This window comes from Globicephala melas, chromosome 20 (genome assembly GCF_963455315.2).
Source record: "Globicephala melas chromosome 20, mGloMel1.2, whole genome shotgun sequence".
In the NCBI taxonomy this organism is placed as follows: domain Eukaryota; kingdom Metazoa; phylum Chordata; class Mammalia; order Artiodactyla; family Delphinidae; genus Globicephala; species Globicephala melas.
In genome coordinates this window covers 46,184,058-46,415,240 of record NC_083333.1, presented here as the reverse complement: position 1 = coordinate 46,415,240, position 231,183 = coordinate 46,184,058, and the positions used below count along the sequence as shown (strand labels likewise).

Here is a 231,183-nt window from a genome sequence, read left to right as displayed (position 1 = left end):
AGAAAAGATGCTTGATATGATTTCAATTTTCTTAAGTTTACTGAGGCTTCATTTGTGACCCAAGATGTGATCTATCCTGGAGGATGTTCCGTGAGCACTTGAGAAGAAAGTGTAATCTGCTGTTTTTGGATGGAATATCCTATAAATATCAATTAAATCTATGTGGTCTATTGTGTCATTTAAAGCTTCTGTTTCCTTATTTATTTTCATTTTGGATGATCTGTCCATTGGTGTAAGTGAGGTGTTAAAGTCCCCCACTATTATTTTGTTTCTGTTGACTTCCTCTTTTATAGCTGTTAGCAGTTGCCTGATGTATTGAGGTGCTCCTGTGTTGGGTGCATATATATTTATAGTTGTTATGTCTTCTTCTTGGATTGATCCCTTGATCATTATGTAGTGTCCTTCCTTGTTTCTTGTAACATTCTTTATTTTAAAGTCTATTTTATCTGATATGAGTATTGCTACTCCAGCTTTCTTTTGATTTCCGTTTGCATGGAATATCTTTTTCCATCCCCTCACTTTCAGTCTGTATGTGTCCCTAGGTCTGAAGTGGGTCTCTTGTAGACAACATATATATGGGTCTTGTTTTTGTATCCATTCAGCAAGCCTGTGTCTTTTGGTTGGAGCATTTAATCCATTCACGTTTAAGGTAATTATAGATATGTATGTTCCTGTGACCATTCTCTTAATTGTTTTGGGTTTGTTTTTGTAGGTCCTTTTCTTCTCTTGTGTTTCCCACTTAGAGAAGTTCCTTTAGCATTTGTTGTAGAGCTGGTTTGGTGGTGCTGAATTCTCTTAGCTTTTGCTTGTCTGTAAAACTTTTGATTTCTCCATCGAATCTGAATGAGATCCTTGCCGGGTAGAGTAATCTTGGTTGTAGGTTCTTCCCTTTCATCACTTTCAGTATATCGTGCCACTCCCTTCTGGCTTGTAGAGTTTCTGCTGAGAAATCAGCTGTTAACCTTATGGGAGTTCCCTTGTATGTTTTTTGTCATTTTTCCCTTGCTGCTTTCAATAATTTTTCTTTGTCTTTAATTTTTGCCATTTGATTATTACGTTTCTCAGCATGTTTCTCCTTGGGTTTATCCTGTATGGGACTCTCTGCACTTCCTGGACTTGGGTGGCTATTTCCTTTCCCATGTTAGGGAAGTTTTCAACTATAATCTCTTCAAATATTTTCTCGGTGCTTTCTCTCTCTCTTCTCCTTCTGGGACGCGTGTAATTCGAGTGTTGTTGCGTTTAATGTTGTCCCAGAGGTCTCTTAGGCTGTCTTCATTTCTTTTCCTTCTTTTTTCTTTATTCTGTTCAGCAGCAGTGAACTCCACCATTCTGTCTTCCAGGTCACTTATCCGTTCTTCTGCCTCAGTTATTCTGCTATTGATTCATTCTAGTGTATTTTTCATTTCAGTTATTGTATTGTTCATCTCTGTTTGTTTGTTCTTTAATTTTTCTAGGTCTTTGTTAAACATTTCTTGCATCTTCTCGACCTTTGCCTCCATTCTTTTTCGAGGTCCTGGATCATCTTCACTATCATTATTCTGAATTATTTTTCTGGAAGGTTGCCTATCTCCACTTCATTTAGTTGTTTTTCTGGGGTTTTATCTTGTTCCTTCATCTGGTTCACAGCCCTCTGCCTTTTCATCTTGTCTATCTTTCTGTGAATGCAGTTTTTGTTCCACTGGCTGGAGGACTGTAGTTCTTCTTGCTTCTGCTGTCTGCCCTCTGGTGGATGAGGCTATCTAAGAGGCTTGTCCAAGTTTCCTGATGGGAGGGACTGGTGGTGGGTAGAGCTGGCTGTTGCTCTGGTGGGCAGAGCTCAGTAGAACTTTAATTCGCTTGACTGCTAATGGGTGGGGCTGGGTTCCCTCCCTGTTGGTTGTTTGGCCTGAGACCACCCAACACTTGAGCCTGCAGGCTCTTTGGTGGGGCTAATGGCAGCCTCCGGGAGGGCTCATGCTAAGGAGTACTTCTCAGAACTTCTGCTGCCAGTGTCCTTGTCCTCATGGTGAGCCACAGCCACCCACCGCCTCTGCAGGAGACCCTCCAACACTAGCAGGTAGGTCTAGTTCAGTCTCCCCTGGGGTCACTGCTCCTTCCCCTGGGTCCCGACGTGCACACTACTTTGTGTGTTCCTTCCAAGAGTGGAGTCTCTGTTTCCCCCAGTCCTGTCAGAGTCCTGCAATCAAATCCCACTAGCCTTCAAAGTCTGATTCTCTAGGAATTCCTCCTCCCGTTGCCGGACCCTCAGGTTCGGAAGCCTGAAGTGGGGCTCAGAACCTTCACTCCAGTGGGTGGACTTCTGTGGTATAAGTGTTCTCCAGTCTGTGAGTCACCCACCCAGCAGTTATGGGATTTGATTTTATTGTGATTGTGCCCCTCGTACCGTCTCATTGTGGCTTCTCCTTTGTCTTTGGATGTGGGGTAACGTTTTTGGTGAGTTCCAGTGTCTTCCTGTCAACGATTGTTCAGCAGTTAGTTGTGATTCTGGTGTTCTCACAAGAGGGAGTGAGAGCACATCCTTCTACTCCGCCATCTTGGTTCAGGCTCCTACTTATTTTTTTAAATTAATTAATTAATTATTTTGGCTGCGTTGGGTCTTCGTTGCTGAGCACGGGCTTTCTGTAGTTGCAGCGAGCGGGGGTTACTCTTCATTGTGGTGCGTGGGCTTCTCATTGCGGTGGCTTCTCTTGTTGTGGAGCACGGGCTCTAGGCGTGCGGGTGTCAGTAGTTGTGGCATGTGGGCTCAGTAGTTGTGGCTCGTGGGCTCTAGGGTGCAGGCTCAGCAACTGTGGCACACGGGCTTAGTTGCTCTGCGGCATGTGGGATCGTCCTGGACCAGGGCTCAAACCCGTGTCCCCTGCATTGGCAGGCAGATTCTTAAACACTGCACCACCAGGGAAGTCCCAACCACCTTGGTTCCTGATTGCAAAATTCAAAAGTTTACTCTGGCTAATTTAAAGAAAAAAAATAGAGCTCACAGAATGGCTGGAAGACTTGACAATTGGAAGTCAGGTTCTCTCTCTGAGGCTGGGCTCATCTTCCCTAATTTCAAGAAAGCCCTACCTAATACCTGAAAATAGGATTTTATTAGCAAGAATGGAAAAGAAATAGCTCCTCTGTATTGGGGTAACCAGTCTCTAGAATGGCTCCCAATGACCCTTGTCTCCTGGTAGTCACACTCTAATGTAGACCCTTCCCAAATGAAATAAGGCCAACCTGGGTAATTGATAGGATATTGTGGAAATGACAGAGTGTGACTTTCAAGGCTAGGTAACAAAAGACCCTGTGGCTTCCGTCTTGCTCTCTCACTCTAGAGAAAGCCAGCTGCCATGTCTTCAACACACTCAAGCAACCCTATGGAGAGGTTCATTACACTGAGGAACTCAGGCCTCCTGCCAGCTTCAGTTTTCTTGTTTCCTCATCCATAAATGGGTACAACAATCACCATCTTGATGCCTTTAAAAGGTAATTGAGGGCCTTCCCTGGTGGTCCAGTGGTTAAGACTCTGCGCTCCCAATGCAGAGGTCCCGGATTCTATCTCTGGTCAGGGAACTAGATCCCACATGAATGCTGCAACTAAGACCCGATGCAGTGGAAGGGAGGGAGGAAGGGAGGGAGGGAGGGAGGAAGGAAGGAAGGAAGGAAGGGCAGGAGAGAGAGAGAGAAAGAAAGAGAGAGAGAGAGGGGGAGAGAGATAGACAGAAAGAAAGAACGAAAGAAAGAAAGAAATTGAAAGAAAATTACCTTCCAAAAGGTAAAGAAAAGCCCTGCATAATCTGAGGCCCCATTTCCTCTCTTCCTCAGAGCCTACCTGTCACTGCTATTCCTGGGATACGCTAACCATCCCCCTGCCTAGAGTGTTTTTATTTTTTCGGCTGAGCCACATGGCTTGCGAGATTTTATTTCCCCAACCAGGGACTGAACCCAGGCCACGGCAGTGAAAGCGCTGAGTCCTAACCACTGGACCTCTGGGAAATTCCCCTGCCTGGAGCTTTGGCACTGGCTGTTCCCTCTGCCCGAGTACCCTTCCCGAAGATATGCTTCCTCACTTCTCTTAGGTCCCTGCTCAATCATCACCATATCAGTGAGGCCTTTCCTGACCCCCTTATAGAAAATACCTCCCCCTTCTCCTTTAGTCCTTTAGTTTTCTCCCTGGTGTTTATCACCGTCTGACTTACTATAGACTTGTAAGTTTGTTATCTGTCATCCAACACCCACCAACATATAAGCAGCCTCCATGAGGTCAGGGACTTCATTTATAGCTACACCCTCAGGGCTATAATAGTGCGTGGCACACAGTAGGTACTCAGGAAATATTTGTTGAATGAATGCATTGCTGTGGCCATGGGGTGAGGTACTATGATTGACAGCCCACTCTGGAGGAAGCACGTGGGTAGAGTGGGAGGGGTTCTCCAGAGAACTTAGGGAGCATGGTGCACAAACAAGGCTGCTGGGAGAATCAGTGAGAGCTGGGACCCCCCCAGTCTTAATAGTCTGATACTTCCCACATTCGCGATTCCTCTATTCTTCACAACACGCTGGAGAGGTAGATATTATGATTCCCATTTTATAATTGATGCAACTAAGGCACAGAGAGGCTAGGCAGTATATGAAGGCCACAGAGGGCTTCAGGAAAGGGTCCAAGGCCAAACTCATGTGTATGGACTCTGTCGCTGCCTCTATTTCATCCCTATCCTACGGTGCTCACTAAACACCAAGGGGCATGGCATCCCTGGCCCTGCTTCTCGCCCTCATGTCCCAAAAGCCCCCACCAGTGTCAACCAAGTGAGAGAAGCCAGCCCCAGCCTTCCTCTGCTCCCCAGGCTCCAGGGCGGGCAATGCCAGGAAGGGTTAACAAGGAGTGTTTGTAGCAGTCACTGTCTCCAAGGAGAGGAAAGCAGAGTGGAGAGGCCGCCAGCCAGACTCCAGGCTGGCCGGTGGTGGGTGGGATGCAGCTAGCACAGCCTGTCCAGCCCTGGGGGGAGAAAGGGGTATCCTCACCTCCATCTGTCCTGGGAGGTGGCGACCTCTGAGCGGACTGGGCAGCTGGGGTGTGAGGTCGCTGCAGGGCTACCAAGTAGGAAAGTTCTGGCAGGGACTGAGGAATGGGGAGGGGGAGGGGGCAGGCCTGGCCCAGCCCAGTGGCGGCAGTGACCGTGGCTGAAGCCAGCGGCAAGTAGCAGAGCCGTCCTGGGCTCTCGGAGGACAAGGGGAACCCCTGAGTCAGGGAGAACCCAGCAGGTGGTAGGAGTGAAGACACAGCTGTGGGAGAGAGGAGGCAGCTGCCCCTTCCCCGGCTGGTGGTCCAGCCATGGCCCAGCCTGGGGTTGGCAGGAGGAGGCCTGGGACCCCGAGGCCTCCGGTGAGCAGCATCCGGCCCTTTAAGTCCAGCGAGCAGTACCTGGAAGCCATGAAGGAGGACCTGGCCGAGTGGCTTCGGGATCTCTACGGGCTGGACATCGACGCGGCTAACTTCCTGCAGGCGCTGGAGACGGGCCTGGCGCTGTGCCAGCATGCCAACGCTGTCACTGAGGCCGCCCTGGCCTTCCTGGCTGAGGCACCTGCCCGAGCCCAAAGCATGCCCCTGCCCCGGGCCGGGGTTTCCTGCAATGGGGCCGCCCAGCCAGGCACCTTCCAGGCCCGGGACAACATCTCCAACTTCATCCAATGGTGCCGCAAGGAGATGGGTATCCAAGGTAAGCACCCTGGCCCCCCCCTCCCCAGACCCTTATCTTGTCAGGCGTCAATCTCCTCTCTAAGGCTCAGGCTGCATCAGGGGTCAGGAGCCACGGTCCTCCTTCCAGATTTGCCTTGGGCCAGCTCATTCCTTTTCATGCCTCAGTTTCCCAATCTCATAGGAAATCCCCAATAAATAAATGTGTTGATTGGATGATTCGAGCACCTGTCTCCTTTGGGTAGAGCGTCGTGCTGGGCACCGAGCGCTAAGAGGGCTGAGAACCAGTGCCAAGAATTTTGTGGCCCAGGAAGAGAGACAGCTGAGAAGATGCATAAATTATAGCCCAACGTGGTAGAAGCTCAAGGAGAGGCATCTGTGCTGGGGAGACAGAGGCGGAAACAGCCACCTGATGGGCCTGGAAAGACCATATAGTGGATGGAGATTTGAGCTGAGTCTTGGAGAATAAAAAGAAGTTTGGCGGACAGGGAGTTCTAGGCAGGGGGGCACAAAGAAGGCGTGTGTTTGGGCTACAGTGGGGTGGGGAGGGGACAGGGGAGGAGGCAAGTGGATGTTAGGGAGGGGCCAGCCGTGTTTGGGGCTTCCAAGACTCTAGGACTGATATCAGGCTCCCTCATCTCCTTGGCCTTGGACCCAGCAGCGGGGATGAAGCTGGGTGCCGCACCATCCTTCAGACCAAAAGCAGTGGGGGTGTGGCAGAGGGAGGGGTCAGGCCTGGCCTACCGGCCAGTCGGTGGCAACACAATACGGAACAGGACTGGAGGGTTGGTAAAGGCCAGCGTTTTATCGGGCACTTACCACGTGCCAGCCATTGCCTGCAAACACGTAACTAGCCCCACAGCAACCCCATGAAACAGACTACTTTCCCGTTTTACAGAAGAGGAGACTGAAGCTGGGACTAGCCCAAGGTCATACGTCCGGTGCGTGGGAGCGTCAGGGTTCCAAAGCTGGCAGTCAGGCTCCAGAGCCTGTACTCACCCCAGCCTGGTTATGTGTGGGCTGGGAGTTGAGTCTGGGGTGCCTGGGGGTTACTGGAGGTGAGAGGCGTGGATGGGAAGCAGCACAGACTGCTTCTTGCTCCTGGACCCATCCTGGCAAACAGAGCGGGGAGAAGGGCTGGTGGAGTTAGGCTCCTTCGCTTGGCTGTGTCCCCTCTTCTCCCCCACACCCTGCCCCGCCATAAGGCAGCCACCTCGTCTTGCACTCAGTACCTGAGCAATTCTGTCCAGACCCTCCTAGGGGCTGGCTTGCCGCCAAGAACCTGAGACGCAACCCCCCATCCCCCATGCCTGCGTCCGCGCCCTGGTCCAGGATGGCCCCAGGGCTATCCCACCTGTTCCGCTTGCTTGCTCCGGGCAGGTCAGCAGGGATCTCAGGCTGCCTACCCTCCTCTCCCCTCTCCCGCCCCGGCCAGAGGTGCTGATGTTCGAGACGGATGACCTGGTGCTGCGCAAGAACGTGAAGAACGTGGTGTTGTGCCTGCTGGAGCTGGGCCGCCGGGCCCGGCGCTTCGGCGTCGCGGCGCCCAGCCTGGTGCGGCTGGAGGAGGACATCGACCAGGAACTGCGGCTGGAGCTGGCCCTGCCCCCGCCCGACCCCCCGCCGCCGCCCGAGCCCCCCACGCGCCCGCCCTGCCACTTCCGCAACCTGGACCAGTTGGTGAGGGCTCCGGACACGCCCTCGGCCCCGCCTTCCTTCGCCCCGCCTCCCTCTCCCCCTCCGAATCCGGCCCCTCTGAGCCACCCCCTTCTTCAGCCCCAGTCCCCTCCTCGACACTCTCTCACCGCGTGGTTGTTAAGTAAGTCGTGTCCACTTGGAGCCTCGATGCTCATCGTTTTCTTTATGAATCCAGCACCCTACGCCTCTCTCGTTTAAACCCCGTGGGACGGTTGTTAAGAACGCAGAACCTTTTCTGACTGCTTGGTTTAAGTCTTAGTTCCACTGCTTTGCAGCCGTGTGACTGGGCAAATTATTTGCCCTCTCTGTGCCTCAGCTCCCTTATCTGTACTGTGGGGATGTAACCGTGCCTACCTTCCACGACGGCGGTGGCTGTTAGATGAGCCAGCGCACGTGAAGCGCTCAGCCAGTGTCTGGCACAGAGGGTCCTGTCCTGGGAGTTAGCTCTGACTGTGACTAGGAATCACTTCTACCACCAAGGAATCGAGCTCAGGGAGGTTTCTTACCTTGCCCAAGGCCTATAGTGCGGTGGAGGCAGGATTCCCACCCAAACCGGTCAGGTTCCAAGGTCCACCTTAACCATCACACTCCACGGCCTCTGTTAGCTGACTCACGAGGGTGCTGGGCCATAGGTGCCACTCAAGGTCTTGTTCTCGTTGAGCCATTAGAAGCCTTCTGCACTTGCTTCTCAGCCCCCAGCCCTGACTTGGCAGAAGCCTTGGGTCTGGGGGGCAGGCAGGCCGCCCGTTGGGCTTGACCCAGCGTGCAGGGGGAGCTTGGCTACCTGGGCAGAGGGGAGGGCTGAACCCATTGCCCACTGCCCGCAGGTTCAGAGCCTGGTGAGCCGCTGCACGTGCCCGGTTCAGTTCTCCATGGTCAAGGTGTCCGAGGGGAAGTACCGCGTGGGAGACTCCAACATCCTCATCTTCATCCGGGTAAGTCCCTGGTCGGGGGTGGAGGGCCCTCTCTGGGGTCGGCAGAATCAGGTTTCCTTCCGTGGGACTTTGCCCAGGCCTGAAGGCAAGGACAGGAAATCACCATTCATCGCCAGTTATCAGGCCTTGGGGCTTTCCTTCTCTCCGTTGGAGAATTCCAGAAGATTCCTGATAAAGTTGGCAAGCATGTCCCCTCCTTCCATGAGGGCAGCCAGAACCAGAACCTCCCCCCCATCTGCCTCCACCTTAGTTCAGAAGGAGGTCTCCCCAGTCAGAAGTGAGGATGAAGCGTACTCCCACTTTTCCACCCACAGGCTTGGTCACAGCAAGGGGCCTGAGACCCCGTTCCCCGTCCCGCCCCCCCCCCGTCCAGTCTGTGTTCCCCGCAGGGCCCAGCCACATCAACCCCGCGGTCCGCGGCTTACATGCCCAGCTTGGTGCCTTCTGAGCGGCGGTACAAGTCTGAACTGTGCCTCCCACCACTCCCCACTCCCCACCCCCTCCACCCCGCCCCATGCCTGGCCACCTGGCCAGAAACAGTCTGCACCTGGGGGTGTGGCCAGCGGCTCAGGGGCACAGCTAAGCCTTCTTCTCCTTGGGTCGGGCCACACCTGGGGGCAGAGCCAGCTCCCTGGGCCCTCACCCAGAGCCTGAGCCAAGAGCTCGGCGAAGCAGGTGGGGATGGATTGTGGCGCCCCGTTTCCACTAAGGAAGTGGACGCCTGGAGAGGCTACGTGACCTGGAGTGGAGTCGGGCCAGGACTCCTGCGGGTCCTTTAACACACAAACCACGAGAGCAAAGCCAGCGCCCCCCACCCCGTTTCTGATACAAACGTGCGCAGGCGTCAACCGCTTCCCAGCGAAGGGAGAGGAGGGAGTCGGGAGGTAGACTACACAGTGCTTGGGAGATCCCTTGTCTCGCCGTGGGGCAGCTTGCTGTTCGTCAGCTTGGCCTCCACCCTTGACAACATGTGCTATCTGATGCCAGTCCTGCAGGGGACTCAGGCTGCAACATAGGCACGCTCCCAACTACACGTGTGCATGTGTACGTGGACGGGAGCAAGGGCTGAAGGCCTGCAGGCTGGTCCATGGAGAGGGGACTCCCTCACCTTGCCCTCCACCTCACCCTTGCCCCCTGCAGATCCTCCGGAACCACGTGATGGTGCGTGTGGGGGGCGGCTGGGACACACTCGGTCACTATCTGGACAAACATGACCCCTGCCGGTGCACATCCCTCTGTAAGTCCCCTGAGAGTCCCTTCCCTATGACTCCAGGTCGGGAGGCCGGAAGCGGACGCGGGAGGTAGGCCTGATCTCTAGGGGCAAGAGGTGTGCAGGGGGTGGAGGAAGGAAGATACTGTAGAAGGTACAGTTGTGGGTGGCCTCTCAGCTCTAGGCGGAAAGCGGGCCAGCCACGGTGCAGTACCAACTTGAGCCACAAGGTGGCGCCAAATACACAGAGAATCAGCATTTGGTCATGAGGGCATGTGGGCAGGGCTTAGGTCTGGCTCTGATGGAGGCGCCAAGCATGATTTGGAAGGTCTTTAGTCTTCCCGTAATGTCCATCAGCACCTCAAGCCACCCCAAATAAGCATGCAATCTAAGCTAAAGACGTGGACTTGCAGCTTTAAACAAGTCCCCCAGCCAGGCCCTCTGACCAGATTTCATCCCCTAAACCCCTCCCTTGAGGAAATTCTGGTGCTGTCACTGTCACAGTAGGTCCCACTGTCTCTAATGCGGGATTCAGGGTGTGGGACAGCTGGGGGAGGGAACGGTGGACCCCATCAGCAGGAGTTTAACCCTTTCCTCCTCTCCTGTCTCTGGGGGGCTGTGTTGGTAGCACACAAGACGGGCAGCTTCCTGAAGCCCCCTGTCCCACTGGTGCAGCATGAAGTGAGGGTGGACGATGGGCCCTCACAGCCCCAGCCTACGATGACCATCAGCCGCTCCCAGAGCCCCCTGCCCTCCGTGGACTGGAAGACATACACCTCTTCAGGTCGAAAGCAGAGGCCCCCTGCCGCCTCCTCCCCTACACCCCACCGTGAACGGAGAGCAGGGGCAGGGATCCTCAGAGAGACAGCACCATTCCCGAGGTACTGGGGAGGGACAGGGCAGGGCCTCTTCCTGCTTTGGAGTCTACATTCTCAGAGGTCACCCCACCCCAAGATAAGGGGAGCAGGTCTCCCAGCAGTGCCCCTATCCCAGCAAGACCTCAGGTGTTCAGAACCAAAAAAACACCCAGTACCTTTAGGATCATCTAGTTAACTTCATACACCCTCCCGTTTCACAGATGAGGAGGCTGAGGCCCATAAAGGGAACAGACTTACCCACGGTCCCTCTGCCATTTCATGGTAGAGCAGAAACTAAGACCCTCCCCACCCAAGACTGGTGACCTGTAGTTGTGGGATCTGAAGCAACCTGGGGTCCAGACCAGGCTGCTTTCTATCTGCTACACAAGGAATGGAGGAGGACAGACTTAAACAGTATCTGCTGTAAGGAGGAGTCTCTGGCAGGTACGGGGGAGAGAGAGCATCTGCTTCCTTCAACATGAAGTCTGACCCCCTGGGAGTTCTGGCTGGGGAAAGGCCATCCCTTCGCAGAGCCAGGGGACTGGGAGCCAGCGGACTGGATCAGATAACCCTGCCGATAACCTATGATTCTCCCTTTCAGGTGCCAGGAGAAGTCACTCGCCCCGTGTTGGAGGCAGCTGCCAGATGGGGACAGCCCCCCGAGCCCCCAGTCCTCACCTACTCCCAGGGGCCGAGGCACACAGTGCACCTCCTCAGGGAAGAGGGAGGACAGATACCCCCCTGAACTCCCCAGGAGAAGGACTCCCACATCTTGGGTTCATGAGCAGACAGACAGCTGGGGAACTCGTGCCAGGACCCCCATCCCCCAGGGACTCCAAGCCCCTGAGGCCACTACCACAGGGACACCAGCAGGAGGAGCATCTCCCCTGCCTTGTTCCTCCAGCCCAGCCAAGCCTGTGGGCCCCAGCCCACCACCCGGGGATGAGGCCGAGGGTGCCTCCTCCCAGCTTAGGGAGACAGCATCTGTCCATTCTCCATCCCCTGTTAAAGGACCCACCAAGATCCTGGTCCGGTTGCCCCCAGCTTGCCCCCCGACTCTGGGAAGAAGCTTTCCAGGGACTGCAAGTGGAGGTCCCAGGACAGAACTGGGGAGAGGGCCCATTCCATTAAGGGCCGTCACTGGGGACCTGTCTGGGTCCAGACATGGGGACTGTTCTGTGGAAGAGAGGCAAGAGGACCAGAAGCTGGATGTCCAGGTGACAGCAGAGGCCGGAGAGCCCTGGGGCGTGGGCCCACAGCACCAGGAGGGGAGGTGCACTCCCCTGCCCTCGGGTGGGATCAAGGAGCAAGCCATCCACCACAGCCTTGGGGAGCAGCTTTTGGCCAGCATGAAGCTGCTAGAGGTGGCTGCTGTCTGCCCCCAGGGCGCAGCGTCTGGAGTTGTTCCTCGCAGTGGAGTCTACGTGCCCAGTCTGGGTGGGCGGTGGCCTGAGCCTGGGGGTCCTTATGACAAAGTCATCCAAGAACTGGCTCAGGGCCCCCCACCCCTCCTTAAGGTGGACCTGGGAGCCTGGAAGGCAGCCCCTACAGGCTGCCCTAAGCCGGCTGTAAGTGCAGGCCCAGGAAGCCCAAAACGGAAACTGGGAGCCGAAGAGAGTGGGCTGAGGACAAAAGCAAGCCCAAGTGCCAAGGGTGCCGGGACAACGAAGGTCCCAGCTCAAAGGGGGCAGGACTGCTCAGCCCCTGCTGTGTCTGCCACCCCAGAGTCCTCCACACCTTCGCCTTCCGCCCCCAGTTCTGATAAAGCCAAGGCATGTCCAGGCAAGGGCAAGAGAACACTCCGGAAGCCCTGGAGAGTCCCATCCATCTACAAGCTGAAGCTCAGGCACAGGATTCGGCCCCGGAGAGACCACAGGCCCGAGAAGCAGCCTTCACGAATCCCCAAGCCGTTGACCTGCCTCCACCTGGGTCCAGCCAAGGCACCCCCCAGGGGCAGGCTGGTGAGAGCAGTGCTGGGCAGCAATGGAGGGAAGGCAGCCCTGGGGGCTGGAGCCTCGTTGGGGGAAAAGGAGGAGGGAGAGGAGAGGAAGGGGCCAGCTGCACCCCTGGAGAGCAGCTCCCCACCTTTGGAGGGGCCTCAGCAGCTTGATCAAGCCCCCGCCTCACCTGAGGAGGAGTCTTGGGTGTGAGAAGGCGCTTCTCCTCCCCGAGCCTGTGGGTATAGAGGAGGAGGGAAGTGAAAAGATGCCCGTGTATTCGTTGCATTCCCAACTGCAGGAACAGAAAGGAAGGTCCCTCACCTCAATACAGGGCCTTGGCCAGGAGAGTTCAGAAGACAAACAGAGACGCCATCTGGTCGGTTGAGCAGGAGGGCAACCCGTGAGTCCCAGTCCAATTCCAGGGTGGTAGGGCTACTGTGTCCCAGAACAGCTCCCCAAATTCCTGTGCTCTGTCCTCCGGCCATGCCCATTTCCACAGCTCTTATCAGTTATTAAACATGAGTGGGTCTGTCCCTGAGCCCCCAGCTCTTGAGTCCTTCACTCTACCACGGTGCAGGAAGGTGTGGCAGCATTTTCCCGCTGGAGGGGAGGAGGGGGAGGGAGCTGGGGTGAGAGAGGTTTCCCCTCTGTAGCCCCAGCCGACCTTGCCAGACAGCCCTTCTCTCCTGGAAGAGGCTGCTGCCTCAGCATCACGGACAGGGACAAGGTCGCCCCACACGGGCTCCTGCAGGACTTCAAAACTTTGCTCTGGGGGCTGGGAACTGAGATCACTGAGTCAAGAGGGATGGCTGAGAGCATTCCTTAACACACCGACACGCCTGGAGTTATGATGGGTGTGGGCTGGGGGGGGCTGCAGAGCCTCGGCCATGAGTGCGAGGAAGACACAAGGCAGAAGCTGGGATTGAGTCCACTTCTGAAAGTCTTCCCAAGAAAGTGGCAGAGGGAGATGTTATGCTTCTCTTCTGAATGGTTTTGATCACCTGGCGGGGTAGGTGGAGAGGAGATGAGTCCCCAGCTCTCTCCCTTTCCCTTCATTCTCCTGGTGGGCCTGGGCTTTAGGACTCAGGCCACCTCATCGCCCAGACTGTCTGTCCCTCCAGAGCTCAGCAGGCAGAAACCCTGCGGGGAGTCCCTTCCTTCCCACGGCAGGAACTGAGCCAACACCTTGGTACAGAAACGAGGGAAAACACTCCCTGATTTTTAATCTGACTTCTGATCACAGCGCAGTGGGCGTCACACACACTTCCAGACCCTGTGGTGGGAAACCCTGGGGAAGGGAGGGCAGGGTGAAGGCCAGACACTCAGAACGGGGGCGGAAGGAATCAAAATCAAAGATCTGGGGTGAAGCGGGGGTGAGAGGGTGGGTGAAGGGGGCCAGCCAGGCAATACATTCCAACGGCTCCCACAGGGGGCAGCCAGAGGCCTGGGTCCCTCACTCTCACCTCAGGTGCCTCAGAGCTGGGGGGTGACAGTGATGGGGCAGGTGAGATGCTGTCACCACTCACCCCATCCCCCTGGTGAGTCAGGGGGCAGGGATGCAGGGGATAAAGGGGGGCAGCCCCTCTTCCTTACCCTCCCAGCCACTCCAAGGTGTGGGGGGAGGGGAGCCACCTCCTCTGCTTCAGGGGGAGGCTCAGAGAGGGCAGGTCACTTGCCCAAAGTCATGCAGCACAGCAGGGACCAGAACCCCAAAATACTGGACTGCCCAAGGTCAGGGCAGTCACTGTCGGGCTGCGTCACCCCCAGTGAGCGGAGTGGGAATCACCTGGGGAAGCAGAAGAGAACATCGAAGCTTCCCTCTCACGCTGGATCTGGATGAGAAGTTTGCCACCCATGACGCCTCCCCCAGACTCCTCTCCATCACCACCCCGAGCTACCTGGTTTCCTGGTCTATAGGCCACAGCTTGGCTACATCGAGGCTAGGCTCTTCTCTCCGTCTCTCTTCTAACAAGGGACCTCGCTATCCTCCCACCAGAGAAGGGCTGAGGGCTCAGCCTCAGGGAGAACTTGGCTAGGCGGCCGGGGACTCGCACCATTTCTCCCGCCCTCCAAATCCCCCAGTAATCCCGCAGGTCACTCCTAGTATCTTCATTACTTTTGTTATTTCTAAATCGGTACAAAACTGACAGTGATCAGCTCCGGTGACAAGAGGTAGAAACTGGCCAGGCAGCCGGAGAAAATGGGGCGGAGTGAGTCAAGGTATGGGGCCAACTGGTGTCGGGACGAGGGGGCGTCAGATCCTGAGGGCCTCCATCCAGGGGTGGGGATGCCGGTATATCTCCCCCAAGCATAGGGGTTCCCATAATTCTTTTCCCGGCTCTGCCCCTCCCCAGATTAATCGGGGTAATCGGAGATTCAAGGCGGGCAAGGTCTGGGGCAGTCAGCTTGGGGTCATATGGGGAGCAAGAGTCTTCCCTGGCACGACCTGACTGCTTCCCTCCACACCCCGCCCACCACCAGACACCCCCCCTCCCCCCCAAACATCTTCCAGTCTGGCAGACCACTGGACGCTGGCATCATGGAAATAAATCTATCATTTGTGGGCGATCCCTCTCCACACTCGGTCAAGAAAAAAATGTTGAACCCAGGGGGTGATCTGACTTTAGGGTCAGGAAGTGGGAGAGGGGCACCCGGCAGGGACGGACCATCGTCGAGTTAAGGCTGGAAGGTAGCTTGTTGCGTCTATTGGGGCTGTTGGGCAGGGAGGTCTCCCTGGAAGCGGGGGGAGCTCTGCCTCCTCCCCCTGACTGATCCAGGACTTCAACCCTCGGACCCCGGTTGTGGTCCCTGGGCCACCCGCATCGCCCCGCCCCGTGCCGGTGGTGCTGACGGTCAGAAGGCTGGCCTCACGAAGAGGTGCTGCCGGGACCTGCGACAGGGGGTGGATAAAATGAGAGCCCTGTGAACGAAGCTGGAGATGGCGAGGGTGGGTAAGACAGCTGAGGACCAACTGACGCTTGGGCAGACAGACAGACACGGGAGAAGAAGACGCGGAACAATGACAGACACACTCTCTGGAGGTGACGGGTGCGGGCCCGGTCAAGAATGCACCTCTCCACCCCCGCCCTCCGTGTCACGCGCTCACCCCCAACCCCCAGGGGCGACGGCGCTCCTAGGGGCCCGGCCGGGCTCTGCACGAACTACAGCACTAAAGGCGGCCGTCCCAGGAAGACAGACTGGGGAGAGGCGGGAGGACGGGGCAGCTAAGGGGAAGCTCCCTCTCGCCCTCCGCCTCTCCCGGGGAGGGCGTGGCTGCGGGGGCGGTCCAGGAGTTCTCTTCCTGCCCCTCCCCGCCCAGGCCTGCCGGGGCTGCGGCCCGTGGGGCGCGGCGTCACATGATGGCGCAGCGGTTGCGGCGCAGCGCGCCCTGGAAGCGCAGGGCGGCGTGCACGTGCTTGCAGCGTGCGCAGCCGACGCTCTTGAGCAGCTCGCTGAAGAGCAGCAGGATGTGCCAGTTGTACTTGGCCGAGCACTCCACGTAGCCGCACTTCCAGGTCTTGCGCACCAGGTGTGACACGTTCCAGCGCGGGATCACGCGTCCGCGCTGCAGGTCCCTCTTGTTGCCCACGATGATGATGGGCGTCTCCGAGGTGCCGATCACCCTGCTGGGCGAGGTGGGAATCTCAGAACCCCACAGTCTAGTCTCACAACCTCCCCCCCGCCCCGGACTTCAAGAAGGGCGGGCTGTGCCTGGTCAATACTACTACTACCATCCATCTGTTCCAGGCGCAGCGCTGTAACTGACGCAACTGATGCAAAAGGTGGGTGTTAATGTTCTCCCCATTGTACAGATGAGGAACCTGAGCCTGGCTTAAAGCCGTGCGGCTGAGGCGCCCTGGAAGTCTCCTTCCCCTAGCCTCTGCTCTTTACTGCACTAGACTAGCCACCCCATGGTCAGGGTCCCCAAATGAGTTAACAGAAACGGGGACGGCAAAATGTCGTGAGTGTGTGTGGGAACCAGAGGCACGTGATCTGTTTCCCTCCCACTGCACCCTTTTCACAGGAAGTGGCCAGCATAGGGGCGTCCACTGAGGTGGCAGTGGAGTGTATCCTGGCCCCTCACCTCGTCTCTAGGATCTGCTGGCGGATGGTCTTGACGTACTCAAAGCTGTCAAAGCAGCAGATGTCGTAGACCAGGATGTAGGCGTGGACGCTCCGGAGTCCCCTGCAGCAGGCGTCTGCCCACTCCTGCAACACCCCCAGCCAGCACCAAGGTCAGAGCAGCCATAAGGGCTCCCCTTGCCCCCAGCCACCTCCCGCCATACACAGCACTCTCACCTGCCACTGCACCCTAAGCCTTGCACACTCACCGATCCCCAGGAGGCCAGGCCCAGGGCACAACGGCAGAGCTCAGGTGTGGCTTCCCCACCTCCAAGCCAGGATGGGGCAGGGCCGCTGTCTGTCCTGTGCACTCCTGGAGCTGAGATCTGCCTTGTCCCATTTTGTCCCCCAATCCATCCATCCAGTCCTTTGTTCGATTACATTTATTAAGCGCCTCTACGAGCCCAGCCCTGAGCTAGTTGTTGGACCTGTTGAAATCCTCTCTATCTTCCCAGGCCTCAGCTCAGATGCCTCTTCCTCCTCTAAGAAGCCTTCCCGCAAGCAGGGGACTATTCCCTTCATCTTCTGTGTTCTAAGAACAGTTCAATTATACCTTGGTCAGAGCTGTTTCCATTCCCACGTCCCCACTTCTGCTGTGAGCTCCTGAGAGGACCAGAGTCCAGCCTTCCTCATTTTTACATACCTCCTCCTCCTAGGCTCTTTAATTGCACTACCTAGGCTGGTGAACTCTCCACGGTCCTGAATCCCACCTGGTCCGTGCTGGAATCAACCCAATTCCTGCCTGTAACGCAGCCCTTAGATTGCTACCTGATGTACCCCTTCTGTTGGCTCCACTCTGCCCTCAAAGTTGAGAAGAAGGAGGCCTGAGGAGAAAAAGGTGGAGACTGGATGCCTGATGGGGGCTGATGTAGAGCAGGGCCCCAGGGCAGCTCCAGGGAGATGGAACTTCCTGAATGCCGGTGGCAAATTCTCTGGGAAGGGCCCGCGGCTCAAGCGGAACAGGCCCCAGGCAAGCCTGAGTGCACGAAAGAGAAGATTGCTTAAGAGATGAGTTAGCTAATTACCCTGCCAGCAGATGAGAATTGCAAGGGCAGCGGCAGAAAGCAGCCAGAGTGTGGAAAGACAGGGCCTCCCAGGACAAGGGGAACTAGGGTTTTCTCTAGGAACTAGAGCCCCGGCAAAAGACTAGAGGGAGAGGCAGGCATATCTCCTGTGCCAGCTTAGGAGCTGAACTGGGGTAGGGATCAGGCATGGAGGACTACAGCTGGTTCTACACTGCAGAGAAGGATTAAAAGGGGAAAGACTTGGGCGACCGTGGTGGAGCGTTAAGTCCGACTCCAGAAAAGCACTTCCCGATCCAAAGGCTTAGGAGCTGCTGCAGTGGATTTCTCCAGGGAGATGATGTGGCATCTTTTCTTTGTGCTGAGTTTTAACTTCGGTGCAGGGGCAAGATGCTGAGGACAAATCTAAAATCATAGGAAACCATGAACTGGTTTCTCAGGCCAGGAAAGACTGTATTGCACTGGGCACAGGACCTCTGGGAGCTTGGGGCCCCAGAGCGTACGCTGTTCCTCCATCCCATGCACGGAGCGGAGATCAGCAGGAGTGGGAGGGATGGGGAAATAGGCAGAGAGGCTCCCATATTCCTCCAGCTCTCTGCTGGGGAGAGGGAACAGCTGCCAGCCTTCGAGGGGGACAGCTCCACCTCTCTCCCAACATGCTACCTCCTCAAGGGGGCCTCCAGGCTGCCTCCCACCCACTCCCCTCTGGGGGCTCCTAAAAGGGAGAGAAAGAAGGCTCCCGATTGGCTCGGTTGCCCCTTCACCCCTGATTGAAGGGAGGGAGTAAGAAAGCTCAGCTTGCCTTCCAGCTAGCTCCATGCAGCATTCCAGATGGTAAAAGACCATCTTGGAGCTGTATCAAGACAGAGAAGGAGCAATGGAAACTGAGTCCAGTTCCGAGGACACAGGAGCTGAGGGAGCCTCAGCCACCTGGGTGCCAACCATGCATTTGCTGCTTGTTCCTTGGGTGGGTTGCACACGCCCTCTAACCTTAGCTTCCTTCTCTGATAGGAGGAGAGAGGCTGCAGAAGCAAGAGCTGAGACGACCCTAGAAACGCCGCTCTCCTGGGCTGGATCTCATCTGGCTTTGGGGAAGAATGTATTCTTATTTTCAGACAGTAACCAGTGGGATTCTACTATTTGATCTTTGGGGCATGCAGGATCCTGTCTCAGCATTTCTTTGCTCAAAGTCCCTTTCTTGTGCTTCAGGGGTGACGTCTTGGACATCCTTGTAGAGTCCAAAACTCAGGGTCAATCAGGAAGAAAAAGGCCAGTGATCCAACAGGAAGATGGGCAAAGGCATTAATAGTTTTCAGCAAAAGAAAGGCAAAGGCCCTCAAACATATGAAAAGATGCTCAACTTCACTCATAAGCAGAGATGTAAATAAAAAGTACACTGAGATTATCCTATCTCATCTATCAGACTGTCAAAAATCCAAAAGTTTGACAATACACTCTGATGGCTTTAGGGAAACAAGCACTCATGTAACATCCCTCACAGGAGCACAAACTATGCACCTTAATGGAGGGGTGTGTGGAATCTGGCACCTTCCAAACTCCAGTTGCATTTATCCTTTGACCTAGCAATGTCATTTCCAGAAATCGATCCCACAGATATGCCTTCCTGTGTACAAAATGACTATTACAAGGCTATTCACTGTGGCATTGTTTTGAAGCAAAAGTTTGGAAACAACCCACTTGTCCAACAAGAGGGGACTTCATAGTACATCTTTCCAATGGAATACAGTGTAGCCATGAAAAAAAGAATGAAGAAGACCTCTAGATACTGACATGGAAAGACCTACAGGTTAAAATGTCAAGCCAAATAAACAAAGAAAAAACCCAAACAAACAAACAAAAGGTGCAGACAGTTTTGGTTTTGTTTTTGTTTTTAATGCAAGAAGGGAAGTGGAATAAGAATACATTTTCTTATTTGTGTAAAGAAAAACTGGAAGTGTGAATAAAAAAACCAATGAGAATGGCTATAGAACGGGGCAAGAACTGGGGTAAAGGGAGCAGGGGTGGGACTGAGATTTCTTTGGGTGTACTTTTTGTTTGTTTGTTTTAACAAAGTTTGGGCTTTTAAATTGTATCTTCCCGAGTCCAAAATCGAAATTACAATTTAAACACACAACAAAATGTGAAAAATAAACCCAGCTCAATGCACAGGACCAGAGCGGGATCTGAGCCTCCACTCAGGCTACTGTTAGTCTCCTCTGGAGGAGAAACAGAACACCTGACCTTGGACCCACTGCCCTGACCTCACTGTTTCCAAGGCGTGATGTGTGGATCAGGCTTTTGTCTTTGGTGCTGATGCTCCCACACCTAGGATGGGAGAGACAGGTGTCCCCGAGGTTGGGCGAAGGTCCTCCTGCCCGGAGTTGCTGACACAGTGCTGAGCCTGAGCCCTTCCCCAGCCCCCAGCTCCACCCGAGAGATTGCTGTATTTGCACAGTTACAACTGGCCAAGCGGTGGCCCGTGCCCTCCGGGCCTCCACCGTGCCTAGCCTTCCTGGAGAAACTCTGCGCTCTGGTCAGGGGCTTCTTTGGTGAGCCAACATGTCTAGGGCTCAGCTTCCCCCTGCACCCAATCCCCGCTCAAGCCAGAGGTAGAGAGCAGGAAGAAGGACCCGGTCCTGCAGGCTGGACCCTGTAAGCCAGGGCACTGGGGGCATCTGAATCCAACCCCTGCAGGAAAGGCCGCCCCGAGGGCCAGTCCTGAGGTCAGGGGACAAAGCATCACTTAAGAGAAAAGGCCCTTGGGCAAGAGATCTGATTGGGGTCTCCAGTCTCTGAGAACACACCTTTCCCAGGTCCCAGCCTTTTCTTCTGTTGTCCCTTCTACAGATGACGTGGGTCTGAGGCCACGGGAGGCAGCGCCCAGAATATTAACAGGCATTCGGCGCTCTATGCCTTTCTCTTCACTGACCCTTACCTGCCCAGATCCTACCTAGCTGAGACATCACCTCCCGTGACCCCCACCCTCACACACCTTCGTGGGGCAGATGCCCCGTCAGGGCTGTCTTAGTTCCCGCATCCCCTGCAATCATGACACTCATGGAACTATGTAATAGCTGACTGTTTGTCTTCTCACCAGACTATGAGTTCCTTGAGAGCAAACTGCTCTGTCTTGAGCACCATTCTATCCCAGTGCCCACCACAGGGCCTGGTGCACATTAGACGTTCGTCAAATATTTGTTGAATAAACCAGTGCACAAATGAATGGATTCCTGGCACGGCTCTAAGTAGGGCGGCCCGTGGTGCAGCGCGGAGTTCTCAAAGCCAGCAATAGGGCCGGAGCCAGGAGAGGGTTGGGGTCCAGGCTGTCCTCCACCCTGTCCCCCACCCCCACCCCCCTACCTGCAGCGTATTGACAGGGAAGGCGCTGATGGGCGGGAAGTCGAGGATCTGGAGGTCGTGCACGTGGCCGTTCATGACGACAGCAGGCAGGTAGAGGCGGCGGGCGGTGGTGGGCACGCAGACCTCGCTGAACTCGTTGTACAGGAACTGGCGCACGATGGCACTCTTGCCCACGCCTCGCGCCCCCAGCACGGCCACCCTGTAGGTGGAGACCATGCCTCCCGCCCCGCTCCGCCACCTCGTCCTCGCCGCTGCCTGGGGCTCCCCCGGGCTGCATATTCCAGGGGCTGGGGGCTCAGCCACCGTCAGGACCAATCATCGCTGCCCCTGCTTGCCCTGGGCCCTCTGCGGCCTCCACCTGGACTGTGGAAACAAGAGGTGGGCTCGGTGGGGCTGGCTTCTCCTTGGACAGATCCTGTACTTTTCTACCTTGGGGAATGTCACTGGAGCTGTTACTACTGCCACTTGGGATGCCTTCCCTTCCCCAGAGCCCCTATCCCATCTATCCAGAACCTCCCCATCCTTCCTTCTCCATTCTCCCTGCCGTCCATCCCATCAGTGGGAATCAATCTTTCTTGACTTGTATTATGACCTGACTTTTGGCCGGTCTGACTCCCAGACCCAGGCAGGCCACAGAGCGGAGTGGAAAGAGCACTAGACTTGGCTTCAAGTCCCAGCCTTCCCACTGAGCCCGTGGCAAGACAGCAACGCCTCGCAGCCTTGGTCTCCTGGTCCTCAGGAGTGAGACCAGGCCAGTGCGTCTCCGTGGAGGCAGTCCTGGCATTTTGTGGAGAGAGAATTCTTTATCGAGCAGGGCATTTCACATCCCCAGCTGCCTGGAGGTACTTGCCAGCAGCAGCCTCTAGTGACCATGATGACCCAAAATGCGCTCCCCCCACCTTCCCAAGCACCCCCTGCTGAGAATCCCTGGATTGGCCGATGACTTTGGCTCTGTGGAGCGTGACACCTGTGGAGCAGTTACTCTAAGTCAGCATGCCCACGTGGTTATCCTTAGTCGATACAGTATCCCCAGGTAATAGGTATTCCCACTTTGGAGAGAAGACCCAGAGGGAGGGAGACACGAGCCCAGGCACACAGCTGGGAAAGGCGGGCTACTCCTTTCTACAATGTTGCATTACTTCAGCTTCCAAGTTTAGGGATTCTAGCTGGCGTAGGCCACAGGCCAAGGGCTGGGTCTGATTATCTGGCAACCCCCTGAGCTCAGAGGACCTGGCATGCAGCAGGTGCCCGGGAAAGGGCTGCTACAGGATTGAACCTTGACATGGATTCGTTAGCTCATTCTTGCTCAGTTTCAATGACTTTAGAGCATGGGTATAAATCCAGCTCTGATGTTTCCTGGCTGTGGATCTGAGCCACATTCTGCACACTTACAAAGAAGGATCATTAGCCTCTACTCCTGAGATAATCCAAGTAAGCCTCTTAGCCAGGTGCCTTCTCTTTCTGTTGAGGATGGTGACCAGGGAGGCTGGTACATGCCTGAGACCTCCTGTTTGGGGACTATTCCCAGGAGGGTGACACCAGTGCCTGCTAAATGGGTCCAAGGCAGATGGGTTCGCTGGGTTTGGATGGGGCCATGCTTTCCAGCACATATGCATGTTTTCTCTGTGGATGCATGCCCTTTCCACATATGCACAGCTCACAGCACAATGTCCCTCAGTCCAGTCCGTCCTGGTTCACAGGACCCAATCCACAGGGCATGTGCACATACAGCATAGTAAACCAATGGCAGGATCTGGAGTGAGGTCCACCAGCATTGGATTCTCCGCTCTGCCACTCACCTAAAGTGTGATCTTCGGCAAGGAACGTCATAGGGTGTTGTGAGGCCATAGGGTGTTGTGAGGCCGGAGTAGGTGTTCAATAAACAGTGGCCATTGTTATGCACAGGGGTCCTTCACTCATCGATCACAATGGGACCTCCTAGCCATCCCAGATGGGTCACTCTGCACTACTGCACTGTTGCTCACGTACATGTAGTGTGTGTGTGTGTGTGCAATTCTCCCCATTTTATTGAAGGTGAAAACAAAACCAAAAAAACCCCCACAGATTTAGGGATGTGAAGACCACATAGCCAGTTGAGCTGTCAACTAAGACTAGGACTCTCATCTCCTTCTTGTCCCATGCAGTGTCCCTTCCCAACAAGTGCTTCTCTATTTCTGTGAGCTCCCAACTGGGGGAAGTACCAGCCCCTCCTCCCCATAAATCCCTCCAGGGCCCTGGGCTTCTCAGGCATCCCTGGACACTGTCAGCATGGCAGAGAGCCTCAGCTGGGTTAATTACATAACCAGCACAAGCAGGTGGGGAGGGGGCACCTTAGGGGAGGAAGAGAAGGCAAAGAATGCCAGAAGTGTCCCGGCCTCCCCCTGGGTGTGGCAACTTAGAGGGATCTAGGATGTAGCCTACCTGCAGATTCTCCTGGATAACCCATTCCCTGCCCTGAAATCAACCCTTTCTGGGGGAATAGCTGGGAAATAAAAGCGGGGCACAGCGCTAGAGCCAGGGAGGGGGTGCCAGAGAGGCCCCTAGGCTGGGGACAGCCTCCTGGAAGTCACCAGGCCCTGACTCAGAGGTGACTGGTGTCCCCTCCCGCTTCCCAGGCAGGGGTCCTGGGTCTAAGTGTTTGTTAATGCAACATCCCCAGCTGGGTGGGGGTGGAAGAGGGCTGTCCGGAGAGGCAGGGCCCAGGCCCCTGAGCCTCCCTCCCCAAGGCCTGTGCTCTGCAGTGAGTCTGCAGACAGCGCCCGGGGACATACACTGGGGCCAAAGCCTGCTTCTGGTTCCTCTTCCCTGGACCTGGACGCCTGAGTCCCAGCCCCAGACTGAGGGCGGGGGCTTTGCAGGTCCCGTGGGCCGAGTCACACGTCTGCCCGCTGTCTGTCCCCATCACATTCATGTGGGAGTGGGTGGGTGCGGGCGTCGGAGGATGCTGAGCTTCCTATGACCTGATTGGTGGGAGTTCTGGGTGAGGGGGATGCCGGAGCCCAGCCTGCTCTCCGCCTCCAGCACCTCGCAGGCAACCCCCCTCACCACCCCGCCAGCACCAGCTCTCACGTGGCCGCCCCGCGCCGCTTCCCCGCCAGTCCGCCGGCCCCCACCTCCCTCCTCGCCCCCGTCGCGCCCCCCCATTCCCCCACCGACCCACCCCGGCCCCGGCCCGCCCGCTCGCCCAGCCTCCCGCCGCTTACCCGGGGCCGTCCTAGCTACCCCCAGCCCGGGCCGGCCGGCCGGTGGGGCCGCGCTCCCCCCGGGCTCCGGTGCTGCCCCCCGGCTCCCCGGCCCGGGGGGAGAGAGGTGGGAGCGCCCCCGGCTGCGCAGTCTGGGCGGGCTCAGGGCGGGCGCGGGGGGAGCAGGTGCTGGCCGCCGAGTGGGTAGGACACCTCCAGCCCGGTTCTCCCTCCGGAGCGCGCCGCCCGCTCGCGCTGGGAGGAGGAGGAGGCGGGAGCGGGGCGGGGGGCGGGGGGCGGGGGGGGCGTGCCCTGCTGGCGTTCTGCTGGGTCCCTGAGCCTGCCATATTCACTTGGGAAGCCCTGGACAAATTCTTTAATCCCGAGCCTCGACCTTCACCCCTCCCGACTCTCCCTGCGGTATTTTTAGCTCTAACCTGGAGGGCTGGGAGAAAGGGACCGGAGAGGCCCTAAAGCCTTTGGCTTCACTCCATATCCCACCCCCGCCACACACCCCAGGTTCCCTCTCTAGGTCTCTTCTGACCCTTCCCAGTTCAGTCATTGGACGGTCGCCCACTGTGTGCCTCGCACCGTGTGCTAGAGAGGCATCCAGACTCCTCTCCGCCACCGCACCGGAGGACTGCGAAGGGCGGTCATTTTCACCCCTCACTGCAGCAGGGAAAGAAGAGCAGAGCAGGCTGGCAAAGCAAAGCTCATCCCAGGCCAACGAATGACCTCCATCCCCTGAAACGACTGCTCCCCTCCCCTCTCCTCTCCAGAGGGGGTGATGCCAGCATTTGCCAGGGGAGAGGGCAGAATCGCCCGTGTATTTACTCTAAAACAGTCGTGGTCAGTGTCATTCCTCACGGGTAGCTAACATTTAATGAGTATGTGCCAGGCCATGTGCTCTCAGCTTTGCCTGCATCTTCAGAGTTAACGCTCACAATACTATGAGGTAGATTCTGTTTCCCCCGTTTTACAGATGAGATAGTTGAGGCTGAGAGAGGTTGAGTGACTGGTCTTACTGAAGTGTAAAATGCGGAAGACAAAAATCGGGAGTCTCTAGAGGGGCAGCCACTGACGAAATTGGCCAGGGGCCCACAGTTCATCAGGGAGGCCAGAAGCACACACGTGGCGCGAATATGTGATGTGTGCAGAGTCAAGGTTCTGGGGAAGGGTAGAGGGAGCAGGCCAACTAGGGAGAGGAGTCAGTGGAGGCTTCGGAGGAGGCAACTTTCAAGGAAGAAACCTTGAAAGAAGTGGATTTCGGGTGCCAGGGTCGGGGAGGGTGTGGAAGAGGAGGGTTCAGATGAGAGAAGTTGGGAGCAATTACAGGGGTTTGAGAAGGGGGTCCAGGACACAGACAGGCATGGCAGTGGGGGCGGGGGGCTGGAAGCACAGGGAGAGGAGGCTGAGAGGTTAGTGGAGGTGAAGTCACGAAGGCCTTGACTGCCGAGGAAGGAGTTGGGATCTAGCCCTGTTTGGCTGGGATAGCCTGTAAGCGTTTTGAAGCAGGGCAGCAACCTGGTCAGTGGTGCAGGGAGGAGGAGGGGGAAGCTGGGAGAGATCTCCCAAGTGCTTTTACCCCTGGACCCAGCATCCCGCACTGCACTGTGACTTCCTTCCTATTCTTTCTAGTACTAGCAGGCTGAGCACCCTCCCGGTCACTCCCCTTCCCTCTCCCGTCCAGACAGAGAGTACAGTGGTTACGAGCCTGGGCTTCAGAATCAAGCAGATCTGGATTTAGGTCCTGGCCCTACCACTTACTACGCGACTGAAGGCAAATTACTTGAACGCTCTGAACTCTATGCCTTATTTGTAAAATGAAGAGGTGATCAGTTGTCCCCACAGCATAAATGAGCCTGTGGTGTGTAGAGTCTGTAACGCAGTGCCTGGTGTGGAGTCTCACTGTGTGGCCTTTCGTTTTTCTTTTCTGTTTTAGAGACACAGCCATTCAGAGGGAAGGCTGAACATGACCTTGGGAAAGCGTTTCCATTTCCATTTATGCTAAGACGGCTCCCGGGTGCTGGGTAGGGCTTTGCAGAGAAGGGCCAGGGCAGCTAGAAGCAAATGGAGGGCTGAGAAGGAGACAGGGGGCCCCCTCCTGGAGTGCCACTTTTGTTCTGGAGACATCAGATTTACTGGCCCTGTGGAATTGCAACGGTCAACCAAGTCAACCAAGAGACTCCTAAACTTGATTAAATCATCCAGGGCACTACCAATCCCCCCACTGTATTTGAAAATCTTTCATCCTTACCCCGCCCAAGGATCCCAGAATTTATGTCTACTCCCCCAGGCTATGGCCCGCCATTCTGGTTCTATTTCAGCCCAAGGGAGACTAGAAAGGAGAAATCATGCAATGCTCACACACACCTTGCGGCCAGGCTTCTCAGAATTCTCAACTTAGCTATACTAGGAGAACACAAAGCCACAGGTTCATTAAGGGGCCTCACACTGGCTTGCAGTGATGGGTCATTTAAAGCATTATATGTTACATAAAAAAACAAACCCATAATATTAACATAAAATGCAAAATGTGCCTGAATTTAAGACTCGGTTAAATCATCTTGGTTCGCTGAGAGTCACTTTGGTCTAAGGATGTACGCCCCTAGGAGCCTATTCACTGTCTTCTATGATTAGGATTACCTTGGTGAAAAAACCTGAGAGGCTCTGTCCTTAGTCTGTGGCTCTGGTTCAGCTGAGGACGCCTGAGGTTTAAGGGGATGGAATGCATGGGTCCACCTGCAGCATCTGAAGCCCAGACACGGAGCGGGACAGAGAGGACGAGGACCCGAACCTGCCACTCCGCCGCCCTTGCTCCATCGTAGCCGAGGATCCCACTGGCTTTCAGAAGCTGGCTAGCCAGATCCTGGGGCCTTTGACCATAAGTGGAGAGTGAATGAAACAAGGGAGGGAAAGCCAGAGGCTAGGCTAGACTAGAATATCCTCCTCTAATACCTACCCAGTGGGAGAAGGTGGGTAGTGGAGTTCTCTCAGTCCCAGAGTATTGGGGCAGTCCTGTCTCAAAAGGATAATTCCGGAAATGAAGTCCATCTGGGTCTAACCAATCCCTAAATTAGTCTTCCTCTTGTTGGCAGCATCAAGAACAGCAGGGCAAAAGCTAAATGGGAAACTGAGATGGCAAGTTTGGAGCCAACTCGGAAACTTTTCAAGAAACATCCTTGTTGCTAATAACATGTCTGGGGGCTGGTGGGGATTCTAGGATTAGTGTTCAGGAGACAGAAATGGGTAACGACGGGGGAGGTGTGATCTTTCCCAAGTGCCACACCAGGTATTAAAATAAACAGGCTCTTGCCTCCTGGAGCTGGGGGTGGCAGGAAAAGAAATCTGGGTCCAGGCAAAACCAGAAAAAGCATCAGTGCATGAGGTGGGAGTAGGAAGGCTCCAACCCGGGAGTCCTCAGCTGTTTTCTGGCCTCAGAAACAATGTACCTGAGATCTCTGGTGGCGGGGGGTGGGGGCAGAGAAGGATGGTGCAATCGCAGGTGGAGGTCTGGGGGCCAGTATACCCTGCTTTTGGAGACTGAACACACTGGGACCTCAGGGGCTTAGCAAGGCTGGCTTTTGGCCTGGTGGCACAGATGAAGGGAAGCTGTAGTAGTTAAGGACAGAGGGAATCAGAAGACGTGGCTTTGCCTTCTCTCACCTGAAAAACGGGGATAACGCTCTCCATTCACGAATGGGCAGGCATCTCGCGCGTCTTGTGCATGAAAGTGCTTTACCGTTTTTCAACTGCCACAAGAGCACCATTACTGCAGGAGAGGCAGGAGGCAGACAAGTGTGAGTCTTTCTCTGGCAGTCTCAATCCAGCACTTCTAGAAACATCTGAGGAGTCTTCTGAAATGCAGATTGCCCCAGGCCCCACCCGACTGGCCAAGAATCATCAGCCTTTTGTGAAAGCTCTTGGGTGATATCGATGTGCACCCAAGAGTTGGAAGCTTCTGTCCTAAGGATTTTCTGGGCCAAAATTGACACTCTCAGCTGGTGAACCCAATGAGACCTCAGTAAGGCCCCTCCCTCTTCATATCTCTGACTCTGACCCCACACCACCCTAAGTGTTACTCCAATTAGAGCGCAGCCTAACTGCAGCCAGCCCGTGGAGACAACCAAGAGCTCCGAGAGTTCCTAGCTGCCAAAGGCAGTTTGTTCACGGTGTCTGGACATCCACGTAATAAAAGCAGTTACTCTGCCAAGCATGGTGCAAAGCACCTTACCTACACTCACTCTACTGGTGAGAGAGGCTCAGGGCATCTGGGCATTGGATCCCTCAGCCTCCTTCCCCCACTCCAGGCTGTGGGAGACTTCAGACGCTGTCCACTCATCACAACCAGGGGCAGGGCCTCTAGCTTGACCACACCTGGCTCACGTGTCCCCCCGCAACACAAATGCAGGTGATTAGATATGAACTCCTTGGGAAGTTTGCTTGAAAGCAGCATTAATTCTATCCACTTGGGAACATGCAGGCCCTGAGTGCAGATCTGAGATGCTTTTATAAATTCATTGGTGGAACGTCCTGGGTAAGAGGACACTGACGAGAAGCTCTGCTGTGCTCCTTCTGCCCCTGTGCCTGGCTGGCTGCCTGCCCCTGGACCATCTGCTTTGGGTCCTAGCAGGGGACCTGCCAGGGAAGATGGATGGGCTCCTGCGAGCACTCCCTGCCTGCGGCGAAATGCCTGTGTGGTGATGGTGATGGGGGCTTGGTTAAGAGGAGCCTCTGAGACATATGATCCTTCCTCAGGCCAATCTTAATTTCATCTGGCTAAATCCCTGGGAGGGTTAGGACAGCCAAAAGGCAAGTTCTAATAGAATGCTTATTAATGCCCATCCCTCCCTTGGCCAGCTGTGTCTTGTCCTAGATTGTCACTCTGGGAACAAAGTACATAGGCACAAACTTCATTTTATGTAAATGAGAGTTTATTGACGAAGACAAAGTCAAGCTTCCCCTGACCCCCACCCTCCCCAAGAACAGATCCCAACAACAAAAGAATGATAAGCCTTCACTGGGCAACGTTTACCACTCCCCCCCCACCCCCTTCTCTCCAGAGTCCCAAGGTTCACAACACAGACACACAAAATGGGCTCGGGCGAGGACAGACACTCAGGGAATCTCTGACCAGCAAGAGTTCTGGGTGTGTGTGTGTGTTTCCCTTGCCCTTTGTAAGACACCAGCTGACGTTACAAAGACATACTGAGGCAGAGGAGAGGGGAATGCAGGGCAATCTCCACTCCGATCCCCAGTTTGGCCAGGCTTGAGATGGGCCCAAAGGGAAGCTGTGGTGGAGGCAACAGGCTTTGTCTCCTCAGGAGAGAGGTCCTTTCCGTGGAACAGAATCCCTCCCTAACTGCTCAGGGGCAAACCGGGAGGCAGCCTCTCCAAGGAGTGAAGAGTTCGCACGCGGATTGGCTCAGTCAGGTCAGCTGAGAACAGCAGCTGTTTCCCCTCACTGCCGGGGAGGCTGAGAGAAGCCTGGTTTCAGGGGTGGAGGAACGTATCTTGGTGCAAAATTGTCTTGTCTGCTTACCCTGACACACGCTCTTCCTTCTGGAACTGCAGTTTGCTTTGAGATGAGAACACTGCATTTGTAGTGTGGACCTTCTTCACTGCTTGTATCCAACTGACTCCACGAGTGATTTCCCAAAAAGGGGACTTTACCCACCTGCTTTTCTACCCCACCCGTCACCAACTGACCCACCTCCCACACGCAATCCTGTGCTACTTCCTGATCTCCACGTGCCCGAGGGGTGGTGAGCGCAGGACATGGCTCCTGACCCTCACCCCAGAAATTCTTCTCTCGGAGATTCTCAAGGTTTAAGAAGCTGCTTTGGGGGACCTGCACCCCCAAACTTTGCAACTGGTATGAATCACAGTCATTTCACTTGCGACAGGGTTGGGGGGTAGTTTCTGCTCTTGTTTTCTATGATTCCTCCTTCTCTTGGACTCACTCTTAGGTCTGGGTCCTACATGAGGCCTTTGGACCCAAGTGCCTCTGATTTGAGCAGGGGCATCTGAGAAGCAGTCTTGGTCACGGACCCTGAATCCTGGGCACTGGTCGGCACAGGTGCCCACAGATGAAACAGTGTGAACTCTGCTAAACAGACTGGTGTTCCAGGCATGAAGCATTCTTTGACAGATCACACCCAATGTGTCCAGGGGGCAGGGGGTCCTCACATCTCCCAATCTTTTGAGAGATGAAAAGAACCGCTTGGCCCTCTAGGTGATCTCAATTGCCTTGGAGCCTAAGCAATACAAGTAAAGAGCAGATAGAGAACTGAAGGATCAAGTGAATCTGTGGCATCCCGAAGCTCACTTCATCCCTGCACCCATCCTGCTGGCCTCAAGAACTGCGGCTCCAGGAGACTATTAGCTACTCCTTCATTCTGGCATCAGGATTTACCTTCAAGTCCCTGGAAAGATACTCTGCTGCTACCGGATGCCAATGAATGGAGTGCCAAAATCTGTATGAAGTATGAGAAGAGCCATAAAGAAGCAGGCACAGAAAAGGTAAAAGAAAGGCATTGAAGGAAGAAAGTCATGGAGCCAGTCCTGCAGTGAAGACAACACTGATGAGGACTTCGGAGACCCACTCCCCCACCTCTGCTACTGATCATTAACAGGCCTTAGGCAATAACACCCTGTTTGTCTTTTATCTTTTTCCTTTTTAGAAAAAAAAGGTTGGGTAAGTTATTACTTAAAGTCTGTTTCAACTCTAAAACTAAGATTTTAGATCTGAATTGGACCTGAGAGTTAAAATAAATCCAGAGCGGGAGATGGGGGAAGGGCATTTTGGTTCCTGTTTCCCATCTCTATTCAAATTCCTTAATCAGTGTTATTAATAGATTAGATCAGTGGAAAGGAATGTAGTAAGTTCTCATTTTTCTCAGCCTCAATGCTGACAGGTCCTATTTCCTGCACCCTGCAGCACCATTCAAGAAAGACCACCATTCCTAACTGCAGAGCATCAGAGGAGATGATAATACGGGGCAGGGGGAATCACAAGGAAAAGGAGTTTGGAGAGAAAAAAAAGTGATCAGGGACAAGGCTGCCACAGACAAAAATCCCCTGATGGGGTGGGCAAGAAACTGCGTCTCTTCCTCCAGGACTGTGCGGTTGTTTTAACACTTTTTATCAGTTACACACTATTCCCTCAATTTCTCATATGTACAAAAATATAAAACAATAAAGTGCAGTTTACGTTTCAGTGACACTTTTCCTTGCTTTAATTTTTTTTTGTCTTTTTCTGCTTTTGAAACGGGCTCTCGATCACAAAATATCAAACTACACTCAAAAATGCCAGCCACTGGTACAGGATGGAGAGGCCCACAAGTAAGGACAGATAGCAGCAGGTGGCACGAGGTGGGAAGTGATTGAAGCAGTGGTTACAAATGGTCACAGGAAGCTAAAACTATCCAACAGGTTGTGCCCTAATGTTAGCACAGGTTAGACTAGTCACTACCTTGGTGGGTGGCCTCAGTGTGTTTGGGTTCAGATTCTACACGGCAATACAATTTTCTTCCAGTTAAGAGTTCTTGGCTTGCACCGATCACAGGGTGGCCAGAGGGCACCGGACCAGTCTATTAGTTTTTCAAAATGCTGTCGTAGACCTGATAGATGTACTGGGAGACTTCAGGAGCTCTACACTTCAGCGACAGCTGTTCGGAGGAAAAGGAGAAGGAAGGTTAGCACAGAGGCTGGCATTAACTCGAAAGGTATCCAAGTTCTCAGTGCAAGGACACCTCTTCCTGATAAAAGGGGAGAAGAGCTTCTACCACTGAGTAGCCAAACAAAGAGATCCTGTTAATAGGTTACATGGGTTTTAGAATTTCGGTTTAATCAATGTCAAGCTGTGCTGTGTTTCTAACGACATTCATTCTATGTGGGTCTACGAGGTTAGGAAATAATCCATATGAAAAAATGTACAGGAAAAGATGCTCTACTGCTTTCCTAAGAGTCACAGGGACTACTGCCAAATGAAAAGGGAAGGGTTAAAACCCTTAACGTGGTCGTCATTTCAGCTGCCTCCTCCAGTTTCTGTCTGACAAGGATGGTTATCTCGGTCCCAATTCAGGAGGATGTATATTCAAGTAAAATAAAAGTGTAAGCTAGATACTAGCTCCAATGGTACTAGCCTTTCCTGTATTACACTGAGGAGAGCATACACTGTTAAGGAGGGAAAACAAGAACCAACACAGAAAGACATTTACTGAGTGTAACTGTACAGCCATTTATGCCAACAGCATAATCTTCCATTTTCTGCCTGTTATTCAGGCCTATCAGGTACTGCTGCTACTACTCTACTTCTCTACCACCACCTCTTCTTCTAGTCTAACAATTACCAAATTAAAATTAAAATGTTAAAAAGATTTCAACGTTGAACACTGAGATTTTCACTTTGTGGGTCAACAAGTGCAAAATTTAAACCCATATTTGGACTCCTGAATTGTACGAGATTAGGCAAAACACTATTAACAATAACATAACAGCAAAACCATGCAAACTGCATTTAGAACCAGAAAATTTAATACTTGCTTTTTGTATTACTGACATCATTGCTCTTGACTATTAAGGTAGACTAACAAAAGTTGTCTTTAACGATATATCACCATGAGATTTTAGATTACCTCCTTATTCTCTTATTAGAGACTCTGGATGATTTAACAAAGTACAAAAGGTGAGAATATTTTTGGCAAAAATGTCAAGAAGATGATTGGTCAACCCTGAACTTGAGAAAACTCACATCCTCAAAACTTAGTGATATTTTAAAAATGCAAAACGAAACAAAACCAAGCCAAACAAAAGAACATCAAAAGAGGCTCTATTTATTTGCAGCTTTAATATTCAGTCTCTAAGGCATTTCCAAAATTGCTGCTTGACATGAATCAGGAAGATAATTCTGATAAATGTAGAACAAAACAAATGAACAACTAATTTAAGAATATAAATACGAATAGAGGACTTCCCTGGTGGTGCAGTGGTTAAGAATCCGCCTGCCAATGCAGGGGACATGGGTTCAATCCCTGGTCCAGGAAGATCCCACATGCGGCGGAGCAACTAAGCCCGTGAGCCACAACTACTGAGCCTGTGCTCTAGAGTCCGCGAGCCACAACTACTGAGCCTTCATGCCACAACTACTGAAGCCCACGTGCCTAGAGCCCATGCTCCACAAGAGAAGCCATCGCAATGAGAAGCCCACGGACCGCAACAAAGAGTAGCCCCCGCTCACCATAACTAGAGAAAGCCCACGTGCAGCAACGAAGACCCAACACAGCCATAAATAAATAAAGTAAAAAAACAAAACAAAACAAAACAATAACGAGTAGAAAACAGCTCCCTTCTTTGGTCAAAGTTGCAGCTATAGGCATTTCCCTGACTTTCAAGCTCCCTGTAGAGGCAATCTGTACCTCCTCCTCCACAGCCTCTTCACTGTCAGTGTTGTAGAAAATTCTCGTGGGAGAGTATGTGGGTTCAGAAAAGGAGGAGGAGAGGAAGCTAAAAAGAGTTAAGAACTGCCTAAGGGAGTTAACTCCCAGCCTAAAGAGAGGGTAGTTCCTCCCCTTCAAAATAACTGTCCTGTATTTTTTCACATCTTTGTAGCAATACTGGAACTTCCAACCAGCTGGAAATCCACTTTTTCGTTCACGAGTGATAAGGAAATGTTGCCTTCCTCAATAAAAGCCCTATCTGCCAAGGTTGGCACTGGCAGGGGTCATGGACTGACCACGCCTGGACCCTGAGAGTTTCAGCTGCTCTTTGGAGGGGGAAGGAGGGAGGCGAAGGAAGAGAAGGAAGAACCTCTCTTTCTGGACTGTTCTATCACCTCCCTCCCCCAGACATCCCAGCCTTTAACAAATGGTTAAGTTTAGACTTAAACCCATTCCTTGCTTTCCAACTAGTACAGCTAAAACAAGCCAAATTTTAAAAAAAAAAAAGATTTTTTTTTTGTTGTTGTTGCTAATTCCTAAAGAAAGCAAAAGGGAAACATACATAAAGAACAAAGAGGCTAAAAAATCTCACTTAGGACTCTGGGTCTCATTTTACATGGCTCCTCAGGGAAAAGAGGCCTTACCAGGATTTTAACTTTTGAACCGCTAGCCTGCTTATGTGACACATCTTTAACACCAACCACTCAGGAATGCCACCCACCTAGACTCACCCCCCCACCCACCCCCGCCTAGGTAAGCCAAGGACTTACACATCCACTTCTGGTTTATAGCCTGGAACACAGACTTCTTCACCTGGGACAAGTTATCTTCCCAGGTGAGACAGAGCTACTTAGAGATATGAGGCCTCTTCCTCATGGGATAAACATACTTTCTTAATGAAATACAGTAAGGGGTTGGGGGAAGTGATTTATCATGTAGTGCACCACTACTTGGTCATAAAAAAACACATGCAACGACTTAGATAGATGTCAAGGGTATTATGTTAAGTGAAAAAAAAAGTCTCAAAAGGATACAGGCTGTAGGAATTGAATTTATATAACACTCTTGAAATGAGAAAATTACAGTAATGGAGAACAAACATACCAGTGGTTGCCATGGGTTAGGGCTAGGGTGAATGTCTAACTATAAAGAGATAGCGAGAAGGAGTTTTTTTGTGGTCATGGAACAGTTCTGTATCCTGACCGTGGTGGTGATTATACAAATCTATATGTGTGATAAGATTTCATAGTACTGTACACTCCTTAACTAAATAAAATAAAGTAAGAGTAATGATGTAGAAACTGGTGAAATCTGAATAAGGTCTGTAGCTTAGTTAATAGTATTGTGCCAATATCAATTTCCTGCTTGAAAATGTACTATGGTTGTAACATGTTCTCAATGAGGAAAACTGGGTGAAAGATACATGGGAACTCTATGTACCATTTTTAAAACTTTCTGTGAGTCTTAAACTTTCTGTGAGTCTTAAATAAAAAGTTTTTAAAAATTTTAAACAAACTATGCTGTTACTAAGAGGTCCTTCTCAAAATTCTCACTATCTTTATAATGAATAGAAAGAATATGCTAGGAAGTGTTGAGATACCTGAGTTCTACACACAACTCAGCTACCAACAACTTATATGATCTCGAACAAGTCACTAATCATTCTTAACCTTGGTTTCCTTACCTGCAAACTGGGGGTAATCATGCTTCTTTAACCTAGCTGAGATGGAATACTATATACAATAAAATAATGGATGATAAAAAATAAAACACACACAAATATATATACTTTGAAGAAATTTCTGGGGAAGCAAATGGAGTTATTTTACAAGACCTTGATTTTACAGTGAAAACCTGTCCCTCCAGGAAGAGTACAGAGGAGTTTTCCTTTCTTAGGGAGCTCAAGGAAAATGACAGAGTAGTTTCTTACAAAAAAGACAAGGCACTGGTCATGGAGGAGGTGGGTGGGAGGAGCATACACTTTATGAGGGAAGCCTGAAGTCTCTCAGCTCACAAATGCTTGGACAAACATCTAGCTTGGTGGAACTCAGTAGCTCACACACACACATGCTAGTCCAGTTTACTTCAAGGGAGGGAACTAGTGGGGAGACACCAAGAATTTTTAGTTCTGGTGGTATTATTTCCTTAATGTATGCTAATGAAAACAGACTTGCCTTAAAATTAAGGAAAGGAGTCACAGACTTTTCTCAGCTACATGGCTAAAAAGCTCCCTTAATCTACTGAATATGAAGCTTCCTCAGAGTTATTCAATTCAAAAGCCTTAAACATAACAGAAGAATAAGATATTTCCCCCATCGCAAGGGTTTTTCTTGTACTTGACAAAATGCAGATGACAAGCAGCATCCTATTGGGAGACTGCATTTCACAACAGCAAACAAACACTGAGTGCCTAGGTATTGAAGCTTTGTTGTTTAACAAAGCAACTGGCTCCTCCCCTAAAAATACTGCCAGGATTCCAATTTTAGTCCAGTGTGGTAATGAATGAAGTTTTCTAAACTAAAGTCCCCTTACAGGCTGTGAAAGGTATGTCCCATTTTGCTTTAACTTTTCAACAACCATTTAGGCCACACAACACAGCTAAAAAGGCTCATATGTCTGGGATTCTGATATCCTAAGAAAAGCAGGAATGAGCTTGAAATGAGCTACGAAAACAATCCTCTTAGCAGCTTGTTACAGTACCACATGCATAGATATGCTAGGTTAAGTATTAACCAATACTGATGAAGTTTTGTGAGCAGCTCTGTATATACCAGGAGGAGTCTGAGACTCGTGCTGGGAGGCACTGTGACTGCTGGATGGGGCAGACACTACAGACAGAAGGTCTTCTAAGGAGGCAACTGGGGACTTCTTTACTGACTGCTTGTTTTGGATACCTGGTGTCTGAAGCACCTCTACCAGGTCTTTCCTGGATGCTGAGAAAAAATGAAAGGACTCTTACCCACCTCCTTGAACCCAACTCACCCATTCTGAGAAAGGCCTTACCGTGTAATTGGGGTTTCCTGGCTGGATACGTAGCTCAGCCAAAATCCAAATGCCATTAGTGAGCTTCAGGGATTGGTACAGCATGTCCTGCCCTTCCACATTCCTCTTGGCAATAGTATAAACATTGTTGTTTTGCAACTTGCTGGAAACAGTGTCTAGAAACACAGATTCAAAATCCAACACCTTCAGTTAAAATATCAAACAAATGTGCTATGAGCTATGTGTGCTCAAGTCTCCTGAGAAGCACTGTTACATGCATACATGCACATTTCAGAAAGCTCTTCTCCCACAAGAGCGAAGGATAAGGAAGAAGCTCCTGAAGTGCCTGTCCATCACATTCCAGGACAGAAAACAGAATAAGGTGCAAATAAGCATTAGTGTAAGAATTACCTGTGGAGATTATGGTGGGTCTAAGGAGTTGGTAATCTTAAACTAGGTGTTAGACACGTAAAAATGCACTGACGAGGACAAAGACAGAAACAGGTACATGGGTGTGCCACAGTGACTGCCACGTCAGATTCATTTCTCCAACGCTAGTCCCAGATTCACGGGGATACAAAACTGACACTCAAATGCACAACACTGCCTCGCAAGTTGCTACTACTTCACCGTAAGCCATTCTGGTCTCAAGTGCCAGGATCAGAAAAGCACCCAGTTGCAGAAATCCTGCAAGTCAAATTTATTAATCTGGATGTTTAAGATTTTTTTTTAAAAGCAGGCAAATGATTTCTTAGGTCTTAAATTAAATTATTAATTTGGGGGAATACCATGCCCCAAATTAATAATGAAACAAACTGTCTCAACAAAAGACTCTGAGGAAGACTGAAGTTGTGCAAAGATGATTGCTCCAAGGCCATGTAAGCCCGGCTGCCGTTGCTGGTCAGAGTGGAGGACTTCATAGTCACCAACACAGGGTAAGAACAGGTTGGTGTTTGGGGTTTTCCTTGTGACTACAGCATCAGAGAGACATGACATTCTAGAATTAAAGGTAATTTCCCTCTCCTTGTTCTCTGACTGCTAGCATGAGATGCTGCAGCATCACAGAAAGAGAAACTTTAAAAACACAGATGATAAACACTACTTCTTTGTTGATAGTTTATTATGTTCATTTCTGATGAGAATTCAAATTACTCAGGGACTAAATTCTCTCCACATAAAATCCTGTCATGTTCTATTGTGCTCTCTAGGAAAAGGCTGTTGTGATGGACAGTCTTTCTGTTCTCCAAGACAGTAAGTAAGCTGAGCATAGGGATCCTAGAGTTTTTCATCACTGTATTTCCCACAGTATCTGGGACACAATGGATACCTGCCATCAATACCTGTGAATAAGCCTCTGACTCAGGTGTTGGAGACGCTGATATGTACATAATGCCATAGGCATTAAAAAACATCTATTTAAGACACTTCTCCAAAGAAGAAATACAGATTTACCAATAGGCAAATGAAAAGATGCTCAACATTTCTAATCGTTAGAGAAATGCAAATCAAAACTACAATGAGGTACCACCTCACACCAGTCAGAATGGCCATCATTAAAAAGTTTACAAACAATAAATGCTGGGACTTCCCTGGTGGCGCGGTGGTTAAGAATCCGCCTGCCAATGCAGGGGACACGGGTTCGAGCCCTGGTCCGGGAAGATCCCACATGCCGTGGAGCAACTAAGCCCGTGTGCCACAACTACTGAGCCCACGTGCTGCAACTACTAAAGCCCACGTGCCTGGATCCCGTGCTCCAGAACGAGAAGCCACTGCAATGAGAAGCCCGCGCACCTCAACGAAGAGTAGCCCCCACTCGCTGCAACTAGAAAAAGCCCACGCAGCAATGAAAATCAAATGCAGCCAAAAAATAAATAAGTAAACAAATTTATTAAAAAAAAAACAAACAAGTAATAAATGCTGGAGAGGGTGTGGAGAAAAGGGAACCCTCCTACACTGTTGGTGGGAAATGTAAGTTGGTGCAGCCACTATGAAAAACAGCACGTAGATTCCTCAAAAAACTAAAAACAGAACTACCATATGATCCAGCAATCCCACTCCCGGGCGTATATCCAGAAAAAACTATAATCCAACAAGACACACGCACCCCCACATTCACAGCAGCAGAGACATGGAAACAACCTAAACGTCCATCGACAGATGAAGGGACAAAGAAGATGTGGCACATATATACACAATGGAATACTACTCAGCCATAAAAAACAATGAAATAATGCCATTTGTAGCAATATGAATGGAACTAGAGATTATCATACTAAGTGAAGTCAGAAAGACAAATACCATATGATATCACTTATATGTGCAATCTAAAATATGACACAAATGAACAAACCTATGAAACAGAAACAGACTCACAGACACAGAGAACAGACCTGTGGTTGCCAAGAGGGTGGGGTGGGAGAGGAATGGAGTGGGAAGTTTGGGTTAGCAGATGCAAACTATTATATACAGAATGGATAAACAACAAGGTCCTACTGTACAGTACAGGGAGCTATATTTAATATCCTGTGATAAACCATAATGGAAAAGAATATAAAAAGAATATATATATGTGTATAACTGAATCACTTTGCAGTATAGTAGAAATTAACACAACACTGTAAATCAACGATACTTCAGTAAAAAAAATCTCTGCTAAGAAAAAAACCCTTTATTTATTTATTTATTGGAAGTATAGTTGATTTACAATATTGTGTTAGTTTCAGGTGTACAGCAAAGTGATCTGGATATATATACATATATATGTATACACATACACACACACTTTTTCAGGTTCTTTTCCATTATAGGTTATTACAAGATACTGAATATGGTTTCCTGTGCTATACGATACATCCTTTTTGTTTATCTGTTTTACATACAGTAGTATGTATCTGTTAATCCAATACTCCTAATTTACCCCTCCCCCACTTTTCCCCTTTGGTAACAGTAATCTTGTTTTCTGTTTGTGAGTCTAAAAACCACCTATTTAGAAGTGGTCTAATTTTAGAGGTAGTTTTTTTTTTTAATTTTTATTGGAGTATAGTTGATTTACAATGTTGTGTTAGTTTCTGCTGTACAGCAAAGTGAATCAGTTATACATATACATCTATCCACTCTTTTTTTAGATTCTTTTCCCATATAGGTCACTACAGAAAACTGAGCAGAGTTCCCTTTGCTATATCGTATTGCTAGGTCCCTATTGGTTATCTATTTTATATATAGTAGTGTGTATATGTCAATCCCAATCCCCCTTGGAGGCAGCTCTTGCCCTGATGTCTTTCTTCCACATTCAAACCAGTGAGAGCTCAAGCGAGGAGGCACTAAAGCCCATTCATTAAACAACTGCACCACACTTAGTTATGACTTAATTTCCCTCCTTTTATTTCCAAGGTTTTCACTAACACCAAGCAGAGTAGTTAAAACTCAAGAATTGCTTCTCTTTGGGGAGCTAAAAAGTATATCTCAAGGTTGTTATATGCAAGACTGCTGAAGGAGAGGGCCTCAGTATGCTTTTTAATCACCTTTTGGAGGTTCAGGCAGTTCTGGCTGTCACCCTGGTTCCCACAATGAAGGGCTCTTGCAGCTCAGACTGGGTTGCCAGGCAACATCACCAGCTGGAGTTTGGCTAATGCCTTTTGACAGGACTGTCTTAAATAGAAAGGGGGGGGGTGGCTTCCCTGGTGGCGCAGTGGTTAAGAATCTGCCTGCCAATGCAGGGGACACAGGTTCGAGCCCTGGTCCGGGAAGATCCCACGTGCCGCAGAGCAACTAAGTCCGTGCACCACAACTACTGAGCCTGCGCTCTAGAGCCCGCGAGCCACAGCTACTGAGCCTGCGTGTCACAACTACTGAGCCCACACGCCACAACTACTGAAGCCCATGTGCCTAGCAGGAGCTTTTGTTGAAGATCTACCTTGTTGCATAGGCACATGTTCTAGACAATATACACAGCAAGGCCCAGATGCCTACAGATGTCTCGTGATTTTACCACCTAAGTAAGAGATAATAGGCTAAGAAAAGGAAGCACACAGACACACATACACACTCACCCCTTCCAGAATTAGAAAATGTGGCAAACAGCCAGGTAGAATAAGCAAGTTGAATGGATGTAACTTTACTGTGTTTGGAAGCATTCCAGTTAGGAACCTGGCTCTGCTCCTACTAAATGGCTGTTATCGTGATTTCTATCAGAAGACTGAATGGAGGGAGGAGGGTTCTATAACATAAGTATGTGTGAGTCAATTTTCATAAACCTTCGCTATCAGGTTTGAGTTAGAGGGTATGTAGATGGCAGGATCATCAGACTCTGCTAAATGAACCTATTAAGAATGGCAATGCGAGCCAATGTTAAGGAGGCTTCCTTGTCAGACTGGGATAGACTTCTTTACAAGATGTCAGTTTTTTGTAGTTGTCGTTGTTGTTGTTTTAAATATACCTGAACTCCTGGGAAACATGATGGAATCTTACAGTTGTGAGACTTTGAGAATGACAATGCAATGTTAAGACACTGAGATTTGCCCTAAAGGACAGAGTTTTAAAAGATGGTCAAATATGGTTACAAGTGCATCAAGGTGTGATTTCTTTTGGTTCATTTGTCTCCTACCTCAAACCTGGCTTTGGGCCTGAGGCCTGAAGTCTGAGAAGGTGTGAATGTGGTCTTCCCTCCTTCATTTTCCTACTTCAGCTAAGGTCACATCTCTTCCAGCAGCCATAAGAGTGAAGATACTCAGTGAGGGGGAAGGGGGAATCTGTACAGGGGTCCCAGCTGTGGTACATACTCATCAGCAAGTTCAAAACCATTATGCTTGCTGAAAAGGATACTTTCTACCATTTGAACAACCAAACTATATTTAAGTGCTGGCTGGCAAAGCATTTGCATTTATGAAATGTTCCGAAGGATGGGGAGAACCACGACAAAACAAAGAAACAGAATTCATCCTCACCTAGTCCCTGTGGCAGAAGAAATATTTGTCCCTTACTAGAGAGCCCAACTAGTGAATATAGATACAACATGTCTCTGAGCTCTTCACAGTATAATAAACACTTAATTTAAAAAACAGGTTTGTAGATTGCTTGCCAGAAAGATTCCTTTCTGGATATGGGTGGAGATGCAACTACTTCTTGTATACTTAAGATAGTGGTCCCAGACATGTACTAAGCCCAAATACAGCTATAATATAAGCTGTAAAACAGATTCATACAGACCGCTTGACGCCAGTAGAGATGACCAGTGCTAGGAAGCAGGGAGACCCAAACATTGGTGCCTTTCTGATCTAATATTTTCTAGTATTTACACAACTAGTGGCACCATAAGCACCCCATCATATACACCTTTCTATTAAGAACTGATAAATGATTAAGGCTTAGGAAGACGGTTTCTTTTCTTCTTTCATCTCTAGAAGACATGGAAGAGCAAAAGTAAAAGCTCAACGCTAGGTGGTCAGCCCTTTAAGCCTGCGACTTCCTGTTGCCCTCAGTGTTAGCTCCATCTGTCAAATGTCTACTCTGGCACAAAAAAGCTATTTAAAGGGTTGGTGCTATTGTGATTAGGACAGATCAGCTGGGGAGGATGGTATTTTTAGCTCTCAGCTAGACCCAGGGTGTTGAATCAGAAGGCACTAAACCCAAAAATGTTCATGTTAATAGAGCCCTCAGACTGGAAGGAAATGTAAAGGCCAGGGTACTCCAGACCTTGGGGTGGCGGCAGAGGAAAAGCTAGAAAGGATTAGTTGCAGGAAGTGGTCTCGTAAGCGATTAGCAATGATTCAGTGTGGGAAATGATGGCCTCGGGCTCCTGGAGAAAACGAAGTGGCTGTTTTTCCCTCTGCTCCATGTGCTGCACTGCCACGTGCTGCACTGTGTGTCACTGGAAAACTGATTCGCTGGTATTTGGAGCACCCGAGGCAGGGAGGAACTGGCATGAGGCCATGGCAGAACTGATCAAAACTGAATTTGCTTTGGGAAACTGTTCCAGTTTACATCAGAAGCCAAAGACCCTTTGGGAGCAAGACCAGACACCCCTTCTTTGGGCAAGATCACAAATGTACACCAAGGTTCAATAAGGGTTCAGAACCCCAATCTGGAAGCAGGGGGATCTTTTCTATAACTCTGACAGGCCACAGTAAAGCCCTCAATCATCCAAACTTCCATTTTCTTTTTTGAAAAAGCATGTCCCTTTCACACCAGACCTCTGAAACCAAATCTGCTTTCCAATTACTCTGGCCTTTCTCTGCTCTCTATAGGCCAGAGTTTCCCAGATCGTGCATGTTCAAGGAACACCGGTGTTCCATAAGACGTTAATAATAAGCATTTTGTGACTTTAAATTCCACAGTGAAAAAATTCAGTTAATGTTGAGTTAAACTGGTTTCCCCGATGCAGGAAGCCTCAGCTTCTAGTGTGCTCATGTGCAATGGCAACACCCAAGAGAGGCACTTCATACACTGTATTTTCCAACTTTTTTGACCACAGAACCCTTTTCTGAGGGACAAGTGTTCTCAGGAGCATAATAAATGAAATGCCCTGGGACTGACTACACAAGGGTGACTATAACTCTCGCCATGAACCACTGCAGTTCTGCACCTGGAGCTTCCTGAAAAACAGCTTACACAAGGGAAGACTGCCCGACCTCCCAACTCATCAAATGAGGCTTGTGGTAACTAACCAGTGAGCCTAGCAGAGAGATAACACCGTCACCTACCTAGAATATGGCATAAAAAGCAGCTCAATTTAAGTATGACTTTTTTGTGAAAACTCAGCAAAAATCTGGTTTTGTTTAATAACTACATAACCAGTCAGGCTGAAAAACCCAGACCAAGAATATGTTCAAAAGAAGGCAGATATGTGGTATTCCTGAAGAGAATCGACAAACTAGTAGCGACAGTGGACATTACAGAAAACTATCTCCTCCAACACCTCTCCAAGGGCTCAGGAGAAGTCTATAAGAAAAGACTTGTCTGAACACAGAGGATGAATGCATCATAGAGCACTCCCACTCCCCGCAAAAAAACTTTTTAAAGAACAAGTTGAACTGAGAAGACAGTGAGTTGTTTTTTTTTTTTTCTTTTTCTTTCTGTACTGCTATACTGCCTCTTTCCCCCACTCAATGCTCCAGCTACAGTGGGAGGGCGGCAGCCAGAAGGAGGAAAGGACGGGTGAATGAAGAAAAGAGGAAAAGAGGCGGCACCCAACAGCACCAAGGCTCACTTTCATTAAAACGCCTTTCATTTCATAAGGCCTTATACTAACCTCAAAGAGAGACTGGAACAAAGGCAAGACCCTGAACAGCTGAAGGCTCCTTCCACTCCTGAGGATGCTTCAGTGAAACAAAGCCCTAGGCACTGTCAGCTGCTATTGTTTCTCCTCCTGGGCTCCCCAGTTTGATGTTCTAGTACAGTAATAAAACTAACTACTAAGGGGGCTGGAGCTTTTTCATGGTGATTAAAGAGGTCAGTATAACCATATGAAAGCTGACACAAGGCAAGAAAGAAAAAGGCTACCAACTAGGCTTTAATCAACTATGATGTAGTCTTATTTAATAGTAAACACAGGATTCCAAATAAGGATCTCGGAAAGAGTCACTACTGAAGGCTGATGTAAAATGACAAACAGTCCTTTTAATTTTTAGGAGAGTGCATATCTTCAAGTGCCACTTCAATTACCTAATGCTTAGAATGTTCAAGTAACATGACTCATACGTGTTCAACTACTAGAGAATTGGGTGGGTGGATCCATTCTAGTTCTCTTCTTAAATCTGTTAGTTTGTAAGTAATCTAGTACCTACATCAAAACATCCCAAGTTTTTAAAGAGAAGTTTGCAAAGTAATACCATATACTCACTAGAAATAAGGTAGGTGTGAAAAGGTAGGTAAAGAAAAGACAACATTTTCAAATATCTAATATAATACACTAGGATGAAAATGAAATTTAGACTCATCACTCACCAGCATTTAAATGACATTCCTTAATCTGAAACTGAAGTTCATTTTCATTGGGAATATCCTTCCACGTTGCAAGGAAGACCTGGCGCTCTGTATGGGGAAGCAGAGGGAAAGGAAGGATGTGCACAATCTGTCAATATTCTGACATCTAAGCCCTTGTACCATTTCTCCTTTGGAGTGCTGGTTCTAGCAATACAGCCAGCAGTAGCCTGGGACTGGAGTCAACTCCTAGCTATGCAGAGGTGCTACACTCCAGGTCAATTAATCCCTCATGAGTAGCACTAAGATACACTGGAAAAAAGTCAACATCTAGGGTTTAGTTTTGCCTCCACTGTTTTCCTATTTGGGTGACTTTGGTAAGTCTTGTGATCTTTCTGATCCTTAATTTCATCATATATTATTACATCTGCCTACCCTACCCAAAGAGCTACTGTAAGAATGAAACCAATGTTAAGTGCCAATACAACTTCATATGTATCAATACAAGCTAGTTTTATTAGATGGTGGTTTCCTAAGTAAGGGAAGAGAGAAATATCAACAACCACATGGGGAATACCAATAAATTTATCACAAATTATTGAATTCTTATCTTGAGACAGTAAGAACTCAGGACAGGGCTAAATGCTGAATTTCCATGTATTATCTCAAGTCATTATAAAAACGATTTCTGCTTTGGAAACTGAAACTCAAAAAAATTAAGCACCTTGCTACAGTCACATAGCTGGTAAATAGCCAAGCTGAGATTCAAATCCACATCTACTTGTCACCAAGCCACTTACTCTGTATGCTGTGGTGACTGGCTTATTTGGACAATAGGCATTGTGACTTGGAGACCAACAGCAAAGCAAGAACAACTGTGACTCAGGAGAATATATAATTAGCAATTATTAGAGCTTTAGAATAGCCTTCCTCCATTTTTTTAAACCTCAAAATAGCTTGTCCTTCCGGGGCTATGCTCTGCCTGACACATTCAGAGAAAGAGCAAAGGTATATTTGCAGGACAGGAGGACATACTTACCCATTTTGCCATCTTCTACAAAAAGCACGTTGAGTGGGATGAGGCAGCTGAAGTAGAAGACATCAATATTGTTTTTCACAGCCACCTGCCAGTAAAGTAGCAAGGGAAAATTAGGACATCATAAGAAGCCAGGTAGGAGGGAAAGAACAGTTATATGTGTCTAGAAATAAATCACCCAATTTCCTTCCTATTTATTTATTTTAAAATATTTATTTATTTATTTGGTTGCACTGGGTCTTAGTTAGTTGCGGCACATGGGATCTAGTTCCCTGACCAGGGGTCAAAGCTGGGCCCCCTGCATTGGGAGCACGGAGCCTTAGCCACTGGACCACCAGGGAAGTCCCCAAAATCTGTTATTTATTTATTTAGCCTCACTGCACGGCATGTGGGATTTTAGTTCTCCGACCAGGGAATAAACCTGCGCCCCTTGCATTGGAAGCGCAGAGCCTTAACCACTGTACGGCCAGGGAAGTCCCTCCTTCCTCTTTTAGACAGGTTAGGAAACCCCAAATCAAGACATACCAGCCCATACACTGCAAAGCATGTCCTTATTCACTCCACTGTCAAGAGCACCGTGGACAGCCTGCAACTCTGCCTTGCTCCAGGAGGGGCCCCAGGAGGAATGAATTCAAGGCACAATTCTATACCTGCGATATCCAGTCAGTTGTTTTAATAGTAGTTTCTGCTACCACTTACTAAGTACCTATTAATGAGAATATTTCTAATCCTCATTATAACTATCCCAAACAAAGTACTGTTACTACCCTCTCATTTTACAGATGAGGAACTGAGGTTCAGAAAGATTAAGTAACATCCAGTATCACACTGTCAGTACACAGAAGAACCAGGATTCAAATGCAAAATTGACTCTAAACCTTGTTTTTTTTCTCTCCACAATAACTGGTGGCATACTGCCCCTTATCTTTTTTCAGGTATCAGTTTTAAAGCTCTTTCTTTTATAAAATCTTACTTTCCTAAGTCACATGGCTGGAAAAGCTTGCTGGGTCAAACACTCGTAAATCTGATGACTCTTGGAAGGAAAAGCCTTTGAACAAATGAAGAAATGAGTTTTCTTCTCACAATACAAACTTCTGGATTTGGGCAGGCTGTGATTCTACCATGGCCCATTCAATCCAGGGCACGCTGTTCATATTTTTTAAAAAGCTATAATAAGTACCTGTGCTCAGGGGCAACACTGATTGGTGTCTCTATTCAGAAACAGGCAGACTCCACCGTGGCAGATTGTAAGAGCCATATACTGTAAGAGGGGAGAGTAGGAGAAGAACTGCTCGAAACTACCACTTCCCACTGGTTCCTGTCACTGGTGACTTTCCTATCTATGCTCTTGGCACTGCAGAAAACCATTTCTCTGGGTGAGTTTTATAATCAGTAACCAAGTCTATTTCTCTCTAAGAAAATAAAGGTAAAAAGTGCTTATCTAGCACCACTATTCTCTCCCCGCCCCTTCTTGGGGCAAATGCCTATAACTTCAACAGCATATTGAGATTGAAATATCCTCTTTCCGAAGTACTTCCAGTTCTTTTACATTTGTTATCAACTCATCTTCCCCACCTTTTTTTCTTTTGTCTGCATTGGGTCTTCGTTGCTGCGCACGGGCTTTCTTCGTTGTGGTGGGTGGGCTTCTCATTGCGTTGGCTTTTCGTTGTGGTGGGTGGGCTTCTCATTGCGTTGGCTTCTCTTTGTTGCGGAGCATGGGCTCTAGGCACGTGGGCTCTAGAGCGCAGGCTCAGTAGTTGTGGTGCATGGGCTTAGATGCTCCGTGGCATGTGGGATCTTCCCAGACCAGGGCTCGAACCCGTGTCCCCGGCATTGGCAGGCGGATTCTTAACCACTAAGCCACCAGGGAAGTCCCTTCCCCACCTTAAATAGTACCTTTATTTCACCCTCCATAATCTGGTTTGGGTATGTCTACTTGATATCTTTCTGCCCTCTTTCCTATAAGAATTCATCAAATTACTTTCCTTGTAACTTGTACATTTAACCTTTCAATGACCCACACCCAGGAGTTTCTGACCTATATCACACAATCAGATGCCCAAAATGCTGAGACAGCAGGAGTCTCAAAAAGCTTGAGTCTGGTGAATACAAGCAGAGTAACTAACCTCAGGAAAGAGGGACCTTAGACATTCTTTAAGATGTACTAGAGCACCACTTCAAAAGATCTATACCAGCTGTGGGCTTCTGGGAAGGAGGTATTTTCTAATTCATCTGGTACTCAGCAATGAGAGAACGGGAACACTTATTTCAAATAAGGGCACCAAGAAGACCTTGAGGGAGTGCCAGGCTCTGTAAAGGTCATTTAGAAGTGAAAACTGGAAGTGGTTCAAGTGGGCTAGCATGGGTCATATGTCCTCCAAGAGGTAATATTAGCGGTTCTCAACCAAAGACTTATATTAGAATCATCTGGAGAGATTTCTCAAAACAGAATCCGGGACTCCATCCTGTATTAAAAAAACAGCAATCCCTAAATCTGGGACCTGGAACATGTATTTTGGAAAAAGTTCCTAGGAAGATCAACCAGACAAGTAATTAATTTACAACAATGTTACCTAAGAAGTCTGTGTGGGCTTATAAATAGATTGTTCATCTGAGGGAATCCTTATTCCAACTGAAGCCCTTTAACAATGGAAAAGACATGAAAATCTCTTCTAGGTCAACCATTCTGCCCCAAGGACCCTTTTGACAAACAGATGAAAGTCAGGGACCTTCTTTCTGAAAACCGTACATGCAATGTTTCCACAAAAACTTCAGGGGTTTCAGGACACCCTGAAGACTACCCCTGGACTTCTGCTCTAGAATAATTCTCTGAGAAGCTGGGACACCCAAATCAGAGGCAGCAGACACAGTGGCTCTGAACACGGACTTGGGAACCAGACCAGACCACCTGATTTCAAATGCTGACTCTGTTACTTACTAGCTGTGTGACTTTAGGCAGTGGTACTCAGCTCAGTCTCCGGTCTGAAGGATGGAGATAACAAACAGGACCAAATGCATGGGGTTGTTATGAGGCTAACGAGTAAATGTTTGCAAAGCACTTACAATGGTGCCTGACTTACAATTAAGTACTATTAACAAATGTTTCTCAAAGAAAAGTTCCCTCTTCTTTCACCATTTTCTGCTTTACCTTTTTACTCAGAATTTTTCATAATTAAGGATAACGACATTAGGCTTATGTGACATCTTACACATGCTCAAATGTAGTATTACAACTATGCTAACAAGAGCTCAGTGAGGAAGCGTTTCATCTCTTTTACATTAGATTTTCAAAATCTGCATCTTGCAGCTCTCAAACTTTTACTCTTGGTTATTTTTTTAGGACCACATTTATTTCAAATGTATATGGTTCCCTTGGATCTGGGCCCTGCCTACCTCTCCAGCCTATTTCCTTAACTTCAAGCACATCAGAATTACTTCTTGCTCCCCAAACACTGAAATTGACACGCTGTTTCTTGTCAGATGTTGTTCTTTCTGCTTAATATGTTCTTCTCCTAAAACTTTATCTGTCTGGAAAATATCTATTTAATCTGAAGATTCAGTTCAAGCTTGACAAGGATTTCTCAGGAAGGCTCTAGTTCCTCTCCATAGCACCCAATCCATGCACCTCTATATAGAATAAATAATTGTTTATCTCTGCCTCACCCACAACACAATGATCTCTCTCTCAGTGCAGGGGCTCTCATCTTCATTCGCATTCTAGTGACTCAATAAGTATTTGCTGCATGAAATTTAAGGGGAAGAAGTTGAGCAAATGAAATGAAAAACTGGTTTCTCAACCTTTTTTTTTTTTTCCTTTTTAACCTGTACATCGTTCATATGCAGAACATAATTTCAGGGACTTCCTTGGTGGCACAGTGGTTAAGAATCCGCCTGCCAACGCAGGGGACACGGGTTCAAGCCCTGGTCCGGGAAGATCCCACATGCCATGGAGCAACTAAGCCCATGCGCCACAACTACTGAGCCTGCGCTCTAGAGCCCGCGAGCCACAACTACTGAAGCCCGTGTGCCACAACTACTGAGCCCATGTGCCACAACTACTGAAGCCCATGTGCCTAGAGCCCGTGCCCTGCAACAAGAAAAGCCACCGGAATAAGCCTGCGCACCGCAACAAAGAGTAGCCCCCACTTGATGCAATTAGAGAAAGCCTGTGCCGCAGCAACAAAGACCCAACGCAGCCATAAATAAATAAATAAATTTATTTTAAAACCCCCATAATTTCACCAGTAACATGGCTCATTAGGCACACAGATACTTCATGAGGCAAGGATGGGGGGATAGAATGATACGTGGGCTCTTCTGGTTTCAAATACACTGGGCTAAAATAATATTTAGATGTTGAGGAAGAATAACATAGGCAGTAGATCACAACCCAAAGAATATTAGATTCTCCAAGGATATGCCAATAGCTCTTCAGGAGTCTCAGCAAAAAAGATTCAAGGAAAACACAGTATGAAGCCAGTCCAATTCCAATCCAGACGGCAGCTCTCTCTCTTTTTAAATTTTTATTTATTTATTTTGGGCTGCGTTGGGTCTTCCTTGCTGCGCGCAGGCTTTCTCCAGTTGTGGCAAGCCGGGGCTACTCTTCGTTGCGGTGCGCAGGCTTCTCACTACGGTGGCTTCTCTTATTGCAGGGCACGGACTCTAGGTGCGCAGGCTTCAGTAGTTGTGGCACGTGGGCTCAGTAGCTGTGGCTCGCAGGCTCTAGAGCACAGGCTCGGTAGTTGTGGTGCACGGGCTTAGCTGCTCCACAGCATGTGGGACCTTCCCAGACCAGGGCTCGAACCCATGTCCCCTGCATTGGCAGGAGGATTCTTAACCACTGCGCCACCAGCGAAGTTCCCAGAAGGCAGCTCTCTTAAAGAGAATTGAGTAAACCTTAGAGTATGATATTGACTGCTTCAGCGGGAGAGAGGGGAGTTCTTTGTTTTCTTATTTTGAAATTCACCATCCCAACAGGTACAGAACAGAAAGACACAATCCAGACAAGGTGGAGAAGTATTTTCCAAGAGCTTTAACATCAACGTCTAGCTTGCCTATGGCAAATCAATTATCACATATATATCCAACTGCCTACTTGGTATGAGATACTTGGATAACTAACAGATATCTGAAAATGAACATGTCTAAAACCAAATTCTTGATCTCCCCATCTCATCCCTAAATGGACCCTCCTGCTGACTTTCCAAACTCAGTATATGAAACCCCGCCAAGCTTTTTATGGTGTCCCTGGTTCTGCACTTGTCTCTCCCCACCCTCCCCACCTAGCTTCCCAGTCTACTGTCAACAAGGCAGAGTGATCTTAAAATGTAGATCAATTCATAAATACTTCCCTGCTCAAACTTCCAATGACTTCCCAAACTTACAACTGCCTATAGTTGGATGTCTCTTACCTCTCTGTCGTCATATGCTATGACTCTCCCGTCAGCCACAGGAGCTGCTGTTGTGCCCTGCACATACCAGGCATACTCCTGTCTCATAGTTTTTTGCCTTTGTTGTTTCTTCTGCTTGAAATTCTCTTCCACCAGAAATGTGCAAGGCTCATTCTGGCCTCCTTTAGGTCTTTGCTTTAAATCAAATATTATCTTCTCACGTAGGTCTTCCATGACCAACATATTTATAAAATTATACCACCCAACCTCCAACTCTAGGACTCCCTATCCCAACCTCTGCTTTGTTTTTCTCCATCGCTCTTACCTGACATATTATTTTACTTATTTGTTGGTGCACTGCCTGTCCCTGTGCCACATAATCCACCTCGAGTAAAATGTAAGTTTCACAAGGGAAGGGATTTTTGTCTCTTGTTCACTACTGTATTCTCAGTTTCTAAAACAGTGACTGGCACAGAGTAAGGGCTCAATAAGAATAATGACTGTAAAATACACTACTCAAAGTTCCTGACAGCCATTTGGGTTTAGACAAGATATGAACTTGGTCTAAAGTTTCCAAAAGGACAGGACTTCTCAAGTTTTTTCCAGTGTACTTCCCTTAACAGAGGAGGAAAGAATGGACATATATAGTGGTGTGGAGGTAGGGGTAAGGATCAGGATTAGGGGCATAATATGAAGTAGCCCATCATAAGAACAAAATTTCTTTGAAGTTCCATGCTATTCCATAATGAATCCATGTGTTCTAATATGAAAATGTGTTTCTCCATTTTCCTTTAAATAAAACTGATGCTCCAGGCGAACACACCGTGTGTATTCTTCAGCCTCACGTACCTCCTAACATGGTGGTTTTAAAACCGGTGTTTTGGGGTTTTTTTTGGCAGTATGCGGGCCTGTCACTGTTGTGGCCTCACCCGTTGTGGAGCACAGGCTCTGGACGCGCAGGCTCAGCGGCCATGGCTCACGGGCCCAGCTGCTCGGCGGCATGTGGGATCTTCCCAGACCGGGGCACGAACCCGTGTCCCCTGCATCAGCAGGCGGACTCTCAACCACTGTGCCACCAGGGAAGCCCCTAAAACTGGTGTTTCTTAAAATTAATTTAGTGGGATGAAACTGGCATAAAAAATAGAATAGAAAATGTCATAGTGTGTCTCACGAAGAGTCAGTAATGTTTCCTGAAACTTTCAGTTTTATGTATTGTGTGTATACACTATGTAAAATGTATCTCTTACTGTAAATTGCAGTCAAAAAAGTATAACAACCATAATACTCATACACCAAATTAAAAAGGAAGCAGTGAGGAAATGGGCTCAGTGAGCTTAGGAACAGAGTGCACACCTCAGTTTCTGCTTTGAGGATGCCTAAAGCAGATCACAGATGGTACCAAGGAGCTGATTACCTAATCCTCTGTTCCTCTGGTCTGTCACGTGTGACATGCGGACATAACAATATTAACTTGCCTCTCAGGGACATCAATAAGAAGAGCAAATAGAAATGATTATAAGGCACTTGGAAAACACAAAAGCGGGCTATAAATGCTTAATAATAATAATGATTCTTAAGAGTTACTTTCAGTGGCTGCTGGGGAAAGAGCAGCCTGTCAGCTTCAGCCTGTAACCAGCAATTAGTTTCTTTCCACAGTATAGGAAGCCTGCTGCAGGAGCTGCAGCCTCTTTATGGTGGCACAGCTGGAGAGGAGCAGACTGAATTAATATTCTAACCTTGTTTCAGTGTGCTCAAAAGTACTATAAAAAGGTACGAGATGAACTCAGTGTGAACTCCGGCAAATGCGGCCTCTCCCCACAGATCACCACAGGAGGCACTGCCACAAGAAAATTCAAGCCAAGTGGTATACAGCTCACCTTTGACAGTATATCATCTACTCTTCCGTGACGTCACTTGTGACCTTTCCAAGTGTCTGAGAATTTTTTTTTTTCCTCCTCTCCATTTAGCTTTTAGAAAGATTATTTGCAGGCTGGTCCAAGCCAGGACCAGGCAGTGACGCCAACCATCGCCAGTTGTCTGAGGAATGATGATTCAGATGTGTGCTAAGCACCACACCACCTAGTCAACAGAGCCTAGGGGAATGGCTCTGAGTGACAGGTTTATAATGACACTGACTCCAACTGTGTGATATGTCATCTGAGACTCAAGCAGAAGAGGCTCTCTGCTAGCTGCTGGAGTTAAATCTACCTGTAGTTCTGCATTCCTAGTCAATGCCAAAAAATATCTACCATCTTTAGTTTAAATATGGTCTTCCATTTCAAACCCTATTGACTGATACATTATCTGAGACTTCTCAGAGACGTCCTGACAAATCAGGGCTATCTATAATATTTGACAATGTCTGAATACACTTAAAAATATAGCAGAAATAGTCATGCAACCCACCATAGAAAATGTCAATTTACTTTCCTTCCGATGCTAATTACATTTTAACTTGAACAGCCATCTTTAGTTTACTTCCAGGGCTAAGACTCAAACAAGAAGCCTCTATTTTCTTTTTTAGTTCACCCAATAGATCAGATGGACTGCACGGCAGCTGAGCAGCCCTCAAACACTGCCAATCTGCTGTCATTATAGATAAAAGCCACACTCGTTGATTTTCATTGTTAAGAGCATGTGGACGGTGGAGCCTCTTACAGGGAAAACTTGACAGGTTCCTCTCTTCCTGATAAAAGCAGTAGCTCCATGTCCCTAAGCTAATTTCTCCTTGGGCAACAACATGCACTTCAGCATCTGAAATTTCCATGTTAAAGTGGCTCTCAGAATGGAAAGGAAAGCTCTGAACAGACCCTCAGATAGATGATCTCTTAAACTTAAATCTTCTAGTGGTACACATGATTACTGGGTTTTAGAATGGCAATGAGGGGGCTTTCCCTGCTGGTCCAGTGGGTAAGACTCTGCGCTCCCAATACAGGGGGGCCGGATTTGATCCCTGGTCAGGGAACTAGATCCCACATGCATGCCACAACTAAGAAGTCCACATGCCACAACTAAGAAGCCCGAGCCTGCATGCCGCAATGAAGATCCTGCATGCCTCAATTAAGACACGGCGCGGCCAAAAGTATATATATAATAATAAATATTAAAAAAAAAAAAAGAATGGCAATGAGAACCTAAGAGACAAGCTCTCTTGGTGGGCACTGTTTTGAAAGGCAAAGAGAAACCAAAAGATACTGAAACTGATATAACTATGACTCCTCCTGGAGTCCCCATTCGGTCATGCAGTTTTGCTTAATCTCAATCTCAGAAGCCTCCCACAGAGTTAACACCATGAATGAGAATGTAGGCAGATTAAATCTCCAGAACAGCAATGAGAGGACTAACATTGTAAAGTGGTATATATACACAGACATTAGTTTAGAAGAGGAAGGAGTCTATCAGAATGATAGTCTCCAAGGCTGTACACTGGAAGAAGCCTAAAGCACAGGAGGGTTAGAACTACTGGAATCAAATTCTGTAATTCTTCTGCAACTTAAGCTAGACTCTCAAGTATTGCTTTAAAAAGGAATTCCCCCTCTCCGTCAAAGCCATTTGGAAAAGAAGTGGAAAGGTCACAATTTTCATGAAAGACTGCCTCTGTGGACAGAGGCAGTCTTTCATGAAGCTTCCTTTTGAAGCCCACCCATAGCCACCACTAAAGCCATCTGAACTGCAGAGTCAGCCTGAACTCACACCCTTAAAGTCCCAGCACAACCTCCAGTGCCGGCATTGTGACACCTCAGCCCAGAGTGAATTTCAGTTTAGGAGTCCCACCCTTTTTACTGCTTACCTCTGAACTTATAAACAATCACACCCATTCCCACCAAAGCAAACTCTTATGATAGGAAGGGTGGAAAAACCTGGAACTGGGACGTGCTAGACCATTACCTTTTTAAATAAAAAAAAATTTTTTTCCCTTTTAAAGGCAAAAGTTAGACTGTTTTGAGTATTATTTGAAAAAACTGTTTTCTGAAAGCAAAGAACTGAGCGACAAGATACAATGATCATCTACTGGCAGAAGGCAAACCCTTTTGCCCTTCCTTTTAAAGCTTGCCTTCTCATCACTTCATATCCATCAGAATTAGAAAAAAGTCAGGCTTCTTTCTGGTCTCATAGAAAAAGGGGCTTGCTCGGCTCCATTTCCTGTCAGACAGCTAAATGATTCTGGTTTTCCCTGGGGCTCCAAGACACACACAGAGCATCCTTAAGCTTCCAAATTTACTCTGAGAATATGATACAAAATAGTCGGAGGGAATTAGGATAATGGCTTAATAGTTGTGTGGTGACAAGTTGTTTTTATTTTGAAGTGGCACACAGACATAGGTTAGTAACAGAAAAAGTTCCCCAAATGTTAGAATAGTCACATGTTCTATTTTCCTAGTTATCGCCAGCCTTGGAAATAGGGTCCATTAACATGTTGTGATCTTGCCTTTTCAAATATCAATGAACAGAGTAATGGAAGCAGCAGCTTCTGTTTGTTCCGCCCATTTGAGAGAAAATGAATCTGTGACTGTAGGTCCTCAGATTAAACTTGGGATCAGGACCAGACCCACCCAGGTAAAAGGGTATTGAAACAGGGGCAGGGGGTAGACTGCAAAGCCACTAAGAAACAACTGGCAGACAGAGTGTTTAGGGATACCCTGTTTGCTAAGATGAGGAGATGCCCTTGCTGAGTTTGGTCAAGAACCAGATGCACCTGATATTTGTAAACACTGTCTTAAACGAAAGCAAAAAGGGTCATTCAACAACAGATATTTATTAAGCACCTATTGTGTGCCAGGTATTGTTCCAGGCACTAGGAGATAAATCAGTGCAGAAAAAAAACGAAGACAAAAACTGTTGCCCTTTTGGAGTTTGCAGTCCAGTGACGGGGGGTGGGGGTGGGGGGTGGTGGGGGGGGGTGGGCAGGAGAGTAAGAACAATAAACAGTATTTAAAATGGGTAAGTGCTCTGGGGGAGAGTAAGGGTAAAGGGGATCAAGAATACTGGGAGTAGAGTGAGGTGGCCTTATCAAAAAGGTCCTACTTTAGCAAAACCCTGAAGGAGGCAATGAGTCATGCAGATATGGCAATTGGGAGAAAGAACATTCCAGACATGGGAAACAGCCAATTGAAAGGCCCTGAGGGTGCAGCATACCTGTCTGAGGATCCATGAGGAAGCCAGTGTGGCTACAGTGGAGTGAGGGGAGGAGAAGGAGATAAAGTCAATGAGGTAAGGGGGAGGCGGAAGGCATGGCTAGATCACACAGGGACTTGTAGACCATTGTTAGGACTTGGGCTTTTCCGCTTAGAAAAAATATCAATGCAAGTTGTTCCACACTGGCGATGTAAACCCATGTATAACAGGGCAGTGGTACAGCAAGAATTAAGCAACTGCCACAACTCTGATAGGACCATACCTAGGTAGAGAGGGTCACTGGCAGCTGTGTGCCTCAAAAGGAACACAGGGTCAAGGGAAAATAATGCTAAGATATACTGCATCCATTCCTGCTCCAGGCAGCTTCCTCCAAGTTTTACATGTTAGGCAAAATAAATCAGAAACTTACAGCAAAAAGCGTACTTGATCTCTTTCTGTCAATACAGAACCCACCTGCCGTGCTATACTGACCAATCTGGTTACTACCCGTAAGTAACCAAATGCTAACCAAATTAATCACAAGCCCCTAATGCTCTCCTCCAGCAGCCTACAACAGAATTACTCTACGCAGTTTCAGCTGCCAGAAAGAGCCAGCAATATTTTCACAGGCCTTTCAGCCTGACAGACAGATAAGTTCCCCAAACCCAAGGTCTTACCTTAAACAGGTTCCGCCCGACCTACATAGGCTCTCACCCTAAAGGCACGATCTTTCTTTTTCCCTTTAATGACAGATTTGTGCACCTTGCTAGGACTGGGTGACGTGCCCCTGGTTGCAGCTGTTGCACCATAGAATACTATGAATACACAGAATACGAGTACACAGAATACATCAACAGCACGAACTATTTGCTATGCAGGGCTTACTGTTAAACTTTAAAATACATTTCGTACATACAGTACTGAATCACAAAATGGTGAAGGCAGGACTAATAAACTATCAGTTAAAGTTATCAGCTATTCCACACCCCAGTCTGGTATATCATGGGACTGAAGACCCAGTAAAAACTCAACAGAAGAACAGACTTCAGTAATGAGAATGAATGAATATTATTCATTTTTAAAATCCTGAGGTGAAATTGATCTAGAATCTAATCTAGGTTCTAGGTGGTAAACACACAGATTAGTTCATAGGAAGTTAGAAATCAAGAGGGTTCACAGGTGTGCCTATGTACTGCCCACTATATTATTTAACCTCAACATGGACAAAAAGGCAGGCAAAGGTGGCTGTCAAGATGACTGGGTACATGGGTAGCCCACTGTGCACAGATGCTATCTCTGGGCAGTTTTACTGGGGAATCAGGTCACATACAGAAGGGGCAGAAACTATTGTCAGAAGCACAGCATGAGCTATGGAATTGAGAAGTTTGGTGCTTTCATAGTTGGAGTATCTGCCTTCCATCTCCTTCAGTGGCTCCTGGAAAGGATTGTTGCCACTAAGCTAAGGACCACCATTCATTCACACACTTTTCAAAAATAATTAAATAATGTTTTCCTTTGTCTCCAAACTGTAACTGAGTCTAAGTACATTTACCAGTGTCTCCACTTCTTTCTTTCTTTTTTTAAAAAATATCACTTATTTATTTATTTATTTAGGCTGCATTGGGTCTTCGTTGCTGCACACGGGCTTTCTCTAGTTGCGGTGAGCGGGGGCTACTCTTCGTTGCAGCGTGCAGGCCTATTGCGGTGGCTTCTCTTGTTGTGGAGCACGTGCTCTAGGCACGCAGGCTTCAGCAGTTGTGGCTCGTGGGCTCAGTAGTTGTGGTTCACGGACTCTAGAGCACAGGCTCAGTTGCTGTGGCTCACAGGCTTAGTTGCTCCGCGGCATGTGGGATCTTCCCGGACCAGGGCTTGAACCACGTCCCCTGCACTGGCAGGCGGATTCTTAACCACTGCACCACCAGGGAAGCCCAGTGTCTCCACCTCTAACCGTTTTTTTTTTTTTTTTTAATTAGAACAATAAAACTGATATCTATTTGCAGAACACACAAACATATGTCCTTCCATAAATTTAGGCCTTCCTGAAGTGGAATAAAAGGGAAAATGAATTCAGACTGAGTATATTTTCATTATAGGCCCACCTGACTGATTTTCAGGCCCTATGAACCTTGATTCAGAGAGAAACTTGTTCTATAAAACCTCAAACTGTAGAATTAGGATCTACAGATAGAATTTAAAGACACATAAATTTTAGTTCAATATAAATAACTTCCTAAGAGAGTTTTAGGAAGATGGAATGGGCCATTTTAGGGTAGTAAATCACTAGTAGTATTCATGTAGATGCTGAGGCTCCAATCACAGCTAATACAAGGCAAATTCCATCAGAAATAGGGTTTGAAACAGACAATATTAAATGTCATCCTTACAACCAGGAGATTTTACATTCTTTCTGTCTGCACACTCATACAGCTCAAAGCTTTTCTCAAGTTTTATTTTCAACATGTATGAACCTCAATACCATGAAACCTATGTATAACCTCTATATTAAAAAATTGTGAATAAAAGAAATTCTTTTCCTATCTCACTGAACATGACACCATAGCAAAATAGCAATATAAAGAGAACAACACGAATGAGGGCAAGATATGGCTCTCAAGTGGGCTTCAATCCAGCTTAGGAAAATCCCAGGGTGTTTCCTTTAATTCCAACCTATAATACACCCTAAGGCTTTGCGTAAAAATTATTAGCCATAATGAGAACATAAGTACTAGAAACAAGTACCGACTTTTTATTCAGAATTTAAAGTCCCCTACTGCAAAAAAGATCACATGATTCAATCTATTTTCTAATCATTTATCAAACCAGAAATACAAAACTAATTCCATTTTTCATCATCAACTCCTGACTTACTATCATGATATAAAGATGGCTGAGATTTTAATAGACGAAAATGCACAAATCACTTCTATTACCCTGTAGAACTACTTTGTGAAATTTATTACCATTTGCTCAAGATTCTCAGCATGGACTTCTGTTACTTGAGTAACCTTAGCTCACAGGCTCTTTTCAATGAGAGATTAGCTCCCAAGCTTGGGTGTCCTACGAACTGAATTCTGGGTTTCAGGAACAACTGTCTCCTACCACTGAGGGCAGATTATTTTTGGCCACGCCACACGTGGGATCTTAGTTCCCTGACCAGGGGGTGCGGGATCAAACCCGCACCCCCTGCAGTGATAGCACAGAGTCTTAACCACTGGACTGCCAGGGAAGTCCCTTAGAATACAGAATTCTTATCTACTGCTTATGTGTGGTTATTCAAGCAGGGCCGTCGCTATTAACAAACACATTCCTGGGACTTCCCTGCTGGCGCAGTGAAAAACAATCCGCCTGCCAATGCAGGGGACACAGGTTCAATCCCTGGTCCAGGAAGATGCCACATGCTGAGGAGCAACTAAGCCCGTGTGCCACAACTACTGAGCCTGTGCTCTAGAGCCTGCAGGCCACAACTATTGAGTCTGCTGCTACAACTACTGAAGCCTGTGCGCCTAGAGCCCATGCTCCACAACAAAGAGAAGCCACCGCAAGGAGAAATCTGTGCATTACAACGAAGAGTAGCCCCCGCTCGCCACAACTAGAGAAAGCCCACGTGCAGCAACGAAGACCCAACGCAGCCTAAATAAATAAATAAATAAAAATTAAAAAACAAACATATCCTAAAAGAGAGTCCCAGAAGCCAGTAGTTGAGTTCCGGTTATAGAAAGACAAAAGATACTGTCTAGCAGAATCCTGATTATCCAGACAAAAAGGATAAAGAGGGTTCTTACTAAGGCCAACCTAGTGAAAAAGGAACATCTAGTATATAAGATACCCTATTTCTCAGATGAGACTAAAAGAAACATTTATAGTCCTGATGTGACATGAAAAATATATCAAATTTGAAGCAGCAATCAGAAAAAAACAATTTTTCCTTTGGTGGTAAAATATTTTCATCTTTCATAACCAAGATCTTTCATAACCATTACCTACATACTGCTAATGGAATATTTCAGATTCTGTCCTGTCTACAGGGGTTATTTTCAGCATTGGATCTATCTGTGACCTGGGAATCTCTTATAGTTCTCCTAAGATCCACCACTTCAAGGACTCAACGTCTATTCAAGCAGCATGTGGTTCCATAAAAGCAATCAGAGTGCACTGTCCTCAACTGTGGATCCCGGAAGAGCAAAGGAGGCTTTAATACTGAGGTTGTTTGGCTTGCACAACAGTCAAGAAAAGTCAGTAAATGCCAAGCTGGTTTGCTTCCTTTCATGGAAGCTGCTGAAAAGGTCTTCCGTTTGGAAGCATTTACCAGTTTTTCTGGTACAATAGCTACAGCTGTGGGCTTTCTGAGTGTGAACAGACATATGGAAGACATGAAATATTAGGGACAGGCACCATCTGCAACTGATTGTCTCACAGGCTGGGACTGCAATATAGGAGTAGCAAGGGACACACTTTTCTCAGGGCCATACACTGGCAAAAAAAAAAAAAAAAAATTGGGGGGACTTCCCTGATGGTCCAGTGGTTAAGAATCCGCCTTCCAAAGCAGGGGATGCGGGTTTGATCCCTGGTCAGGGAACTAAGATCCCACATGCTGTGGGGCAACTAATCCCGCACTCTAGCGCCCGGGTGCCGCAACTAAGACCTGATGCAACCAAACAAACAAAAACACCCTTCTGGCTGACAAAGATCTTAAAGATATGAATAAATGGGATTGTAAGACTGTGTCCTTTGCCGCTAGCATCCTCAGCACTTCCTGCCCTAATCATTCAAAGGTTAAATGAACACAGTTGATGAATACTGCCTTGTTTTAGAAGAGACATTTAAAGAAAAAAACAAGACATTATGCCTTTTCCCTAATTAATATCCATCCTCTTATTAAACAACACTTATGTGGGGTATCAAGGGCATACGAAGATAGATAATAAAAATCATATACACTAAAGGACCAATTCTTCATCCATAGGTTAACCTCTAACCATAAAGTAGTATAGAAGGAAAGAAGAATTTTTATGAAGGGGCCATCAGGCTTTCAGGTAAAGACAGTAGACTGAAAATCACATTTAAATTTTCTTTCTCTTGGAAGAAATTCTGCCATAATTAAAGGGAAAAAATTTAAAGGTATAAATTCATAAAGACGGGGAAGAGAATATACAACTGCAACAAAATCTCAGTAACTGTGAAACAAATGGTGTTAGCAAAAATACCACAGAATTCTCAAAGGCTTAGGACTGGTAGCGCCTCTGGAACTGTATGGAGGGGAAATGGGGGGAGGGGATGTTAAAAAAAAGAGGATCAAGAAACTGTTACAGCCCTAGATCCCCCCACCATTCTAAGCTACCTCAGCCCCTCAGCCCCTGAATAAAACTGAAAGATTGATTCTTTCAGAGAAAATAAGATAGATGGCACTTTGGGACTTCCCTGGTGGCGCAGTGGTTAAGAATCCGCCTGCCAATGCAGGGGACGTGGGTTTGAGCCCTGGTCCAGGAAGATCCCACATGCCGCGGAGCAACTAAGCCCACGTGCCCCAACTACTGAGCCCACGTGCCACAACTACTGAAGCCTGTGCGCCTAGAGCCTGTGCTCCACAACAAGAGAAGCCACCACAATGAGAAGCCCGTGCACTCCAATAAAGAGTAGCCCCCGCTCGCCACAACTAAAGAAAGCCTGTGCGCAGCAACGAAGACCCAATGCAGCCAAAAATAAATAAATATATAAAAAATAAAATAAATAAAATAGTAAGATAGATGGCACTTTGAAGGGGATGCCAGGCATGGCTGAGGGGTGGTGAAGGAAGTGAATTTATGCATATACTGAATGCTGAGACTCTCCAGCCCTCTTTCCCAATTTAGCTCCCAGGAGGCTGGTAGACACTCTTTATATTCTAAACAGGAGAGGCAAGGATAATTTTTTGAAAAATTAAGCCAGCCCCTAAAGAAAGACATGAAAGTTCTGACATAGAGGATTCTAGCTACCCTCGGTGATGGGTAACTGGAGCTCCTAACCTGGCCCTCATGGTTTAGAGGGCCATACTCTGATCTTCCTCTGGCCTCCTCAGAACCGCTGTATAGAAGAATCCACACGGCCAAAGAGACATGCCCAGGTAGAACACATAGAATTTCCTGGCTAAAAAGCCCTAACACTGTTTCCAGGGCCTTCTTGAAATGCTTCTACTGGTCACTTTTCCTGAGGGTCAGTAAGCATATCCGTAGGCCCAAGGGATGGCCAAAGGGTGGAAGTTGAATAAAGGAAGAGTAGGCTGTGAAACAGGGTTCTTCAGTTGCACTCCTGAGTGAACAGATGGGGAATTTTAGTAAAGAATCAAATGGAAGTCCTAGAACTGGAAAGTACAGTATCTGTTGTTGTTTGTATTTTTTTTTTTTGGCTGTGCCGTGCGGCCTGTGGGATCTTAGTTCCCAGACCAGGGCCTGAACCTGTGCCCCCTGCAGTGGAAGTGCAGAGTCTTAACCACTGGACTGCCAGGGAAGTTCCGAAAAGTACAATATCTGAAATGAAAGTTATACTGAATGGATGTAACAGAACACTGTAGCCTATAAAAGGAGAGTCTGTATACTTGAAGACAGATCAACAGGAATCACCCCATCTGAAGAACAGAAAGGAAGAAAACAATAACAACTAAAAACCACCCTTAGTGATCTGAGGGACAGTATCGAGTGGTTACACATATGTGTAAGTGGAGGTCTGAAAGGAGGGAATAGAGATGCTGAGGCAGAAAAAAATTTAAAGAAATAATGGAAAAAAAAATTCCCCAAATTTGGCAGAAACTATCAATTTACAGATCCAAGCTCAGTGAACCCGAAGCCAGATAAATACAATGAAAACACCTAGGTACATAACGGTCAAGTTGCTGAAAGCCAGATAAATACAATGAAAACACCTAGGTACATAACAGTCAAGCTGCTGAAAGCCAAACATAAAAGAAAAAGAGAGGGTGCCCATAGATCAGCACTGTCCAACAGAACTTTCTGTAATGATGGAAATGTTCTACTTCTGCACTGCCCAATCTAGTAACCACCAGCCATGTGAACATCTGAAATGTGGCTGACGCAACTGAGGAAGTGAATTTTTAATTTTATTTTATTTTAATTAATTTCAATTTATACAGCTATAAGGGGCTAGTGGCTATCATACTGAACAGTGTAGCTAAGAAGCCTTATGAGATATCAACCCATCATAATATGTGCACTTTACTGATTCAAACCAACAGTAATAATAAAAACAAAAAAAGTTTAAGATATGGAGATAATTAAAAACTTGAGAACTGACTGGATATTTGATGTTAACGAATTCTTGTTAATTTTTTAATGTGCACATAATTATTGTGGTTATGTTTTTAATAAGACACCATCTGTTTTAAACATATATATTGAAATATTTACAGATGAAATGATATAAATGTCTAAGATTCACGTCAAAACAATATGCTGCGGACAGGGGTATAGATGAAACAATATTAACTATGGGCTGATAATTATTGAAGCTAGATGATGGGCACACAGGGACTCATTACACTATTTTGTTTACTTTTGTAGAGTTAAAAATTTTTCATAAAATGTTTCTAATTAGAAAGTAGAGCAAAAGGAGAAAGAGATGGAGAACAGGACAAAAAAAAGGGAGATCGGTCCAGGAGGGTCAACATTCAAATAGCAAGACTTCCAATAAGAGAGACAGAGAAAATGGAGGGACATCTATAAAAAAGAAAAACTCCCAGAACTGAAGGATACAAGTTTCTACATTGAAAGAGCCCAAAAAGTACCTAGTAAAATGTGTGAAAAGAGACACACACATCAAGGCACATCACTGTGAAATTTCACAACATGGAGGATAAAGAAAGGATCGTACAAGCTTTCACTGAGAAAGAACATGGCATAGAAAAGGATCAACAATCAGAATGGCTTCAGACTAGGAAGCAAATTATTTTCCTAACCTAGAATGATATACAGAAACCATCAGACAAGTGTGAAGATAAAAAAGACATTTTAAAACATGTGAAGTCTCAAAAACTTTATTCTCTACATACTTATTCTTAGGAAGCTACTAGAGGATGTTTTTCATCAAAATGAAGGAGTAAACCAAGGAGAGAAAAATACAATAGGAGACCCAACATACCAGACAGGCAAAGGGAATGAATCCCCAAGGCTATTATGAAGGGAGATCCCAGGATGACAGTTCCAGGTGTTGAAGGAAGTCAGTTCAGACTGACACAGTCAAAAGACTCCAAAAGGAGACTATAAGAAAGTGAAACCGATTAAGACTATCTTGAAGGGTCTGATCTCACTGCAATTTGGGAATGAATTACAGTTAACACAAAAAATTAAACAAACAAGAGCGGCCAAGCAGTGCCAGGCCAGGTGGGTACGTCTGTCGGTCCTGCCATGCCTGCACCGGAGACCAGCCCTGGAGGCGGCCCGGGCCCGTCCTGTGGCCGGCACCGTGAAGCAGGAGTTGGCAGCCCAGAACACCCCACCCCCCAGGACGACGGCGGCCCCCAAGCGCTGTGGATTTCCGGGTATGGCTCCCTGGTGTGGAGGCCCGACTTCACCTACAGCGACAGCTGTGTGGGCTTCATGCACTGCTACAGCGGCCGCCTCTGACGGGGAGACACCTTCCATTGGGGCAGCGACAAGATGCCTGGTCGTGTGGTGACCCTCCCTGAAGATCGTGAGGGCTGCACTTGGGGTGTGGCGTACCAGGTGCAAGGTGAGCAGGTCAATGAGGCCCTGAAGTACTTGAACGTGTGGGAGGCAGTGCTTGGTAGCTATGATACCAAGGAGGTCACCTTCTGCCCTCAAGATGCCCCTGACCAACCACTCAAGGCACTGGCCTACGTGGCCACCCCGCAGAACCCTGGTTACCTGGGCCCTGCGCCTGAGGGGGCCATCGCTACGCAGATCCTGGCCTGCCGAGGCTTCTCTGGCCACAGCCTTGAGTACTTGCTGCGCCTGGCAGACTTCAGGCAGCTCTGTGGGCCCCAGGCACAGGACGAGCACCTGGCAGCCATCGTGGATGCTGTAGGCACCATGCTGCCCTGCTTCTGCCCCACTGAGCAGGCTTTGGCACTGGTCTGAAGGGCTGAGCCCCTACGTGGACACAGGGGCCAGGTCCCTACTCCAGTGCACACAGACAGACTTGATATAGCTGGAGCCCACTGAGAACACTTGGTGGGCCGACTGGGGCCTCTCTCAAGCCCCTGCCTGTCTGCCAGCCCCCAGATCTCCTACCTGACACTGACTTACTACTTGAAACTTTATTTCTTGCACCATGTTGGTGTGGTGGGCAGGGTGGGGGGCCTGCCCTAGATACAGGGGCCCTGCTGAGCGGTGCCCCACCCCAGGCGCCTGTTGCCTGATCAGATTCCCCCCAGTGCTGCTGCTATCCCCATACTACCCAGGCCTCTACCTCCCCAGGGAGCCTCCAAGAGCCTTGACCCTCTGCCCCTGACTCCAGACCAACCATTCCCTAGCCCCAGAAACAACACCCGTCAAAGGTCCCAGCCTGCTGGTGAGGGTAGGAGAGAGTGAGGAGAGGGGGCCCTACAAGAACTGAGGCCCCTGCCAGCCGTGCTCATCCCCCAGGTCCCCAGGGCAGATGGATCTGGAGGCCAGACACAGCTGCTGAGGCTGGGCCTAGGCCTCTTACCCATTTGGCTTTGTTTCCCTGTCCTTCTGTCTGGGCTACTCCTGTCTGTTTGTTGGTCTATTCCTGGGAAGCTCATCACTATAGGTCCTGGCACCTTACCAATCTGTCCCATACTATAATCCATAAACTGATCTCATTAAAAAGAAAAAATTAAACAAAAAGACAGGTATTAATGTGTAAATATCTAATTACTTATAAAAATTTTATGGAGAAAAAAATAATCACACTATATAGCTCAGCTATGAGGAGTATATATAATCATAACAACATAAACAATGAACACTGATGAAAGCAAATTCTAAGACAGCTCTATCAGGAAAACAGGAGGATTGGAAATATGTATGTAGATGACGGCCATACGTGGTGAGAGAAGGCTGGGGACTGCGTTTTTCTTTAACTACAGAACTAGTTGACTCTAAATTGTATTTTTATAATCCCGATAAAATTAAAATTTGAAAGAACGGTGCTATCCATTTTCTCACAAGAGTTTATAGCCTGGTGAAAAAGGAGGCCAAGCAGCTGTGAGAACACTACAGCATCTATACAAAGATTGGGATGAACACGTGTTATATCATTGTTCTACTGTCTTTTTGCAGACACTGACTTGAAGAAGCAGTCAGCTGCCAGGTAGCAAGTTTGAAGGAGTATATTGGGAAAATGTTTCTAAGCAACTGACACAGATGATATGAAAAACGAGGATATCAAAGTTGGAGAAAACTCAGAGAAAATTCATTTAGACATTTGTTAAGGTTTTTGTTTTATTTAAATAGAGGGGATCAATTCTCTTTTCTTTTTAAGGAATATAATTATATGATATAAATAAACTCAAGAGAAGCTCCCAACGGAGGCAAGCTAAGCTTTACTTTGTGTAATATTGTTACGTTGAATTCACAAAGGCTTTTACAACCAACATTATTAGTACAGCTGAAAAAATTTTCTAGGTCAAATTTCTAGTAAGTATCTAAGGTATAACCTATTTTACATTTTAAGAGGGAACAGTGTCTTTCAATAATGTTTCAAAAAGACTATAAGCCAATAAGTAGTTTGACTATGTTTTTAATGAAAGGTTTTTGTACTAAATGTTACATTACAGTTTTGGCGACTAGGTTTGATTTATCTGTCCTACGTTGATATCAATTTAGCCAAAATAGCTAAAACTCACACTGCTTTCAAAATTTCATTTCCTAAACCCCCATTTTTTCTTTCCTGATTTTATGGTCTGGAGTACTAGAAAAGTACTAATTTTTCCTGCATGAGCTCTTGAATTTAAACATTATGTTCGCATAACATTTAAATGCCAATCAACCTTTACCTGGCTTTATCTGGATCTTTATGGTCTAAGCTTGTTGAAGTTAAGATCTGATTCTTTTTGTTCATACTAGGACAAGAGCAGAATGGAAGCTGAAATCTGAAGTAGCCCAGCACTTTAAGCTAGTCATTAGCTTCACCTTGCACTAGCAGACATTAAATAGAGCTGCTCACAGCGGGGAAAGAAACTTCACCTCTTTGCAAGTTTTTGCTTATCTTCTCCATTGGGCAATACCAATTAATGAGAAAATAGCCATTATTATGACATCCCTGCAAGAAAAGAATCCATGGGGAAAACATGGAGAATCAATAGTTGACTACAGATGGAAACTGCTTCATTACATTCTGCTTAGATAGAAAATTTTTAAGATTGCTTTTTATAATGTCACGTTTGTGAAAATGAAAACTTGCTAGTCCTAATATCATAACAATACTTTTGAGGGAGGGGTTTGGACTAAGATTCAATTTCTTTTATGAGGGTTCCTATTTGGGATGTTCATTTCACTGAATGTGAAATGGAAATGCAAATAGGGAAGTAAACTGACATTTATTTATTTACTGTTTCCTTTTGGTTTTAAGAGTAGGAAATTTGCCCTCATTTCTGTGACCCAAATTCCCTTTCCTAATTCTAAAGTAAAGCATTCTCACACCCATGCTGACTGTCCTCAAATATTTGGCTTGAGGCTCTGTGGGCCAACAGGAGGTTAGATTTCAATGAAAAGAGAGGAGATGTAAATTTGAGTTAGTTAGTTTCTTTTAGGATTCTGTGCTGGAAAAGCCCCTTAACACATTAGTCTCATTATAGCAACAGAGCCAATTCCTTCTGCACAGAAATCCTTGTTTTGTTCTTCTAGACTGAGCCAAGTTATATTGTGACTCACTCATTGTCACTCTAAATCATTACACCCTTTGCTGAGAAAGAAGCAGTCAACTGCTGAGGCAGCAAGGTAGTTAGTCAACTGGCAAGCAGGCTTGGTGCACTGGCACTTAAACTCTTGGAGAATGTTACTTTCAACTCTAAGTAATTTTATTGCTGATGTCTCACCATAAGTACTAGTATCCCACACTGGTATTTCCAGGAGATTGAGCAATGGGATCCCACCTGTCTTGATTGGAAAGTGGAAGGCTGAAATATTTTGCTCATCATTTGAAACATATTTTATAGTCTCATTCACACTATTCTATCATTTCAAGTTCTCGATAGAAGGGGATAGCAATCCTCTTTGTTGCATCTTCTGACTGACTGTCAGTCACAGTGCACCTTTCCCTCTTGTTTTTTTTTTTTTTTTTTTGGTTAAATTGTGAGCTGACTTTCAGTAGAGATTTTCTTCTCAGATGGGAGTCCTGATGGCCTTAAAGTTCAAAACCATTGCATAAAGGCCGTTTTGCATTTGCTTCTGCCAGGTACCCTGGGTTTCACCAGTTCTGGTCCAATTTTACATTAATTTACTGGTTTGGAGAATTCTTCACGTACACAGTATAAATTCGGGCCCTGGATTTCTCACAAGAGGTCGCCCAGAACCCAGGTCAAAGAGAACTCTCTCATCACTTGCCCCTGTGGAAATCTTTTTCTAGTTCCCCTTTCATTGAGGGACTTGCCCTTCCAGGGTCTCAGCTTTGTACAGGGATCAGTTACAGTTCCCCATCTCAGGTCAGCCCAAGGTGGTCTCTTCTGTCCTTGTGAGCATTAAAACCCTCAACTTCTTGGGCTTATATCTGTATTTTATCCCTTGAGGGTTGCTACAGCTTCAGCTTACATGCTTACTACTCTGCCTTCACGTTGCTTGAACCCCAGAAGGCTTAAATTTCAAGAGAAATTCAAAGTGGTGAAAACGAAACGATACTCTAAGCTAGGACCTTAAGCATTCTAAAAATTCAATATTTTCAAGATGGAGAGGCTCTTATAAACTTCATAAAGTTCTGAGCTTCTCTAAGATGCTGCTACACTTACCACACACTTATATTTAAATACAGATAACCCAACTATTTATAGCTGTGTGTTCAAAATGACCTCCACACAGCTCTACTGAAATCTATTCTTGTGACATTCAAATTCCCTATGAAAGTCTTAAGAAAGAAAAAAGTTTGTACATAACACCTTGAAACGTTTGTTTGTTGAGTAAAAAGAAAATAACTTTGTGTCAATGAGTGACTTCTGTGTGTATTTTTAATGAAAAATAAAAGTCTTCTCCACAGATTTATTTCAAACCCTATTCCATGACCAAATCTAATATAAGAAAGAGAGGGGTTGCTTTACAGATAACATTGGCAAGACATAAACCTGCACCCCCTGAGTGAAGTAAAAGTCTAACCTGCAGGTTGTTCAGAGGCTCCATCTTCATGACTGGGCCCAAGGTGTTGAGAGGCAGGGAGACATCAATGCTCTGGTTTGGCATCAGTGGTGTATGGATGGCCAGAGGAGTGCTGGGGATGACACCAAAGCTAGGAGAGAGGATGAAGAAACCCCAGAGGTTAATCAGGAGGCAGGATTTAGTCACGTCTTTAGGTTTCGATGGCTTTTTACTCCATTTGAAGGAAACAAATTCTAATTTGCTGTAACACTAGTTACAACATAACCTCTTTTTTCCATTAAGAAGATTTGAGGAAGGAGAAAACATTCATAAGCACAGAACTGGTTTGCTAATGCTCTGATTCTGAAAGTTTCTTATGTTTATCATGCCACTAGAGGGACAGGTTTGATAAGCATCTTTTTCTTATACATCTTCCTTTAGATAATCTTTGGGAGAAAGAACACTTAAGAATACCCACCCTGTAAAGTATAATGATATTATTTCACTTGCTTGATAACCTGCCTGATCAGACCAGATGATGATTTACTGGTAACTCTCATTTTCTTTCTTCTTTATTTACTTACACAGGATACGATCATTGGGAAAGAGCCAGTCTAAGTAAAGCAGAGTTGATTGGCTTAAACATTCCAAACAACACCCCAAAGGATAAACTGCAGACTCAAATCTGGCCACTTTCTTCACCTAAGGCAGGCAGTGAGTACCCACCAGTTTGACTTCTCAGAGAAGCCTGCCTAATAATAATACAAGAATAGTAAAGAGATGGGAAAAGCCTGAGTCTGAAGTTACAAAAAAACCCAAAAATATATGAGGGAAGACGGACATGTCTTATGTCTCAGAAACATAAGAATACAATTTTAAAAAGATGGAGCAGAAAGGGAAAAGTAGGCCCATAGGTATAACAAATAAACAACTTAATGATATAAATTTATAATGAATTTATGTTCTAATAAGCCTCAGGAAGGAAGATGGGATTTTAATATTTATAAAATAATTATTGAGTTTATATAGGTAGTATCAATTTCAAGAGTCACAGACTAGCAGAAGAAACATTTTCCTTTTTGTAGATAAACTACACTTTAGAGTCCCAAATGCAATAAAGAAATGATTTTGAGTAGACACATCACTCATTTTGGTATCAACGTTTATGGATCAGAAAACCCTTTTGCCCTTTTGATCTTGCTCTCATTATTTATCTATGTGGAAAAACATAAGGAATCTAAAAAAAAGGCTACTAGAACTAATAAGTAAGTTTAATGAAGTTTCAAGATACAAGTTCAATGTACAAAAATCAGTTGTATTTCTATATACTAGCAACAATCAAAAACTAAAATATGCTTCTTACTATAACATCAAAACTATAAGGCACTTAAATGTGACAAAAGATGTGCAAGATCTGTACACGAAAATTTATAAAACACTGCAGAGAGAAGTTAAGGATGAACTAGATAAATGGGGAGACATGCTATGCTAATGGATTAGAAGACTCAATATTGTTTGATGCCAATTCTTCCTCAAACTGATCTGCACATTCACTGCACTCTCAAGCAAAATTCCAGCAGGCAAAAGACCTAGGATTTCCAAAACAATTTTTGAAAAAGAACACACATAGTAGGAGGGTTTATACTATCTGACTTCAAGACTTACTACGGAAAAAAAGTTTACTTTGACTCTTACTTTACACATATTATCTCACCAAAAGTACCTCAAAGTGAATTCTAAAAGGTAAAGGTAGGAGCTAAATCTATTAACACTTCTATTAAAAACATTTTAAAAAAATTGTAACTGTGGGTCAGGCAAAGATTTGTTAAACAGAACACAAAAAGCAAAAGACATTAAAAGGAAAAAATTGTAAAGTAAACTTTATTTAAATAAAAAACTTGGGCTTCCCTGGTGGCGCAGTGGTTAAGAATCCTCCTGCCAATGCAGGGGACACAGGTTCAATCAATCCCTGGTCCAGGAAGATCCCACATGCTGCGGAGCAACTAAGCCCGTGAGCCACAACTACTGAGCCTGCGCTCTAGAGCCTGAGAGCCACAACTACTGAGCCCACATGCCACAACTATTGAAGCCCGCGTGCCTAGAGCCCATGCTCCGCAACAAGAGAAGCCACTGCAATGAGAAGCCCGCACACCTCAACGAAGAGTAGTAGCCTCTGCTCACGGCAACTAGAGAAAGATGGCACGCAGCAACGAAGACCCCATGCAGCCAAAAAAAAAAAAAAAACAACAGTGTATATGTGTCAATTGCAATCTCCCTAAAAAAAATAAATAAATAAAACAAAAAATAAAAAACTTGTTCTTTGAAAAATACTGTTAAGAAAATAAGGCAAGCCACAGATTGGGAGAAAATATTTGCAAGACATATCTGACAAAGGACTTGTATCCAGAATATATAAAAAACTTTATTACTTGATAATAAGACAATTAAAAAGAAAAAGGAACAATTTGAGCAGATACTTCACCAAAGAAGATATAAGAATGGTCAATAAGATTATGAAAAGAATGCTCAATATCACTAGTCATTAGGGAAATTCAAGTTAAAATGAGATACTACTATACATGTATAAGCATGGCTGGCATTGGTAAGAGTATGGAACAGCTGGAACATTCACACTTATTACCATATGACCCAGCAATACCACTGCTAGGTATTTATCCAGGAAAAATGAAAACATATATCCACACAAAGACCTGTACATGAATATTCACAGGAGCTTTAGTCAAAAAAGATAAAACTGGAAACAATCCCCAGTTCCACCAACTGGTGAAAGTGTAAACAAATCACGGTATAAGCATCGACGGAGTACTACTCAGTAAAACAGAACAGACTGCTGAAACGTCTCAAAGCGTTATGCTAAGTGAAAGAAACCAAATGCAAAAGACTCCATACTACGTGATTTCATTTACGAAACATTATAGAAAAGGTATGATTATAATGGCAAAGACAGTTTTCTTATTCCATATGGATGAGTTTTCCCAGCAAAATTCCCTAGGGCCTCCAGTGTTGAAGCTGACCACTGAACAGATGTGCAACAGCCTCCACTCACTCTACATCAAACATCTGCCAACACGAGAGTTTTTACCCACTGCTAAATAGAACACTCTCTTGTTGGACACAAAGTACACTGCTGTCTCAGGATCGAGCTGGGGAACTCAGATTTCTTACCTATTCTTGTTAAACTGAATTGCAAAGTCTGTCATGTGCTGCAAAGCTTTGTTGGTGAAGTTCATTTCCATATAGATGTGCCCTTGGCGGTGAGTAAATGTTCCCGAAATCTCCAGGCCCTTAGCCTTTACTGCAGGCAGCCAGACCTGAAACACAGTATAAAGCCCAATGAAACCAGACAGGACGCTTCTGAATAAAGATGAAATTAAGATTTCACTTCCTTAGGCAACTAAGGTGATTTTTATACCATAAATACCAAGCCAAATGCAAAAGGCTCTGGATAAAGTCATATTTGCTGAATTTTGAGATCATTCTCAACTATTTAAGAACCAAAAAGAACCCACCAAAAATCAAAAAAACAAACAAAAAAACCCCAAGCAAACAAAACAAAAACCCAACCCAAAACCAAAGCCAAAAACAAACAAACAAAGAAAAACAAACCCCAAAATAGTCTATGGGTAACCATGGCGAAAGGAGAAATTCCAATGAGCATAACATGGGGTTTCTTTGGTTAGTAGCTTTGGTAAAAGGCTTAAAAGGGCAAAAAACTGATCTAATGAAAATCGCATGTTTACAATATTTGAAGACTTTTAAAAATCATTACCAAATTCCTTATCAGTAATCTGTTAAGGGCAAGGACCATGTCTTATGTATATTTTTAACTCTCATTATAGTCTCTGGGAAATAGTAAGTATTCAGATGTCGTTTAAGTAATCTGAATGCCTATTTTCTCTATATAATTCATTCGTGACCCACCTCTGGCCCCAGAATCTGTGATACTCCTGGAGTGTACCAGTTTACATATATATATATATAAAAACCAACAGGAATTCATGAACTGTCCTGACTAAAGACAGAATACCCATTAGTCAGTGGGTGGCTAGTAAACATGAGAATATACTCAACCACATTACAGGAAAAAAAGGAAAAAGAAAAGAAGAAAATGACACTATTTAATAGTACAAGATACTATTTTTCATCAGAGGGTCAAAAATTCAAAAAGTCAGTAATACTCAGTGAAGGAGAATATAAGGAATCTGGCAATATTACATTCTGCTTTGGAGAACACAATTTGATGTCACCTTTTTGGAGGGTAAGCTGATAATGTCTTATTTTAAAAAAATAATTTATTGTTTTATTTTTGTCTGCGTTGGGTCTTAGTTGCAGCACACAGGAACTTCGTTGCGACAAGCAGGATCTTTTTGTTGCTGCACAGGCTCTTCGCTGTGGCACGTGGGCTTCTGTCTAGTTGTGGTGTGTTGATCTCTCTCTCGTTGTGGAGCACAGGCTCCAGAGCGCATGGGCTCTGTAGTTTGTGGCACATGGGCTCTCTAGTTGAGGTGCGCGGGCTCAGTAGTTGTTGCATGCAGGCTCAGTAGCTGTGGTGCGTGGGATTAGCTGCCCGGTGGCATATGGGATCTTAGTTCCCCAACCAAGGATCGAACCTACGACCCATGCATTGGAAGGCGAATTCTTTACCACTGGACCACCGGGGAAGTCCCTGTAATGTCTTTTTCTTTTTTGCGGTACGAGGGCCTCTCACTGCTGTGGCCTCTCCCACTGCGGAGCACAGGCTCCGGACGTGCAGGCTCAGAGGCCATGGCTCACAGGCCTAGCGGCTCCACGGCATGTGGGATCCCCCCGGACCGGGGCACGAACCCGTGTCCCCTGCATCGGCAGGCGGACTCTCAACCACTGCTCCACCAGGGAAGCCCCTGTAATGTCTATTTTTAATGCTTAAATGATCAAGCACATTCCAAGTTTATCCTATAGATATGCTTACAAAAATATACCATGATACACATAAACAAGAATGTTCATGGTAACATCATAATAACAAAAAAGGGGGCGGGGATAGGACTAGATGAATAACCTAAATGTCCATCACCAGGAGGAAGATTAAATACGTTGTGGCACACCATCAATAAAGTGGATACAGCCATTCAAAAGACTGTGGTAGAGAAAAAACAAGGTGCAAAACAGTATATCCCACTGACAGTATTTAAAGGATACAAACATACAGGTATATGCATGATCTTTCTTTCTTCTGAGAGGACACAGAAAAAGTTAATAGTGACTATTTATGGGGAAGTGGGGACAGAGGGAAACTTAATTTTCCACCTGATCTTTCTACATTATTTAAATTTGTCATTTCTAGGTATTACTGTAATGTTAGTAAACAAGTACGTTGCATAATCTCTTAATCAATTAAAAGTGTGTGGGGATAATATCCAATGCAGTAACCTTACAACAAAGCTACTAAGCTGTGCCAAAACACTATAGCTCAGTTTTGAATCATATTTCTGGTTACTCTACGTAATGGGTGTGTACACAAAGACAAGACTCCTGGGATGGACAACTGGTTTACTATCTGCAGCAGAGATCCCCCACACTGAGCTGGTTGAGCAGGCAGAGAATTCAGAAAGCAACCAGGCGTGCTGCCCCTCAGAAAGGCAAAATTAAAAGAAACCTAGCTTAGCCTGGAAGGCACTATTCCCAAGGGCCGAAATATGCTTCATTGACAGGGAGTTTCCCCTTCCCCTTTTGAATTTCAGTCTGAGCATGACATCAAGTGAGGCTGAGACTAGAGGGACACCAATGACACTAACCTAAATCAAAACTCTAAAAAGGTGTAGTAAAATGCATGGAAACCAAATCTGGGCAATGGCACTCTAGAATCCATATGCAGTACCAATGGAAAAAGGAGTGGAAAGAATGCAAAGTAAAATGTTACTTCTCTATTACATCTCTTTCCTCCTGCTGTTGCTCTGTATATCACATCTACACTAGACTGATTCCAGTGTTGACAAGCTAGGCAATATTTCTAAACTAGAGAACAAATACTAAATGCTTAGTATTTCCAATTTTAAGTCTAATTATACAAATGGTTAATAAGGATGCTATGGTGCTTTATTGCTAGGTTTAAGGCCGCCTTTCATCCTCCTCGTAAATCCTCTAGAGAAAGAGCCCCAACCTTGGATTTATTATCAGTGAGAGTAACACAAATGTCAGATGCTAAATAATTCAGGTCCTGTCCACTAAGAAAGTGTTGTTTTACTTACAGCCTTAGGAGCCACATATCCACCAGGTGCCATGCCTATCCCCGTGGAGAGTTCAAATAGGTCATTCAGACCACTGCTGACCACAGCAGGAGTAGGTGAAGGAGCAAAGGTTGCAGGCACTGATGATGGGATGAAGGACTGTCCCACCTGCAGGGAATAAAAGGGAAGGGGAGCAGGGAGATCAGGAAGAATTCATTAATAGTCCTTAAAATGTTGCTATATATTTTAATAGTATTGATAAATCAATAAGAACACACCATAATTCCAATATTCTTAGGCGTTTAATTCGTATATTCTTTGTCCTTCAAATCATCATGGTTATTTTTCATCATTGAAAAGATACACACACTCTTTAGAAGTTCTATCAAGAGAGTCATCAGTAGGATCAGGAACACAGTGATCCAAAGTTTTTTATGTTTGTTTCCAATTTTAGCTTCCATGATTCTGTGCAAAAGGCCTACAGGTACCCTAATGAAGGGGGAATCTGTTTCTATAGGAAGAAGGAGAAGCATCCAACTTAGACAGCAGTTCCATTTCCACTTGGGCCCAGGCAAGTCTTATTTCCGCATTTAGGCATAAATATCTAGTAGGAAACTCTCCTGGGGGAGATGGATACTCACACCCCCCTAACTCACGTACGAGGAGAGTCTCACTCTGAGTCCAGCTGACGCTCAAGCTCTTTCTAGACGACAGAAAAGAGTATTCTCTCGTCAAGATGGGAGGTTCCATTTCCTTTAGCCCTTTAATGTCAGGAAGACAAAGAACTCTGTAGACACCAGAGCGCCAATCCCTAAAGAGACCCCTACACCACATGTGGTGTATGGTCCCAAAGAATCCAAGTAACCCTACGCTACTTTCTACTCTTCATACACTGCTACAGAGCTTCTGGTGTACAGGGCTAGATAGCAGCAGTGGCTGGTCTGAGAACGTGTGCATAGGAAAGGCATCAAACAGGGGGCAGTGCATCCCACGGTGAAAAAAACCGATGGCACTTACTGCCGGACTTCCTCCAATGCCCCCGCCAAGGTCACTGCCAAGCTGAAAGAGAGAAAGGAGAGAGAGGAGAGAAAGGTAGAGTTCATTTAGCTAAGTACTAGATGCCCATACAGAATCTGTAAATTGCTCTACCAAGTTGCGGGGAATACATGCTATTCAACTTGACTCCCAAAGCCTAAAGAAATTCTAGATTGCAAAGAAATATAACCTAGGGGAACTGAGTAGGGGAAGTGATGGTGTGTGGGAGTTTTGAGAAAACGTGGAAAGAAGACGGAGCTGGGACATCTCAGGGATGTTTCAGATCCAATCTTTCCACTGGGGTACATAGGCACAAACCCAAACAGGATTTAAAGAGTTTACATATTCCAAGAAGCTATATCTCTAAGTCGTAATGTCCTGAATATGTTTTATTTTTTCTTTAAAAGGAAATTTAAGGGGGGGGGAAAAAAAGAAAAACTAAAATATGTTTTGAACTACAAAACTTGCCGCCCCACTGAGTAAGTGGGAACCAAACCAGTAATGAGCTGCAATTTCAAGCTTCAAAAATTATAGCTTGAACAAGAGTGATTTTTAGAGTTTAGAACTCTCCTAAGAAAGCAAACGGCTGGGTTAGGAAGATATCCTATCTGGGTAGGAAATGCGAAGGCATGCAATTCCTCAAATCTCTCCCACAGTCAATACAGCTACGCAGAAATGCTGTGATTTATCTGGACTAGATCATTTAAAAGGATGCTAACTATTGGAGAATTAGACTAATGCAATTAGCTAGGTGACAGGAAAATAATTCCACATGGTCTTACTTCTGCCTCTTTTTCCCGTCAGGGCTCTGATATAATTCACCCTGAATTCCAGGACAAAAGCATTAAAGAAGAACTGAAGCTGAAAATAGCTAGCATGAAGAAACATAAAACACACATATCCACAACTAATGGTGCTGTTCAGAAAGCAAACAATACGCTTTTGTGCTACGATTCTATACTGCTACTTCCCTAGTTCTCACTGTGCATCTAACATTCCCCTCTGAATCACCAAATGCCTTGTATGCTTTACAAAACACTGTTTCCTTTATTGTCTGTCATTTAGTGGTAGAAACTTGGAGAGCTCTAGGCTGTGGTTGTGTTAAAAAAAACAACAACAACAACTGTATTTGTCTTCAGGATTTGAGAGAGGGGATTTATTACCTTCTCAATGGACAGATAAATAAAACTGGGTTGCCAAAATCTCAAAAATAATATATATACTGAAAAATAATGGGACTTATTTCCACCACGACAGAACAAAAACCCCAGGCGTTTCATAACTGGCATAAATAAGCATGTTCTGCACTAAGCTACAGAACACTCCAAACCTCAAAGAACCAACATTTGCAAAGTCTGGTTCCTGAAGACTATTTACTGGTTGGACGTGGGGCGAGAAATCACAGGCATACAGATAAAAAGGTCATCACAACCAAGAATTCGAGTAACTGGAAAAGAATGACAGCAAACAGAAAAGATATTACACACCTACCTTCTCCCTGTTTCTAGAATAACACACATCCATAGCATGACATCTGAAAAGCATGAGATTCCTTTTATTCAAACACACACTCACATTTGCTGGACATAAGGTACTATGGGGACTATAAAGATGCCGGGCAATGAGGGGAAAACAATAGATGAACAAGATCCAGGCTTTGCAAACTGGCAAAAAAACAAAACACGAATGCAAAAACCATACAGAATATACTAAAGCAAAAAAAGAAAGTTCTGAATAGAAGAGCCTCCTTTTGGCTGAAGGATAACGAAAAGAAGCTTCAAAGACATGGTAGTGTGAAATTATAGAATGCAAAAATGGGGGAGGTTATTTCTCAAATAGCCTGAACAAAGGTTAAGAAGTAGGAATAAAAGCATGATCAAGAAGGATGAGTAGGGACTTCCCTGGTGGTCCAGTGGCTAAGACTCCATGCTCCCAATGCAGGGGATCCAGGTTCGATCCCTGGTCAGGGACTAGATCCCGCATGCTGCAACTAAGAGTTTGCATGCCGCAACTAAAGATCTCGCACACCACAACTAAAAGATTCCCTCATGCCGCAACGAAGATCCCACATGCCACAACGAAGATCCCGCATGCGGCAATGAAGATCCTGTGTAGCCAAATAAATAAATAAATAAATAAATACTTTTTTTAAAAAAAAAAAGGAAGAAGGAGTAGTAGCCTAATTAGACTGGAGCACAGGGTAGATATGTGTTAAAAAAAAAGTCAAAGAAAATAAGTTTGCAAAGGCAAACTGATTATGGTTAAGTCTTTAGTTTTCAATTCCTCCATCACAAAAACCTGGAGGTTTCTTAGAGTAAGATTCAATCTTTCTAAGATTACTAATAACTACTTCAATTGTGTTCTATTAACTATGGTTTTCAACCTTAGACACACAATGGAATAAACCACCTGCGTGTGTATAACTGTGGGGAGGAGGGGGATTTTTAGAAGTACTGATGCCCGAGTCTCAATCCCAGCCATGGTGATTTAATTGTTCTGAGTTGTAGCCTGGACATCAGAATTTTAAAAAGCTGCCCTAGTGATTCTAATGTACAGACAAGGTTGAAAATCACTGCCTTAGAGAATTAACTATGATCTGGAATCAGACAAGAATATATGCTCAGGAATTACTTTGGCACTAACTCCTGAATTGAAAAGGAAGCTAGAACTTAAGAAGAAAGAAAACCCCATTTATTTATTTTTAATAAATAAATAAATAAATTTTTGGCTGCGTTGGGTCTTCGTTGTGGTGCGCAGGCTTCTCATTGTGGTGGCTCCTCTTGTTATGGAGCACGGGCTCTAGGCACACGGGCTCTAGACACACGGGCTTCAGTAGTTGTGGCTCACGGGCTCTAGAGCCCAGGCTCAGTAGTTGTGGTACATGGGCTTAGTTGCTCTGCGGTATGTGGGATCTTCCCGGGCCAGGGCGCGAACCTGTGTCCCCTGCATTGGCAGGAGGATTCTTAACCACTGTGCCACCAGGGAAGTCCAAGAAAAACCCTTTCTAAGGAAGGGTATGATGCAGAATGTCTCACTTGTCCTGATGCTGGTTTTGATTTAGTTTTATGACTTTCTGATGGGCTTACACATCCTCCCCCCAGCCACTCTCCTCCCTTCTGGCCTATGTCACAACTGAAGCTTGAAAGAGATGGAATTCTTTATGGGCCTTGTTGGCACTCGACGGCAAGAAAGAAAAAACACACTGGAAGAGAAATGACAGTATTATCAAATATGCTACATTCAATAAAAGGCATTGAGAAAAGGCACTCACTAGTGGTGTTATTTCCAAAGGAAATAAAGCCCATTTGTAGCCCTTATTTTCTTAGATTTCATTCTTATTATACATGAGTATTATATGAATATTATCTTAGCTGGACAGGATCTAAATGTACTCCCACCCCCTCCCCCCCACCATGCTGCTTGTCAATTTTATTCAAAAACATGTAAGAGAAACTAAAAAGTAATTCTGATACTCCTTTGTTTATGTTCAGCTTATCAAATACAACTCAGCTGCAACCCACAATCAAGAACTCTTGATCTTACAAAGACAGAATCCAAAGGGTGTTAGAGACATGCAGCCAGAAATATAAAGGTTCACATAACTGTGCTATGTCCAGAGAGCAAAAGGAAAGGACAATTTCAATATGTTTTCTAACTAGCAGAACTATAGCTTACTCAGACTTTATTCAGCATCTTTCCTTTTGACTGAAAAGTTTCTAAGGGAGGTTATCATCTTTCTCTCTGAAAATATGACACAGGTGACAGCACAGTGTTGGGCAAGAGTAACTAACAGGGAGATGTCAGCAAGGATGGGAGCCAATTCCCCAGTAAGGGCCTCTCCTATCTACAGGGACAAGCAGGATGATGCAGATATTAATCGAGGAGGGGGCGGGGAAGGCAAGAAAGCTTAACAGAACACAGCAATGTCGTTGTCATGTTGGCCTGAACTAGCCACTAACCATTTCAGTTCAGTTGCTGATATCATCTGGAGTCAGACAAGATTCATCTGTTTGGTAATACTTACTAATCAGGTAGGGTACAAAATCAGTCAAACTGGACTAGTAAAATTTCAGTGATATCTATTATCCAGTAAGCTGGGAGAGGTGAGTGAAAAGTGCCAGAGGCATAAGGCATGGCTTTAATCTCAATCTTAGGTGTCAAAATACTGTGTACGTTTTAAGTGTCTTTTGGAGCTGTCCATTTCCCGTTAATCCCAGGACTGCCTTAATGAGGCCGCTATTTTCTCCACGAAGGAAATAATGTCAACTACAGACCAACTAAATCAGGATATAGGAAGATGAAGGAGAGGTGCCAATTTCAGGAAAAGAACACTTCAAATGCTGAAAACTGAGCAGAATTTTCCTACAGGTCCATAGCTGATACCCAAGTCTAAAATTTCTGCTAGTGGTAAAGATTCCCCAGCCCCCAATCTAAATCACATTAAACGGCACTAAGAATAACATTAACATTTCGCTACTGCCACAGAGTGGGTGCTTTATCATGCCTGAAGAAGTGCTGAAATAGGTTCAGTTCATGTGGAACTAGGGAGATGTGTCGCTGCACTGTTCATTCAGTAATTGGATGGAAAGTAGTGATTTCATGGTGACTTATTTTATGGGCTAAGGGAATTTCAGCACGGTTGCATGAGCTCTGCTGCAGAACCAGGTTGAGTCAAAAGTTTGAGAGCTGAGTCTGCATACCAAAAGGAAATACCTTCATCCAATGGCAACATGCTACAAAAGCAGAAGTACAGAGAAAGAACTCAAGACTGAGGTTCTGTAAGGGACCAAGTCTGCCTGACTCCAAGAAAAGGAAAAGCCTTGACATGGCCACCAAGCAGACCGAAAACAAAACAAGAACAACAACAACAAAAAACCCTACATGGGATTTCCCTGGTGGTGCAGTGGTTAAGAACCCGCCTGCCAATGCAGGGGACATGGGTTCAATCCCTGGTCCGGGAAGATCCCACATGCCACGGAGCAACTAAGCGCGTGTGCCACAACTACTGAGCCTGCGCTCTACAGCCCGCGAGCTACAACTACTGAGCCCAAGTGCCACAACTACTGAAGCCCGCACGCCTGGAGCCCGTGCTCCACAACAAGAGAAGCCACCGCAGTGAGAAGCCCGCGTAGCACAACGAAGAGTAGCTCCCACTCACCACAACTAGAGAAAGTCCCTGCGCAGCAACAAAGACCCAATGCAGCCAAAAATAAATAAACAAGTAAAAATAAAATTAAATGCAAAACCCCAAACCCCCCACAAATGTTCACAATCACTGCTCTGGGTTAGCCCCTTTGAAGTCCATCTGACCAGTCTAAAATATACCTGTCTGCTTCTGAAACTGGAGCTGAGTATCTGAAGACATTCTCTTAATTAGAGGTGTAGATCTTAAGCTCACACATTTCTTTGCTCCTGTCTAGAATTATCACCTCCTTTATTTGACACTTTCCAGAACTGATTTAATTGAAAGGAGTCTAAGGAATGCTTCAGGTCATATAGCTCTGCTGGTTAGGAGTCAAAACAGAATGATGTAAAAATAGTACACAATGATTCTGATCACAAACAAAACTTATACCAAAATCCTACTGGTGTCAGAAACATCAGTCTGTGTTTTTCCTATTAGCTTTTAGATTTTAGAAGGCACACACTATCTTCTAGGTAAAAGTATGGTTTTCCAACTGCTGGGCTACAAATTTTAATTTAATCTTCAAAAAGCTATTTAGAAAAGCACCATAAAATATAACTAATCAAATTGGTGAAAAGAATAGGTAACCATGCAAAAGCTATTAGACAAACTCATGGTGAGAATAGACTTCATGTGGAATAGCATAAATGAGTTGAGATCATACAAAATCATCAGAAGGCTCCTTAACTTGAAGGGAAAAAAGTCTTACATCAACGGAAAAATAGGGAGATATAATAGATTACTTCCTGAGATGGGACAGGGAATAGAATGTGACAGAAAGTCCTTAGAATGGCCACTGTTGGTCTCTTAGGTCAGATATAACTCAATGTTCAAGGCAGTAAAAATCCACAGGAGAAGCTCTGCATCCTGTCTCATTTTCCTTTGCAGTAATTACTACCTATGTACTTGTTTGTCATTCGTCTCCCCTCACTAGAATGTATGTTTGTAAGGACTCACCACAACTATATTCCCAGTACATAGAATAGAGCCTGACAAGGAATAAGCACTCAAATATTTACTGAGTGAATGCATTTCCATATAAGCACCACTATGGCAGTATTATTTCTTGGGGAGACAATTTGGAAATGAATCATTTTATTGGTGAAAATTATCACAAAATGGACAGAAGGCTGACAAAATTGTTTTCCCAACTGACTTAGAGCACCATATCTGCATCAACACTGCCAACACATATGAATACAACCAATTAGGGGAAAAAGTGACCCCACCCCAAGGCCAAAGATCTTTCTAGAAAGGAAATGTATTGTCTGAGTGGTTTTGATTGCCAGTTTTCAGCACAAGAATGTCCTGTGCATCATTTATTTGCCTTGAAAGTACTTGCTTTATATCACAATTCACCACCAAATAGATGGGAACACAGGATTTTGTGGCTCTACCTGAAAGCAATCTTATTCCTTTTGCTGCGAGACAGATGTGTAAACTTATCCAATCCCTCTCCTCATTAATGAATAAACTTCTAAAGTCTTTCTCAAACTTTCAAGTGCCTCCTAATGATAAGCTAGCCCAAACTCACACACAGGGCATCTGGGAGGTATAGCATGGAGAGGCCTAGGGCAAACAAGCCTTGTGTTTTATCTTAAACATTCATGCAATTTTACATTCTAAGCTGTAATACAGTGTGTTTACATTCCTTACCATCAAGTAAGACTGACACTGCAAGATGATGAACCAGGTTTATCCTGCAGCTTCAAATGCACCCTGTACTCTGCTGTGTAGTCCAGAGACTGTGTACCCTAGTCTGAGAAGGACCAAAGTTAAGTGAGACTGAATTCTATTCTGGAAAATGACAATAACAAAAAAACTGGAGGAATCACAGGACAGTGGAAAAGTGCGTATAAACTTTAAAGTTTTGAAGAAGTCTGGGTTCAAAATCCTGACTCTGAGTCTTACTTGCTATGCAACCTTCAGTTTTTTTGTAAAATGGGACCCAATGCCAATTACCTTGCAGACTTATTTTGAGGATTAGGAATTATAAAAGTTCTAGCACAGAGACTGGCACAGAAATAGGCACTCAGTATTTGGTAATTATGCCCAACACTGCCTGAGGCCAGCCTTCACTAAATCTATGCATTGATAAAAAAGACAGTGGTTACAAGAGCCACTGAAGAATTTACCAGGCAAAATTAGGCTACAACTTACAAAACTGTCTTCACAAGACTACCAACTCTAAAAGTTAAGCTCTTAAATCACAGCAACTCTTTTCCAGAGGAAGAGATATGAAGATGCAAAACTAGTATGTACAATGGATTTCCCACGGGCTAAAAAAACCCTCAAAATCATTACTACAATAGTTCATGAGCTGAAATATCTGGAAGGTAAAAACCTGTAAGAAACAGGGTAGGAGGTTCTGAAAAACATACACTGGAGTCAGGTGAAGGCAGTTTCTCCTCTCTTCTACTCCATCCTAGCTGGGCACACTGAAGCACATATCTCTGGCAGGAAACCCTTCGTCAGCACACAGAAAGGGCACTCTGGATAATGCTTCCTTTCTATTCTTGATGCACAATAGCACCATTTTTCTAAATAGAATAATGCACAGCACCTTGGATAAACAGAAGGCCGTAATTTAGCCAAGGCCTGACAGTATGCTGAGAGTCTGAAAGTAATGGCAACAAATAACTGAGATTCAATTATTACTCTAGCGATCCTCAGCGATGTCAGACTCATTAGCAGATGGTATATCTTTATAACATGTATGCAAGATTTACATACTGGCTGCCGGGTCACCTCTCACACTACACCAAACCAGAAGGATCTGCACCACCGTCAGAAATGTCACACTACCCAAGATGAGCAGTTTCTTAGATTTGGTAGCAGGGGCGTAAAAAGACACCTGTACTGCTTCTAAAACAAAGAAACAAAAACCCCAATAACATTTAAATAGTATACTATATTGCTCTATACACAGATCAGAGTTTCATTACCTGAATTCATTCCACATCAAGGTGACAGTTAAGTTTACACTAACGGGAGAAGGAAACTATCTACATTTAGGCAAAAGAGAATACACTAAAGGGCAAGCAAAAACTAAGGAGGAAAGTGAAGAGTATGTAGGAAATCCATTTTGATTTGAGTTTTGTGATGAAGAAGCAACATTTTTACAAATCTGAAGCTCTGCCTACATCAGTGATTTTCAAAGGTACCTGTCTCCAAAAACAAACAAAAAACCAAACAACGAAAAACACCATCTAAGAGTCACCTGGGAATAGTGTGCACGTGTGTGTGTGTTTTTTACATCATAGCAATATACCTACTTCACTCTCTTTGGTTCAAGAATCACAGTTGTTATATATGAGTCACGATTATTGATGGAAGAAGGCTGGAGCCTTCAGGTAGCTTGTGACAAATAATAATAATGAATAAATAAATTGATAAGTATTTCCTGAATGACAGTTCTAGAAAAGTCACAGTTCACTAAATCTCAAAACTTCACAAGTGCAATGATGAAAGAGGGCAAACAAGATCTAATGGGAGGGTCACCAGGATGTGAAAATGGAAGAGTAATATTATCCTCTAGTGAATATCAAGTTTTAAAACAGAGGAACAGAAAATGGGTAGATAATCCAAAATACAAGACAATTTTCAGTCTCCAATTATGGAACATGAACAAGGGTGAGAAGAACCCTGGGAATGAGCAACTAAATCTAAATCGGTCAAATTCAACTCTTGGTCAATTTCTGGTAGGCTGGATCACCTAACAGCAAATCACAACAGGAAAATGTCCTGGGGTCAGGGGGTGAGGGTGTGGAGGGGTAGGAGGCAGAACAAAGGTAAAGTCAGAGAGGTCTGTTTTGTAGGAGGTGCCAGGGGCTCACCAAAATATAATTCTTCTGTGGAAATCACTGCCTTGGTTTAAAGATCAATTTTGTAACATCTCTACCTAACTTCACCTGGAGCTTCATTTGGCTCAATATTCTCAGTCTTGGCTGCAAAATTAAAATAACTTCGATTTTTTAAAAAAAATACCAATGTCTAAGGTCCTGTCTCCCAGAAATTCCATTTAATTGCTCTAGGGTTGGGTCCAAACGCTGACAATATATATTTTTAAACACCAGTTATGCAGCTAGAGTTGAGAACCACAAAGCTTGAAATAAAAGGTTAGTAGCTGCCACGCTTCATTAGCAGCACACCACTGACCTCTACGGGTAAGGTTCTGTTAGAAACCAGTGATAAAAGCAGCAAAAACGCTGCTGAGAGCTGTTCTGAGATGAACACCACGTAACCTAAGTGCTGCTTGCCAGACAATCACATAACTCTAATCCAGGCCATATTTTTAATGGGGACCTGGGTCAAATTCTACCACACCCAGCAACATTCTTCTTCCTAGAGAGTGAAAGACAGACCTTTAACAAAATAATTTCAAGAGTTTCTTGCCCTCTCTCAATCTGAGGCAGAGTAGGAGCCCCCTTTCCAGGAGTGTGTTTACTACTGAAGCCAAGAGAACAAGGCATCTGGGTTTACCAACAGCTATTCAAACACTAAAGTGAACTGGTTCACAGTGATCACAGATACTCTATGTCTTTACTATGCAAAATGCGGTCTACAGACCTGGGTGTTTGTTAGAAATGCAAACTCCTAGGTCTCACCCCAGAGCAACAAGAATCTGTCTTGTTCAAGATCTCCAGTTGATTTATGTACACATTAGCTTGAGAAGCACTGCTGTAAGGCAACAATTCATTCAAGAAACGGCACTATCTGTATAGACTAAGTAAAAACTTTGAGAACGATTTTCCTCTTTAAATTAGATAATTTACGTAAGAACAATAAAAGCATTTTAAAACTGGCATAGACTACTGCTGCCACAGAAACTCGTCATTCACACAGCCAGATTTAGGCCTCTTCCTTGTGATATTCTCTTAAAAGGAATCTTGGTTCTTTGAGTGATATATATTTAACTACATACAGATCCAAAGCAAAAAGAAGGGCTTTTACTCCTCATTTTGATTTCTGGGACATATTTATATCACAGAATAAGCTGAAGAAACCTGCATGTAAACACTTTCTGGGGCTATAACGCCAATTATACCATTTTAAATCCCAAAGTCAGAATAAGCTAAAATTTAGAGTTACACAGAAACATTACTGGGCCTACCTAGCAAAGGCTGTATAATATTTTGAAATCCAATTACAAAAACAATTTATTCTCCACCCCAAAGAGAATATCCTCTGCAAATAAAGAAAATGAAAAAAGGCCCATGTGTGACTTGGGCTACTACAATCTGAGAAAGTTCTAATTGTTTTTCTATCTGATGTAAACTTGCCAGTATTCTGACACATGACTGGATTAGCTGTGTAAAATATAAGGAGAAAACTCACTAGTTTTAAGGGCCAGCAAGAGCTGATACAAAGCCAAATGGAAATAACATGTTTCTTTCCCTTCCATGCTAAAGTGGGTTAAGAAACAAGACGACAGAATCCTGGGCCAGTCAACATCAAAATATAGAGCCTCTTTCTCCCCTCCATCCTTCAAACTTAATTTCTTTGTCTTCTTAGGTTCAGCAAGTCCACTATGTCGTAAACCACTAGGGAAATAAGCAGGGTTGGTAAGGCATAACCGTGGGGAGGATGTAACATTTAACTTGTAGCTCATGTGTCAACAGAATAGGATGAGTTATTTCAGTGTTTATAAGGGATTTCTGAGAGTCTCCATGAATATTTCAATATTCATTTGTCAGTCTCCTGAGTCTATAAAGGAGGTTATACAGCAACGCAGGATATCACACGAGGAAGCTATTCAGTCAACTCTATTCATTAGAGATATGAAAATGAAAAGCAAATGCTTTTATTCCCAAGGAAGACAAAAGCAGTGCTCATTTGTGTCACCATTAGCTAGAGTCCAGAGCTTGCTCAGTGTATAGACTCTGGAAGCAGTGACTTCCATTAGTAAAATGCATCCTCCACAAAGATATGACGGTAACTCTATCTCCTTAGGCTCTCTGTCAGCCAAAAGTAAATGTACCTGTACCAGCTGGCATAAATCCCAGACATAATACTGCTCGTAAAGTAGAAGAGAAAATGCCAGTGTATGAAGCAGAAAGTAAGGTCGTTTTGTTTATGTAATCTCTGAGAACATATATTTTTGTATCTATGGCATTGCCTTCCAATTTCTGATGCTGGGAAATAAATCAGTTTGTTGGGCATATTTATAGTCATCAGGTTGATGAACAACTTATTTTCAAGTGTTCAGCTAAAAAAGCCCCTCTAATTCCACCACAGTTAAGTATCTAATTTGCAGGGAGCCGTGTGATGAGACCTGCTATTTTTCTGGCCTTCTCTACACAGATGGAAGGTCATCCTTAATATTTCTCATTTATCTTTTACAGCAACAGTAACTAATTGGCTTCCACTGGTGGCACATATTCACAGATACTCTGGACATTGGAGCCTTTTAGTATTAGAATCCTGGAAGCTAATTAAATTGGAAGTATGACAGGGTGGAGTGGGGGGGTGTGGATGGAAAAGGGGAAAAAAGAACCAATCAAGAAGTACTTCTCAACTATAAGTAAGATACATTTAAAATAAAAACACAAATGGCTCCAATGAACCTTTTGGAATTAGACAAGGCATAAGCCAACAAAATACAAAAAAGGCAAAAGTCTGAAAGCCTCAAAATAGGATGATCACTATGAGGTCATCTGAACGATGTTCAGGTCAGAAGGGGAATTACAGGGGCTATCCAGAGTTAAGCAGCAGGAGCAATAATAAGCTCTGGAAAGGTGACTAGGTTGGTTAAACATCAAAAGTTCCATTCAGAGGCAGGACAACAAAATAATCATGTACACTTGTAGACATATCCCATACCAATGATGAACAGTATCAATTACATCTCTAGAAAAAATAATCCTGTCCTTTATCAAAGGACATTGCTCTGCTCGTCAAGGAAAGGTCTAGTTCTAAAAAGCAGAATAATTTAAAGTTCTTCAGCATATCAAGAATTAAAAATAACCCCAGAAATTTAAAAATAAAAAGAATTTAAATATCCAAAAGAAAGAAGAAAGATGCTTACCAGACTATCTAGTCCTCCTCCCAAGAGATCCACTGCTCCCATCTGCATGGAGGATACCTGTGGCACATTGACTGGGGGACCAAGGTCAAGGTTTAAAAGATCCCCCAGAAGGTCACCTTGAGAGGGGATAACCTGAGGCTGTTCCAGGTTGGTGGCAGTGGTGGTGCCAACAGGGCTGTCACCCGCATCAGTGCTGCAAGTCACACACAGAAAGAGGGGAAAAGAGAAAAGTCAGTTTCACCCGGGACATAGTAACAAGGCAATGAGGTGAAGGTCAGATATACAAAAACAGGAGGGGGAAAAAACTCTTATACTATATAACTTCATCAGTCAATCAATTTTAATTGAGCACCTACTCTATAAGGGAGCACTGTAATGAGAACTCTGGGGAAATACATCTTTTTTTTTTTTTAAAAAAAAGGAAATATATTTCCTGTCCTCAAATAACTTATACTCAAACAAACAAAAAACCAGCATTCACAAAACAAGTGAAAAGCACACTCACTGTGTAAAAGCAGAAATGAGTATTGTGTGTCTGCACACTGACAGGATACAGATGAGAAGCAAAACAGAACCAGGTGGGGCTGATCCCAAAAGACTCTGAGAATGGTTTTATGGCTAGATTTTCAAAAACAGCATAGTTATGAGGAACTACCAGGGAGAGACCTTCAGAAAAAGAAAGGATAGCTTGTGCAAAGGCACAGAAATGAACAATTTGACTTTAGGGGTGGTGAAAAAATTATACTGGCAGGAGCAGACACTGTAATTGGTAAGATTTGGGGGAAGTGAAGATGAGGGAAATACAACTCTGAAAACAGGTCTGGAGAGTTAATTTTTTATGATAGGCAATGTACAATCACTTTTATTTGATGAACAAAGAACTAAAATGAACATTTAGAGGAACATTACCCAAGCAGCTGTGTGTATAATGGACTGAAGTTGGGAGAATGGACATGAAGATGAGCTAAGAGTGACCTAAACCGTTACTGCCACAACACTGTAAAAATAAAAACAAAGTGGTTCCAAGAGATGGAGTTCCAAGAGATGTTAAATGGACTAGGCAGGGGGAAATGATCTTAATAGATGGTGCTGGGTCAACTGAATAGCTGCATGGGACAAAAATGAGCCTTGACTCCTACACCTCACAACATAAACAAAAATTAGAGATAAATCAGACATAAACGTGAAGGGGAAAACCAAGAGGATTTCTATGACCTTGGAGAAGACAAAAGTTTCTACAAAAAGCTCTAACCAGGGCTTCCCTGGTGGCGCAGTGGTTGAGAGTCCGCCTGCCGATGCACAGGACATGGGTTCGTGCCCTGGTCCGGGAAGATCCCACATGCCGCGGAGCGGCTGGGCCCGTGAGCCATGGCCGCTAAGCCCGCGCATCCGGAGCCTGTGCTCCGCAACTGGAGAGGCCACAACAGTGAGAGGCCCACGTACCGCAAAAAAAAAAAAAAAAAAAAAAAGTTCTAACCATAAAAGAAAAAAAGTGATGAGCTGGATTTCACTAAAATTAAGAACATTTCTTCTTCAAATGACACCATTAAGAGAAAGTGAGAAAAGGTATTCTCCACAGACTGGGAGAAGTTTCCAAAATATCCATCTGACAAAATACCTGTATCCAAATTATATATAATTCCTACAAATCATTCAATCGTTACATAAAGAATTCCTACAAAGATGATAACTCATTAAAAAATAAGGAAAAGATCAGGCATGACACAAAAGAGGATATACTAGCAGTCTATAAACATGAAAAGGTACTTCCATCTTTACTCATCAAGAAAATGCAAATTAAAACTATAAGACACCACTACAAATCAACCAGAATGGCTAAAATTAAAATGATTGACAATACCAAGTGCTGCTAAGGATGTGGATCACCTAGAACTCTTATACATTTCTGGAAGGAGTGTGCACTGGTACAATCACTTGGGAAAACTGGCAGTATCTCCCATAGCTAAATATACATCTATTCTATAACCCAGCAATTCCACGAAGTGTATACACAAGAGAAATGAGTATATAGGTCTACCAACAGAAATATATACGAATATTCGCAGCAGCTTTCTCCATAAGAGCCCCAAACTGGAAACAACCCAAAGATACATCAACAGCAGATATAAATAAATTGTGGCATATGCAGCAATGGGATACTATGCACTAATAAATAGGAACACGCAACTGATAACACGGCATTAGAGTAATCTCAGATATTATACTGTGCAAAAAAGCTAGAAACAGAAGAGCAAATGCTGTATGGTTCCATTTACATGATGTTCAGAAGAGGCAAAACTAATCTACAGTGATAGAAATCAAAACAGTGGTTATCTCTGGAGGGTGGATATAACAGCAAAATGGCATGAGGAGTCTTCTGGGGTGCTGGAAATATCCTATATCTGATCAGAGTGGCAGTTATTATGAGCGCATGCACACGTAAAAATCTATTGAGCTATACACTAAAGATTAGTGCACTAATACTAAGATTATTATAAATGACATATTCATTTAAAAAGTGAAAAAAAACAATGAAAATTTCAGGCTCAGATGGCTTCACTGTGAATTATTCCAAACATTTAAGCAAAAAGTAAAACCAGGGCTTCCCTGGTGGCGCAGTGGTTGAGAGTCTGCCTGCCGATGCAGGGGACACGGGTTCGTGCCCCGGTCTGGGAAGATCCCACATGCTGTGGAGAGGCTGGGCCCGTGAGTCATGGCCGCTGAGCCTGCGCGTCCAGAGCCTGTGCTCCGCAACGGGAGAGGCCACAACAGTGAGAGGCCCAGGTACCGCCAAAAAAAAAAAAAAAGTAAAACCAATCTTAGATAAACTTTAAAGTAGAATAGAGAATGACAATTGAAAAAATCTGAAAGTATTTCAGTTTTATTGAATGTTGAGGAATTACCCCTAATTTTGGCTTGATAATATATTGTGATTTTTTTTTAAGTCCTTATCTTTGAGAGACACCAAGTTAAGTACTCATTGGTGAAGTGATATGAGGTCTGGAATTTAATTTAAAATACTCCAGCTCCCTCAAAAAAAAAATGTGTGGGGGTGATAAATGAAACAAGATTGGCAAAATACTGATGACTGTTGAAACTGAGTGATGAGTAAACGTGTTTGTTATACCATTCTATCTTGTATGTTTCCTAAGATTTATATAATTTTTTAAAAACTAAACAACGACTATAAAAATTCCATTAATAAACAAATGCTTTCTTAAAAAACGAAAACCCTACGTAGGTTCTGACAACACTTGAACAAAGAAGAATGAAGAATCAAACTCAGAAAAAACAAAAATGAAGAAGTGAAAGACTAGTGTTGCTCCTTATAAGAGGAATCTGGAGGGATGATGGGGAAAATAATATGCTGCTTTCAGTTCTGTTAAGTTTCAAGTGAGAAAAACAAGTAGGGAAGACCAACAGACAGCTAAGGAAAAGGGACTGGCAGTCAGAGTTACAGAAGTAAACTTGGGAAGAAATTCACACACATGCCTCAGGTGAAATGAGCAGAGTAACTCGGGGGTGCTGTGCTAAGAGCAGGGCATCTTTAACAGAATATATCAGTGGTAACTGCCTAAGGGAATACATAGAGAAGGTTCAGAATGAGCCTTGTGATACAACCAGAGAAGAGAAGGAACACAAAACTGCAAAGATTAAAAAACAATCTAAAAAAAAGAGGGCTTAGGAGGAAAAAGTGTCAAGGAAGAGACCTATCTAGATTGGGGAGAGGGTGGGTACAAATAAAGCCAAAAATTAATAAGGAAGTCAAAAGGGGAAACAATTTCATATACACCTAGCAAGAAATGTATGAAATCTCCATAAGGGGTATCCTCTGCCCGTGAAATTCTATCATCTCTCAACATGTACCATTTGGGAAATGTGACAAAACACATGGATTTATCAGCACCTTTAAATAGAAGGCAGAAAAGGCACATATTTTCCTCCACTCTAATAGACAGGTAAGAGTATTATGAGAAGACAAAAGTGAGTTAGATGAAAAGAAATAAATGATCTTACAGTTTCTACAAATTAAGAACATGATAAATCGTTATTATGTATTTTTTCTATACTGAAGACACAAGAAAATAACATGAAAATCTTTCCCCATTGTGAAGGCATGGGAAATAACTGCATAAAACTGTCATCCAAGCAGTATTTTTAAAAGGTGAGATATTTCCAAGTTAGACGACTATTTACCATCTCATGCCCACAGAGCAGCTGACAAGTATAGTAAGCAATACTCAACTAAAAGGCACTTTTCCCTTTCCCAAGTGATTTTAAAAGACCTCATGAAGTAAAGCATTTTTAAGCCTCTAAGGTTTTATGGTGCAAACGTATTTCATGTCAGAGGCATATCACTTATTACCCTTAGGACGCAGAAGCTAGGTGATGTCAGTACTCTTACAGACATGCCATTTGCAGCAACATACCCATATTTATTTCAAAGGGGATTTTTCTGCACTTGTTTCTTTTTTAAAAACAGGGCTTCCCTGGTGGCGCAGTGGTTGAGAGTCTGCCTGCCGATGCAGGGGACATGGGTTCGTGCCCTGGTCCGGGAGGATCCCACGTGCTGCGGAGCGGCTGGGCCCGTGAGCCATGGCCGCTGAGCCTGCGCGTCCGGAGCCTGTGCTCCGCAACGGGAGAGGCCACAGCAGTGAGAGGCCCGCGTAGCGCAAAAAACAAAACAAAAACACAAAACAAGCACAAATGGACAAAAAAGTCATCCAAAAAGAAACCACATAAGGAATTGTGAAGGTAACAAATTGAAGGCTATTAATCTGATAAAGACCTTATGTAAAAGACTGTGCTTCTTTTTACATATTGGTTCTCTTTTTGTGTTCTAGGAAGAGGTGTTTTTGTTTGTTGATTTGTTTCACTTTCCCCATCCCATTTGAGGGTCAAAGTTATCAGGAGAAAGGTAATTTAAATGGCAAACAACAGAAAGTCCATATCTATTTATCAAAACTTGAAGCACAGACTGGGAGATGTACTTAGAAGTTAAATGGTCATATCTAGTGAATGTTAAATATGCTTGCCCACGAGGTCAAACACCCTGTAACGAGGCCTGATCCTCATGAAACCACAAGTTTCCTTTGGGTGAAAATCACAGCACTGCCCTAAAACCAAAGATTCAACGCAAGGGCTAATGAAAGATTAATAATCATTTTCTTGGGTACTGCCCTTTTCTTTTTGTTTATCTGTGCCCATAGTCTGTCAAAACAGAGCTACAGTATTGTAAACGTTGACTACACTAATTTGTAAAGCAATAAATCCTACACTCTGGCTATTCATGAACCACTGAAACAGCAATATGTATTACACAATACGAGACACTCAGATACGGTGCAAGTGCAGATACTCTAACCACTCAGAGATCAAATTCTACTTAGATTTGAGGTTTATTATAATTAATGAAGGGAGATTCTGAAAAGATTCCAAGATACCCATTATAAGAGTTTATTAGAGTACTGCCACTCCCAAATTAAAATTTTAGGGTTATCTACAAAGCAAGAGTTCCATGTTACCTGACAGTCTGTTCATAATAGCATTTCCTTACTGATATGGAGCAATTTATTTTGGTAAAAAAGGTACAGGCAACTGAACAACTATGTCTACACAGAACCTAGGCTGCTCTTATAAAACAATCCTGCAAACATTATTTCATTAACAGCTAGCTTTACAGCATAAGAGAAGCAGTGTCTGCTAACTTCATCCATAAGCTTGAACCAAAGTTACAGTAAAGGATAAAAATAGCTAAATGTATACATGGGTGAACCTCATTTTATTGCACTTTGCAGATATTGCAGTCTTTACAAATTCAAAGTTTGTGGCAACCCTGCATTGTCAGATGATGATAAGCATTTTTTAGCAATACAGTATTTTTTTTTTTTTTTTTTTTTTTGCGGTACGCGGGCCTCTCACTGTTGTGGCTTCTCCCATTGCGGAGCATAGGCTCCGGACGCGCAGGCTCAGCGGCCATGGCTCACGGGCCCAGCCGCTCCGCGGCATGTGGGATCCTCCCAGACCAGGGCACGAACCCGTGTCCCCTGCATCGGCAGGCGGACTCTCAACCACTGCACCACCAGGGAAGCCCCAGCAATACAGTATTTTTAAATTAAGGTATGTAGAGTACTTTTTTAGACATAATACTATTGCACATTTAATAGACTACAGTATAGTATAGACATAACTTTTATATGCACTGAAAACACAACAACAAAAGAATTCATGACACTGCATCGCAGTGGTCTGGAACTGAAGTGCACTATCTCTGTGGTACGCCTGTACAGGCTTTTTACCAAGTTTTCAACTCTGGGAAAATTTCTAGCCTCATCTTTCTGGAAACTTTAGCAACTTTCAAACTTTATCCATTTAGAAAATCTTCACCACAATTTTCTAAAGGCACAACCTTACCTACCCTGAGATTAGAACACAGAGGGGCCTTTTAACCCATTGTTTGTGTGTGGTCACTAATATTCAGATGAAGCCTCCAGGGCAGTAGAGTAGGTTTGCCAAATGCATAGCAAATTTTTCTAGGCTATAAAAGCTTGAGGAAGACCAACTTCGTCTAAACAGAGAATCACTTCTCACTCAAACCTAGTTTACCTGCTTACCTCCCATGATGTACTGGCAAGTGTTTGCGATGGATTCCATGACTTCCTTCCACAAAAGCATTGGGCGGCTTATGGTACACTGAGGCCAAAGAACCAATGTGGCAGATGAGCTCATCCAACAGAGTTGGCTCAATAAGATCTGTCTCCTCAGAGATCAGTGGCTTCTCGGACAAGACTACTTCTTTGGCTGTGACAGGATCAGTTGAGAGAAGGCGCCAATAAATATAGCCCCGGTCTCGAAGGTCAGGATTATCAGAATCCTAATGAAAAGACAATGGCAAGAAGGTTTAAATGTAACCTTTCTCCATACAGAAAGCCAAACTGCTGGATTTATTATCAAGGCAATGCTGAAGTGATTTACACAGAGCTGGCCGTTAAGAAGATATTTAGACTCAATATATTGTTAATAGTCATAATTCTGTAATCTCTAATGTTTCCAAGAATTTAAATATAAATTGAAGTGGGTTAGTTCTAAGACTCAAATTCAAAATGAAGTTGGGAAAAGGAAAATAAATTTTAAGCCAGTAAAAATCAACTGCTTACGATGGCCTCAGGACATAAAAATAATGTTTTTAACTGCTTTAATATTAGCAGGATTATTCATGAAACACATCTTACATATATTTCACTCATACCTTCTTTCTTCATTCAAATATTTATTAAGTATCTCCTATGGAGACACTAGCTAGGCCCTGGATATAAAGAGACAACAACACAGTGCCTGACTTCAATGAGCTCAAAGAATATTAATTATTACAATATAGTATGAGAGGTACTATTACCTAAATAATAAAAAAAAACTGTTCAAGAGAGAACATAACTAAGTGCTTCTAAAAGGGGTGACACTTGAATTTAGTGGTCTCATTTTTTTTTTTGTGGCTGTTTAAAAATAATTTTATACATGGTCATGGCTAAGAAAAATTTATTATCAATGACACATCACAATTTAGAAATGTATAATATAAAAATAAGTCTCCCCCATCATCCAACCCTACCCCACCTTAACTCCCCATCCCCAAAATAGCCATATTAACAGTGCACTATATATCTTACCAGAGCGCTCCCACACATACATATATTTATTTTATACAAAACCAGTTTCATAGTATATATACTGCTCCTCAAGCTGCTTTCCATATTGGCACATACAGCTGTCATTTTCCACTGTATATGCAGCACTGCATCATTATTTACTAGTGTCCTATTGATGAACATTTAGGCTGTTGCCTCTTTCTCCCTCCTTCCTACTATTTATTTTTGCAATCATTACAAAGTGGCAATAAATATCCTGGTATCCACCTCTCAGAATGTCTGTATAGTGGCATTCATTTACGCATGAATTGTTTCAGTGGTATCATGTTATTAAAGGCAACAATCAGTCCCATTTCAATTTCTGTATTTAAAACACATACAAAAATATTTTCTTTAAACTAGGCCAGGGTTTTTCCCATGAGTTTCTACATAAGCAGATGAACTGGTTTATAATTTAGCAATTTAAGGCACGTATCATTCAACTCAATACCGGAAGTGACCCTGATGGTTTTATATATATTTTCTTAATCATGTATATTTAATTTGCACTCAAAATGGAGTGCTGGTTAAAAACAAAAAAGTATAAAGAACACTGAGATACAAGTTAATACAGTATAAAAATGGTAAATTTCACCTCAAGATAATCTTTATCACATTCATAGGTTGCATTATTCTAATAGAAATGCACATATACATGTATTATTCATATCAAAATGTTTGTAGTATTTGAAATGCCAGGGTTAAAAAAAGGAAACAGTGATACTATCCAATCTAAATGAGTTTGTTTTGTTGCTTGCTGGGAGGGGGGCTAATTTGCTCCTGAGGAAGTGTTTATAAATAGCAGCCTGAAACCTCCTCACTTGGATTTTCATTTGGAAACAAAGCGTGAATATTATGAAACATAAACAAGTTGAGTTTTTAAAAGAGCAGAATACAAGTTTCTCCAAGTATCACATTAGGAAAGCAATCCCCTGCCCAGCTTTTATTGCTATTTAAATTAAAAGTTAAATTTTAATCTGTATATTCAGTCCCCAAAGCATGTCATTTAAAATTTGCAGACTATGCTTTTTATTACACAATGAACACTACACATCACTTAACTGGGAAAACTTAATTTGCCTTTATATAGTAGTAAAGTTGTTAAACATATTAAAATAAACTACATAATACAGCTTAATAATATACTTATCAAAATATTTTTTTTTTTTACTTTAAACTATTTCTCTCATATAGCTGGTACATATTTAACCAAATGGCCAAAAAATAAAAGATTCCTGTGGGGATTCACAAAATATATACTTCCGTGAAAATAGCTTGAGTCCCCCCACAAATTCAAAACACTGCAACAGGACAAACTTCTGAAGATAGAATCACTGGATCAAAGGGTATATGTACTGTAAATCTTAACACTGACTTAAAAATTTAGTCCTATGAGAAATGAGAAAATGCGTGCAAATTTTCCAGGACTAGAAGTGAAGAGTGGGCAAGGATCTCCACTGTCCAAACTCAGTTATCCTGAGGGGTGATCTGTTAGGACTACTATCAGCTGGCCTTCACTGCCTCACTAATTCACATGGAGACCACGATAAATCAGGCCCAGTCAAGGCTAATGACAAGAAAATAGAAACTTTTTATGATTTTAAGGTGCCATTATGTGTTTGGTGACTCAGAAAATTTGGTTTCGGATCTACTGTACTGCTAGTCTGATAGGCCCCCATAAGGATCTCGAGAAAATAGTGTATTTTCCAAAATTTGAGAGCTTCCAAAACAATTCTTACCAAGCAAGCTCTGAAACAGTAATTCTTAAACTATAATGTGCATCAACATTTTAACACACCAGGAAAGCCACTGAAAGTGCAGATTCCAGAGTTTCTGATTCATTATGTCAGAAGTGGGGCCCAGGAACTTTTATTTTTAACAAGCAGCACAGGTGATTTTGATGATGACAGTCTCTAGTTCACAGACGGAAAAACTAAGGTGAAGACTTCTTTTCCATGTACTAAAAATAGTAATTACTAAAGTTTGGACACTTCTATGAGTATTCTTTACTAATTCCTCTAAAACTATCAAAGCGAAAAGACAAATCTTTGAAATAAAGCCATGGATTCAAGGGTTGGTTTTCTTTTCCCCTAATTATATACATATATATATATACACACACACACACACACACACACATATATATATATATACATACATATATATATAGTTTTTTTTTTCCTAACCTGTTGACTTCTGTCATTTAACTGGGGTGTTTAGACAACGTTTAATGTACTTATTGATATGGTTAGGTTTGGAACTGTTGTCATTTCTTTTTTGTCTTATTTGTTCTCTGCACCCCTTTTATTCTTTTTTCTTTATTGTTGTTGTTTTTATAAATTTATTTATTTTTTGGTGCATTGGGTGTTCGTTGTTGGGTCTTCACTGCTGCGCGTGGGCTGTCTCTAGTTGCCGCGAGCAGGGGCTACTCTTCGTTGCGGTGCGCAGGCTTCTCATTGCGGTGGTTTCTCCCGTTGCAGAGCTTGGGCTCTAGGCGCATGGGCTTCAGTAGTTGTGGCACGTGGGCTCAGCAGTTGTGGCCCACGGGCTCCAGAGCACAGGTTCAGCAGTTGTGGCGCATGGGCTTCGTTGCTCCGCGGCATGTGGGATCCTCGCTCGAACCCGTGTGCCCTGCATTGGCAGGCGGACTCTCAACCACTGCACCACCAGGAAGTCCCATAACATTTCTAATCATACCACCATTTTATTTAAAATTAGAAGCACAAAGATTTCACATATACTTCACTGAATTCTCAGCATAGATAAACAATAGGATTAAGTCTACTATAAAGACAGAACAGTAGTATGACAGAGAAATTTGCCCAGTCACGTCCTGAACCAGGGGATGTAGCAGAAACAGAACCCCACCACCCAATTCAAATTAATGTAACTCAGCAGATCATGCTGCCCTCAACTTAAAAATTCATGGCTGGTAACATAAATATTAAATTAGGTTCTTATTTCACGAACTTGAGAAAAAAATTCCAGAGGAAAATTCCAGTGGAAAAGACTTATATAAATGTGCTTATTCTATTATGCTAATGCCTCAGATTTCATTAACTGGACAGAAAAGGCAAGCCTAGAGAAACTGTTTATTATTTATAGCCAAATATGAAATAATCATCCACAATAATCTTAAAACCTCTAAGTTCACTTATTTATACTGGCTTATCCACAACAATGCTTCAGGCAGGGAAGACAGGAAATGAGTATTCTCAAAAGTCATTCTTAACTTTCAGACTTGAGAAGCAGCATTAACAGAGTAGAAAAGGGCAAAGACTCTGGAGCCAGGCTACTTGGGTTTGAGTACTAGTTCCATCCCATATTAACTGGGCCGGTCTCTCTGTCTCAGTTTCCTCACCTATAAAATGGGAAGAGTAACAGTGTTAACCCTTACTGAAAGCCTGGCACATAGTAAGCACTATACAGATGACTGTTGTTACTAAGATTCTCTACTAGTCCTTGTACAGAAAATCTAGAATTAGGAACGTCTGATGGTTTATTTATACCCTGCCCTGTTCTAGAAATGGATTTAGCAAATCTTATAAAATACATCTAAGGCTAGAGAACATAAATTAGAAGCAAAGGCAGAAAAATGCAAGCCACGATGACCCACACATTTTCTACGGGAGATCCTTAAATCTGATTCTAAGGTTTCAAACATCTGATATGAAAAACAAGTCTAGTCAGATAAGCCATTCAGAGGGGCAGTTAATTACACACTAATGCATAAGAGAATCCAAAACTGGTTAGGAATTTTTTTATGGGGTTTCATAGAGAAAAAAATATATAATGGAATAAATACTTTGATAACAGACCTAAAGAGGATAGTTTCTCATGACAACCCTTACTACAGGATGATGATATTAGTGTAATTCAGTAAAAACTATTCTAATAAGGGTCAAATACAATGCAGTCTAGATCCCCAGCTCTCTACTAATCTGGCTTGATTCAGTGGTAAATTTCAACATCTATAAGAACATAGGGAATCCTCCCTAAACACTTTATCTCAGGCAAATACTGTAATAAGAGTGAGTTTGAACTCTGACAAGAACCTAAAACACAGCTCTCCTATGCTGCCTGTTAAATACAGATACAGAGGCCTTAAGAGACAATGGAGATGAAGGCAGGGTTCAGAACTTGTGAATACAATAGATATCTACCAAAGACACTCACTTGATTATGAGGCTAGCCTTATCTATTCAGAAGTGAGTAGACAGGATTTCCCTGGTCACACAGTGGTTAAGAATCTGCCTGCCAATGCAGGGGACACAGGTTCGAGCCCTGGTCTGGGAAAATCCCACATGCCACGGAGCAACTAAGCCTGTGTGCCACAACTACTGAAGCCCACATGCCACAACTACTGGAGCCCGTGCTCCGCAACAAGAGAAGCCACTGCAATGAGAAGCCTGCGCACCACAACGAAGAGTAGCCCCTACTCGCTGCAACTAGAAAAAGACCGTATGCAGCCAAAAGTAAATAAATAAATAATTAAATTTAAAAAGGGAGTAGAGAAGGAGCAAAGCCAAAATTCTTTTTAGAAAATTGTTCTAACTCCATCTTAACAGAGATACAAATGGGTAATAAAGGGTCTAGACTAGGAAATCTAGAATGCTCAATATAGATAATATTAATTGCTTTGCTTCAGGCAAAAGGAAGTTTTAGAAAAAACACTTCAAAGAGCTCTAACAGATAAATTTTAAAAGATGTAAAATTAATAATAGGAAAGGTGTATCTATTTTCCAAGGTGGATGAATGTCAAGTGGCCTCTCAGCAGTTAAGATGATTTTGACTATTCCACACATACATAAACACAGAATCTTCAATTTGGCTGAGGCATGAATCTGTCACACAATGTAAGCCGAGACAGTCTCTTACCTGCCGAGTGATTCTAGGTCACCACCCAGCACTCCCATCTCTACATTTTCTCTTTCCTTATTTTCTACTTCTTGTGGTAACTTTCATGGAGAGCCAGATATTGCTGATGCTTTGAAATGTGGCCATCAGGGGAGAGTTAAAACTTGAGATACTTTAATAAACAGAAATCCCATGATTCTTGAAGAAAATGAGATTTCTGAGAAAGCTAAGAGACTGTATAAATAGGTATTTATCTGTGTTCAGGGAGTTTTCTGAAGTGTTAGTACATAGGCCTCATTAAAGTCAAGTTTACTATATTACCATCTAGAATAAACACAAGACTTCTTTGAATCTGGTTAACTTATACAGAGCTCTTTCTTTCATAAAGGAGAGAGGCTCCAGGGCCTGTAGCAAAAGACAGAAATGAACTTCAAGGCCCTAAGATGAAGTCAAATACATGGCTAATTTAATGGCAATCACCCTACAGAGTCTGTAATAAGCACTACATGATTAAGAAGGGGCAATTTCTATTCAAAATGGCCCCCTGTAGATGACCTATTAAACATTAACGTGAAAATTAACGTCTAACCTAAACTATTTTGATTCAGAAGATGACCAATTTCTGCTCTTAGTGCCAAGACATGCCTCATCAGTGATGGACAACCTCCCAGTCCACTTTTCATGGACAGATGGTGAGCCATGGCCTGCCCTTGACTCCACATACTCATATGGATGCTTCTTCACACTAACCATAATGGGGTCAAGTGAAGGTTTAGAGACTTGGGGAAATAGCACATTAAAAAGTTCATTCATAATTTGTTGGAGAAATGGAGAAAACTGAGAGGTACAAGGGGTGGAGTGGGACACCTCTATTTTCTGTGAAGTGAATTTTCTGACATCCTTTAACTCAACTACTGTTGGTCAACTGCTCCTTAAAAGATAATCAAGTGATAATTCTCAGTAATGCTTACTTGCGTCAGTAATCAGACAAGACAATTATCTTAATTTTTAGTTTCAGGTCTTCTTCACATTTGAGTTCATTGATTGTAAAACATCTGTACTGCAATCAAGTGTCAGAAAGTAGCCTTTGACTCTAGCAGTTTTCTTGGCTGTATTTTTTTCAGAGTTGTATAGCATATCCTATAAACAACTTATTTAATAATGTTGTCTGCTTTATAGTATTCCATTAAGTATTCAAATGCCTTATCTGCCCACCAAACTTCTTTTCCTTAAAATGGATTCCTGGCATTTCTAAAATTAAATACTGTCAGAGGAAAGAAGAACTTTGCATTTATCAGGTACCAAATGATGCGCTTTGACCACTTAACAGATGATGTATTGGCAACTATTCAAGGTTCCCATTTGTGGTCTCAGTTTGGAACTGGGTTTCAAGAAGTGTACTAAGTGCACATCCCAACCGTACTAATTAATTTCAGGATTTACCATATTTAGTCCTCCAATTGTGCTCATTATTGATATGAAATAAAGCTCCCCAGAGCAAAAAAAAAAGGAAAGATGACAGCTCAGAACTAGGTTAAATAACTATAGAAGAGTTCAAATGCTGTTAATATACAACTATAAAGAGATGAAAGGGGAAAATGGTAAATTGAATATCTGAATCAGATTCCATGTGTAAACACACATCATAACTCTTGACAGCCTGCTAAAGCCAGCCTGTTCTCAAATCTAATTAAGAACATTACTGGATCATGATGGACTGATCATTATACTAGTTACGTCAGAAAAAGTAATTACTTTGATTTCTGTGTATCCAGCTGGTTGCCACATTCCTGAAATCAGAACCCTCCCTAAAAGGACCAAAAATACTAAATAAATAAGGAAGCAGCATTAGCACTTTAAAATTACTTAAAGAGAAAGGCAACTTATCTAGAAGGCAGAACAGCACACGAGATATTTGTCAAAGCATTTACCATCTCTACAGGGTACTTTCATTTGAAAGCTGAAATTAAGTCCCCCAGAAGGAGATACTGTGAGACTCAATGTCATTTTCACTAAGTCATGTCCTTCGTTAACGCTAAAGAGTCTAAGTTCAATTTTCATGAATTATTATTAAAACTGGAGTCAGTCAATTCATTTAGAAGCCATACAACCAGTTCTAATTCAGCAGAATATGTAAAAGAGGCACTGTTTTTATTTTTTTAACAGAATCTAAACTCCTTCCGTTTAAAATCTCTGCAAATGAACCTTCTTGGAAGAAGTTTCACAATTTCCTAGAATTTAAAACAAGACAAATCAACTCCATGCTTTTTTCAGACTTCTTACCTGTGTTGCCAAACTCAAGACCTGCTGTACCAGCTCCTGCGTTTCTGATGGTTTCTTGAGAAACAGCTTCACTATGGCAGTAAGCAGAGTGAGCTGTACCTAAGCAAATGTAATTTAATAGGTAAAGTGAAAGACATTTGCATTATTCCACACCATGAATTCCAAAGTGATATTTTCCCAAATATGACTTACTATGAGGTCTTTCTGATTTTGATTAAGAAACAAAGGTTAAAACTCAGCCAATATCCACAATAGCAGTCAAAGGTTTTCATCAACTGAAAACTCACTAGCCTCCTATCTCCAAATTGCATTTTTTGGCATCAAAAACTGCTGGTTTGTTTCTGGCCCAGATAATCACCTGTATTTCTTAAAGTACATGCTAACATACTGATGGCAATAAAACTGGTTCCTGACCAAATTCTTTATTATTTACTTCCACCAAAAGCTACAACTTCCAGGGAATTAGGGAATCATTTATCATACTGAGGCAAGAGCCAAGACAGTAGAATTATGCCAGATCACAACCAGTTAAGAGTGGCATGCTAGGGCTTCCCTGGTGGCGCAGTGGTTAAGAATCCGCCTGCCCATGCAGGGGACACGGGTTTGAGCCCTGGTCCAGGAAGAACCCACGTGCCGCAGAGCAACTAAGCCCATGCGCCACAACTACTGAAGCCTGCGTGCCTAGAGTCTGTGCTCCGCAACAAGAGAAGCCACCACTATGAGAAGCCCTCGCACCGCAATGAAGAGTGGCCCCCGCTCGCGGCAACTAGAGAAAGCCCGCGCACAGCAACGGAAGACCCAATGCAGCCAAAAATAAATAAATGAAACAAATCAATTAAACACACAAAAAAATAATAAAATTTTAAAAATAATAATTAAAAAAAAAAAAGAGTCGCCTGCTGAACCATGAAACTACTGGCTGGTATATGTTCCTTGTAGGGCCTATTAAAATTACTATGATAGATTACACACATGAACTTCAATTTGCAGTGAGTACAAATGCCGGGGAAAAAGCTTTAATAATTTATCTGCTTCTCTGGGCCTTTGACTCGAAGGTCTCTCAGTTTTGGTAGAAGACAGACAGAAGATGGGAAGGAGTCTAACCACCCACAAAGAATCTTTTCAAACTGCACATGCCAGCCTTCACCCTAGACTGAAACCCCAGCTGCAACTGAGCCACAACCATTACTAACAGCAATGGGTAATCATCTTTAGGTGACAGAAAATTAAAAAGTAATAACTACTGCTCTAAGTCAGTAGTTGTCAAAGTGTGGTTCTGGACCAGCAGCAGCAATAGCATCACCACCCTCAACCTTGTAAGAAATGAACATGCTTAGGCCCATCTCAGACCTACTGACTCAGAAACTCTAGGGGTGGGGCCCAGCAACCTGTCCTTTAACACAGGTTAAACACCAGTGCTTAGGTGCTTCTTAGGCTCATTAAAGTCTGAGAACCACTGTCTAAATTAGGCAGGCTTGTTCCAACAGAAGTTAGCACAACTGAAAAAGGTCACCCCTTTTTGGGAGAAAAATGAACATACTATATGTGTATATAAATTCGCACACATGAAACTGCCTAACCTTTACCTTTCCTGAAGTCGTCCCCAAAACATCTAATACATAAGATATAGATGGGAACTTACCTGGGTGCTTTCATCATGAAAACCTTCCAGGAAGCTCTCTAGTAACTCATCTGCATTGTCAATTCTTTCAGCATATTCTCCCACAATCCAAATCATAGCTGCTCGAGCGTCTGGTTCATCCAGTGAGTCTAAGTTCTCACACAAAGTGGCAATGATACTTTCATATCTGATATAACAAAATGGACTATGGTTACTGAAGGCAAAACTGAGAAGTGTATTTAACAATGAAGCCTAAAAAGCAAAAAACCATGGACAAGGTACCCTAAACCACCACCAAACTACAAAGACTTTTAGCCAAGAGAATGTACAGGCTTTAAAGCCAGAAAATTATAAATGTCTTCAATTTTCCTTCAATTATGTTTTAATAACTAGACCATAAATCTTTGTAAAAGCTTATCAGATATTCTTTTCACAAGGAAAAACTAACCTATGGTTTAAGATAATACCACTACCTTACATTTCTCACAGTCCTTCTCATAACTAGATCAGAGAATTTTCCTATTACTTCATTTTACCTTCATCGTAGAGGAACAGAAATTCCACTTTACTATTAGGAAAATGGAGTCAGACAACAATAGCATCCAGAAACAGTAATTTTGCCTCTTATCCACCTATCTCTGCTTTCTATAGAGATCTTTATGTTCCTTCCTCCCAAGGCACCCACACTAATGACCTGTTTTTCTAAAGAAATAAGCAATTCGAGTATTTATTTTTACAGGTCTATAGCTCTCATTCTTTACCATGTTAAATCCATCTCCTTGGCTAATGTGTTTTTTTTTTTTTTTGCGGTACGTGGGCCTCTCTCGTTGCGGAGCACAGGCTCTGGACACGCAGGCTCAGCAGCCATGGCTCACGGGCCCAGCCGCTCCGCGGCATGTGGGATCTTCCCGGACTGGGGCACAAACCCGTGTCCCCTGCATCGGCAGGCGGACTCTCAACCACTGCGCCACCAGGGAAGCCCAGCTAATGTAGTTTTAAACATCAGAATGAAATTGTATAATAAATGAGATATGGACAACTGAATAATACACTTAATTGTTTGCCCTATTTCCACTGATTAAACCAGGTTCTCGATAATGCTTTCTTAAAATTAAACTATCATAATCCCTCAGTAATACAGACCAGAAATGGACACATTTCTTTACCAAGCATATTAAGATATACACCTCCCCACTTAATCAAGAAGTTTAGAAACCCAACCCTCCTCTTTCCTGGGAGAACGGTAAAAGTATATGATCCTTTTTCCAAAAATACCATTTCTAGAATTCAAAAAAAAAAAAATATATATATATATATACAGTATATATAATGCTTAATAAACCACTGCCTTATTAAAATATTTCTTCTAATTCTGAGTCCACCACTAAGCTAACTAACTGTAAGTCACTTCATTTCACATTATCTTTAACGATAATCAAAAGCCTTAGCACAGTTCATCTCTATGATTATAAGGTAAAATGAGATTTAGGATGCTTATAAGATCTGCTCTTATTTCACTCTTTCAGATTCCTTAATTGTTTGCCTTCAAAAGCAAATCTGAAAAAGTATTTTTGTTTCATGACTAAGAGGCCTCAATGTGAAAATTTTTATGGAGTGAAAATGTAGATTTTGTATATCTTAAAGGAAGCAGCTACAATACTTCAGAAAAGGCCTGAAACTCTGACAGTTTATTGTTGCATGTTCTATAATTTTCTACAAGTACTACATAACATACTAAGTGAGTAGTGAAGCTGTCACCTCCCTGGCTTTTACAATAAGGTGACCATATAATTTATTATTCAAACTGAGACGTTTCTGAGAGTGAAAAGGGGCACAATTATTAATTATGCCTGGTAAGAGGCATAAAATGGATTATGCCCAGACAACGTAGAATATATGGGTATCCTTATTTAATAGTAACTTCATCACCAAAGAATCTGGCTAACTTTAATATATGCCAATTGACAATGCATATTCAGACAGAACTTCAATTCTTCTAAAAGTGATAAAGCAGAGTGAAAAATCAGATTTTAATCCTTGTGCTAACCAACTTATACGTTTCTGATTTTTAATAAAGTATTCAATTATGACCAGTTACTTTACAAAGACTAATTCTTACCTAGCCAACCTCAAAGTGCCTTACTTAAACATTTCCTAAATGATCTGAGGAAGAGGGGCAGAAGTAGCTGAACGTACTTGTTGGGGTATTTGCGGAAGATATCCCTGATGACAACAATCGCCTCTTGGACCACATAATTTACTTTGGTTTGGATGAGATCAAGCAATGTGCTTACACAGCGCTCTGCAGATTGCTGCAAAGAGGAACATAATGAGAAGTCAGATGATCTATCCAATAACACAACCTCAACATAAAAAATATTTTTTTGGAACATTCAGGTGTATCAACTAAACTAGACTAAAAGATGAGGCACTTAATTTGACCACACTATACTAGAGGCTGGGTTATCTGATGGAGATATACAGAAGTTCTAGATATACTCCAAATTTGACTCATTACAAGAAACAGTTCAAGTGAAAAAAATCATCTTGGATAGCCAGGATGACAGAAAGGAGAAGAAAGCATAAGTCAAGGTAGAAGGAAAGAATAAGAATGAAAGAATAAGCCAAGCGAAGAGGTCTTTATCTGAAGTTCATGAATGAGCACAGACAGAAGGCATCTTTAAACCTCTTGAAATGAAACTGCCAAATTTCATTTGTGCACACAAGCATATTTTCCTGGGAGAAGGTTTACAGTTTTCATTATATTTTCAAAGTTCTCTGTGACTCAAAAAACTCTAAGAAAAAGTTGCCATCTTCTGGGCTATATAACTGCAAGTCTATGGCCTTAGATAAACTGCAATTTTCCACAGCCTATGTTTCATCTATAAAATAGAATTTAATCTATTAGTCTTTTATTAATGAAGGGAATATGGAAGAATACAAGTGACAAAACTAATGTATTGAAACAATAAGTCATAGTTTTTAAAAGGGTTCCAGAAGAGAGATCCTAAAAACCAAGGACTGATTTATCATATATTACAATGTATTATGATGGGTCATTCCATTATATGCCTCCTGATAAGATGCAACAGGAAATTCACAGCAGCATCTAAGAGGTATTCTTGCCAAAAACACTGAATATGAGTATTACCAAGCCTCTAGATTTAATTTTCTAAAGGGGATGAAGGAATGAGATAAACAACATCACTAAAATACTATCAGCCAAATCTAGATTCTGCAAAATTCTACAAGCCTAATGAGCTAGTCCTTTCAATAAATGGCACCCAAATAAATAAGTAAAGACTTAAGAGACATATTAACCAAATGCAATGTATAGCTAGCTCTTGTTTAGATTTTGATTTGAACAAGGCAACTGTAAGAAGACATTTAGACACAATTAGGGAAAACTGAACATGGACTAGGTATTTAATGAGATTAAGAGTTACTGTTTGTTGAGTGCGGTAACGATATCATGACAATTTTTTTTTAGAGGACCTTATCTATTAGATATACACATTGGACTACTCTAATAAGATCATATCTGAGATCTGCATTAAAATATAACAGTAACCCACTCCCTTGAAGGGGGAGGGAGAGGGAGAAGATCAAATGGGAACAGCAATGTGTTGATATTTGTTCAAGATGGATGGTGGGTATATGAGAGCTCATTAATCAATTTTACCTTAGTGTATACCTAAAAATTTCTGTAATAAAATCTTTTAAAGGTACTATAATTTAAACCATTCCAAGCAATATAACGAAAACAAAATTGCATCTTGAGGTTATTTATATGAGGTCATATATATGACGATTCTGTTCTCTTTTATTATTGTAGTTTTCCCATTTTTGAATTCTATTTTATTCATTTTCAACTAGTTATTTCCTGTGCTGTTATTACAACAGCAAAACAGTTGGGAAATTTTAAATATAAAAGTTATGATAAATTATAAAGCATGTAAGGGTTAAATTATCAAATTAGATAGTACAAATAAAGTACTCAGCATTAAGGCTTGATAGAAAGCTAACATTTACTGAACCCTTAGTTTCATTATTATAATAAAGATAAACAGAAGGCCATCTCCCATGATTCATCAATATTCAAAAACAATTAAGTCTAGGATAGTAATTTTCAAGCAAATTGTCATCTCACCTATATTGCTTTTGATTAAATTTTAAAAACACCATTAAAGCAGTATGGCAGAGGAACAAAAGTAAATATCCAATCACTGTATATACAAAGTAAGTCCAGAAACAGAGAAAGGCATACAGACATACAAAATTTAGTATATGATAAAGGCAACATTTCATAACAGTAAGGAAAGGATGAATTGTTCTGGTGTTTGATCTCCACACTCTTATCTTTAACCAAACCATTGCCATTAAAGTAGAAAATAAAAGTGAATTTTATATAACTTTGAAGTGAAGCACAATTTTCTAGGTGGTCCACTAAAGATATCATTGGGAGAGGGACTTCCCTGATGGCTCAGTGGTTAAGAATCCACCTGCCAATGCAGGGGACACGGGTTCGAGCCCTGGTCCAGGAAGATCCCACATGCCACAGAGCAACTAAGCCCGTGACCACAACTACTGAGCCTGCGCTCTAGAGCCCGCGAGCCAAAACTACTGAGTCTGCACGCCCCAATTACTGAAGCCCAAGCACCTAGAGCCTATGCTCTGCAACAAGAGAAGCCACCGCAAGGAGAAGCCCACGCACTGCGACGAAGAGTAGCCCCCACTCTCCGCAACTAGAGAAGGCCCACACATAGCAACGAAGACCCAATGCAGCCCCAAATAAATAAATAAATAAATTTATTATTTTTTAAAAAAAAGATACCATTGAGAGAAAATGGATAGAACTCACTACATAAGGAAATGCAAACTCCTATGCATCAAGAAGTCAAATGAAATCAAAAGGAAAATAATTGGGAAAATAACTATTAATGAAATGAAGGGGTATTAAATGAATTAATACCTTTAATTAATTATAAAAAACTTTAAAAAATCAATGTGGAAAAGATAACACATTGAAAAAAGATACACATGCCATGAAAAAGCAATTCCAAATGGCTAAGCGTAATGAAAAAAATGTCACCTCAACTAGAGATTAAAGATTTAGCTACAAGGATCCTCCTTATAACCATTATTTGGAAAAAGAGCAGAAACAACTTTAAGGTCCATACAGGAAGGGAAAGGCTAAATAATTATGAAGCAATCACACAGTATGTCTACAAACCACTAAAAATGATGTAAACTATTATCAGTAACATGGGAAAATGTCCATGTATAATAAGCAAAAAAAGCAGACTACAAAACATAATAGCATTTGTAGAATGATCTCGTTTTTGTAAAAAACACACCTGTTTATGGAGGACTATGTAAACAAAGACTTAAAATCATGTCCACATCACCTCTGGAAGGGTAGAACAGGGGTAGGAGAAAGCAGAGTTTTCTACTTTTAACTTGTCTTTTTTAATAATTTTATGTAGTAAATACATATGCTTTTTGTTTGCATAAGACGTAAGTCAGTACCTTATCTTGAGCTACAAAAATGAGAAATGGTAAACACCAAAGAACAGAAGAGTGGGAAGTGAGGAATACCTTAACTTAGTGACTTAATCTCTCTCAAACAAAACCAAACATATAAATAAGTCTCGCAAACAAAATCATTTTATTTGTAAGAAAAGGAGGGCAGGGGTTTATTTCCTCCTTAAAGAAACAGGTATACACTGTAATATATACAGCTTTAAATCTGTCAATCATACCTCAATAAAGCTGGAGGTGGGGTGGAGAGTAAAATCTATTAAAAGAAACAACCAAACAAAAAAGAATAGGCAAAAGTTACTGAAAAAACAGTACTATGAAATTGCTTTTTCAGTGTTATTTATTGACTCAATGGCTTATGCTTAATCTTTAACCTAACCAACTTAATATGATAAAATTATACATTTTTTTCACCTCAGGATACTTAAAGCAACAAGGAAACACCTGTACTTAGAGTCATGATAAAAAACAACTCCAACTCTTAACACCCAAATTTTACAATAGGCCCTGTTACCTTAGCTAAGCACTACACTAAAATTCTTTTTTTCTCATCTGTAATATCTTTGAAACCAACTACACATTAAAAAAGGGTCAGATGCCCTGAGAGAAAAGCAGCAGCTCAGTCTGGAAGCTACAGAGAAAGGCTATTACAATTCCCTCGCTGGTTCTTGCCCTTGTCCCATGGATACGTTAGTTAAAAACAGGCAATCACTGCCTCTCCTGCCCCAACAGCTGTGTCTGGACTAGGCAACTCTTTCCAACTAATAATTTTCATGATTTAACCAGTTCTAAGAAAAGTTCTTAGGCAAATCCAGGTAACTGGAGATAAGAGAACACTATCTAAAAGGCAGGATTCTTGAAGGCTGATCTTAAGCTTCCAAAGGAAGTTCATTCCTCACACACTCATAGTCCCACCAGGGCACCCTGAATCAAAGGAAGAAGTGAGAGCCACCAGTTCATCTCTTCCAGAAGATGATGGATAACTTTTCCAGTTAGTCACAACAGACGGTACTAACAGCCGCTAGGAATCTAGATGCTTTGAGAACACTTTCTAGTAATTCCAGGGATAGAAAAATCTCTTTAACTTTGGAATGAGACTCTTTGCAAGAGCACTGTCAGAGAGGTTAGTAAGACAATGACATTCTGACAGTGAAAAGCACAAAATGACTCTTCTGCTACCAAAATAGCTCTGAAAATTGTCTGCATTAATACCATAAGCAGGTGGCTATTCCACAATGAGAAAAGAAAAAGAAAAAAGTTAAGTAGTGGTGGTAAGTTAAGAAGTGTGGTAGTTAAAAAAAAGATGTAACACATCAAGATCCAATAAACAGATTTTCCCATTTCTCAAATGGAGAAGCAGAAGTATATATTAAGTATGTGAAGCAACTGAGCTGGCAGAACCAGAAGTAGAAACCAGGATTAATTGACTTCTTGCTATAACAACTAGTCTACTAAATGATTTATCAGTGGTAACTATATGAAGCAGCATTCAGTAAACAAAAACAAGGAAGGCCAATTAGGAATTTGGCTTTCAGAGACACTTCTCTGAAACAGCATCTGTTTCCTTCTGTTCCTGTGAAGCACTGGTCATACTGTACAAATTATTTTAGTAACTATCCTTGTGAAATCATATGGTCCAATCTGACTCAAAGTAGAACTGTAGGAACTTCCCTGGTGGTGCAGGGGTTAAGAATCCGCCTGCCAATGCAGGGGACACGGGTTGGAGCCCTGGTCCAGGAAGATCCCACATACGGTGAAGCAAATAAGCCTGTGCACCACAACTACTGAGCCTGTGCTCTAGAGCCCACAAGCCACAACTACTGAGGCTGCGTGCTGCAACTACTGAGGCTCGTGCGCCTAGAGCCCGTGCTCTGCCACAAGAGAAGCCACCGAAATGAGAAGCCCCCATGCACCTCAACGAAGAGTAGCCCCCACTCACCGCGACTAGAGAAAGCTCATGCGCAGCAATGAAGACCCAACGCAGCCAATAAATAAATAATTAAATAAAATGTCAAAAGAAAAAAAAAGCAGAATTGCACATAGTCAAGTAGTAAGAACAAATATGGAGCTCTGAATCCACAATATCTTTGTGAACAGAAGCCGTCATTAATTGCAACAAACTTCTGAATGAGGAAAAACAATAGAGGCTTGGTAACTGATGAAGCAGTGCATTGTAAGTTGTAGCCCTTAATACCTACTGGAAGGCTGCAACCAAGCTAGAACCAATCTGCCCTCTAAGACCACAGAGAAGCTCTTCAAGAGGACTTCCAAGTAAAGATCAACTCACTGCCCTAAAGCAGAAACCTGCTAGTCAACAGTCCTGCCTAAGTGCACAGAAGTCCTGACAACTTTTCTGTCATCTCATTTTTAATATAAATAGGCAGCAATTTACTGTAAGTATGGTATACACTTCAATTAAAAAATCATATATAAACATGCAACCATCACCATAAAATGCTCCAGATAGTCAAATTCAAACTGCAGAAACAAAACCAAAAACTGTAACTCACATCACAAGAGATTTAAGAAACTATTGCAACCACAAAAAAAGGAATGCTATGAAAAAGTACCCATAACAAGAAACAGCAATGAAGGGAGGCTGTATGGAAAGACGGCTGTGCAGAAGACAAGAAAGCAACCACTCAGACTGGAGTAAGGACTGGAAGGACAGAGGACTGGAAGAGAGAAGGGTCTAGAACAAAAGAAAAGTTTTATTAATTTGATATTATGCTTGAAAAGCTGGAAGAAGATAGGAGTGCAATGAAGGCACAATGAAATTTTAAAAAAAAAGGCCATTATAAACTACAGAAAAAACAAAAGCCTTTATAAGAAAGAAAACGCAATCATTTGATTGTGTAGGCTCTACATATTTACAGGCATAATACGCACAGCAAGCTTTACAAGACTCTAGTTGATAGAACAAGAAACAAAGGTATATTATCTCAATTTACAAAGATAATACAGGAACAAAAACCTCATGATATAACTATACAGGGGATCTATACAGAACGGTAGAAGTAGAAGTGATGGAGTATATGAACCAAGTTGCTTCTCTCATAGCGGAAAGTTAATAAGCGATGTCTACAATTGGTAAATCAATAAATAGTAGCATAAGGATATTAGAGATATGGAAGTAATCAAAATAACTAAAACTAGGAACAGAGTTAAACATGATTCCCTAGGGAAAGAGACGGACCAGGGACAGCTGTTTTTCATTAAAAATTCTTTAATATTTTAACAATGTGCTTTATTATTTTGATAAACTTAAAAATGTAAGGAAAGAGGTGAAGAGAATACCCAGAGTGCCACAACATGATCACAACTACCACGGGACACTTGCCTCCACCTTGATGGCACACCGTCCAATGGCCCGCACAGCTTTGCGCACAAAGTCGACATCCACCTCTGTGGCATATTCCTTCAGTTCTGCCAGAACCTGTTAAAAATCCATGAAGTGAACAATCATTAAGGATTCTCCAACAGCAATTTCATGGCCTAGATTTTTCTGAAGGCCAGATCTTAAGATCTAAGTTATTAGATCTTAACTTGAATCTACTTTAAGTCTGACCTGAGCAATGTTGGCTTGGGATGCCAAACGAATCATGATGTCCAATTTCTCTAGTTTCACATAGATGGGATCGTTGTACTTCACAAAGAAAACTTTGATCTCCTGCTTCAAGATTTCAGGCCTGTGGTACACAGAAACACAAGATAAGTAAGGTGAGGCATATATTGTTATACCCTTCTGAGTCTGCATTAATACCTAACCTGTGCTTCTCTGCTCTCCATTCACACACTCCACTCCAGCAGAAAAAAACTCACAAACTTCCTCTACACCCCTCTAACCAGATCCATCTGGCAGACTATTTTTATCCTTTTTAAGGAGTAAAATATATATTGCCAAGAAGAACCACTGGAAGAACAACAACCTGATCTAAATTACAGCCTGAACCATATTAAGCAGACACTAGCTATCATACAACTAAGAGTTCCTTCAGAAAAGGAACTAAACTGTAGAGCAACACCAGGCATTCATTGTAGGAACACTCTAAAATCAACTGTTAGCCTCCTGACCCTGGGCAAGTTGCTCTACCATACAGTATTTTCATTTCCATACATTAAACAGAGTTTTAACACAGTCCTCTTTAATAATGATGTTATTAAGTTTAATTCAAAATTACAAACACTTTAATCACCAATTCATTTTTTCCCAACCTTTTCTGGACGATTAAGTTGATGTTCCTCAGGGCGACGTACTGCACCTCTGGCTCCCCAGACAGCAAAGTGACAAGTGGAGGGGCCAACTTCTTCAGCAGCATATTGTAGTAGTCAGAGTCCTTGGGTAACAACTCTAGAAATTTCATTAGGACTTTTACTGCTGAAAGCACCACTGCTGAGTTGGCATGAGATAGCCGAGGAGTTACCCGCTCACAGATACTGAGGACAGAAAATGAAAATTAGTACCTTAAATTATAATTTCTTTGCTCAATCCAATCTATAAGGTAATGTTGTCAGAGGTTCCCATGGCCCAGGTATAAAGAAATTAGAAAATCAGTTAGAAAAGTCAAAACTCCATACATAGGTAAATTTGGGATCTAACACTGCAGACGCCTCAATCCCAGCAAACTACAAACAGAGCAGGGATATCAGAAGACTTTAGGAAACCAGCAATAAGGGATGTTCAAACTGGAAGGGAACTAGCCAATACCCAAAACACCTGAAGCTCACACCATTTACCTTCCTATTTTATAGTCCTCTCTGTCTCCCCATATTATGTAAGGGCTCCCTGCCTCACAGCCCATTTCTCCTCAGCCTATAGGAAGTCAAATTAAGCATTCTGAGAGTTATTTCATAGTGAGAGATATCAACCAACTGTGGCTGAAGTTTCACTGTAAGATGCAGAAGGAGATGGGCTGACAGGGAAAACCACCCAACCTCTTGTATTCAGCATAATAGGGAATCTCGGGAAGGGTGTTTGTTTGTTTGTTTTTAGTAACACAATACCACTGCAATACTCTCTCAACCTCATCCCCTTCTCCTAGTCCCTGCCACCTACACTTAAATGTCTCATAAAATATAGAATATTTAGTTATCCATTGAGGGTTCTTCAGAAATTAACCTAATTTTGATAGCTCTTAGGCAACGTGAGTGGCTAGCTGACTCAGTTAAGGACACAAGGTAAGTAAGCTGTGTTTCTCTCCCTTCCTCCTGTATCTACTTGGCTGACTCCCTGACCTCCTTTAGGTATTTATACAAATGCTACTTTCTCAGGGAGACCTTTCCTGATCACCCAGCATATTTGTTAGATCTCTTCCTTACTTTATCTTTCTTGTTAGCACTTATCATCATCTGACCTATTATATGCTGTATTACGTATACATATTATATATACTTCTGCCCTATCCCTCAGAATAAGTGTTCCATAAGAGCTATGATTTTTGTCTGTCCACTGCTATATCCTCAGAGCCTAGAACAATGCCTGGCATACAGCATGGGCTCAATAAATACTTGCTGAGTGAATGAGTAAGTGTGAGATGTCAATGACCAAGAGAAAATAAAATTGTATGTAAAGTTCTTTCCAGAAGATATTTGTACTTTCAGCGATGGAAAGAACCTATCAGGGTGAGCTTTGGTTAAATCCAGAGGGAACAATTTCCCAGACGAGTGAAGAGCACTTACATTATAGTAGCTCGAGCTTTAGCCGGGCAAGGAAGGTTTCTATCTACCATAATTAAAATGAAGAGGCAGGGCTTCCCTGGTGGCGCAGTGGTTGCGAGTCTGCCTACCGATGCAGGGGACACGGGTTTGTGCCCCGGTCCGGGAAGATCCCACATGCCGCAGAGCGGCTGGGTCCGTGAGCCATGGCCGCTGAGCCTGCGCGTCCGGAGCCTGTGCTCCGCAACGGGAGAGGCCACAGCGATGAGAGGCCCACGTACCACAAAAAATAAATAAATAAATAAATAAAATAAAATGAAGAGCCAACAATTCTTCAGAATTATTTTGCCTAGTACAGTGCCTATATACACAAAATGCTCAATAAAAACTGATGATACCTCCGATTCTGTAAACTAAAATGTATGTATGTGTATGTGAAATTTAGTAGTCAGTATCTGATAGTCAAAGAAAATTTGCAACACTAAAGTGGTAGAGAGCTGAGCAGAACAATCCAGGTGTGCCTTCCAAAATCTTCTCCAAATTCAGACTGATGAGATTCCTATATCTAACGGAAGACATCATACATTTTGCTGGCTCCAACACAGTTTCTCTAGTACTAATTATAGGTATAAGGCAGCTCAATAACTAGTATCAAGCCACTTACTATGTATCTAAAAGAACGAAAATTTTGTTACTACAGTGAGAGACGCTCAAAAAACCTTTGCCAAATGGCTAGGAATTGCTGTATGGGAGATGTGAGACCATGATGAGGGAGAGTTTTTCAGAGGGTTGTAACTATACTGTTCAAAGAAGAAATCAAAAATACACATCTCCTCTTAGGAAGAGCTATTTTTTGCATGGTTTACTCTACCACCTAAAATGTTCCTAAATACATTGAGAAAATACCACAGGATAGCAATATATATCCCATAAGCCACTGATTTTCTCAATGTAACAGACCCTTATTCTAATACAGACTTACTAGAAATTACTGAACCAGGCAAGACTCCTAGATACTATCCAGAAAAACAGACTGACCTCTGAGCCTCCCGGTCATCTTTAGGGTTGTAATTAGACAGGCAGTCCAGGATGAAAATCTGGCCCCATTCGGTGCACTCATTCAGGGCTGTCAGTAGCTTATTAATGTTCTGTGGATTCAGATCGAGTAAGTTGCTGTTTGGGTGAGATTCACTGATTTCAGATAATGCTGCTACAGCATTAGCCACCACCTGGGAAAGAAGCAGATATGACCTTGATTTGTCAAGAACAGTACAACTATTTCTCTGGATCACTTCACAGATCTCAACCCATAACCGTTCCTGAACATTTTACGCAGTCAGCTAGAAAGAGATATACTGCTTTCAAAACGTATAATAAACCACCAATGATGGCATATATAGCTTCCTCATGGTCAGGCAACACAGAATTAAAACAATTCACATATTAGCAGATAGTCCCTCATGACTTACTATTAAAACAATAATAATTTTAATAGTAGTCAACACTATCAGTAGAATTAAGACACATGAACAGCTGTAAAAGAAGTGAAGGTCAGGGACTTCCCTGGTGGTCCAGTGGTTAAGACTCGTGCTTCCACTGCAGGGGGGCGTTGGCTCGATCCCTGGTTGGAGAACTAAGATCCCACATGCCTTGCAGGCAAAACAAAACAAAAAACACAAAACAGTGAAGTTTAAATATGAAACATGTACATTAGGCAATGGAAAGAAAAATCTAGGCCAAACAATTTTATAGGTGTATGGGTGTGCATGTACTGGGGGGTGGGGAGATGATACTTCAGGTGTCAATCACACCTTAAGTCTCAGAGTAAGAAAATGTGACCTTGAAACCATAGTTCACTGTAACATGATGTTGGGAAAGCACATAATCTCCGTGAAATTCAATTTCCTCATCTGAAAATGGGATAATTTAATCCACCTCACAGATTAGCTTTAGTTTGAGGATAAAATCAGATGACTTATGTATAAGTGCTTTCTACAAAGCCTTATACAAAGTTAAGGTGGCAATATTACCATAATTCATCAAGACTAAGTTGCACAGTTTTTCATATTAACATCTCTGAAGTTGGGATATATTTACTAATCAACAGCATGTCAGTTTAATAGGAGGTATTTTTCTTTCTACGTAATACAGGAAATAATAATGCATCTTAGAATCAATGAAATATAGTATCTCAAATGTATCCTTAACTCAGGCAGTATGATAAATGAAAAATTGCTACCAAATATAAGAAAGTACACTTGTATCCTGACTTACAGACCCAGAAATCCATACTAGCTGCAAGAAAAAAAAGTGGACACTTTATCAAAATTACAGATTATGTCTAATTTAACTAAGAAATCTACAACCAATGAATGTTTAAAGTAATTTTAAGATTATAAAGACACCCAAAAATAAACAAAATAGACAAAAAACTATAGCTCTGTACAAATGAATTTAAAACCACATTTTGCAGTGAGGCTCTCAGCTGTCGCTAAATATTAGCACAGTAAGGCTATATATAAATATTCTGTAAGCATAAAGAGATGCAATAGGTAGCAGCTTCATTAATTATGTATATTGAAAAGATTCTCAGAAATGTCAACTCATTTTTAGTTCTGACTGAAGTCCCTGTTAAAAGCTTGAGAAACTAAGAGCTGTATGATTATCCTTTTGCTAGCAAGAGAAGAAACATAACGGTTACAGTTTAGCTATTGATTTTAATATCCATATCACTTGGGTACTCCGCAGATTATCCCAGTATATGATTTTACCTAGAAGATAAATTCTAGAGAATATGGTTTTTTAAATCAAATAATACATTCATGACAGTATCCATTAACTAAGATAATGATGCCACAAATGGAATCGCCTTCAGTTATAACTTAGTGATCAGGACAAAAAATTCCAAGATGAAAAAAAATCAAAGGTTCACTTGGTAAGTATGATTATGGATATAATATTCTATTGTTATTAAGACAAATTGAGAAGGATTATCTAGTTCACCTATCACATGATAGCATGCATGAGGTTCTTTCCTGACTTAATTTTTCTTTGCCAACCACACCATCAAGCATGGCCTTTAGTAAAAATTAAAAAGCATGAAAAGTGAAACAATAATCTCCATCATCTCAGTGCTTTACATGCAGGGAAAAGGTACTGTGTTTCCCCTGTATGATACAATTAATACACTGGATTACAGGATAAAGGATCAAAATGTCACACTGGAAGAACAAATGCCTGTTTTCCTCTCTTGCTGCCAACACATGCCCAGTCTTGGTTACCAGTTTGTCCAAAACAAATGTCCTGTCACAACTTACCATTTCTGCCAGTCAAATTTTTTTAATGTTAAAAAAAATTAAATATGAGGTCTGTTAACAGGAAATGTTGAACAGAATGAACAATTAGAATTCCTCTGCTAACATCACAGGTAACTGGAAATTAAACCAAGTATATAATGCAGCTAATGAAGTATATGTTCTGGTGGTAAAACAGGCAATTTTCACTTACTATCACATTAAAACAAGAAAAGAAACAGGGAAAAGTAAATCTAATTAAAAGATCCAGAGAGATCAGATTATATGATTATGTTTAGAAAAGTCTGCATGGGGAAAAAAGATCACTGCCAAATGGTCACTGAGCCAATGACTGACCAGAGGAGATACACCCCCAATAACAAAACTCTACTGCTATTCCTCTAAAATTCTTTCTATTCTACCTTTCCACCTTCATCTCCTAATCTTCACATTCATACTGCTAAGTTTTCAGAAATATACTGAGTGAGCCCATAAAGAGCTGCTTAGAGTTCTCCTGGTCAGTAAGCCATGCTTCTCTCACTCTAATGGAAACTCAAAATGAGCATCGAATCTCAAGCAGGCAAAGACTGACTTCAAGACAGCAGCTGGGTAGCTGGGGTATACAGGACAACTCACCTGTCTCTGTGTTTCTTTGGAATTTTGTATAGAATGTAGTACATATATTATCTGTTTGTAAAAATAAACTTTAAAAAATAATGGATTGAAACATGATTTACTTCCTCTTCCCTGAGAGTTTTCTCCAAACAATAATTCATTATCAAAAGAAAAAATCTGACTCTTGCAGTAACTGCCCTGGTCTACTAGTGTATTAAAACAAAGGTTATGTCTCTTTTTCTTGTACCATCACTTTGAATCTGAACTAAGACTAACATGCATAACATTTTCCCCCCTAGAAAACTGGCAATTCTTTTAGGAAACACTGCCATGAAGAGAACAATGGCCTTTTAATTATAATCTCGGAAAAACTGGAGTTCCCAAGAAAGAAAGGGGTTTCTAAAGGAAGTTTTGCTTTAAAAATGGATTTATAAATAGGGTTTAAGTGAGTTTTCTCAGCACACTGGTTGAGTTACAAAAAGCTGGCATCTAGGCTACAAAGGAACATATCCCATAGCATCAAAAAAAATTTTTTTAAAATTCATCTTGCCTCCCAATTATGGTAAATTCTGTTCTTTGGAAGACTGCAATGAAACATTCCTCCTCCCCATCCCACCCCTACCCCCTGTAGACCTAATATAATATGTATACTTTACAGATACAGATATTAAACACAAACATACACATACATACAGAAGTATGCGTGCACGTGTGTGTGTAAAATCACACTCAATATTAGACAAATTTTTCTCTGCCCTAACTACAGACTCCCCTTCAATTTGACAGTTCACTGTGGACCCTTGGAGTCTGCTGATTTTTTTTTTAACGTAAGCAGTTTGTGTTCTGACTTACTTTATACTATGCCTAATAGAATTGGACAAAGAGATAAAAGACAATAATAGCTAAAACTTACTGAACACTTACTATGCCATTTACCTTCCCAGCAACTCTAAGGTAGTTGCTATCAAAATCCACCTATTACAGATAAGGAAATAGGCTTTAAAAATGAATTTATAAATAGGATTAGAGAAATTCAGTGACTTGCTTAGCCAACAAAGCTGGAAAGGGAAAATGCTTGAATACAAACTCAAGGCCTGGGGCTTCCCGGGTGGCGCAGTGGTTGGGAGTCTGCCTGCCGATGCAGGGACACGGGTTCGTGCCCCTGTCTGGGAGGATCCCTGAGCCATGGCCGCTGGGCCTGCGCGTCTGGAGCCTGTGCTCCGCAGCGGGAGAGGCCACAACAGTGAAAGGCCCGTGTACCGCAAAAAAAAAAAAAAAAAAAAGAAACAAACTCAAGGCCTGTATCTGATTCTAGTGTCTGAGTGCTAATCACTCTGCCGCCTGCATTTATAGAAGTTCCAAGAGCTGTGAACTTCAAATGGGGGAAAGGGAAAGAATAATCGGAGCTGGGGAGAATAATATAATCAAAACATTATTTCCAGGCAGATTTATACAAGGAGAAAAATGTATTCTCCTACTTTATATATTTCAGAGATAATCACATCCTAGCAGCACTTCAAAGAGGCAAGATTTACTATCCAGCTATAAAATCTGATTTATAAGCTACCCCTGTCTCATATGCAGCAATTCTGAGGACATAAATTTGACATTACTTTTTTTATTTTTATTTTTTTGGCTGCGCCCTGCGGCTTGCGGGATCTTCTTCCCTGCAAGTGGAGTCTTAACCACTGGACCACCAGGGAAGTCCCAGACCTCATTTTTTTTTTTTTTTTAAGGAGCAAGCTGGAGTGGTGGGTATGATTAAAATAAAAATGATCCTGTAAAAAAAGAACTCTAGAAGGAAATCTAGATATACGTTGGGAGTAGAGTATCACAGACAGAAGCTCCTTTAGGAGAAATCTCTCACACATTTCCCTGTCCCTTTGAATGATCTCTCTAATTTCACTCATTTTCATAGCCTCAGAACCCAAGAAAGATAGCACTTCCCAATATAGTGACTTCCTCCTATTAACTATATTTAGAAGACTTTCATTTCTAGCAATTGACCTTCAAGGTCACACACTCTGAACAAACACTTCAATTTTCCCACTCAATTTACAATCGTTTTGGCTGCTGCCCCTGAAGACCTGAATAAATTGAACGCAGTAGAATAACTGACCAAAACTATTATAATGGAAAATAAAGGTGATTTGCATACTTTTATCCTCTTGAAAATCAGCAACGGTTCAGAATCTCACTTTCTTCTTTATGGAGTTGCCTCAAATAACAAATTAAAGCACAGGGCATTTATTCTAAGCATGTTTCAGTCATTATCATCTCCTTAAGAATAAAATGACTGGACTTCCCTGGTGGCGCAGTGGTTAAGAATCCGCCTGCCAATGCAAGAGACACGGGTTCGATCCCTGGTCCGGGAAGATCCCACATGCTGCAGAGCAACTAAGCCCATGCGCCACAGCTACTGAGCCTGTGCTCTAGAGCTCTCGAGCCACAACTACTGAGCCCGTGTGCTGCAACTACTGAAGCCCATGCACCGCAACTACTGAGCCCACATGCCACAACTGCTGAAGTCCCCGTGCCTAGAGCCCATGCTCCGCAACAAGAGAAGCCACTGCAATGAGAAGCCCACGCACCGCAACGAAGAGTAGCCCCCGCTCGCCGCAACTAGAGAAAGCCTGCGTGCAGCAACGAAGACCTAACGCAGCCAATATAAATAAATAAATAAAAATTTTAAAATGCATTATTTAAAAAAAAAGAATACAATGACTATACGGTACCAGTTAATTTTACAGTCATGCTTTAATCCAAGACACTGTCCAGACTGCCAACTAATAATATGCTGACTACATGTGACATTCTGTAATGTTCCGTTTTTTTCCCCATCTTCTTTCCCAGAATGAGGAAGCTAAGTGAACACATCTACCTAGTGGAGTCAACACATCCCATTACAGCAAGAAAGTCTGAATATCTGGTAACAAGTAAGATTTAAAAATTAGACTCAATAAAACTCATTACTTACTTAAGGGGCTTACATAAGTAGCTTAAGATGTGTTTTGATGAAATGCGAATATTCACAAAGCTAAAACACTACAAATAAATATCTACAAATGGACAAAAGGCACTCCTAAGAAGCCAAGAGTTACTTGGCACACCAGCCCTAAATCACACAAAAGCATGCTGCAACATGAACAAAACAAAACATTTATTATCACACCATTATCTCCCTTTTGAGAGTAAGTAATCCCCTGCCAAATTAGAGCCTTGAGATCATTTTAAAAGGGACACTAAGAAATGAATAAGCCGTGATCTTTCGGTACACTACTGAATTACTATGTACAACAGATCCAGTTTTCAGGAAGTTGCCTACGAAAACTGCTTTAGGCATATCCTTGAACAATTATCTTTTAAAAGTAATCCTGCAATGATGTGTTAAGTAATACTGTAAATAGATTTACTTCATTTGTGGATAAGCTGCCCTCAGAATCACCCTAAAAAATAATGCCTGGCTTTAAATAATGTATACAAAAGAATTAAATATTTTGGGGACTTCCCTGGTGACACAGCGGTTAAGAATCCACCTGCCAATGCAGGGGACATGGGTTTGACCCCTGGTCCGGGAAGGTCCCACATGCCGTGGAGCAACTAAGCCCGTGTGCCACAACTACTGAGCCTACGCTCTAGAGCCTGCATGCCATAACTACTGAAACCCGTGAGCCTAGAGCCCCGTGCTCTGCAACAAGAGAAGCCAATGCAATGAGAAACCCGCACACCGCAAGGAAGAGTGGCCCCCACTCACCGCAACTAGAGAAAGCCCACACACAGCAACGAAGACACAACACAGTGAAAAATAAATAAAATAAAACTATAAAAAATAATAAAAACAGCTTAATTTAAAAAAAGAATTAAATACCTTTAAAAAATAAATTTTCCGTTGAAATATTAACCCTTCTAAAATCACTAATAACCAGCACCACGATCACTATACAATAAAGAAACCTTTGTTGTTATTAAGGGCTTACTCTATACCAGGTTCACTATTAAGTGCTTTGCAAGCCCTCTTTTATTTTTCACAACGTTCCAATGATAGAGGCACTGTTTATAATCTCCATTTTGTAGACGAGGATACTGAGATGTTCAGGGAGACCACCAAGCTAAGAATGGCAGACCAGGATACAAATCCAAGTCTGGTTGGTTTCAGAGCCTGAGTTTTAACCCTCATGTGTTAGTACTGGAGCGGGAAAAAAAAAAAGTTCACAGTTACAAAGCACTTTTCTGTTTTTGAGATACTTTCATGAAGAGTGAGTCAACTCTTTATAAAAGGAAGTGATTAAATGCAATTTGGTATGCTGGATTGAATCCTGGAATAGCAAAAGGATATTTGTGTTGAAACAGGTGAAATAAAGTCTGTACTTCAGTTTATAGTAATGTACCAATGCCAATTTCTTAGTTTTGACAAAGGTACCATGGTTATGTAAGATGTTAACATTAAGTAAAACTGTGTGAAGATAGGTATATGAGAACTTTCTGTATGGTCTTTGCAACTTTTCTCTAAATCTAAAAACCCGCCCCCAAAATGAGATTTAAAAAAAACCCAAAAACGTAAGTTAGTGATAACTGATAAAATGAAAACTGATGATTAAAATTCCTAAGGTGAGAATACACATAAAAAGATCTCCACAGAGTTTATCATAAAGGAAAACAAAAATTGTTTCCTTCCTCTGCAAGAATTTAAAAACCGAAAAGCACTGAGATGGGCACTTGCCCTTATAACAGAGCAGCCTCCAATGATTCCACTTACTCAACACTCTGATCCTGCAGAAATTACCAGCAACTCATCTTTTAGTACCAAATACAACATTACTTACTTGGGGCATCCAGACACAGACTGAGTGAACATGTTACCTCCTACATCATTCTTACCCAGTGCCTACCACATACTGACACTCTCACACATGCCTAAAATTCTACCAGCTCTGGTACTCCTTTATGGACGCTGGGCATGAAGAGCATCACGCATTTCTAATTTCGCTTCTATATAATATTTTAATTTTATAACTATTCTCCTATTTATTGATATATATTTAGGGATAACAGAATTCATATAATTGAAGTACTAAATTAAATGAGGTCATTAATAAATGATTTAACGTTGCCCACGAGGACAACAAACATATTCTGACAAAAATCCTTCTCAAATTTACAAAGTGATCTAGAGAGACTTCAGTTTTTCAACATTTATCATCTCAGACAGACAGCAAACCACCACAAATCTTCTAAAGTCTAACTAGAAATTACAATAATCAGAAAGTACGTCACGTTAGATCTGTTTCTCAAGAATAGCTGTCAGTTATTAAGCATTTACTATATGTCAGGCATTATTTAAGTTTTTAAAACAAATTAGTCCTTCATGTTGTTGTAGGGGGTTCCCTGTGCACTGCAGGATGTTTAAAGTATCCTTGAACTCTACCTACTAGATGCCAGTAGCAACCTTCCCATCAGTTGTGACAACCAAAAGTGTTTCCTGACAATGCCAACTGTCTCCCAGGAAGCAAAATCGTCCCCAGTTGAGAACCACTGTCATAATCTCACATGGCTTCTACATGCTGGCTAGCACATGGATAAAATACATACTTTTTCTGAGAAAAAAAAATGTTACTTTTCATAAAACAGCTTTCCAAAATAAGTTCATATTAAAAGAACCTGGCAGTTTAACTAGAACCGTTGCTAAAGGCCATACCGGGCCAAGTTCTGAGAGCATGCTGCTTGTGCAGAAAAACCCTCAACAAACGAAAATATGTTTCTGGGGTTGTTTTTGTTTTGTTTTGTTTAACTAATTCAGTAGTCTGTGCTTTGGCAGACAGGATAGAGCAATGGAAGAAGGGCATTCCCAGGGGCAGTTCTCAGAGTGATGGTAGAACTCAGAAGGCTTAGAAGACAAGATCAAAGGGGCTAAGGCGCTGAGCCAAAGGATTTAGGAGACCTGAGCTCACAAACAAAAAGCAAAGTACATGTGGTGGGGCTGTCAAGAGAGTCTCTGGAGTGGCAGATTCTGGTGTAAACATTAACTGAAGTTGGAATACCTCAAAATGCCTCTAAGAGAGAAAAGGAAAACTGCAGTAAGGAGGGAAAATCCTAATGCATGGGCAAAAGCTAGAGAATTATCACTATCACCCAAAAGTGTATCTTTCTTGCAAACGTCAATTTAGTGAGACAGAATTCTCAAAACTCTGATTATTTGTGAAGAAATCATAGGAGCTATTTTCCTCTCGTGCCAAAGTGCTTCCTCATTCTGAATACGTTTACTTTCAAAATAATGGACTAATAAATCTGTGTCTGGAAATAAGTTTAGCTTTAATTCTCTCAGAAAGATTTTACCATATGAACCTGTATAGCTATCAAAGGGGTCAGAACCCTTTAAATTAATATTGTAGCAATAATGTTAACCTTTGCCTAATGTCTACTTCATAATCATGGCAGCAGCAGCCATCATTTCATGAACTCTCATAAGCCAGGCACTTTCACAGATGCTTTTTATGCAACAGTTCAATTAATACTCCTAACGACTCTCTAAGTTGGTACCTCTCACTCTACAGAAGAGGAAACAGACTCAGGGAGGTTAACCTAGGACTTAACAGTGAGAATTTTTTTACTTCAAACTATCTTTTCTCTTTCAAATAGTATTTCATGGAAAGTCAGTTTTAACTAAAGTATAAAATGGTAGAAACAACTGCAGGAAAATGAGGTGTGTGAGATTCCCCCATAAAAGACACGAAATGAAAATATAATAAAGTCCTATTACTTGTAGCAACGCATACTACCAGGAATCAATCTGAAGGTCAACATAACCCCAAGAGTAGTCAGATTTTTGTCAACATGCTACCCTCCAATTTCAAAGTAATTTCTCCAGATGTTCTGGTGCTTTCACATCTAGGATGCCCTTCTAAAGTGAGCTACGAGAAAACTACTAAGGCAGAACACCCTAGAAGCATTAATTCCTTTTGCAAGAGGTTCTGATATTTGCTGGTACAGTGCTGCCACCATGTGGAGCAACTTCTGAAAAAGTGGAACAAAATTCCCCCTCAAGAACAGTAAAATAGGACCCATACCCATCAACAGATTAAGAGGATTTGGAGGATTTCCATAGTAAAACAGTTCTCAGATAATTAATGCCTTTATCCGTTCAAAATTTTAACCATTTTGAGAAAACGAAACAGTTCTAAACATGTTGTATATATATACTCATGAAGGCAGTGACCAGTAATGGCTATTGGGACTCAGACCTAGGTTAGAATTCTGGCTACATTACCACTAGCTGTATGACTTTGTGATTATTCTTTTTCTTTTTTTTTTTTGCGGTACGCGGGCCTCTCACTGTTGCGGCCTCTCCCGTTACGGAGCACAGGCTCCAGACGCGCAGGCTCAGCGGCCATGGCTCACGGGCCCAGCCGCTCCGCGGCATGTGGGATCCTCCTGCACCGGGGAACGAACCCGTGTCCCCTGCATCGGCAGGCGGACTCTCAACCACTGCGCCACCAGGGAAGTCCTGGGATTATTCTTTAGCCTCTTCGAGTATACACTGCTTGATCTCTAACGCGGAATAACTTTTTTTTTTTTTTTTTAGGTAAGGAGTGTATTTATTTAAGGAGAAACACACTCCACAGAGTGTGGGCCATCTCAGAAGGTGAGAAAGGCCTAGAATAACTTCTAATTCAGAATAACCTCTAGTTGAGAAGATATGAGGACTATAAAAAACACTGTAAGTAAAAGCATCTGTCCCTGTGCCTGACACAGAATGCACTTAAATTTAAACTTCCCTTCTCTTAATGACATTAGGAAGGTCATCATTAGCCTCAGGACCTTCTCAGATGTTTGAGTCACTACACCTTATATCTACCACTAGATGTTGGAATTTACTTGACATTCTTGCACTCATCCATTTCTTATCAGCAGCATTTGACCCAACTGATAAAAGGAAAATCAATGATCTAAAGACAGTTGTAATACTTCTGGCAAAAAAACAGGACATACAGTTGAGATGAAAAGTATGGGTTCATGGGCTTCCCTGGTGGCGCAGTGGTTGAGAGTCCGCCTGCCGATGCAGGGGACGCGGGTTCGTGCCCCGGTCCGGGAAGATCCCACATGCAGCGGAGCGGCTGGGCCCGTGAGCCGCGGCCGCTGAGCCTGCACGTTTGGAGCCTGTGCTCCGCAATGGGAGAGGCCACAACAATGAGAGGCCCACATACCGCAAAAAATAAACAAAAAAGTATGGGTTCAAGAATGAAAGTAGGCACGTGGGTATATGTGTTGGTTATCTCTTAGTCCAAGATTTTCAGTTCTTCACTTAAGTAACAAGAATGAAGAGCTCAAAAAATGATTTGAATGTATGTAAAATAAGGCCAGGACAGAGTGAGGCAATCGAGGTATCCCACTCTCAGGCTTGTGCAGGTAGAGTGGGCACCTGAGAATGAATGCCTCCTTAAATTCTGTATCCTGGGCACCTTACTAGCAAGACGTCAAACAATATCAGGGAAAAGTTTTGCTACTAATAAGTCTGACAAGAATAAGAAAAATTTCCTATTTAGTTAGAGGGGAGTAGGTCCAACAATTTAATCTCTAATGCTGACACCTGTCCTAGGAAAATCTGTAATAAAGACACAATAAAACATAAGGCATTCCTGAAACAGTTTCTCACAAACCTACCAAGTAACCGTAAATTTTCTCTAAAAGTTTTCTAAAAAATACTTAAGAAAATCTCCCCAAGTCACCTCCTGATTTGTTGTATAAAAACAGGTTAAGAGGGCTTCCCTGGTGGCGCAGTGGTTGGGAGTCTGCCTGCCGACGCAGGGTCCGGGAAGATCCCACATGCCGCAGACTGGCTGGGCCCGTGAGCCATGGCCGCTGAGCCTGCGCATCCGGAGCCTGTGCTCCGCAACGGGAGAGACCACAAAAGTGCTAGGCCCGCGTACCGCGCAAAAAAACCCAAAAGAACAAAAACAGGTTAAGAATTATTAAAAGCATTATGGTTTACTATAATATCATGATACTTTAAATTCAAATAGAGACCCATTCATGTGTGGCCTCTTTAAATTACCTATATATAGATAGGGGATGGAAGAAGAAAACAGGTAAAAAACAGGCATATATTAATAATTATTGAATCTGGTGATGGTAACTGAGTTCATTTTATTTATTCATTTAGTCACTCTAATTTTGAATTGTTTGAAAATTCCCATATTGATAAGTATAAATAAAGTAATGGCATACATATACTACTTGAGTACTATGGACTGGACAAATGCCAACCCTTCTATTACAGTGAAAACCTGGAATAAATCAGACAAATTAGGCTTGTTCCAGAATTGTTCCATCCTCTCAACTGATTTGGATAAAGATCTCTAAGTGCTACGGGGGTACCAAAAAAAAAAAAAAGCCTTAAAAAAAAAAAAAAAAGCCTTTACTAAACCCTCAGTTAGTCCCTTACCCCTGAGGATCTAATTTTACAGGTTCTGCTTTGAAAAATTTACATTAGTGTAAAGATGCCTTTTTCTCCCTGAACTGGAATTGCTTATATGAGCTAGAACTCATTTTTACCTCACTCCACTCCACATTCATAGGCCCACTGAATATTTTAAAAGTTTCCACAGGGTACATGATACTCTGCTCATCTGGATGTCCAAAACTTGGAGAGCAAAGCCCAAACACTTTCAATCTTCTCATCTGTCCTCAGGTAGAAAATTTCAAGAATATTTGCTCAAAATAACAAAGTGAATCAAAAGCAATGTCAAAGATACAACTTAGTACCAGCTAAACATTCTAAAAACAGATACTACTGCTTTATAAATTTATTTCTTTATGGAATTTTTAAAAAGGTAACACGGGCTTCCCTGGTGGCGCAGTGGTTGAGAGTCCGCCTGCCGATGCAGGGGACACGGGTTCGTGCCCCGGTCCGCCTGCGCGTCTGGAGCCTGTGCTCCGCAACGGGAGAGGCCACAACAGTGAGAGGCCCGCGTACAGCACAAAAAAAAAAAAAAAAGGTGACACACAGGGCTGCTTGAGTGAAAAACGTAGGGTTGAATCTTCTAATGACGGTGGTGATTATACCCTGTAAAGTCACAGTTTAAGCATATACACCCACATCACTTCTATGCCTAGAAGGTGGCTAAAGGATTGCTGATAGTAATTAGAACAACAGTATCTTTTCAAAAATGTGGCTTACTTCATTTTTTGACCTTGATACTAAGTTTCAAAGATAATAAATAGAAGCCAAGGTTACCCAAAGAGTAAGATGAACCAAATGAAGTATCAAAGCAGAGATCTGAGCAGGTAATTTGCAAGTGAGACACGTCTATTTCACAGCAAATCCAACTCTCTCTTTCAAAAAGTTCAACAGTGAAATATTCAGAGGTTATCCACTGATTAGCTCAGTGTTATTCAACTCCACATAAAGAATGCCTTAGGCAAAAAAAGGAGAGAAAGTGGCTAAGTTCCTCCATCTTCTCAGTAATGATACTTAATGACCAATCACTCAATTCAAATGAACTTCAGTTACTAGCAGAGCCAATGTACCACTTTGAGACCTACTCTCCTTCATTATATAGGCAAAATTAAAAATGTCAATAGGAGAAATAAAAGGTCTCAAAACTTTAAGGTAAAGTTTCTTTAAGAAAATGATGAAAGAACCGGTTTGTTTCTGAGCAAACACAGGGGTAAGTATTATACAAAGGTTTGCTTTAAGACCCCTGTATTTTAGATACATGCACCCCAATGTTCACAGCAGCACTATTTACTAAAGCCAAGACATGGAAACAGGGGCTTCCCTGGCGGCGCAGTGGTTAAGACTCCATGCTCCCAACGCAGGGGGCCCGGGTTCGATCACTGGTCAGGGAACTAGATCCCACGTGCATGCCGCAACTAAGAGTTCGCATGCCACACCTAAGGAGCCCGCGAGCCGCAACTAAGACCCAGCACAACCAAATAAATACATAAACTAAATTAAAAAAAAAGTCTAATCTTTAAAAAACAAAGACATGGAAACAACCCAAATGCCCATCAACAGAAGAATGGCTTAAGAAGATGTAGGGTGTGTGTGTATATATACACACACACAATGGAATATTAGCCATAAAAAAGAAGAAAATATTGCCATTTGCAGTAACATGGATGGACCCGGAGAACATGATACTAAGTGAAGTAAGTCAGACAGAGAAAGACAAATATTATATCACTTACATGTGGAATCTAAAAAATAATACAAATGAATCTATATACGAAACAGAAACAGACTCACAGACATAGAAAACAAACCTATGGTTACCAAAGGGGAAAGGGGGGGGATAAATTAGGAGGTTGGGATTAACATATACACACTACTACATATAAGAGAGATAACCAACAAGGACCTACTGTATAGCACAGAGAACTATACTCAATATTTTATAATAACCTATAAGGAAAAAGAATCTGAAAAAGTGTGTGTGTGTATATATGTATGTGTGTGTGTGTGTGTGTATATATATATATATGAATCGCTGTGCTAACACAATACTGTAAATCAACTATACTTCAATTTTAAAAAATTTTTAATAAAAAATAAAAATATTGGGCTTCCCAGATGGCGCAGTGGTTGAGAGTTTGCCTGCCGATGCAGGGGACACAGGTTCATGCCCCGGTCCGGGAAGGTCCCACATGCCGCGGAACGGCTGGGCCCATGAGCCATGGCCGCTGAGCCTGCGCGTCTGGAGCCTGTGCTCCGCAACGGGAGAAGCCACAACAGTGAGAGGCCCGCGTACCACACAAAAAAAAAAAAAAAAAAAAATTAACCTAGAAAAATTAAAAAATAAAACAGAAAAGCAACAGGATTTACTGTATAACACGGGGACAACAGTTAATATCTTATAATAATCTATAATGGAAAATAGTCTGAAAATACATATATATAAAAAACAGAATCACTTTGCTGTACATGTGAAACTAACAATATTGTAAATCAACTACACTTCAATTAAAAAAAAAAAACCACCCTTGTATTTTAGTACTTGGTTTTCAGCTCAGAAACATGTAGGGTGTGAGACAGACAATCTGTGGGACACAAAGAAGTCATGCTTCACATAGCTAACCTATGGCTCAATGTCCCAAAGATAAAATTTATTTTAAACATGCTTTTTAAAGGGACCCATTTTAAATACTGCTCTCTTATAAACGCAGAAACATATTACCATTGGATTTGAATCTGCTATGAGATCCCGCAGAGAGTCCAGAAATCCCTGATCTTCCACCATTTGGGCATTGATGTCATGGAGTTTTGCCACACAGACTGCTGCTGTCTTCCGAACATAGGGATCTTCATCCTTTAAGCACTTGCGGAGGGGCTCACAGAGATATTCTGTAATCTTGTCCACCCGGATGCACCCCATGGTTCTGACTGCCAAGGCCCGAATCAGAGGATTGGGATCTTCACAGTCCTATAAAAAACAATCATTGACAACTACAGGTGTACATAAACCAGAAAACTAAACAGTCTGGTTTATATAAGCAACAAAAGAATATTTAATTAATGTAGGCTTCCAGTTTCACTCTACACCAGAACCCACATCTCCCATACGATTCCTTTCCTAAGTACAACAGTTGCCTATTTAAGAGTTTAGGCTAGGAATTCATTTAACTACTTTACATACACAATGAAGAAATGCCCTATAGGATTCATTCCAGAGCTGGGCAGAAGCTTAGATACCTGGTGTTACCATCCCCATGGCCATTGTTGGACCTGCACTAAAAGCAGAAAAGGGCTTTGGGCTTGTATTCTGGTACAGGATAAAATCAGAAATTGGGGCTTCCCTGGTGGCGCAGTGGTTGAGAGTCTGCCTGCCAATGCAGGGGACACAGGTTCGTGCCCCGGTCCGGAAAGATCCCACATGCCGCGGAGCGGCTGGGCCCGTGAGCCATGGGCGCTGAGCCTGCGCGTCCGGAGCCTGTGCTCCGCAACAGGAGAGGCCACAACAGTGAGAGGCCCGCGTACCACAAAAAAACCCAACAACAACAACAAAAAATCAGAAATTGGAAAGATATGTCCCATTCCACAAATATTAAGCAGGGAGAAAAGAGGGCTGGATATCTGGGGCCTACAGCCAAGAAAGCAAAGGAGAATCTAGAAGCTGGTTTGGGCCCAACATAAGTTCCTTGCGTGAAGCAGCAGAGAGGGCCCTCTGAAATCCTGATTAACATACATTCTCCTTTCCTAGCAAGTGCCTCCAAACACAGTACAAGTAGAACACTTACCAAGAAGGAACACCCCTTAAATTGTTCTATATTAAAAAATTTCTTTAAACATTATAAACCTATGCACATGCTAACTTCCAAAAAATGTAAACTAAATTCTTTCCAATGATATCATCCATCTATGAATCACCACACAGAAAGAATGTAATGTTACAATGATCCTGTACATTGTAGCTGAACACAGAAAACGAACAAAAATTCCATGAGAAGGAAGAAAGCATGTTTATTTTCCAAAACAATTTAATAGAAGCTAATTTTAGAAATGCTGTCTGATTTTTGCTTTTAATGTAGACTAAATTCCAGGCAGAGGAAAAAGAAGTAAACAAAACAAAACAAAAACCCTAATAAGAACAACCTTATTACTGTGTTCATCAAATCTAATGATAGAATTCTGACTGGATATCCAATAATATTAAGGACTTTCTATAATGATCAGCTGATTAAATGATTTTTTCATTCTTAAGATGTTTGGGATTTGCTTTAAAATCATCCAGTAGGAGAGGAGGTGGGGGTCAGGAAAGCATGTATGGAGAGTTTACGTTAAACAAAACTGGCCATAGGTTGGTAACTACTGAAACTACAAGGTAGATATTTAGGAATTTATCATACTATTCCCTCAACCTGAATATGTTTGAAAATTTCCACAATAACAAAAAAGTTAATCAACTATTGTAAGACGTATTCAATAAAACAAAATTAAAAGGTAGCTCCTGTAGTTTCCACTACGTCTGAACCATAAACATAATTTCTACAAAGATAAAATAGGTAAAGCCCCAGGTTACTGACACTACAATGATATGCCCAACTTTTGTCAGCCTTGGAAGATAAAACAGTGAGGTTTCACCTGGCTTTCTTCTCCCACCTGGCAAGGATGCACCAAGCCCAGCTGACAGAAGGCTCACCATATGGTCTGAACTGGAAGACAAACTCTGGCATACAGAATGCTTAAATCATGAATATTCCTACTCAATGGCCAATACTTCTCTAGAGGCCCTCTTTTGGAACAGAGGTTGCTTATTTGCAATGCAGACACTAACCATATCAAGAGACACTTCTGAAAAGGTTTTCTGAGGTAGAAGAGACTGTTCTTAAGCCCCTGGGAAAAAGTTACCTTCACAAAGCTGTTGACAGCCATGATGGCCATGTCTGGCTGACTCTTGGCATAGTTCATCAAGTAGAGATACACGAGCTTCTTTAGTTCCAGGTTGTCAGTCTGCATACAATTCACTACATCTGGAAAGAGAGAGCTGAGAAAAGAGGAAGGGAAAGCGAACAGATGTTGGTGCCAGGCTGTTGGACAGAACACAAAGAAACAGCCTTAATTTAAAAAGTGATTTGATGTGAGGACAAATGTCCACTAGTGATAATACTTACCACAGAAATGAATTACTAAAGAATTTATAATAATGGTCCCAAGAAGATGTCTAAAAATAGATTTTTAAAAAACTTTTTACTATGAAAATTTTCAGATTAGAGACAGCAGTTTAATGAACCCATGTATCCATCACCCAGCTGCAAACAAATATTGATACATACCCGATCTTGTTTCATACACAACCTCAACCCACTCGCCTTCCCCCAGTCCCTACCCCATCTAGTTGCTCTAAACAATTTCGAAACAAATCCTGCACATACATTTCATATATAATATTTTAGTGTATATCTTTACAAACTTAAAAAAAATCACTATGTCACAAAAAATTAACCATAATTTTTCATATCAATTCTTTGCAGTTCAAAGCACTACAGTTGTTATGCTTTTTAAGGCACATATTCTTCCATCCGTGACCAGTGGGAACTTATTTGATTAGTTTCCTTATTAAAACAGTTCTCAGATAATTAGGGTCTTTATTCAAAATTTTAACCATTTTCAGAAAATGAAACAGTTCTATACGTGTGTGCCACGTACACATTTAAGTTCTATTGTATATATACACCCATGAAGGAAGTGACCAGTAACAGATATTGGGACCCAGACCCTAGGTTAGAATCCTGGCTACATTACCACTAGCTGTATGACTTTGGGATTATTCGTTAGCCTCTCCAAGTATACACTGCTTGATCTCTAACATGGAATAACTTCTAATTCAGAATAACCTCTAGTTCAGAAGGTATGAGGACTATAAAAAACACTGTAAGTAAAAGCATCTGTCCCTGTGCCTGACACAGAATGCACTTAAATTTAAACTTCCCTTCTCTTAATGACATTAGGAAGGTCATCATCAGCCTCAGGACCTTCTCAGATGTTTGAGTCACTACACCTTACATCCACCACTAGATGCTGGAATTTACTTGGCCTTCTTGCACTCATCCATTTCTTATCAGCAGCATTTGACCCAACTGATAAAAGGAAAATCAATGCATTTCATATTAACATAAATATTTTAAAGTAAAAGTCTACCTATTTTACTTATTTTTTTAAATTAGGATGACATTGTTTTAATTTTTGCCAATCTCTTTAATGTCTACTTTAAACAAAAACAGCTGGATTCTCACACATGCTCCTGCATTCAACCTGTTGCAGAATGTTGTTTAGCTGAAGTGTAAGAAGAAAATCCATTTGCATACACGTATATAAATTGGAAAATGGAGGAGTATTTTAATAGCTTTTTCATATAACTGGATGTTCTCCTTTGATACATTAAAGCTAAACAAATGGTTGTTTTTCTTTTTGTTTTTAGTCCACAAATGGTAGTTTCTTAAAAGTTAGGTACAATATGGAATCTGAAACCATATCAATAAACTTTCTGTACTTGGTTGCATTAAATTCCATTCATTTATCACTTATTTTGAATGGATATTTTACCCATGCATAATTTTGTGATGTATGCACTGGTCATTTGGAAAATATTGGTTCAATGAGTTATGCAGATCTTCTCTATGGTGGCATATTTCATTATACAGCAGCAAATAATCACAGTCATTAATTTCACCACCAATCTCATCAGAAAAATCTCTAAGTATTGGGAAGCTATCAAGCTCACGATGGGAGATACAAGTTTTCCAACACTCTAATTTTTACTTTAAAGTCGAAATTTATCTACTGTCAAATTTTTTCCGTTGAAGTGACAGGTTCACTTTGTTCATTTTTTATAAAATGTCTCCCAAATACTGAAGTCTGATTAACTATAGTTCTGTCTGTTAATCTTTCTTTCACAAAGAAATGGTGTTCCCAAGTCAAACAATTGTGCAAGGGCTTTTTTTCAAGTCAACTGTCACACTTTGCTATGCAGTAGAAGTACTTTATGCCTAATTCCTATTTCATCACACAGAGTATTAAAAAGACCTGAACTCAAGGTTCAAGGTTTACTGAAATAAATTTTTAGTGCTTCATGCAGGACAGTCCTAAGGGAAACTGCCCTTTTTTCCTGCAAGCACATGATGGTGAAGAATACAATGACTACATTTACAGTTTGGCACCACTGCCTTAATTCACACTAAGGCACCAGCCATGCAAATGTCAACACAGTGAAAAGGGTAAATAACACCTAAGTATTATTACAAGAATAGCTTTGACTTCATGGATTTCATGGAAAGGATCTCGGGAATCCTCAGGGGCCTGCAGACAATCCTTATTTATTTCCAAATGGCCTTCCTAAATTACAGGAAAAAAGAGAGGAAAAAAAAAAGACCCTTTGGATTTTGTTACCACTGATTTTCATCTTGAATTCGGCAATTAAAGGCAGAGTTGTAAAGTTGAGGGCACTGGCTTGAGCCAATTGAAGTACACATGGGCTTCTGCTTCTCAGTATATTTTTATCATCTTCTAAAACTACCTCAGCAACAGATTTGTAACTGTGTCAGCTCTCAAGAGGTTTTATGCTAGATCTGTATGCAAGTGAAATCAAACTCGTTTCACTCTTAAAAAAAACAAAAAAAACTTAGTCACAGAGTTAATATAAAAGCAACTACACTTCCTGATGTTTCCAGTGGGACAAACTCATTCTTATATGTTCTGACTGTAATAGCTTTAAATAAAAAGCAGTAGGGCTTCCCTGGTGGCGCAGTGGTTGAGAATCTGCCTGCCAATGCAGGGGACACGCGTTCGAGCCCTAGTCTGGGAAGATCCCACATGTCGCGAAGCAACTGGGCCCATGTGTCACAACTACTGAGCCTGCGCGTCTGAAGCCTGTGCTCCGCAACAAGAGAGGCCACGATAGTGAGAGGCCCGCGCACCGCGATGAAGAGTGGCCCCCGCTTGCCACAACTAGAGAAAGCCCTCACACAGAAACGAAGACCCAACACAGCCATAAATAAATAAATAAATAAATAAATTTAAATCATATGGGCTTCTAAGAAGACCTCTGCTTAAAAAAAGCAGTAAAAGCCATAGAGTAAGAGTCTAAAATGAGCAAAGCAGAAGAGATTACCCTTACCTCACATCTTTCCCCACAGTCATAGCAGCAATCACTTTCTTCACAGCCTCTTTCCTCTTTTCTTTCTTTTCATTGTTGAGTTCAGCCTTTAATTCAAAGATTTCTCCTAAAAGACAACAAACGGGTGAGGTCCCAGGATCAGAGAACTAGAGCAGAATACTGTACTATATAGCAAGTAACACAACAGCTGACCAGTGGCAGAGCTGCAACTGAAATAAGATTACTTAAAAATTATAGGATAGGTACAGTTCAAATCCCTAGAATATTAACCAACGCATTGATAAGGATGCTATTTTGGGGTTATCGCCAGAGAGGAAGGTGTAAGCCAGATCTCAGGAAGCATAGAAGTAGGAAAAAGGAAAGATATCTCATGATATCTTACTACGATGGGGAGAGAACGGCATCGGAGGGATGATCTCCCGTCAGAATTTCAAAGTCCTGGGAAAAAAATAAATGCAGGCAGCAAACAGGTTCACAAATCAATGTTTTCAAACCAGAAGAGACTCCTCATTCACTTACTCTCAACTCAACAACTGAGGCTCAAAGGTCACTAAGTGAGCGAGTGACAGAGCTGGCCTTAGAACTGTTTCTCCCGACTCTTTAATCCAGTGTTTCTCAACGTTGGCTACACACTATTACCCGGGAAGTATCTAGAAATGCCAATGCTCAGGCTCCACTCTGGACCAAATAAATCAGAATGTCAAGGAGTAGAACTCCTACGTTCATATTTTTTAAAGTTTCCTCAAGTGATTCTAATGTATAATCAGGGTTGAGAATCACTGCTCTAATTAGTACTTTAAGATGATAATGGGCTTTAAGGCCCTATCCTGTTCAATCAATCTAAGAACAGAAATAATAATCTTGAAGCTTCAAGAATGGTACAAACCAGAGTCATTTCTAAAGGTATAATCTTAAATGACTGACTGCTCAGGCACTGCGCCGTGAAATGCCAGGACTCTCACCACTATTTTAAGGCCCAGGCTCACCTATCTTCAGAAAGCTGGAGCTGAAATAAGAAAAAAGGTTAACCACCCTCAACTGGTTTTAAAAGAAAGAAGAAAATATACTATAAGACCACGAAAAAGAAGTTGACTATTGTCACGTCAACTTTCAATCCACAGAATTGCCTCATTTTCTTCCACCTTTATGACTGTTCTTGATGTTCACTTTAACCTCGTTCACCAGTACAGAAATAGTGGGGGCAGCAAACTAGGTGATCTGCTGAAGCCTCTAAATGGGAAGGATGAACTGGCAAGAAGCACAGAAGCTGAGCACTAAAAAAGCCTGTTACATCAAAATCCATCGCTAACAAAGCAAACGACCTGTTACAAAAATCACCCTTTCATTTGACAGCTGCAAAAATAGCACAGACAGAAAAGCTGGGCCCTTTAAAGAGTCACTCTCCTCTTCTCCAAGTCCTCTGCTGCCAAATCCAGCTCTTAAGGTTCCCATCATTTACTTCTGAAAACAGTAAAGGACAAGCAGCACGGTTTCAGAAAATCTGAATTGTGAATAGCAGCAGGAGCTGAAGAATCAAAACAGGATATAACTGAAATTATTCCAACTCCAACAGCATAAATTTAAAGAATATGCTCCAGTGGCAGTTCTGGTGGGTGTTACAGGAAGTAAAAGGAACACAGTCTATCCATTTTTTAAAATGTGGTATTTACCCAGCCATGATTCATCCGTAAGTCTCAAACCTTTACAAAAATCCCTGAATTAAAAAAAGGTTACCAGGACCCATTATAAGTGAAGGTTTGAAAACTTAGGTAAGTTTTAAAATCACATCTTTTTGTGTTATTATAGAAACATCTTGGCCATCAAAGCACACAAAATGTTAACAGAAGAAATAAATACATTTCAGAATGATAAGAGAATAAGAAAAAATGCTGAAAATGAATGCCAAGGGGCTAAATGCTTTTGTACGCTATAAGCAGTAAAAACAGCAAGAAGTTGGGTGGAGCCAAGGAGGAGCACGGAGGCAAGGTATCTCACACATACTGCAGCTTTATTAAATTCTTATCTTCCCCCCTCCTTTTCCCCTGAATCAAATCTACCAAGCATTGCTAGCAGCTAGCAACAGTTCTCAATCTCGGCTACACATCAGAAAATTCTGGGGAGATTTTAAAAAAACCCCACGTCTAGGCCATATCCCAGACCAAAGAAATCAGGATATCTGCAGGGGTAGGACTGGACATCACCTATTGTCTTTTACTTCACTGGGCAATTCCAATGTGCAGGCAAGGCTGAAAGCCATGGACTAGTAGTAGCTAATGTAATTAAGCAACTCTCTATGGTGTTTTCTGTATTATAATAGAAGTTTACCCTTAAATAACTCCAAACGACAGAAATATGCTTGTGCTTTCTAGAAAATTTTCTGGTGCTCCAGGCCACTATGTGTGCCCTCCCATTTTCTTTTTCTTTTGAAATCATTTTAATCTTAAAGAAAAGTTGCAAAATTCCCCATCTGCTAACATTATGCCACATTTGCTTTATCATATTTTTATATATTTATACATTTTTTTCTGATTCATTGAATAAGTAAACTGTAGACATCATGTCTCTTCAACTCTAAATATGTCAGTGTATAACTTCTAAGAACAAGGAATTATGTTACATAACTATAATACAATGATGAAAATCAGGAAATTTAACAATGATATACTGTCATTATCTAATCTATAAACCTTATTCAAAGATCTTGATAAAGTCTTTTATAGTAATTTTACCCCCATCCTCCTTGGGCCAGGATCCAATGCAGGATCATGCATTACATTTACTGTCAGGTCTCTTTAGTCTCCTTTAATCTGAAACAGCTGGTCAGCCTTTGTCTTTCATGATAATGACAATTTTAAAAAGTACAGGCCAGTCATTTTATAGAACACCCTCAGCTGTCACGGGTGTACCTTCATGATTACACTGAGATTATGCATTTTGATAGCCATAATTCAGAAATGATGGTATGAAATCATCATGTGTGGAAGGATAAGAAAATATCAAATTTCCATGCATTGTTTTGCATAATCATTTTTTGTTAAAAATTTTAAAAATCATATGTATTAATACATGCATAGAAAAGATTGAGGATACATAACGAGTTCCCATCAGGAACAGGAGTAGGGAGGGAGAGAACTTTCATTTTTACTTTTTATTGCTGTATTGCTTTAGTAGTACTCCTTGTAATAAAATGTTTATTTCCAAGTAAAAAATAAAAGAATTTGGTGCAACCACTATGGAAAACAGTATGGAGGTTCCTTAAAAAACTAGAGTTACGGGCTTCCCTGGTGGTACAGTGGTTGAGAGTCCGCCTGCCGATGCAGGGGACACAGGTTCGTGCCCCAGTCCGGGAAGATCCCACATGCCGCGGAGCGGCTGGGCCCGTGAGCCATGGCCGCTGAGCCTGCGTGTCCGGAGCCTGTGCTCCGCAACAGGAGAGGCCACGACAGTGAGAGGCCCACGCACCGCAAAAAAAAACAAAAAACTAGAGTTACCATATGATCCAACAAACCCACTCTTGGGTATATATCCAGAGAAAATTCTAATTCGAAAAGATACATGCACCCCAATGTTCACGGCAGCTCTATTTACAATAGTCAGGACATGGAAGCAACCTAAGTGTCCATCCACAGATGAATGGATAAAGAAGATATGGTTTATTTATACTATGGAGTATTATTCAGCCATAAAAAAGAATGAAATACTGCCATTTTCAGGAACATGGATGGACCCAGAGATTACCATACTAAGTGAAGTAAGTCAGGCAAAGAAAGACAGATATATGGTATCACTTATACATGGAATCTAAAAAATGATACAAATGGACTTATTTACAAAACAGAAACACCCAGACACAGAAAATAAACTTATGGTTACCAAACAGGAGGGGAAGAAGGGATAAATCAGGACCTTGGGATTAGCAGATACAAGCTAGTATATATTAAATAAACGACAAGGTCCTACTGTATAGCACAGGGAACTATATTCAATATCTTGTAATAACCTATAATGGGAAAGAATCTGAAAAAGAATATATATATGTATACATATACACACACACATACATACACACACACACACACACACACACACACCCCTGAATCACTTTGCTGTGTACCAGAAACGAACACAACATTGTAAACCAATTGCACTCAATTTTTTTAAAAAAGAGAAAATAAATGTGCTTCTTCCTTTTACCCTCCTCAGATCTATCAATCTTCAACGGATCAATCTTGGATCTCTTCCTTTCACTAAAACCTTCAAGTCAAAATGATGTGCATCACAGCCGTATCTTTAAAAACCCATACTTTAATAATTTACTCAATACACTTTTCTGTAGAATATCCCCAATGAGATGGTCCAAGACATACATGTCTGAAGAGGTCAGGAGCATTCTACTTGGAACAATCTTACACCATGACTTTTGAAGAATCTTCAAAAAAGGTTGTGATCAGGTTCTCATACTGACCTTTTTTATTGGTTGTGAAGTACTTGGAGTCAGTCATGGTTGTGGATCTTTAATGTGCACCTATAGCAAGAGAAAAGAATTCCTTTAACCAAGTTATTTATGTCCAGCAAGGCATTCAACTAATTTTAAGATCATATATACAAGAATTTCTGCATTCAGAAAGTATCTTCATCCTTACCACCATCACTGGTGATCCAAAGGGATGCAAGGATAATTAAGAATGTAATCCTTGCCTCAAAAGCTAACTGGAACAAAATCCAAAGGCCTAATGGAACAGAGTGATAATCTGAACCTATCATAGTTTTATGATTTTATCCACAATTATCTCCTCAGAGCCTCCAAGACCTAAAGCTACATTTTTTTACAAATACATCTTCAGTTAGTCACTCCAATATTTAAAATAAGGAAAAGTTTGTTTCAAAAGATCTCCCCATTACTTTCCGTTAAAGCAAATCTGATTTACTTCCCTGCCTCAAGATGGAGTCACTCTAAGACATATATTCTGAAACAGAGTAAAACTGAAAGAGAAAAAAATTTTATCAACCTATTCACCATTACATGCAACTATCAATAAAAGGAATTTCTTTCAGAAAAAAAAGAAAAGCCTAGATTAGTAGGACAATACTCTTTCATGACAAACACCTAGAGAGGCAAACATCTTAGAGAGGTGTTATGAATGGATTTTTAAAAAAATTACGGTTTTCATATTTCCAACAACCTATAATTCCCCAAAATAAAAAATATCAGTTTACAGTTAAAAACAATGCAAAAAACTGAGATATTTGTTTAGTCACACTGAGTACTAAAGAGAATCAGAACTGGTGTTAAAACTTAAAAGAACATGGATCCCAGCTTCAACTTTAACTTTTCTGTTCCAATTTCCAGAATTAATCCAGTTGACATAAGGCTCCACTGGTAAAACCAAAACAGCATGGACTGATCACATTTCTCCCCAACTAATGAGACAGTGTTTTCTGATTTGAGAAACCCTAAGATTTTGTCCAATGTACCTGACTTCTTTACATACATTAAAATTTTCTTTTAATAAAGAAAAATGAGCACTCAAAAATGAGTATCTCAAAAATGAGTATCTTCTGGGATATCCCTGGTGGCACAGTGGTTAAGACTCTGCGCTCCCAAAGCAGGTGGCCCAGGTTCGATCCCTGGTCCAGGAACTAGATCCCACATGCGTGCCGCAACTAAGAGTTCGCATGACACAACTAAGGAGCCAGCGAGCCTCAACTAAGGAGCCCGCCTGCCACAACTAAGACCCGACACAACCAAATAAATAAATTTTTAAAAAAATGATTATCTTCTTACTGACCACCATCATTAATAATACTTATCACCAAATTTTGGACAGATGCCCTGGCACCTACTCATTATTTTCTGGTCAAAACAACATGAGTGATAATACATTTGGCAAACTTGAGTGATAATACCTCCACACACAATGGTAATTATGGATCTGAGAAAAAAGACCTAAGCACTCAACAAATCAATGCAATTAAGGAAAAAAGCCAGAAAATCATAAAATAATGAAAAAAGGTTGGCTCAAATTTGTTCTCTAAAATGTACTACTTGGACTATTTAAGGGAAATTAGACTCATTTGTTATCTTTCCAAGGAGCTACTTAATGTTTATAGTACTGATCCTTATACAATAGTGCTTTTAGGTTGTACAAGAATTTCAGTGAATTTACCTCGTTAAAAGAAGTGAGCTAGAACTCACACAAATCATTACAGAATATAGAAATTTCTGATTTGACACTAATTGTTATAACTTAAAGTGAGCCTGTAACAAAGGCTTGTCTTTTTTGTTTTTAACATCTTTATTGGGGTATAATTGCTTTACAATGGTGTGTTAGTTTCTGCTTTATAACAAAGTGCATCAGTTATACATATACATATGTTCGCATATCTCTTCCCTCTTGCGTCTCCCTCCCTCCCACCCTCCCTATCCCACCCCTCTAGGTGGTCACAAAGCACCAAGCTGATATCCCTGTGCCATGCGGCTGCTTCCCACTAGCTATCTACCTTCAGAGGCTTGTCTTATGTAGTATTTTCATAATGTCTTTTCTAGCTGAAATTCAAAGAATTATAATCTTTTAATCCATTTAATCATTTAATCCATTCACAATGTAAACTAAATGTGAAGTAGGCAAACTGAAGAAAGGAGTCCTTCACATAAAAGACCTGGAATAGGGACTTCCCTGGTGGTGCAGTGGTTAAGAATCCACCTGCCAATGCAGGGGATGTGGGTTTGAGCCCTGGTCCAGGAAGATTCCACATGCCACGGAGCAATTAAGCCCATGTGCCACAACTACTGAGCCTGTGAGCCACAACTACTGAGCCCACATGCCATAACTACTGAAGCCCACAAGCCTAGAGCCCGTGCTCCGCAACAAGAGAAGCCACCGCAATGAGAAGCCCATACACACCGCAACTAGAGAAAGCCCACGCACAACAATGAGGACCCAACACAGCCATAAATTAATTAATTAATTTTAAAAAAAAGACCTGGAATAAATTTGAAGTTATCATCTAAGAACTTATATATACAAAGAGGAAAACCAGTATACAGAAATGATTACAGTACTAGAGCCTGACAGGAGGCCCATAGCTCAAGGCCATTATGGTCTATCCAGGATGTTGTTAAGCCACTCTAGTCCTTTGGGATCATCAAAAGTTAAAACTTGCTTAACATTTAAAGACAAAAGCTGCTTGGAATTTCTCACTGTTTCTTTGAAAAAGGGCCCCAAAATCGTTCTGTTTTCTAAAGCTCTCATACACATTCACATATATTAAATTTTTAACAGAAAATTTCAGCACAATCTGTTAAACATTAAATTAACCTAGTCTTAAATCGTACCTTTATTAGTGACCCACACATTTCATTACTTCCCCTAACAAATTTCATCATCGAGGAATAGATTTCTGTCCTTTTACATTGTGAGCACTAAGTTCTTAACTAGAGAATAATGTACCAGCCCACAAAATTTCAGGGAAGAGGAGAGAATCAAGTACATGATCTTAGACCCTAAATTAAGAACCCCTGCTTTTAAAGAGAAAGGAGAAACACACCACTCTCTTATCTCGCACTGTCCTACACAACAGTAATGAAATATCCCTTACACACATTGGCAGAGCAACATTTTATCATGTCAGTTCCTGACTTAAGCCAAAAGAAACTCCCCCAAAATAAAAATAAACTAGCCTAAACAAAAACAAATGAGAAGAGGCGGGGCTGCACAACACTGTGAATGTACCAAATGCCACCAAACTCTAAAATGGTTAATTTTATGTTATGTGAATTTCACCTCAAAAAACTGCATATGTATGTATTTTTTGGCTGCGTTGAGTCTTCGTTGCTGCACATGGGCTTTCTCCAGTTGTGGCGAGCAGGGGCTACTCTTCGTTGCTGTGCGCGGGCTTCATTAGTTGCAGGACTCAGGCTCAGCAGTTGCAGCACATGGGCCCCAGAGCGCGTGGGTTTCAGCAGCTGCAACGCGTGGGGTCAGTAGTTGTGGAGCACGGGCTTAGTTGCTCCGTGGCATGTGGAATCTTCCCAGACCAGGGATCAAACCCCATGTCCCCTGCACTGGCAGGCGGATTCTTAACCACTGCACCACCAGGGAAGTCCCTGTATATATTTTTAAATGAGACACTGTTTTTTTTTTTTTTAATGAGACACTCTTAATCACACACCAGAGATGAATATGGTCAGATTCTCTAAAACATAGGATGGTGAAAACTGTTGTCTGGGGCTTCCCTGGTGGCGCAGTGGTTGAGAATCCGCCTGCCGATGCAGGGGACACGGGTTCGTGCCCCGGTCCGGGAGGATCCCACATGCCGCGGAGCGGCTGGGCCCATGAGCTACGGCTGCTGATCCTGCGCGTCAGGAGCCTGTGCTCTGCAACAGGAGAGGCCACAACAGTGAGAGGTCCGTGTACCACAAAAAAACAAAAAACAAAAAAAAAAACTGTTGTCTGCTTTAGAAGCCAAAGAAAAAGCAGCCAAGATAGAGTTCAAAGAGTAAGTCAAGTATTTGCTGAAGAGCCTCAAAAATCAAGTTCCTTCTGGGAGCGGGGGGAATTTATTCCTCAGAAGAGTCCCACGGCAAAGCCAAGCCATCATGGAGCTGGAAGCCGCACTACCTTTTTACCAGATCAAACTAGAGAAGTCACCGGCTGTTCTGAGGACCTGAGGTATGACCTCAGGACATTGTTAAAAAAAAAAAAAATAATGCTGCCACAGTCAAAAGCACAATCACTCTAACTTTCCTAGCCCAGAGTATGACGTCACTGCATTTCAAAAAAGGTCTCCCTGTACAGGATTATACATCTAGATTTAACATAACCTAGTTTCTACTAAATATAGGTTCTAAAAGTCCCTTCTCAACTACTCCTCCCTCCTTCCGGTGCCCATAAAGAGAATACGGCCAGAAAAAAATTAATAGGGTCTTAATTTCAAATGGCTCTCTGGGAAATGGCAGCTAAATTAGAGCTGGTGAGGCCACTAAATCCCCTCTTCGCATAAAGTAGGACTTTACACAGTTGGTGCTAGTAGGGAAAAAGTGAACAGTTGACCAAATTATAAAGCAGAAAGGTCATCTCAGCAATCTTTCATTACAAGGGTGAGAGGTGCTAATCAGATATTTCAATAATGCAAAGACAATGGCATCTTCAGGTATCATTTATTGCCTAAGAAATGACAGCAGACAACTCATTACAACAGACACACCTGCAATTTCCATTTAAAAATGGCCACAAAATAATTTGTTAATATTATCCGGTAAGAAAAAAGCTCAAAGTTTTACATTCAATTCTTAACTGAAATAAACTCTGGAAAACTTACGCCTGGAAGGAGAGAAAAGAAGGAAGAAAGGAAAATGCGTCCTACCTGATTCGTTCCCTGTTCAGCTTGGTTCGTAATATTTTAAAATACGGGTGTGTCAAAGAAGAAAAAGAAAAGATGGAAGAACAGGACTTTCTTGAGTCTCTGAAGTCACAGAACGTTAGCTTTGTATTAAGTTTACCACCCAATTTTCAGTGAGGCTATTTGCAGAACACACTATACTTTCTGCTTCTTTGGGAGTTTAAAACTATTAAGATACCTGCAAACAGTTCTCATCTTACCACCACGCTTAGTCATCATTGGAATGTGTTACACGTTTTCTTGTACAGCTTCATCTCCTTCATCTGCTGCTTTCTATTATGACTTTGTAAGTGTACCCTGAGGCTAAGCAACAGAATTATACCAGGGAGGTAATTAATAATTTAAATTGTTCCTCACTGAGACCACTTCCTTTGTCATTCTTCCTTTTCTAAACTTATTGAGTTTTCTTTACTTTCTCTTTTAAACCACATGATTATAAGTGTTTGGCATTTAAAAAACACTTCTTAAAAGTCAAAGTTTAATGAAGCATTCACACTTTATTCACACTGCTTCATAATGAAGCAGCCAGGTGAGTTTAAAAAAAGTCTGCCCCGCAAATGGGCACTGTTTTCAGTGCTCTGAAAACAAAGAGCATGAATCAATTCTTTGGATTCAAAGAATATGGAATAACAGGAAGTTCCAGTTTCTTTACCTCTGTCTTAATCTACAGTCTTTCTCAAACCAGACCGCTCCTTCTAAGACCAGAAAGAAAAAACTCCGGGCTAAGATTTACTCCCACCTGCTTCCCCCTCTCTCACATCGGGTCAATTCTGGAGGTTTCTCTTCCCTTTCTCCAATGTCAGGAATTCCTCTTCTCTCCCCAGGTGGTCAAGATTCTAGGGATATGTTCCCCCATTACGAGGTGAGGGAGGAGAGGTGTCTCAACCTCAAATTAAAGAAGACGGGCGAGGTCTGCCCATCTATGAGCAAAACTTTGGGGGAACCCCTTTCCCCTTCTGGTACCTGGACACGTCCCAGCCTCTCAGTGAACGACGCCAAACCGGGAAGAAGGTTCTCCCCTCGGCCTCCAGTCTCTACCGGCCACACCCCTGGCCTCTGGCCCTCCTAACCCCCCACTTCGAACATATCTTTTCCCCAGTGCCCCCCAACTCCCAGTTGCCACCCCGCGGATTCCCTCACCCCGCTCCAGCGGTGGAGTTCCTTTCTCCAACCCTCTTCCTCACAACGGTCACACCCGACGGCTCACTCCATCTTCAACGGTCACGCTCCTAAGATTCCTCTCCTCCGCCCGTCTCCAACCAAGCCTGGCCCCCTTCCCCATGAAAGGGGGACACACCCCAAAGTTAGCCGCCCTGAACTCACCGGAGGCAAGGGCAGGGGTGGCAGCAGCAGCCACAGAGCACGGCCCGAGCGTTGTTGTAATGGTTTCCTGCACGTCACGACTCCTTCTCCAGGTCTAAGCCACTGCGCAAAACCCACTTTGCCAGGGACAAAGATGGTGGACAGGAAACTCTGACTTCAGAAAGCCTCGCCGTGTGACGTCATCCAGGCGCGCGGGAGAGCCAGAAAGGCGGTCATCTCTGTCGCCTTGGAGATGGAAAAATTTTGCGCAGTCGGGAAGCGACCTTAGGTCCGGGCCTCCGAGGAAGTTCACTGACTATCGGAATGGATCTTTTAAACAAGCTGACATTCCCTGGATTTGTTTCCTCGCACAGGAGTTGTCTTAAAAACTTACACATAGGGATAGTGAAACACCCTGTTTTCTTAAAAAAAAAAAAAAAAACCCCAGCTAATTTCCCTGGCCAGTTCAGGAATGTGGACAATGGTGATCCAGCCCAAGACCATACAAGGGCAGTGGGACTGGTGGAGAGTTGTGCAAGGAAAAGAGGTTGACATGGCCTCAGATCTGAGTTTGAATCCATCTGAGACCGAATCCCTGTCCTGAATGTGATTAGGAAAGTTACTTAACGTCTCCTCAACCTTAGTCTTACTTGTGAAATAAATCCAGTGATACAACTCTCTCCAGCCTGTGAAGCTTAAAGTAGGTAAGGCTCCCAGCATGTAATAGGCGTGCTTACACAAAAGTAGGTTCCTTTCAGAAACCGAGACCTAGATATCTCTGTACCTTCCCCTCTAAACGAAAACTTCCCACCTAAAACTGCTCTAAGTAATAATAAAGTCTTTATCCAAACAAAAAAGGAATGTGAAGAATGAGAGCCTGAGGCAGAAGCTGGGAAAAATCCAAAGTGCAAAGCAGACTGAGAAGTAGAGAGGTAGAAGGAAAAGCAGGTGGTCATAATCATTTAGGACGTTTTTAGAGTTCTATGAAAGTATAGGAACTATATACTATATCTCTGAGGCCTAGCCGCCCCCTCCCCAAAATCTGTTGAATGGATAAATGTATGAGTGGATAAATGTATGAGTGAGTGGTCAACAACAACAGTTGCTATAGAGAAAAGGAGGAAGGGCCGAAAAGTGTCCAAGGATTTAGCAGCACAAAGGTCTTTGATGTCATTGCTGAGACCATCAGCAGAGATAATGAAGGCAAAAGCCATGCTGTGGAAGTCTGAAGATAAATGGGAGGTAAAGAAATGAAAACAGATAACTCCATAAGAAAGTATGGCTGAAAGAGAAGAGATATAGGATGGTATCTGAGGGAGAAAGTAGCAAGCATTTTAAGTTCTATATTCATACATTTTCTTTACACTAACCCTTTAGCAATACCATGGGTTCAATCATTTTTCCTACCCATATGACTCCAAAATATCTATCTCTAGCCTTGACCTAGTCCCCAAACTTCACCACCAAATTGCTAACCGCACTGATTGTAAGTCTGCACATATGGCCCACCCAAATTAAGCAAATCATAAGAGTATGGGGGGGTGTTTAAAAAATGTGATTCCAGGTACAACTCATAGAAGACAGAGGTGGATTTTGTAAAGAGATGCCACCAGAAAAATCTTTGATTCATACCTCTCCCCGGTTCAGAAACTTTCAACAGCTCCTCATTTCCTAATTTGTACAGAACCTATCCTTCTCCCAGTTTTCCCCACTTCTTTGCTCTTTAGTTTTCTCATCTATAAAATGGGAGAAATACTAATATCCAATCATAATATTATTACAAGGATGAAATGAATTAGTGTATGTAAAGCACTTAGAACTATGCCTGCACATAGTATGGACTGTGTAAATATTTGCTATGATTGCAATTATTTGAACAAATTACACTGCCAGAAATTACTAGCCAGAAATCTGGGGGTCATTCTTGATTTCTCTCTCTCTTAACTGCCACATTCATTCCATCTCCAAGTTGTCAATCCTACCTTCAAAATATATTTCAAATTCATCCAATCCCTTCTATTCACCTCATTATTCCAAGCCACCATCGCCTCTTGCCTGAACTACTAGAAACCTCAACTCTCCTCCCATTATTCATACAGCAGCCAGATTTTTGTTTCACTTTTTTTGAAGTATAAACGAACATTCCAAAAAGTGCACACCAAAAATATAAAGTTTGATGAATTTCCACAAAGCAAATGTAACCACATAACCATTAAGGGGTCATCTTAAAAATATAAACCTGGTCATGACTCCGGTGTATAAATCCTTCAGTGACCTCCCATTATACTTTGACTAAAATCCAGTTTCCTTCCCATGGCCTATGAGTGGTTAGGCTCCTGTCTACCTCTCTTAATATCATTTCATCCTTTCAGTCACTCCTCATTTCCTCTTCATTTCACCTCTTGCTAGCTTTTGCAGCTCTCAAATAGGCCAAGCTCTTTCCCATCCTAGGGCCTTTACAACTACCGCTCCTCCTACCTAATATTCGTTTTCCCCAACTCCACACAGGGCTGGCTGGCTTATAATTTAGGTCTCACTTTAATTGTAATCTCATAAAGGCACTCCCTGATTACCCAGTCTAAAAGGTTCTTCTCTCCCAGGCCCCACTGCCACCCCCATCATAGCCCTCCTATTCCATTTGTAAATTAGGTATTAGTCTCTTTATTTGTTTATTATCTCTCTCCCCAACTAGACTGTAAATTCCATGAGGGCAGATACCAAGTCTGTTTTTATTACTACTGTCTACCCAGCACCTAGCATAATGCTTGGCACACAGGATGTATTCAGTAATAAATGAGTAAGTAAATTATTCAGGAATAAATGAATGAATGTCCACAAGCAAAGCACTAAAACTAGCATTTAAGAGCCTCTATATTATGGTCAACAGTATAGACTATGTATTATTGGTCTATTTTCCTCTCTATATTTAAAGCAAACAATTTCCTCCTCAAATACAATCCACGCTGCTCCCTTAGCCTGGAAAACCCTGTCACCATGACTGCGACTTTCCCCAAATGTACTCATCTTTTGAGGTCCACCTAATCCACAAAACTTTCTCGGTGGACATCTGGTCCTGATGTAAGATGCAGGAGATACCAGGTTACATCGCTGTATTAGAAAGCAACTGGCAGAAAGAAGCTGAGATAAAACGTGAGGTTAGAAACGATCTTCCCTTTGGTTACAAAGGCCAATATAGCTTCTGTTTAAGCTGGTTTGAACGGCCTCATTTCTCCCAGCTGTTATTGTCTCTTCCTCTAAACTCACCATATTAACCTATCTGATGGCTCTTCACACCTTTTAACATAAGTGCAATCAATTTTTGTGTCTTACTTATTACACCATAAACCTGGGAGTGGGATTTGTGATGAGGTGTTTATTATTTATTGGCTGTAATAATTGACATTGTTAGTTTTGACTGCCTTTTTTCTCACATAACATCAGTTTACTTTTGGAATATTCTCAAAGGACTATTAAGGTGTCTTGCACTCTTCTGGCTAAGAGTGAAACAGGGAGTGGAGATGAAATCTGAACCAAGGTCAGTCAGTAGGGATCTGAATCATAAGTACAGTGACAGAAATTTGTTGAAGTTCATTCATTGCAACAACGATGCCTGTATGACACTTTGCTAATTCTTGCTAGAAACATCCAGTAGGACTGTGTAATTCCTGTTCCCTCAGAGCTGGTTTTCCTTATTTTGTTAGCTACTCCATATTCTTCTAATTTTTTAGTTTAAATTAGCCTGTTTTCTGTTGCTTGTAACCAAAGAACCCTAACTGACACCAATGTTTAACTAACTTCCCACTCGTCTTAGGTGATGCTATTTTTCAACTTTGTCTTTTTGCTGTTCACTTAAGAAAAGCCTCTCTGTAAGAGCTACCACTGACCAAGAACCTAAAGCTAGGTGTTTTATATAGATACATTATCTCTACTCCTTAAAATTCTGCAAGGTAAAATCTTCCATCAATGTGACTTTCTCCAGCAGGTATCCAATCAGACTATAAAACACTTTTTTTTTTTTTTTGGCCACGCTGCATGCAGGATCTTAGCTCCCCTGGCCAGGGATCCAACCCATTCATCCTGCAGTGGAAGCACAGAGTCCTAACCACTGGACCGCCAGGGAATTCCCTGAAACACTTTTTGGAACCACAATTACGGTTAATTTGCAAGATTTTATTTCTCCTATTGAAACAACTAAACCCAAACCTTGTTCCAGCGTTCTCATTATGTGAAACAATTAACTATCTTTATACCATAACGTCCTCTATGGTATAAAGTAAGCAAATAATATCTTCCGTTTCTAGCTATTTAGCCCAGGGGTTGAGGGGAGAGGTTGGAGAGAAAGGAGATTAACTTTAACTATTATCCAAATTCAGTAAACCTACAGCTACTCAAGGCAATTGCATACGATGTAAAAGCAGTTTGCAAAAGGTCAGGTTAATTACATTAACTTTGGTATACAATGAAAAGTACCTTCTCTGCCAAGCCTTCCCAATTCATGCTAGTTAGAATTCAACAGCATCACTCCGTTTTAGCACTGTATTCATATCGCTAATGTGACGCAGCCTACCGTGTTCGAGGGTAGGAACCATTTTCATTTAGTGTAGCAAGTGCCTAGAGTTCTGCTTGAACGTAACCTAACCTAGAAGACAATTAAGGTACCAGCTTGAATGAAAAATAATCGTCCCAAATTCTGAACACCAGCAGGAAACTTTTTTTTAAATAATTGGCAGCCATAAGGCTAAGGCTTCTATCTCGGCTTTGTCGCTTCAAATCCTTCCCGAAGGCGGCAAAAATAGTGAGCCACCACCCCCGCCGCAAGCAAAGTGAGCCTTCCATCTCCACATTCCCTTGGGTCCCTCGCCTCTATCTCTATCGCCCCAGGGAACAAAGGCCTCAGCAACAGGCCGAGCTCTGGCTCCAGGCGCCAGACGTCAGTGCGGCGACCCAACACCTTGCCAAAAAGACTCTGTAGAGAGATAGATATCAGAGCTGTGGCTTTCCAACAAGACAGCGATGCAAAACCAGCTAAGAAAAGTAAAACCAACCCGCGGGAAACTCCTCTCCAACCGAGCCCGCTGGAGCCTTCTTTACTTTCAGCTGGGGGCGGAAGCGGAAGTCGCTGTGAGATCATAGAGTTCTCTAGTTCCGGTCGCGGGGCCGCGTTCGAGGCTAGAGCGCCTCTCCACGGCCACAGGTTTCCAAGTGGCTTCTATTTCCGGTTGCGGCTTCTGACATAAAGCCGAGACCTTTCAAACGCGGCGTCGCGGGTTCCTCGCCCCTCGCCTGGGGTTAGCTCGCAAGGACTGGCGCGGGCGGGGGGATTGCACAGCCCACAGCTGAGCCAGGCCGTTGGGGCCGGCCTGCACTGGCACCTTCGATCCCTCAGAGCCGCCTGGCTTTTGAGCCCTCCGGATTGGGAGTCCGTGATTGGCCGCCTCCAGGACTGCCGCTCGAGAGGCCAGCGCTCCTTCGCCGTACCTGTCCTCCCATAGTCACGCTTTTCCCTGTGAGGTGCAGCATTAATCAACTCACCTCTCCCACACACTACTTCCCTAACGTGGGTGTCCGCGTTGACTTCATTCTTCACCTTCCCTTGAGACCCCTCCCCTCTGCCTCCGGAAGAGGTCTTTTTTGCCCAGTTCCTGTAAAATAGCACCCATCTGGCACCCCCAGAAAGTTCATGCTTACTAGAGAGTTTGTGGGCAAAGTAAAACCCAGTGCACACACGAAACTATGGCTGAGCACGGGGCTCACATCACAACTGCTTCTGCGGTGGATGACCAGCCATCCATCTTTGAGGTGGTAGCACAGGACAGTTTAATGACAGCAGTGAGACCTGCTCTTCAGCATGTGGTCAAGGTAAGGATTTAATTCTCTGAAAAGTTTTAGGAACGTCCGGGTAAAAACCAAGCCAATAATCTGAATTTATTTGTTGGCCTAAGTTTTGAAATAACCAATTAGCATATAATGCACATCACATGATTTAATGGTTATGGAGTCTCTTGTTATGTGTACTGAATACCCAGCACTTCAGGGAGGTTAAGGTAGACCCAGAAAGAAAGGTGTGGAAATTCAGAGGGAAAAAAAGGAAATATAAATACAAGGCATAGTAGCTGTGTAATGGAATGAATTTCATTTATTTATTTTGCTTTAGGTTCTTGCAGAATCAAATCCTGCCTGCTACGGCTTCTTGTGGAAGTGGTTTGATGAAATCTTCACCGTGCTAGATCTTCTGCTCCAGCAACATTATTTATCTAAAACCAGCGCCTCGTTTTCTGAAAACTTTTATGGCTTAAAGAGGATCGTAATGGGAGACACACACAAGCTTCAGAGACTGGCCAGTGCTGGTCTCCCAAAGAAGCAGCTTTGGAAGTCAGTTATTTTCCTGGTTCTTCTTCCCTATCTGAAAGTGAAGCTGGAGAAGCTGATTTCTAGCCTGAGAGAAGAGGATGAATATTCCATCCATCCCCCTACTTCCCGCTGGAAACGATTTTACAGAGCCTTTTTGGCAGCCTACCCATTTGTTAACATGGCCTGGGAAGGCTGGTTTCTTGTACAGCAGCTTCGATACATCCTAGGAAAGGCTCAGCATCACTCACCACTGCTGAGTCTGGCTGGGGTTCGGCTAGGTCGACTTACAGTTCAGGATATACAAGCTCTGGAGCACAAACCAGCCGAAGCCAGCATGATGCAGCAACCAGCTGGGAGGTAAGGCTTAACATTTCCCCAACATATTTGATTAATAAATCCTAAAATCTTATCCCAATTTTATGAAATTTACCCCCCTCAGTCCACTTCGGGGTATTTCATAAAATCATCGAAAAATTCTTGTGTCCATAAAACAAGGATTGCCATCCTGGTAACCTTCCTCATCATAATGGCTACATTTTTGCACACACTTGCTATGTACCAGGCCCTTTGCTAGGTGTTTACGTATATTATCTCAATCCTCATCACAGCTCAATGAAATAAATGCATTAGCACCACTTAACAGTTGAGGAAACTAAGTTCTAACATTTGAGTGCCTTGCCAAGGCCACACAGCTAATAGGCGGCAGAGCTGAGATTCAAGCCAGATCAGTACAATTCTAAAGACTGCTCTTAACCATGGTGCTACCCCGCTCCTAGTGTCTGTGTTCTCTGACAAGTTCAAATATATTCCTCAGTACTGCCGAGTTGTTTTTTAAGTGAGTGATTTTTCTGGATATACTATCTTCCACCCCCATAAAAGGTCTATATAATCAATGGCTCATTAATTTCTTTCTCAAAACACAAAGCAACAAAGCCCTAGTCATTAAAAACAAAGCTTGGCTCCTAGAACTCCTAAAATACGGTAGGTCAGAAAGAGGAATTGTTTCGAATAGACACTTACAAGAGAAAACGCCAGTCCAGCAACTATTCAATCCCCAAGCTGAATCAACGATTCTAATGAAAAGTGTAAGAATTACATGCGTATTAGTTGTTCTGTGATTGTACCTAAGTAAACAGTTTCTCCTTTTGCCTCCTTGTTCTGTTCTCCAAACAGCGTTGGCGGGAAGATAAAGTCAGCTCTGAAGCAAGCCGTGGGAGGTGCCGCCTCATGCCTTTCTAGTGGCCTTTCGGTGGGTGTATTCTTCCTGCAGTTCCTTGAGTGGTGGTATTCATCCGGAAACCAAGAAACCATCAAGTCATTGGCTGCCCTGCCTACTCCACCACCACCGGTACATCTAGACTACAATTCTGATTCTCCCCTGTTGCCCCAAATGAAGACTGTGTGCCCACTGTGTCGTAAAAACCGGGTGAATGACACCGTTCTCGCCACCTCTGGCTATGTGTTTTGTTATCGCTGTGTGTTTAATTACGTGAGGAGTCACCGAGCTTGTCCCATCACAGGTTATCCAACACAAGTACAGCATCTGATTAAACTGTACTCCCCTGAGAACTGAAAGGGATTAGCACCTTGTCTCACAACGAAATGACTGCGCTATAAGGCCAGAGGGCTGGTTTTCCGCATGGTAAATAGCATTGTTTAATCATCCTCAATTAATAATTGTATGAACTTTAAACAGCCACATGGATTTCTTTAAAAGGATGTACTCGTTGATCTTAACCTTTTAGCTTGCTCCCTAGACCACTCTACTTAGAGTTGACCGAGCTGGTCAGAGTGAGAGAATCAGGACTGGCAGGGGATGTGAGGGTCAGCATAGAGAAGGGGATCAAAGAGGGTACTCGGCACAGAAGCTTTTCCTGTCCCCTTCCTTAAAGGACAAGAGGTATAGAAGCTCTCAGGAAAAACCCAAGTTAGACCTCATAGAGTGGGTAGTGGAGGGGAAGCAGGCCTTTTGAGAAAGGAAAGCATTTATCTGCCTATGAGGAATAGGTTTTATCGGTTTGCAAACAGTATGAAATATGGACCTGCTTTTTTAATTTAATTTTATTTATTTTTTAATACAGCAGGTTCTTATTAATTATCACTTTTATACACATCAGTGTATACATGTCAATCCCAGTCTCCCAGTTCATCCCCCCCACCCCCGGACATGCTTTTTATAAAAATACTTAGAAACACTTTCTCCGTCCATATGCTGAGACTCATTTGTTAAGTAACATTTGCTATAGTTTATCAGCTTTTAAAGATCCCTTTGTGAACTCACACATATCTTCCTTGGGAAACTGGTTACAGGAAAATAGGGGTTGAATGTGTATACAGAATAGTCTGAAGACTTCAGTGTGAAAGCAAAGCTATTAGTGAAGAGATGAAGTAAAATACTGCCCTAACTATGACTGTGTAAAGACAGGATCTTTTCATAAGCTCTTTCTGCTTGCTGTTAAGAGTTTGCTAAGCTGACATGAATTATTCTGGCTATTACTAAAGTTTCTATGAAACGCTTAAGTAAATTTTAAGAATAAATGTTTTTTGGCAAAGAGCTCTTCCATGTCATGATTATGTGGAAACTGAAAGATTAGTCGAGATATTTAGAGTAAATTTTTCATTCAGGCCACCTTTGCCTTTTTTTTTTTTTTGCGGTACGCGGGCCTCTCACTGTTGTGGCCTCTCCCGTTGCGGAGCACAGGTTCCGGACGCGCATGCTCAGCGGCCATGGCTCACGGGCCCAGCCACTCCGCGGCATGTGGGATCTTCCCAGACCGGGGCACGAACCCGTGTCCCCTGCATCGGCAGGCGGACTCTCAACCACTGCGCCACCAGGGAAGCCCTCTTTTTTTTTTTTTTTTTTTTTTAAGGTAAGTTTTTTTGCTTGTCTTTATGCAAATGATGTTAGTCCTTTTTTATGTTTTTTATTTATTTTATTTTTGGCTGCGTTGCCGTGCGCGGCCTTTCTAGTTGCGACGAGTGGGGGCTACTCTTCGTTGCGGTGCGCGGACTTCTCATTGCGGTGGCTTCTCTTGTTGTGGAGCACGGGCTCTAGGCGCGCAGGCTTCAGTAGTTGCAGCACGTGGACTCAATAGTTGTGGCTCACGGGCTCTAGAGCGCAGGCTCAGTAGTCGTGACACACGGGCTTAGTTGCTCCGCGGCATGTGGGATCTTCCCGGACCAGGGCTCGAACCCATGTCCCCTGCATTGGCAGGCGTATTCTTAACCACTGCGCCACCACGGAAGCCCTCAACTTGGTGCATTACTTGCAGGTTTCAGCTCACATACCATCTCATTTATGAAATCTTATCTTGTTCTCACAAGCATAGTCACTGTCACTCCTTAGAACACCCCAAGCACACTGTTCATATGTTTCTAGCTCTCCAGAATGGCACTAGAGTGTAGTGGTCATGTATATGGACTATAGTATTTGCAAGCACCATAAACTCTCTGTTCCTCAGTTTCCCCATCTGTGAAAAGGGAATAATGACAGTACCTACCTCACAGAGCTGTTACGAGAACTGAATGAGAACAATGCGATAACATCTGGTGTTATCACATATGTTGTATTTCAATGAGTTCTTTAATACATGTTTTCCCCCTCTAGATTGTGAACAGGACATGTGTCTTATTCTTCTTGCTAACAGTAAAGGCTGCATGGCAGAATGATAGTAAATGGGTTTTGGAATCAGATAGATAGGAGTCCAAATCCCAGCTCTGCTACTTACTAGGTGTGTAATCTTCAACTTTACTTCCCTGAACTCAGTTTATTCATTTATAAGATAATGAAAATAATGCATGTCTTATAAGTTGTTACGAGGACAATTTGAGATCATCACAGTTGCAGATCTGGCCCAAAGAAGGCAGTCACTAAATGGTGCAAATGATGGGTGGCCCCAGGACATAGTACCATGTTCAGAACACAGTAAATGCTTAGTAAGTGATTATCCTGATATCGAATGAAAAGCTGACGTTATATGCCAGGCACCATGCTAACCTTTTTATATACATCATCGCACTTCATTCTCACAAGAACCGTATGGAGAAGGCACTATTATTATCTCCACTTTACAAAGAAGGAATGTGAGGTTTGGATTATCTTAACGAAGGTTTCTAAGCTAAAAAGTGCTAGAGCTAGGATTTCAAGGCCCTTGGTGCTTTATAAAACAGCTGACTGAATGAGAGAACGAATGAAAGGAGACTTACCCAGAGTCAGGTGGTGGCGTGGTAGAACCAGCACTGTTACTCTTGGTCACCATGCTATCTAGTCTGCTATTCTAGCCGAATCATCTTGACAAATGAATTGAGAGTGAGATGGACGCTGGTATTTGGCAGTTTGTGTCTACTGACCAGGAAAGCTGTGCTATACCTATCTCGGCTGATAAATTGAAGTGCTCGGTGAATAAACACAAATAAATTGGGAGCTCTAGTTCTTCGCCAACTGTCAGCAGTGTGGCCAGATCATTTTCCCAAGACCTAGAAAAAACCCACTGTACAAGCTACTGATTTCAAGTTGCTCTGTATCATGAACATTTGCTTTGAGGTATCAGAGCCAGAATGTGAGCTCCTCGCTGGCCTGATAACGTACTATTCATAGCCAGAGGACTTAACTAAGGAACTCTGAAGAAGGAAGAGAAACCCTCTTTGCTCATCTTTCACATTATCCTTCCTTCTCCTGATTTGGTCCCTAATAGTGCATTAAAGAATAAGAAGGAGAAAACAATACAGTTCCTAGTTCTTCTGCCCCAAAAATGTCCTTCCTGTTGATTGGGAAGGAAAAAGGAGGTACTTAGGTAGATTTCAGATTTTGAAGACTCCAAAGCAATCCAGAATCCCAAACTTGAAAGGCAGTGGAAGGAGTAGGGGCATTTGTATTAAACAGACCTGGCTTTGCATGCCATCTCTTCCACTTAACTGGCCATGTAATCTCAGGTTCCGTATCATGTGCCACACTCCCAGCTTGGTCCCTTGTGCCCAAATGCATATGTCCAGTACATGACGGTCCTTTTTATCTTTCTAAAAGTAAGTGATATCAGAAGGATTTCAGTGTGAGAGTGAAGCTGAGAATTAAGGTAGGTAGTAGAACTAAAAATGAGACTGGGGACTTCCCTGGCGGTCCAGTAGTTGAGACTCTGTGCTTCCACTGCAGGGGGCGCGCGTTTGATCCCTGGTTGGGGAACTAGGATCCCAAATGCCGTGTGGCACGGCCAAGAAATAATAATAATACATTTTAAAATGAAATAAAAGTGAGACTGAATTTGGAAATGACGTGAGTGAAAAAGGGTTAAAGTTGAAGCTGAGAGCAGACCTCTGCAGTTTACTATGTTGCTGTGCTGATTATTGGTCATAGTATGTATTCTGCCTCCTATCCTGGAAATAACTTTTGAGCCAGACAGGTACAAAGTGTCATGCCAACAACGCAGAACTCCATAGGAACAGTAACCTCAGTTAAAAAAAAAAAAAAAACCCGAGGGGGTGTTCAGAAACCTATTTCAGAATGCCATTTCAGCATAAGCAAATTGGAGTAGAAACAAAGAGTTGTTTGATGGTTTGACTTACGGGGAGAGAAGTATGTTAGTTTCCTGTGGCTGCAGTAACAAATTGCCACAACCTTGGTTGTTTAAAACAATAACATTTTATTCTCTCACAGCCAGAAGTTTGACATACGAGGGCAGAAATCAAGGTGTCAGCATGGGCTGTGCTCACCTCAGACGCTCCAGGGGAGAATCCATTTTGTGCCTCTTCCAGCTTCCTGTGCCTGCCGGCATTCCCTCACTTGCGGCCATATCACTCCGATCTCTGCCTCTGTGGTCACATTGCCCCCTCCTCTTTTGTAGGTATCAAATCTCTCTCTACCTCATTCTTTTTTTTTTAAGATTTTTTTTGATGTGGACCACTTTTTCAAGTCTTTATTGAATTTGTTACAATATTGCTTCTGTTTTATGTTTTTGGTTTTTTGGCCGCGAGGCATGTGGGGTCTTAGCTCCCTGACCAGGGATCGAACCCACACCCCCTGCATTGGAAGGCAAAGTCTTAACCACTGGACCGCCAGGGAAGTCCCTCTACTGAATTCTTATGAGAACACTTGTGATTGGATTTAGGGCCCACATGGATAATCCAGAATAATTTCCTCATCTCAACATCCTTTCTTAATCACATCTGCAAAGACCCTTTTTCCTTGTAAGTTAACGTTTATAGGTTCATCATCATCATCATCATCAATAATTGCTGGCCAATATTCACTTGTTCCAGTTTAACCAGCATCCCCAAAAGAGATAACTGTCTCTTACCTGTTTATTTTTTTTCACTTAATTGTTTTTTTTAAATTACGCAAACGATGTTCATTGTAGGCCATTTAGAAAATACAGAAAAGTTAAAGAAAAAAAGGAAAGGAAAAGAAATTCAATGAAAAATCATCTGTAATCCTCTCACCCAGGGGTAGCCAAACCTTCACCAAAGAGTATTTTTCTAGGCTGGGTCTTGTGTCCAACAAAGAGGAAAAGTAGGAAAAAGAGAATAAAAGTGAATAGAATAGGACAAACGATTTGGAAGGTGATAGAATAGGTTAATATTGTTCATAATAGATATGTACAGGACAGCTTAATATAAAACAAACGTAGAGCTTTGAAATGAAATTAACCGTGACAGGAGATGCTTGTATGATGTATAGAAATAACACTCAGCCCTTTAGAGGAGGGACGTTTTAGCTTTGGCCCCTCACTTGAAAACCCCTGAATTTCCCCACTAATACTTCATTCTCTCCCAGAGGTCAGACCCTGGGCTGCCAATCTGCCCTGTCATAGGCTTTTCTTGAGTCCTTATCAGCCTTCCTCAGGGGTCAATGTTATGAAGACTAGGGGAGTCTGGCAGAGTTCCTGCTCCTCCCAGGCTGATATCAAAGGGCAACAGGGGCTGTGACAGAAGGCAAACATTCAGACCAAAGCCAGATGTGGAACTGAAGCAACAAGAGGAAAAGCAAGAGCATCAGGTAAAAAAATAAAATAAATTTTTAAAAAATCTCAAAAAAAAAAAATCTTACTCCTCTCAGTTTATGTCTGAGAGCATGAAGAGCTTAGTAAAATCATAGCTCAGGAGCAATTTGTAAAGGAGAATGAGTGAGAAATTTGGGGAAATGTGGAGCAGATGTTCATATGGAGCTAGACTCTCAGAAAACTTTGTATCTATCATGGTTGTCATCAGCAACCAAGTAACATCAATGAGCCTTGGGAGTCATGAGAGTATAGTTCTGCTAGTTCAAAAGCAATTAGATTTGTTTGTGAGTCCCAGCAGGTGGAAGTTATAGGGAGACAAATTATAGCTGAAAATAAAGAAGCTATTTCTTTTTTTTTTTTTTTTTGCGGTACGCTGGCCTCTCACTGCTGTGGCCCCACAATCCCGTTGCGGAGCACAGGCTCCGGACGCGCAGGCCCAGCGGCTATGGCTCACGGGCCCAGCCGCTCCGCGGCATGTGGGATCTTCCCCGACCGGGGCACGAACCCGTGTCCCCTGCATCGGCAGGCGGACTCTCAACCACTGCGCCACCAGGGAAGCCCAAGACATTCGGACTGTTTTGAAACTTGGGAAATATAACATTTGAAAAAACAATTTTAATCTGGAGCAAAATAACATTTGAAAAAAACAAGTTTAAGTTGGCAAATGGATGACACAATCGAAACAGCAGAAACCTGCTACAGTTTCTAAAACAAAGCCTGTCCGATGCAGAAAACGCACATTTGAAGCAAATTAAAGAATTTGGACATTGTTGAAAACAGGGCCCAATATCTTGAAGTTTCACCACAAAATTTTGAAAAAGTGCAAATAACTTTTTTCTTTTTTTCCAAAAAAGGATCTTTTTGGTTTCTTGTTTTTTTGGGGTTTTTTTCTTTTCTTGTTGAATCTGCCCCAAGAGCTTCTTGTTTTTTGGTTGTTGTTGTTTTCTTTCTTCTTTCTTGATCCTCTTTTTTGTTGTTGGTTTTGAATTCTTGTCGCCCCAGCCCCCCTTCCTGCTCCTCCCCTTTCTGACTCCCCCTCCCCCCTCGCTGGGAGTGGAGGTGCTGGGTGGGGAGGAACGGGGAGGAGTGAGGACGTTTAGGACAGGACCTCGGAGGGAAGGAGACCAGCCTGAACTGTTGGAAGGCCACTGGAGGTTCAGGAACAAAGGGAAGAATAGGATTGGGGGAGGACACAGAGAGGGCACTGCCCACCTAGGAGCTCCTGGCTAAAGTCAGGTGGAAGGAGTTGTCATAGAAGGTCCTAAGAGACAGGAGGCAGGAAGCTGTCTGTGGGGGGATGGAGGGGAGTGTCTCAGTGACCTGTTGGTTGACCTTCCGCCAGGAGGGAAGTTCCTAGCAGCATGAGGGAGGCGGGCAGAGGCACTGGGGACCAGCTGTGGAGGCCCAGGCCTGGATCTTATTTGCCCAAGTGCCCAGGCTGGTCAGAGATTGCAGGTGTCAAGAAAGAGGAGGGCCTGGAGGCCAGGGTTGACGCCAGCACAGGCACTGCGGCTGCATCGTGGAGGAGCTGCAGGGGCAGGGAACCCGGCAAGCGCTCTCAGACTCCCACCCTCTTCTGGAATTAGTTACCCCTCAAGGGGCCTTCTACATATGGGAGTGATCATGGGATCCTTTGGGGACATGGCAAGAGAAGGGTCCAGAACTCAGGACTTAGGCCACTTTGGGGGGTCCGAGACTAGAGCTGCACCCTGGCTTCATTAGGCAGGCTATTTCCCACCCTGCCGCCTCCGGCCACAGTAATTAAGCTGGGGGTTGCCATGGTAACTGGTTCCTTGCCATAGAAAGGAATTAGGGCGGGGAGGAGACCAAGCCCCCAGGGACCCTAGGGCCTGGCACCCCCTCACCCACAGACCAGGCTACCACGTGGAGCTGAGGCCCACGGCCTGAGTCGAAGGAAACGCCAGGACCCTCCCAGGATCTCTAGCTCCAGTGGCAGCCTTGGGAGCTCGCTCTTCCTAGGAGCAGGAAGGAGGTTTGCTGTGTGTGTGTGGGGGGGGGTTCCCCTGGGTCCAGCAGATGCCCTGAGGAGGGCCAGCCCCCAGCCCTGCCTCTGCTAGGCTTCTTGGAAGGTCTACCAGGCATGGGGAGAAGTGCTGTAGGGCACACTGGCAGGAGGTGGGGTGGGATCTTCTGCCAGGGCTAGCTGGGGAGGGAGGGAGGGGAATCCGGTCTTTCCCCCCAGGGATGGGAGTGACATGTCCCCTGAGCTCTGAGCTCAGGGAGAGCGCCGCCAGCTCCTTCGACTTCACCGTCTCCAACTTTGTGGACAACCTGTATGGCTACCCGGAGGGCAAGGATGTGCTGCGGGAGACCATCAAGTTTATGTACATGGACTGGGCCGACAGGGACAATGGCGAGATGTGGCGCAAGACCCTGCTGGCGCTCTTTACCAGCCACCAGTGGGTGGCACCGGCTGTGGCCACCGCCAAGTTGCACGCTGACTACCAGTCCCCTGTCTACTTTTACACCTTCTACCACCACTGCAGGCTGAGAGCCGGCCCGAGTGGGCAGATGCAGCGCACGGGGATGAGCTACCCTACGTCTTTGGTGTGCCCATGGTGGGTGCCACCGACCTCTTCCCCTGCAACTTCTCCAAGAATGATGTCATGCTCAGCGCCGTGGTCATGACCTACTGGACCAACTTCGCCAAGACCGGGTGAGGGCCAGAGGGGCTGGGTCAGGCATCCCTGCAGGTCAGGGCACACACCGCCTCCATCCTCAGCCCCTTCTCTCCCTCTCCTTCACACGGCCATCATTCCTCCATCAAGGCACTCTTGCCTTCTCGACTCAGACACCTGCCGGACAGCTCCTCCGTGTGTGTTGGAGACGCAGAAGAGTTGGACAGAGAGGTCCCTGTCTTTTCTGGGGGGCGGGCTCACTTGGTGCCTTTGGCTCTGAGTCTGTCTCTCCTTCCCTCCCTTGCCCACCCAGCTCTCTCCTTCTCCTCCCAGAGCTCGGCCCGCTGTCTGAGTGCTCCCATCTGTGTATCTGAGTGTGTGTGAGGGTGTGCTGTCTGTCTATTGCTGTCTCCACCTCTCTCTTGAAATCTATTGATATCTCTGCTTGCTTTGATCTGGTTTCTCTGTACTCGCTGGTTTCCCCCTGGCTGTCTCTCATGTCCTTTTGTGTCTCTGTTTCCATGTTTCCATATCTCATTCAGTCTCAGACTCTGCCTCTGTCACTGGTGGGGTCTGTCTCTGCCCTCTCTGCCCCTCTGTCCTCATCTCAGACTGTCTCTGGCAGTCTGGCTCCATCCCTATTTGTCTGTCTGTCCGTCCGTCTCTGGCAGTTTCTCTGTCTCTTCGTATCCGTCTCTGTCTCTCTTCCCGTCTCCCCAGCTCACTGCATCTCTGTCCATCTCTCTCCCCATTCCTCCCATAGCACGCCTCCACCCCTGCCTTTCATGGGAGCCTCACCTTACTCCTCCTTTCCCTGCCCCCCTGTGTCCACAGCGACCCCAACCAGCCGGTGCCACAGGACACCAAGTTTATCCACACCAAGCGCAACCGCTTCGAGGAGGTGGTGTGGAGCAAGTTCAACAGCAAGGAGAAGCAGTACCTGCACAACGGCTTGAAGCCGCGCGTGCGCGACAACTACCGCGCCAACAAGGTGACCTTCTGGCTGGAGCTCGTGCCGCACCTGCACAACCTGCACACGGAGCTCTTCACCACCACCACGCGCCTCCCTCCCTCCCTACGCCACGCGCTGGCCGCCGCGCCCGCCCCCTGGTGCCCCCGGCACTCGCCGCCCCCCGCCTCCGGCCACCCTGCCGCCCGAGCCCAAGCCCGAGCCGGGTCCCCGGGCCTACGACCGCTTCCCCGGGGACTCCCGAGACTACTCCACGGAGCTCAGCGTCACCGTGGCCTTGGGCGCCTCCCTCCTCTTCCTCAACATCCTTGCCTTCGCCGCCCTCTACAACAAGCGGGACCGGGGGCAGGAGCTGCGGTGCAGGCGGCTCAGCCCCCACGGCGGCTCGGGCTCCAGCGTGCCCGGCGGGGGTCCCCTGCTCCCTGCTGCCGGCCGTGAGCTGCCACCCGAGGAGGAGCTGGTGTCGCTGCAGCTGAAGCGGGGCGGGGGCGTCGGGGCGGAACCTGCGGAGGCCCTGCGCCCCGCCTGCCCGCCCGACTACACCCTGGCCCTGCGCCGGGCGCCGGACGATTTGCCACTCTTGGCCCCCGGGGCCCTGACCCTGCTGCCCAGCGGCCTGGGGCCACCCCCTCCCCCGCCGCCCCCTCCCTCCATCCCTTTGGGCCCTTCCCCCCCCCCCCGTCTCCCCCCACCGCTACCAGCCACAACAACACGCTCCCCCATCCCCACTCCACCACTCGGGTATAGGGGGCGGCTCGGGGAAGCCCTCCTCCCCGGCCCTCCCGGCCAGCTCAGAAGGCAGGGAGGAGGACTTGGCGACAGGCTTTTGTCGTGTGGAGCTGTCGCACGTCGAGGTGCTTTAGGTAGACTTGGGTTTCCTCGCCGGGATGTGTGCGCTTCTCCCGCGCGGAGTGGCCCGTTCTCTTCTCCGGACCTGGGCCTTTGAACAACTCCCCTCCATCGTCTGGACACCCGTCTTCGGTGTGTGGAGACGCGGAAGTATTTTCCCACGTGGAGGTGTGCTTTCTCATGAGGGGGTGAGAAACCATGTGCAGGGTGAGGTGTTTTTTTTTTGCCACCCTGGACACATGTTGGCTCCCTCAAAGAATTTCTGTGGGGATTTGTGCCCCCACCTCCTCCCTCCTCCCACCCCCTGGAGACCCTGGAAGTGGTGTGTTCACAAACAGCGACCCTTGGCCACCGGACGACGCAGGGTGATGCCTGGGAAGTAGCGAGGAAATCACAGCCCCCCTGCCCTGCCCCCAGCCATCCCGCCCCAGCGAAGCATGTGTATCCCCCGTGGCACAAGTGAGGTGAAGCACGGTCTCCCCCGGGCAGGCCTCGCCTTCTACAGATGACAGACACACATTCCTTGCCACGGGGAAGGGAGGAGATCTTGCATCCCTGTGCTGCCTGGGAACTTGTCTTCCCCTGGGTCCAGGATGCATTTCTGAGTGGAAACATGTTCTTGCATGTGGATGTACGTTTTCCCATGCAGACGGCCCCTTTCTCTCCAGCACTTCCCTGCATCTTAGGACCTCAGGCCCAGCACTTAACTTCTCACACAGCAGGTGTGAAAGGACTTCAAACTGACAGAAGCTGAGGGGGAGGGACAAACCCTGAGGAGATGAACAGACCCTAAGCTCTGCCCTTCCTTCCCCTAGAGTTCGGGGGGTGGGGTGGGGTGGGGGGCTGCGTGGCACCTGCCACCCACAGAGGCCGTGCATGTTTGACCAAAACTCTCACCGCGGTCTGAGGGCAACCCTTCTTCCCTCAGTCCTCAGACCATCTCTCATCCGTGCCAAACTGGTGAGGTGGGTTTGAGGGGCGAAGACCCCCCAAAACGTGCCAAGGATTCCTCAGCCCTGGGCCAGGGCAGGTAGGATACAGGAGAGGGGGAGGTGGCAGCTAAAGGGGTCCCGCCTGCGTCCCTCTTCTCGCCATGTCTCATCCCTCCCTCTCTGCCCGTTTTCCCTCCCCCCTTCGCCGTCCCCCTCTGAAGCCATCCCTTCCTGGTCTCAAGCCAGCTTCTCCCCTCAGCTGCCCACCCCCTCCTTTGACCTGCCCCCTCTCCCCTGGGCCCCCAGGGCTGAAGGAAAGGAGCAGTGGAGGGGGGAGGGGAGGAGAGCAGGGGAGAAAGGCTTCCCCGGACAGGTTGGGGGAGAGAACGGGGTCAGCTGTACTGAGGAACAGATGGAGGGGGCAGTGGGGGACGGCGCTTGGGCAGACACCAGCAGGAAGAATTTGATTTGAAAGGATGTGTGTAAGGTGACTGCCCAAAGAGAAACGGTTTGGGCCTCTGGGGAAAGGAACAATGTCGGGAAGGGTTTCAAGGGACACCAGCCGAGAAGGAGCTAATCCTCGTCTGCTGGCATTTTGTGGGTTCATTAGTGCCAAATTTGAATAGGGGGTGGAGTGCTGTCTTCCACTGATCCCCAAATCCCTGGTCTTGGTTCCCCAGAACTTTGCCTCCTGCCTGTCCCTTCTGCCCCCACCTCCACCCATGGAAACTTAGTTCTTTTCCCACCCCTTCCCCTGCCTGGTCTAGCTCCTTTCCAAACAGCCCTGCCTTCTAAATGCTAGGGACCTGGCCCCTGAACCCTGTAGACAGATGCCCCCAAACTGGGGCATGGGAGGGGGGCTGGGGGACCCCATGATTCAGCCACAGACTCCAGTGCCCAGCCCCTGTCCCCAGAACAATTCCTTGACAATCCCATGTCCCCACCCCAACCCTTCGCGGCACTGTACACATTTTTAAACCTGGCAAAAGATGAAGAGAATATTGTAAATATAAAAGTTTAACTGTTGGATTTTCCTGCTGTTATGTTGGGAGGTAGGGGTGGGGCTCTAAAGAAACAAACCTTGGAAAAGTGACTCTGCCGGTGAGAGAGGAGGAGGGGGTCCGAGCCCACAGCCCTTGCCAGTGAACAGCTCTGAGGTCAGAGAGAAAGGGGGAGTGGGTGCTGGGGTGAGGTTGTCATTGGTAATGGGGTTGTTCGGGGAGTTAAGATCAGGACCAGTGTCTGTGCAGAGGTCAGAGCCTGGCGTAGAGGACCAGGCAGGGGCTGATGGGGACAGACACCAAACAGGCCAGAAGGCCTATGGGCTGGTGCAGGTGGCTGGCTACAGGAGAGACATGCAAGGTGAAGGGTTTGGCCTCTGCTAAGCCCTGGCCCAGGCTGGAGGGTCAAACACAGGCCCAGGACTCTCCCTCTTGGCACATTTTGAGGGAGAGCCCCACATCATTGTGACCCACTTATCCCCAGGAGCCTCTGGGACAGGAAGGCGGCCAGTGGTACTGTGGGCACAGTAGGTTGGGGCCCTAGGGACCCCCATGGCCACGGCTGAGTGGCCCCCGCCCGGGTGGGCCTTGTGTCACAGCCCCAGCACCAACAACTGCCAGGACCTGGGCAACTCCATCCTGTTGCTGCTGGACCTCATCATCTGCGTTAACATTGGCATCAATATGGTGACACTGGTCAGGGTGGGGCCGGGTGGGAGGGTGCTGGCAGGATGGCTGGGGGGCAGGCCGGGTGGCGGGGGCCTGCCTGGAGTCACGGTGTCCTCCCCCACCTAGCTCTGGCGCAGACTCCGTGGCTTCTTACACCAAGTGTTTCATGTTATTTGTGAGAAAGGTAAGTGGAGGATGGGGAGGTTGGGGAATAGGAAAGACAGAAACCAGGTGTTCTAGCCCTGACCTTAAGTGGGCCCCTTCCCCTCCCGCTCTCCCTGCTCAGACACCATAACTATGCAAGCTTCTCTTCCTGCAACCTGCCTCTCCATCCCTGGAGGAGCCAGGCTCCCCACCAGCCTCTCACCTGTCCCCGATCCACAGAAGCTTCTAAGTTATGCTCACCTGGAAAGCAGACCCAGCCCCCGAAGCAGAGCGCCCCTGCAGTCTGCCTTCGGTGCACCGTGGACCCTGTGAAAATGACCGTGTCCCCCCCACCCACTCGCCGCCGTCGCCGTCGAGACTCTTCAGCACGCCGCGCCCACCGCCCCGTAGCCTGGGCCCCTGACAACTGACAGCGATGACGAGAAGCCCCCACGTCGGCACACAACAATCTGCCCCCACAACTGGAATTGCCCCAAGGACTGGGAAGGCTTTCAGTCCACCCAGGGGTTCTGGACTCCCTGGGCCCAGGATGCCGTGGAGCCACCTACCCAGACCATCCGCTTCCAGCAAACTGTAGAGGGAAGGCCGCTCAAAAGAAAGGCAGTCAGAGCTGGGCCTACAGGCCTACGCGTACCCTGTGAACCCCCGCCCCACAGCCCTCAGGCCCTGAGCCACAAGAACGGGTGGGGGGTGCCCCAGGCAGAACAGGAGCAGTGTTCGCCAGCCCAGCCACCCATCCTGGGCCCGGCCCACGTCGCAGACATCCCCCGGCGCCACTCCTCAGGGCGCGTAGCCTATAATGCCAGAGACGTGAGGTGGCGGCTGCGGGAGCTGACCAGGGAGGTGGAGGCCCTGTCCCACTGTTACCCCCCGGTCTCTGGATCCAGCATGGCTGAGGGGATGGGAAAGGCCTAGGTATACCGTTCCCTGGCAGAGAGGTGACTGGGAGAAGAATAAAAAGAAGAGAGGAGGTGGTTTGTGGTGGTGTGGGGGGTGCCAGGGCCCACACAGCACCCAGAAGCCTGGTTGCTAAGGAAATGATCTCCCTGGCAACAGGGCCTAGAGAGCCCTGAGGACCCTCATCAACCTCTTGGCCTCACCAGGCCCTGTCCTCAGCCCTTTCCCAGGCCCTTCTTGGTTCCAAGCCTCCCACCTGCCTCTACTCTGTTCTTTAGTGCCCAGGGAAGCCCCCCAAATCCCACTCCAGATCCCCAGGCAGTACTGCCCTTGAGTGGAGGACCCTCATCCCCATGGCCTCAGTCTCTCAGAGGTCCAGCTCCTACCAGAGCCCAGGTTTAGGCTGTAACTACAGGTGAGGTGTGGTCCCTCTGAAGCCCTGGTTTCTTTGGGGAGGGATGGCTGAGAGTGAGGGTACCCAGGCCCTCACAGTTCCCCAGTCAGAACCCAAAGCTCCTGTATACTCGAGAAGGCTTGGAGCGGAGGATAAAATATTGAGGACACTCTCAAGGGCTGCCTCCACACAGCCCTGTGTGCCCTCACTCCTCTGATTAGCACTTCCATGTCACAAATGAGGAGACTGAGGCTCAGAGACGCCAAGTGACTTATTCATGGTCACGCGGACACCAAGGATCAACTTCATGGCCTCAGACGCTCCGTCCCCCTGCTCCCACAGGTAGATTCCCATTGCTACTGGCCCATCAGAGTCTCCTCCCGCCTTCCTCAGTTTCCCATGTAAACTCATCAGGATATTGCATCCACTGGACAGCAGGGAAACCCAGGCCCTACCTACTTCTAGACACTTGGGATCACACACACACACACAACCTGGGAACAAGGAGCCAGGTCGAAGGGACTAGACCTCACCTTCCATACCAGATGGGTTCCTGGAATGTGAGCAGATGGGCCTTTTATGAATCACCCTGCTTCTCTGTTCATTTTCATTTGACTAACGTTATCGATCATTTTAAGCTGATTCCATTAAGTGGGTCTATATTGAGCACCTGCTGTGTGTTTGGAGTCTTGATGGAAAATGCCCACTGGCTCTTTCTATTTCTTTCTCTCTTTTTTTTCTTTTTGGCCATGCAGTGTGGTTTGCAGGATCTTAGTTCCCTGACCAGGGATTGAACTGGGGCCCTCAACAATGAAAGCGTGTAGTCCTAATCACCAGACATCCCGGGAACTCCCTGTTCCTCTATATCTGTTGAGATGTTCATTGTGCAAAGAAAATGACGTGAGGTTCCCCAGGTACCACTTTCACAGACCCCAGCAATGAAACCGGTTGATAACAGTAGATTCCGTTTGTCATATCAACAACTACATCTTTTTGTGCTTTGTGAATTTCATGTGGTTTTCTTAAGACAGCAGCTAACCGTTTTTCAACTCGGAGGGTTGGCTCAGTGGGAGGGAAGTTGGTTAGGAAGGAGAGAAACCATGGTTTGGGGTGGTCTCTGGCAAAGGCAGCAAACCCTTGCTCTGAACTAAAGGGGCCAGTGACCACCAACACCTAAGGCTGCAACCCCTGGCAGGAAGGGGTGGGTACGGTGGGTACTAGAGGGGTTATGACAGGGAAATCAGCAGGACAAGGAGGGGATGGTGCAGTGGGGCGACCCCAGAGGGGACTCTTACTGTCACTCATCCATCTAGTCACCCTCGCTGCTGGCCCCAAGCAGGCGTGGGTGGGGAATCACAACAGGCTACATAAGCTGCCATAATGTCTCGAACAATGAAATGGAGGAAATCCTTTATGCATGATTCAGTCCCTATGAAGACTGTCTCTCATCTGTAGCAACCATGCTTGCACATCAAGTTAAGCAAGGTCCCATGGAGATAGAAGGACCGACTGAACTCTGGGGACTAGGCTCCATGTAGTGGGAGCCGAGGGCAGAGATGGCCACATAAAGGGCCAGCTGAGTGGATGAAAGATTGGCCACCTCGGCATTGTGACTCCCTGCAACGTGCCCCATTATGACCATGCTCCCTCACCTGTTGGTGGGTGTCCGCAGGTCCTGACATGAGTGCACTGTGGGTCGGGGCCGGTGGTGGTGGGGGGCGGCCCGCGGCCCAGGTGGCCCTAGGACCCCCCCCACCATGGAAAACCGGCTCTGGTATGACAACCTGGGGTGCTGCCATCAATACCAAGAAAGTACCCAGAATGCGGAGGACTTCCTACTCCTGCTGCTGGGCCTTGTCGTTCTTGTCAGCATTGGGATCAGCATGGCAACTATGGTCAGCGATGGTTGGGGACCACCAGTAGGGGTGAAGAGGGCTGAGGGTGGGAACCAGCTGCAGCCTGCACCTCCGTCTGCAGGAACGGTCTTGGCTGGGACGGGGGGTGAGGGTGGAGAGCCTGGCCTTCATTTTCACCCACCCCACCCCACCCCACCCCAGGTATGGCATGGGCTCCAGAATGCCTTAGACAAGACCATCTATTGGATTAATCAGAAAAGTAAGTACGGAAGACAGGTAAGGGGCACCACACCCCTGCTACTCCCAGGGCCCTAGAAACCCAGGCCCCCAGATTCCCAACCCTGAACTCTTCTGACAGTTGCCCTGCCCTCACGGACTCTCGCCTCCGCCAGATGAAATCTCGCAGGCTTGTGAAAGTTCCCCCAAACATCCTCCTGCCAAGGCCCAAGACGTCCACATCCACTGCACCCTGGACCCTGTGGAAGTGAAGATGGCCCGGCCCGCTTGCTACTCCCTGTCCTCCTACCATCATCTCCGCAACCGTAGCCGCAGCTGCAGCCGCCGCCCCTGCAGCCACCAGCGGAGGCCGAAGAACCGCAGACAATTCCCCTACAGCCGCTCAGGCTTCCGTAGGCCGCATCGCAGCCACGGGATGTCACAGCTGCGGCCGATGCCCTCCTTTGATTGGGAGGACCCGGACTCCTACCTGGAGGAGGAGGAGGATCTTTCCTTCCCACAACCCAAGTACCCGTGGGGGTGCTGGGGAGGGCTCTACCAGCAGATGGGCCTGCCCTCCAACGTGGGTCTCTGGGGCCGCCAGGGTGGGATCCTGGCCAGCCTGCCAGGTAGAGACCTGTCGCCCGAGCTGTGCCGCATGGCCAAGCGTGTGGTGGCCAAGTCCGAGCTAAGGCTGCAGTCCTTCGGGGCCCCCTGCTCACCAACCCGCATCTGGAGCAACGTGGAGGCTGACCAGTGGACCTCGTCTCCACCACCTCCCCGACGGCTGCCCCCAGCCCCTCGTGGGTCCCTGGGGGGCACAGCACTTACCCCTCAAGGGGCCAGCTCCCGTATGACTCCTGGGATCAGCGGCGGCGTGGTCTGGAGGGCTCTGGGCCTCCATCCGCTCTGGTGCCTCGGGGCTGCCGGCCCAAAGCCTGGCAGCGCAACTCCCCACCGGCCCACGGACGGAGCCTCCCCTGCTGTGCTCACAGCCAACCCAACCGCAGCCCGCACCCGTCCACGGGACACTTGAACTACTCCCGGGATCCCCACGAGGTGCGGCGCCGGGCGGCCGAATGGGCCGAGATGCTGCCCGTGCGGCGCCCTCTGGCCGCCTCCGCCTCCCTCACGGTGCTGGCCGAGGCCTCGTACCAGCGGGCCCCGGCTCCCAGCTCAGCACTGCTCCTCCGCCCCTTCCAGTCCCTGCCCGACGTCCAGGCTACCGAGCACCCTCCACCCCCACCCACCTTCATGCCACTCAGCTGGAACCCGGGGGGCAATGCCAACTACCAGGTGTATGACAGCCTGGTGCTGAAGCGGCAAGTGTAGGAGGGCCAAGCGCGGGCCAACTCGCTGCTACCTTCCACCTCGGCCTCGAGGCCCTCTCTGCACGGGAGCCAGACTGGGCAAATGAACTGACCAGCAGCAAATGGGGGCGGGGGCGGGGGCGGGAGCGGCAGGGCATGGAGAGAGGAACAAAGAGTGCCAGAGTCCAGGAAACACTGGTGGTCTGTGGCTTGGAAGCACCACTCCTTCTGCCAGCCTGGGTCCCTGCCCTTGGCTTCCTGCAATAAGAAGCCAGTGTCCCCTTCTTGGCCTGAGGGTCCCCTTAGTTTAGTGGCCACAGTCCTGCCAGCAGGCCCCTCCCGGTCCTATACCATGCACTAAGTACATCTGCAGCTGCAGACTCCAAACCCCTGGTCTCTGGGCACCTCCTCTGTGTCTCAGCTGTCCCTGTCCCCAAAGAGCCTCATACAAGAAGCTGCTTCCAAACTGGGAGGTTCCACATCTGGGCAGGTCCAGCTCCACGCCCAGTGAAGGGCATGAAGAAGGCTGAGGCTCTGGACTCCAGCCAGGCCTTCCGCAGGGCTCTGAGGCCAAGGTCTTCCTAGTCTCAGGAGGGGCCAAGAGATGGAATGTGTCATTTGAACAAGTGAGTCAGCGGGCGGTGAGCGAATGATTGACCGCTCGAGGGGATGTATGCCGGCCACCGGGCCCTGTTTGACTGTCCAGGCTCAGCTTACCTGACCCTGTTTACCAGGGAATGCCACTCTGGGCCCTCCTTTTCATCCCCCTCCCTCACTGTGACCTCACCACCTGCCCCATTATGACCCAGTCTGACTCCCAGTTAAAAGTGGAGGGCAGGGGGCCCAGGCAGTCCTGGGACCCCCGGCCATGGGTGAGGGAACCTGCTACACAGCCGAGCCGGCCCCTAGCCCCGAACCCAGGAAATGCCAGGACCAAGAAGACTTAATTCCTCTGCTGCTGCTCAGCCTGATCGTCCTCATCGTGGGGATCAACGTGGTGACTATGGTCAGGGCAGGATCTGGGCAGCGGGGTTGGGGGAGCCCTGGGGTCTTGAAGGGGCTGAGGTGGGGGGGCTGCTGGGGTGTGGCCGGACAAGGGTTGGATTTCAGGGCTAACCCTGCTCCTGGCCTCCCCCCTCCCCTTCTTCCCTCAGCTCTGGAGGCATCTGAAGAGATTCTTGCGGGCACTCTTCAATCGAATTTTCCCCAAAGGTGAGTGGGCGCCAGCGTGGGCTCAGGGGATGTGGGCCTGTCCCCTTTCTTCCATCCCTGCCTTGATTCTCAGCCCCTCATGAACCCAGGCCCTGACCCATCTCGCCTTTCCCCGCAGACAAGCAAGCCAGCTGTGTAGACAGCCATCGCATGCGCAGGCGCTGCTGCGTGGATCCCAAGAAACCGCGCTCAAGAGTTTCTTCCCGCCTCCGCCATCGCCCAAGCTTCCTGCTCGGGCAGCCAAACCACCCTGACTCCTGGATACGAGACAAAAAAGATGAGAAAGCTTCTAAGTACTGCCGGATGCCGCCTCAGTGTGGACGGGCTGGGGCTTCCATGCAGGTTCCACGGAGACTGTGGAAGGAGTGGGTAGTGGGAGCTGGGGAGGCCCCTGCTGTCACAGCCTTAAAGTCCCAAGCCAACTTTTACTCCAGGTAAGAGACATCTTCCAAGCTCCGCAGGATGAGCAAGGTGGACGTGTTTCCACTCCGCCTGTCCCAAGAGAGCAAGATTAAGACCCCAAAGTATGACCCAACCAAGGCCCCAGCCCGGGCCCAGACCCGCCCCCCAGTTCAGCCCCCTGCGCATGCTCCTGCGAAGGCCCAGACCTTCTCCTCAGCCCAACCCCCTGCGCACTCGCCCCAGGCCGAGACCTGCTCCCGAGGCCTCGCTCATGAGCACACTTCCGCCCGGGCCCAGGCCTTCTCCCTAGTGCACCCCACTGGGAACACTCTGCCAAAGCCCAGACCTTCTCCTCCACCCACCCCTCTGAGCACGCCCCACCTCAGGTCCAGACTTGCTCCACATTCCACCCCCCTGAGCACACCACCCCCCAGGCCCAGACCCCCTCCCCAGCCCTCACCCCTGAGCACAGCCCTGCTCAGGTCCATGGCCCTGAGCATACTTCAGCCCATACTCCAGCCCAGGCCCAAGCCCAGGCCCCCTCACCTGCCTCAGCCCAATCCCTGGGCCACACTTCTGTCTGCAGCCTGACCCATGCTCATCTGACCTATACCCATGCCAACACCCTGGTCCCTCCCCCAACTGCTGCCCCTGCTACTACTCCTGCCCTCGCCCCTACACCAGCCCCTGTCCCGATCTCTGCCACAACCTCTGTCCCAGCGCTGGTCATGGCCCTGATGACCACTCCAGTCCCTTCCACCACCCCTACCCCCATCCTAGGTTCTATTTCCTCTACCTTGTCTGCCTTCAGCCAAGGCCTCTCCTCCGGCCGTGTGGTCTATGATGCCCGCAGGGTAAAGCAGAACTTATTCCATGTGTGTCCCCCTCAGAACTCTGGATATTCCAGAAAGGACTTGGGTACCCTCTCCAGGCCCCAAGAGAGGCACGGTCTGCTGAGCTCTGGTACAGCAGAGCAAACACTGAAGCAATGTAGTGGGGACAGTGCCAAGCCCTCCACAGGATCCATACTGGGTTACCCGGAGTTGGGGAAAATGGAAGGGAAGACCTCAAATGATGCCAAAGACAAATTTGTACAGTCCAAGACCTTCCCTTACTGCAGCTTCCTTCCTTGCAGGTCTCAGAAGAGAAACACGGACCCCCAGACTCCAGTCTACCCCACATTCCTGTACTCCAAGGATGCTGCACCTTCCCAACCTTACTTCCATTCTCAAAACAGTGCCCAGAGCTCACCATGCACCATGCCTCCACCATGCACTCTTTATCTACCTCTTGTTTCTCCCAGATCCTGGGTCCTTCATCAACACAGCAACCACCAGAAGCCCTCCACCTTAATGCAACCCCCCATCTTGCCCCCAACCTCCAAGTCTTCTCAGTCTGTCCTCTCTTCCCAGGGCCCCATCCCTCCCCAGTTATCCACTACTTCCCAAACCCCAAGCCAGGCCCAACCCCCTGAACTTCATGAGAGTCTAGACCTCAACCAAGGCTCTGTCCTCCCAAGGACCCCAGGCCTTTCCAAAGTCTGCAGAGTTTCCAGAAACCCAGGCCTTACCACAAACCCAGGCACCCACAAGAGTCCAGGCCTTATCCAAGACCCAGGCCTCCCCAAGAACACAGGCCTTGCTCAAGATCCAGGCCTCCACAAGCTTCCTGGCCCCCATAAGGGTCCAGCCCTTACTCAATACTCTGGCTTATCCCAGAGATCAGGCCTCCATAACAACTCATGCCTTATCCCAAATCCTGGCCTCCACAAGGATGCAGGGCAGCACATACCATGGACTTCTATCCCACCCAGTCAGAACTGCCGCTCTCCCAAGGCTCAGGTGGCCTACAATGACCTGCTAACCTTCTCAGAGGTACCTGTGCTGATTGTGCTGCAATCACCCTCCCAGCAAGCAGGCAGCCAAGGCTGGGTGTACCACCCCCAGGATACAGTTCCTCCAGCCTGCCAGAATCATCGCCAGATGTCTACGCCTCCCAAAACCAGCTGGAAGCCCTACCACCCGTCAGGCACCCGGCTCGGGCATGTGGTCTTTGACGCCCGCCAGAGACAGTTCAGAGCAGGCAGGGACAAGTGAGAAGCTCTGTCTCCCAGGCGCCTTCACCGAGAGACCTCCAACAACTCACCGGAGCCCATCAAGGAGTGGGGATATCAGTGTGCTCAGAGCAACTTAGAAAAAGAGGGGACAGATATGCATGAGGAATAAAGAGACAAGAGAAGTGTTCTGTGGTTGCTTGAGGACATCCACCCCAGCCCCATCCCACAGGGCCTGATGAGGACCTAAAATATCCCTGCTTTCCCTCCATCACTGTCTAGCTGAATCCTTCATCCCCAAGGCCCTAGAGCTGCATTGTCAATTACAGTAGCCACTAGCCAAATGCCTATTAGAATGTAAATTAGTTAAAATTAAGGAAAATTAATTCTGTTAAAAATTAAGTTAAAAAGTTAAAAATTCTGTTCCCTGGCGGTCCAGTTGTTGGGACTTGGCGCTTTCCCTGCTGTGGCTGGGGTTCAATCCCTGGTCGGGGAACTCAGACCCCGCAAGCTTCATGGCTTGGCCAAAAAAAAAAAAACCTCTGCTCCTCAGTGCCATGACCTTCTAAGTGCTCAGTAGGCACATGGAGCTAGCGGCTACTGCATTGGACGGCACAGGTTTAGAACATTTGCATCATCATGGAAAATGCTATTGCAGAGCAGTGCTTTAGAGCTTAGAGCAATTTCCCTTTCCCTGTCACCCACCCCCAGCATCTTAAAGCTCCCCCAGAGCCCAGAGAACTTAGCTCTTTTTAGGGTGGCTCAGAAGCCACCCTCTGGGGAGGAGGTAAGATGTGGGGATGGACAGCCAATGCCTGATTTCCCCAGACTGTGAGAAAGAGCCCAGGCTTCAGTTTTCCTCATCTGGTCTCTTGGGTCACGACCAGATGTATGGAAACTTGCCTCCCCCGTTCTGGGCTGTGTTTGGGGCTCTTGGTTACTGAAGGAGAAGACCTCTCTTTGTCAGTGACTAGGAAACCTTGTGTTTTAGGCTCCCCAAATTGAGCCCTGGATTCTGAGGGTACCCTCCTTCATAGGCCTCTAAATATTTCGAGGTGTCTCCACTTAATTTTCTTGCCCATGAGACTTAGTCCCAGTTCAGTGTGGAGACAGACCCCTGGGTAAAAGGCATGTAAGAATTCCTGGTACAGTGTGCATCGGTCTAATCTGTGAGCGTGTCTCTGGTGTCCTGTCTTTCTGTCCTATTATTCTGGCTCCTAGTTTCATCCTGGACCCTAGCTGTGTCCATGATAGCACTGGTCGCTGAAAGCCATTTCCTTCCCCTGATAATTTTTCATTGCCCTGCCCTAGCCCAGCTGGAGTTTCCTCTGGACTTGATTTTCAGTCCTGATAACTCTTCTGTATACACACATAAGCTGCGAGATTCCAAAGCGTTTTCCCTGCCACCACTTGTGTGTCTGAGGTGGGCAACACTAATATGTCCCTTCCCTGAGTCAGATGTCCATCCCTGGGTCACTACATGCACACTATCGGTGTGTTCTTGTCTAACGTTACCACCGCCGATTCCAAGGAGATACGTCCCAGCCGGAGAGCCCATTTCCAACACCTCTCTGGCTCAGCTCTGACCTTGGACAAGTCATGTGCAACCTTTCTAGGCTTGCAGTCTCATCTCTAAACTGAAGTTATAATTGCATGCAAGAACCCTTCTAGATTTAAATGACCAGGGCTCCTCTACTCCCAAGTGAGATGTAGAGTCCCCTACTTCTCCGCATGCCCTAGTGTATGTCCCTCATTATTGTTTGCTATTCAGATCCATCCTATTAGGCCTCTGTTCTGACCCCAAGGAGTGTTTGTGCGGTTCACCTGGCCTTGTAAAGACACAGAATAGTTTATCATAAAGACACAGAATAGCTTACCTCCATAGAAACTACAACTTCCATCAGGCACTACTTCAACGGAACAGGAAAGGATGTGGGGGCGTGGCCCCAACGCCCTGGTAGCTTTGAAGACAAACTACAACGCCCAGGACAGCCGCGAGATCTCTGCAGAGCAAAAGGAGTGACTGAACTCTGACTGGAGGCCGGGCTGGTCCGGAACCACCCCGACAGTCTCCAGAAAGGGGCGTGGTTATAATTTAAGGGCGTGGCCTTACAGGCAGCAGGAAGAAGTTACCTGTTGAATCTTCCTATCCATTCTCTTCCCAGCCTTTGCAGCTAACCCTAAGAGGGAAGCCGCAAACCACTAGCCTCTTCTGAAAAAGAGGTAAGGGGACGTAGACAAGGGGCAGCGAAGGAGGCTATTGCATTCCTTAGGAGGGGCCAAACAGCTACTTTCTACCTGCTGAGTCAGGTGAACCGTTCCATGGGGGCGGGGACCAGCATATGAGAAAAGGGCAAGGATGGAGGAGGTATTTATTTGTTCTCTTTCAAGACTAAATTTAGGGCCCTTCGTCTGCAGACCCATTGGCGGACTGTGTCTTGGGAACCCTCTTGGCCTCTGGAAGAGCAAAGAACGGGGGCCAGTTTTCCGCAGCAAAAGGTACGGCCCGTCTGGGCTTCCTCCCGTCTGTGTATTTCCTAGCCCTCAAACGACAGAGCCATATGGCTTCCGCGGTCTGGGGGAGTGCTCCCTGGTGGGGCCCACCGCCCCCAGCCCCAGCCCGGCCGCTCACGGACATCGACTTCTGCTCTGCGGCGCAGCTGCAAGAACTAACCCAGCTGATCCAGGAGCTGGGTGTGCAGGCGAGCTGGAGTGAAGGTCCCAAGCCAGGACCAGATCTCCTCCAGGCCAAGGACTTTGTTTTCTCTTTGCTTGGTAAGTAACCCTCCCAGCCGTCGGGAACTTGCAGCTCTCAGCTCCGCCTCACCCCGCCCCGGCTCTGGATCACGACTTTACGGTCCCTTCTCTTTCCTTAGGTCTCGTTCACCGCCGGGACCCTCGCTTTCCTCCTCAGGCAGAGCTCCTGCAACTTCGTTGCGGGATTCGCGAGGGCTCCCTGGATCTGGGGCCTGCGCCTCTAGGGCCCTACGCTCGGGGACCTCACTACGACTCCGGCTTCACACTCCTGGTGCCCGTGCTTTCGCTAGATGGCACCGGGTAGGAGCTGCAACCGGATGTGGGATCCTGTTACACATGGCTCTTCCTCCCAGAGCAGGTACGCGGAACCTCGGTCCGGGAGGCATGACAGGATTGCCTAGGACCCCCAGTCCCAGGAGGACGTGATTCGATCCACCCAGCCCAAAGCAAAGAAACTCCCAAGGATCCGCAAATCTCTGTGGACCAGCTACACGTCACTGAGCCTGAGGCACACGAGTCTTTGGAAAACTCACCTAGTAATGTTTCAGTGCCAGAGTTGCCTCAACAAGACGTAACCGATGTTGACTTTCCCTCACCACTGAAAAAAAACGAATGGTGACGTCACCAAAGCAACCGACGTTAGCCCAGTGCCACAGCCGTTGGAGGCTCCGGAGGCATGGCCCACATTGTGCCCCGCCCAGGTGGCTGCCCGGTTCTCTGCTTCGCTGGCTGCGGTCACTGAGTCCCCGTTTCCGGTTCCGGGTGCCCCGCGCTTGGTCCACGCAGCCCGCCACGCGGGGATCACCACCATCCTCCTGGCTACGCCCGGGCCCCCGCGCCGCCTCCTGCTTTTCGACTTGATCCCCGTGGTGTCCGTGGCCGGCTGGTCCCAGGGGGCTCGGAGCCACTCGTGGGCCGGCCCGCTGGCCTCGGAGTCGTCTTCCTTCTCCCTGGTGCCCGGCGGCGGCGGCGGCACAGAGCGGCCGGACGCCTCCTGCTGGCAGCTCTACTTCGCACGCCAAGAGCTGGCGCTCAAGACGCGCATACCCGTTCCCCTGCTGCAAGCGCACGCGGCGGCCCAGGCGCTGCTGCGCCCTCTGGTGGCCAGGACTAGGGTCGCGGCGCCCTACCTCCTGCGGACGTTGCTCTACTGGGCGTGTGAGCGGCTGCCCGCGCCCTATCTGGCGCGAGCCGAGAATACGGGCGCCAGCTGCCTCGGGCTGCTGGATGAGCTGGGCCGGGTGCTCGAGGCCGGGACGCTGCCCCACTATTTTCTGAGTGGCCAAAAGCTCCGTGCGGGGGACGGTGCCGCTTCGCTGCTCGGGGCGTTGGCCCTGCCCGCGCCCTGCGCGCCGCTGTGGAAGAGGCCAAGGCTGCACGCAAGGGGGGCGTCTTAGCCGGCGTGGGAGGCGGGGCCCATTAAAGACGCTGTTCCTACTAACCTGGAATGTGCTTCTGTTGGCCAGCGGGATGTGGAGGGCACTGCTCTCCCCTCACCTGGGAGACAGGCTGAGCGCTTTGGGCCCGAAGAGCCCGTTCTAGAAGGCCTCCTCGCCGGTTCCTCCGCTTCCTCCCACCCTCCTCCCGCCCCATCCCTGGCACAGGTCGTTCCATTCTGGCCTCTCCACTTTCCAAATCTGTGGCCAGCACCCCTCCCACTCCGGTGCAGCCTCTGGCATCCATCTCCCTCCAGTTCTTATGCTCTTTTCTCTTAGGAGTCAATCGGGATGGGGGTAATATATTTGCTGAAAAAACGTGTAAAGGAGAAAGGTATGGAGACCAGGGACTGACCAATTTGTCTCACACAAAAGCAGAGACATTAAGGAGGCCGGATTTCACCCCAGGCTAGACCTCACCACCACCGCTACCTCTTTTAGTTATTCCCGCCACCTTCCTCATCCAGTTCTGCCCTCCATCCCGGGCAGTAGGGTCCCTTTCTCCATTCTCGGGGCATCCGCCATTCCATCTATCTAAGCCCAACCTCTCCCCCCATCCAGAGTTCCATTCAGTGGAGTCGCCTCCTTGTCCCTCCTCCTCTGAACCCCGAGACATGCGAGACATGCGGCCTTGCCTCGGCTCCGCCTGTCTCTAAGACCGTCGCCGCTCCCTGCCTCCAAGGAACCCCGGGGTTCCGCCCGCCCAGCTTCACCTCCCGCTCTTTCCCGGCGTCTCCGCCCCCTGCCCCGACCCCGGACCGGCTCTCGGAGGAGGGGGAAGCCGCTGTCGCCGCCGCCGCCGCCTCAGCTTCCCAACCGCTGCCGCTGCTCCGCTTGGTCCAGCCGCCAGGCCCAGTGCTCACTTCGCCAGACCAGGGCGCTCTGCGGAGACACCCTCACTCCTTCCTGGGGTCCGGGACGCCTAGCCGGGCGTGGGGGGAAGCTCCGCTTGTGGGGTACAGGGGAGGGAGGAGCCTGGAACCGGAGCCAGCGCCAGCCGTCCCCGGATCGACAAGACAGGACAGGTTGAGGGGCCTTCTCTCCACAGTGTCCCTGAGACCTCCCCTTCCAGTCCCCCTGGCCCCTGCCATGTAGTCCCCGGACTGGAGGCTCCCTGCACTCGCCACCACCGCAGCCTGTCTCCCAGCCCTGCTTCTGGCCCTGCTCTCACCCCTGCTGCCACACTCATGCCCTGAGCAGCCCACCAGGTGCTCTACCCTGAGGGAGCCTAGGGGCCGGCCATGACTTCCGGGGCTGCTGAGACCCTTAGATCCTTGGGCCCGGGAAAGGGGTCAGAGAGGGGGATGTCTGAAAATGGACCTGGCTGATCACTTCTTTCCTTCCACACTCACACCCTCCAAAGCCTTTTCCCGAGATGGCGCGGCGGGTTCCAAAACTGACAAAACCAGGGCATAAATCTTCCCCACCCCGGGCTCAGCCAGTTCCTGGAGCCCTTTGCCCTTTTCATGGCCACCAAGCCGTAGACTTATAGGTCCACTGCAGCTCAGGATTAGTTTCCTTCTTTCGCTACTCCACCTTTTGCCTTGTTGCAGACAGGTTCTGGAACACCAGGCACCCCAGCCAGGGCCATTTCTGCACCCAGGGTCTGTGCTGGAACACAGGCATGCTGCCAGGCTCTGTTCTGGATCCATCAGCCTTCTGTCCTTCACCCAGATGGACCCCTGTTTTCCAACTAGAGAGAGGCTGGATTTGGGCCCTGTCCAGCTGTTGGTCTTGGCCTGAATTGGGCCAGTCTCAGATCACCACAGGTTTAACTTTCTTACCCCAGAGACACCCAGTTCTAGAGCGTAGTGTTCTAGACACATACGGAGCCATACTTCCTTCTGAATCTTAGCTCTAGGACATAGACCCCGACTCTCAGCCCTTCCCTCTAGGATGGAACTAGAGCCTATATAGGCATGTTATTGGTCTAGAGTAAGAGTTCTAGACCCACGCTCCAACCTTGTCTCGTGATACCTGTTAAGCAGGTGTTGTAGTTTCTTAGGACAGGGCCGAAAGTAAGCTCATCACACGAGATGAATTGTGCCAAAGCACAGCAGTAGAGGGCTGCCGCTCGCTCAGGCAAAACAGCGCCGTCTGTCTTGTTGTGGTAACTTTTATTAAAGTATTATCTAGGTTTACACTTTGAGACTTGTTTTTTTAACATTTTAGAAGTGCCAAAACAGCAAGCTATGTTTTTATTAATTATACAAGCAATAATTGGCTTTCGTGAGCACCTGCCGTGCTTCATCCTTGAGCGCAAGAACAGCAGAAAGTTCCCACCATTATTTTGATTATACTGAAGTAGCAGAAGGAAATTTTCTTGCGTTCCCACCACTCTGATTGTACTGAGGACATCTCATGGATCAGTGCCCAAAGCACTCAATGCTTCTTTTGCAGGCCCCCAGTTTGTCGGGGGGGGCGCTCGAAGCATTCAGAACTGTTCACAACTCTGGCTTATTCGCATGCCTCCGGTTTGCCGGGGAGGGCTCAAAGAAATCAGGACTGTTTGCAATTCTGGCTTATTCGCCAGCCCCCAGTTTGCTGGGCGGGGGGGGGGGCTCGTGGGTCACGTCTCCTTTCCATGTCCTCAGTTATCCCACTACAGCAGGAGCTCTGGAAAGGTCCCAGCTATGATTCACAAAGAACTAAGTTCTGGATGGATCCTCCAGAACTTCTTGTTTTCCCTAGACAATTTCCCAAAACTCTCATTCTTCCTATAGAATGCTCACCTTATTTTTTACATGCAGTTTCTAGCTCCTGCAACTCAGCTGGGGCCCTGCCAGGGAACAGAGGCTGAGGAAGGGCAGAGGAGTTTTGGAAGGAATCCCTGGCTCATAGACGGGCAGCTAGGATGGGAAAGTGGCCAGAACCATGGCATGACTGGACCTGTGCCTGGGTTGGGGGGACATGAACACTTAACTACCTCAGCAGGAATTCCTTCCAGGTCCCCTTTAAAGCTGAGGTCTTTGGGGTAATGGGTCTAGAATAGAAAAGACAAATGGGACATAGCTTTGACCCCCCTCAAATGAGGAGACACCAGTTCAGCAATAAGTCCCACCCTTCTCCCCTACAGGTCAGGCCAAGGAGGGTGAGGGCCTCTTGGTCTCTAGACCTCATACACCCCTCCAGCTTCTAACTGAATAGAACTTGCTTTACCTCAGCTGGGTGTTAGGTATCCAGAAAGGCTCTGCTCCCAGGGGACCAGTCTCCCCTCCGTGCTTTCTCAATTAAAGACGATTTATACAGTTGAAGTGTTGTCTGCCATCTGTGGGTAGCAGGCTTTGGCAGTCGCTCGGGGAGGGATCAAGCCTCAGGGGCGGGGCGGGTAGGCTGGCGGCTGTCCCCTAGTAACAGGTGCACATTCCTGGGCGCCTCGTCACTTCTGCGCTGGCAGTCCTGGCGGCTCACCCAAGCGGACTCACTGAGCGACGCGGGCGGGCTATGACCCCAGGGGCGCTGCTGCTGCTGCTGCCTGCTGCTGCTGCTGCTGTGGGCGTTGGGGGCGCCGTTCGCCTCGGGTAAGTCTGGGCGTCAAAGGGGCAGTGACAGGGCCAGAGGTCGTGGTCGGGCACCAGGGCTTCACTCAGTTCTCTCCTCCTCCAGGCGCCCGCGTCTCAGAGGCGGAGGGCCGACTCCGCAAGAAACTTTTCTCGGGCTATGATAGCTCGGTGAGGCCGGCGCGGGAGGTGGGAGACCGCGTCGGGGTTAGCGTTGGTCTCAGCCTAGCGCAATTAATCAGCCTGGTGAGGGCGCACGCGGGGAGTTGAGGCCTGGCCCACTAGCCGGCTGGGGGGCGTGGCTTTAGGCAGGGCGGAACCCAGGGACCACTGGGGGCGGGGCCCGGGGCGAGGCCAGGCTGGGTGACTGACGGGCCGTTAGTAGAGGTTGGGTCGAAATCGGACCAATGGACAAGCTGTGGGCGTGGCTGCTGGACGGGCCAGGATTGAGCCGGGTAGGATGATGAAGTGGCCTGCTGGCGGATCTCAAAGTGGAGCTGGGGCCGATGGACAGGCCGGAGAGCGGACCTCGATGGACAGGCCGGAGAGCGGACCTTGAGGCGGTGTCACAGGCTGGGGCGGACCTTGGTGCCGGACAGGGTCAATAAACAACAGCGGGCAGAGATTCACTCCGGCCGGGGCCGGGACTGGTAAATGAACTGGCTGGCTGTACGGCCAGCAGGAAGTTTACGAGATAGAGGCGGAGCTTAAGCCAACGCAGTTTATAGGAGGTGGGGCTTGAACCCAAGAGGGTGCGACTCAGAAAAAGAGGGGAGTTTCCAGGGAGAGTTTACCCACCGAGCCCCTCATTTCTCTACACTGACATCATATCTACCCTTTAAACTTTTCCCTTCTAGGACGAGAAGGATGAGGAGATGAGCACAAAGGTCTACTTAGACCTGGTACGGAGACCCCCGCAGGGTGGGAAAGGGCGGGCATCCCGCTGCCTTTACAGTTTCCTCGAAAGTTCCGACCAGTAAGATTTTTTTTTTTTTTTTTTGCATCACGACCTCAGAAAACACATTTATAACTGAAACAGAAGCTTCAGGAAACAATACCTATCTTTGCTATGGGAGATGCATTCCATGCATTTTTCATTCTAAATTTTTTTTAACACTGGTTTGGGGCCACTCATTTGATTCCGGACCTATGAAATGGGTCGTTAACTGCAGTTTGAAAGCCACTGTTTTAGAGGCTAGCGTGCAACCCCCTCGTTTTTACAGAAAGAAGAAATTGGGGCCCGGTGAGAGAGAAGGGGAAATTAGTTGATAGGGTCCCAAAGAGTGCAGGTGGAGTCTTAAACAGAGCCCCGGCCTCCAGAACCACAGACCATGCCTGCGCGGCTCTCCTCCTTTGCATTCCCTGCCCGGGCTTCCTCAGCACATCCCAAGACTCCTTCCAGCCTCCAGCCCCAGACGGCCCCTCAGCCTCTGCTTCCCTAGGAGTGGACTGACTACAGGCTGAGCTGGGACCCTGAGGAGCAAGAGGGCATCGATTCACTCTGCATCACTGCCGAATCCGTGTGGCTATCAGACGTGGTGCTCCTAAACAAGTAAGGATGTTCCCAGAGTCTGGGAGGTGGGGCAGGGCCTCTGGAGGGGCGCGGCCTCCGGAGGGAGGGGCCTGATCCCAGATGAGAAGATTCTTTCCCGGCAGCAACGACGGAAATTTTGATGTTGCTCTGGACATCAGAGTCATGGTGTCCTCCGACGGCTCCGTGCGCTGGCAGCCCCCGGGCATCTATCGCAGCAGCTGCAGCATCCAGGTGTCCGGGCCCCACCTGGGAAGCTCAAGGCGCTCCTAGAAACCCTCACTCAGATATCCCTCCTCCATTATCCCCATGACCCTCACGTCTCTCTTACCCTTCTGATTTTCCTTTGAGTTTCATCTTCTCTGTCCACTTTCATTGACTTCCAGTCTTCCTCAGTGACCGCCCCCCTCCATTGTCCATGACCTCCCCACATAACCTTCTTATTCCTCTGTGACTCCACTTCTCTGTGATCTCCCCCTGGTGGTCCCTATCTCCCTAGTGCCCCATATCCTCTGACCCCTGTCTGCCCTGTGACCTCCCCAGCTCCCCCAGCCCTGACCAGCTCTCTGGCAGCTCTAGTAACTCTCCACTCCATCCAGGTCACCTACTTCCCCTTTGACTGGCAGAACTGCACCATGGTGTTCAGTTCCTATAGCTATGACAGCTCAGAAGTCAGTCTGCAGACCGGCTTGGGTCCCGATGGGCAGGAGCGGCAGGAAGTGCACATTCATGAAGGCACCTTTATTGGTGAGTGGGCTTGGCTCCCATGTCCATGGGCTTTACGATTTCCAGTTTCTGACAGGCTGATAAATATATTCCCTCAGTGAGTCCCTGTGGGTTCAGCAAGATAGGTGTAACTGTCTATATTTTGTGGTTATGGAAATTGAGACTTGCTCAAATTTATTAGAGATGGGCTGTCCAGCCCAGGGACCATAGCTGGCCCCATATTACATCAGTCCCCCCTGCTCTAGGATGTGGCAGAGAAAGCCATATCTGGGAATTCCCTGGCGGTCCAGTGGTTAGAACTCCACACTTTCACTGCTGAGGGCCCGGATTCAATCCTTCGTTGGGGAACTAAGATCCCACAAGCAGCGCGGTGGTGCAGTGAGGCACACACACACACAAAAACAAAAACAAAAAAAGAAAAGAAAGCCGTATCTGGCACAAACAAAGACAGGTTCCACATCTGTGTCACCTTCTCTTCTCCCCCCCTCCGCCACCCAAAAGAATGGTCAATGGGAGATTATTCACAAGCCTTCTCGGCTAATGCAGCCTCCAGTGGATCCTAGGGGAGGGGGGGAAAGGCGGCGTGAAGAAGTCACCTTCTACCTCATCATTCGCCGGAAGCCTCTCTTTTACCTGGTCAACGTCATTGCCCCATGCATCCTCATCACTCTTCTGGCCATCTTCGTCTTCTACCTGCCACCAGATGCAGGTAAGAGGGGAAGGGGCCCAGCACTCCTTCTTACCAATAGCTCAGGTTCTTGCTCTTCACCCATAAAACAGGGAAGGTTTTCCTGCCAACTCAAGCCTTCATGAACTGTGCCTCAGCAATCTCACCCAGGTTTTCCTTTCAGGAAGAGCCTTTGCCTCTGCATCCAGATTTCCCCTCCAACCTCAAGCTCTACCTCCCCTCTGCTGCTCACTTCTCTGCACCCAGTAACTTCTGAACTCTTCCCTTCAGAATCCTAGGATCTCATCCTTGGAACTGCCACTCCTCTGACCAACAAACTCCCAGGCTCAGCTAACGCTTCCTTTCCCTTTCCCCATTCCTGGCATCCTCTCTCCCCCACTTGTCAAATGCCGCCTACTAGTCCCTTAACCTCCTATGTCCCTTGGAAATAATAGCCAACATTTCTCTGGGAGACAGCACAATATGCTAACAGAGTAACCTTGGGCAAATTCCTTAATCTCTTAGTGTCCTGATCTGGAAATAGGACAGTCGTTGTCCCTCCCACATAGGACTATATTGAGGATTAACTGAGTTAATAGAACTATGCCTGGTACTCTGTAAGCTTTGTGTAAGTGTAGGTATAGTCTTCTGATTTGGAGCACTTGCTATAAGATAATACAAATAATGTGTTACATATGTTAACTCAGTTCTAATCGTCACAACTCTGTGAGGTAAGTACTGAATTGTCTGCCCGTTTCACAGAGGCTAAGTGAGTTTAAGTCATTCACCTGACATTACACAGAGAGAGGCAGTGTTGCTATTCCAACCCTGCTTAGTACTAGTCTGATTCAGAGACTGATATCCTAAACTCTTATATTCAGAACATGCTTTCCTGGGAGTTCCGTGGTAGCCTAGTGGTTAGGATTCTGGGCTTTCACTGCTGTGGCCTGAAACACAAAACAAAACAAAACAAACAAAAAACACAGGCTTTCCTTCTCTCTGTAATCAAGCCCTCTCTCAGTCTGGGGAAGGAGAGTGATGCATCTCTAGAACACACTTCCACATGTAACTTCTCCTTCTTCCTGGAGCAAGGCAAATCTTGGAACCCAATATTACAGGACTAAAGTAGAACAGACCATAATAGTTACTTATTTCAATAGCTTCCATGAAGTTTGCAGCACCTGTTGTATGCCACAGTAATAACCAGTCACCTGGCATAGTCTTATATACTTGGTTTCATTTTTAGATCCTTCGATTTGCTATATAGTTCCTGCTACAGGGGTTGGTCCACTCCCTCATTTAACAATATTTGTTGAACATCTGTAATGTGCAAGGCACTGGGAATACATCAGTGAATAAAACAGACAAAAATCCCTGCTCTCATGGAGTTTATATTCTAGTGGGGAGACAGTCAGCAAACATAATAAATAAACCCATTGGATAGTATATTATTATTTTTAAAATTAATTAATTAATTAAGGCTGCGTTGGGTCTTCGTTGCTGCGCGGGGGCTTTCCCTAGTTGTGGTGAACAGGGGCTACTTTTGTTGCAGTGCACGAGCTTCTCACTGCGGTGGCTCCTCTTGTTGTGGAACACAGAATCTAGGCGCGTGAGCTTCAGTAGCTGTGGCACGTGGGCTCAGTAGTTGTGGCTGGCGGGCTCTAGAGCACAGGCTCAGTAGTTGTGGCGCACGGGCTTAGTTGCTCCGCGGTATGTGGGATCTTCCCTGACCAGGGCTCAAACCCGCGTCCCCTGCATTGGCAGGCGGATTCCTAACCACTGTGCCACCAGGGAATTCCCAGATAGTATATTAGGAGAGGTCAATTACTAAGAAGGAAAAATGGGAAAAGGGTTTGGGGAGGATGAGAATGGGGGTAGGGGTTGCAATTTATTTATTTATTTAAACAATTTTATTGAAATATAGTTGATTTACAATGTTGTGTTTCATTTCTGCTGTACAGCAAAGTGACTCATTTATAGATATATATATTTTTTCATATTCTTTTCCGCTATGGTTTATCACAGGGGTTGCAATTTAAAAATAGGATGGTCAGTGAATGCCTCACTAAAAAGGGAATGTTTGATCAATAGTTGAACAAAGACTTGAAGGAAGTGAGAGAATGACCCTGGTAGATATCTGGGGGAAGAAATTAGCAGGAGGAGTTAACAGTGAGTGCAAAAAGATCTGAGGTGGGCATGTGCCTTGCATATTCAAGAAATAGCCAATGAAGTAATAACTGAATGAAGTAAGCAAGAGAGAAAACAGTATGAGATGTAGTCAGAGAACTAATGGGAAGGCCTTGTAGACTTCAGTATGGACTTTTATGCTAAAGGCGATGGGAAGCCACTGGAGTGTTATGATCTGATTTACATTTTAACGGGGTCAATCTGGCTGCTCTGTTGAGAACAGTCAGCAGGGGGCAAAGGATGAAGCAAAGAGGAGGCCTTTATAATAACTCATATCTGAGGTAATGGTGGCTTGTGCCAGGATGGTAGTGGTAGATGTGATAAGTCATCAGTTTCAGGATATATTTTGAAGGTAGAGCCAACAGGGTTTGGTATGGATTGGATATGGGATGAGAGAGAGGAGAGCTGAGAATGACTCAAAGGGATTTGGCCTGAGCCACAGGAAAGATCGAGTTGTCATTTGTGAACTGAGGAAGACTATGGCGGGAGTCGGTGGTGAGGGAATTAAGTTTTGGACATGTGAAGTTCGAGATGTCTAGTGGACACCCAAATGGAGAGGTTAAGTAGGCAGGTGGATACAAGTGTGGAATTTAGGGGAATCAGTCCAGGTTGGAGGTATAAATGTAGGAGTTAGGCATGTAGGCATGCAGTTGGCCCTTCCAAAAGCCTGTCCTTGAGTGGGCTGGAAACACGGTCACTGATTATGCCAGGGAGATTGCTTTCTGGCAAAGCCTAATCCTTTCGCCTTCCCCTCTGTCCCCCAAGGAGAGAAGATGGGGCTCTCGATCTTTGCCCTGCTGACCCTTACTGTGTTCCTGCTGCTGCTGGCAGACAAAGTGCCTGAGACCTCCCTGTCTGTCCCCGTCATTATCAAATACCTCATGTTTACCGTGGTCCTCGTCACCTTCTCAGTCATCCTTAGCGTCGTAGACCTCAACCTACACCCTCGCTCACCCCACACCCACCAAATGCCCCTTTGGGTCCGTCAGGTAAGAAGATCTCCTCTCCAACCTGTGTTAACTCTCAATCCTAGTATTTGGCTTTTTGTCCAGGTATCGCTCCTCCCTCCCACCAACTTCAACCTTCCCTTTCACAGACCTGAGGGAGAACTACAACTCCTGGTAGAGTGTCAAAGTGCCAAGGTCTTTGAGTGTTGAAATGTTGCCCAATTAATTTTATCCTCCCATCATTGACGTTGCGTAGATCCCAGACTCTCTTCATCAATACTGCCCATCGTGGGTCCCAAGGAAGCATTCTAAGGGTGAGGTACTATCAGGGTTGAAGCCCTCAGAACTTTTCTTTCCAGTCGGGATGTCTCCTAACCCACTTAAGAACTCTTGGGCTGTGTAGTTGCATTTCATCTGTGGGACGCATGGACGCATGCGCAGGAATGGGCACGTGCCGTGGGGGTGGTTGGCGGCTTCCCTTCTGGTCTGAGAGCATAAGAGCCCCCTCCAATACGCCTCTTCTTCTACTCTGCAGATCTTTATCCACAAACTCCCTCTGTATCTGGGTCTGAAGAGACCCAAACCTGAGAGAGACCAGATACCGGAGCCACCTCCTATACCTCTCAGAGATTCTCCACGAAGTGGCTGGGGTCGGGGAACAGATGAATGTTTCATCCGCAAGCCACCAAATGATGTTGATAGTCCGCCTGACGATTCAGGGGACACGGGTTCGTGCCCCGGTCCGGGAAGATCCCACATGCCGCGGAGCAGCTGGGCCCGTGAGCCATGGTCGCTGAGCCTGCGTGTCCGGAGCCTGTGCTCCGGAACGGGAGAGGCCACAACAGTGAGAGGCCCGCGCACCGCAAAAAAAAAAAAAAAAAGAAAGAAAAAAAGAACCGTGTAAGAATCCAGATCTATTTCCACCGCAGGGTACCCATTTCTGACCCTCTATTCACAGAGGTTGTTTCTGACCTCAGGTGCCCCTTCACAGCCACTGAGCCATAGGTGACTTGTCAAAACTGCGTTACGAAGATGCTCATTGGGAAGACACGGAGGAGAAAAGAAAGAGAGACGGCAGAATGAACACTTCCTTAAACAGCACAGCCAAGCTGCTGGAAAAAAACAGCTGCTGAACTTGCATGACCTAAAGTTTCGTTTTAACTTTTATGATGGGATTTCTCGAATTCAGTTTAAAAACAAAACAAGAGAGGGAAATTTCATAATCAAAGTGACTTACCACTTGAGATCTCTGAGCTCCCTGTAGAATTAAGACCTTGGTGCCCCTTGGTGTGTCAGGCTTGGAGTCTGACCCCCATCTCCTCTGGGGCCCACTCTTCTGGTTCATGGCAGGATCCCAGGACTGCACTTCTCTGCTTCTGGGAGACTCTTTTTCTTTCCTCACCTATAGCACAGATATTCCCAGAGGTCTATCCCTACCACGTATCTTTGTTTGGAAGCAATTTCAGAGAGAACTTGTACAAGAGACCAAGAACCACACTCTGGGTCCCTTCCTAGCATGTCCTAGACACCATACCCTTCTTATTTGACTATTGATGACAGCTAGCTTATTGATCACTTGCCATATGCTACTCACACTGCAAAGCAAGTTTTGGGTATCAGATAATTTAATATTCACAGTAAACCCCATTTCCACATAAATAAAGAATAGGTAAGGAATTTGAAGTACAAAGAAGTTATATAACTTGTGCTTTCTCTGATACAGATATTAACTAGTGTTCATAGTATCCAAATTCAGAATTTTAACCACTATGCTATTCTGCCTTTCCTAGGGCTGACAGCTAAGAAGCTTCTCTGCCAGGCCTGCTAGCTTCTCTTGTCTCTGACTAGATACTTTGCAAACAATCATTAATGAATTAAATTAAAGTTTAAATATTATTTAATCCAGGAATAGCAACTATGTTACATAGGTAGTACCACTTTCTATTGCTGTACCCATGGCAGACATCACTAATCAATCACAGCATTGCATTTCTTTTGCCCTACCCAGGTACGTGGGGGGGGGTTTTCTTGCCTTTTGGGAGGTCTGAGGTCTTCTGCCAGCGTTCAGTAGGTGTTCTGTAGGAGTTGTTCCACGTGTAGATGTATTTCTGGTGTATCTCTATCCACACACTTTGATTGATTAATCCCTTAGCTATGGAATTGAATGGAGACATTATGATAATATTACATCAGTTTTCTCATAATTATTGTTTATGATTGTGAAAAAATGGAAATTATATAATTCCCAACTGAAGTTCTTCAATTAATTATGGTGCCTTTATATATGGACTCCTGTGGAGTCTTTAACATTCAAGATTATTGGAGAATATTGAATGATTTGTGGACAATCTGGAAATATTCATTGAAAAGGTGATATGCAAACTTGGGTTTGATGATGCGATTTTAGCTATAATACCAAAAGCAACATCTATGAAAGAAAAAACATTGATAAATTGGACTTTATTAAAATTTAAAACTTCTGCTCTATGAAAGCCATTGTTAAGAATATAAGCTACAGCCTGTGGAGAAAATATTTGCAATGCACATATCTGGTAAAGGACTTGAATACAAAATATACAAAGAACTTCTTAAAGTCAACTGTAAGAAAAAAGAAATTTTTTTTAATGGGCAAAAGGTTTGACACCAAAAGCAAAAGACCCTTTCCAAACAGACCCATTCTACCTGAATCTGCATGATATATTGGGCTTCCGCATATCATTTCACTTGGAAAGAAACTTTAGTGTCTAGATAAAATATTTGGAAATCACTACCCTAAAAGATCGGTATTTGCTGCCCAGTTCTTAGGCTACACAACAGAACATTCCAGGGCATTAAGACTTGAAGATTCCTGGATTCTATCGTTCTGCTAAGGTTCTATCAAGCTACCTGTATGAGGTTCTAAAGGAGCCTGACTGATTTAGGATGGCAGGGACACGAATCTGATAAAGAGACCAGGCAAAGCCTTAGGGCCCCATCCCAGACCTCCTGGGACATGGGGAGGGTCAGGCACTTGGTTCTCTTCACTCTGTTAGGAACTCAGCTTCTACTCTTCCTTTCCAACAGATCATGTTCCATTTCAAAGAAATCAGAGCCCTTCATAGGCCAATAAGGTCACTTCCTACACTTTACTGGGCATAACCACATACCCTTCCACCACTGCCCCACCATCTAAACAAATGATGGAAACTGCACGACTTCCTTTTCTCGGTGTTTGGAAATCACCACCAGGATCTGGTACCTACTCACCACATTTAGGGGCCTATTTTATCCTTCCTTAGACATGACCCTGCCCATGTGCTCTGCTCTCTATAAAAGGCAGGCAGATCAGCCAGAGGAGCCAGAGTTGCAGAGAAGCTGAGACCAACTCAGAAACCTCCAGCTCTCAGGCTGAAGCTCCCGTGCTCACCCTCCGGTATGAAGGTCTCTGCAGCACTTCTGTGTCTGCTGCTCACAGCAGCTGTCTTCAGCACCCAGGTGCTGGCTCAGCCAGGTAAGTCTCCTCTCTTCTTAAGCCTTAACATTTTAACTACCCCAGGTACTAACACCTGGCATGAGTCATCCCATGCTTGCTGCATAGCCTACATTAAAAAGATGGAGAGAATGAAATCCAGAGGGGAATTAAGAAGAGCTGGCATGTCACAGCTGGTCAGAGGCAGAACCAGAACTAGAAGCCCAGGCCACTGGAGCCAGGCTCCACGATCTTTCTCAACACCAGCTTTGGGACATGAAATGCAGCTGCTATCTCAACAATCCTCACCTTGTTTGGAGATGTGGCACAGAAGGAAGAACCATTTCTCATTGTGGGTAGGAAGGACATTTCAGGAGTAGTAGAGAGGAAGAAACTCTCGCTGGAGGTTTCAAATGTTGGATTACAGTCCAGGGTAGCTCCCAGAAGGGTGGCTGTGTAAGGAGGATAAGGACCCAGAGGCATCTCAGCATGTGACTTAGGTTGGCTCTAAGCCCATGGGGACAAATAGCTGGGAAGCAAGGTCTTAGAACTTACCTTCCCAGGGTCAGAGGTTTTGGATCTGTAGACCCTCCGAATCACGCTACAAGGATTAATCTTGTTACTCAAGATTTCGCCATCTGCAGTCAACAATGAGGGGCCCCATAGTTCAGCATAGGAAACTGACTCACAGATAACATTTTATCTATGGGATCTGGACTAAAGCTCTGAACTAGGGAATGGTAGGTCTTAGTTAGAACTTGTGTATTTGCTTTGTCTTCTACCTTCTCCTTCTTCTCTTACAAATGCAGGCTGACAATACACTATAACTCTCTGATGCTTTGCAAAGTGTTTTTCAGATTCAGTTTCCATCCCAATCACTTGCTGCTTTATTGTGATCAGTAAGAAGATCCCCTTCAAGAAGCTGGACAGCTACACAAGAAACACCAACAGCCGGTGTCCCCAGGAAGCTGTGATGTGAGTGGACCATGCCCGGGCACCGTCAGCCAAACATTCTATCTGAGTTCTATACTTCCAAATGAGTCAGATAAATATGCCATCTAATCCAAAGGACCCTTTACCCCATAGACAAATGAAGCCCATGAGAAGGAATCCATACTCACTCCAGGCTCTTCTGGAAGCTTGGTCAGATCATCCAAGTTCCTTTAGCCAGGAGCTAAAGGAAGGCTTCCCCTGGAGCAGTAGCAACAGAACTTCCTTTCTGGAAGAGAGGCCTCTTCCTCCCTTTTCCCCTTCTTCCTGTCCCCATCCAGGCTCCTCACCCAGGGAGCAAGGGCTAATCATGTCCAGGGGCCAACGGGCCAAGCTCCTGGGCAAAATCCTCAAGACACTCCATTTAACTGTGCCCTCTTTTCCCCACAGCTTCAAGACCAAAGCGGACAAGGAGGTCTGTGCTGACCCCAAGCAGAAGTGGGTCCAGAATTCCATAAACTCCTGGATCGAAAGCCCCAAGCCCTGAAGGCTTGAACCTTCGTACCTGGACTGAGAGACAGTCAGAGCCCTGGAAAATCTTATTTATTTCCCCCCACCCTTCCCCAGCTGTATTATTTTATTATCATGTCCAAAAAGAGGTTCTTTGTTTAATAATTTAAAACACATAGTTTCTTAAACAATAATTATATTTAAGTTATTGATGTTTTAACTTTATCTGCCATAAATCCTAATGAATGTAAAAACACAACATCTGGTGATGAGTTTTCCTTTGTGAGCTCCATTAAGCTCATGGTAAGATGGCACTGTTCTCCCTCCTACCTGCCTGTAGTATCCTGAGGTCCTTCCACTGATCATCAGAGTGAACACCTTTGGATTCTTAGGAAATCAGTGCTCCTGTAAGTCGGTGTGTGCTATGTAGTATTGTGATGGAAATTAATGTTATTAAATGACTATGGTATTTTCAAAGAAAAAAATCTATATAATTTTAAACTACTTGGTCTTATTTTTCATGGGGTAACATTTGGCAGGAAGGGAGAAAATGGCAGCAGTGAGTGACAATTGGGGGTGTGAGGATCATCCTCTAACTTGAGTCTTTTGGACTCAGCTGAGGATTACGGAGAACCTAGAAGGACCAGACCAGACTGTTCCAGCCCTGTGGCTCCAGTCCCTAAATCACCTGCCCTTATTTAATAGAATCTAGATTCCTATTGCTTTTCTCTCCACACTTACCTTTGCCTGGTCTCTCTCTTGATCTCTTGCAACAGTCTGCAAACTTTTCTCCATAGCCCCAGGTTTTCTCCATCTGATTAATTCTCAAACCCAGAGTAATGTCCCAGAAATGAAACTGAGTCTAACAGGAAACTAGATGTCTATAACTTAGAGGTCCACTTAAGGTTCTTTACTGGAGATGAGCCTTCAACAGGACCGGTCTTGAGAGATTGGAATATGATGGGAAATGAAAGGATTCTTCAGAACTGATACAGGAGGGAGATGAGGGGAGGGGGCCAGAGGAAGGAATCCCATCTGGCTGGGCTCTGGGAAGAAAGAGGAGTCAGAGTTTTAGAAATGCAGGTTGGAGCCAGGTTGTAGGGGCCCTTGAATTTCAGATTGGGAAGTCAGCAGGTAATAGAGATGCACCGAAAGTTTTGAAATAGGAGAGAAGGAGAATATCACATTCAGAGGCGAGCATCAGGAAGAATAACCTAGTATCTGAGTACAGGATGGAGTGTGAGAGATAGAGGCCTGAGAGCAGGCTGCTGCCATGGTGCAGGGGAAATGATGGGGACATAAATGGTACAGGGTGGGAGTGGAGATGAAGTGAGGAAGAATGGGCCAGAAAGAGTGATAGGTTAAATGTTGTAGAAGGTTGAGAATAATTGACCAAGACACAGACCCTTCTCTTATAATCTTGCAAACCAATATCTACAGGGCTTGCACCCTTGAGACACAGAATGAATTCATCTCTATCACTATACCCTCAGCCCCCAATCTCAAGAATTTGCAAAATCCATTTGAAGGCATGGAATCTCCTTTCCTTAATAGCCTCTTAAGGTCAAGATTCTCTTGTACTTCGTGAGCATAGCTGGCTCCTTTTTCAGACATGAGACCCACAGTACCAAGGCACAAAGACCAGACCCCTCATTAAGGGAAAGAAGATTATTGTCCTGCTGACCCAAGTCCAGGGGGGCTGTCATTGGTTGGAGAAATACCATGATTCCAGTACAAACATGGAAACATAGCAAGGCAGTGTTTCTGGGCTCTGATCCCAGAACTGACCCTGACTCTCTGAGTCACTTACAGCAAGTCAATTTCTCTCTCTGGCATTAAGATGCCCCATACAAAAGTGGAAGTTGTTCTGTGTCACAGGCAGGAAGTGAGAGGATCTGGCAGACAACCTCATAAACTCTCTCCTGCTCTAGGAGCCATGTCTCCTGGGACCTTGGCCACATCTGTTGGCTAGGGTAGGGCCAGGAAGAAAGTGCCTAGAATTAAAACCACTGAGCCAGCCAGGAGCCCAGCCTAATGGCAAACACCTGCAAGTCAGGTATATAACCTGTCTGAAGATGAGCTTTCCATTGAAGTCCAAGGTAGTACACCTAAACCCCAGGCATCTAAATAAGGCACCTAAATGTCAGCTGGGCAAAAGGAGTGCTTTCCAACCACAGTAGGCTCCATCCAGTTCTAACCACTCTCTTCCACAGCCTCAAGGTCAAGCTCCCTCTGGAGATCTGGGCCCAGGGTTTCATGAACCACCTAGACACAAATCCTAAATTCCAAAGGCAAGAGACTCACCCTATACTGGCACCAGGCCACAGCACAAGACACAATCCATTTGTTTTCCCCGAGCATTACCCAGAGGCACTCTGGGATTATGTCGTTGTATTTCAAATCACAATGAACTTTATGAATGACATTAAACATAAATGTGTTAAGTGATATGTCATCTTATTTAAATTGTTGATGTTTATGGGCCTTAACTTGGATATTAATGTTTTGAAAATCCCCATAAAAATAGAGCTAGCCTATGACCTTGCAATCCCACTCCTGGGCGTATATCCAGAGAAAAACGTTGTCTGAAAGGATACATGCACCCCAGCACTGTTTACAAGCCAAGGCACGGAAGCGACCTAAATGTCCATCGACAAAGGAATGGATAAAGAAGATGTGGTACATATATACAATGGAATATTACTCAGCCACTAAAAAGAATGAAACAATGCCATTTGCAGCAACATGGATAGACCTAGAGATTGTCATACTGAGTGAAGTAAGTTAGGCAGAGAAAGAGAAATATCATATGATATGCCTTGTATGCAGACTCTAAAAAGAAATGATACAAATGAACGTATTTACAAAACAGAAACAGACTCACAGACCTTAGAGAATGAACTTATGGTTACCAGAGGGAAGGGTGGGGTGGAAAGGATAGTTAGGGAGTTTGGGACTGACATGTACACACTGCTACATTTAAAATGGATAACCAACAAGGACCTACTGTATAGCACAGGGAACTCTGCTCAATGTTATGTGGCAGCCTGGATGGCAGGGGAGTTTGGGGAGAATGGTTACATGTATATGTATGGCTGAGTCGCTTTGCTGTGCCCCTGAAATTATCACAATATTGTTAATTGGCTCTACCCCAATATAAATTTAAAAGTTTTTTTAGAAAAAGAAAAACACATCCTTCCACGAATGGGTTCATATCTGTGAGCACAATTCATTCCCTTGTCAACTGGGGGCAAAGAACTGGTGAGGTCACTTGAAGCTGACAAGCATCCTCTTGGGCTCTCCTCTGATTTCACCCTGGGCTCAGGCAGGGAGCTTGCTGCGGGCTTGGACTCATTTCACTCTCTCAACAACTGCTCTGTGTCTCCTCACTTCTTGCTTTCTGCACACAGGCTCCTCCTTGGGTGTCATCTCAGGTCAGGGGTTGGCTCAGCCTGCACATTTGCCTGAGGCTCACAAGGGCGGGGCAGTGAACACTCTGGGTGACAACTTTCCACCAATGCAGGGTGGAAGGCAGATGCCTAAATGCTTCTGCCACCCTTCCTTCCAGCAGCTGATTCTGGGAGCCATTCTACAGGCATGTCAGTCAGTTCGGGAGAAGCTATCCCCATCGCCCACTATACCGACCTTATTCTGCATGCTTCTGTTCATTCCTCCTCCTTTTCCGTCTCACTCGGCTGCCTCTCAGTCATGATCTCGGGGTCACTTCCCAAAGGAGCTATGTATGAGAGAAGTTCTCATCTCAGGCTCTGCCTTATTGATTCATTGTTTTATGCAGTCAATATTTGTTCTCCTTCTCCCAGCCAATGCCTGGATTTCAACAGGCAATTTCGCTGGCTCAGGGCCAGGGATTTAGCTGGGCATTTGTTTGGTGTGTTTACCAAGGCTGGGGCTGGGGTCAAGATCAGGGACTCACCCAGTATGTTCTTTGGGACCAGGGCTGGGGCCAAGACTGTGGACTCAACCAGCATGTTTGGTAGAACTGGGTTCAATAGGTCAGCCCACAAGTCAGGGTCAACCGGATGAGGACTGAGTTAGCCACGTAGCTAGGAGAATGGTGACCTAAAGAAGGATTCAGCAAATAAGTAAATGTATTGAAGATAATGGAAGCCATCTCCCTTACTGTTGGAGAAGCTTCCATAGAAAAATATGGAATGTTGGAAGCTAGAAAAACCCTGTGGTGTTGGACTGCAATTGGAGGTATCAGTGTGAACTTGAGGTTTTACAGGTAGATGGTACATATAGATAGATAGATAGATAGACAGATAGATAAAGATAGATGGATAGATAGATGGTAGATAGATGGATAGAAAGATTGATAGAGATAGATAGATAGGTAGATAGATAGATATACACACATGGATGATAGGACATGTATATATTAAGCATATGCTCAACCACCAAACACCTTTCCAGATATGGCTAAATATTTTCCAGAGTTATGTCAGCAGTTTACACTCACTCCTACCAGCAATGTATGAGAGTTTGAGTTATTCCATATTTGGTATTTCAACACTGGGTACTGTCATTCTTTTTAAGTTAGCCATAATGATTATGTGTATAATTCCACATACTTATGGTTTAAATTTGCATTTTACTCCTGACAGATGAGGTTGAACATCTATTTAAATGTTTATTAGATATCTTCTTTTATGAAGGTCCACTTCATATCCTTTGCCCATGTTTAGATTGTTTAGATTTGGATCTTGTCTATTTTCAGATTGCCTGTCTTTGTATTATGAATTTGTAGAAGTATTTTCTACATTCTGAATAGGAATCTTTTGACAGACATGTGAATTGAAATATCTTCTCATAATCTGTTATTTTATTTTTCACTCCTGTTTTGCCTTTTGATGATACAGCTTCCTGATTTGATTTGATTGATTGATTGATTTCCATGGAAGGGCTTACAAAGACCAAGATGTAGGTAACTAGAGAGATACAGGATCAGGGTGCTGTACACATGTGTTGAATTGTTCTTAGGTAACAGGTTCAAATGTAATTAATTGGCCTAAGAGAAATTTCTGTCTCAATCTTCAGTGAGTAAGTAGATCAGAGCCTAGTTTTTAACCCCATTGAGTTGGAGCTTCTCTGTATATATCTCTTGGGAGAGAAATGTATTTCAATTCAGCATTGTCTACTGAGTGCCACTGTGTGCTTGGTGCAATGCTGGCACTGTGGAGGGTGCCATAACGGTGGTAAAAGAGACTCAGCACCCCCATCAGGACCTCCTCATCATGCACTAATGAGTATCACTGGGCAGAGGCCAGAGGATAGTTGGCCCAAGATAGGCCTTTGCTGATTTACCAGAGAGAGATGGGGTTAAGAGCATCCAAGGAGGGGGATACTTAGAGCAAAGGCCTCAGATAAGGAAAAGTCCAGAGGGATTGGGGAATGGCAAAGAGACCTCAGTGGCTAGGGTTAGTTTCAGGCTTTGCACTGTGTATTGGATAGGGAGAAGCTAGGAAGGGGAACCCCCGTCTTGTTGACCTTCCTAACAGGAAATACAGCTTCCTAATTTTAAAATAGTCCATTTATCAATATGTTCCTTTATGGTTAGTGCTTTTGTTTTCTGTTAAAGAAAACTTTTTTTAAGCAGACAGCACAAAGTTATTCTCTTACATTATCTTCAAAAAGAGTTATTTTTTGTTGTTCACATTTAGAACTACAATCCACCTTAACTTGATTTTCGGGTATGCTGAAAGTTAGCGATCAAGATTTTATTTTTCCATATAAATATCCAATTGGTTCAGCATCAGTTATTCAAAAGAGTACTTTTTCTTAACTAGTCCACAGTGCAAACTTAGGTTATATCCAATATCAATGTATGTATGGTTCTATTTCTGCACTCTTTAATCTGTTCCCTGGCATATCATCCACTCTTGGAACAGCGGCACCATGTCATAATGACTACTGCTTTCTAAAAACTGTTATCATCTGGGAGTGTAAGTCCTGCAACTTCGTTCTTCTTTAAAAGTTGTCTTAACTATTTTAGGTTTCTTATTTCTCCTTTAAAAGGAATCAGCTTATCAATCTCCACAAAATTCTGGCTCGGATTTTAATTGGGATTACATTGAATTAGGAGGAAAATCTGTTACCGAATCAAATTTGGGTCCACTCGCCTGTGGACAGAAGAACTTCCGTCTCTTTGGCCACTGCACCAGGGTGTGCCAAATACAAAGCTTTTTCTGCCTGCATTTTTTATTTAGTCGTGGGAAGGGGCAGCCTCAGGCATTCATCCTGGGAGTCTCCCCCAAAGAGAGGACAGCAGAAACTAAAAACTATAAACACCTGAATTAGCAATGCAACAACAGGCAAAATGCTAAGACCCCAGTGGGTAGGGAGACCGCACACCTCAGTTTGCCCAGGACAATTCTGCCTCACCCCTGTCTGGCTTGGAAAATCAATTACATGATAATCTTCCCACAGAGGAGAACCCTTATGTCTTTTTAGGCTCCTTGGATCATTGGTAAGTATTCATTTTTTACTATATGCTGGTCCAGAGCATGACCAGAAGGATGAATCTGTTTTCTAGAGTAGAAGTAGGAGGGCTTGAGCTGGAAGGTCATCAGCCATCCATTTCAGAGCAAGTTTGGTTCCCTATGAAATCTGTGAAGCCAAACCCAATGTAAGCCAGAAAGAAAAAAAGAAAACCCAATGTAAGCCAGAAAGAAAAAAAGAAAAAAAAAAAGAATGTTTATTTCAAAGAGGATAAAAAGAAACACCCAGAGAGCTGAAGGAGTGTGAATGCCTGATTACAGTCTTCTTTGGATAAAACAGAAACTTTGCTTCTGTGGTATGTGTGTTTAGGCAGATTAAATTCGTGTTTGATTACAAACCCCAGGGTAGAAGGAAAATAAATATGTTCTTGAAGACTAGGCGTTCCCAATGGGAGGAGGAGAAAAAAAAAGTCATTAGCTAATACCCTGATGGCTGCCGTCTCTAGGAGAGTCTAGATAGATCTCATCATGGTACCCCTGTGCTCAGAGACCCTCTGGGATGGTTCCCCATCTCCCCAGCATAGCCATGCTCCCTAGCATGGCACTCAAGACCCTCCTATCTGAATCCAAAATATTTTCTCTTCCTCCTTCTCCTCTTGTACCCTCTCCTAAGTCACACAGCAGAGGGCTTCCCGTGTGCCAACACCTTCTGAGCTTTGCTGCCTGAGGGCCTTCATCCCTCCCCTTCTTTACCTGATGGAAAATGCTAATCAATCTTTAAAGCCCAATTGAAACGGCTAAATGCCCTCTAAGTCCTTTCCTAGCACCTTTTTTCTGCCCCCTTATTTTTTTTTGCGGTACGCAGGCCTCTCACTGTTGTGGCCTCTCCCGTTGCGGAGCACAGGCTCCGGATGTGCAGGCTCAACGGCCATGGCTCACGGGCCCAGGCGCTCCGCGGCATGTGGGATCCTCCCGGACCGGGGCACGAACCCGTGTCGCCTGCATCGGCAGGTGGACTCTCAACCACTGCACCACCAGGGAAGCCCTGAAATAAACATTCTTGTAAAATAGTGCAACCTCAGAATACAGATCAAGGGATAGAGCGCAAAAAAAAAAAAAAAAAAAAAAAGATGGGTGGAAGACCTAAATAGACATTTCTCCAAATAGGATATCCAGATGGCCAATAGGCACATGAAAAGATGCTCAACAGCGCTAATTATCAGAGAAATGCAAATCAAAACCACAGTGAGGTATCACCTCACACTGGTGAGAACAGCTATAGTTTAAAAGTCTACAAATAACAAATGCTGGAGAGGGTGTGGAGAAAAGGGAACCCTCCTACACTGTTGGTGGGAATGTAAACTGATACAGCCACTATGGAGAACAGTATGGAGGTTCCTTAAAAAACTACAAATACAGTTGCCATATGATCCAGCAATCCCACTCCTGGGCACATATCTGGAAAGAAACTCCAATTCTTAAAGGTACATGTACCTCAATGCTCATAGCAGCACTATTTACAATAGCCAAGATACGGAAGCAACATAAGTGTCCATCAATAGATGAAGAGATAAAGAAGATGTGGTGTGTGTGTGTGTGTGTGTATATATATATATATGACCTTCAAGATGGCGGAAGGGTAAGACGTGGAGATCACCTTCCTCCCCACAGATTCATCAGAAATACATCTACACGTGGAACACCTCCTACAGAATACCCACTGAAAGCTGGCAGGAGATCTCAGACCTCCCAAAAGGCAAGAAACTCCCCACGTACCTGGGTAGGGCAAAAGAAAAAAGAAAAAACAGAGACAAAGAATAGGGACGGGACCTGCACGAGTGGGAGGGAGCTGTGAAGGAGGAAAAGTTTCCACACACTAGGAAGCCCCTTCGCGGGCGGAGACTGCGGGTGGCGGAGCGGGGGAGCCTCGGGGCCACGGAGGAGAGCGCAGCAACAGGGGTGCGGAGGGCAAAGCGGGGAGATTCCCGCACAGAGGATCGGTGCCGACCGGCACTCACCAGCCCGAGAGGCTTGTCTGCGCACCCGCCGGGGCGGGCGGGGCTGCGAGCTGAGGCCCGGGCTTCAGTCAGAGCGCCGGGAGAGGACTGGGGTTGGCGGCGTGAACACTGCCTGAAGGGACTAGTGCGCCACGGCTAGCCGGGAGGGAGTCCGGGGAAAAGTCTGGAGATGCCGAAGAGGCAAGAGATCATTGTCTTGGAGAGCGCGAGGAGAGGGGATTCAGAGCACCGCCTAAAGGAGCTCCAGAGACGGGCACGAGCCGCGGCTAAAAGCGCGGACCCTAGAGACGGGCATGAGACGCTAAGGCTGCTGCTGCCGCCACCAAGAAGCCTGTGTGCGAGCACAGGTCACTATCCACACCTCCCTTCCGGGGAGCCTGTGCAGCCCGCCACTGCCAGGATCCCGGGATCCAGGGACAACTTCCCCGGGAGAACGCACGGTACGCCTCAGTCCGGTGCAACGTCACGCCGGCCTCTGCCGCCGCAGGCCCGCCCCGCACTCCGTGCCCCTCCCTCTCCCCGGCCTGAGTGAGCCAGAGCCCCCGATCAGCTGCTCCTTTAACCCCGTCCTGTCTCAGCGAAGAACAGACGCCCTCCGGCGACCTACACGCGGAGGCGGGGCCAAATCCAAAGCTGAGCCCCTGGAGCTGTGCGAGCAAAGAAGAGAAAGGGAAATCTCTCCCAGCAGCCTCAGAAGCAGCGGATTAAATCTCCACAATCAACTTGATGTACCCTGCATCTGTGGAATACCTGAATAGACAATGAATCATCCCAAATTGAGGAGGTGGACTTTGGGAGCAACTGTAGACTTGGGGTTTGCTTTCTGCATCTAATTTGTTTCTGGTTTTATGTTTAAGTTAGTTTAGTATTTAGAGTTTATTATCATTGGTAGATTTGTTTATTGATTTGGTTGCTCTCTTCCTCCTTTATATATAAATAAATAAATATATATATATATATTTTTTACTCAGCCATAAAAAACAATGAAATAATGCCATTTGCAGCAACATGGATGGACCTAGAGATTATACTAAGTGAAGTAAGTCAGAAAGAGAAAGACAAATACCATATGATATCACTTATATGTAGAATCTAAAATATGATACAAATGAACTTATTTACAGAACAGAAACAGACTCAGACATAGAAAACAAACGTTGTTACCAAAGGGGAAAGGGTGTGGGGGAAGGATAAATTAGGAGTTTGGGATTAGCAGATACAAACTACTATATGTAAAATAAATAAACAAGGTCCTACTGTGCAGCACAAGGAATTATATTCAATATCCTGTAATAAACTGTAACGGGAAAGAATATGAAAAATACACACACACACACACACACACACATATATATATATATATAAAACTGAATCACTTTGATATATACCAGAAACTAACACAACATTGTAAATTAACTATACTTCAATGAACATAAAAATTTTTCAAAATTGAAATTATCGGCACAGGCCTGAGCACTTTGCATGCACTCATTATCTTATTAGGTTCTCAGAACATCACAATGAGGTAATAATTAGCAATCAGTTCCTCTTAGAGGCTCAGAGAGGTAAGCAATTTGCTCCAAATCATATAATCAGTAAATGACAAATACAGTACTTAAATCCATGTCTGGTTGACTCCAGACCCCAGGCTCCTAAACATATTTTCTTACAAGATAATAGGTCCTGAAGCAGAGGGAAGGACAGACAGGAGTCCCTTCAGCTGGAAGTGTTGGAATGTCCCCCCACTCACTCAATTTGGAGAAGAGTTTGGGGTGCATGTGTAGGAGTGGATTGTAAGAGGATAATAACATACAAGACTCAGTTGGTTAAATTCATTGGCATGAATGTGCTTATCCAGAATTCAGGATTCAATGCACTAGCACAAGTACTTGGGGATGACAAATATTTAGCTAGATTGGCTGATTGGAATCTAGGCTTTAAAACAGGCCTGCAGTTGATGAAGTTGAAATGCCAGAACTCCCCTGGGACATTAGGAAAGTGTCTAAAGGCTCAGGGAAGTGGGTCTATTGAAAAGGATCTATTATGTGCAAGCTGCCTAGCCATCCCTAACTGCACTCCCGGGCAAGGCCAGAGGACACTTCCTTTACCAAGGCATGCTTTGATGGGGCCGTGAGAGGAGGGCAGCGTCCTTAAGAGCTCTCTGGTGGCTATTCACTACAGATCAGAGATGGCCACGGGATATGCTGGAATCCCGCGGTTCTCAAATTTTAGTGCCCATTAAGAATCACCTGGAGGGCTTGATACAACACAGTCTGCCATCCTACTACTGGTGACAATTTAAATAATCATGATGCCAGCAGCTGCCATTATTATGCTCCTAAAATATATGAGCAACCCAACTCCAGAATCCCATTTGGAAGGTCTATTACCAGAAGCCACTTCGGGTACCTAAACCTGTGTCAGTGAGGAAGAAATAGATGACACTGAAATTGGAATGATTTGAGGAGGGTTGAATAAAAATGCTATTTACCAAGATGTGGGCTGGGTGTGGAGAAACCATAGGGCTGCTTTGGTACTCTGAGGCTAGTGACAGCATGGTGACCACCCTTGGACCCGAAGGAGCAAGGACAGAGTGTGGTTCCCCAAAACTGGACGGAGAGAGTCATGGAGAGGGCCACCTGGAAAGGAAGTGAAAACCATTGGTTGAGGGCTGCATCCAGGCAGAGGTATAAGGAGGCAACAGAGAAATCAGTGCTTCACCCTAACTACTCCCTCTTTCCAACACCCTGCAGGGTTCCCCCATGTCCAAACCCAACCCAAAGCCAGAAGACCTGCAATCTCACTGATGTGATCCACAAAAGAATGGCATGTGTGTCTGCAGGGACAAGCTTGAAATCTTTTCTTTTGTGGTTCCTGAGAAGTTTTTATGTCAAAGACTTATAAAATGAGTCGAAGAGTGAACACTTTTGATATTCCCTGGAAGCGATTGTGTAAGATCAGAATTATTTGTTCTTGGAATGCTTGGAGGAAGAGCTGTTAAAGCTTCTGGAGACTGGAGGATGTGTTGTGGGAAGGTTTTCCATTACTGACTCAATTTTTTAAATAGTTTGAGGATTTAAAAAAATTTTTTTCTTGCAATCTGGTAAGTTAGATTTTAAGAAATCCGTCCACTTCTTCTAAATTAAAGTTGCTGGCATAAGGTTCTTATTTTCTTCTTGGTGTCTGCAGGCTCTGTAGTGATGTACCCTACTGGTGCCTTTTTTCATGGTCAGTTCAGGAGAGTTTCAGCTTCTTTGTAGGCTTGTCAAAGAACCAAATTTGAGACTCTTTAGCCCTTTGTCTATATATTCTTTTCTATTTCACAAAACATAGCTCTTTATTTCATTTCTTTTACTATCACTGGGCTTGTTTTGCTAGAGTAGAAAAACTTGCAAGGATGGAAAGTGGACAGGAGAATATTCCAAGCAGGTGCAAAAAGTAAGCAAAGTCTGGGAGCCAAGAATGAGCATGGGGATAGGAACACTCAGGCCAAGGGCCTTGCCAGGTATTCTATCATAGTCCAAGCTGTCCCCTCCTTGCCACCGTGCTCATTGGCACTCCCCCCCACCCCACCCCAAGCTCCTAGCTCAGACCCCTTGCAGGAGGGAGCCAGGTTCAGGAACAAAGAGCCCACTTCATTGCTCTGTTCCCCACCCCGTCCTATCAATGATTCTTCCCGAAAACAAGGGGCTTAGACAAATCAGTTGTTTTCAAACTGTATCCGTCTGGGCCTGAGTAGCAGAAGGGAGCACTTAGATGTGATGGGAGGAGCCTGGTCACCAGAAGCTGGCTTTAATTTGTCTCCAGTATGAGACTTCCACCTAAAACTTGCCTTGGAAAAAGACATCAGCTACATGAAACTCTCTTGGTGATTATATGTAAACAGACTGGCTTTTTCTCCCAGTGTCACCCCTCACTCCCCATGAGACGTTGGGCAAGTTATTTAATCTCTCTGCCCCTCGGTGTCCCCATCTGTAAATGGGCATGATAATAATAGCGCTTACCTTGTCAGGACTAAATATGTAATAGGGGAAAGTCCTTAGCATAGCAGTTCTTTTCTATGGTTTCTTTTTCATTTTGGAGAAAGCAGCTCCTCGGATCACTTACTAGGGTGCGTGCCAGCCATCTGTGTTCTGTCTCCATCTCTGTGGTCTGGGCGGCTGGAGGGAAACGGTGCCTACCCTGCTACAGGCCACAGCTTTTGCCTTGCACTTCCTGGAAAACTCTTCGGCAACCCAGCCTCCAGCTTAGTAGATTCAGGATACACGGTAACAATTCAGAATCTTAGTAGATTCATCTTGACTTGACTGTACCCTGGCCAGGCAATGATCCCTCTGGGGGCCCCCATCCTCTCTGCCTCTCTACAAAGGCAGGCGGGGCAGCCAGAGCTGCCAAGAGGCTGAGATAAACCCAGGAACCAACAGCTCTTAGGCTGAAGCTCACATCTTCCCCCTCCAACAGGAAGGTGTCCACAGCGCCTCTGTGTCTGCTGCTCACAGCAGCTGCCAGCAGCACCCAGGTGCTCACTCAGCCAAGGAGATTCAATCTTTCTCCCCCTTCCCTTCCTCTCTCTCCTTCCCTCTGTTTCTCATCTTCTAGGAAGGCCTAAGCCAAAGTGACCCACTTCGGAGACTCTCAGAGCACCCGGGGTCCTTGGAGTTTTAACATCTAATTTTGGAGACAGAAAGCAGAAGCCCGGGTTGGGGACAGCAGGCATCCTACCTGCCCCTCCCGCCTCCAGGACACCGCAGAGCCAGAATAAAGCCTAAACTCTACTGAAAATCCAGGGCCTTTTCTTTGACCCCAGATGATCGCCCCAAACCCTGCAGGTTGGGGGGCCATATCCAGGACCTGTCGCACTGGTCTCCCTCAGTCAGCAAAGATGTGTCCTCACCATGCAGAATCAACCTCAAAATCTTGAGCCACATGTTTCTGGTCCCACCCCCTCTCGGGGCGGCCGGCAGGAGCACTGGACCTGCGTGGAGAAGACACACTTCTACCTCTTAGCTTTCCTTCCCCTGCTGCGTTCAAGCTGAGAAAAGCCTGACATCTCAGATGCTTTTTCTCCGTGACTTTATTTCTAGATGCACTCCGCGACCTGTTCAACTGCTGTTTCACATTTAACCATAAGAAGATCCCCTTGCAGACGCTGAAGAGCTATGGAATCACCAGTAGCCAGTGTCCGCAGGCAGCTGTCCTGTAGCTAGGAAAACCCTGCTCCCCTCCAGCCCCCCACCTCATCTCACCCCTTCCCTTTCTTCCATCCCCCCCATCCTAAGTTCTGCCCCACAAGACAGACATAGACTAATTTGAGATGTCCTACTCAGGGGATAAGATCCAACCAGACTATGTAATCCAAAGCCTCCTATTACATCAGGGACAGGCCCAGAGAGGGCCGGTAACATCCCACACCCTCCTTGCTGAATGGGTACCAGCTCACACTCGGGTGGTTGCTTTGCTGGATGCCAGGCCAGCTTCTCCCAGGGCGCGGCAAGAACAGCAACTACCCCCAGAGGGCCTCTCCTTTCCACACCCCTCTGACTTCCTGTCCCAGGGCGGCCCCTCACCTGTAGCAGGTGGGTCTGGTCATCCCTAATGAGTCATCCCTTGGATAAAACCCTCCAACATTTCACCTAACCCTGCCAGCCCACCTTCATCCACAGCTTCAGAACCAAACTGGCCAAGGACATCGGTGCCGACCCAAAGGAGAAATGGGTCTGGAATGACATGAAACACCTGGGTCAGAAACCTCACACCCTGAAGACTTGGACCCTTTCGGCCACACTAAGAGCAAGCCAGAGGCTGAGAGATGATTCTTCTCCCCCAGGCTTCCTGTCTCTATCCTGGACTAAATTGACCTGAATTTTCAAATAGGGTGCTTTCTGTTTCCTGATGCAAAATGTACTACGTCTTACGTAATATTTAGTCTATTATTTGAATTGTGGCTGGTTGGGGAGTTATTTTGAATATTGGTGATCTCTTTTTTTAAAGCAAGGCCTTGAGCCACTTGGTTCCCGTCATGAGCCCCAGTTCCTTCTCCTGTAAGCTGCGGGCAGTGGGTCTTTCTCCTGCCCAACTCCCCAGGGGTGATGAGCGTGCCTATGAGAGCCATGGCGATGAAGGGCTACTGCAATCTAGGGAGGACAGCGCCTGGTGAATGGGAGGTGTTGCGAAATGTGTTATTATGGAAACATGAATGCAACTGTAGGATGGCTGACTTTTTGCAGAAAATACATTTTGTTTAAAATCTCTAATACAGTAATGGTGTTTTCTTCAGGGGTAACTCCCAACCAGTAGGGGGTGCTCTCAGGTGCAGGTGGATGGCAGAGGGTGCTAGAGGAATGTGGATGTAGCCAGGGCCTGGCTGTGTGGCTAACCTGGGCCCATCTGAGTGTCAGGGAGGGCCTGCCTCATCAGCCCAGGATATTCTAGAATGATGGCTCCAGTCCCCAGCATTAGCTTCCAGTGGGTCTCCCTGCCCTCGTCCTCCACCCTGGAGTAATACAGCCAGTAAGTGCACTTGACACACCCGTTGGCGGGGGTGGGGGAGGGGGAGGAATCAGGTGGCCCCGTCCTGATTAGCATCAGACTTGACAGCAAAGATGGGACTTGGACAGATGGTGTAGCACCGTCACAGCAAAGACTCTCCCGGAGGAGATGCGGGATGGAAAAGAGGGGAGAGGGCCTGCATGGAATATCCCCAAATAGTCAGAGTAAGGGCTCCAGAATGGAAAAGCCAGAGACCTTTGGAAAGGAAAGTTGAGGCACGGTTATAGAGGAATCGGAATATCAAGGTGGGAGTTTGGAGTCAGCTCTGAAGTCTTTGGAGTGATAGGGAGGGCAGGGTGTGGGGTGCCAGGAGGAGTAGCCTGGGATCGGGGCCGAGGGCAGGATGGGGTTGGCAGGGGGGCACGGAGAACAGCCTACTGCAGTGGTCCAGGTGAGGGGTAGCCAGAGAAGCAGGGCAGTCATGGGGGCAGAGGGAAGAGATGTCCTAAGAAGAATGAGCCAGATGCGCTGCGTGCTGAATGCCGGGGCAAGAGGGAAAAGCCCTGAGACACAGGACAGGAGACCGCCTCCCCTAAAGCCACCGAACCCTGAGACCCAGAATTCACTGCCCTCCTTTGCTAGTCTCCCTAGAGTCTCAGGTCACACAACTTGGAGCTTGTGATTGTCCCTCTTAAAGGGACAGGACCTCCTCTTCCTCTCTATCCCCTGAGGGGCCCCCTGTTCTTCCCGAGACTGCCTCCCTCCCCTGGATGACTTGTGTTGGCATCTTCATCAGACGTGGACCCACCGATGCCTGGACCCTCCCCAGAGCCTTTCCTAGGAGAAGGCCCTGCTAACCAACTCTGCAGGCTCCTTCCGGTTGAGACAGGGTCCGGGTATCATGCTGTACCACACAGTCACGTGGCATCTGGGGACTCTGAAGAGTTCTACCCTGGGAGGCATTGTAAGCAGCTTTGGTCAGGAAAGCGCTCTCTGCAGGAGGTCCCTTTTGTCTTGTTGCTAAACTTAAACCAGGCACCCCCATGCTCTACTCGTCTCTGGCCCTAGCACACTTTTCAAACCTTTTGATCACACAATACTTTGCCTAACTTGTTGGTTCTTTACATAGATCAAAGAAGCAGAAATGAAGAGTAAGTAATTAACGGAGTGCCAGATCTCTTCCCCAACTTCCCCTTCAGTAATCTCTCGAAAAAACTGCTAGCAAGAGAGCATCTAAAAAAAGATCACAAGGAGTCCACAAGTCTGCACACAGTGGGGGATGGTGACGACTCTGACCCCCTATTTCAGTGATTAACTGAGATTACTTCCCTGTTTCCCTTTAAAAACGTTCATGGCCGGGCTTCCCTGGTGGTGCAGTGGTTAAGAATCCGCCTGCCACTGCAGGGGACACGAGTTCGAGCCCTGGTCCGGGAAGATCCCACGTGCTGCGGAGCAACGAAGCCTGTGCGCCACAACTACTGAGCCTGCATGCTACAACTACTGAAGCCCGTGCACCCTGCAGCCCGTGCTCCGCAACAAGAGAAGCCACCGCAATGAGAAGCCTGTGCACCGCAACAAAGAGCAGCCGCCGCTCGCCACAACTAGAGAAAGCCCGCGAGCAGCAACAAAGACCCAACGGAGCCAAAAATAAATAAATAAATTAATTAAAAAAAAAAAAACTTTCATGGCCGGGCAGAATCTTCAGAGGTGGCTTTGGGGGGACACTGAGTCCACCATCTCCCCAGATTGCCAGCATTCTGATTAACGGCAACTTTCCTTTCTAGCAACACTCGTGAGTTTGGTTTTGTAAGCAGCCGAGCAGTGGGAGCCCTGGGCTCTAACGCCAGATCTAATCCTGACTTTCTGCGTGTCCTCAGGCCTGTGGGTGTCCCTCTCCAGCCCTCAGTCACCTCATCTATGCAATGGGGCCAGCATCGTCTTACAGGCACATGATGCCAAAGACCCCATCCAGCTAGGGCAACTTTTGGATATCATCAGCCTCTGAACCCTCTGGGCAGCGCAGAGTGGGCGGGGGTGATGGGGAACATCCTGCATCCAAATGGGGACCCAGCCCCACAGGGAATCTACATCACAACCCAGAGTCGACGCTTATCCCCCAGGACAAAGGCAGTCAGCTGAGAGACGTAAGTCATTTATTGGCTCCTATGATGAGAAGTCAGTTCTCCTGGCACCTGGTCCAACATGTTTCCTTTTCTCCGGCCCCTGACCCCATCTCCTCAATGTCAATCAGCTTTGCACCCTGAAATCCCTGTGGGGTCCAAGAGGCACAGGGAGGCAGAAGTTGAAGATTCTAGAATTTAACTATATAAAGTGCGACAACATATCTTAACAGGACCCAGCAGACCCTCTGGCGTGACCCGGCAAAGTTGGGGCAGAAGGACTGGTGTAGGGTTGGGCGTTGAGGGGACAGGTAAAGCCACACGGTGTCCAGAGTCCAGGATGGAAAGGAATCAGCTCATATTTCCTTTCACTGGCAGGGGTTTATCCTTTTTAAATAAGCCCGAACCCACGATTTTGTCTGTGAGACACAGGCCTCTCGGCCTCCGTTCAGCTTCAATCTGTAGGCAGAGAACAAAGGAAGGGCTAAGTCACCTGAGCCACCCCCCGGCTGCCACACACAAGTCCCCTCACCCCCTCATTGCTCCTGGGTGCCCCTAAGCTTTTCTCCCGGGGCCTATAAAATGAAGTCGTTGCGTAAGACCTACAGTTTGTACGCTGGGAGGAACACCCAAACTTCAGGGGCAAGGGATGGGGGGCTTTAAAAATTTCATTTCGTGGACCCCTTTTGCGGATTCATTGTATCAGGGTAGAGCGAAGGCTGCCGACATTCTGAGGATCTGCTAAGATGGAAAATTCCCCTCCCAGAACATCTCTGAGGGCCCACCTGCTCCATCTTTTCATGTGTCTGTGTCCATCCGGGACCCCTAGTCATTGCCTTGGATGTGTGTGTGTGTGTGTGTGTGTGTGTGTTTCTTTTCTGATCTACCCACCTCCCAAACTTGGCTATTGTCCAAAACCGTAGATCAATTCTGCCTTTAATTATCTGCAAGACCTTAGACAAATCTCTCCAATTCCCTGAACTTCAGTTTTCACAATAATGAAAATGTGTGCACCAAGAGAGTTAGATGAGATAGTAATATACACGAAAGTGCCTTATAGACACTGAGTGGCAAGTGTAAGCTACCTCCCTGGAGCTTCATAACGACCCTGTGATGCAGCTATCGTGTTTACCCCACTTCACAGGTCAGGAGTGCAGAGGGGCTACCCAGATAAGGAAGTTCAGAAGACTTACCTGTCCAGAGTCACTCAAGACTATAGGTTGGCAAATCCAGAAGCAGGAACTATCTGAGAGCCCCTCACTCTTACCATCACCCAGTAGTACCTGGAGCTTTTAAGCTCTGGGCATAAAATATTAAGATATAACACTTGGCGCCTTGCAGCTCCAAGAAACTCATGTCACTGCAGGAACACAGGTGTTCGTCCTAGCGCCCACTCTCAGCTCTGCGCCCAGGTTTTGGCCTCCTCACTAGTTCGGTTAAAAAACCTTAATCCGGTGGAACATCGCCATCTAGCGTCTGCTATTCTAATTCCAGGGCGGCCGCTCTCTGTCCTCTGGAGAAGGGAGTCAAGGATGGAAGAAGATACAACCACTCACATTAGATGGTTTTTGTAGGAGCAGGTGGAGCTGGTGTTCTTGTAACACTGGATGCTCTGCAGGGACATCTTTCTCTCCACCAGTGTGAAACAACACTTGGAGGATGGCACATGCACTAGAAGAGAAGCGCAAAAATGGTTTGCATCCATTTCTCAAGCTGGACTGAGTTCCTCTCATCCAGGATGGGGAAAAAAGCAAAAACAAAAAACCCTTCCAGAACAGGCTCAGGCTTTGGGATCACATCCAAAGGGCACTAGTGTCTCATCAGCCACCCAGTTCTGTATTTAGGCAGTCAGGACACTGGGGTTCAGATCCCAGCTCCCCACAAAACAGCTGTGTGGCTTTGGTCAAGATGAGCCCTCCCCTGGGCCCCAGACTTCCCAGCTGAAAAGCAAGACTCTTTAGACTGATTTCGAAAGGCTATTCTAGTTCTGACATCCCACCACTAGGGTATGGTTCTGTCCTTACATTTGGGTTCAAGGGCCCTGAGACCCTGTGAGTCTGATTCAACAGCAGTCCACTATTTGGGGCAGGATTAGGGACTGTTTTAGGAGCTCAGACTGATGAAATGACCAGGCAAGAGCTTCCAGGAACTGATCAGCTCCACGCAATCCCAACCTCACCCTCCACCCTGGTCCTCTCAGCTCTGACCCACAACTCCCACTCTGCCGGTTTGTAACCCCCCCTACACACACCCCACCTTCAAAAGACTTGCATTTCAATCCTGGCTCCTTCCTCCTAGTTTGACCGTTTGCAAAGCCCCTTCCATATGTCTGCTGTTAGGTCAGTATTCTCTCATCAGCCTTAGAGGGTAGGCATGATCAAACCCATCTTACTGATAGCGAAACCAGAGTTTGGGAGGTATAGTAACTTGCCCAAGGTTAGCCAACTGTTAAAGCCCCAGATCCTGACCTCAGACTCTGCCCGTTATCTGTTACACTGTGGAGGCGAGACCCCAGTCAGTCCCTCCTCTGGACCTCAGGCCTCCAGCTTGGCCTCAATGACCTCACAGCTGCCCTCCATCAGTCCGCAGGGTCTGGACGAGGCTGGCCTCCTTTGGCTGAAGCCAGCTGCTCAGCGGTCTGTGTTGGCCCCAGGCTTATGGCTCTCCTGCTGTCCCCCTGCCCCCGAGCAAGTCCTCCCTTCCTCGTCTTCAGGGAGAATTCTTTCTGGAGGAGTGGAGGTGAAGGGGTGAGCCTGCCCCCAGCCCCAGAGCACCTGCCGGCGTCTCCGCCCTCCCCAAGGAGGAGCAAAGTGACTCCAGCCAAACTCACTGCTCTTGGCATCCACATCCTGTAGCCATGCCCCGGCCAGCAGCAGGCACACCAGAGCGGAGGTGATGACCTTCATCTCGGGACGTCCAGCTCAGGCCTCCCTGGAAGGAGTCCCTCAAGGAGTCTGGTGGAGTGAAGAGCTGTCCTCTGGCCCATCCTGCAGTACCCAGAGCTTTTATTAGAAGACATGGGTGGGGTTTTCCAAGCCCCAGTGCAGAGGTGGGGAAGTCACAGGAAGAAGAGGTGGTTACTCACGTCCAGTGACCACATGGAAAACTCCTTTCCTTACCTCCCCTGGGTGGTGTGAGAGGTGTAGGGAAACTTCCCTAAGCGCAGGAACAGATACGGATCTTGAGAGGCTGAGTAGAAGCTGTCCCAGCTGAACGGGACGTGGAAAAAGGTGAAAGAGAGGAAGTGGCCTGTCTGTGGCTCCTCTGATGTCACGTCTTTCCATCCAGGGATGAAGCTACTGTCCCAGGAACATGGTAGAGCAGAAGAGCTCTGCACCAGCACTGAGACACACATGGGTTTGAATCCCAGTTCTGCAAATCAGCGGATACATAAACTCGCCCGAGTCACATCTCCTGTGCAAGATGGAAAGAGTAACTCGTATCTCACAGGTGACCGAGGAGCATTCAATAAGATCCATTCTGTCAAGGGCCTGGCCCAGATAGTTGCAATTTCTATTTTTTCAATCACTCAACACTTTTCAATCACTTGCCCTGTTCTTGGGCCTTGGTTAGCCCCAGGGAAGACAGCTACCGATGACATGCAAGCCATTGCATCACAGCTAAATAAGGAAAAGCCAGTTGGTGTAAGGACAGCAGTGGACGTGCCATATGGAGGGCGCAGGGCAGGCTGGGAGCTGCCCACAGGGGAGAGGCCTCCCAGGGGAATGTTCTTCAAGCAGAGTCTCCCGCAGGAAGGCTGAAGTGGAAGGCGGCCTCTCCACAGAGGAAGGAGCTTGTGTAAGGACAGCGAGGCGTGGAGGACAGTGCCCGGAGTGAGGAAATGGCTGGAGAGATGTGTGACTGTCCAGCGACCAAGTGGCCAGGTCAGGAAGACATGGTGTGCAGTGCGTGGAGTAAGTAACACTAGCAGGTGCTCAAGAAAAAGTAGCTGGGCCATATCCGTGTGTTAAAATCACAAGGCCAACGTGATAGCTTCCCATGGTCAATGGGATGAAGTGCAAGCTGCTGACCTGGCCATTCGTGCTCACGCGATGTCTCCATGGATTCCCGCATGTTGCAATATTTGCAAGTCTCTGAACAGGTCACATGCTTTCTTATCTCCGGGATTTGCTGCCACCGTAACCTCCACCTGCAGGGCCCTCCTCCTTGTCTCCCTCTGTTAATTCTATCCATTGCAAATGTCATTGTCTCTGTAAAGGCCCTTCTGCTGTCCCCACAGATAGGCCTTCAGCCTCCTTTGAAGCCCCTCTGTGCCTGGATCTCCCACATGAAGGTCTTACATCCTTACAACCCCTCCATTCCGTGTATTCTCCATCCTAACACCTGCGTGGGAGTCCTGGCGTGTTGGAGTTGAAAACTCCCTTGGAGACCATCTGCAGCAGTGGCTCTGAAAGTGTCCTGGGAGAGCAAAAAATGCAAAAATACCTTCGCCCCGTTTCTGAAGCAACATCAAGACACATGTGCCTATACGTGTTGAGGGGCAGGGGAGGAAAACTCCAGGTAATTCAGGCACCAGCAGATAAGAATCTAGTACGGTCTCTTTCTATTACAGATGGGGAACAAACGAGCCTCAGAAAGCAGAAACTGCCTTTGCCAAGGTCATACCGAGACTCCGTTGCACAGATGGAACAGTGGATGCCAAGGCATCTGGTCATCTGACCACCGCGTGTGGCCACCTCTGGGAACACACTGTCAGTAAGGACCACACACTTTCAGTAAGGACCTGCTCCATCAATTCCTTCACCTGGCCAGCTGCTTCCTGCCGCCCAAAAAGTACTTAAAGCAGTTGAAATCACTAAGACACTGTTGTCACTCTCCTATTTTCTTTGTCCTCGCAGACTGATACTTTTTTATTCCTTGGTTGTCGTTTTAGTGGGGTCTCAAAGAGGAAGGAGATTAAAGGCATGTGGCTAGTTGGTCAAATGTCACCTTAGATCCTTTAGACTTACTTGGGACACAGAGAGGGGCCAGGTCGCCACCCAGGAAATACTTTGCTCTCCCCTCCTCCCGGGGATGCTGCCCGGCCCACTCGAGACCAGGACAGGGCTGCCCCACCAGCTGCTCACTTCCCATGCTCCCCCTCACTGCGGCTACCATGAGCCCAGGACAGGAAAAGAGGCGACAGAAAGACTTAGTCATGCCTCCCCCTTCCCAGCTCCCGCAGCCCCAGAAGGAACTGGCCAGAGGCTCCAATTGCACGGAAACCTAGCGTCCCACAGGGTCCCGCCCCCAGCCCCACTCCATCTCTTCTTCTCTAAGCCTGGCGCAAAGCACGGGCCAAGTAATAACTCAGTAAAATCTCCATGGCCTTGAATGTGATGGATCAGAACTGCATAGTTGAGGGAAAGGTAAGAAAGGCTCCCAGCATCGACACTGAACCAGTTTCTCATGTGAACTACCCTTTTCTTAGTTAGAAGTTTGAAAACCAGTATGTGCCTGTAGAGAGGTTTTCTTTCTTTTTAAATTTTTTTTAACATCTTTATTGGAGTATAATTGCTTTACAATGGTGTGTTAGTTTCTGCTTTATAACAAAGTGAATCAGTTATACATGTACATATGTTCCCATATCTCTTCCCTCTTGCGTCTCCCTCCCTCCCACCCTCCCTATCCCACCCCTCGAGAGGTTTTCTTATTAGTCACCTTTTGTGAAGTAGGGACCAATTTACTGCGGATGGGTAGAGGTCAGACAGAGCTCAACTGGTGCGGGTTCATCTTAAGATCATCTCCTCCTGGAGTGGCCCCAGATTCTTGCCTCAGCCCTGCTGGCCTTGGGGTCCTGGAGCCTGGTCCTGCCTGCTTCCCCTCCAGTTACATCTCAGCCTGATTCTTCAGACCAGGACACAGAAACCCATGCGGGTGGAGGGAGGAGTCATTTTTCCGGCATCGCACAGCTGCAGCAATACTGGCCTCGCTTTGTCCATCTCTGGGGCCAAGTTTTCTTAGTTCCCTCACTTAGGGAGGAAGCGTGTTTGCCCTCAGAGGTAACTGTGTCAGATTTCAGCCCCACTACTTTTTAGCTGTGTGACCTTAGGCAAGTAACTTAACACTTCCGAACTTTAGTTCCTTCGTTGTAAAATCCACTACCGACTGGATCTGGTAAAACTCTCCCCAATGTTTTCAAAATAAACTCCTCAAACCACAGCCTAACTTTGGGCTATTTGAAGGATTAAATGAGATGTCTCACCTTATCTTGGAACAAGGGAAGAGGAAGGGAAGGGAGGGAGAAAACGAAAGAGGGCAGGAAGGAGGGAGAGGAAAAGAAAGTTGGATCATTCAAAATCATTGTGGAGCACCTAAAATATGACAGGTCCTGAGGACACAGCACACAGAAGACAGACACTTGTCCTGCCCCTGTGGGGCTTACAGCTCACCGCAGGAGGCAGGTACTGGGAACTGTGTTTAGTGCTCGAGAAGAGACCTCGTGTCCTATGAGCTGCAGAGTATACGGAAGCGCTTACAATGGGGCCTGGCACATAGTAGGTGCTCAATAAAACTGCACCCCTCCCCCCTCTACCCATTAATCCTGGACCATCTGCGGCTTCATCACAGGAACCAGGCAGTGCTGCCACCTCCCTATCCGGGACCCCCTTCCTGGTCTCCTTCCTCTCCAATCCTGTGCTGCCCAACGCCCAGGCCAGGCTTTCTATTGTCACCCACAGGAGCACAGTGTTCTCTTTCATCCCCACCTCCGCACCCGTCCCCAGCTGCCTCCTATAAGTGCAAGTCCAGCCACAGTGCCTCCAGCACCCAAACATCTTTGAATTAAAAACCGTTTGTTTTGTTTTCCAGCGACTCTTACCCTCCGCCTGGGTTCCCTTGTACACTGTCTTCTAACATTCAGTGCTTTTTGTTCTTTTCAGGAGGCCTCTGTTATCCAGCTCTCAGCAACAAAGTGAACGAGGCATCAAGCATCTCTTGTAGCAACAGCAGACCCTGGGGGTGCCCAAAGAATGTCACAGCAGTGACAGTCACCAGTGTTTCAATTCCCGTCCACAGCCGTGGAGCTCCAGAGTGACAACTCAGCCTGCTGTGCGGAGGTGAAGTACAAATGTCTCGGCTCGGCTCACGTAGTCCCGCACACTGTGGCCCACAGAGCTCTAGCCGCACGGCACTGTTACTGCTCTGCGCACCTGTGCTGGGGTGTCACTGCCCCTTCTGCCTGGGACGCCTGCTCCAGCTTTATCTGGAAGACCTCCTGCAGGCTGCCCCATCTGAGCTCCCAGCATGAAGCAGACTCATGCCCCATAGCAGCAAAGCCAATCTTGTGACTGCCTGGTGGTCCACACCCCTCCCTCATCTGGGAGCTCCCGGGGAGCAGCAGTCCCTGTCGTGGTCCTCACTTCATGCCCCAGCACCCCACCCAGGGTGGGTGCGTAGTGACTGTTGCTAAAGCAGGCGGAAGGAGAGGCCTTCACATCGTTCTCGTCATCCCCCAGCCGCAGATGAGAAACAGAGGCCCTGGAGGTGACAGGAGTCATACAAGTGGCAAGTGACAGAATTAGGATGAGAAGCTCTGGCCCAAACCCTGGGCTTGTTTATACCCCCCTGGACCCTCTAGCATGGACTGTGCTGATGGGCACCATTCCACACACAGGATGCTGGTGACAGGTCTCAGTTCCTGATGTAGTCATTCATTCATTCCTTCACTCATTCACTCAGGAAACATCTTCTGAGGGCCCACTTTGTGCATGGGCAGTCAGGTGAGAGAGGAGAGCTGACCACAGAGTCGGGGCCTCCAGAGGGAAACAGATACGCAAACCAGTAAGTGGGCATAGATGGTCAAGGCTGCTATAATATGCAGACTGGACTCTGCACATGCCCCCTCTAGGGGAGCGGAGAGCTCACTGGGGTGCAATGTGGAATACTGGCTAGGCCTGGAAGGATGAAGGTGGAATTTCCCCTGGGCAGGGGCCTGGATGGTACATTGTGTGTGGTTGTAAGGGTGGGCTCTGCCTGGACCCCAGGCCCAGCTCCTCTGTGCACCACTGGTGGGACTTCTTTCCCTTTCTTAACCTCCCAGCCTCATCTCCGAACAGGAATAATAATGATACCTGCTCATAGGCTTGGGTGAAAACGAAACGCGCTGTATCTCTTAAGGAAAATCAAACAATTGTTTGATGGCATGCTAATAGCTGGTGTGGAGGCTGATGTCTTCAGGGCATGCGGGGGTGCGGAAGGCCTGCAGAGAGGGGCTGGAAATGGAGCCAGGAGGACCTGGGCTGGGTTTCACAAGATCCTGTTTCTGGGCTCAGACCTTGGGACCTAAGCTTGCTGTCAGTGGAGGGAAGGCCTTAAGTAATCTTTTGCTTGGGACAGGGATGCGGCCAGATTTGTGGTTTGTGCTGAGGGCTTGTGCTAGGGGCTGCAGGACACAGTGACTGGAAGCAGGCAGTCAGACTGGGAAGTTTGAAGGAGTCCAGGAGAGGTGACGGAGGTGGGGTTCTGTAGAAAGAGGGTGAAAAATTAGGATTTCTGAGCTCTGCCGCTCATTTTCTGTGGGACCTTGAGCAGGTTACTTCCTGCCTCTGGACATCAGTTCTCCCACCTAAAACGTGGGCAAGTTGGCCTAAATCAGTGACTCTTTACCCGGAAATGGGATTCATATTAGGATGATTTGGGAAGCTTTTATCCAAAGACACGTGCCTGAACCTCACTGCGGACCTTTGTATTCTGAGTTCAAGGTAGTTGGAGTATCTCGAAAGGGCCCCCCAGATAATCCAATCCCACCACTTCCCTCTAGCCTGGATGGCTACTGAGACCCTCTCTGGTTTGGCATGAAATGATATTCTGGGTCCCTAAGGGCAGATAGAGCCCTGCCCACAATCTACACCCTAAACAGCCCCCTCGTCCATCCGAGGTGGAACTGGCCTTTTGGATCAGGCCTGTTGTACTGAGAGAGCCTGCTGGGGAGGGCTCCCTGCCCTTTCTGATGAGGATAGAGGGCAAAGAGCCTAATAAGGGCTGATCCAAGTCCCTGAGGCATTTAGATCCCACCCACCCTAGGAGCCAGGGTCATCTGAAACTTAGAAATCTCCCAGGAAGCCAGAAACTCAAAGAAGCCTGATAGGCAACACATAGGCTTAGATTCAGAATGTTTTGTAGCCTCAGTTTTGTGGTTCTTGAGCCATTCGGCCCTGGATCAAAAATAGCCACATTGCCAAGTCTCTGTGGGTGTATTCGGGGGTCAGCGTGGGTCAGGTGTGTGCCACATCCCCCCAGCGCTCAGCAGGACACTCAGGACAATTGGGGTGGGCCATCTCACGTTACAGCTGAGGAGCCGGAAGCCCAGAAAGGAAAAGCGAGTTGTCGCATGGGGACCCCGTGACAGAGCCCTGAAGATAACCCACCTTAACTCCCAGACAGGCTCCTTCTCTGTGGTTTTCTGGCTTTATGCTCAGGACCAGAGAGCTGGGCTATGGTCAGAGAGAGAAGCTGGGCACGATCGGGGCCCCTGGGATGCTGGAAAGCCCTGCAGGGTTCCTGCAGCCCACCTGGAGGCCAGGGCACGATGCCAACTTTGCAGGGAATGGCAGAAGAAAAAAGCCCCAGCTTTTCCACCCAACAGAGCAAGGACGCAGGGGCAGGAAGTGGCAACAGTTTGACCCCAAAATATACCCACCAACACCAACAAGGTCACCCATGATTCAGCTAACACGCCCACATGCTGCTAGGAAAGTCCCCTGAGGAGCCCTCTTCCCCTGAAGTAGTAGGTGGACGCCTGGGTCCCACCTCTGCTCACCACCAACTTCCCAGTTCCTCTTGGGGCCACAGCTCTGGGAGCCCAGGGGAGCCTGAGCAGGGATGCTCTTCCTTCATTGCCCTTTAGGCCAGGCTCTCAGACTCAGCTTAGACCTGGCCACCCAAAGAGACACCTCCACTGCCAGGTCTGGCTTCATGGGCTCTGGAGTGAGCTGAACTGGTCACAGAGAGTGCATTTAGCTCAGAACTGGAGCCAGGCCTGGGATATGCTAGCCAGCACAGCCTGGACATCTGGGTCCCCTGGCCTTCACCTCTATCCTCTAGTGTGATAGGAAAAGCACTGGACTTGGGATCCAGACACCTGCATTTTAATCCAGGTCACCGCTTACCAGCACCATCAATTCTGATCATCTTCCTGAACCTCTGGGTCATTATCCCTAAAACTGAGATCCCAGTGCCTCTGTACTAGGACCATTGTGAGGACTAAATATGGAAATGTGTCAGAAGGCTTGCAGCACAGAGCCCTGCTCATTATCGTGGTTTCCAGGACTGTTCTGTGTTTCCTCCCTCCCTGCTCGGTTTGTCTGAGGCATCTTTACAGCTGCTCTTAAGAGCTGACTGCAAATTGGCCAGGTTCTTTCTCAACTCCCGCTGGCTGGCCCAGCTTTCCCAAGGGTGGGTGAGTTTCAGGAGCCAGGTTCACGTGGGGAGCATCTGAAGTCAGGGCTGCTGCCTGCCAGACCTAGCTGAAGTCTGCAGTCCATGTGTTCCACCAAGCCTGCGGCCCTGACCAGGAGGTTCACATAATTTGCAGGGTCCAGTGCAAAATAAAATGAGGGGTCTTGTTTAAAAACTAAAAATTTCAAGCATGCAACAGCAGAGTCTGCACAAGTCATATGCCATGAAGGCTGCCCTGCGCCTCTCAGCCCTCCTGCCATGTTTCTGCTTCATGTTGGACAGGCATCCATTGGTTTTCTCCTTGAAATATCCCACTTTGGGTCTCCTGTGCCCTGGTTTGGAAAATGATGTTCCAAAATCCCACCATGATGGTTTTATCGTTCCAAAGTCCTTGACATAAAGACATTTCCCAAACAAATCAGAAGGATGCATTTTATTCCCACAATCATTGCTGCTTTAAGTGACACATCAACCTCCAAGCCACTCCCACCCGCAACTCCCCAGCTGCAGAGCCAAAGAAAGACCAGACCTATCTAAAGTGTCAGAGAAGGGATTGCAGAGAGGGGCAGGAGTGAAAAATAGACAGTGTTGCCTCTGCTGATGTGGGAGCCATCTTGCCTCCCGTTTCTAGCTGGAACCAATTTCAACCAAATATTCCTCCCACCACCTGGATATGATGTGACTCAGTAGGATGGGACATATTGGGCACCCAGCGTATGTTAGTTTAAAGGAATCTGTCACCAGCCTTTTCTGCCACCTCCTCCATCCACCTTCAAGAGATAGGTCCTTTACATCCAGGTGTGGTAAAGCAGGTAGACGGCACTGAGCATCCTCCACCCTCTTGCCCAGTCCCCCCTTGCCCACAATCACATCATGAAAAGGAAGAGGAAATGGGTAGCCGGCCTTTTTCCCAGCTCTGCCATTCTTGATCTGTCTATACACGTGTCCTCATTTATGACTTATATTTTCTGCTCTTTCTCCTGCTTAGCTGACCGGAGATTGTGAACCTCATAGGAGACAATGGCGGGATGCAGTGGGTATTTGGCAAAGCACGTGGTTATCGACCTCACCGTCCCTCTACCTCTGCTGCCTCTCACTTGCGTCCCTTCCCAGCCAAACAGCTGGAAGAGTTGGCGCCACTCTCCCCCGTTCCTCCCAACCCATGTGTTCAATATACTGCAAACTGGCCTCTGTCTCTACCACGTCACCAAAACTGCAATGGCTAAAGTCAACGGTGACCTCCTTGTTGCTAAATCCATGGCACCCTTGGCTGTCATCTTGCCTGACATCTCGGCACCCTTGACCCTGTTGACACTTCCTTCTGGAAACATCCTCTTGCCATGGCTTCTATGACAGGTGGCCCTCATGGTTTTCCTCCAACCACTCTGCTGTTACTTCTAGACTTGGTTAGAGGTTCCTGGTCCTCTGTTCCTCCCTTAATCTTGATGTTCCCCTGGCCCTCCGTGGAATAACAGCGGTTATTAGCTAACGTTACGTTGTGCACTTCACGTGTGTCAAGCTACTCTAAGCACTTCATGTGTGTTCAGCTGTCTAGTCTTCCTCATGGTCCTGGAAGTAGTCATTATTATTAACACCCATTGTACAGATGAGGAAACCAAGGCACAGAGAAGTTGTCCAAGATTACTCAGCTAGTCGCTGGGAAGGTGGGATTCCAATGCCGACAGTCTGGCTTCAATCCTGAACCAGTACTCTGCACCACCTCTTGGTAGAGACTCACCCCTGGGTGCTGCCCAACATCTTAGCTTGTCCTGCAATCTGCCTCCTAATCTGGCCACAACCAACACCACCTGTAACCCCATATATACACTCTGTGCCCTTGGACTGGATTCCACACCCTTCTGCCAGACACACCCTGGTCTTTGCACATGCTCCTTTCTTTAAGGGGAATAAACTTCAACTCTTGTTTCACGTGGTAAGTTCCACTCTTGTTCAAAATCACCTCCTCTGTGAACCCTTCTCTTGTTTCTCCCAATCCTCCGTCTTCCCTGGACCCCAGGCACCGTGCTTTTCCCTCTGTGCTTGCACAGACTGCCTTATAATGTAATTTGTCTGTTCCTGAGACTGCCTTCCTGTCTAGACTCTGAGTTCCTGGTTTAACACAGGCATATGATCCTGCTGAAGAATGTGTAGGTGAACTAATGAGCTGGCCCATGTCTCAGTGGAACCTGATGCTACCGAACCAAACTTGGGTCCATTCATCCAAATGCAGTAAAGCCAATCTATTGATGCTGGGTTGTGGTGAAGGACAGTGCAGCATTTATTGCAAGGCCAAGCAAAGAGTATGGGCGGCTAATGCTCAAAAGGCCTGAAGTCCCCACTGGCTTTTGGGGAAAGGTTTTCAAAGACAGGGGGAGAGAGTTGTGAAGTGCTTGATCAGCTCGTAGACATCCTTCTGATTGATTGGTGGGGATGCATTCTGGAGTCAACATCATCAACCTTCTGGTTCCAACTGGTCTGGGGGCTACATGTAATGGTCATCATGCAGTTAACTCCTTCCATCTGGTGGGGGTTTTAGTATCTGTGAAACAGCTCAGGAATGTGTGTCAGGTACTGTCATTTATGTTCTTCAGGGAAGAACTAAAGATTCTGTGACTCTACTGTATGGCTGATCTATTGTTTAAATTATTACCTGTTCTCCTGACCCAGCTGCTGTCTTTTGTTATACATGTTCACATTCTTCCAATCATTAACTCTTGAGCCACCCTGTTGTGACCAACAGAGGCCTGGGAGACGAAAGCTCTTCCACAAACAAGAGGCAGGCCAGGACATGGGGAGGGCTGTCCCAGGAAGGCCCCATCAGGTCCTGCTTCTTTATCCTGAGACTTTAACCTCATCTACCCTGTGTTTTTACCTAAAATCTAAGCCTTCACATTCAGATCCACACATGCTCTCATGTGCATACAATGATACACACACACACACACACACACACACACACACATATTCCCAGGCTCAGAAGTTCCCTTAGGCAGTCCCAGCCCCCTCAGGCCATTCTCCTAACTGTACAACCTTCCAGGAGTCTGAAAATCCTGCCTTTCCACAATGTCTCATCCCAACTCTGAGACTGAGTTTTGCATTCTTCCATAATGTTCAGGCCGTTTCATGGGGCCTAGCAGCTACAACTTGACTACTGAGTCATGTCCCACATAGACAGGACTGTCTCCAACAATAGTTACCAAAATAGTCCCTTATGTGTTCATAGCTATTTGTGGCTTCTTTGGTCCCTTACACCCATGTGTTCATTTAAGCTTCACAACAAGGTATGGAATAGTTGCTATAAATCTATATATTTGACAAATGAGGAAATCAAGGTGCATAGAAATTAATACTACACACACACACACACACACACACACACACACACACACACACACACACACGCCTCCACCCAAATGCCCCCAGGAAAGGGTTGGGCCCTATGGGTCCAAAGACTGCTTGTCCCATGCTGAAGCAGGTTTATGCCAGGTGAGCATGAGATGGGCCAAGGCCACATAAGAAATAAGTTTTCTCCAAGACTGTGTATGGAATTTCTTTCTGGCCTCCACATCTCTACTTCCCCAGGGCAAGCCTCTGCCAACATCCCACCTGTGTAAATAAGCAAGCAGGTAAGTGTAGTCCAGTTGCACTTGTTCAGGTACATCAGTGGAAAGGCAAGATGAATTCAAGACTGTTATTAAATAAATGTGGTTCTCTTACTTCCAACCATATATAAATCCTTCTAACAGTATTATCGTGTTGAAGCTTCTTCGAAGATACACGTTAATGGAGAGTTTATCAGGATTTGTAATTAGCACAGCAACTGAGAGCACTTTAAAGTAGTTGGAAGCAGGGTAACTCACTAAAGAGAATCAACCACTCAAAAACACAGTTGCAGTATCCATTTACATGCCAGCAATTCGTTTGCCAATTAGAAATGCATAAATTCAAACAGCTACTGTAAATCCTACTCTTGATGCAGTATTTGACATCCCTCCCAGCAAAAAATACTCATTAACTAAGTCAACAGATATTTAAAGGGTGCCTACTGTGTGCCAATCACTCTCCCATGTGCTGGGAACCAAGATACACAAGGCACTTGCCTTGTAGAGCTAACACCCTGGGAGAGACATAATTTTTCAGTTAATTATATAAACAAGATAATTTCTGATAGGATAAGTCAATGAAGACATATAACAATGGGATATGACCAGAGGGGAGATTAAAGAGTTGGCATTTGAGCTGAGACCTGGAGGGGTAGAATATTCTAGGCAGGGAGAATGGTGAGTGCAAAGGCCTAATGTGGTATCTTAACACTACCCTCTGAATAAGACCCAAGACAAAGATTTAAAGAAAGTAATCTATTTGGGAGGTGCAGGAAAGATGAGTAAGGGAACAGGAGAGCAAAACAAGGACTTGATAAAGAACATGTTATCAGGCCAGCTCCTTTGTGAGTCGTGGGGCCGGCTCCCCAGGGACACTCTGGGAAACAGTACAGAGCACACAGCTGAGACACAGCTGAGTTATCTCACCTAGGAGCGAGGGAGTTGGGGTATTTATACTCTACTTCCTGCCTCTCACTGGTGAGGCCTGCTCCCCGGCACTTCTGTCCTGTCCTGCTCATGGACAGAGTGATCTTCCATGGCTGAAGGCAGCTTATATGCACTGAGACGGAAGGCCTAGCTAAGGCATGTGAGCTGGCTACTGGGAGCATCTGCTACATGCAGAGACCAGCCTGGAATATTCCAGAAAGAAAGTCAGTGAGAGTGGCATATTAAACTTGGGCAGGGGATGGGGCGCAATGGTAGGAAATGAAGCCTGAGAGGAAGGCAAGGACCAGCTCAGGTGAAGCCTGGGAAGCCATGATGAGTCTGAATTTTATTCTAAGTGCTTTGGGAAGACAGCTGAGAAATTCAGAGATAAGAACTGACTTTTTTTTTTTTTTTTTAAAAAGAAGATTCCTCTCTCAGTTGTACAGGAAACAGGTGTTTTGGAGAGCAAGAGAGAAGGTAGGAGGATCAGTCAGGAGGCACTGGCTGAAGTCCAGGTGGGAGATGAGGCTGGCTTTGGCTCCTGGGGGTGGGGTGGGGTGGGCACTGTGCAAAGCAGATGGACCCAGGTGTGTCAGAGCGGAGCAGAACTGATGGATGGGTTAGATGTGGGGCAGAGTAAAAGAGGATGAAGCCTTGGCTTGAGCGTGTCAGTACTGAGGTAGGAGGATTACAAGAGGAGCAGGCTGGGTTGCATCGCTCAGGAATTGTGTAACTTGGGTCAGTCACTTCTCCAATCTGGTCCTCAGTTTTCTCATTTGGGAAATAAGGAAGTAGAACTAACTGACTTCTAAGGATGCTTTTAACTCTAATAGTCTATGACTTAAATAAAAACAATCATATATACATACACACACACATTTATATAAATGTATAACTGAATCACTTTGCTGTACACTTGAAACTAACACAACATTATAAATCAACTATACTTCAATTAAAAACAAAATAAAATATAAAAGAGCAATCAAGGGACTTCCCTGGTGGGCCAGTAGTTAAGAATCCGTCTTCCAGTGCAGGGAACGCAGGTTCAATCCCTGGACGGGGAACTAAGATCCCACATGCCACGGGGCAACTAAGCCCATGTATCGCAACTACTGAGCCCACGCGTTCTGGAGCCCATGCGACACAACTAGAGAGAAGCCCGTGAACTGCAATGAAGAGCCCATACGCCACAACGAAAGATCCCTCATGCCACAATGAAGATCCCGCATGCCGCGACTAAGACCTGACACAGCCAAAGAAATTAAATAAATAAATACTTTAAAAAGCAATCAAAACAATCCCTCTTTTTTAAAGTTCTAGCTCTTCTTGATAATGCCACAAACCCATGTGAACCACCACTCCAAACAAAAGCTAGAACCTTGACAATAACCTGCTTCTAATTGTATCTTCCCTCTATACTATTTTTCCTGACTCCTTCAACCCAAGGTAACCAACAACCCAAATTCCCTTGCTTTTCTTAATCTGTGTGTTTCTAAAAGTATATATATTTTTACTTTATAAAGAGTATCATAGTGTTTATAATTGTAGGGACTTACTTTTTGGCCAGTAGTATTCTATTAATATATATCCATATTACAGACTGTGCCAATGCAGTTCATTTTAACTGCTGTATAATATTCCATTGGTTAAGTATGCTCCTATTTATTCATCCACTCTCTCTTGATGGGCATTTGAGGTTTTTCCCAGATTGTCGCCATTGTAAATAGTGCAGCTATGAACATTTTTGTACGAGCAAGACTTCTACTCCATCTATATGAAAAAGTGCAATTGCTGGTTTAGGATAGTCACTGTTTTGAGTACAGTTTCAATCATTTTCTAAAGTAGCTGCCTGAAGATACCAGCCATGTGTAAGAGGTCATGTAGATCCATGTTCCCTCCAACACTTGATGTTGTCAGAGTTTCCCGTTTTTGCTAGTCAAATTACTTTGAATTGAGATCTCTTTCTTGTCTGGATTTGCATTGCCCTGAACAGTAATGAGGTTAAACATTTCTTCGCTTGTCCATCACATCAATCATTAAGTGTGTCCTCTTCTGTGAAATATCTGTTCCTGTTTTTCATCATTTTTCTTCTGGGTGTCTGTGTTTTTCTTATCAATATCATCAATCTGCTTCCTGCCTGTAAAGTCTGGGGCTCAAGACTGTTTTACGTCCTGAAGAGTCAGTCTTATTTAATCCAGACCAGCAGCACTTTTGGTGATGGAACTCTCAAAAACTTTTTGTGAAAGGTCAGTAGCCAATTCAAGTGTCAGTGGCCACAACATGTGCTTTGAGACACGCCTCTCCGTCCTTCTCTAGATACAACTCCAAGTATTTGGATGCTATCAGGATTAATGAGATTCAGTTTCTTTTCTAAGAAGTGATGTTGTCCAACTGGCAGGATTCCCTGGGACTATCTAAATCTCCTCAGAGGTCTTAACAAAGGGAGTAACAGTCATGTTCTTGATTTGGTCTTGACCCCAGGTCATGCCTTTGTTTTGATATTGCCCCTAAAGCTAGTTCCTATTTTGAGAATATTTTGCAGGCTGCAGAGGCTGACGTAACAGATGATTGCACCTTTCCATCATGCAAACCCTACAACTTCTACACTTTCTACGTTCTCTTTCAATTCTGCTTGCAAATGAGCCAGTCTTATCTGCTGTCACCTCTTTCTTGTATCTGATGAAATGTACTTAGTAACAAGTAACTCACACCAACAGCATTCTGTCTCAAAACTTCTTCTCCCAAAGCCATAAATTCAGTAGGTATATTTTCTGCCTTCTGAATGATCACATGTGACAGTTTTTCCAAATGTTTAACTATTACATTACATAGCTTGCTGGTTTTCCAGCCCCCTATAGTAGTTACTTCCCTGCCTGCCACTCAGCCCCAAAGCCAAAACCACACATTTTATTCTTTGGGTAGCACAGCACCCCACTGCTAGGTACTAGTTTCCATATTGGTCAGCTTTCGCTACCATAACAACCCCCCCACCTCATCCCCCAAATCGGTGACTTCTAACAAGAAATATTCCTTTTTGCTCTCAAGTCTGCAGGTCAGTTGCATCTCTGCTCCAACCTGTGGGTCAGCTCCTTGCCCCACGTCTTCCCACTCCTGGGCTCAGGCTAAAGGAACAGCTCTTGTTTAGGAT

The 231,183-nt window shown here is 45.5% G+C and overlaps 9 protein-coding genes, 1 long non-coding RNA gene and 4 pseudogenes across 19 annotated transcripts; 10 read left to right on the top strand and 4 right to left on the bottom strand.

The window, feature by feature from the left end:
* The first annotated feature begins 4,691 nt into the window (after nt 1–4,691).
* Nucleotides 4,692–12,809, top strand: GAS2L2 (growth arrest specific 2 like 2). The gene is made up of 6 exons (XM_030851748.2): nt 4,692–5,696; nt 7,110–7,354; nt 8,200–8,307; nt 9,448–9,544; nt 10,146–10,398; nt 10,976–12,809. Exons 1-6 carry the CDS (start codon nt 5,312–5,314, stop codon nt 12,522–12,524), a joined length of 2,637 nt encoding a protein of 878 aa, XP_030707608.2. The 5' UTR covers nt 4,692–5,311; the 3' UTR covers nt 12,525–12,809.
* On the bottom strand, nt 7,616–14,778 carry LOC132594277 (uncharacterized). Its single transcript, XR_009560460.1, has 3 exons — nt 12,636–14,778; nt 12,502–12,547; nt 7,616–8,386 (listed from the first exon to the last, which is right to left on the bottom strand). It is a non-coding gene; the product is annotated as an uncharacterized lncRNA (long non-coding RNA).
* A 34-nt stretch (nt 14,779–14,812) lies between these two features.
* RASL10B (RAS like family 10 member B) lies at nt 14,813–24,244 on the bottom strand. Of its 2 annotated transcripts, none has more exons than XM_030851735.2 (4): nt 24,022–24,244; nt 20,819–21,181; nt 16,399–16,523; nt 14,813–15,940 (listed from the first exon to the last, which is right to left on the bottom strand). In XM_030851735.2, exons 2-4 carry the CDS (start codon nt 21,032–21,034, stop codon nt 15,667–15,669), a joined length of 615 nt encoding a protein of 204 aa, XP_030707595.1. In that variant the 5' UTR covers nt 21,035–21,181; nt 24,022–24,244; the 3' UTR covers nt 14,813–15,666. The 2 variants fall into 2 exon arrangements, with proteins under 2 accessions (XP_030707595.1, XP_030707598.1); XM_030851738.2 differs by having other exon boundaries at nt 14,813–15,937.
* Nucleotides 24,245–31,208: 6,964 nt separating this feature from the next.
* AP2B1 (adaptor related protein complex 2 subunit beta 1) lies at nt 31,209–153,656 on the bottom strand. 5 transcript variants are annotated; one of them, XM_060290593.1, is made up of 23 exons: nt 153,519–153,611; nt 148,495–148,719; nt 142,235–142,294; nt 137,770–137,875; nt 134,505–134,640; nt 132,334–132,579; nt 117,291–117,481; nt 114,813–115,034; nt 114,166–114,286; nt 113,938–114,033; nt 107,253–107,368; nt 105,078–105,243; nt 103,436–103,534; nt 95,225–95,484; nt 88,611–88,803; nt 76,381–76,422; nt 75,385–75,531; nt 72,323–72,468; nt 69,158–69,287; nt 45,379–45,463; nt 44,364–44,450; nt 36,444–36,598; nt 31,209–31,670 (listed from the first exon to the last, which is right to left on the bottom strand). In XM_060290593.1, exons 3-23 carry the CDS (start codon nt 142,269–142,271, stop codon nt 31,596–31,598), a joined length of 2,856 nt encoding a protein of 951 aa, XP_060146576.1. In that variant the 5' UTR covers nt 142,272–142,294; nt 148,495–148,719; nt 153,519–153,611; the 3' UTR covers nt 31,209–31,595. The 5 variants fall into 5 exon arrangements, with proteins under 5 accessions (XP_060146576.1, XP_060146578.1, XP_060146580.1 ...); XM_060290595.2 differs by lacking the exon at nt 148,495–148,719 and having other exon boundaries at nt 153,519–153,656; XM_060290597.1 differs by lacking the exon at nt 76,381–76,422.
* LOC132594178 (glutathione-specific gamma-glutamylcyclotransferase 1-like) lies at nt 64,274–64,966 on the top strand (annotated as a pseudogene).
* A 14-nt stretch (nt 153,657–153,670) lies between the features above and the next one.
* PEX12 (peroxisomal biogenesis factor 12) lies at nt 153,671–157,364 on the top strand. Its single transcript, XM_060290598.1, has 3 exons — nt 153,671–154,332; nt 154,628–155,181; nt 155,998–157,364. The coding sequence occupies exons 1-3, from the start codon at nt 154,207–154,209 to the stop codon at nt 156,395–156,397; spliced, it is 1,080 nt and encodes a 359-aa protein (XP_060146581.1). The 5' UTR covers nt 153,671–154,206; the 3' UTR covers nt 156,398–157,364.
* A 6,657-nt stretch (nt 157,365–164,021) lies between these two features.
* Nucleotides 164,022–166,881, top strand: LOC132594333 (neuroligin-2-like; annotated as a pseudogene).
* Nucleotides 166,882–168,759: 1,878 nt separating this feature from the next.
* LOC115850564 (spermatid maturation protein 1-like) lies at nt 168,760–169,983 on the top strand (annotated as a pseudogene).
* A 2,106-nt stretch (nt 169,984–172,089) lies between these two features.
* On the top strand, nt 172,090–173,826 carry LOC115850565 (uncharacterized protein SPEM2-like). The gene is given in 4 exon segments (XM_070044492.1): nt 172,090–172,227; nt 172,390–172,447; nt 172,581–173,198; nt 173,201–173,826. Coding segments are annotated over 4 exon segments (1,440 nt in total).
* A 756-nt stretch (nt 173,827–174,582) lies between these two features.
* Nucleotides 174,583–177,668, top strand: LOC115850566 (uncharacterized protein SPEM3-like). The gene is given in 6 exon segments (XM_030852255.3): nt 174,583–174,720; nt 174,869–174,926; nt 175,045–175,240; nt 175,388–175,637; nt 175,715–177,478; nt 177,480–177,668. Coding segments are annotated over 6 exon segments (2,448 nt in total). The 3' UTR covers nt 177,522–177,668.
* A 1,693-nt stretch (nt 177,669–179,361) lies between these two features.
* LOC115850836 (transmembrane protein 102-like) lies at nt 179,362–181,728 on the top strand (annotated as a pseudogene).
* A 3,792-nt stretch (nt 181,729–185,520) lies between these two features.
* On the top strand, nt 185,521–191,805 carry LOC132594234 (acetylcholine receptor subunit beta-like). Of its 5 annotated transcripts, none has more exons than XR_011377082.1 (7): nt 185,521–185,805; nt 185,932–185,976; nt 186,517–186,626; nt 187,205–187,352; nt 187,833–188,040; nt 190,951–191,446; nt 191,668–191,805. XR_011377082.1 is itself a non-coding variant. In XM_070044521.1 (7 exons), the coding sequence occupies exons 2-7, from the start codon at nt 185,950–185,952 to the stop codon at nt 191,285–191,287; spliced, it is 723 nt and encodes a 240-aa protein (XP_069900622.1). In that variant the 5' UTR covers nt 185,521–185,805; nt 185,932–185,949; the 3' UTR covers nt 191,288–191,783. The 5 variants fall into 5 exon arrangements, 3 of the variants coding, with proteins under 3 accessions (XP_069900622.1, XP_069900621.1, XP_069900623.1); XR_011377083.1 differs by having other exon boundaries at nt 190,951–191,451; nt 191,668–191,768; XM_070044521.1 differs by having other exon boundaries at nt 190,951–191,174; nt 191,282–191,783.
* A 246-nt stretch (nt 191,806–192,051) lies between these two features.
* On the top strand, nt 192,052–196,421 carry LOC115850301 (C-C motif chemokine 8-like). The gene is made up of 3 exons (XM_030852060.3): nt 192,052–194,622; nt 195,438–195,555; nt 195,961–196,421. The coding sequence occupies exons 1-3, from the start codon at nt 194,547–194,549 to the stop codon at nt 196,055–196,057; spliced, it is 291 nt and encodes a 96-aa protein (XP_030707920.1). The 5' UTR covers nt 192,052–194,546; the 3' UTR covers nt 196,058–196,421.
* Nucleotides 196,422–213,411: 16,990 nt separating this feature from the next.
* LOC115850357 (C-C motif chemokine 1-like) lies at nt 213,412–216,317 on the bottom strand. The gene is made up of 4 exons (XM_030852098.2): nt 216,225–216,317; nt 215,936–216,092; nt 214,662–214,776; nt 213,412–213,564 (listed from the first exon to the last, which is right to left on the bottom strand). The coding sequence occupies exons 2-4, from the start codon at nt 216,009–216,011 to the stop codon at nt 213,474–213,476; spliced, it is 282 nt and encodes a 93-aa protein (XP_030707958.2). The 5' UTR covers nt 216,012–216,092; nt 216,225–216,317; the 3' UTR covers nt 213,412–213,473.
* Between the last annotated feature and the right edge of the window lie 14,866 nt (nt 216,318–231,183).

What these genes read in the sequence shown, in the direction of transcription:
- LOC115850301 (XM_030852060.3), top strand. Translation starts at nt 194,547, where the DNA reads ATGAAGGTCTCTGCAGCACTTCTGTGTCTGCTGCTCACAGCAGCTGTC. An exon ending in CCAGGTGCTGGCTCAGCCAG is followed by an intron (nt 194,623 to 195,437) that starts GTAAGTCTCCTC and finishes AGTGTTTTTCAG; the next exon opens with ATTCAGTTTCCATCCCAATC. An exon ending in TGTCCCCAGGAAGCTGTGAT is followed by an intron (nt 195,556 to 195,960) that starts GTGAGTGGACCA and finishes TTTTCCCCACAG; the next exon opens with CTTCAAGACCAAAGCGGACA.
- RASL10B (XM_030851735.2), bottom strand. Translation starts at nt 21,034, where the DNA reads ATGGTCTCCACCTACAGGGTGGCCGTGCTGGGGGCGCGAGGCGTGGGC. An exon ending in TCCCTGTCAATACGCTGCAG is followed by an intron (nt 16,524 to 20,818) that starts GTAGGGGGGTGG and finishes GGGGTGTTGCAG; the next exon opens with GAGTGGGCAGACGCCTGCTG. An exon ending in CAGCAGATCCTAGAGACGAG is followed by an intron (nt 15,941 to 16,398) that starts GTGAGGGGCCAG and finishes CACCTCGCCCAG; the next exon opens with CAGGGTGATCGGCACCTCGG.
- LOC132594234 (XM_070044520.1), top strand. Translation starts at nt 185,950, where the DNA reads ATGAGCACAAAGGTCTACTTAGACCTG. An exon ending in CAAAGGTCTACTTAGACCTG is followed by an intron (nt 185,977 to 186,516) that starts GTACGGAGACCC and finishes CTGCTTCCCTAG; the next exon opens with GAGTGGACTGACTACAGGCT. An exon ending in CTACCTGCCACCAGATGCAG is followed by an intron (nt 188,041 to 190,950) that starts GTAAGAGGGGAA and finishes CTGTCCCCCAAG; the next exon opens with GAGAGAAGATGGGGCTCTCG.
- AP2B1 (XM_060290595.2), bottom strand. Translation starts at nt 142,271, where the DNA reads ATGACTGACTCCAAGTACTTCACAACCAATAAAAAAG. An exon ending in ACTGTGGGGAAAGATGTGAG is followed by an intron (nt 134,641 to 137,769) that starts GTAAGGGTAATC and finishes CTCTTTTCTCAG; the next exon opens with CTCTCTCTTTCCAGATGTAG. An exon ending in GCATTGGAGGAAGTCCGGCA is followed by an intron (nt 75,532 to 76,380) that starts GTAAGTGCCATC and finishes TATTCCCTGCAG; the next exon opens with GTGGGACAGTCCTTCATCCC.
- LOC115850357 (XM_030852098.2), bottom strand. Translation starts at nt 216,011, where the DNA reads ATGAAGGTCATCACCTCCGCTCTGGTGTGCCTGCTGCTGGCCGGGGCA. An exon ending in GGATGTGGATGCCAAGAGCA is followed by an intron (nt 214,777 to 215,935) that starts GTGAGTTTGGCT and finishes CTTCTCTTCTAG; the next exon opens with TGCATGTGCCATCCTCCAAG. An exon ending in TCCTACAAAAACCATCTAAT is followed by an intron (nt 213,565 to 214,661) that starts GTGAGTGGTTGT and finishes CTCTGCCTACAG; the next exon opens with ATTGAAGCTGAACGGAGGCC.
- GAS2L2 (XM_030851748.2), top strand. Translation starts at nt 5,312, where the DNA reads ATGGCCCAGCCTGGGGTTGGCAGGAGGAGGCCTGGGACCCCGAGGCCT. An exon ending in TCCGCAACCTGGACCAGTTG is followed by an intron (nt 7,355 to 8,199) that starts GTGAGGGCTCCG and finishes CACTGCCCGCAG; the next exon opens with GTTCAGAGCCTGGTGAGCCG. An exon ending in ACATCCTCATCTTCATCCGG is followed by an intron (nt 8,308 to 9,447) that starts GTAAGTCCCTGG and finishes TGCCCCCTGCAG; the next exon opens with ATCCTCCGGAACCACGTGAT.
- PEX12 (XM_060290598.1), top strand. Translation starts at nt 154,207, where the DNA reads ATGGCTGAGCACGGGGCTCACATCACAACTGCTTCTGCGGTGGATGAC. An exon ending in CTCTTCAGCATGTGGTCAAG is followed by an intron (nt 154,333 to 154,627) that starts GTAAGGATTTAA and finishes ATTTTGCTTTAG; the next exon opens with GTTCTTGCAGAATCAAATCC. An exon ending in ATGCAGCAACCAGCTGGGAG is followed by an intron (nt 155,182 to 155,997) that starts GTAAGGCTTAAC and finishes TTCTCCAAACAG; the next exon opens with CGTTGGCGGGAAGATAAAGT.